The sequence below is a fragment of the Rhinoraja longicauda genome, chromosome 17 (assembly GCF_053455715.1).
Source record: "Rhinoraja longicauda isolate Sanriku21f chromosome 17, sRhiLon1.1, whole genome shotgun sequence".
Taxonomy (NCBI): Eukaryota; Metazoa; Chordata; class Chondrichthyes; order Rajiformes; family Arhynchobatidae; genus Rhinoraja; species Rhinoraja longicauda.
In genome coordinates this window covers 21,437,656-21,700,640 of record NC_135969.1, presented here as the reverse complement: position 1 = coordinate 21,700,640, position 262,985 = coordinate 21,437,656, and the positions used below count along the sequence as shown (strand labels likewise).

The 262,985-nt window shown below is 45.3% G+C and overlaps 5 protein-coding genes across 12 annotated transcripts; 4 read left to right on the top strand and 1 right to left on the bottom strand.

Annotated features, from left to right (window-relative positions):
* Positions 1–23,964: 23,964 nt before the first annotated feature.
* Positions 23,965–48,502, bottom strand: LOC144601841 (transmembrane and coiled-coil domains protein 1-like). 3 transcript variants are annotated; one of them, XM_078414320.1, is made up of 6 exons: positions 48,365–48,502; positions 47,092–47,160; positions 44,283–45,011; positions 29,722–30,647; positions 28,542–28,677; positions 23,965–25,722 (listed from the first exon to the last, which is right to left on the bottom strand). In XM_078414320.1, the coding sequence occupies exons 3-6, from the start codon at positions 44,838–44,840 to the stop codon at positions 25,408–25,410; spliced, it is 1,935 nt and encodes a 644-aa protein (XP_078270446.1). In that variant the 5' UTR covers positions 44,841–45,011; positions 47,092–47,160; positions 48,365–48,502; the 3' UTR covers positions 23,965–25,407. The 3 variants fall into 3 exon arrangements, with proteins under 3 accessions (XP_078270446.1, XP_078270447.1, XP_078270448.1); XM_078414321.1 differs by lacking the exon at positions 47,092–47,160 and having other exon boundaries at positions 48,365–48,484; XM_078414322.1 differs by lacking the exon at positions 48,365–48,502 and having other exon boundaries at positions 44,283–44,800; positions 47,092–47,155.
* abhd14a (abhydrolase domain containing 14A) lies at positions 48,392–61,861 on the top strand. The gene is made up of 5 exons (XM_078414323.1): positions 48,392–48,570; positions 50,371–50,656; positions 53,724–53,839; positions 56,327–56,556; positions 60,006–61,861. Exons 2-5 carry the CDS (start codon positions 50,394–50,396, stop codon positions 60,186–60,188), a joined length of 792 nt encoding a protein of 263 aa, XP_078270449.1. The 5' UTR covers positions 48,392–48,570; positions 50,371–50,393; the 3' UTR covers positions 60,189–61,861.
* Positions 61,862–66,270: 4,409 nt separating this feature from the next.
* Positions 66,271–72,445, top strand: rpl32 (ribosomal protein L32). Of its 2 annotated transcripts, none has more exons than XM_078413868.1 (4): positions 66,271–66,379; positions 67,399–67,499; positions 68,301–68,482; positions 72,265–72,445. In XM_078413868.1, the coding sequence occupies exons 2-4, from the start codon at positions 67,404–67,406 to the stop codon at positions 72,392–72,394; spliced, it is 408 nt and encodes a 135-aa protein (XP_078269994.1). In that variant the 5' UTR covers positions 66,271–66,379; positions 67,399–67,403; the 3' UTR covers positions 72,395–72,445. The 2 variants fall into 2 exon arrangements, with proteins under 2 accessions (XP_078269994.1, XP_078269995.1); XM_078413869.1 differs by having other exon boundaries at positions 66,357–66,482.
* A 6,282-nt stretch (positions 72,446–78,727) lies between these two features.
* nckipsd (NCK interacting protein with SH3 domain) lies at positions 78,728–179,532 on the top strand. Of its 5 annotated transcripts, none has more exons than XM_078414319.1 (13): positions 78,728–79,057; positions 154,026–154,138; positions 154,820–155,003; positions 156,069–156,159; positions 160,475–161,010; positions 162,948–163,118; positions 164,443–164,529; positions 165,969–166,107; positions 169,397–169,477; positions 171,973–172,101; positions 174,934–175,026; positions 177,425–177,597; positions 177,830–179,532. In XM_078414319.1, the coding sequence occupies exons 1-13, from the start codon at positions 78,887–78,889 to the stop codon at positions 178,028–178,030; spliced, it is 2,169 nt and encodes a 722-aa protein (XP_078270445.1). In that variant the 5' UTR covers positions 78,728–78,886; the 3' UTR covers positions 178,031–179,532. The 5 variants fall into 5 exon arrangements, with proteins under 5 accessions (XP_078270445.1, XP_078270440.1, XP_078270441.1 ...); XM_078414318.1 differs by lacking the exons at positions 154,026–154,138; positions 154,820–155,003; positions 156,069–156,159; ... (7 more) ...; positions 177,425–177,597; positions 177,830–179,532 and adding exons at positions 82,228–82,257; positions 90,113–90,182; positions 90,269–90,501; ... (7 more) ...; positions 128,025–128,173; positions 128,261–130,982 and having other exon boundaries at positions 78,949–79,057; XM_078414315.1 differs by lacking the exons at positions 154,026–154,138; positions 154,820–155,003; positions 156,069–156,159; ... (7 more) ...; positions 177,425–177,597; positions 177,830–179,532 and adding exons at positions 90,113–90,182; positions 90,269–90,501; positions 90,614–90,889; ... (6 more) ...; positions 128,025–128,173; positions 128,261–130,982 and having other exon boundaries at positions 78,922–79,057.
* Positions 179,533–200,792: 21,260 nt separating this feature from the next.
* Positions 200,793–243,864, top strand: LOC144602013 (FYVE, RhoGEF and PH domain-containing protein 5-like). The gene is made up of 19 exons (XM_078414696.1): positions 200,793–202,120; positions 205,695–205,805; positions 213,258–213,417; positions 213,958–214,042; positions 216,192–216,219; positions 218,069–218,163; positions 218,299–218,349; positions 219,165–219,223; positions 220,307–220,378; positions 221,897–221,965; positions 223,660–223,743; positions 224,933–225,012; positions 227,734–227,833; positions 230,190–230,315; positions 233,032–233,134; positions 236,961–237,091; positions 239,609–239,737; positions 240,766–240,920; positions 243,817–243,864. Exons 1-19 carry the CDS (start codon positions 200,793–200,795, stop codon positions 243,851–243,853), a joined length of 3,003 nt encoding a protein of 1,000 aa, XP_078270822.1. The 3' UTR covers positions 243,854–243,864.
* Positions 243,865–262,985: the final 19,121 nt, after the last annotated feature.

The window sequence follows — 262,985 nt, the reverse complement described above, 5'->3', positions numbered from 1 at the left end:
CAACTCTTATCTGCCTGCATATAATTAATATCCCTCTATTCCCTGCAAATCCATATGACTGTCTAAAAGTCTCTGAAATGCCATTATCACATCTACCACAATCACCATTCCTGGCAGTGAATTCTAGGCACTCACTATCCTCATCTTACACAAAGTTGCCCCACACATCTCCTTTAAACTTTGCATCTCTCACCTTAAAGCTATGTCCTCTGAGGAAAAGGCCCAACCTGAGACGTCATCTATCCATGTTCTCCAGAGATGCTGCCTGACCCACTAGAGTTATTCCAGCACTTTGTCTTTTTTTTGGTAAACCAACATCCACAGTTCCTCGTTTCTACATTTTCCGCCCTCTTGTATTTGATTTTTCCATCTTGGGGAAAAATGTTCTGACTGTCTATCTTATCTAGCCCTCATAATTTTATACAGTTCCATTACTGTACAAACCCAGGTCTCTGACGCTGTAAGGCAGCAACTCTGGAAAATACCCTGAGGGGCAGGATTGATACACACTTGGAAAGGCAGGGATTGATCAGGGATAGACAGCACCATACTGTCGGGGGGGTTTGTTCGACCAACCTAATGAACTTTTTAAAACAGTCAACAGTAATGTGATGTGAGAGCAGTGTTATTGATGCAGTTTACACAGTCTGCTGGTCAGGCCCTGACACCCACAGTGTGCTGGTCAGGCCCTAGTTTCACTGTCTGCTGGTCAGGAGCTGAGACCCGCAGTCTGCTGGTCAGGCCCTAGTTTCACTGTCTGCTGGTCAGGCCCTGACACCCACAGTGTGCTGGTCAGGCCCTAGTTTCACTGTCTGCTGTTCAGGAGCTGAGACCCACTGTCTACCAGTTATGGGCCTGAGAAACCCATTATCTGCTGGTTAGTATTTTGTCAGTGGGTTCATAGTCAGTAACAAGTCATTCCATCCGTGGGAAAATGCAGGAGAATTATATTCCAGTATGGTCTGGAACTTCTCCAAGAAGACAACTCACCAAATAAAGCAGCCAGCAAACAGATCTGCAAATCTCATGTCACCAACAGCCAGCCTATAAACACCAGAGCTTTGTAAACTCGACATATTGGAATGATTGCCTTGGCTGGAGTTGAGCCAAAAGCAGGGAGTCAGGGTCCTAGAATCGACTTAGTCGTGACGGAGGAGTAGCCTTGGGTTACAGAGAGACCCTGAGGCTGGACAGCGGCCAGTTGGCAAGGAGGCATCGAGAGGGCCGGACAAGAGAGGGCCGGATATTGCTGCAAACAACAGTACAATAACTGCCGAGGCTGCAAATCTGAAACTAAAATAGGAAACTGTGTAAACACTCGGCAGGTCAGGGAGCAGCTGTAGGAAGACTCAGAGAGACATGGACCCACACAACAGGGAAATAGGCCTTCAGCCCATCTTGTTCATGCAGATCAAGTTACTGGGCTAGTCCCATTTGCCTGCATTTAGCTCAAATTCCTCTAAACCCTTCCTATGCATATATTTGTCCAAAACTACGTTGAAAGACTGGAGCGACTGGGCTTGTATACACTGGAGTTTCGAAGGATGAGAGGGGATCTTATTGAAACATATAAGATTATTAAGGAATTGGACATGTTAGAGGCAGGAAACATGTCCCCCAATGTTGGGGGAGTCCAGAACCAGGGGGCACAGTTTAAGAATAAGGGGTAGGCCATTTAGAACGGAGATGAGGAAAAAATCTTTCACTCAGAGAGTTGTAAATCTATGGAATTCTCTGCCTCAGAAGGTAGTGGAGGCCAATTCTCTTGAAAGAGAGAGTTAGATAGAGCTCTTAATGATAGCGAAGTCAGGGGGTACGGGGAGAGGGCAGGAACGGGGTACTGATTGTGAATGATCAGCCATGATCACATTGAATGGCAGAGCTGGCTCGAAGGGCCGAATGGCCTACTCCTGCACCTATTGTCTATTACCTACTGTCTCATCATGTTTGCTCCCCCGTTTATTTGTTCCTCCGTTTGTTTGTTTGTGTCGTTTGTTTGTGTCCGCTCATCCGGAAATACAGCGAAAACAGTACACGATAGTGCGACAATTATAGGCCCACCCTACTCACCATTCCATCCCCCCCCCACCCCCGCGGTCTCAATAAATCAACTTTTATTACTTTTTAAAAACAATAAACTTTAATAAATGCCCTCCCCCCCCCCCCGGGAGGATCAGCGGGAGGATCAGCGGGAGGACCAGTGCACGTCCCGGCGTGCCCCGCGCCTGACCTTCCACCCATGGTGTAGCGCGGTGGCAGAGAGTCCAACAAGATGGCTGTCGCCACCATTCGCCACCAACCACTGCAAGAGAGGTTTTGGGTCCATGCCTCGCTCTAGCCATACAGGGCGAGGTGAGTGGCTCCCTCTCCCCTTCCCTGTCCCCCCTCGCCCGCCCACGGCCCCGGGGGACACTTCCCACCTGGCAGCGGGTCCATGGATCGTCAGTTGGGGGAGGGTTGCCGGGCCCACAGGTTTGCACCCAACGGGGGTTACCACAACCGCAGGAGTGCCCGCAGGAGAGAATTGGACCCAACGGGTCCACGTCAATCTAGTGTTTTTTTTGTTATAATTTTCTCCTATAGCTTCCTCTGGCAGATCATTTCAGATAAGGACTACTCACTGAGTGAAAAAAAAATTCCTGAGGCCTCTCTTACATCTCTATCCTGGGGAAAAATGACTGAGTGTTCACTTTATCTGTGCCCCTCATGATCTTATACAGCTCAATAACGGCACCCCTCGGCCCCTACCGCCCAAAGAAATAAGAACCAGCCTAATCAATCTCACGCTATAACTCAAGTCTGCAAGCCCAGGTAATATCCTGGTGAATGTTGAAGGCTCTTTCGTACCCTTTCCAACTTAATATCATCTTTCCTATAGCTGCACAAGCACAATACTCCATGTGTGGTCTCACCAATGACAACTGTATTAAGATGTCCCAGTATTTGTATTCAATACCGTGCCAAAAGCGGAAAGCGTGCCAAAGACCTTCTTCACCACACTGTCCATCTGACTCGGCATGTTAAGGAAACCAAACACCTGTACTCCTAGATCTCTGTTTTGCAACATCCTCCAGAGCTCTACCTTGTACTGTATAAGTCCTGCCCTGGTTCACATGTCAAAGAGCAGTATCTCATAATTGTCAGGGTTATATTCCATTTACCATTCCTTCGCCCACCTTCAACTGACCTAGATCTTGTTGTAAACTTAGATAACCTTCCTCACTCTCTACTATATGAACTATACTGCAAATTTACGAACAATGTTAAATACATTGACATTCAAATCAATAATGTATTTAATAAAAAGAGAAACCATCAACATTTTGGATCTGGACGTACAGTTCTTGGATTCAGAATATTGACTTTCTTTTCTCACGGATGCTGCGTGACCTGTTGAGTGTTTCCAGCTTCTCCTGCTTTTGTTGGTCATTTACTACAGCTGTACATACTCCTGGTGAGACCACAGCTGGAATATGGTGCACGTGCTGGGGGCCCCCACTCAGGGGGAAGAGAATGGCCTTCACAGGGGAAGTTGTACCAAAATATTACCAGCTGGCAAGGGAAGAGTGGGTGCAAGGCCTGTCATTACCGATGGGTTCCTGGTAATGCACTGAAGACAGAGGACCCAGGGATTTGAAAAAGCTGTCTGCATGGAGTTTACACTGCGTGGAGTTTGCACTGCGTGGAGTTTACACTGCGTGGAGTTTACACTGCGTGGAGTTTACACTGCGTGTTTGCACTGCGTGGAGTTTACACTGCGTGGAGTTTACACTGCGTGGAGTTTACACTGCGTGGAGTTTACACTGCGTGGAGTTTACACTACGTGTTTGCACTGCGTGGAGTTTGCACTGCGTGGAGTTTGCACTGCGTGGAGTTTGCACTGCGTGGAGTTTGCACTGCGTGGAGTTTGCACTGCGTGGAGTTTACACCGCGTGGAGTTTGCACCGCGTTTGAGTTTGCACCGCGTGGAGTTTACACCGCGTGGAGTTTACACTGCGTGGAGTTTACACTGCGTGGAGTTTGCACTGCGTGGAGTTTACACTGCGTGGAGTTTACACTGCGTGGAGTTTGCACCGCGTGGAAACTTGGGTTTCCCTATAAATTGTCCAAGTATGTGGGTGACAGGACAATCGGATGGGGGCAATGGGGAAGGGTGATGCAAGTGTAAAGGAAGGATTCGTATAGATGTTATGCTTGATACATGCTGATCAGCATGGACACCGTAGACTGAAGGGTCAGTTTCCACGCCGTATAATTCCCCTCTGAATCCCCTCCCGGGGACATACACTTGTGGAATTTACAGTTACTAATTAACCGACAATCACTGGTGGGCAGCACAGTGACGCAGCTGGTAGAGCTGCTACTTCACAGCATGGCTGTGCAGGGGGAATCCTACCTCACTAATTTGAGTTTTTGGAGGACATAACAAAGGAGGTTGATGAAGGCAGAGTAGTAGATGCTATCTTTGTAGACTTTATTAAGGTATTTGACAAGGTCCCACATGGTAGGCTGATCCAGAGCTTTAAGGCACATGGGATCCAAGGCGAGTTGGCTAATTGGTTCCAAAATTGTCTTGGTGGTAGGAGACAGTTTGGTTTGGTTTAGCGTGGAGATACAGCATGGAAACAGGCCTTTCAGCCCACTGTCCATCCCGACCATTGACCATCCATTCACTCTAGTTTTATGTTATCCCACTTTTGCATACTCTCCCCCTACAGACCTGCACATCTTTAGGATGTGGGAGGAATCCAGAGCACACGGAGGAAACCCACAGACAGCAGCCGTCAGGATCGAACCTGGGTCTCAGGCCCTTTGAGGCAGTAGCTCTATCAGATACACCACTTGTTGTGGAGGGATATTTCCTACTGGCTGCCTGGAAGACCAGTCGATCCCAACGGTTGGGAGGTAACAAAGTTTCCCTTCCAACTCCCTGGGTCCTGCTGCTTGTGGTGTCACCCACAAGTCCTGTGGGGCTGAGGGGAGACATCATGGAAGTACATCGAAGAGGCATTGAGTATACAGAGAATATCTTTCCCAGGGTGGGAATGGCAAATTCTTGAGGGCATGGCTTTAAGGTGAGTGAGGGTAAGTTTAATGAGATTTATGAGGGAAGTCTTTTTAATAGAGAAAGTTGTGGCTTGAGAGAGAGAGAGAGAGAGAGAGAGAGAGAGAGAGAGAGAGAGAGAGAGAGAGAGAGAGAGAAGAGAGAGAGAGAGAGAGAGAGAGAGAGAGAGAGAGAGAGAGAGAGAGAGAGGAGAGAGAGAGAGAGAGAGAGAGAGAGAGAGAGAGAGAGAGAGAGAGAGATACAGTGAGGAAACAGGCCTTTTCCTGGGCAGTTCAACCATGATCATATTGAATGGTGGGACAGGCTTGAGGGGCCGTGGCCTTTTCCTGCTTCTGTTTTGCTGGGACATTATATCAACGTGTGAGAGTGTGTCAGATAATGAGATTCGGTGATTCCGAGTGTCAGTGTATCAGACTAGTGGGAGATTTAATGTGTCAGAGTGAGTATGAGCATTAATGTATCAAACAGTGAGTGAGTTGGTATGACACAGTGAATTTGAGTGTTAGTGTGTCAGACAGTGAGAAATTCTGACACACTCAGTGCCAGGTGTCGTTCAATGAGAGAGTGTGTCAGAGTGCCAATGTTCAATGTGTTACAGCAATAGTGTTTGTGTATCAGAGAGAATGCGTGTACTTATGTGCTGGAGTGGTGAGAGTAGGTGTTTGAGTGTTTATGTATTTGCATTTATTATGAGAGTAAAATAATATTACTATGTTGCTGTGTGTTTCTGTGAGTGGGATTTTCCTTGCCGTGTCCATGTGCAAGGTGATTGTGCCTGAGGTGCTGAATTGAGGTTTGGGTTTGTGACGATGCATATTAGAATGAGAGTGCTGTCCAGAGCTCTCACCTCCCCACCCACCCCCTACTCCTTCTCCTGCCTCTGCCCTGCCCTAGGTTGCAGTGTCCGCGACCTGGTGTTGGGTCTGCAGAGCGCCAGAGACCTGACCTTATCCAGCACACACCGCCCCTGATGCATTCAGATTCTAGTCGCCATCTCCGACTCAGTGCTTGGGCTTCCTGTTTATCGTGTTTGCTGCCGCAAATCAGCAGGAAGCAGGCATTTGTTTCGTTTATCTTGGCTGGTGCACTGTATTTCAAGGAGACAATGGGAAGGAATAACAAATCGCAATGGGAGCAGGAAGCAGAACGGGGAACAGTCTTTGGGGGATTTGAGCCAAAGCTGTGAGCAAGGAACACGACAGCATTACATCAACATAAAAATACAGAGAACAGAAGCGATCAACCCTCAGCAGCCTCCCCATTCTCACTTCGCCACAGTGCTCTAGAGACCTGGCAAAAATCCAGAGCCAGAAATCTTATGGCTTGGCATCCGTGCACCACGTTTGAAAATTATCCAAAAAACAAATGACCAAGTAGAGAGACAAAGAGTTGCATATGCTGGTTAATACACAAAAGGACACAAAGTGCTGGAGTAACTCAGCAGGTCAGGTAGCATCTCTGGAGAACATGGATAGGTGACAATCAACCTTTCCTCTCCATGTATCTGTCCAGATGATTTTTAAATGTTGTGATAATACCTGCCTCACCAAGCTCCTTTGGCAGCTTATTCCATATGCCCACCACATTTCATGTAAAATGGTGGTGATTTGGGTTAATATACGATGAGCGTTTGAAGGCACTAGACCTGTATTTGCTGGAGTTTAAAAGTATGAATGGGGACCTCATTGAAACCTATCGAATAGAGAAAAGCCTGGATAGATTGAATGTGGAGAGGAAGTTTCAACTAGTGGGAGAGTCTAGGACCAGCCTTAGCCTCTGCATAAAAGGATGTACCATTAGCAAGAAGATGAGATGGAATTTATTTAGTGAGGGTGGTGAATCTGTGGAATTTATTGCTACAGACGGCTGTGGAGGCCAAGTCAATGGATATATTTAAGGCTCATTCACTGGATTAATTTAAAAGCGTGTCAGGGGTTACGGGGCGATGGCAGGAGAATGGGTTTGAGAAGGATAGATCAGCCATGATTGAATGGCGGAGTAGACTTGATTGGCCGAATGGCCTTATTCTGCTCCTGGAACTTATGAAGTTGCCCCTCAGGTTCCTATTAAATCATTTCCCCCTCACCTGAAATCTATGTCCCATGGTTTTTGATTCCCCTACTCTGGGTAAACGACTCAGTGCATTTACCCTAAATATTCCACTCATGATCTTATACACCTCTATACTATTATCCCTCATCCTCCTACGCTCCAAGAAATAAAGTCCTAGCCTGCTAAGCCTCTCCCAATGCTCAGACCCTCGAGTCCTGGCAACATCCTCATAAATCCTCTGTATCCTTTCCAGTTTAAGAATATCAAGTGTTCAGTGAAACAGTTGCCTAATCTACACGGTCTCGCTGATGTGCAGGAGGTTGTATCAGGAACACTGGATGCAGTAGGTGCTTTGAACCTCACGTAGACTGCTGGGGCCCCTGGAAGGAGGCGAGGGAGGACTATTGCTATTGAGGGCGTGCAGCGTAGGTTCACTAGGTTAATTCCCGGAATAGCGGGACTGTCGTATGTTGAAAGGCTGGAGCAATTAGGCTTGTATACACTGGAATTTAGAAGGATGAGGGGGGATCTTATTGAAACATATAAGATAATTAGGGGATTTGACACATTAGAGGCAGGAAACATGTTCCCAATGTTGGGGGAGTCCAGAACAAGGGGCCACAGTTTAAGAATAAGGGGTAGGCCATTTAGAACGGAGATGAGGAAGAACTTTTTCAGTCAGAGAGTGGTGAAGGTGTGGAATTCTCTGCCTCAGAAGGCAGTGGAGGCCAGTTCGTTGGATGCTTTCAAGAGAGAGCTGGATAGAGCTCTTAAGGATAGCGGAGTGAGGGGGTATGGGGAGAAGGCAGGAACGGGGTACTGATTGAGAGTGATCAGCCATGATCGCATTGAATAGCGGTGCTGGCTCGAAGGGCTGAATGGCCTACTCCTGCACCTATTGTCTATTGTCTATTGTCTATTGACAAGCTAGATGCAGGAAAATGTTCCCAATGTTGGGGGAGTCCAGAACCAGGGGACACAGTCTAAGAATAAAGGGGAGGCCATTTAAAACTGAGGTGAGAAGAAACGTTTTCACCCAGAGAGTTGTGAATTTGTGGAATTCTCTGCCACAGAAGGCAGTGGAGGCCAATTCACTGGATGAATTTAAAAGAGAGCTCTAGGGGCTAGTGGAATCAAGGGATATGGGGAGAAGGCAGGCACAGGTTACTGATTGTAGATGATTAGCCATGATCACAATGAATGGCAGTGCTGGCTCAAATGGCCTCCTCCTGCACCTATTTTCTATGTTTCTAAGTAAAATGAAGATAAAGATTCCAAAGTGCAGATTGTGGATCTCAGCATTATAGCTTAATCGTCCCAGAGAAAAAGTTCAATGTCCGCAATGATCTCATGCCTAAACGACTACAGTCCAATGGCCTTGACATCCACCATCATGAAATGTTTTGAGAGGCTAGTTATGGAACGCATTAAATCTAGTCTACCATGCAGCCTTGACCCACTGCAGTTCACCTTCCACCACAATAGGTCCACAGAAGATGCCATCGCCCTAGCCCTACACTCATTCCTAGAACACCTGGATAAGAGAGACATTTACAGTGCCCTCCATAATGTTTGGGACAAAGACCCATCATTTATTTATTTGCCTCTGTACTCCACAATTTGAGATTTGTAATAGAAAAAAAATCACATGTGGTTAAAGTGCACATTGTCAGATTTTAATAAAGGCCATTTTTGTACATTTTGGTGTCACCATTTAGACAAAGGAGATAGTGTTTGACTTCAGGAAGTGAAGTTTGCATTGACGGCACCATAGTAGAAATGGTTGAAAACTTCCAATTCCTTGGTCACTATCACCAACAACTTCTCTTGGACCACCCATATTGAAGCAATGACCAAGAAAACACACCAACGCCTCTACTTCCTCAGAAGACTTAGGAAGTTCGGCATGTGCCCAACAACTCTCACCAATTTCTACAGATGCACCATAGAACGCATTTTATCGGGATGCATCACAGCTTGGTTTTGGAACAGCTCCATCCAAGACCGCAAGAAATTGCAGAGAATTGTGGATGCAGGCCAGACCATCACACAAACCGAACTCCCTTCCATTGACTCCATTTATGCCTCACACTACCTCGGTAAGGCCAGCAGCATAATCAAGGACGAATCGCACCCTGGCCACTCCCCTCTCCCATCTGGCATAAGAAAAAGAAGTGTGAAAACGCATACCTCCAGATTAAGGAACATTTTCTTCCCAGCTGTTATCAGGCAACTGAATCAACCTACCACGACTAGAGAACGGTACTGAATTACTATCTACCTCATTGGTGATTCTCGGACTGTCTTTGATCGAACTTTACTGGCTTTAACTTGCACTAAATGTTATTCCCTTATCATGTAGCTATACACTGTAAATGACTCGATTGTAATCATGTATTTCTTTCCGCTGACTGATGAGCATGCAACAACAAAAGCTTTCTACTGTACCTCGGTAACATGACAATAAACTAAACAATAAAAAACAATGAGGTAGTTTGGAAAATCAGGACTGTACACTAGCTTATGGAAGGACCATTCAGAAGCCTGATAACAGAAGGAAAGAAGCTGTTCCTGAGTCTTGTGGTGCATATTTCCAAGCATCTGTATCTTCTGCCCGATGGGTGCAGGGAAAAGTAATGACCAGTGTGGGAAAGGTCTTTGATTATGTTGGCTGCTTTCTCGAGGCAGCTTGAAGTGTATATGGAGTCAGTGGTGGTAAGTCAGGTCTGTACAATGGACTGGGCTACATCCACAACTCTGCAATTTCTTATGGTCTTGGGCAGAGCTGTTCCCAAACCAAGTTGTGATACAACTTGATGGTATGTTTCTATGGTACATCTGTAGAAGTTTGTAAGAGTCATTGGAGACATGCCAAATATCTTCAATCTCCTTAGGATGTGGAGGCATTGGTGTGCCTTCTTGGGTGTCGCTTAAATGCCATTGGTAATGAAGGAACTTGAAGCTCTCAACAATTTCCCCTTCAGCACCATTGAATCTGATTGGGGCATGTACCTGATCACCCCAACTGAAGTTGATAACAAGCTCCTTCGTCTTGCTTATATTGATTGAAAGGTTGTTGATAAGACTAGTTCTCAAGGGAAAGTGCTAAATTGGGGAAGGACTAATTACAACAGTGTTCGGCTGGAGCTGAGGAGAGTAGATTGGGAGTAGCTGTTATTGGCAAATCCACATCTGACATGGGAGGCATTTAAAGGCAAAATGGTCTGAATTTGGGATCAACATGTTTCATGGGTAAAGGAGACAAGCCAAGGAAAGCTTCGGAACCTTGGATGACAAGAGTTGTTGCAAAAATAGTCAGAAAGCAAAAGGAAACATAGGAAGCTGAACACAAACAATGCCCGTAATGTAGACAATGAAAGCAGGAAAGACCCTAAATAGGGAAACAGCTAAACGGGGCCATGAAATGTCCTTGGTCAGTAGCATTAAGGAAGATCCTAAGGCTATATTAAAAACAAGGAGGTAATGAGAGAGATGAGTAGGGCATTCAAAGACAATGGAGGGGATTTATTCCTGGAGCCAGAGGAAGTGAGCAATGTACTAAACAAGTTCTTCTCATCGATATTCACCAAGGAGAAGGATATGGAGGATAGTGAATCAGGAAAGGGTATGCAGATATTCTAGGGCATGTTGATATCAAGGAGGAGGTAGTGTAGGGTCTCTTCAAATACATTGTGTATAAATTCTCAGGAGATTGTGGGGCCTTGTCAGAGATCTTTGTGTCCTCTGTAGCTACACGTGAGGTCCCAGAGAACTTGAGAATGGCCAATGTTGTTCCTTTGTTTAACTGGGGCAAAAGGGACACACCAGAAAATTATAGGCTGGTGAGTCTTACATCTGTAGTAGAGAAATTATTGAAGGAGATTCTTACGGGTTTGATCTACTTACAGCTGGAAGACCAGGTTGCAACCTTCAATCCGCAATGACCACCTTGTCAGTTATGCATCATTCCCCCGGGGTTTGTTTGTTTAAATGACTGCTGCAGAAAACTGCCAGAAATGACTAAAATCAACCTTCACCTTAAGTGGGGAGCAGTCTACAGTTTTGGAAACCATTCATAAGATCACCAAAGAAAGTTAGAAGAGATGGTATAACACATGGTGCCGTGACTTTCACACAGCGCTGGAGGGGGCAAGGGACTGCAATGGAGAGAGGTTCTCCATTTGCTCGAGGCACAGCTGGGTGAGCAGATGTGGAGGTGTGAGCAGCTTTTGCCACCACACAAATCTGGCTTCAGCGCATGTAGATGTCAATGAGCTGACATGCACGCTCCAGATGGGAACATGCGGCCAACTTTCCCCAATTTGCCACCAGCATCAGACATTCATCACTCACTTCATCAACAGTCTCAGAACATAACTTGCAGGAAAGTCCAGGGGTTGTATTCATGATGGATTTTAGAACAATAAGTTCAGAAACCAATTAGGGAACAGATTACTTTGGACCAAGAATTCTCTAATGAGTTAGTCCTCTGAGGAAGACCAATCACAGTATGAATTTCACAATAATCTGATGTGCCTAGACCAAGACAATGGTCTTTAAACAAACATGAGTTATGGAGGCATGACGATCAGGCAGATTGAGAAGATTATTTTTTTTAACTGGTTGAGCAATGCCAATCATTTAAAGAAGTAAATGATAATCCTCAATAAACATTTATTGTACTGAGGAATACAACTGCATTGTGTTTCTCCTAGCCCACTGTCTCTTATCCTACAACAGAACTCATTCTTTGGAAAAATTCTTCAACACTTAGGCAACACACAGGCCTGCCTCTGGCACGTGACATTGGGTGTTGTCCTGATCCTCTCTCACTTCCTTAATTTTTCCGATCTGGGAGTTATGTCTTTGCTAAATGTTAAACAAGGAAACCAAATTAAGTTTCAGGAAGGCAGGTTGATTTGAACAAAAGTTACCGGCTGACACTGAGTGAAAATAGACAGTGGAATTAACTTAGAAAACCCTCTGCAGTTGGGCAGGAAATGAGCAGTTCCTTTCAGCACACCAGATGTGTAAGAAGATCAGGATATGAGTCAGGGTCAGGCTCAGAGAAAAGCCATTGAATCAAACTCCCATTTCCCAAGCAGGGTTCTCTCACAAAGTCTGCGAATGCTCCCCTCCACTTGGAAATTTGGCCTCTTCACCAGCTTCAACATCCCAAACTACCTCCCAAATATCCCAGCTACTGCTGATGAAGCTGAACAAAGTGAGAATCCGCTGAATATGGACAGCAAGATAAACAGCAACTCTGTGAGCCACAGCAGCAGGGAATCTGAGATCATCAGATGGAGCGTGCCGTGTCAGCAGGTACTCCGGGATAAACGGAAGTCGAGATCCAGGCCTGGCTGGTAAAGGAATGGGATGCCAAAGGTCTAAACCGGAGTCAATGTACGAGTCATGGAGAGCCTAGTGGAGCACAAATACAGTGGGAATTGAATGGGATTGCTGATAGTTCAGATAGTCACATCCCAGGCCAACTGGCAGCAGTCTGGATAGAGATGTGCTGGACTGCCCCAAGGATCAGTGACCAAAATCATCTGATCACCAGGTGGCCACATTTGTGTGTGAACAGATTCCTGGAGGTTTCACCATTGTAATTTTGAGAGAAGAGCTTCCTGGAGACTTGATGTCTATCAAAGAAAGATGAGGAAGTACAGAACAAGTGAATTGGCTGCTTGACCAGAAGAGGCCTTGGTTGTTGGTTGCTCCAGCAATAAAACATATGGGCCGAGGAAGTGGGAGCAGTAGCAGGTGCTGAGTAGGAATCTGCTCTATACCCCACCAACTGTCCACCCCACCACACACACACACGATACACTCAAAACAACAACCTCCATGGGATTCAAGGAGAGCAAGGAGAGCAGTTTTTTCAACTGTATGCCTGTGTCTAGTGTTGTTCCTCAGGGATCAGTGTCCATCGCTGTTTGTCATTTATATCAACGATTTGAATGAGTATGTGAGAAGGCATGATTAGTAAGTTCGCAGATGACATAAAGTAGACAATAGACAATAGGTGCAGGAGGAGGCCATTCGGCCCTTCGAGCCAGCACCGCCATTCAATGTGATCATGGCTGATCATTCTCAATCAGTACCCCGTTCCTGTCTTCTCCCCATACCCCCTGACTCCGCTATCCCCAAGAGCTCTATCTAGCTCCCTCTTGAATGCATTCAGAGAATTGGCCTCCACTGCCCTCTGAGGCAGAGAATTCCACAGATTCACAACTCTCTGACTGAAAAAGTTTTTCCTCATCTCAGTTCTAAATGGCCTACCCCTTATTCTTAAACTGTGGCCCCTTGTAGGTATTGTAGATAGTTATCAGAGGTTACAGCAAGATCCTGATAATTTGAGCAAGTGGGCAAAGGAATGAACAATGGAGTCTAATGCAGATAAATGTAGGGTGTTGCATTTTGGCTAGTTTAGCCAGGACAGGACTTTCACAGTAAATGGCAGAGCTTTGAGAAGTGTTGTAGAGCATAGAAATTGAGGAGTGCAGGTACATTGTTCCTTGAAAGTGTATCGTAGATAAGGTGCTCAAGAAGGCTTTTGACCATTAGTCTTCATTTGTCAGGGTAATGAGTTGGGATGCTATGTTACAGCTGGCCACAGTTGAAGTATTGTGTTCAGTTTTGGTCACCCAGTTATAGGAAAGATGTCAAGATGGAAAGAATATTAGAGAAGATCTATGAGGATGTTGCCTGGACTATAACACCAGGTACATGGATAGGAACGGCCAAACACAGGCAGCACAGATTAGTGCAGATTGGGCATCTCCCGACTGGCACAGATGGGGCACCTTGGTTGACATGGGTAAGCTGGGTTGAAGGGCCTGTTTAAGTTCTCTATGACTTTATGAAGGAATGTATGGCTGGAATTGTGTGGCTTTGTTGCACACCAAGGTCTCCTCCACAAATGCAGTTTGGAGATTACTCTTCTGAACTGCTCTGCTTAGTCTGCAAGGGTGACACTCAACCTCCACTCACCTATCACTATAATTTCCTGTCGCACTCTGGCACCCCAACTTCTGACTGGTCACATTGCAACCTCCCAGACCCAGTACGGATCTCATCATCTTCAGGTCATTACAATAATTACTTTGCTGTTACACATCAGCAGATCAATTTCTTCACCTGAACCCTGTTACTCACCTGACGTCCACAATCAGTTCATACTCCAGACCACATTGAACTGAGCTTTATTTGCTGCTGAGCTCCTTCTGGTGGCCAGCGATAGACACAGCAAGTTCCTGAGGAGCTCACTGAAGGATAAATAAAGACACAAAGTATTGGAGTAACTCAGTGGGCCAGGCAGCATCTCTTGAGAACATGGATAGGAAATGTTTCGCTTCAGGACCTTTCTTCAGACTGATGGTGGCATGGGAGAAACCTGGAAGGGCAGGACAAAGCCTGGCAAGTAATAGGTGGATACAGCTGTCAGCACACAAACACATAACTGGAACCCAGGAGCAGCCCTGTTCATCTCCAGATATCACCATGTGCTCAGGGATTACTGGCAGGATTCATCTTGTTCACTGCATGCTCGCAACAGTCCAGTGCAGATGCAGACCAGTCAATGCCTGCAGAGGTGAGCCCCTCACCTCCCACCCCTTCCCCTCTGCCTGGAGCATGCTGTCAGTGAGATGGTACAGGGCTCAGGGAGGTGCCTATGTTTGCTAGGGCCACCATTAGTTCAACGGCTGAGCCTCCTTCCACCGGCCTGGGTTACACACAGGTCAATATGTTGGAAAATGCAAAAGAATCCAAAGGGCAGGTTTGCACACAGCAGAAGAATGTGGTGGCAGGTCCTGAATATGAATAAGTTACCATAAATTTCAGAACAAGATGAGGTGTTGGGACACCTACGGTGGTCCCGTCTGTCACAGAGAGATATCTGTAGTCTCATCGGGGTGGCTGCACAATGGCAAATCCCAGAGCACCGGAAAAAACAGAATGAGTGAAACTCAACAGGCAGATGCACAGAGAAACAGCAAGAGAAGGGGACTGAAAGGGGAGAGAAATAGAGACAAAGGCAAGTGTGGCAGTCAGAAGGCCAGGGGAAAAGAAGGGGGAATTGCATGGGAAGTATATGAAAAGAAAATAATTAGTGAAGACAGTCTGTTGCTGTCAAAAATAAAAAATTTCATTGAACATAGAATACAGAACATTGAACAGTACAGCACAGGAATGGGCCCTTCGGCCCACAATGCTTGTGCCGAACATGATGCTTAAAGGGCCTGTCCCACTTAGGCGATTTTAAGGCGACTGCTGGCGACAAGGCTGTCGCCGAACGTTCACCGGGGTGTCATGGGCATGATCGTGAGGAGTCTGCAAAGAATCGAGGCAGATCTTGGCGCGTCACTGAAAAATTTCCAGATAGAAATTTCTCGGCGACAGCTGGCTTGTCGCCGGGTATCGTAGCTTATTGTGGGCACTGTCGCATGCTGTCCCCAGGTTTGCTAGGTTGTCGCAGATGCATTTAGAAACACGTAATATTAAATTAAGTAAAGTCATTTGAAGATACCATAAAATACTTGTGTTTAACCAATTTATTTACCGTCAGGACATTTGACAGGTAGGTTAGAGGCGACAGTTTGACGGTCAGGTAAGCGTGGGAATTTCGCTATGTTTATGGCCATCAGCGATTAATTTTAAAGTAGGCTCCCAACCCAGATATGCAACCCAGAAACGAGATATGCATCTCCCGTACATTTTCAAAGAATGCCCACACTCCGCACAAAAATCCCATTTAACCATGTTTAAAATTAAATTTCCTAATACTGCTATTAGTAAACTGGAAGTAAATCTAGTTTATGCCTTGTAACCGTGAAGCTTGGTTTTCAAGTAACCCGGGCAAGATGTTATATTTCAAAACTCTCAAGTAATTACAGACTTGTCAGTGATTTCAGCGAAAATTAGGACGCCGGAGAAGCATTGATAAGCATGGGAATTTTGCGAAGTTTCCGAAGACGGTGTAATCTCTTAGCCAGGCGCTAGTTTCACAAAAAAAAAGACTTGTATCGACCTGACTTGGCATTGTCGTGGTCATTGTTGTAGGGCAAAAGAAAATTTTGGCGATCTGCTACGACTTTGACAATCGCCGTCAGTCGCCTAAAAAATCATCTAAGTGAGAGAGGCCCTTAACTGAACTGATCTCATCTGCCTGCTCGTGATCCATATCCCTCTATTACCAGCATTTTCAAAAGCCTCAAATGCCACTATCATTTCTGCCTCCACTGTCACCCCTGGCAACATGTCCCTGATCCCCACTACGTTCTGTTAAAACCTTGCCCTGCACATCTCCATTGTACGTCTTTGGAGTGTGGGAGGAAACCGAAGATCTCGGAGAAAACCCATGCAGGTCATGGGTCATCTGTACGGAGTTTGTACGTTCTCCCCGTGACCTGCGTGGGTTTTCTCCGAGATCCGGTTTCCTCCCACACTCCAAAGACGTACAAGTATGTAGGTTAATTGGCTGGGCAAATGTAAAAATCGTCCCTAGTGGGTGTAGGATAGTGTTAGTGTGCGGGGATCGCTGGGCGGCACGGACCCGGTGGGCTGAAGGGCCTGTTTCTGCACTGTATCTCTAAATCTAAACCTTCCCCCCTCTCACCTTATAACTATGCCCTCTAGTGTTGGACATTTCCACTTGGGGAATAAAGGTTCTGATTGTCCGCCCAATCTATGCTTCTTATAATGTTCTTATCATGTTATATTGTGAAATTATCATTACAATGTCATACTTTTATTGTAAAAACAATCCAAGTTGATCCAACCTCTCCCTGTAGCTGAAACCCTTCCATCCAGGCAGCATTCTGGTAAACCTCTGAACCCTCTCCAAAGCTTTCACACCTTTTCCTGTAATGGGATGACCAGAACTGCATGCAATATTCCACATGCGGCCTGATGAAAGTCTAATTGAGTGGCAGCATGATTTACCGACTCATAAACACTGGAATGGAATACTTTATGAAATACTTTATTGTCAAATGTGACTAGGCAGTGAAATTCTTTGCTTGCATACCCAATGTATACAAATCGCAGCCACCTACGACGCTGACAGTTACAAAGCACGCCGGCTCCTTTTGTTCTCTTCCCCCAACCCCCCCCCCCACCACCACCTCCACAGTGGTTTCCCCTTGCCGGATCTCCATTGTCCTTTTTTCTCCCAAACTCCCCAATTGTCCATTGTTCCTCCCCTTCCCCCTCACGGCAATCTCCCCATGCTGGGTCCTCCATTGCCGGGTCCTCCATTGTTCTTCCCCTCCCCCCTCACAGTGGTCCCCCCATGCCGGGTCCTCCATTGTTCTACTACGCGGCGATCCGGGAGGCATCGCCTCGATAAATGCATCCGGCCGCATTCCCAGTCCACTGTCGCTGTACTACCTCTAGCACCTAGCAGTGACAGCAAACATACCATATGCCTTCTTTACCACCCTATCTACTTTTGCTGCCACCTTCAGTGAGTTATGAACTTGGACACCAAGATCCCTCTGCACATCGATGCTGTTACCATTAATAGACAATAGACAATAGGTGCAGGAGTAGGCCATTCGGCCCTTCGAGCCAGCACCACCATTCAATATGATCATGGCTGATCATTCTCAATCAGTACCCCGTTCCTGCCTTCTCCCCATACCCCCTGACTCCACTATCCTTAAGAGTTCTATCTAGCTCCCTCTTAAAAGCATTCAGAGAATTGGCCTCCACTGCCTTCTGAGGCAGAGAATTCCACAGATTTATAACTCTCTGACTGAAGAAGGTTTTCCTCGTCTCCGTTCTAAATGGCCTACCCCTTATTCTTAAACTGTGGCCCCTGGTTCTGGACTCCCCCAACATTGGGAACATGTTTCCTGCCTCTAACGTAGCCAACCCCTTAATAATCTTATATGTTTCAATAAGATCCCCTCTCATCCTTCTAAATTCCAGTGTATACAAGCCTAGTCGCTCCAGTCTTTCAACATACGACAGTCCCGTCATTCCGGGAATTAACCTAGTAAACCTACGCTGCACGCCCTCAATAGCACAAATATCCTTCCTCAAATTTGGAGACCAAAACTGCACACAGTACTCCAGGTGCGGTCTCACTAGGGCCCTGTACAACTGCAGAAGGACCTCTTTGCTCCTATACTCAACTCCTCTTGTTATGCAGGCCAACATTCCATTGGCTTTCTTCACTGCCTGCTGTACCTGCATGCTTCCTTTCAGTGACTGATGCACCCAGATCTTGTTGTACGTCCCCTTTTCCTAACTTGACACCATTCAGATAATAATCTGCCTTCCTATTCTTACTACCAAAGTGGATAATCTCACACTTATCCACATAAACTGCATCTGCCATGCACCCGCCCACTCACACAACCTGTCCAAGTCACCCTGCAACCTCATAGCGTCTTCCTCACAGTTCACACTGCCACCCAGCTTTGTGTCATCTGCAAATTTGCTAATGTTACTTTTAATCCCTTCATCCAAGTCATTAATGTATATTGTAAATAGCTGCGGTTCCAGCACCGAGCCTTGCGGTACCCCACTAGTCACTGCCTGCCATTCTGAAAGGGACCCATTGATCCCCACTCTTTGCTTTCTGTCTGCCAACCAATTTTCTATCCATGTCAGTACCCTACCCCCAATACCATGTGCTCAAATTTTGCCCACTAATCTCCTATGTGGGACCTTGTCGAAGGCTTTCTGAAAGTCAAGGTACACCACATCCACCGGCTCTCCTCGGTCCATTTTCCTAGTTACATCCTCAAAAATTTCCAGAAGATTAGTCAAGCATTATTTCCCCTTCGTAAATCCATGCTGACTCGGAACGATCCTGTTACTGCTATCCAAATGCTCAGCAATTTCTTCTTTTATAATTTACTCCAGCATCTTCCCCACCACTGATGTCAGATTAACTGTGTACTCTCTCCTTACATTCAACCTCCCAAAGTGCAACACCTCACACTTGCCATCTGCCATTTCTCTGCCCATTTCTGCAGCTGGTCTATGTCCTGTTGTATCTTCTGACAGCTTTCCTCGCTGTCTGCAACTCCTTCAATTTTCGTGTTGTCATCAAACGTACTCACCAACCCATCTACATTTACATCCAGGTAATTTATAATGAAAGATGAAAAGAGAGAGGACATAGAGAGAGCAGGAGGGAGAACTGAATCAGAGAGGGAGACTATGAGACTATAAGAGGGGCCTCAGAGAGAGTTAAGAGAGATCAAGATTCATACAGTCAACGGGATACAGTATGAGAAATAAGTACAAAGACAGATGGGAGATGGGGATAGAAAGAGCGAAAGAGACTGGAGGGGGGGGGGGGGGGGGAGAGAGACCGAGGGAGGTGGGAGAGAGACCGGGAGGGGGGGAGACAATGAGAGAGAGGGGGAGAAAGACAGAGGGAGAGGGTAGAGAGCCAGATAGGAGGGGGGGGGTGGGAGAGACCGAGAGGAGCGGGGGCGAGAGAGACTGAGGGGGGGGGGGGGGGGTTGGGAGACTGAGGGGGGGGGGAGACCGAGAGAGGGTGTTAGAGTGACCAAGAGGGAGGGGGAGACCACGAGAGGGAAAGAGATTGGGGGCATGGGGAGTGGGGGAAGTGAGAGACCATGGGACAGAGAGACACAGACTGAGAGAAAGAGGGCAGGCCCACAAGTTAATATTCTAAATTGGGACAGGGCCACTGTGATGGGATTGGATAAGAACTTGCTCAAGTTGATTGAAGTAGGTTGTAGCACCAGCAAACCGGACTGCCAGGATATGGTTCCCCACTAGTTCAAGTGCAATCCATCCCTCTTGTACAGGACACTCTGCACAGAAGAGATCCCAAGAGTCCAAAAATCGGAATCCATGCCCCTGCACCAATTCCTCAGCCACTTATTGTTATATATCTTCATGTTCCTATCCTCCTTGCATGTGGCACCAGGAGTAATCCAGAGATCATTAACCTGGAGGTCCTGCTTTTTAACCTATGCCGAACTCCCTGTACTCACTTTGCAGGACCTGATCCCTTTTCCTATGTCATTTGTGTCAACATGCACAACAACCTGGCTGCTCAGCCTCCCCCTTGAGACGATCACAGAGCCGCTGAGACATCCTGAACCTGGCGTCAGGAAAGCAACGCATTATCCTAGAGTCTCGATTGCTGCCACATAATCTCCTGTCTGCCCCTAACTAATGAGTCTCCTACTACTATGGCACTGCCTGACATTACCCTTTCCCAACTGTCCCTCAGAGCTAGCCTCAATGCCACATCCCTACCTCCTACTGCTGCATTCTCCCCAACACTATCCAAAGGGTATACCTGTTTTGAAGGGGAATGACCTCAGGAGTCACCTGTCATCTCTGTCAATCCCTTTCCTCATCTCTCCATCTGTCTTTATCTCAATCTGCCTCTCTCTCTATGGAGCCCTTGCACTGGTCGTAAGGTCAAAGGGCATGACGCACAGTCGCTCAAGCGTTCTGGAGGACAAGCAAGCCTCCGGCATATACTCGTCACACACGCAACACATACGGCCCGCTGAGTTACTCCAGCATTTTGTCTACCCTCCGATTTAAACCAGCATCTGCACTTCTTTCCTACACATTTTGTCCGTTCCTCTGCAATATCTCCTCATGGTATGTCTACTTTGAAGAAGTTCTCCTCGTCTCTCCGACGAGACAGGAGAATGCATCGAGTTAGCAACAGGCTGTGCCCGGGAATTGATTGCAGAGAAGGATGAATGAGATGACTGCGCGTTACAAGCCGGCTTTGTATCAGTCCAGCGGTGCCACACTGACAACACTGAACGCTCGTGTAGGGAGGAACTGCAGACGCTGGCTTCAACCGAAGATGAGACACAAAAAGCTGGAGTAACTCAGCGGCTCAGGCATCTGAAACGCTAAACGCTTACTGTACAGCGAGCCTTCAGAATTCCTCCTCGCTTACACCCCCCACCCCACCCCAGCTCTATAGTGTGCGGTGGGTCACCAGGTGTCAGGTTTACACTGCGTTTCTCATCATGATGATTTATCTGGTATTTTATCGGCACCGCGGTTGTCACATTGGAAACGGCACCAGTGGAAATGGAGACAATAGACAATAGACCCTTCGAGCCAGCACCGCTATTCAATGCGATCATGGCTGATCACTCTCAATCAGTACCCCGTTCCTGCCTTCTCCCCATACCCCCTCACTCCGCTATCCTTAAGAGCTCTATCCAGCTCTCTCTTGAAAGCATCCAACGAACTGGCCTCCACTGCCTTCTGAGGCAGAGAATTCCACACCTTCACCACTCTCTGACTGAAAAAGTTCTTCCTCATCTCCGTTCTAAATGGCCTACCCCTTATTCTTAAACTGTGGCCCCTTGTTCTGGACTCCCCCAACATTGGGAACATGTTTCCTGCCTCTAATGTGTCCAATCCCCTAATTATCTTATATGTTTCAATAAGATCCCCCCTCATCCTTCTAAATTCCAGTGTATACAAGCCCAATCGCTCCAGTCTTTCAACATACGACAGTCCCGCCATTCTGGGAATTAACCTACGCTGCACGCCCTCCATAGCAAGAATATCCTTCCTCAAATTTGGAGACCAAAACTGCACACAGTACTCCAGGTGCGGTCTCACCAGGGCCCGGTACAACTGTAGAAGGACCTCTTTGCTCCTATACTCAACTCCTCTTGTTACGAAGGCCAACATTCCATTGGCTTTCTTCACTGCCTGCTGTACCTGCATGCTTCCTTTCATTGACTGATGCACTAGGACACCCAGATCTCGTTGAACACCCCCTCCTCCTAACTTGACACCATTCAGATAATAATCTGCCTTTCTATTCTTACTTCCAAAGTGAATAACCTCACACTTATCTACATTAAACTGCATCTGCCATGTATCCGCCCACTCACACAACCTGTCCAAGTCACCCTGCAGCCTTATTGCATCTTCCTCACAATTCACACTACCCCCCAGCTTAGTATCATCTGCAAATTTGCTAATGGTACTTTTAATCCCTTCGTCTAAGTCATTAATGTATATCGTAAATAGCTGGGGTCCTTGCGGTACCCCACTGGTCACTGCCTGCCATTCCGAAAGGGACCCATTTATCCCCACTCTTTGCTTTCTGTCCGTCAACCAATTTTCTATCCATGTCAGTACCCTACCCCCAATACCATGTGCCCTAATTTTGCCCACTAATCTCCTATGTGGGACCTTGTCGAAGGCTTTCTGAAAGTCGAGGTACACCACATCCACTGACTCTCCCCTGTCAATTTTCCTAGTTACATCCTCAAAAAATTCCAGTAGATTTGTCAAGCATGATTTCCCCTTCGTAAATCCATGCTGACTCGGAATGATCCCGTTACTGCTATCCAAATACTCAGCAATTTCGTCTTTTATCATTGACTCCAGCATCTTCCCCACCACTGATGTCAGACTAACTGGTCTATAATTACCCGTTTTCTCTCTCCCTCCTTTCTTAAAAAGTGGGATAACATTTGCTATCCTCCAATCCACAGGAACTGATCCTGAATCTATAGAACATTGAAAAATGATCTCCAATGCTTCCACTATTTCTAGAGCCACCTCCTTAAGTACCCTGGGATGCAGACCATCAGACCCTGGGGATTTATCAGCCTTCAGTCCCATCAGTCTACCCAAAACCATTTCCTGCCTAATGTGGACGTGAGAGAGCAGAGAGCTTAACTTCCATGTAAAAACAACCGACTATATCTGCAGTACAGGACGTGGAACATTTTGGCTCCAGTTCAAAATACCTCGGGTTTACACTCCCTCTGGGCTGCCAATGCCCTTCCAGAGCTGGATACACTACAACGACTCTGGGCTGAGACGCCAGAAGGAGCTCAGCCAAGACATGCTACGACTCTGGATGGATGCTCCATTTAATGTCCACAACCCATCAACGCCATAATTACACAGCATGTCCTGGAGCTGGTCCAGTCCAGGTCCAGTCTGACCTCTTCCCTCTCGTGTCTTGCCATCTTTGAATTTGCAGGGAATTGGAAGCTTAGAACATGTCCTCCACAATGTGTAGGGAGGAACTGCAGATGCTGATGTAAACCGAAGATAGACACAAAATGCTGGAGTAACTCAGCGGGACAGCCAGCATCTCTGGAGAGATGGAATGGGTGATGCCTCGGGTCAAGAAAGATCTGGACCCGAAACGTCACCCGGAAAAATTCCCTCTCTCCAGAGATGCCGCCTGTCCCGCCGAGTTACTCCAGCATTTTGTATCTAACATGTCCTCCACAGCGTCACCTCAAGGGGAAGCGGCTTCCAAATTGTGATGTGTCAACCATTGTATTGTAATGAGTGGAGAACCGATCTGCCCTTCGTGACCAGAGAGGCTTCACTTCATGCACTGGTATCGGCCACAGACACAAGTCAAGGCACATTTATGACACGCGGGGAAACAACAGTTAAGCAGCCTGATGTGATTAAGCACTGTAATTATGTGGTGCCATTCATAAAGATTTTTGGTTGGGACTGAGGTGTTGCAAGTTTAGTGGCGATTTTGGCTTCAGAGTCTGGCAAAATACTGCGACAATTCAACGGCTGCTGGGACTGAAGACGATCCCGCTGTACTAGCAGCCATCGTGCTTGCCTCTAGTACACCACTTGTCCTCCAGAAGGCGTCCCGTGGCAACATTACGGGTCAGGGGTAGTGACCTCGTCTGCCGTGCAAGAGCCGTATAGCAACCACCTCACTATAACCCCTAGGGTTCCAGTGCAACACGGAAATGTGTCATGAGAATCATCAGCGTGAGGATGGAAACTGAGGGAGCAGGTACACCCTTGCCCCAATCGACCACTCACAAGGATGTTGAATGAAGAAATGATGTAGCCAAGGTCTTTATTTAATGTACAGTACAGTAACTACCCGGCAAACAAGATACAACGTATCAGACTGCAGCTGCAAACCAAACTATCGTGTTAACTGCTGGAGTGTCACTGGGAACTCACCCAGCCCCTTGCACACACTGTTCCCATTGATGACCCACCACTAAACATAATGAAGCACCTCCACAGTGGCAATTCACTGGATAAGTCAAGGAATACAGCTTTCCATTTTATATTGACTAAACCAACTCATTGTAAGCAGCCTTGATCCCCTGTGCTAAAGCATGATTTGCAGCTGGACTAATGCAGGCTTCTCTGCAGCTGCCTTTTGTGCTTTAAAACTCTGACATTTTCTGGCAAGCTTGGGGCATCTGGTCCTGAGGTCGTATTCAACAGTGTTGAAACAATTGCAAACAGGTCACCATGCACCTTCCTGACGAAAAGTTCCTTGTGGGAGTGGGAAGCCCACAGACTGCTCCACTAACAGGCTCCTTGCAGAGACCTGGAACCAACAGATGTAACTGGGCAACTCCGACATCCCAGCTCCGAGGCAGTCCTGACGTGGCAAAGACTACTTCACCACACTCAGTGACCGTCGATACTGCTGTGAATACATTGGACTGCTTCATATCGCCAGAGGAAGACTGGGGTGGCCGGCACAGTAACTCAGGGCATCCTTGATGGACCGAGCCCATTTGATGGAGTAGGTTCAGGGATGGGGTCTCCATCACTGTACATTATTTCATTTTAAAGACTCTGCACGTATTATTTAAATTAAATAAAAATTAATTGCTGACTTGTCTATTGTAGAAGCAGAATGGAAGCACTGACAAGGTTGAGCATTACACTCTTCAAGTATGTTAGTTCAAGTGGGTGGGAGGGGGGGTTGGGCGGAGTGTGTGAGCTTCAAGGCCAAGAGGAGGATACCAACAGTCCCCTCAACCACCACAGCCAGGACACGGCACCAGCCCACGCAGGTGCGGGCCCGGCCCAATGTATTAAGCTCAAACATGGCCCTGGACGTTCTCTGAATACACCTCGTTCTGGTGATTTGTTGGTAGGTTGAATGTGTCTAACTTCAGTAAGATACTGTTCAATACTGCATAACTGAACCTAGTCAAATTAAATACAAAATATTGCTCCAATAGGGAGGTTGTGCACTAAATTTCAGGCAATTATGTTGTTTCTCTCCTTCACAAGAGATTGGGAGAGTGAGCAGGTTAACAACAAGGCATATTTCAATCTTCTGTTCTATTTCTGCTCTGTGAGCTGGTAGGTCTCGCATACAGTATTACACAAATCACCAACCAGTTAGATTCAAGTGAACCTTCAAATACCATTGCCAAGTGTAGTCAGCGAGAGGAGTCTCCACTGTAAACACATCCTCTCCGTGTCCGTGGGGCACAGGTGAAAAATTCAGTACTTTATGTTGGACCCGAGTTCACATCTCAGTATCAAATGGGAGACCAAACAAATTGACCAGTGAACCAAGAGACCACCATCCAGTTCCTCCACGACACCACCAGCAGGATCAGCAGAAACAAAGTGCAGAACGTCCTGCTCCGCGTCTTCATCAGCGGCACTAAGCAGTTGGTCAAGGTTGAGATGAAGACGAGGAGCACAGCGATGACTGCCAGCAGCACATTGATGAGCTTGCCCAGCAAGGTACGCGCCGTGCCATTCTCCAGCCCCTCCCGCTGCACCAGCTGCTGCTGCTGCTGCTGCAGTTCCATCTTGGAGATGCGAGTCTGACAGGCCTCCAGAGCCTCCTGTGGGGGAGAGATGCAGAAATCGTACACTGCAGCTCCATTCCACACTGCAGGGCATTGTGAGAGGAGTAGGGGAGCTAGAGCATAGGGGGCTGGGTCATTGGCGGCTGGGCGTTGTGGGTAAGGGCGGCCGTTGTGGCGAGGGGGTGGGCAATCTGGAGGATGTGGTGGGGAGGGCAGCCAGAGGGGGGAGAGAGAGCATGTGCAGCGGGTGGGGGGACGGGCGAGAGTGGCCAAGGATGGGGCATAGTGGGCTGACAGAGGAGGGTGGGAGGGCAAGGAAGGTCAGAGGGTAGGGGAGGGGAAGACGAGGGTGGCCAAGGGTTTACTTTAGAGTTACAGTGTGGAAACAGGCCCTTCGGCTCATCAAGTCCAAAGTAACAAAGACTGGAGGTGATAAGTGGAGAATACAAAAGGGTGTAAATGGTGAAGAAAGGAAGGCAGGGAGTAAAATATAGAACTGGGAAAGGAATAATGGGTGGAAGAGAATGGGTGACCAATGGGGGTCCCAGAGCAGAGAGGGATAGGTGATGAGTGGATACAAGTGGAGAATGAGAAAAGAACTGGGGAAGGAAGCGACGGAAACGGGAAGGATGGAATTAGTACAATGGTAGCAGGTGCCTTACACAAATAATAGCATCACACTTGCCCTCTTAATTGCTTCCCATCCCTGCGTGTTGGCTTTCAGTCTGCACAAGCACATCCTTGATTCTTTTGAACATCAACACTACCCAATTTCTTATCATTAAATAAACACTGACAGTCCCCCTAGTCCTAATTTTAACCCCACCAGCCGTCGCATATAACACATCATCCTCCGACATTTTCACCACCTCCAACAGGATCCCACCACTGGTCACATCTTCCCATCTCCACCCCTCTCTGCTTTCCACAGAGACCGTTCCCTTCACTACTCCATGGTTCACTTATCCCTTTCCATCCAAGCCACGCCCTCTCCAGGAACTTTCCCTTGCAACCGTAGGAGATGCAACACCTGTTCCTCCTCCCTCAACTCCATCCAGGATCCCCGACAGTCCATCCAGGTGAGGCAGAAGTTTACTTGCACCTCGTCCAACCTCATCTACTGTATCCGTTGTTCTATATCGGCAAGACCAAACACAGACTGGGCGATCGTTTCGCTCAGTCCGCCTTGCCACCGCAATCTCCCGGTTGCCAAACACCTTAACTCCCCTTTCCATTCCCATACTGACCTTTCTGTCCTGGGCCTCCTCCACTATCAAAGTGAGGCCAAACACAAATTGGAGGAACGGCACCTCATATTTTGCTTGGGGTGGTTATAACCCAGCGGTATGAACATTGATTTCTCTAATTTCAAGTAACCCCTGCATTCCCTCTTCCCCCCCCCCACCCTAGTCGTCCTACTAGTTCCACTATTTGCATCCTTGTATCCCTATCCCAGCCAACAATGGGTTTCACCCATCCTTGATCATCTGTTGCCAGTCCTGCTTGTTCTGGCCTTTTCTTACCTCCAGTTCCCTTCCCGCTACTTTCAGTCTGAAGAAAGGTCCCAACCCGAAACGTCACCCATCCTTTTACTCCAGAGATGCTGCCTGACCTGCTGAGTTACTCCAGCACTTTGTGTCTATCTTCGGTATATACCAGCTTCTACAGTTCCTTTCTACACGTCCACTGACTCTCCTTTGTCTATCCTGCTATTTATTTCCTCAGCAGAACAGTGGTGCAGTGATATAGTTGCTGCCTCACAGCGCCAGAGACCTGGGTTTGATTCTGACTACAAGTGTTGTCTGTATGGAGTTTGTACGTTTTTCCCGTGATCACATGGGTTTTCTCCGAGTGCTCTGGTTTCCTCCCACACTCCAAAGACGTGCAGGTTTGTAGGTGAATTGGCTTCAGTAAAATTGTAAATTGTTCCTATTGTGTAGGATAGTGCTAGTTTGTACAGGATTGGTTGGCATGGACTCGGTGGGCCAATACAGCTGTTTCCACGCTGTATCCCTAAAGTCTAATGATTTGTCAGGCAAGATCCCCCTTCACAAAACCATGCTGACTTCAGCCTATTTTGTTATGTGCTTCTAAGCACTCGCAAACCTCTTCCTTAATGATGGACTCTAAAATCTTACCAACAACTGAAGTCAGGCCAACTGGCCTATTTTTGCCCTCTTTTGCCTTGCTCCCTTCTTGAACCAGAGTAACATCTGCAATTTCTCAGTCCTCTGGGACCACTCCTGACTCTCAATGATTCTTGAAAGATCACCAATAATATCTTCCAAATCTCTAAAGTTACTTCTTTCAGAACCCCAAACTCTAAAACTACCTCTTTTAGAACTTCAGATAGCTACTTGGACAAGAAACATGTAGAGGGCTATGGGCCTAATGCAGACAAATAAGATCTGTGTAGATAAATATCACAGTTGCATCTGTGAAGAGGCCAGACAGGTCCTTGTTAAGATTTTCCTTTTTACAAAACAGTAAGGGGAAGAGGCAATCTGAGGAGCACGAGGGAAGGGCGAGGAGAGATGAGGCTGGATAGCAGCAGAAGTGGCGGAGGTGCGGGAAGTGTGAAGGAGGCAAAGGGGAAAGGCAGTAATGAGGAGAGAGGTGAGGGTGGGGTATGGTGAAGGGATTTAACAAGATGAGAAATGAACATGGGGGCAGGTTGAGAAGAGGGAAGGTGGTGATGGCTGATGAGGAGGGAGAGAAATGGAGCAAAGCCATAAGGCTCCAGCTTTATATCAGGATTTCAGGATTCACTGATAGAAATGTCAAGCTCTCAGGACCTGAGCCGTCTGGTTCAAGTGACAAAGAATGAAGCTCAATAAACATGTCTGTTAACTGACCTGAATGTCCTGAGCCCGCTCATAAGACTGGTAGGCAATCTTCTCCTCCATGCTCACCAGCTCTTGCTTTAGGTTGAGGATCTCATGCTGGTGAAGCTCCGTCAGGTCATTGAGCTGATCTTCAAGCCGCTCACACCTGTTACAGACAGTAGTATATGTCAGTTGACTTACTGACACAGTCAGGACAGACCTCTATTTGAGTTGAGGTTCGGTTGGACTGGCAGGAAGCAGGAGAAGTGACTCTCAGTTCCCTGTACACCCACTCTCCTGAACAGGCAAGGCACTTCCTCCCTCAACCCAGAAAAGGTCATGGCGGCACCTGTCGCTTCCTCATTGTGAGCACCAGCCCAAACGTCCAATCCTATCTTCTCCCCACTCCCTCACCAGACATGCACATCTGCATCAAGCCATACCAACTTTCAAAGAATTATCCTCCTGGATATAAATGGAGCATTAGACTCATGAAATGTTCGGAGAAGCAGAGCTGGGTCAAGGAAATGAGCGAGAACCTTGAATCCCATGGGTGGAAGAGGCAACGAACTGGAGACCCAGGGCCGGGATAGGAAGCTCTGGACTGATGAGAAAGGGCACTTGCTCTGTCTGTCCATCCACTTCACTATCAATAGTCTTTCTTTCTTCTTGTCTCTCCCTTGGTCTGTGGATCTCTAGGGATGGGAAGTAAATACCTGACTAAGGCTGTAAAGCTAAATCTTCTAGCTGCCTGCCAAGGACACATGGGTTCGGAAACAGCTTCTATTCCTCCTTTGGCTTCCATTCAATGCTGTAAACTTAAAAACTTGGGATTCTACCAATGAAATTGTTATTGCAGTCCCTCTCTCCAATTAACACCAGACTGTGTATCAACTTGTGAACAAGCCCTTGCTTACATGAACTTCTACACTGACATCCTGACTTTGATCGAGTTACAACAATGAGGTGATGCTACCCATCAGCAAAGCTTTCAAGCGCGCAGAGGTCTTCCAGTAACTATGTTGCACACAACACCAGTAGTGAAGAAGCCTCATCTCACACTCACACTGGGCACAGACTACTCACGTACACCAACACCAAATAAACACAACATAGGGAGAATAAAATGTAGTTAAGATTATGTGAAAACTGCTAGATTTCAGCACAAGGTGAGGGAGGTGGTGAAGCAGCTGGTGCTGTCAGAAACTACCTGTATCGCTCTTCCTGCAGAGTTTGTAGCATCAGTGTGTAATCCCTCTGATAGTGAGACTTCAAAGTGTCAAATGATTCTTCCAACCGGGCCTGCGTCTCCTTCACTTGCTGCAGTTCCTGGAATATTCCCTCCAAGCCCGAGCAGGCGAGCTCCAGTGTGTTGTTTTTGGAGGCGGCAGGTTCCAGGGGTCCCCCTGCCTCGCTGTTGTCGGCCGATCCGGATGTGGCGCTTGAACACTCCTCCTCACTGCCGTACCTGGGGCTGGGCTGCAGGGTGCCGCAGATGCCCAGACCCTTGAGGCACTCCTCTGCCTGGGCTTCCTCCAGCGGGTCCTTCAAGGCAGGAATGTTGTCGGCGCTGCCGAACCGGTTGCGGAAGAGGGATGCGATCTCCCGCGGCTTGGCGACGACAGCTCCCGCAGCGGAGTGGGTGGCTTGGGAGAAGCTGGAGAGGCCGCCCCGCATGCTCCCCACCACGCCCCCACTGAACCCTGTCACCCTGGCCCCCACGCCCTTCAGCCCTTGATGTACGTCCCGCAGCATGTCCTTGGGTTGCCGCGGCATGCCGCTGTGCTCAATCGCACGCAGCTTGCGGTGGCACTGTTCCAACTTGCGTTGCAGCTGCAGGATGGTCTGGGCCGACTTCTGGTTCTTCTTCTCGAACACCTGTTTGATGCGGGCACCCTGCTGCCGGTCGGCACTGCTGGCCAGCTTGAGATACTCAGCCACATTATCATCCCGCACCGTCTGCTCCACCTTCAGCTGCTCTGTAAGCTTCAGCACCTTCTGCTGGAGGTGAGCGATGGCCTCTTTCGTCCTCTGTGGCTCCAGTGGCCCGTCCAGACTGTCCACGCTAAGCCCACCGTCCGAGCTCGATGCCACCACTCCCGGTGGGGCAGCGCTGATCCCATCTGGCCGCTCGACCTGCCACACACAATCAGAGATCAGCTCACTGCTTGCATCAATTTTTAAAGGCAGGACCAAGAGCAGTAATCACGGCAATTAAAAATGATCAGTTCAAATCCCCTTCCTCCTGGCTTTTCCACAAAGCACAAGTTAATTTGGGACATTCAGCAGGTGCCAGTAACTTGCTGCTGGGATGAGAGTATTTGTTTCCCATTTCACATCTTGGTGCTGCCCAATCCTTGGACATTCCCCTTCACCCATTCTCCAACTATTGTGGACTGTCCATTCCCCGACCATTGTGGACTGCTCAGTCCATGGATATTCCCCTTCATCTATGCGCAACATTGTGGACTGCTCAGTCCATGGATATTCCCTTTCATCTATGCCCAACATTGTGGACTGCTCAATCCATAGATAGTCCAAAATGTCCCCTTCATCTATGCCCAACATTGTGGACTGCTCAATCCATGGACATTCCCATTCATCTGTGCCCAACATTGTGGACTGTTCAATCCATGGATATTCCCATTCATCTGTGCCCAACATTGTGGGCTGCCCAATCCATGAACAGTTCCTTAACCCATTCCCCAACTACTGTGAACTGTCCAAAAGCTGGACATTTCCTTCATCCATTCTCAACCATGGTGGACTGTCCAATCCCTGAACATCGCCCAATCCCTGGACATTCCCTTCACCCATTACCCTACTGTTCTTCAGCCTCACTGTAGATATTCATTAATTAAAGTACCAAACAGGCGGCACTGTGGCAGGTATCCATGATTCAGGGATTGGGCAGTCCACAGCAGACGTAGAGTAGCTGCATTACAGAGCAGGAGACCTGGATTTGATCCTTCGATATGGTGCTATCTGTATGGATTTTGTATGTTCTCCCTATGACCATGTGTGTTTTCTCTGGGTGCTCCAGTTTCCTCCCACATTCCAAAGACGTGCAGGTTTATAGGTTAAGTGGCTCCAGTAAGAAATGTAAATTGTCCCTAGTTGTATAGAATGGTGCTAGTGCATGGGGATTGTTGGTCATTGTGGACTCAGTGGGACAAAGGGTCTGTTTCCGTGATGTATCTCTAAAGTGTAGGATAGAATGAGTGTATGGGCGATCACTGGTTGGTGCAGACTTGGTGGACCAAAGGGCATGTTTCCATGCTGTATCTCAAAACTAAAAGTAGCTTGTAGGCTTAGTACTGATCAGCTACTCATAAATATGTAAAGCAGAGGGGCAGTAGGAACAGTTTTAGGGCAAGGTCATTCCTGTCACTCAGTGTATTCTGTTACAGATTTCTGATTGCTATCACTTGAAGAGGACACTAAATGTATATGAAGTTTACCCACTCCTAGTTTTTGCAACAGTATAAATGAGAATAAGTGTACAAGTAGCTATTTCTGGGTACTTGCCCTCACCAAGATGAGTGTACCTTAAATGCCCACACTCTTTGGTCAGGTTAATAAACACAAAGGGTAGTTGGTTTCCATGAAACATTTTGGATCTCTCCCCAACCTGATTAAAAAATGTTCAGGATGGTCTGTAAGTGAAGCATGGTATCTCCTTACCCCGGTACTCAAAGCCAAGTAATTTTACCACATACGTCAGGTGAGCTTTCACGCAACAAGACAAAGGATTATTTAAGACTTACTCAGCTTTTTAGTGATTTGAATGAAGGGACCTAGTGCACTGTACCCAAATTTACTGATGATACAAGGATTGGTAAGTCAGCAAGTTGTGAAGACACCAAGAGTTTGCAAAAAGGACGTAGACAGGCTAAGCATGAGGACAAGAAATTGACACAAGATGATCATCCACTTTGGAAGGCTGAACAAAAGCACAAAATATTTAAACAGAATGAGAAACAAAGAAAGTCCTAACACATGGAAACACACATAGCATACAGCTGCAGCAAGTCATTGGTCTTCATTGCAAGCGGTATGGAGTAAGATGCAAGGATGCTTTGATTGATTCAAGGCAGAGGTGACTCGATTTCACTCTCCCAGTTCCTCCGGCTCCGATTGTGAGCAATATCTGAGGAAAGATGTGCTGGCGCTGGAGAGGGTCCAGAGGAGGTGTACGGAAATGATCCCAGGAACGAGTGGGTTAACATATGATAAGCATTTAACGGCGCTGGACTTCTACTTGCTGGAGTTTAGAAGGATGAGGGGAGACCTCATTGAAACTTACCGAATAGTGAAAGGCCTGGATAGAGAAGATGTGGAGAGGATTTTTCCACTAGGGGGAAGAGTCTAGGACCAGACTCTGGTCCTTTCTTTAGGAAGATGAGGAGGCATGTCTTTAGTCTGAGGGTGGTGAATCTGTGAAATTCATTGCCGCAGAAGACTGTGGAGGCCAAGTCAATGGATATTTTTAAGGCAGAGATAGATTCTTGATTAGTACGGGTGTCAGATGTTATGGGGAGAAGGAGAATGGGATTAAGAGGGAAAGATAGATCAGCCATGATTGAATGGCGGAGTAGACGATGGGACGAATGGCCTAATTCTGCTCCAAACATTTATGAGACTTTCTGCAAGGGTAACTATGAAATGTCTTCCTTCAAAAACGATGGCTTACCCTGTACATTGATAACAAAGGCTTGACCACATCATATCCATTTTCTGTGCCTCTGCTTTCAGCCCCTTTCCTCTAGGGCCACCCCACCAAACCATTCTCCACAATTTCTACCACCAGACACATGTTCCCCTCTATTCCCCTGTCAGCATTTCACAGGAACTGTTCCACACTTGTGGTCCACTCTTTTGTCCCCACTTCGTATGCACTTTCCCTTCATACGCACTTTCCTTTGCAACTGCAGGCCATGCAATACTTGTCCTTTCACCTCTTCCCTTCCCACCATCCAGGGACCCAAATAGTTTTTTCCAAGTGAAGCAGAGAATCACTTGCACTTCTTTCAATCTAGTGTACTGTGAATGAATACTTCTCGTCGATATTTTTCATGGAGAACCACATGGGAACCTAGCACGTTTAGGGGAGAGGATCTGAAGCATCTGCATTTGGAAAGGCAAGGACTGATTAGGGACAGTCACCATGTCATTGTTTATGGACAATCGTATCTCGTTAGTTCGATTGACCAAGAGGATTAACGAGGCCAGGACAGTGAAAGTTGGCTCCATGGTCATTAGCAAGCCCTTTGTCACCTGAAATTACAGAATTCAATATTTATGCCGTTAGGTTAGTTAGAGAGTCACAGAGGTAATTTGGCTCAATTTGCCCATACTGACCAAGAAGCCCCATCCACACTAGTCCCACCTGCCTGCTTTTGGCCCATATCCCACCTTTCCTATCCATCCACCCTCGTAGTGCAGGAAACAAAGGACAGACATGTTGGTGTAGGAATGGGCAGGGGAATTAAAATAGCTTGGGGAAACTCATGGCTTTGCAACATGGGAGGAAACAGGGCACCCAGAAGAAACTCATGTGATCATTGGGAGAACATGCAAACTCCATAGGCTGCACCCAAGGTTAGAATTGAATCCAGATCTCTGGAGCTGTGAGACAGCTATTAGTTGTGCCACTGCGCTGCCTAGAGTTTTGTTGTTCAGAGGTAGCCGGGTGTCCTTGTACACAGACTATTGAAAGATGCAATTACAGCTAATGGTGTTGTTGGCCTTTACTGCAAGAGTATCAGTGCCAGAGAGCCAGTTCCGATCCTGACTTCTAGTGCCGTCTGTGTGAAGCTGTGCATTGTCCCTGTGACCATGTGGATTTCCTGTAGGCTGTAGAAACAATACCTAATCTGGGCATGATGCAGCACTGGGTTTGACTTTAAATCCTCCAACTTCAGGCAATTCGCTCTGTCTGTCTGTCTCATCACTGGTGATCAATTTGTAATCTTGGCTCCCCTCTCTCTTCTCTCTCCATTAGTATAGTAAGGCTTAATGAGCATGTTTGAGTTTGAGAAATCTGTCTATTTACCCAGAGCATAAATATTCCCTTTGTTCAACCATTTTTCCCAAACCCTCTCTTTAACAAAAAACTAACTTGTTTTCTCTCTTTCCCAGTTGTAACCAGAGCTCTCAGACCTGAAGTGTTAACTCTGTTTCTCCTTCAACAGGTACCATCCAACACACTGAGAATTTCCAGTATATACTGGCCCACACGGTTGGGAGTTTCTCAATCTTTATCAGTAATGGTAATCAGTACTCATCAGTAATCTATTTTTCCGATCAAAGTGAATAACCTGATGTGTTTTCACGTTACAATCCGAAATACATTTTTTGTCCATTCATCTAACCTATCTATAGACCAACGATGGCTTCCTGCTTAGGTTCTACCAGCATCAGTCATCATCAATTGATCCACAGTCTCTGGGGTCACTGTGGAATGATTGCAAGAGCGCCTGCAGTGTTATAGACAATAGACAATAGAAAATAGGTGCAGGAGAAGGCCATTCGGCCCTTCGAGCCAGCACCGCCATTCAATGTGATCATGGCTGATCATTCTCAATCAGTACCCCGTTCCTGCCTTCTCCCCATACCCCCTGACTCCGCTATCCTTAAGAGCTCTATCTAGCTCTCTCTTGAATGTATTCAGAGAATTGACCTCCACTGCCCTCTGAGGCAGAGAATTCCACAGATTCACAACTCTGACTAAAAAAGTTTTTCCTCATCTCTGTTCTAAATGTTCTCTATTGCAGCAGGCACACCAGCAAGTACTTCAGTGATCTACCAGCAGAGGGAGCAATGGAGCTGCATAAGTCGGAGAGAGCAAGCTCAATAAAATCATTACTGCGGAAAATAGATGGTTGCCAAGGCTCAAGAAAGAGCTCCAGTTATTAAATGTGGGCAGCATATGCATATGCCACAACCAAATCTTGCACCAAATCTTACCCTTCATCTTTTATTTGTGCAGTGGACAGCTTGATTGTTTTCATGTATAATCTTTTCTTGGACCAGAATAGTATGGAAAACAAACTCTTTTCACTGTACCTCTGTATTGAACTCCATTTATTAGGGTCTTTAACCTCAGCCCACCTGCTCAACTGATAAAAATCCTGCTGCAATTTTTGATAACCTTCTTCACTATCTACAATGCCACCCACTTTCGTGTCATCCGCAAATTTAATGATCACGCCTTGTACATTCTCATCCAAATCGTTGATGCAAGCCACAAACATCAATGGGCCCAGCATTGATCCCCGAGGCACAACACTAGTCACAGGCCTCCAGTCCGAAAAACTATCTCCCACCATCACCCTCTGCTTCCTTCTATTGAAGCTAATTCTCTGTCCAGTCGGCTAGCTATTCTTGGATCCCATGCAATCTAACCTTCCAGAGCAGTCTACCATGCAAAACCGTATAAAATGCCTTACTAAAATCCATATAGACAACATTAACAGCTTTGCCCTCATCAATCTTTTTAGTTACTTCCTCAAAAAACTCAATTAGATTTGAGAAAAATTAGTTGCATGCTACTCAGTCGGCGAAAAGACTATCCATGATTACAATCAAGCCGCCCAGTGTACAGATACGGGGTAAAACATATAACGCTTGGTGCAAGACAAAGTCCAATAAAGTCCGATTACAGATAGTTCAAAGGTCTCCTATGAGGTAGATTGGAGATCAGGACCGCTCGCTAGCTGGTGAGTAGACAAGTCAGTTGCCTGATAACAGTTGGGAAGCAGCTGTCCCTGAACCTGGAGGTGTGCGTTTTCAAACCTCTGTACTTCTTGCATGATGGGAGAGAGGAGAAGAGGGGGTGACCGAGACAAGACTAGTCCTTGATTATGCTGGTGGCTTTGCTGTGGCAGCATGACGTGTAGATGGAGTTAATGGAAGGGAAGTTGGTTTGCGCAATGGTCCGGGTTACGTCCGCAACTCTGCAATTTCTTGCGGTCTTGGGTGGAGCTGTGCTGTGATGCATCCCGATAAAATGCTTTCTGCAACACATCTGTATAAGTTGGTAAGGGTTGTTGGGTACATACCGAACTTCTTAAGCCATGCTTTCTTGGCTATTGATACGAAGCAGGCTTAGGCAACCTTCCTTACTACTCACACCATAAATTTCCAGGGATAATGAAGAAACAAAGAACTGCAAAAGCTGGTTTATACCAAAGATAGACATAAATGCTGGAGTAACTCAGCGGGTCAGGCAGCATCCTTGGAGAACATAGATTGGTGATGTTTATCTATTTCCCTCAAACAAACTTCCCTTGGGAGTACAGCTAATTCTCAGAAATAATGGGAAACCTTTAACTTAAAGCAACTATACATTAGCGGTAGAAGCTAACCAATGTCAGGTCCAGTATGGACCCTTCTTCAGACTGAAAGTGGAGGGGGGGGGGGGGGGGGGGAGAGAACTAGAGAAAAGTCCTGGACAAATCAGGGCCGGCAACAGATTACCTCAGGCACCACTTCAGGCTCTGCTTTCCCTACTTTTCTCCTTACATTGAAATAAACACATTTCAGCCCAACAGCGTCACCATATTCTTTAACCTCTCCCTGCCTGTCCTTCCTTTGAGACTTACTGATCCTAACTTCTATGTTGTCATCACTACTTCCAATTTCTGACCTACCGCTTTAGTTTCCACACCTCTGGCTCTCGGTATTCCCTTATCATGTATCTCTAAAAGGCTCAATTGTAAACATGTCATGTCTTAGAAAGAAACATAGAAAAATAGGTGCAGGAGGAGGCCATTTGGCCCTTCGAGCCAACACCGCCATTCGTTGTGATCATGGGTGATCATCTACAATCAGTAAGTAACCTGTGCCAGCCTTCTCCCCGTATCCCTTGATTCCACTAGCCCCTAGAGCTCTATCTAACTCTCTTTTAAATTCATCCAGTGAATTGGCCTCCACTGCCTTCTGTGGCAGAGAATTCCACAAATTCACAACTCTGGGTAAAAAAGTTTCTTCTCACCTCAGTTTTAAATGGCCTCCCCTTTATTCTTAGACTGTTCCAGACTCTGAACCCCTGGTTCCAGACTCCCCCAACATTGGGAACATTTTTCCTGCATCTAGCTTGTCTAGTCCTTTTATGATTTTATACGTCTCTATAAGATCCCCTCTCATCCTTCTAAACTCCAGTGAATACAAGCCCAGTCTTTCCAATCTTTCCTCATATGACAGTCCCTCCATCCCACTAATTAACCCCGTGAACCTATGCTGCACTGCCTCAACAGCAAGGACGTCCTTCCTCAAATTAGGAGACCAAAACAGCACACAATACTCCAGATGTGGTCTCACCAAGGCCCTATGCAACTGTAGAAGGACTTCTTTGCTCCGGTACTCAAATCCTCTCGTTCTGAAGGCCAACATGCCATTTGCTTTCTTCACTGCCTGCTGTACCTGCACGCTTACTTTCAGTGACTGGTGTACAAGGACACCAAGGTCTCATTGCACTTCCCCTTTACCTAATTTGACACCATTGAGATAATAATCCGCCTCCTTATTTTTGCCACCAAAGTGGATAACCCCACATTTATCTACATTAATGTACATCTGCCATGCATCTGCCCACTCACTCAACCTGTCCAAGCCACCCTGCAACCTCCTAACATCCTCTTCGCAGTTCACACTGCCACCCAGTTTTGTGTCATCTTTGGGCTGATTGGATAGCACGAAACAAATGCTTTTCACTGTACCTCGGAACATGTAACAATAAACTAAATTGTAAACACCAAATTACCTCATCGTCCAATTATGTCCCCTTGTTCGAGGTTGTCCCATTTGTGGAGGGTGGAACTTTATTCCTTGGAGCATAGGACACTGAAGAATGAGCTGATAGAGGTGTATAGAATCATGAGAATAGATAGTGAATGAAACAGCTTTTCTCAGGGTTGGGGAATCAAAAACTAGAGAGCTTAGGTTTACAGTCAGAGAACAAAATTTAATTGCAACCTGAGGGGCTACTTTTTCCACACAGAGGGTGATACATATACAGAACAAGCTGCCTGTGGAAGTGATTGAGGCAGGTAGAATAACAACATTTTATAGACATTTGAACAGGCGCATGGATAGCAAAGGTTCCATGTATAATTGTAATGAAAAGGAACTACAGAAGCTGGTTAACACCGCAGATGGACACAAAATATTGGAGAAATTTAGTGGGTCAGATAGCATCTCTGGAAAAAATGGATAGGTGATGTTTCAGGTCGCGACCCTTGCTCAGGATGATTATAGTCAGGAGAGCAAGACTTTTCCCGATAGGGCTCCTGCATATCGGTGTAGACAGGCGACTGTTTTACTCAACACTTACGCCAAGGGCTACTGGATCTCCTGGTTGCTAACCACAATAACTCCCCTTCCTATTCCCATACTGACCTTTCTGTTCTGATCTCCCTTCATTTACCAGAATGAGGCCACGCGCAAACTGCAGGAACAGCATCTCATTTGCACTTGGGTAGCTTACAACCCAATGGTATGAACATTGAATTCTCCACTTTTGCTGTTGCTGGCCATGATTTCTCCTGCCTTTTTGCTTCCAGTTTTTTGTACCCGACTCTCCCTACTACAATCAGTTTGAAAAAGGGTTCAGACCTGAAACGTTATTTTCTCCAAAGATGCTGCCTGACCCGCTCAGTTACTCCGGCATTTTGTGTCTACTAAGGGTTCAGAAGATATGCGCCGACATTATGTTACTTAACCATCACTTGCCATTAACAAATCCTTGTTGGTTTATTAATCGTCACTTGATCAGATGAGTAATATTGTGGTTATTGGGTGTTTTAGCTTCTTTCCCAAGAAGTTTTAACTGACGAGCCTGTTGTTACAGGGTTGTTGCACCTTTTTTGCAGAGAAGTGTAATATTTGTAATTTGCTTATCCTTTCACCACTCCTTGTGCATGGAAGATTACGGTGAAAATCTCCATAATTTCTCCTTAAGGAGTTCTTAAGGATCAATGTGACTGGCTTCCACATTAGCTTGTGAGATCCAAGGTCAGCAGGGTCGTGGAGAATCTGCCAGAGGTGAGGCAAGAGAGGCCTGCCGAGGCAGAGTTTGGGAACTGGTGCATTCCTTCTACCATTCTCCTGCATAAACGCCAGGAAATCCCACCAGTGGGCAGGGATGCGTTTTTTCAAGGAGGCTTTGAGAATTGTTTATTCTTTGCACCTGTGATATCTTGCTCAGTTTGACACCAGAACCGACCGTCTGCGAGGGACTGTAGTGGCTTGTGCAGAACAGGTTGAGATTAGCTGGACAGTGTCTCCCCCTTTCTCTTCTCCCTGTGCAGGTTCACCAGAATACAAGAATCCTTCCACTCCTGGATTTTGTGTTGATGTAGACTCGCGTGGCAAACGGACCACAACAGAAAAAACTTCCCCCACCAGTTGTGAAAACCGGACACTGCCTTTATTGTCACACGGTAAATAGACTGAAAGCAAAGTCAACAGCTGGCCATGTGGTCAGTGAGATAGAGGCTGTGAGACAGAATACTTCTATTGTAGTCCTTGACAAGGAAAAGGCCAGAATAAACATAAATCACCCCTATTGATAAAACACTTGGCAGACTGCTAGCAAGGTCTGAGATACAATGACAGACAATCCCGCCCCATGTACCAAAGTGTAATAGGCAAAGTGCAGATTACAGTGAAAGGGAGGGCCAAGGAATAAAGATGAGAATGACAAAGAAAACATTTATGACTTTGTTGCCACATAGTAAATAAACTGAAAGAAAAGTCAATAATTAAGGTCTGGTCAGCAATGTAACACTGATGTAATGAAAATCATGCAAATTCATGGAATGCTTTGTCCTCTGCTCTGAACATTATGTATTCCATAAAATTTAGAAACATATAACGCAGACAAACTTTAAAGTCAAGGCAATGTCAGATGCAGAGTCAATGTCGATCATCAAACACAGGGTAGAGGGTGATTGTAACTTGGTGTAAGAAGGGCAACAGTAGAGCTCAAGCCTACACAAGACAACAGTGGGAGGTTGATCAAGAAGGCACTGCGACAGTCAACTTCAGACTCAGAGATCTTACTTCTAGCAGTGGAGACTGGACAAGTGGGGCAAAGCCAACATTTTTTCTCTCACAGCACCCCCTCTCATTTATTTGTTCTATATCTTGCTATATCACCATCTATATCTCTCGTTTCCCTTTCCCGACTCAGTCCGAAGAAGGGTCTCAACCCGAAACGTCACCTATTCCTTTTTCCAGAGATGCTGCCTGACCCACTAAGTTACTCCAGCTTTTTGTGTCCATCTTCAATTTAAACCAGCATCTGCAGATAAAGTGGTAAAGAAGGCATGTGGTATGGTTGCCCTCATAGGTCGGGGCATTGAGTACAAGATTCAGGGTGTCCTGAGGCAGCTTAAAAGGGCGTTAGTCAGGTCACATTTGGATTATTGCATGCAGTCCTGCTCACCCCATTAAAGGAAGGATGTGGAGGTTTTGAAAAGAATGCAGAGGAGATTTACGAGAATGTTCCATGGATTTGGGGATATTAGCTGTAGGAAGTGGTTGGAGAGACTTTGATTGTTTTCTCTGGGTGCAGAGTGTTGCCTGGATACCTGTGGGTATTAGCCACAGGGAGAGGTTGAATAGACTTACATTATTTTCTCGGGAATGCCGGAGGTTGCGGGGAGATCTGAGAGAGGTACATAAGATTATGAGAGGCATATTTAGGGTAGACAGTCATAACCTTTTTCCAGGATGGAAAAATCAAATACCAGAGGGCATAACTTTAAAGTGAGATGGGCAAAGTACAAAGGAGATATACAGGGCCACATTTTTTTAATAAAGGGTCAACAGGAGTGCATGGAATGTGCTGCTGGGATTAGTGGTTGAGGCAGATACAATAGTAGCATTTAAAGAGGCTTTTGGATCAGCATATGGATATGCAGCAAATGGACGGATACAAGTTATGCGCACGTAGATAGGAAATGGTCTTGGCATCATGTTCAGCACAGACATTGTAGGCTGATGGGCCTGTTCATGTGCTGTAGTTTAGTTTAGAGATACAGCGTTGAAACAGGCCCTTCAGCCCATCAATGATCACCTGTACACTAGTTCTATCCTACACACATAGGGGCAATTTTACAGAAGCCAAATAACCTACAAACCTGCCGTCTTTGGAATGTGGGAGGAAACCAGAGGACCCGGAGAAAACCCATGCGGTCGCAGGGAGAATGTACATACTCCACACAACACCCATGGCAGGATCAAGCCCGGGTCTCCATTGCTGTAAGGCAGCAACTCTACCGCTGCGCTACTGTGCGGTTCCTGTTCTATGTTCTAGATAGAATGCAAAGAAAATTTAGGCCGACTTAAAAATCATGGTTCTGAAAAGTTACAAATTAAAGATGAACTCTGCACAAAACTATCGAGCTTTACCTGGTGTTGAAGTATATTAGTCATTTTTTAATGTGTTATTAAAAAAGAGTACAGCATACAAATCAGTCAATGCACAGAGCTGAACTGAACAGACCCACAACACATACGGTTGCTCTCTGCCAGTACACTCTTTAGGATTCTTATGGAGTCCAAATCCAAGTTTCAATGAAAGACACAATGTGTAGTACTAACTCAGCGAGTCAGGCAGCATCTCTGGAGAACACGGATAGATGGCATTTCGGGACGGGACCCTTCTTCTGACTGAAGGAGGATCCCGTCCCAATGTTCTCCAGAGATGCTGCCTGACGTGCTGAGGTACTCCAGCACTTTGTGTCTTTTTTGTCTACAGTTCCTTGTATTTCCAAGTTTCAATAGTTCAGACACTTCACATTACAGGTCCTCCCAAGGTTACGAACGCCCAATTTATATACAGCTCATACATATGGGCAAGCTTTTGAGAACTGGCAGGATGGATTTGCTGGCTGCTGCAGATATCTTCTGCCATGTGGAACTCTGATCTCAATGGTTGAGTTAAACGCATTAGTTTAAGCACACGATCCCTTAGAAGGCTTATGATTTTGCTTAAAGATATTGCTGGATGGCCACATTTCCAACATGCAAACCGTTCAGATTATGAATTATGAACAATTCACAGGAATGGAACCCTAGAGGACGTGAAACAATGACGACATCAATCTAAATGACCCTCTGAGTGGTTCGATAACCTTGCCAGCTCAGCGAGTCAGTAAGATCTCAGCACCACTTTCCCACACAAGATCCATACCACTCAATTCTGTTGTGATTAAAAAACTTGCGAAATTGCCAAAGGCTGCTCAACCAATCCCACTAGTTTCCGAGATGTGCTTATTGTGGCCCGACACAGAGGAGTGCACAGTGGGGCTCGAGTAAAAGCAGTGGCAGCAATGCGATGAGAAAAGGTGTTCACAATATATGAGTGCTTGTCAAATAAATTATAAAGGCAAAGGCTTACACAATGATAATAATAGATGTTATTTAAATATAGTTGCCCTTTACACAGACAAAGTCAAAGCTCTCCTTGATTTCGCATTTTAAAAACTGCAAGTACCTAAATTTTTACCAAACAACACACCACTAATCTGAACCAATGGCAAAAAAAACCCATGCAATGTTAAGAGAAAAGATGCCCTGGTCAGTTAATTGTTAATGACAACCCAACTCAACATGGGACCAGCACTGCATCAACGCCTCGACAGTGAGAATTGCAAGGACAATGCAGAGGGGCTTCAAGGGGATATAGTCAAAGAGGCTTTTAGATTGGCCCATGGATATACAGAGAATGGAGGGATACATGGAGGCAGATGAAATCAGCTTATCTTGGCATCATGTTCGGCACAGACATTGTGGGCCTATTGGCTTGTTCCTGTGCTGTACTGCTCTATGTTTTTTTATGTTCTAAGTAAGCAAGTGGGTAATAACATGGCAGAGGGAATTCAATGAGGGAAAAAGCGAGATCCTGCAATTTTGTTGAAAAATAGAAAAATACTTTTAAATAGTGAGAAGCTAAAAAATGTTGGGATTAATATACAGGAACAGCAAGAAATGAGGAAGACAAATTACACGAAGGTCTGTATTATTAATGGATTTGAATACAAGAGTTGTGATAACTACCGTCAGTTTCTTCAGGCCCTAGTGAGACTGCACATGTACTGTTATGCACAGGTCTGGTCTCTGCAGCAAATGAAAAATATACTTAAGACAGTGAATGAATGCAGGCTCAATAGATTGATTCCTCGGATGGAGGCAGGTGGGGTTTGCTTATGGGGAGAGAGTAAACAGATTGGTCCTATAACACTTGTATTTGAAAGAATGAGTAGAGATCGATTAAACAGGCAACATTCTTAAGATGTCAGGATAGATGCATGGGGATGCTGAAAATGGGGATCAGAGTTTCAAAATAAGGATTTAACCGTTTAGGACAGCTAAGAAGAGAAATGTCTTTGTCCAACAAATTGTGAATCTTTGGAATTCACTCCATCCTCCCCCCATTCCCTGGGCCCTGCTTCCCATACTTTTTAAAGCTAAATTCAGCTGCCTCACATCATTTACTCTTGTGAACCCACCTCAATTCCTAATAAGCACCATAGCTAACAGCAAGTGAAACCTCGGAAGAAGTGCATTCAGTACAAAGTCCTCGACTGTAATCAGCACCTCTGGCATGCTAAACAGACCACATGCTGATGGAGGACGAGTTACATCAGGGCCTGGCAATCTACTAGCAAAACATAACAGGTTTTCATGGTCTGCCAACGTAATTGGACTGCACTCAGCAACTGCAGAATCCAACAAACATTTAAAAAGATAAGCAATTACCCGATCAAACTCATCTCCTGCATGAGGACTGAAGGCCAAGGACTCCCCAAACAAGGAAGAGGTTGGTGCATCGGTGGTGGACGAGGAACGGGGTCTGCCGGATTGTAGCAGGAGACAACTGGTACCATCTGGAATGGACTTGCGAGATATCTGTGGACTTCCCCTGGGTGGATCCAATCTATTTCTCCTGCTCGGCAAGCTCGCACCCCGTCTCATCATGGGAGCCACGCGGAACTGCTGTAGGACCTTGTTGAGAGCAGTGGGCTGAGCAGAGGGATGAGTTGGAGCTGCCCATTCCAGCTCAGCAGTTGGGGCAGAGATGTCTGGGCTTGGGTGATCTTGGTTGGCTGAAACTTGAAGAGCATCTTGGGGTGAGACGGATGATCGGCGTCGTTGATGAAAAAGTTGCTTTAAGCCTTGTCCAAAGTTCTCCAAAGCATTGTGTGTTATTTTGGACAAGGAGTGTTCTAAGTCACTTGGTTTACTGCCTTCGTTGTCTGTGGATCTGCTGTCGCTGTCTAGGTCATTAAGTGAAGGGTCATTATTAACCTGCTCCATCTGAGGCTTTCTCGTTAGATTTCTAAATTGATATATATTATATTTACTGGTATATAAATGGTTTGGGTCTCTTTAAATAATAGTTTCATTTGGTGGTCTAGTTCCTGAACAGGTGGTACATTCTTATAAGATTTCAGCATGCAGCACGTGTCAATGTCACTTCATGCTTGTCTGACATAAAAGAAAAAAAAGCAAATATTACATTTCATGCAAATGCGAAATATAAAGCTCTGCACAAACATTTCTGATCTCCAATCTCACCAAGCCAATCAAAAATATAATGGTGAAATTCACCTGTCCTTTGCAGGTTAATAGTTTATATTACTGCACTGCTTCATATAAAGTTGCAAGCCGAATTTAGCCTTAAATTATTCCTAAAAATAATGCTGCACAGGGTCTTGATATTTGGATTCCTGGTTTCACTCAGTTGGTGCACAATCCAAAGAAATAACCACCCAAGCAGCCCCAAGCAGAATGAAAGTTCTAGAAAAGAATTATTTAGCCAGGTCATCTAAAGCACTTTGAAAGCAAATATGCTGATCTATCTGCATCCTCAGTTTTTTAAAAAAGTTATCTGTTAAGAGATTATAGAAAGTGAATTCTGAAAGATCAGAAATCTTTACTTGTACATTTGGTATCAAAACTAGATTAGAAGCATAACTGAAGCATTCAGAGCAGCCAAAGCAAGGATAGCAGCAACAAAGCTGGGGAGATTTTCCAATAATAAAATTTTCAGCAATACTAATTCACAAAAATAAATTAAATTGGCCTAAAACCAGCAGTATTTTCAATAATAATTGCAGCTCAAACAGGAATGATTAGTGCTCTCATTGGAATTTTAGTTGAACAATTGCTGATTACTTTGATATAAAATCATAAAATCTTAGCCTGCTCAACCTTTCACTATAGTTCAGGCCACACCCTCTTGGCAACATCCTCGTAAATAATCTCTGCACACTTTCCAGGTTAATGACATCTTTCCTATAATGATGACCAAAACTGAACACGATAGTTCTCCCTCTATCTTCCTGTCTCCACCTATATCCTTCCTTTGTCCCGCCCCCCTTGACATGTCTGAAGAAGGGTCTCGACCCATTCCTTCTCTCCTGAGATGCTGCCTGACCTGCTGAGTTACTCCAGCATTTTGTGAAATAAATACCTTCGATTTGTACCAGCATCTGCAGTTATTTTCTTACAATAGTTGTGCAGTCTCATTAATGTCTTGTATAACTGTAACACAATGCCACAATTCCCTAACTGATGAATGCCAATATGCCCAAAGCCTTCATTACAACCCTATCTATATATGACACCACTTTCAGGGAAGTATGCACCTGTATCGCTAGATCTCTCTTTACAACACTCCCCAGGGCCCTATCATTCTCTTTGAAGGTCCTGCCATTTGACTTCCCAAAATGCAACACCTCTCACTTATAATTTCCATTAGCCATTCCCCAGCCCACTTACCCAACTGATCAAGATCTCCCTGAATTTCTTGATATCCTTCTTCACAGTTTATGACACCACCTAGTTTAGTGTCATCTGCAAACTTATTGATTATGCCTTGTACATTCTCATCCAAATCGTTGATATAAACCATAAACAGCAATGGGTCCAGCACAGATCTCCGAGGTGCATCACTACCATCGGCCTCCAGTCTGAAAAATAACCCTCCACTTCCACCCTCGTCAGTTCTGTATCGACCTAGCTCTCCCTAGATCGAAGCTTCCAGAGCAGCCTACCATGCAGAACCTCAACATCTACAACCCTCCCCTATATTTTCATGATCTACCGTATAGTATAACCAGTGTCTGAATTAAAAAAATTAAACTGTGTAACAACAGTGAAGCTACACATCCTCTATCAATCAAAGACATCTTCATGATGTACAAACACCACCACTCGTTCAACTATCTACTGCCCATGACACAGCTTTGCCATATTGATTACTCAATAAATTACAACACCAGCCCAAAGATGGAAGATCAAACCTGCTGCCAGAAGCCCAATCTCCTCAGACTTCCTCTTTGCTCAGCCCTTCACACATATTTAAGTCAATGCCTAAGAGTTCCTAACTCAGAATTCAGGCCAGGTCACTCTTACCAATGGCCATTTCCCTCTTTCCTCATCATGACACACTGTAGTCCCATCTGCACCTACTTTCCATGCATTTTGTCCAATTACTCAAGTTGACCAAGACCCACTTGCCTACATCTGCCCATTTCCTTCCAAGCCTTTCCGATTGATGTACCTGTCCAAATGTCTTTTAAATGTCGTAATTCCCACCTCCTCTGGCAGTTCGTTCCATATACCCACCATCCTGTGGGGAAAAAAATCCCTCAGGTCTTCTTTAAAAGTTTCCCCTCACATCTTAAAGTTATGCCCTTTAGTTTTAGACTACCCTACCCTGGAAAACGTACTATGATTATTCACCTTAATTATGTCCCAACCTCATTCCCCAACACCTCCTGTCTCGCAGCTCCTAATGCTACCTCAGGCCGTTGCGTCCCTCACCCAGTCTCTCGCCCATATCGGTCACCTTCACACTGCCTGCGGTGTCTGAGCGCACACTGGCAAGCCAGCCTTCCCTCTCGGCCAGCCCGAGCCCTGCTCCCCGCGTCCTATTCATTCCCACCCTCCACTGCCAGCCCCGCATCCCCCCCCCCCGGCCCAGTCCCTCATCCCCCTCATCATCCCCGGTCCGGCCCGCGCCCCCCTCATCACCCCCGGTCCAGCCCGCGCCCCCCATCCCGCTCATCACCCCCCGGCCCAGCCCCCCATCACCCCCCGGCCCAGCCCCCCATCACCCCCCGGCCCAGTCCCCCATCACCCCCCGGCCCAGTCCCCCATCACCCCCCGGCCCAGTCCCCCATCACCCCCCGGCCCAGTCCCCCATCACCCCCCGGCCCAGTCCCCCATCACCCCCCGGCCCAGTCCCCCATCACCCCCCGGCCCTGTCCCTCATCCCCCTCATCATCCCCGGTCCGGCCCGCGCCCCCCATCCCGCTCATCACCCCCCGGCCCAGTCCCCCATCACCCCCCGGCCCAGTCCCCTATCACCCCCCGGCCCAGCCCCTCATCCCCCTCATCACCCCCCGGCCCAGCCCCTCATCCCCCTCATCATCCCCGGTCCGGCCCGCGACCCCCTCATCACCCCCCGGCCCAGCCCCCCCCATCACCCCCCGGCCCAGTCCCCTATCACCCCCCGGCCCAGCCCTGCGCCCCCCTCATCACCCCCCGGCCCAGCCCCCCCCCCCCCCCCATCACCCCCCGGCCCAGTCCCCTATCACCCCCCGGCCCAGCCCTGCGCCCCCCTCATCACCCCCGGTCCGGTCCAGCCCGCGCCCCCCATCCCGCTCATCACCCCCCGGCCCAGCCCCGCATCCCCCCCACCCCCCCATCATCCCCACCAACCCTCGCCGGCTGCCGGTAACTCCACTCCTCGGCTGAGCCGGGCTGGCAGCCGGAAGGATCCCCCCTATAGTGGCGCTCCGGCACCACAGGCGGACGGAGCCCAGACCTACCGCGATCCAAGCGCTGTCAGCTGTAGGGGACGGGGGTAGGGCTCCGCTCCGGGGCCGCCAAGGCGGGGGCCGGTCTGTGCTCCGGGGCCGCCGCCGCCTCCGGCCTGCGCGCTGCGGCCGCCAGCGAGCCACGCCACCTCACGTCAGCGCGCAGAGCACCCGCCACCAATCACAAGCCGGCGGCCGAGGGACGGAGCCAGGAGCAGGTAAGGCGGCGGGAGGTTGCTCTCCCTCCCCCACCCCCTCAGCCACCCCCTCCCCCACCCCCTCAGCCTCCCCCACCCCCTCAGCCACCCCCTCCCCCACCCCCTCAGCCTCCCCCACCCCCTCAGCCACCCCCTCCCCCACCCCCTCAGCCACCCCCTCCCCCACCCCCTCAGCCTCTCCCTCCCCCACCCCCACCCCCTCAGCCTCCCCCACCCCCTCAGCCACCCCCTCCCCCACCCCCTCAGCCACCCCCTCCCCCACCCCCTCAGCCACCCCTCCCCACCCCCTCAGCCACCCCTCCCCCACCCCCTCAGCCCCCCCTCCCCCACCCCCTCAGCCCCCCCTCCCCCACCCCCTCAGCCCCCCACACCACCCCCTCACCCTACCCCCTCCCACTAAAAGATAAGGATTTAAAAGGCCAGAGCCACAAAGAGCTTTAATATAATGGCAAAAAAAGCAACTGCAGATGCTGATTTACAAAAACAAAGCACAAAGCTCTGGAGCACTCAGCGGGTCAGGCAATATCTCTGGAGGACATGGATTGGTGATGTTTTGGGCCTTCTATTGAGATATTGAGACTTGATAGAAGTATATAAAAGTATAAGAGGCATAGATAGGGTAGACAGTCAGAATCTTTTTCCCAGGAGGGAAATGACCAATAATAGAGAGCGTAGCTATAAGGTGAGAGGGGAGAATTTAATGGTGTGCGGCGCAAATTTTTACATTCATGTGGGCATGGAACACATTGGCAGGGGTGATGGTGGAGGCAGTGGCATTTAAGTTGGGCTTCTAGATAGGCACATGGAAGTGCGGGGAATAGAGAGATATGGATTGTGTACAGACAAATGAGATCAGTTTAAATTGGCATCGTGTTTGGCACAAACATTGTGGGCTGAGGAGCCTATTCCTGTGCTGTACTGTTCTATGTTCTATGGTGCAGACCAACATTATTAGAAATGTTCTGAACAATCAAGGGTTCCAACATATTAAATGTCTATATATGTATGTTCAGATTAGGATCTACTCTGCCCTTGAGACTGTTCCAGCATTCAATATAACCATGGTTCATTCAAGAGAGTACAAGAACATGTTTTGCACAAATCATTTTAAAAATGGGTTGAGGAAGCTATTTGAAATGTACAGGATTCTGCCCTTGTACACAGAATCATGGAGCACAAATGCAAAATATTGTCATAACTGTACCTCTGCATTCCTGCCTATGTGCACTTTGCTCATCAAGCATCCATCTCCCTCTGCCTTAATTTACTTGAACACACTAATGTCAAACCTCTCCCTGTAGCTCAGGCCCTCAAGTCCTGACAATGCCTTCATAAATCTCTGCATTTTTCCAACTTAACATTATCTTTTCTCTAGCAGGGTGATCAAAACTGAACACAATACTCCGAATGTCTTGCACAACTGTAACATAACATCCCAACTTCTGTACTCAATACGGTGACTGATGAAAGCCGCCTTGCCTACCCAATCTACGTGCCACCACTTTCAAGGAACAATGTACCTGCACTCCTAGATCCCTCTGCTTCCCAAAATGCAACACCTTGCACTTATCTGCATTGAACTTTATTAACTATTCCTAGGGCCATTTACCCAACTGATTAGTAATCATCGGCGAGGTTTTCCCAGTCTCTTGGGATTGTCTGTGGGAGCAAATAATTAATTAGTGAAATGTAATCTAAAATAATTAAATGTAACAATTTAGCCGGGTTTAGTTGTTGTAACATGTGGGAACTTGGACCCCTCGCGTGAAAATTGGGATTTTGTGTCATTTATTGTTTCAGACTTCTCCCTTTTGAGGAAGAGTATGAACATCTGTTCATCCAGCCGAAGCAGTCTGCTGATCTTTGTGCTCCTCATTGGTGTGACAGTTTTAATCTACTATTTCCTCCCCGACGCCCTGCTTGCGAGCTCCAAGCCTACGGGGCCGCCTTGGTCACTGGGCATGATTCGCACACAACTGCTTTCCATCAATGTCACTGTGCAGAACACTCAAAATGCTGGAACCGTGAAAGTGTTCTGTAGGGAAGCTCTACCTCCAGAAAAGGATGGAGAAAGCTCACAGCCTAGGTAAGTAAGATTGCACAAAAACTGTGCGATTCCTTAAGAATCTAGTTATACAAAACTGTTAGTTTACCTGAAACATTTGAACATTTTGATTAAAAGAAACCCGCATAGATTTTTAGAGGGTAGGTTAAGCTTCACTAATGATTACAACTTTTGAAGAGGGGAATCGAGAGTCAAGTAGTCAAGTTTAATTGTCATATGTACCAAGAGTGGAACAATTAAATTTGTCATTGCAGCAGCATTACATGCCTGGAAACTCAACACAGATAGAAAATATATAATAAATATAAATTCAAGAAATTAATAACCACATTAGTGCAAAAGAAACCCAAGTCCTTAGTGGAACTGTAGGAGGGAATTTTGTATTTAACCTACAAACTACTTTGTCCAACAATGCTGGTGTCGTCAGTGAATTTGAAGATAGAATTGGAACTGTGTTCGCTACACAGTCATGAGTATAGAGTGAGAAGAGCATGCATCCTGGAAGTGCTCCAATGTTAACGAGGAGGAAGTGTTGATTCCAATTCATACAGATTGTAGTCTGTTGATGAGGTAGTCGAGAATCCAGTCCCCTTCACCACCAAAGGACCATCGGGCCACGGCTTGTCGAGGGGAGCCGCTTCCAAACACAGCCCCGAGCCACCGGTGTTGACGGACTCGGGGCCGCGCAGGTGGTTGCCAAACCGGACAGGCAGCTGGCCGCGGAACCTGGCTGGGCTGGGTCTGAGGCTCATCTCCCACTCGCCCCCGAAAATCGAGAACCCCGGAAGGAGGACAGTGTCGGCGATACCAGCGGACGCTGGACAAAGGGCCGGTAGGTGGAGGATGGGGGGAGGGGGGCTAACCTCCCGTGCCTTCAAGGCCAGCTGTGGGAGGCGCCCCTCGGGGCACAAAGGCTGAAGGAACGGAGAGGCGAAACGTATGAAGGAGAGAGGCAGTCGGGCCGAGGACGGGCTGCTATCATTATCCTACACACACTGGGGACAATTTACATTTTATCAAGCTGATTAGCCGACAAACCTGTACATCTTTGGAGTGTAGGGGATAACCAGAGCTCCTGGAGGGAACCCACACAGGTCATTGGGAAAATGTACAAACTCCATAAAGACAGTACCTGAAGTCAGGATTGAACCCAGATCTCTGGCGCTGCAAAGTAGCACCTTTACTTCTGCACCACCATGCTGCCCTTAAAAAATGTATAATTCTGGTGAACCCTGCCTGCCCTATGTTCAGACCTGCACTGCACGACTTTCTGAACCACATCCTCTAGCTTTAGTTGTTGTCAGTAAGGAGTAGAAATAATTGAGGCGATCAAAGTGAGATCAGGGGATGAGGTGTAAGTTGTGTGGTGTTGGTTGTATTGCAGTGGTCGAGGATGTTTGGGCCTCTGGTTGAACAGGATACGTGCTGGTACTATTTTGGTAGAACATTCTTGGCCTAATTGTTATGACTGTTATGAACAAAGCGTCAGGGTATTTTGTTTCAAGGGTATTATTAGTGGTTTATAGATTCTCAAGTCCCAGCCTAGCGTCGGCGTGGGTTCTGATGTAGGCTATCAGATAGCCAAAGTGGATTTCCTCGGTAGGTAGGAGGAACGACACTACACCATAAGATATTTCTGGTCCAAGGACCAGTAGCTCTCCAGGACTGCCATATCCAAGCACTGTGTGGAGTTAATTAGGAAGCAGACCACTCCACCCCTCACCTTGCCCGAGAACGCAGCGGTAGAGTTGCTGCTTTACAGCGAATGCAGCGCCGGAGACTCAGGTTCGATCCTGACTACGGGTGCTGCACTGTAAGGAGTTTGTACGTTCTCCCCGTGACCTGCGTGGGTTTTCTCCGAGATCTTCGGTTTCCTCCCACACTCCAAAGACGTACAGGTATGTAGGTTAATTGGCCGGGTAAATGTAAAAATTGTCCCTAGTGGGTGTAGGATAGTGTTAATGTACGGGGATCGCTGGGCGGCACGGACTTGGTGGGCCGAAAAGGCCTGTTTCCGGCTGTATATATATGATATGATATGATGATATCCGATGTAGCGAGAAGCCCTTGGGTTGTATGGTGCAATCAGGTGAAGCGGGAGTGAGCCATGTCTTTGTAAAACCGAGCACACAGTAATCTCTCCATTTCCTAAGGTAGGTGAGCCTAGCTGTAGGTTCATCCAGCTCGCTCTCAATAGTTTGGATGTTGTCAGCTGGGGGGGGGGGGGACTTGAACCCACGTTGTTTCATCTCACCTGCAGTCCAGCGCGTCTCCCACATTCTCTACTTCGGTGGCTGCTCCTGGTTGGATCCAGGAGCAGGTATGTGGAGTCAACTGTTCCATGAGATCGGTCTCGGGCGCTGTAGGGCACTAACTCCGCTGCATCATTGTGCCACCCCATGATGGTCTGCTTCTTCCCATCACTCTGTTCTCAGTGCCATCCCACAATACCCCTTTCTTACTTTGAGCAGCGAAGGGCGAGAGAATCCCTGTGAGTGGAGATGTTGCAGATGGAGATCCCAGTGGAGATGTTGCATATTTTAAAGGATTGTGCAGTATATGCTTAATGCTTGAAATAGAATTATTGTGCAGCAAGCAGATTCTGATACTATTGAATGGATGCTAAATTCAATTTTTTATTATTGTCAAATTCAATATGCTATTCAAATGAATGAATTGAGTGAAATCAAAATATATCAAAAGAAGGGTGGTCCGGTAGTGCAGCAGTAGAGTTGCTGCCTTACTGCCGCCAGAGACGGGTTCGATCCTGACCACGGGAGCTGTCTGTACAGAGTTTGTACGTTCTCCCCATGACCTGCGTGAGTTTTCCCCGGGATCTCCAGTTTCCTCCCACACTCCAAGGGGGTACAGTTTTGCAGGTAGATTGGTTTTGTATCATTGTAAATTCCCTAGTGTGTACGATAGCATTAGTAGGATCGCTGGTCCAACTTAATAGAAATCTTGACCTAGTGTGGAAAGAAAATTGTAGGTTGAAGTAAATTTCAATTATGTTGTGTTTTCCAAGTGATTTAACTGCACTCTTAAAGCACAATGTTTTCCTGACAAACTGGACCTTTTCTTTGCTCAGCCTGGAGGTATTATTGCTGCATGGGCAGGCGTTCAGCTCTCAGACCTGGGAAAGCCTTGGGACACTCAATCTTCTCGCACAGCAAGGGTACCGAGCTGTAGCAATGGACTTACCAGGTAGAGACTTCATGACTGTTTATTTTTAATGCTTAAAACTGGAACCCTCTGTATTTATATATTCACTAGACTGAGGTGGACCCATTTGGTCCAAATCACTTCTGCGGGCCTCTCCTGGGGCAACCCTCCCCCAACTGACGATCCTGCGGGCCCGGCAACCCTCCAATTGACGAAGCCCGTTGCCGGGCGGGGAGTGTCCCCTGGGGTCGTGGACGGGCGAGGGGGGGCAGGGAAGGGGAGAGGGTGCCACTCACCTCGGCCCCGTGCCGGCAGCGCTGCAGCCAAAGTGTCCTCTCCTCCCTCCCACCCACTCACTTCATCCCCCCCTCAAAATTCCCCAAAACCTCTCCTGCATTAGTCTAGCACCCTCCCATCCGCCACGCTCTCTCCCCTCCCCTCCCCCCCAGGAACTCCATGTATCCAAATCAGGGGTCCAATTAGCCTGTTCCAGATCCTGACAGGGAGTGGATCCGTCATCTCCTGTTTCTAGGGATTGTAACAAATACTAATGAACTTAATGATGTAGTACTCCAGACGGAGTTTACTGACCTTTTTCTGTTTCTGTATGAGAAATTCCGGGGGGGGTCTGACTAACATAGTCCTGCCTTCCATTATTCCTTCGAAGTCTGAGAGCATTCTTCCCATTACTGAATGATAGAGGAGGCTGATTGATTTCCTGTCTGTAAGAACATGAGGAATCGGAGTAGGAGTCATCCATTTAAGTTTTCGATGTTCATCAGTCATGGCTGATTTTGCTTCAGCCTAGAATTCCTCATCCCTCGATTCACTGAATATTCAGAAATCTATCAATGTTTTGATTGAACTTGATGACTGAGCCTATGTGGTTTTCCCGGGTAGAGAATTCCAAAGATTTGCCAGCTAATGACCATTAATTTTGAGACAGTGATCTTCAGTTCTAAACTCTGCCAGGGGGAGCATCCTGAATACACCATACCCAGCCTGATAAGGTGATGATATACTCCTTTCATTCTCGGAATACAGAGCCACTCCACTCAGTGGACTGATTGGCTTCCTGTATCTTTGCAATTAACTCAAGACAGCTGATTGGCTTCTTCCTGCTGTCGAGAACTGGGGCTGCTGATTGGCTTCTTGTGTCCTTATGTAATGGTCTGAAGCTAGTTGATTGGCCTCCTTTTCTGTGGAACAGATTCAAAAAGACAGACTGATCACATATTCTAATTGGCTGCTTTCTGTTTCTGAACAACAGCGCCTTCTCTTATCATTAAACATTCCCAAGTTGTAAAGAGCCTCCAATGGATTCTTCAGAAAGTATATAATAGACAATAGGTGCAGGAGTAGGCCATTCGGCCCTTCGAGCCAGCACCGCCATTCACAATCAGTACCCTGTTCCTTCCTTCTCCCCATACCCCCTGACTCCGCTATCATTAACTCTATCTAGCTCTCTTGAAAGCATCCAGAGAAATGGCCTCCACTGCCTTCTGAGGCAGAGAATTCCACAGATTCACAACTCTCTGACTGAAAAAGTTTTTCCTCATCTCCGTTCTAAATGGCCTACCCCTTATTCTTAAACTGTGGCCCCTGGTTCTGGAATAATTAATGACAATGAATATAGTTAATGACAAGACCCTGAACAGCTTTGATGTGCAAAGGGATCCTGGGGTTCAAGTCTATAGCTCCCTGAAAGTGGCCAAGAGGTAAAGAAGGTGCATGGTATGCTTGCCTTCTTTGTCAGGGCATTGATTATCAGAGTCAGGACATCATGCTGAGGCTTTACATGGCTTTGGTAAGGTCACATTTGGGATATTGTGTGCAGTTCTGATCACTCCATAACAGGAACCATGTGGAGGTTTTGGAGATGGTACAGAAGAGGTTTACCAGAATGCTTCCAGGATTAGAAGGTATTAGCTCTGAGGAGAGGTTGAACAAAGTGATAGAAGTTTATAATTGAGAGGTATAGATAAGGTACAGTCAGAACCTTTTACCTAGACTAGAGGTATAGCTTTAAGGAGAAGAGGCAAAGTTTAAAGGAGATAGGCAAAGCAAGATTTTTACACAAGAGTGGTGGGTGACTGGAATGGTGATGGAGGCAGATATATAATGGCATTTAGAAGACTTTTACACAAGTACTTGATATGTGGGGAATGGATGGATATGGATCACATGCAGGCAGATGAAATTAGTTTAACTTGTGCAGATGTGCAGATGTGGGCCAAAGGTCCTGTTCCTGTGCTACTTTCAAGAGAGAGCTAGATAGAGCTCTTAAGGATAGCGGAGTCAGGGGGTACGGGGAGAAGGCAGGAACTGGGTACTGATTGAGAATGATCAAACATGATCACATTGAATGGCGGTGCTGGCTCGAAGAGCCGAATGGCCTACTCCTGCACTTATTGTCTATTGTCTACTGTTCTCTGAATAGACAGCACATATCTGAATTGCTTCCTCTTGTCCTGTATTCCTTGTAAACCACATATTCAGCTGATGCCTAATTAATGTTTTGTTTAATAGGCTTTGGAAATACCCCACCGATGGAGATTGGGAAAATGAACAAGGCTGACTTCTTGCTGACCTTCCTGAATACTGTGGGACTTCAAACTCCAGTCATGATCAGTCCATCAATGAGTGGTCAATTCTCCATCCCCTTCGTGATTCTTCACAGCCAGAGACTGAAGGGCTTTGTTCCCATTGCACCTGTGGGGACAAATGCCTACAGTGTTGAGCAGTATCAAAAAATTCAGGTAACCCTTGTTTCCCATCCTGCTATCCATGATAATCTCCTCTTCGCCGCTCTTACTGCAGTTAGCGGGGAGCAAAACGAGGCTTGACAACTCAAAACCCTGGCACTGAATCCCATTTTAATTCCTCTTCCCATTCCCACATCAACCTGTGTATCCTAAGCCAATTCCACTGCCAGAGTGAGGTCTAATGCAAACTAGAGGAACAGCAACTCATAATCAGCCAGTAGCATGGACATCGTATTCTCCAGTTTCTGTCCTTTTCTCTTTCATTCTGGTCCACCCAGCTCCTCTTACGTAGCCTTTCTTGTCAACTTCACGCCCCCCATCACCCAGTTTATTTTTTATTTCTTCCCACTCCATTTGCCCATCACCCACACACATCTCCCACTGCGCCTCCTCCCCACATCCTTCCTTTCTCCCCACACAACATCCCGTATTTAGTTCCATGCTTCAACTTCCTTTCATATTAGCTTCCATCATCTGTAGCCTTTCATTACTTCCATCAATCGCCTCCAAAGTCTGCCATTATTTCCACCTACCCATCATCTGCCAATTCCCTCCTCTACACCTGGATCCACCTATCAGTTACTGTCGTGGTTACCGGTGTTCGAAAATAATATTCTCCCATATTACCACCGCTTACCGTACCTCCTCACCCCTTTATACTGGCTACCTCCCCGCTTTCAGTTCCGATGAAGGGCCCTGACCCAAAGCATTGTCCATTTCCCTCCAAAAATGCTGCCGGGGTCATTGAGTTCATCCAGCTGGTTCATTATTGCACTGAATCCCTTCTCTGCCTGGTTATAATTTGCTGGTCGTCTTTGTTTTTTTTATGGATCTAGAAGCTTGAAAGATCTGTTCTTAATTAGTAAATAGATTCCAATCAGGGTGTTTTGCTACTACTTGGGTCTGAGGTGGCTGATGAGTACAGTGTGGGAGTGCAGACTCAGCCATGGGTGGATCAGGAAACGGGGATAGTGGCCTCCTGCTGTTTACACTGGACCTTGGTGTGCTTCCGACAAATGGATTCAAAGTTCTCAGTACACCAGTCCATTTTGAACATATTTGGGTCAGGCTTTCCCTTGGTTGACGGGATTGCTTTTATATTTTCAGTGATGTTTTGACAACATTTCACATCACATCACAGAATTCACATCACCAGAGGGACCTTGAGACGTGAGGAATGAATTGTCATTGAATAGATTCTACAGTTCACCCTTGCAGTCCAAGGAATGTTCCCATCCAGTCTCCGAGCAGATGACTGGGAACCAGACTCCATCTCTTCTTCCATTAAGAAACTCTGAATGTATTTCATTCTGCCTTCCTGTAGCCCATTTTCCTTTCAACCAAGTCTGTTATCACCTTGTCTTTCATAGAACTTTCGATCCCAAATCCATCCACCAGTCTTTCACCACACTAATGCTTAATGCTCCCCTGGCCTAGTCCCAGGCCTGATCCCTCGTGGAAGACTCTGTTGAGCCTCTCCACACTTTCAAAAGGATCCATCAAGCCCCATCTTTACAAAACCTTTACATAAAAGGTGGTGGGTGTATGGAATGAGTTGCCAGAGAAGGTAGTTGAGGCAGGTATTATTGCAACATTTAAGAAACATTTAGACAGGTACATGGTCAGGACAGGTTTAGAGGAAAATGGGCCAAACGCAGGCAGGTGGGACTAATGTAGATGGGACATGTTGGTCGGTGTGGGCAAGTTGGGCCAAAGAGCCTGTTTCCACACTGTCTGACTCTAACTATGATTTTGCCCCTTCCTCCAAATCTATTTGTCTATCCATCATCCCTTTGGTTTGCTTGGGGTTTGACATTTCTTTGCAAAATGGCCTATTTTCCCACATTTTCTGCACATTTATCCCCTGGCAGGGCAACATGAATCCATGCCAAAATGTCTGTAATTCCCACACATGAAACACTCACAATCATTTCCAACTTTGAAATGACCCTCACTGCATCCTTTGTATCACATGTGTCCTTTGCTAGTGCCATTTAATGTCACATGGCTTTATGGTCTGGAAGTGGGTTTCCATGGCTTCAAATGAAGATGCATTTGTCAGTGTTTCCGTTAATGCTACCATGTCACCTTTCTCCTTGCATTTCAAGCCATCTGATTTGCATCTTTACACAACCTAATCCCTGATTTAATTTTGCAACTCATCTCCACACTTGAAGTCCTCAGAACTTGATGCAATCTTGTGCCCAACTTAACAATGCTTTTCCCTCTGTGTCATCTGGCAAAATACATGTCGCTGAAATGTAGCATTTGTTTGCACCACCCAATACTTCTTCAAAGCACCAACAATCATAGCATAATCTGCATTGCCTTAAGTCTCTGGAAGAGTCTTGAAAGTCTCCCGAACTGAAGGTCCAGCACTGTACAATACCAATGCTCTCTGTCGTGTGAGCTACACCGACATTGCCCCATCGACAAACAGTCCCAGGTTATCCGCATAGGCACCAAGTTCCTCTGACTATGCCACCCAACGCGCATTCACTACACTCGCTTTCCCACTTGGGTCAAATGGATTCAAACCTCTAATTTCAGCTGCTTCGACTGCACTAAACGCCACGTCTGCCTCAAAAGTTGAACTACACAATTCCTCGTTCATCCTCGTCACCGTTGACAGATCTTTGCCTTGATCCGATTGTAATAAATGCACATTTAACACCACTAACACCTGCTTTTATTCTGCCATTTTTGTTATCTCCCCCAACATGTCGCTTGACCTTTATTGCTACTCATGGGACCTTTCTGACTCAGTGTAATATGTGATACATTCCAATATGACATCAGTTTCCATGACGTTGACCTCTTCTGAGTTTCATCATACCCTTGCGCTGCACGTACATCAACCTCCAGATTTCCCATCATTCGCCTCCCTTGACACTAATGCAGTCCATCTGATCACACTTCTCCTCAAGTACCATCCTCTATCCTTTAAATTCTGCCATCTTCACACCTGTCCACAAAAGAAATTGGAATTGTATTCTCTGTTCTTGAAAATTGTCTGCCCATCTCCAATCTTCATTTCTTTACTAAATTCCTTGAGTGTCACTTCCAAAGTCCAGACTCTTTCCCTTATCTCTATGATGGATTTTATCAAAGCTACAAATAACATAATAGAGAATACAAAAGATACTCCATGCATCGGGCACCATCTGCTGACAGAGTAAGTGACTTAAGGTTTCAGGTCAAGAATTCTTTGTCAGAATTAACAGTTAGTGATGTAACAAATTTAAAGATCCAGAAGAATTTATTGGTGTTAGAGGAATTTTGTTTATGTGAAATGTCTTCATGTTTTCTGCACCACAGTAATGAATACATTTCTGTGAGCCCTGAGATTGCTGCAAGAATTGGGTGATTTTTGTTATATTTCATGAGGTTGTGCTGATGGGCATTCATGTTTCACAGAGGGACAACTCTGCTTCTCTTCACAGACTCCGACGCTCGTGGTATTTGGAGAAAAGGACACAAATCTGGGTGCACAGTCTTTGAATAACTTGAGACATCTTCCGCATCACAGCATCTTCAAAATACCTGCAGCCCGTCATGCTTGCTATCTGGATGAGCCACAGAAGTTTCACGATGGTCTGCTGGACTTTCTAACTAAAATTCAGTGAATGTATGCTAGCTACTATGCAGTATGTCCTTGCCAAACAGTCGAGGTCAATACTGATGCGACCCAAGAGATGCTGGAATCTTAAGTAAAAAACAGCTGCTCGATAATCTTTGAGAGTCATTCAACACCTGTGGAAGGAAATGGACAGCAATGTTTCGGGTTGGGACCAGTTTAAAGAAGTCTGTCCATTTCCCTCCATTAGTTTTCAACATTTTGTTTTTGTACTCAAAACCAGTACTGAACCAACTTCCTATGCAGCTGAACTTCTCAACTTTCTCTATTCTTATAGAGAAACTCTGCAACATGAACCCATTTAAACATAAAGCATTCAGATAACAACAAATACCACATTTTTGGTGTCAACAAGAAGTTCCACAAAGAATGATTAATCTAAATATTTGACAGAAACTGACATTAAAATGAGTTTTGCAATGTAAAGTCAAGTTGTGGGCTGAATGTTAAACGTACTGTAGTAAAACTCAATCTGGTATGCACAGGACAGCATTTTTTTTGTTGTCTATTGAATTTTAATGTTCATACTCAACACTTTTATGCACTAGTTCAATTCAGATTATTGTCACGTGTACCGGGGTACAGTGAAAAGCTTTTTGTTGCATGCTAAACAGTCAGCAAAAAAAACAATACATGATTACAATCGATGCATTTACAGTGTATAGATACATGATATGGGAATAACGAATAAGTTAATGCCAGCAGAGTCTGATCAAGGATAGTTCAAGAGTCATCAAAGAGGTAGATAGTAGTTCAGCACTGCTCACAGTAGAATAACTTTCCTGTGAACCCATTAAGTTTAAATAGGGAGGGAAGCAAGGTTCCAGTAAATTCAAAGGAAACATAACCATGTAAGTTTCACGGAACTGCTGCCAACAGACGCTGGTGAGTATGTAGGAGCGTGGTGAGTGGAAAAGATCAAGGAAACTGGAGCCACAGTGACTGGAAAGGAATTTCTAAATAGTGAACAACAGTGATCAATGTTTTACCGTAATTGGTATAGTACTGAGTTGCACAGTCCAGGAACATTCCCCATTTGATTCCTGGCATGATCTGAATGATCTGATCTCACTCAGCAAGGTCTCTGATCTGGGTTATCACAGTCCACCAAAGGCCTGCATTTGGTGAGATACACTCAGCCAAAAGGGCAGGAACAATTATACAGAGATAAAAATAGAAGAGTACAGCACGGGAACAGGCCCTTTGGGTCACAATCTCTGTGCTGAATTATGTGCCAAGATAAATGTCACATGCCTGCATACGAGTCATATCCCTTCATTCCCTGCAAATTCATGTACCTACCTAAAGGCCTCTTGTATCTGCCTCCAGCATCGTCCTTGGCAGCTCGTTCCAGGCACCCACCACCCTTAGTGGGGGAAAAAAACTTGCTCCAAACATCCCTCTAACTTTAAGATAATACCCTCTAGTCTTTGACATTTCGAGCATGAAAATGGTAGCAGCCACAACACCGACACTTGCGGAAAACCATTAGTCACCAGCAGTCAACCAGAAAAAGCCTCCTTTATTCCCAGTCTTTGCCTTCTGCCATTCAGCCAATCTTCTACCCATGCAAGTATATTCCTTCTAATACCATGGGCCTTGTTTAGCTGCCTCACGTGTCGTACTTTATTAAAGGCCTTCTGAAAATCCAAGTAAACAACATCAACTGACTCTTCTTTGTCTATCTTGCTATTTACTCCCTCAAAGAATTCCAATAGATTTTGTCAGGCAAGATCTTCCCTTCACAAAACCATGTTGACTTTGGCCTATTTTGTCATGTGCTTCTAAGTACTCTGAAACCTCATCCTTCTTTCCTCGCTCCTTTTGACATTTGAAAATTCCCAGTCCTCTGTAACCACTCCTGACTCTCGTAAATCTTGACAGATCACTACTCATGCCTCCACAATCTCTAAAGCTACCTTCTGCAGAACCCGGGAGTGTAGTCCATCTGTTCCAGGTGACTTATCCACCTTCAGACTTTTCAGCTTCCCAAGCACTTATTCCTTAGTAAACTCCGCTAACCTATGCGCCCTAACTCTTGAATTTCTGGCATGTTGCTGGTGTCTTCCACTGTAGACTGACACAAAAAAATATATTCAATTCGTCCATCATTTCTTTATTCCCCTTTGCTACATCTCTAGCATCACTTTCCAGTGATCCAATATCTACACTTGACTCGCTTTTACGCTTTGTCTATCTAAGGAAACTTTTGGTATCCTTTTTTATTATTGGCTACTTTACATTCATATTTCATCTTTTATTTATCCCCTTATTGCCTTTTTAGTTACCAGTTTCTAAGTTTTTTAAAAGCTTCCCAATCTTCTAGTTTCCTGCTAGTCTTTGCAATATTATATGTTTACTCATTTACTTTTATGCTGTCTTTGACGTCCTTTGTCAGCCACGGTGACCTCATTCTCCCCTTTGCACCTTTCTTCCCCTTTGGGATGAAAAGATCCTGCATCTTCTGAATTACTTCCAGAAACTCCTGCCGCCATCATTCTTGCCGAGGTCCCTTTCCGATCAACTTTAGCTAACTCCTCCCTCATGCCTCTGTAGTTACCTTTACTCAACAGTAATACCAACACATCTGATTTCATCTTCTCCCACTCAAACTGGTTGAATTTTATCATATTATGGTCGCTACATCCTCGGGGTTCCTTTACCTTAAACCCCCCAATCAAATCTGGTTTGTTACACCACACAAAATCCATAATTTGGATTTATAATCCAACAGCACTCTTCCAACATTCAACCGTATGCCAGCCAGGAGCCCAAGTATACTGAAGCTTTAAAAGGTCGTGAGCCATGATCAAGGAGGATGGTTAATTTGTTATTGAGAGATTGCACGCCATACCATCAGTATAGGTGCCCCTCACCGCAGTGTCCGAGTCCCAAACGTCATCACCAATGAGTGTGGTCCCACCCTTCGTTGCACTGTCCCAGTGAATGACCATATGAAGACTTTTTTCAACCAGGTTCACACCATCATCATCTACAAACTTGTTACCAAACTCAGGGAACTGGGTCTCTGCACATTCCTATATAAATGGATCCTCAACTTCCACATCAACTGACCATAATTGGTATGAATTGGAAACAACACTTCATCCTCGATAACCATCATTACAGGGGCACCTCAAGGCTGTGTGTTGAGCCCCCTTTCTTCAATCTCTACCCATGATTGTGTAGCCAGACACAGTCCCAACCCCATCCTTAAATTCACTAACAATACCACCATTGCCGAATTACGGCTAATGATCAGTCAAGAGTATAGGAGGGAGACTAATCGTCTGAATGGTGCCAGAACAACAACCTTACTCTCAACATCAGTAAGCTCAAGTAGCTGATTGACTTTAGAAGAGTGAGGCTGAGAATCCACAATTCTGTCTACATTGACAGATAGGTGGTGGGAGACTCAACAATTTTAAGTTCCAGTGTGTGTTTATTTCTGAAGATCTGTCCTGTTGCCCATTTTTGCAATCATAAAGAAAGCCCATCAACGCCTCTGCTTCCTGAGAAGATTGAGATTTGATACATTGATGAATACTCTCTTGAACCTCTACAAGTGTATGGTAGAGAGCCTATTGACTGGTTGCATGACAGCCTTGTTCCACAACTATCAGAGGCAGAGAGGAGGATAAGGATAATTGTATTGGTTCAGTCACAGTGGTGATGGCAGGTAAATTGGTAGGATGCTCCCCCTGCAGGATGTGGGGTCAGGGAAACTGCTGGTGTCCCTGATAACTACACCTGTGGCAATTGTGTCCAGGTGCAGCTCCTGTAAGACTGCATTCCTGGAGCAATTGGCCCGTAATTGCGTTCTGCCCCGTCTTCGGGGTGTGCCGGCACCGCCACGCCAGCTCTCCTCCCGCTCCGCCTCGCCAGCCTTCCCCCCGCTCCATCCTGCCAGCCTTCCCCCCGCTCCGCCCAGCCCCGCCAGCCTTCCCCCCGCTCCGCCCAGCCCCGCCAGCCTTCCCCCCGCTCCGCCTCACCAGCCTTTCCCCCGCTCTGCCCCACCCTGCAAGCCTTCCCCCACTCCGCCCAGCCAGCCTTCCCCCTGCTCCGCCCTGCCCCGCCAGCCTTCCCCCCGCCCCACCCCACCAGCCTTCCTCCCGCCCCGCCAGGCTTCCCACTGCTCCGCTTCACCAGCCTTCCCCCCCGCTCCGCCCCGCCAGCCTTCCCCCCGCTCCGCCCCGCCAGCCTTCCCCCCGCTCCGCCCCGCCAGCCTTCCCCCCGCTCCGCCCCGCCAGCCTTCCCACCGCTCCGCCCCGCCAGACTTCCTCCCGCTCTATTTTTGTTTTATTTTAAAAAGTCATGGGAAGCAGAGATTAGGCATTTGCAAACAATAGAATTCTACTGTACCCACAATATAATTGAAAAAACATTTAACTTAATACTTAGAGCCAAGAAAATTTCAATTGATGAATTTATTAGTTAAAAATCTCTCTCCCACAGCCACTAAAATGATCAATGCTGCCTGACGTGGTACAGAAGCATGAATCGAATTCAAATAGACACAGTGTTGGAGTAAATCACTGGGCAGCACCTCTGGAGAAAAAGGATGGGTGATGTTTCAGGTTGGGACCCTTCTTCAGACAAGGGGAGGAAGGTGAAGAGCTGGTATTAATCAGGACCTGATCTTTTTATTGGTTAGCTGATATGCAAACAATGCAACCCTGTATATCTCGCACACAAAATGATGTAAATCTTACCATGAATGACAGAAATAAAAAGTGTTATCCTTGTTTATGAAGTTAATTTTTAAATTATGCAAAATTGAAGGGGGTTGGTGCAATATACTGCTTACCCACAAATGTGTCGTTATAAGATATTCACATTGGAAAAATCCATAAATCACAAAAAAAACAAGAAGGTGCCTATGTTATTTGACCAACTTTTCGGTTGAATTGAAATGTGACATTTTTACAGGTTGTCGGGTAGTGAGTAAGGATCGTGTTAATGCATGTAACTCATTTTTCACAAAAGTGAGGGTTAGCACTATATTGCACTGACCCCCTCAATTATATGTTAAATTCAAAACTAAACTATGGTAGTAATGTACATTATTCATGTCACTTCTGTATCAGTGGAGGTATGTATGCATTACATTTTATTTCACTAATATAGAATGAAAAAATATCTTGACATGTAATTATAGTTATTTTATTCATAATATTAGGATTTCTGAAAATAAGTTTGATATCACTGATTGCGAATGTGTATGGGTAGGCTCTAATGAAATGTATGTGAGAGAACAGTGATCATGATAGGGAGAACCATGTACTGAGAAGTGTGTGCATGACTGTGAGAGAGAGAGAGAGAGAGAGAGAGAGAGAGAGAGAGAGAGAGAGAGAGAGAGAGAGAGAGAGAGAGAGCGAGAGCGAGAGCGAGAGAGAGAGAGAGAGAGAGAGAGAGAGAGAGATGTTACTAATCAAATAATTAGAGGAAATCACAAGAAAGAAACTAGAGATATATGTGTGTGCGCGTATATATATATACATATACCATAAAGGTCGAATTGCGTTTATGGTTTATGTACATCATGTGAAAAATAAGACGAAGAGAGAAATAGACGTGGCTTTAAATCAAAGTTGCTTCTGATCCATGAGAAGGAACTTTAAGATGTATTTATCTCTATCTTGCCTCTCATACACACACACACACACACACATTCATATATATATATATAATATATAATTTAAATTTGTGCAGAGTGTGTGTTTGAGCAATACAAGGGAAACTGCACAAAAGAGGGGGCTGGGGAGGAAGAATGGGAGGGAAATGGGCAGAAACAGTAAGAAATAATAAATCCAGAGGAAATTAAGCAGGGGAAAAACATTTTAAAATAAAAATAACAACAAAATGTGAGTTGATAGATGAGATATATTCTGCAGTTTAATGGTTTCATCACACATACTGTTCCCCCACAACACTGATTACACTACGAAAGGTATAGTGTACTGCACTTTGTACATCATGATCACTGTTCTCTCACATAGCGTACTACACTTCAGTGCAGGCGATTAACGGAGTGGTCCATCTTGTTCCTCTAGTATCTTTGGTTACGAGCGGCGCCGGGCGACGCCGGATGTAACGTAGTTCTTCCCGCCCTCTGCGCTCTTATAGTTCCCGGCGGGCTGCGCGCGCTCCTCTCTGGCCGGCGGCAGCTCTTCGCTGAAGGTGAGGCCGCGCTTGCTGCGCCATCCGCCGCCATCTGTCGCCCACAGGGTCCCCGGCGCCACTCTACCGGCAGTGCCGGGCCCGGAATGGTGCTGCCTTTGCTGTACGACCCCCAGGAAACTCTTCCGCGCCGAGCGACGGCCCGGGATGTGGGTGGGGGTATAGGCCCCGGGACCCAGCGAGGGTTGCGGTGTGAAACGCAGCCGGCAGTCGCCGCTCGGCCTCGACCTCCAGTAGGCCGGTGCGGGTCCTGAACGTCGACCCATGAACCGTCCGGGCCCGACACTCGCGGCCAGTGTTGCCGAGGCCTGAGCTCGGGCTCCGATCAGCGGCAGATTAATTCTCCGTCTGGAGTGGCCGGTCTCGGACTGCAAATTCAGGAGTCGTCCAGTGTCACTATAACTCGGTAGTAAACATGGGAACAGGCTTCAGAATCAACGAGATGTCAGAGGGGATGTACATTGTTAAATTGGCGAGAAGTAGGAGTAATGCTTGTTTGCACAAGGATTGAGTACTGGGAATTTACTGATTCTGCGTAGGGACAGGTCCTAGTGAACCTTTTTCTGATACCTTGAATGTGGGATTGCTATTTGCAAAGTGAGCAGTTAATTTACAGCGATGTTAGCCATCTTACATAAATAATCAAAACATTGTCACAGAGTATTCTCTTTGAGAATAACTGAATTCTTATGAGAATCATCCTCTGAATGAGCCTCCAAGCACTGTATGCAGTTAACTCTTATTTTTCTGAAGGATCCTGACCCACAACGTCGTCTGCCCATTCTCTTCTCAGATACTTATGACCTGCTTGTTCTTATTTAGTGTTTAGTTCAACCAGCACTGTTGTTTACTCTTATTTGCCATTCACTTGTTGGACAAGTTACAGAACTACCTTCTGGAGAGGATCCTTCTGCTAAGCAAAGTTTGCTGTACATGTGGGGGTTACTATGAATCTCATTAATTACTGTAAACGTGGAGATGTCAGGTGCTGCTGCTAAGCTTGATGTTTAATCCAACAGACACCATGGCTGCCCTAAGACCACTTACCAAGCCTGACATTGTGAAGAAGCGCCGGAAGAAGTTCATCCGCCATCAGTCTGATCGCTATGTGAAAATTGCGGTAAGTATAAGAACAATAATATGTAGGGATGGACATTTTATCCTACGAGATCATGGCTCATGGCGTACCTCCACTATTGTGTTTGCATAGTAAGATATATATTTCTTTACCCTTCAACACAGGGAAGTATGTTAATCTCAGTGAACCCAATATTTGAGCCTAAACTGTATGAGTGATTTGCCCCTGAGACCGACTGGCCTCTGATCCCACAAATGTCGGCTGGGGAAATGTCCTCCCTGTATCAACTGCATTGATTCTGCAGAGTTTACAAGTTTCAAAGAGATTCCCCTAAATTCTGCAGAATACAACCCCAGTCTCCTTAATCTCCTCACTTAGGGGGAGAGGAGGCGAGTAGGTAGCCTGGAGGGGTAAACTCACGCTGGCTGGCCACCGATGAAACCTCATGCCCGTGGAAACCTCTCCATGTCACCAAAGCCCAGGATTGGTGCGACGAGGTTGATCTCTCCACCCATTTTTTCATTTTTTACTCTGCCAGTAAAACTCTTGCCCTTTCACCCGCAAGCTCATCGTCTCTGAAAGCCGTGCTCTGAGTCTTCGTTGTCCTTGTCTGTAGCATTACATTCTTGTGTGGGTTGAAGGAACTCACTTGGTTGTGGTGTAATCATTCACAACAATGTGTCTCTGATTGGGAGTTGTCCTGGATATTGTGAACAGATGCATTTGTGTAAAATGAATTGTCAGTGACAACAGAGTCTGGAAGAATATCCTTTGGGTGACTTCTGGAGATGTTCGAGTGGCTGCACATTCTGTATTCATTCAACTTTATATGTCCCTCAACAGCGTAACTGGCGGAAACCTAGAGGTATCGACAACAGAGTACGCAGGAGGTTTAAAGGTCAAATTCTTATGCCAAACATTGGTTATGGCAGCAACAAGAAGACCAGACACATGTTGCCCTCTGGATTCAAAAAATTCTTGGTTCACAATGTTAAGGAGCTCGAGGTTCTGATGATGAGCAACAAGTAAGTGCGGCTGAGTGTTTATGATTGCTGTAGAATGCCTTTCTGATCTTAATGATTATTTTGTTTCTCTAAGGCCAGTCTTGTAAGTGGGTCTTGAAACACACATGGGAAATCTCCTTGGCATGTTAAAATTTATCTGAGCCAATTTCTTTGGGAAATTCTAGCAGGTTGTTGCAAGAGTTGGTACGCAGAGTTGCAATCCAGTGATACAGTACCGTTGCTAACTGAGGTAGTTCGGCCCAATGGTATAAACATTCATTTTGTAAAGCATTCATTCATTTATCCTTGATAGGTTTTTCAGAAGCTAGGTAAACTATGAACCTTTTCACACATTCCATTCAAATGTGACATGGGAGGCCATTGCTCACAGTATAATGACCATTTTTTAAAAATCTCTCGATAGCTAATCTCCATAGTCGCATCAGTTGGGCCACTTCCCTCTGGTGCAATTTACAATGGGCAATCAGTATCCACCTGGAGGAAACCTACAGTCAGGGGAGCATGGTATTCAGGGAACTAGAGGCGGGTGAGCCTCATGTTAGTGATAGAGAAACTATTGGAGAGATTTCTTCGAGATAGGAATTGCTCTCATTGGAAGGGAATTAGCTAATTAGGGTTAGCCAACCTGCTTTGTACACGGCAGGTCACTAATTTGATTGAGTATTTTTGGGAGGTGGTGAAGGAAATTGAAGAAAGGTAGATCTTGTGTGCATGTAATTTAGTCCGACTTTTGTTAAGGTCACTCATGGTAAGCTGATCGAGAAGGTTTAAGGCATACAGGATTCACGGTTAGTGGTAAGATGTATGACTGACTCATCATTAGATAAGGAATAGGTGCTGGAAGACGAGGATGGCTAATGTTGTGCCTCTATTTACGAAGGGCTGTAAGGAACAGCCTGGGAACAAGAAACTGAGCATAATGTATGTGGTAGGCAAGTTTCTGGGGAATATTCTGAGGGATAACGTAGATAGGCATTTGGATAGACAGGAATTATAGGGAGAGTCGGCGTGGTTTTGCACTTGGGATATCGTGTCTCCAAATCTGATTTTGTTTATTGAAGAAGTAACTAAAAAGTTTGATAAGGGCAAAGCCGTAGCCATAGTCCAAATGAACTTCAGCAAGGTTCTGCAAGGTAGGCTGCTCTGGAACGTTAGATGGCATGAGATCCAGGAAAAGTTAGCCAACTGGATAGAGAACTGGCTTCATGGAAGGAAGCAGAGGGTGATGGGCGGTTGTTTTTTGGACTGGAGGCCTGTGACTAGTAGTGTGCATCAGGGATAAGTGCTGTTTGCTGGTCTATATAGACGATTTGGATGAGAATATGCGATACATAATTAGTGCGTTTGCAGATGGCGTGGAAGTGGCTGGCCCTAAATGTTTATGTCAAATTGCAACAGGATCTTGTCCAAGAAAATTGGGGGGGGGGGGGGGTGAAGTGTAATGTTAATTTTATGAATTGGGGCAAGGCCAACTTTAAAGGTATTAGACAAGAGCTTGCTTAAGTTAATTGGAGCATGTTGTTGAAGAAAAAGGAACGTCTAGAAAGTGGGATGTTTTTAAAGTGTGCTGACAAGATTCCAGTACATGCACCTAACTGTCGGAATGAAGGGGAAGGCAGGTGTGCATAAGGAAGCTGGAGTTCCTGGAACTGTGGAGCATGCTGAAAAAGGAAATTAGGGCAAAAATGGAACAGGAGATAGCTCTGGCAGTTAATTTTTTAAAAGATAATCCCAAGAGAATTTATAAATACATTAAGGGAAAAAGACTAACCAGAGAGAGAATGGGGCCTCTCAGGAATCAAAGCGGTCATCTCTGTGTGGAGCCACAGGAGATGGGCAAGGTCTTCAATGAGTATTACTTTTCTGTTTTTATCATGGAGAAAGACATGGGAGCTTGGGACCGTCAATGAAAGTGTCTTCAGGGCAGTCAGTGTTGAGTTTGAGGAGGTGCTGAAAGTCCTCTAACGCTTATGAAGGTAGACAAATGTTCCGGGCCTCATCAGATATATCTGAGGACACTGGGAATCTAGAGAGGAAATTACAGGTGCATTGGCTGAGATCATGTCATCATTAAATACAGATGAGGTGCTGTAAGACTGGAGGGTGACAAATGCCTCTATTTAAGAAGGCATGCAGAGAAAAGCCTGGAAACTAGTGAGCCTAACATCTGTGGTTTGAAAGTTACTTGAAAGTATTCTGAGGGATAAGACATAAATGGACAATGGCTGATTAGGGATAGTCAGCATGGTTTTGTATGTGGGAGATTGGGTCTCATGAATCTGATCGAGTTTTTTGAAGATGTGACTAAAAAGGTGGTTGAGGGATTTCAGCAAGGCATTTGACAAAGTTCCGCTTCTTTGGTAGGCTGCTTTGAAAGAACAGATTGCATGGGATCCAAGGGCAGCTAGCCAACTGAATAGAAAATTGGCTTCATGGGAGGAAGCCGAGGGTGATGGTAGAAGGTTGTTTTTCAGACTGGAGCCTGTGACAAATGGTTTGCCTCAGTTCTGTGCTGGGCCCATGGCTGTTTGTCATCTGTATCGATGATTTGGATGATAACGCAGGAGGTTGAGGGGCGATCTTATAGAGATGCATAAGATTATGAGGTGAATAGATTGGGTTAATAAGGGCATGAAGAATCGGGGACATAGGTTTAGGGTGAGAGTGGAAAAGATTTAATAGGAACCTGATGGGCAACTTTTTCCTATGGAATGAGCTGTAACGAGTTGAGACAGGTACTATCACAACATTTAAAAGACATTTGGACAGGTACGTGAATAGGATTGATTTAGAAGGATATGGGCCAATGCAGACAGGTGGTACTAGTGTAGATGGAACATCTTGGTTGGCGTGGGCAAGTTGGGCTGAAGGGCCTGTTTTTACTTTATGACTATATGGCTGTGAGGATTCAGAACTGGCTTATTTATTCAGTTAAAGGGAGAGGTTGGGTAGATTTTGATTGTTTTTTCTGGATTATTAGATATTGAGGGAAGGCTTGGTCAGTATATAAAATTGAGGCATATATAGGACAAATGGGCAGAATCTTTTTCCCTAGGGTGGAAATGTCCAACCCTAGAGGGCATAGCTATAATATGAGAGGGGAAAGGTTTAATAGATGTGTGGGGCAAGTTTTTTTACGATATTGGCCTTTCGAAGGGCACATGGTATAACGGCATCATAATTGGCACAAACCTCGTGGGCTGAAGGGCCTGTTCGTGTGCTAGACTGTTCTATTTTTAATGTACAAACTAATTCCCTCAGTTTACCTTTCAACCCATCAGCCTCTGCATCCACCTGCATTCTGACATTACTGCCACTTTCAACGTGACCCTACCACCAGTCACGTCTTCCTTTCTGCAGAGATACCTCTCTGCACATTTCCTTGGTTCGCTATCACTTCCTTTCCCCTGCAGCTGCAGGAGGGAGGTGTTGCACCTCTCCCTACATCTCCCACTTTCATCCAGGATCGCAATAACCCATCCAGGCAAGACCGAAGTTAACTTGCATCTCTTTCAACCTTATCTATTGTCATTGGTGCGCCTGATGTGCCAGCCTTTACATTGGCGAAACTAAGTGGACTTTTCATCAAATGCTCCTGCTATGTCTGCCAAGGCACCTTTGTGGGGTGGCAATCAGCTTACTCTGTTCTGCGGGTGATTCCATCCCGAGTGGGCCTTCTAGCGTGATGCCTGACTCGCTCATTATTGTGATGATTTGTGTTCTGTTGTCTATTTAACAAGTGGGGTTGTGTGCAATCCTTCAACTAATTTATTCTTTTCTAGGACATATTGTGCCGAAATCGCTCACAATGTCTCCTCCAAAAACCGCAAGACAATTGTGGAGAGAGCAGCCCAGCTTGCGATCAAGGTCACCAATCCTAATGCCAGGTTACGCAGCGAAGAAAATGAATAGTCTCTTTGCTGAGCTATATCCGCTGTTTAATAAAAGTTATAAATGACAAAATCTCTTTTTTTTTTAATATAGTGGGATAAGTGCCAAGAGCATTTTGGAAATTCTCAATTTTTGGGGAATGTGCTCTATGTTAGTCTGAGATGGTGAAGCTCCAGCTGAACTGTCTCTTGTAACTAATGTCCACGATTCTAGGCAGCATCCTGGTGAATCCCTTATGCACTCCCTCTATTGCTACCACATGCTTCGTGCAGTGGTAACCAGAACCTTGCACAATGTTGGGGAGTGTTTTAGAGCAGATAGAACTAGGAATGTATGTTGGGTCTACGATAACACCCACTTTAATGTCATCTGTAAACTTTCTAATCATGCCATCTACATTTTCATCAAGATCGTTGATGTACCTTGTTCAGAAATGTTGATGGGTCTACCAAAACTTTGCTGACTACCAAAATTGGAGGAGTTGCAGACAGCGAGAAGGTTGTCAGAAGATGTCGTGGGATATAGATCAGCTGCAGAAATGGCTGATGGAGTTTAATCTGAGCAAATGTGAGACGTTGCATTTTGGGATGTTGAATGTAAGGGGCAAGTTAACTGTTAATGGCAAGACTTAATAGCATTGATGTGCAGAGAGATCTTTTTTGTTTTTTTAGTTTAGAGGTGCAGCGCGGAAACAGGCCCTTCGGCCCACCGGGTCCGCGCCAACCAGCGATCCCCGCACATTAACGCTATCCTACACCCACTAGGGACAATTTTTACATTTACCAAGCCAATTAACCTACAAACCTGTACTTTGGAGTGTGGGAGGAAGCCGAAGATCTCGGAGAAAACCCATGGGGACAACGTACAAACTCCGTACAGACAGCACCCATAGTTGGGATCGAACCCGGGTCTCCGGTGCTGCATTTGCTGTAAGGCAGCAACTACCGCTGTGCCACCGTGACCGTCACTGAAGGTGGCAGCACAAGTAGATAGGGTGGTACAAAAAGTGTATGGTATGCTTCCCTTCATTGTTACTGGCATTGACTATAAGTCAGGATGTTATGAGGGTGCAGATTCGTAAGACATGATCTCCCACAATACAAAGCTATGCTGATTATCTGTAATCAGCCCCTGCCTATCCAAGTACATTTATACCTCAATTCTCTCCTGTAATTTGCCTACCACAGATGCTAGGCTCACTGGCCCATTGTTCCTAGGCTTATCCTTGCAACCTTTAACTAGAAGGTCAATTGATACCTCACCCATGTCTAATAATGATTGGTATTTCTCAGCAATCCCAGTCAACCCTTCCCCCTTGTACAGTTCACCACTGCCCCATGAGAGTCCCCAATGGTAAATAAAATCTGAATCCCTGCACCAGCTCCTCAGCCATTTGTCCTATCTACGGGCTCCTATCCTGATTAGCACATGGCACCAGAGGTCATTAACCTGGAGGTCTGCCTTATAACCTTTTGCCTAACTCACTATATTCATTTTGTGGGACCTCATCTCTTTTCTGATCAATATCATTTATTAACATGCACGACTTCCTGCTGCTCACCCTCCCTCTTAAGAATGTCATGCAGCTGCTCGGAGACATCCTGGACCCTGGCACCAGGGAGGCGACATGACATCCTGGAGTCTTAATTGCTACCACAGAATCTCCGTTTGCCCAACTAAGGAGACTTGTACCACAGACCGACTACTGCTCACCCAAATGGGTCATCCCCATAACAGTATCCAAAAGAGTATACCTGTCTTGAAGGTGAATGGCCTGGTGGGTCATTGTCACCCCACCCACTCTTGTATCTTGGGGATGACCACCTCGCTATAATAATAATAAACATTTATTTTTTATAGCGCTTTTCCAAATGCTCAAAGACGCTTTACAAAAACAGTCAAGACATAAAAACAAACAGACAAACTATCCTGACGGAGAAGCGGCGAACAAATAGCGCCAGCGTCCTCTCACGTCAGGGTCCGGCAGTAGACAATAAAGAACACAAGACACACAATTACAATTTTTAACACAAACAGCCATCACAGCGATTGCTCCAGGCACACCCTCACTGTGATGGAAGGCAAAGAAAAGTCTTGTCTCCTCCTCATTCTTCTCCCGTGGTGCCACGAGGCGATCGAGGCTCCCGACTTTTGAAACCCCCACCGGGCGATGGAAAGTCCCCGAGCCGAGCAGGCCGATGAAGGTCCTGAGCCCCCACCGGGCGATGGAAAGTGCCGCGGCCAGGCCACGCAGGGCGATGAAGGGTCTGCGAGCGGGTCAATCAAACCTCGCGCTTCGGGGTGGTCGAAGCTGCTACGGCTGGAGCTCCCGAAAGCCGGTCGCCCTCTATAACTTCTTTCTATGAAGCTCTGATTCTCCAGGATGAAACTGAGGTTGAGCAGATGCAGTTCCATTTCCCTAATGCAGTCTGTAAGGAGCTGCACCTGGACACAATCAACACGTGTACATCAGAGGTACCAAATGACTCAGAATCTATCGATTATCAGAAAAACATAACTTATTGTATAGTTATTCAGTCTAATGTGTACTTGTAAAGCTGCAGCAAGTATTGCATTGTTCCAATTCATACCTAGTACAAATGAAAGCATGATTCCTGAAAGAAAGTACTCTGGGGTCAGTTCATTTACACAAACCCCATTTGCTCACATTAGAACTGTATCCTATGTCTTGCCTATTTATGTGTCTGAAAGCTGCTTAAAAGTAGTGATTGTATCCGATTCCACCGTCTCTGGCAATGTGATCCAGATATTAACTATTCTCAGATCCCTTTTAAAACTCCTTCCTTTCACCTTAATGCCAAGTCCTCTTGTTTTTGACACCTCAGCCTTGGCAAAATTCTATCTGGGGATTACCAGGCCCATTCAGGCGTTTTTATAAGTGCTGGAGTAATTCAGCAGGTTAGACAGCATCTCTGGTGGAAAAGGATAGGTGACGCTTCGGGTCGGAACCCTTCTTCAGGCTGAAAGTCGAGGGGGGAAACGAGGTAGGAAAATGCCAAAGCAATTAAGGGCTGGTAATAGGTGACCAAGGAAGGGTGGACCCCATAATGGCCCATTGTTGACACATTCTCCCTGTGACCATGGGTTTCCTTTGGGTGCTCTGGTTTCCTTGCACATCCCAAAGATGTGGGTTAACTGGTCTCTGTAAATTGCCGCTGGTGTGTAGGGAGCGGATGAAAATTGGATAACATAAAATGATTGTGAACGAGTGATCGATGGTCAGCATGAACCCGGTGGGCTGAAGAGTCAATGTTCTTGGCATGTAGGATTAAGGAGGACACAATGACACAGCCGGCGAAGTTGCTGTCTCATAATGCCAATGACCTGGGTTCGATCCTGGGTGCAGTTTGCATGTTTTCCTGCTTGGATTTCCTCCCAAGTGTTCTAGTTTCCTCTCAAAGATGACTGAGTCTGTAGGTTAATTTGCCTCTGTAAAATTGTGGCAATGTGTTGGGAGCGGATGAGAAAGAACAATAACAATGTAAATGGGTTTAGTTTAAAGATATAGCATGGAAATAGACTCTTCAGCTCCATGCTGACCATGGATCGTCGGTTCAAAATAGTTCTGTTATCCCATTTTCACATCCCCTCCCTACGCACTAAAAAAGGTATTTGGTATGTTTTCCTTCATACGCTGGGGCATTCTATAAGAATTGGGGTATCATTTTGCAAAACATTATATACACTAGGTTTGTTCTCACTGGAATGTGGGAAACTAAGGGGTGACTACATGGATTTATAAAATTATATGGACAGGATAGATAAATCAGAAAATATTGTTCCCAGGACAGAGTGTGCAGGTTGAGTAAGTAGTTTTAGTCTCAGAGGCACAGCAGCTCAGGAGATTTAAAGGAAAAGAAGCCATTTGACTGGCATCCAATGCTCATTTGTGGCACTGCAGCCAATAAGAAGGAAAGGAATAACGATATGTCCGATTGGGAGCAGCCATGTTGGGAGAGACCATGTGCAGAGAAGAAATGTGGTGTTTGAGAGTAAAATCTATGGCTTTTGCTTGAGGCTTCAACAAGGGGGATGAGCAGAAGATGTCGGCAGGTTAAGTTACTGTCTTTTTGTGCGTAATTCCTCCTTTATACAGGACATTTTTACTGTAATTGGGCGACCTGAACTGGATGCAATACTCCAAATGTGACCTAATCAAAGTGTTACAGAGTTTCATCATGACTTCTTGAAGTGTTAGATTAGGTTATTTGGGAAACTGCAAATAAAATCTTAAGATAGTGCTTTTATTGCTCTTTTGAAAACTTTTTGGGGTGGTTTGCAAATGTTATTGTGTCCTTACACCAAAACCGTAGATCCCTCCATGAACGGACCAACGGTAATGGCGCCTTCCTACATGCACTTGGTTAACCTACTGCAGGGACTTCAAGGAGAGATATTTTACAAGTGCTCCAGCAAATCCTCCAACTACATTGGCAGGATCAACTAATCAGTCAGAATTCTCCCAGGCCAGAATGCTCTGTACTAGGTAGTTATGTTAGTCAGATCATGTTGTCTACGTGGCCAATACCGTGAAAAATTGATTGAGCAAAATAATTCAAGGATGTGCCCAAAGTCTCCATAATAGATGTAACATCCCGGTTGATGCCTGGGAATCCTGTGCCATGATTGCTCAAAGTAGAGAAAGAGCATTCGGGATGGTACTGAGAACCTTGAGGCCACCCATCAGTAACACACAGAAACCCTGTGTAAATGGCTCGAGCAGCCAGCTCACAAACCCCCCACCCGCTGACCCTGTCAGCCTCTTTCTGAGCCATCTGAGTGGAAGTGAACCCTTCATGTACAGGAAAGAAGGAGAATTGTTAGAAACATAAAACATAGAAAAATAGGCGTAGGCCATTCGGCCCTTCGAGCTAGCACCGTCATTCAATATGATCATGGCTGATCATCTAAAATCAGCACACCGTTCCTGCTCCCCACCCCCCACCCCCCAAATATCCCTTGGTTCCTTTAGCCCTAAGAGCTAAATCTAACTTCGTTTGGAAACATGGACGACTGTCCGTTTACAGAGATTTGTATTAGTGATGGCGCAGGAGGGTGATGGATTGGAAGCCAGTAACCAGCAGGGATCAGTGATGGGACCCAAAGAGCATACAATAATGTTCTGGGGCGCTCATGGGAAGTTGGTAGATGATAAGGAAATTGTTGTTTCCTTCCACAGCAGAGATGTGCAAAACTACAGGATATAGATTTAGGGGGAAAGATGTGGAGGGATAGATCCAGGGTGAGAGGACTGAAGGGACGGGTTGGTGGTGAGAGACACGGAGGATAGGTTTGGGGCGGGAGATGTGGAGGGAAAGCTTCGCGGTGCGAGATGTGAAGGGCACATGTATAGGATGAGAGATTGGAGGGCGAGTTGAGGAAGACTTTCCTCCCGAGGTCAGATGGGCTTTGGGACGCACGGCCGGCGGGCATTCTCAAAACACCTCTGTCTCACCCAGGTACACTTTGTGGACTCACTGTCCAATAGTACCGAGAACGGGAGGCTCTCAGGATTTCCACAGAGCGTGGGAACTGACCGCAATGTGAACCCTCCCTCCTCCAACCTCATCTACTGTATCTGCTGTTCCAGGTGTGGACTCATATATCGGCGAGACTAAGTCAAGTCAAGTTTATTTGTCACATACACATACCAGCTGCACTTCACATACACATACATACAAGACCAAGCGCCGGCTCGGCGATCGTTTCGCTGAACACCTCCGCCTAGGTCTACGCGATATAAACATTTTTACCCTCCCATTCCCACACTGACCTTTCTGTCCCTGGGCCTCTTCCACCGACAGAGTGGGACCCAACTGAAATTCGAGGAACAGCACCTCATATTTCACTTGGGCAGCTTACAACTTAGCGGTATGAGAATTGATTTATCTAACTTCAAGTAACCATTGCCTTAGGCTTAGCTTTCTCTGTCCCTCCCCCCACCCTAGTTCTCCAACTAGTTTCATTATCCTCCTGATTAAGTGTACTGTTTTGTGTGCCTCGTTGTCATCTTCCGCAGAGCTAACATTCTACATTTCCTTAGCAGCATCTGCTTTGATCTGTCGTTTTCACACTTTACCCGTGCACATGTTCCTAGACTCCCTCTCCCCTGACTGAAGAAGGGTCTCGACCCGAAACGTCACCCTGCAGAGATGGTAAAGGCGCCTTCCTACATGCACTCCCTGCAGAGATGCTGCCTGTAGATCAGTCACTATATCCGCTGAGTTACTCCAGTATTTTGTACCATCTGCAGTTCCTTCCTACACACCTCCCTGTGCTGTGGGACGTTGCGGAGCCGGTGATGAAATCACGCAGCATGGACGTCAGAGCCGCAGTGTTTACAGGGAGCGGGGACTGCGCGCCAAGCCGCGAGCTCAGGGAACGCGCGAGCCCGGGGCCGAGCGGCAGCGGGAGAGGGAGCCTGAGCCTGAGCCCGCCCGAAGGAGGACGACGACAAGGACAAGGCAGAGAAGGCCCCGCATCACCGCCGCCATGTACCGGGCCCTCTACACCTTCCACTCGGCAGAGCCGCACTCGCTGCACTTCACGGCCGGCGAGAGCTTCGTGATCCTGGAGCGGAGCAACCAGCATTGGTGGCTGGCGTCCAAGAGCAGCACGGGCGAGGTGGGCTACATCCCCGCCTCCTACATCCACAAGGACGAGGTGAGCCCGGTCGGCCCGGACCCAGCGCCATTAGTATTCATCGGAGCGCGGCAGCCCCGGCTCTGCCGCCCACACATATTACTATGGTCAGGCCGCCGCAGCCTTGCAACTTCCCCACTCCACAGGCCGCATGCGGTAGATAGGGGGGGGGGGGGGAGGGTGAATCGTCCCCGGAGTCGGGAATGTACAGGAGGCAGATAACTCCCGAGGATTGGGAATGTGAAGGAAGCGGCTAGTTCCCGGGGGTCGAGAATGTGGTGGAGGCGGATAACTGCCGGGGGTCGGGGAAAATGGTGGAATAGGATAACCCCACTGGGTTGGGAATGTGGTGAGAGCGGATCGCCCCCGGGACGGGTGGAGGAGAGTAGAGTTGGGATGGATCGCCCGGGATGGGGTGGCATACGTGGGGAGCAATGTACTTGAAGGGGATGAGTTATAGTAAGGATAGATTATCAAAGGGGCAGCTGATCTGAGTTTTATGAAGCCGTGGGGTTGGTTGCCTGCCTTCTGGTTGGTGTGGTTGCCTGCCTTCTGATTGACGTGGGGATGTGATCGCTGGGTGGGACATGCTTGTGGCTGCCTTGGTTTGTAGGCGGATAATAGGCAGTGTTGTTACTGTTGGGGAGATTGTCATGTGGGTGTAAGACTGTCCTAGGGGTTGTCAGAGGGCTACCACTCATGAGCGTTTGAGTGGAGATATGCCATTTTGAGGCCCGATAGGGGAGTTGCTGTGGTGAGTTGATGAAATTAATGGTGTTGTTTGGGCTGCCCGTGCAAATAAATCTGTTAGAGAACTCTGGGATGGGGGGTGCTGGATTTTTGTGTTGCGCTCCGTTATTTGTTTTGAGAGGAATGTCTTGGGAGATGGGAGAAGTGTGGCAAATGGGACTGCCTAGGGTGTCAAAGATGGGTATGTTGTGTGTTGCATGCCATCTCGAGTATGGCAGAGTACTGGTGTGATGAGGCTAAGCATTCTAGTTCAAAATGTCTGTGGTTTTTACATTCGATCTATGGACATCTTAAACACTGCTGGGTATCTTGCCAGTAACATAGATCCCACATTCTTGTGTGAAAAACCAGGGAATTATAATGAGTCCTGGCATTTCACAGAAATGGAGGAAAGCTGGGTAAATGTCAGACATTAAGGTTTCTGTTTGTTGTTTGTTAGCAGTGTTTTGAACGCATTATAAATAAACGTTATATTCTGATTTTGTATGTGATGTTTTCTACTTTGTCCCTTTCATAAATGATCTTACAGTTTATTTACGAGTTGTATTGAGAGAATGAACAATGGCACGTGGGAGATGCATTTAATGATGTGCTTAAATCTAAATTGCAGTGCGTCACAGAATCAATATCAAGTTTAATACATTTGCACATTTGGTCCATTTGCTATTGGATTTACAGCAAAACATGTTCTTTGCATTGCTCAAAACCTTTGATCATAATGTGTTCACAATTTAAATACAGAATACTCATATCTGCAGTTGAGAGAGCATGTGTGTGCCAAATAAATATTTTGTACTGTATTTCAGTGAAATCAGAAATGAAGTTGCTGTTAATGTTATTTTACATTTGTCAAAAGTTTAACTGGAGCTCACTTATGCATACAGTGCTTGTGAATTATGGTATTTGCATTTGCACATTTTATTTACTGTCACCAGTGTGATATCCCAACAGTATATTGTTAAGAGTAAAAGTGGGCAATGGAATTGCTTTACTGTAGAATAACTTTTTTTTTTCTTTGACTTCAATGACCCCGGTTCACTTGCAACCTTGCCGTTGTGGCCATTGACACTACAGTTCGATGCGATTTACAAGTAAAGTTAAATTGAAACCATTCCAGAATTTGTCAAAAATCTAATTGACTATTGATTAATTAGGGAATTGTTCAGGTTGAAGTTGTACTGGGGGATTGATGGCCAAATTTACATTATGAAACTGCATGAGTTATTTAAAAGAATGGGCACCGTTAGTAATGACTACACTTTTCTGAAAATTCCGTTTCTGTGTTGGAATTTTTGAAAGCACTTGGTTAACACTGTGCTTGAATTAATCTTGCCCCTTAGTGTAGAGTTGTGTTTTGTCAACCCATACAAATCAATTGAAGCTGGAAATAACATGTTCAGCATGATGTTTTTTGGTATTTCTCTGCATTCTGCAAATTAATATTTGCTTAGTTAGTTGCTGCCTTTCAAAAAAAATCAGCTTATCCTGGCATTGTTTTAAAATTTTATTCTCTTAACTTATTTAAGAGTTTTAATTTTTATTCATTTGCATTGTTGGCTTGCAATTTTATTATGGGGCTTGATGCGAGTGTGTTGTCATGGTAAAGAAACATAACATTTAGTTCAGCTTGGTTTAAAAAAATGATCACAAATAGATAATTAAATTAATAAAGCAACTTGGAAGCCTCTTGAAAGCCCCCTTGAAATTTTCAGAATTTATAGTTCACATCAATTGGGATCAATTTGTTTTTCATGGTTAGGAATTCTTCCATTTCATTGAGGATATCTCACTGGTGACAGTGAGTTGCCCATAACTCACAAATGCTGTGGACCCAAGTGAGTTATGGTAGTCCTTTGCACGAATGTATGCGTTTGCTTGAAACTCAGGTCACTGGTGAGGTATGCTGCATTATTCTATGGGAGTGAACACCACTTCACATTTCTCACACTTTTTCCCCAAGTCCATAGTGCATGGGCCAAGCTGATGCTAGTGCAAAGATATTCACATGTATAAGTTACCTCTGTTTCTTTTATCAAATGTTTTGATGCCTGCGCGTAGTGCCAACATTGTTCACTCTCTTAGAATTAAAAGTCCAGATGTTGGTGATGTTAAATTTTGACCAAAATTTCATAATATGTAATGGTAAAAACTTTAAAGTGGGGGTGAAAAATGTGTCTTTTAATGCAAATTCCCCTTTTTGCTCTAAACAAAAAGAAAACAGTCAGCCAGTTCATGATACTTCGTAATTTAAGGGGGAGAATTTCTCCATCTTGTGAATCTGTTCTTTGCTGATTTCCTATTCTTACTGAAGAGCAAACCCTAAACTCCCCTGCCCCTGATCCTCCCCCTCACCCCCCCTCCCCCCTCCCATCTACCTTACCTCTTTGATGCTTCAATGAATGGAATAACTGATTAACATAGTGATCTTTATTGTTGTGTAGTAACTGGCTGGTCGTCTTAAAAGATGAAAGGTAATGTAATGCGTTACTGCCTGAGGTTATTCGGCAGTTGTGGATATTAACCCCCGCTTTAATGTTAAATGTATGCATGTTAAATGTACTTTTCCAAAGTATTGGCTATTATTGCATGTTTTGAATTGATTTAATTTATCAGTATTCTTCTTTTGTTCTGTGAACATCTGTTAAATCGTATTTTAACTTTTTTTTTCAAACTGTGCTGTTTTCCATCTACATACCTTCATCTTTTGTTTTTGTTGACTATTTTTCCATTTCCAACTTCAAGCAGATTTAAAGTTGATTTAAATTGATATTAGTAAATACTTCATTGAAGTGCTGTATAGTTTTCGCAGCCTCTACAACAGCTGGTACTAGACTGTGATTCTTGGACGTCATGTGAAATTCAGGAGATCTGGCAATCTCCAGATATTATTGGTGAGCATCAGAGACCTGAATTGTGAATGACATTGATACAAGAACTATGGAGATAACCCATTATTGTCAGTTTACTATTCATTCTTTGATTGTCATTCAGTCCAGGTTTAAGGGCAAGAGCAAAATGCTGAATTCAGTGGGCAGTACGTTAAGGGTTTATTTGTATTTGACATTGCCAAGCAGTACTATGACAATAGAAAATAGTTTTTGTTTGTGTGGAGGAAATACTTTGAGGATTGCAGTGGTTTAAATAATCCATGTTAAACAGGTGAATAGTAATGGAAACGAGGAGAATATTACCTGTTATCTTCCTTGTACGACTTTTACACCAGTTGATTTGTAAAAAAAAATTCCCAGTGGCATTTTCAGGTTAACTGCTCAGTAAACAATTACTTTCACTTTGCTTTCAAGCACAAACTTGAGTTTGCACAAGACCATGAGAAATCATCATAGTAAATTGCTATGATACTGGTGTGTTCTTGTTTTGGATGTATGTTTGGAGCCAAATTAAATTGTGCTTCCAGATGGCCCCTCACTATTGTAATTGCTTAATGTGTTTTGCGTTATTTAGATAATGTTCTGCTGCTGAAGATATAGATGCACAAAATGTGCCTCTGAGATAACGTTTACATTTTCTGCAGTCTAAACTTGTCCTTTGCAGATTGTGGACAAATTATACAATGAGCTTCTGGTCGCTGGTATTGAGTACTAAACTTGGAATGCATTGCATGAAAGTTCTGAAGTTGGGATATTTTAACGCTAACGTTCACTTCAATAGTTTGATAGCTATGCTGGCTTGGGATTTTTGATGCTGCAGGAATTTTTTTTTTGTTGCTGTTTCCAAATTGCTGGAGGGTACTTAATGAAAGTCCAATGCCTTGTTTTATGTCTTTGATGCTATACAGGTTTCTTTGCTGTTCTTGGATTTTTTAAAATCAGTTATTTGTATGAATGCCCTGTAAGTAACGAAGTAAACATATGCTAGGTTTCATTTCTTGTTTTGGTTGATTTAATTTGATTTTTCTGCCGTGGCAGCAGTAAAGTTGCTAAATTGCACTTTGTATGTCCTGCTGAAGGAAAGGAAGCTATTCTGATGAATATCAAGTGCTTCCTATTTTTGGGTTTACGTGTTTGGCATGACTGAATAGCACTTATTGATGGCAGAGACATGAGATTGCAGATGCTGAAATCTGGAGCAAAACACAAGCTGTTGGAGGAGCTCGGAGGTTCAGGCAGTATCTGTGGAGGGAAATGGGCAATTGGCATTTCGGGTGAGGTCCTTTGTCTAGCCTTAGTGGTGCTCTCTGAAGACAGTGGCAAACTACACTACCGTTTGAAGTGTATTTAGGGCAAGATATGGAATAATACATATTGCAGTTTTATTTTTTAAATATATATATATATAAAGTTACAGTGCCTTCCATAATGTTTGGGACAAAGACCCATCATTTGTTTATTTGCCTCTGTACTCCACAATTTGAGATTTGTAATAGGAAAAAACCCAACATGTGGTTAAAGTGAGCATTGTCAGATTTTAATAAAGGCCATTCTTATACATTTTGCGTTCACCATGTAAAAATTACAGCTGTGTTTATACATAGTACGTCCCCCTCCCCCATTTCAGGGCACCATAATGATTGGGACACATGGCTTCACAGGTCTTTAATTGCTCGGGTGTGTTTAATTGCCTCCTTAATGCATGTAAAAGAGAGCTCTCAGCAAGTAGTCTTTCCTCCTGTCTCTCTATCATATTTGGAAACTTTTATTGCTGTTTATCAACATGAGGTCCAAAGTTGTGCCAATGAAAGTCAAATAAGCCATTATGAGACTGAGAAACAAGAATAAAACTGTTAGAGACATCAGCCAAACCTTCGGCTTACCAAAATCAATTTTTTTGGAACATCATTAAGAAGAAAGAGAGCACTGGTGAGCTTACTAATCGCAAAGGGACTGGCAGGCCAAGGAAGACCTCCACAGCTGATGACAGAAGAATTTTCTCAAAAATAAAGAAAAATCCCCAAACACCTGTCCCACAGATCAGAAACACTCTTCAGGGGTCAGGTGTTGCTTTATCAATGACCACTGTATCTAAAAATTCCTGCAGTGGGTGGCAAAAATCGGATGGCCAGGTTACAGTTTGCCAAGAAGTACTTAAAAGAGCAACCACAGTTCTGAAAAAAGGTCTGCGGACAGATGAGACGAAGATTAACTTGTATCAGAGTGATGGCAAGAGCAAAGTATAGAGGGGAGAAGGAACTCCCCAAGATCCAAAGCATACCACCTCATCTGTGAAACACGGCGGTGGGGGTGTTATGGCTTGGGCTGCTGAAGGTACTGGCTCACTTATCTTCATTGATGATACAACTGCTCATGGTAGTAGCATAATGCTGAAGTGTATAGACACATCCTATCTGCTCAAGTTCAAACAAATGCCTCAAAACACATTGGCCGGCAGTTCGTTCTACTGCAAGACAATGATCCCAAAAATACTGCTTAAGGAATAAAGGAGTTTTTCAATGCTAAAAAAATGGTCAATTCTTGAGTGGCCAAGTCAATCACCCGATCTGAACCCAATTGAGCATGCCTTTTATATGCTGAAGAGAAAACTGAAGGGAACGAGCCCCCAAAACAAGCATAAGCTAAAGATGGCTGCAATACAGGCCTGGCAGAGCATCACCAGAGAAGACACCCAGCAACTGGTGATGTCCATGAATCGCAGACTTCAAGCAGTCAATGCATGCAAAGGAAATGCAACAAAATACTAAACATGAATACTTACATTTACATGACATTGCTGTGTCCCAAACATTACGGTGCCCTGAAATGGGGGGACTATGTATAAACACTGCTGTAATTTCTACATGGTGAAACCAAAATGTATAAAAATGGCCTTTATTAAAATCTGACAATGTGCACTTTAACCATGTGGGATTTTTTTCTATTACAAATCTCAAATTGTGGAGTACAGAGGCAAATAAATAAATGATGGGTCTTTGCCCCAAACATTATGGAGGGCACTGTATGTGGGAGAGGTTTGTGACCAACGGACTGAACTGCAGATGCTAAGAGAGTCAGCTAATCAACGCCCAATTTTTGATGTGATCAATTGAAAGACCGTAAGATGTGGGCACTTCGATTTTAACTTTCATTATTTACATTCTGATAACAGTGGAATCTCAGCTTTTATGCCACAATACAATTATAACAAAGTTAATGTTGCCTTGACTTGTAAAATGTAATGGAAGAGTAACATGAAGTTGTCCTTTTGTGGGCTGAAGACCAATCTATTCAAGTAGTGACGATTGCATGAGTTGAGGATAGTGATTTGTAATTTATATTTTCACTATTCTTACATTTAATGTACTACTGAAGAAGGAACTTGCTTTATGCATCCTTGCATTGCACGTTTCATGATAACATAAAGCACTTTTATAGAAAGTAGAATAAGAGGTAACCTTGAAAGTGTACAGTATCTAATTATTTGAATTATAGTTTTATTAAAGAACATTCATATTTTGAGATTCAACAAGCCTGCTGTTCCACTGGTATTATAATCCTTAAATGTAAGCAGCCTGACCTGCAGTGCACACGTGGCATCATAGATTGTTGATGTAACATGGTGTCCATTCTCGTAACGCAAAGTAATTCTCTCTTTGGTGACCATTCCTTAGGCTTTAATCTATAGTAATTTCCCTGCATCTTGCCAAATATAGAATTGATGCAGAACTCACAGTAAAGCCTTACTTGTCTTATTAAATCAGTTAAATGAAATTGGTGATGGGACATTTAAAAAATTTGATGCAGATGTAATAAGCTTGTCTTCACTTTTCTCATCAGTGGCAAATCTCAATATGAGGTTTAGCCCTTTTCATGAATGACTCAGTGGGTCAGGCAGCAACTCTGGAGAAATGGAATAGGCGATGTTTCGGGTCTCGACCCGACATGTTACCTGTCCCTACTCTTTCAGAGTGATTTTGAGAGTGTTTAATGCTCACTCTATGTTCATATCCTTGTTCAGAACAGTATCAATGTTTTTGGGTTAGTTATATATAGACAATAGGGGAGGAGTAGGCCAGTTGGCCCTTCGAGCCAGCACCACCATTCAATGTGATCATGGCTGATCATTCTCAATCAGTACCCCGTTCCTGCCTTCTCCCCATAAAACCCTGACTCCGCTATACCTTAAGAGCTCTATCTAGCTCTCTCATGAATGCATTCAGAGAATTGGCCTCCACTGCCTTCTGAGGCAGTGAATTCCACAGATTTACAACTCTGACTGAAAAAGTTTTTCCTCATCTACGTTCTAAATGGCCTACCCCTTATTCTTAAACTGTGGCCCCTGGTTCTGGACTCCCCCAACATTGGGAACATGTTTCCTGCCTCTAACGTATCCAACCCCTTAATAATCTTATGTTTCGATAAGATCCCCTCTCGTCCTTCTAAATTCCAGTGTATACAAGCCTAGCCGCTCCAGTCTTTCAACATACGACAGTCCCGCCATTCTGGGAATTAACCTAGTAAACCTACGCTGCACGCCCTCAATAGCAAGAATATCCTTCCTCAAATTTGGAGACCAAAACTGCACACAGTACACCAGGTGTGGCCCTGTACAACTGTAGAAGGACCTCTTTGCTCCTATACTCAACTCCTCTTGTTATGAAGGCCAACATTCCATTGGCTTTCTTCACTGCCTGCTGTACCTGCATGCTTCCTTTCAGAGACTGATGCACTAGGACACCCAGATCTCGTTGTACGTCCCCTTTTCCTAACTTGACACCATTCAGATAATAATCTGCCTTCTTATTCTTACCACCAAAGTGGATAACCTCACACTTATCTACATTAATCTGCATCTGCCATGCATCCGCCCACTCACACAACCTGTCCAAGTCACCCTGCAACCTCATAGCATCTTCCTCACAGCACACACTACAACCCAGCTTTGTATCATTTGCAAATTTGCTAATGGTACTTTTAATCCCTTCATCCAAGTCATTAATGTATATTGTAAATATATGAAATATGAACCGTTAATAGAATTGTTCTGCAGCATGGATACTATGTGTCCCTGAGAATATTAAAGATAATTCTGTGATTGTTGGGTTTTGATGCTGCCTGTTTCTGGGAAAGAAACCAAATTAGTTCTATTATAAGAAAATAACTGCAGATGCTGGTACAAATCGAAGGTATTTATTCACAAAATGCTGGAGTAACTCAGCAAGTCAGGCAGCATCTCGGGCGAGAAGGAATGGGTGACGTTTCGGGTCGAGACCCTTCTTAGTTCTACTGCTCAGTATACAAGGACAGTTGTGATTTCAAACCTTACTTTAGAAGAGGCTTAGGACAATCTTTCCAATCAGTCTGTAGAATATTTTCATTTAATTGCAGGTTACAGCTAATATGTATATCTAGTAATGTGCAACCTGTATTTTTAAGTTCTCCAGTAAATTTACCTTGCATCATACATGTGAAAGATTGCATGCAAATGGATCACCTGCTGCTGTTGATTTGGCATGCAATGTAAGGATTAATTCTATTTTCAAATCAAGATTTTGGGTGTGTGAAATAGTATCATACATCTAAGGAGATAATTAGTGGGAAAATATACACCAATTGTGAAAGTCAAAAGGAACTTCAGATGCTGGAAATTTTAAGTTAAACTAGAAAATGCTGAAAACACTCAGCAGGACAGACAAGAAAAACAGTTAACATTTAAGGTCAAAAAGCTTTTGTCTGAGATATAAAGGCTCCTTGGCCAAAACGTTAACTCTGTTTCTCTATCCAGGTGTTGCATAACCTGCTGTGTGTTCCCTTCAATTTCTGCCTTTATTTTAAATACACCAATGTAATGTGGGAACGAGCATATTCTGAAACTTTTGTAAGTTTAATTTAGCAAATATTATAGAACTGAGTCCTGTTTTTTACAAGAATGCAACTTGTAAGCCTGCAAAATTTATAAAATGTTTGCCAGTTATGCAGTTCTTGAAATTAGCTCTAATTAATATTCCAATTTGTAGCACAAATGGCTTTGGTGACCACCATTGGTGGTAAATACTTTTAATAGCTGGATAAATATACTTTAGAAAATAACTGTGAATGACCATCAGTTAATTTTTTGTTTGTAGATTTTCTTGACTCCCAGAATATGTGGAGAAAATGCATTTGCGGCGCTAGAATGGAAGGGAAAACATGTATGCCTTGAGTGCTGTTTTGAATCTTGGCCTTCTGACATTAAACTAAAACAGTGTAGACAAGGACAGTGTTGCTGCTAACAGGTCAATGAGCACATTCCTTGAAGTTTTGTTTTGTGGTCACTTGTGCTTGCAGTTTCTTGCTGTTTCTAACTGGTACTGAAACAGTTGGGAATTTTATTTTATAACGTAGCCTGCGGTCAGCTGTAATCAGGGTTTGAACTGTTGTTTAGTTTTGATCTTCTCATGGTGGTGTTGGGGACTTGAGGAAGTTTTGCTGCTGCAATGGGGAAAAGACTGCTGGAGCATATAAGAATCGACAAATGTATTCGTTGACAAGATGAGCAACTTTGGAGGAACTCAGCAAGGCTGGAAGGACCAGCTGGTTGTGATGTACAGTTGTGACGCTTAAAGGGTGCAAGTTAAGTTTTGAAAGGTAAGAGGATAATAATATATAGTGTTTTTAAATGTGTTTTTATTCCTTTCAATAAAATGTAAACAGAATTGTGCAGGGGTTGAAGAAGGCACAAAACTTTGTACTCTGTGTCAGCATTTTAGTTTTCAGCAACCAATGCAGATCTTGCCATTTGGGTTACAGCATGAGAAATTTCACAGCAATTACAGGGTTATAGAGAAAGGCAGTCATTAATTAATGGTAATGGACATGGTATTGTGTGAGGTTGTGAAGCATTATGAAGAAATTGAATATTCTGATTGTGAAGATATTTTTTGTGCTTGGAGGTGTGTGGTTAAATAATGGAAAATTAGTTGTTGATTGGGTAAAGGTAGCAAACATTTTTGTTTTTGTTTTAATTTTGTTCTAATAGACAGCATTGTGTGTGTTTTAGTTTTCAGCTTCCTAACTCTCCTATTTGAAACATTTACGGGAGCCGAGAATCCATTTGGTGGATATCAGTGTCTCAGATTGTAAAATTCAGGCAAAGTTGATGTTTTTGAATGGTTCTAATTTTGTAGCTTTCCTAGAATGAGTGTCTAAGGTGTGCTTCTAATTTAACTCATTTAGGATTGGTTTTGAGTTGTAAGAATGGGAAGCTGAAAGTGCTTTTTATTTGGGAATCCCATACATATGTTGAGGTATTAGTGGACAAGGCAGCAGATGAAATGGATCAAATTTTTTTAAATTCGCCACGAGAGAAAGGATAAAAACACATTTAAAAAGTATCATTCTTTTATTTAAGCATTTCGTATTTTATTTTTAACTTCCATGTTTCACATTTTTCCAGTTTGGATGGACATACAATGCATCGCTCTATTTTAGAATTGTTTCACCGTAACACTACAAGATCACATGAGGTAATAATTTTGATTTTTTTAAAAGCTTTTAAATTAGTTTAAAAAATGATCTTTTGAAATGCAATTTCCCCATCTTTCCTTTGCAGAATGCTGAGGGGGATTGTGCTAATGGTCATGAAATTGATGAAGATGACGACAAAGAGAAAAGTGGTGACAATTATGCCAGTTGTTTTGATGATGAACTGAAGGAAAGTTCTTTTGATTATGGAACTATGAAAAGGTGTAAAGGAAGTAACTGTGGGCTCAAATCGTGGATTCAAATGGACCCACGACTCTTTTGTTTTCTATATGATGAGCAGCAGAACAAGTGCTATTGCAAGTAAGCATAAGTATTTAAATGGCAAGTAAGCATAAATATTTAATAAGCAAGTATTATTGAACATTCATTGTTAAGATTATACACAAAATACTCTTGATGTGTTCTGTTTTAGAGTTTGTGTTGATAATAGCATTGCTGATACAGAGTGGACAAGTGGTAGGTCTCCGCCACAAGGCGGGTGGAAAAAAGATTACTTGCTTCGCCACCTGGCCAGTAGGGAACACCTCCAGGCTCTATCGGTCCCCATAAATGCAGCCAACTGGGAGAAGGCGTTGTTTACTGATGCTCTGAACAGTGAGACAAAAGACGATGTTGTTCATCTGCTCAGAAATGTTCTGTGGTTAATCAAGGAACAGTTACCCATTTCCAAAGCTAAAAGTCTACACAGGTAAAGACTGTTAATATAAACCTATTTTTTATCTCTGTATTGTTACTGGCTTTGTCTGACATAAATTTTTAATTTTAGGTTGATAGAAAGCCATGGTGTTTCTTTGGGCAGACACCACAGAAGTAAAAATTACAGCTGGCAGTTTGTTGCAGCTCTTAATGAACCTGTTGAGGCAGAAAATTTATTGGCATTAAAACAAGCAAGGGTTCATTCTCTGATTGTAGATGAAAGTTCAGACATTGCCACTGAAAAGCATCTGATGATGTACACAAAATTTCTTGCAAAGGTAAGTCTTAATTTAACAACATTTGAAGGAGTTATTATTGATGCAACCGTATCTATCCAGTTGAAAGCTCAAAAATTGTTGTACAGTTCCTTCCAACTATAAACTTGCTTTCCAAGTGAGAGATTCGCCCTGACTGCATGGTTATGTGATTCAATCATGGGTTATTTTCTCAGCTGGATTTTAATAAATTTCATTCACGATATCTGGGTAGATCTTTGGATCTTGAGTAAAGGACTGTTATCTAAATTCTAAGACACTTTTTTAGAAAAAGATTAATAGTTGCTGGATGTGTTTAATGTCTCATGAATTCAATTGATTTATATATTCAGCCAGCTGTTTGACTTGCTAAGGAGAGAGATTTAAACTTGCCTCTGTGACCCAGATTGGTGGTAATTTCTAACCTTTTCCTTCAACTCTTATTGCTAGGTTTAATGTGGGGTTTGGAACATGTACATGAAATTCAAAATGATCTCTTCTCAATAGTATTTGGTTTCCTCTCTTTCACTGATACTCAAGTGCTATAAAAAATTTCCAATATCAGGAGCAGACACAGGTCTTTCCAATGTCTACCCTATTTGTTACTAAATACCCTCCAATCCAATTGCATCTGGTCTTAACAACTCTCTCTACAAGCATGAACCCAATCCCATAACCCCACCACTTTGGCTCTCTTTCGCTCAGGCCTGATTTTTACTCAGTGTAAAAGTTTATATGTGTGAATGATTCAACATTGTAATTTGATCATACAAATTAGGTGCAGAGTAGGCCACTTGGCCGTTCAAACATGCTGCAATAAGATCATAACTGACCCAATTTGTAGCCTTAGCTATGCATTCCCACCTACTCAAAGTAATCTCAGCTCCGTATCAAGTAATCATCTACATCTGCCTTAAAAATATCCAAACACTGCTACTGTTCTTTGTGGAAGAATTGCAAAGTCCCTGTGCTGAGGACTGGGTGGGGGTGCTGCACAAATTCACCTCATTGACCTTAAAGCCACCTTCTAGAACCTCTCCACATCCAACCTGTCATGACCCTTTGGAATCCTTTAGGTTTCTGTCAAGCCCTCTTGTTATTTTAAGATCCAGTGGACACAAGTCTAGCCTATTCAGATGTTTACTGTCATATGCCATGTGCAATAAAATTCTTTGTTCACATGAAGCTTGCACTGTAAACAGTATACATATAGTGATAATGAATACGCTGATGAGCGCAAAGCTGTAGTATGATCTGAATTAGCCTAAAAAAAATGTAAAGTATAATAACTGAATAACTCGGCACTCATAAGAGTATGTGGCACCACTTCCAGGAAGGAGTGTGAAAGCGGTGAATGGTGCAGGAGTCTGATAGGAGTGAGGAAGAAGCTGTGTATTCTTTAATCTGGATGACCAGGCTCTCAAGTTCCACGGTCTTCTTCCGAAAGGCAGAAGAGTGAAAAGGGTGATAGGCTTCATTAACGATATTTCCAGGCTTCCTAATGGTGAAGATGGACTGAATGGTCTGCTCTCTCAAGAGCAGAGGAATTGCGAATTGAAAGCAGAGATGCATTCATTTTTTCAGAATACTTAGTGCTTCTGTAGAAATTATAGCGATTCCTCGTGGACATGCTGTATCTTTTCAGCCAACTAAGAAAGGAAATATGCTGATGTGCTTTCTTGATCACTGCAAAAGTGTGAAGGGGCCAGTTTGTGTTGCTGTTTATACGGATGTTTAGGAATTTGAAACTTTCCACCATTGACCGGGAGGATGGAGTCGGTGACAACGACGGACGCGATGGGTGAGGAACAAGACCGGTAGGAAAAGGAACTGGGGTCTGTCCTACTGTGCCCTCATAGTCGGCTGGGGGAGGTGCCCCTGAGGCACAAATGTGGAAGGGTGAGGAGAGGCACGTTGCGTCCAAGGAAGGTGATGGCTGGAGGCCCACAGCAGCCTGGGGGCTTGCTTGGATTGGAAACTACTCTTAAATACTAGACTTTAGACTTTGAAAATGGTGGACTAGACGTTGAAAATGGCATCAAAACATGGCGGGGATGCGGGCTCAGTAAATTATTTCTGTACACTTTGCTAATCAGGGATGTATATAGGTATGGTAATACTTTGTTGAACTGTATGCAAGAAAAGAATTTCACTGCGTTTGCACATGCAACAATAAAAGCACCATTGATTTTTACAGTAGTTCAGTTGATGAGAACAGCGTTGTTTTCACCCCCTCCCCTCTCCCAACTCTTTTGTCTAACTGATATGAGAGGTCAGGTATTTGTAATGTTAGCATTTATTTCGAGAGGATTAGACTAGAAAAGCATGGTTGTAATGCTGAGGCTTTATAAGGCATTGGTTAGACAACATCTGGAGTATTGTGAGCAATGTTCGGCTCCATATCTGAGGCTGGATGTGCTAGCATTGGGGAGGGTCAAGAGAGGTTTATGAGAATGATCCTGGGATGAGTTGATTAATGAATGTTTGATGGCACTAGGCCTGTACTCGCTGTAATTTAGGAAGATGAGGTGGTACTTCATTGAATCTTGCCGAACAGTGAAAGTTCTGGGTAGAGTGGTTGTGGAGAGGATGTTTCCACTAGTGGGACAGTCTAGGACCAGAGGGCATAGCCTCAGAATAAAACAACGTAACTTTTAGGAAAGGGATGATGGTGAATTTGTGGCACTCATTGCCATAGACAGCTCTGGAGGCCAAGTCATTTGGGTATTTTTAAGGCGGAGATTGACAGATTCTTGATTAGTAAGGCTGTCATGGGTTATGTGGAGAAGGCAGGAGAATGGGGTTGAGATCCAGGTTTGATCCTGACTATGGATGCTGTCTGTATGGAGTTTGTACGTTCTCCCTGTGTTCAAGTGGGTTTTCTCCAGGTTTTACGGTTTTGCTCCCACGTTGCAAAGTCATGCAGGCTTGTAGCTTGATCAGCTTCTGTAAATTGTCCCTAGTGTGTAGGATAGAACTAGTGTATGGTTCTTGCTGGTCGGGGTGGACTCTGGGCCGAATGGCCTGTTTCCGCGCTGTATCTCTAAACTAAATTAGACAGATAATTAGACTGACCGAAATGAGGCCAACATTTTCTCATCAGACAAACTGCCCTCCGTGTATTTTGTAAATATTCTCGAAACTGCATCCAATGAATTTATGTCATAATTGTATAGTATCAAAATCAAGGGTATTTGCATGAGGAGGGAGGTGGGAAAATATCTAGTGATATTACTTAGTGTTGGAAGGCATTTAATAATTTTTCAAAACACATTGGCAGAAAACAATTGAGAACTAGAGGTGGAGGTTACCTTGTAAGATGGCTTGCACATGAAAATCAAAAACTAAAATCTGAAATAAAACGTTGCTGGAAATACTCAATGGGTTGGGAATTGGGGGACCTTTTGTGGAGAGAAGAACAGAGTTGATGTTTTTGGGTCGAAGACTATCAGAATTCTGTTTTATCTGGATAGATTTCATGGCCAGCTTGGTATTTCACCCATAAATACCACATCAGTCCTTGTCTGTAATGTGGCCTCAGAATGGTTACTGCTAATATGCTAATCACAGAAGCTTGTGTTCCAGGGGGAATTGAAAAGAGTGATTTAGTTACTTCTTAGCTTTTTTTGTAAGAAACCATGATACTAGCTTGTAGCAGTTAGAGTCGTCATCAAACTGTCTCATCACAATCATTTTAGCTTCAGACCATTATTTTTGGGGACCTATTTAAGGACAAGTAGAGATTTGCAACACAAGTTCATGAAAGCAATTTATAAATCACAAGAAACTTTTGGGTGGTTCCATTAGTGCTCCATCCTCTCCTAGGTCTTTTGGTAGAAATAATTGTTATCAAGGAAGAAAGAACGTTGGTAGACTCAATCCGCAGCAGAAATTTGAGAAGACATTTTTCTGCTGGACTGATTTAGCTACTAGAGTTCTGAATAAGCAACAAGGACATCATGGTGTTATGATTTTGTATGTTGCTGGGAGTGTAGCATAGAGACAGAAGAAACATCCGATGGTGGCAACTTATCTGTGTAGAATCTAGGTTCTGCTCTATATCATCACATTTACAACCTTCTATTTTGAGCTCATTGACTTGACGGGAACTGTTATGGTATTTTTGCATGGGTTTGACCTTCTTTCAGGTGGTTCTTTCAAATCTTCTCAGAGACAAACACCAATGTGGTGCATATCTCTTGGGTGAGTGTTGGCTTTCATTATATCTTCCACTTCAAGGCCAACAAAACGGCTGTAATCTGAAGCCATGTGTTTGTCTTGTATACTTATTGCTTACTATTTACTCATAACTTATCTCGTTCACGTACCAGTATCTTGCTTGTATTGTATCAATAGGCTGATGCTTATTAAAATATTCTGAAAATATTTATTATGCTGACAGTAGACAGCTATTTTCATTGCTAGAGACAAATAAGGCATCCCTGCTATAGGACAATCATCTCCATACTGATCCAAATAGCACAGTGGCAGTCCTCTGCAGGTGCTTTTTACTGCAGGCCTTTTTTATTCTTGTTTGATAAGGCAATCAGTGCTCTAATAGATACTTAAGGTATTGGCTGCACATAATACTTCTGCACTTTTAATAATGCTCCTACCAACCTTGAGGTGATGTCGTTATCAGATGTTCAGTGTCTTCACCTTGTGTATTCCCAAATGTTTTATTGTTTTCATATGATTATACCCTTGTTTAAGGTGCTGTTGTGGAAATAACTATTATATAATGGGATCTTTGGTACAGGGGTGGGACTCATTTCATGGGCTTCCTGTTGTACAAGAAGTAATATTGTTTTCACCAGCTTGATCATGACTTCACTACTTCAATGCATAATCTGTGAAAATACAGTGGGAGGTTTTGGTCCTGTGAGCTTTCAGTGGCAAAGGGTTTGAAGTCTGGCTGCGAAAATGTTGACATGTGTTGTGCCTTGGAATGTTACATAGAACACTGAACAGAACAGCACTGGAACAGTAGGGCAGTAGTGTCACAGCTAGTGGAGCTGCTGCCTTACAGCACCAGAGACCGCGGTTCAACCCTGACCCCGGGTGCTGTCTGTGTGGAGTTTGCACGTTCATTCCGTGACCATATGGGTTTCCTCTGGGTCCTCCAGTTTGCTCCCACATTCTGAAGATATGCGGGGTTGTAGGTTAATTTTTGGGGTAAAATTGCCCCTTATGTGTCGGGCTTGGATAAGAAAGTGGGATAACATAGAACTACTGTGAACAGGTGATTGATGGTCATTATGGACTCAGTCGGCGAAAGACCTGTTTTCACACCATTTTTCTAAACTAAACTAAACAGGCTGTTTGGCCTACAATGTATGTGCCAAACATGATGCCAAGTTAAAGTAATCTCCTCTGCCTGCAGAAGGATCCATATCCTTCCATTCCTTGCATATCCATGTCTATCTGAAAGTCTCTCCTTCAAACTACCTCTCTGACCTTTAAATTATTCCCATTAGCCTTTGACATTTCCATCCTGGGGACAAGGTTCTGACTGTTTACCCTATCCATGCTTCTCATACTTTCATCAGGTCATACTTCGGTTCCAGAGAAAATGATCCAAATTTATCCAACTGCTCCAAATTTATCCAACAGTTTGTGTCCTCTAATCCTGGATAACCTCTTCTGCACCTTCTCCAAAGCCTCCACATTCGCCTTAATGCGGCAACCAGAACTAATGTTGTGGTGAAGATGGCAACCGAATTGTCACTGTCTGCAATGTTATAGCAATCTATATACTAAAACTCTCGTTTGTTATCTTGTTTGTGACTGAACTTCAGCCAAAACGATACACGATAACGCGACAATTTTAGGCCCACCTTACTCACCGTCGTCACTTTAATGGTAAAAATGGTAGTTTCATTGAAATTGATGTTATATTTTTAAAGTTATTCACATTTTAATGTTTAAATCTATCTCCTAGGGAGGGGAGGAGGGAGGATAAGGGGGGTTGAGGGGGATGGAGTAGGGGGAGGGGAAGTGGGGGGAGGGGAAGGGGCGAAGGGGGGAGGGGAGAGGGGAGGGGGGAAGGAGAGGGTGCTGCACCAGAATGCAGGAGAGGTTTGGGCCCAACGGGTTCACTTGGTCTAGTATACCTTAATATTGGCATTGAGCTGTGCAGTAAACAAAATATGATCCCAATGCTTAGACAGCCAATACTAACAGACATTAGTCCGATTACCTGTAATCCCATGATCCCTTTGTACATCAATTCTGATGCGGGTCATGCCATTACTGGTATATTTTGCACTTGCATGAGACCTCCTTCACACACACTCAGATTAAGCTCCATCTGCCATTTCTCCACCTATTTCTATAGCTGATCTATATCTTGTTGTATACTTTGACAGCCTTCCTCACAGGCTGTGACCCCAGCAATCTTGGTGCAGATTTACTAACCAACCAACTATGTTTATGTCCAATTCATATTTATATATCACAAACAACAGAGTTCCTAACACAGATCCCTGCAGAACTCCATTGGGCACAGACCTCCAAACTGAATAATATCCTTCCACCAACCCTCTGTATACCCTCTTTTGTCAGTAAACCAGTTCTCAATCCAAATAACCGTCACTGTTAATCCCTGTGCATCTTAATATTCTGTATCAGACTACCATTGGGGGACTTCATCAAGTACCTTACTAAAATTCATGAAGGCTACATTCATGAAGTTCCACCGCCCTACGCTCATCGACGTCTTTCATCACCTCTATTAAATATAATTTTTAAATTTCATCAAATTCAAATGTTTTAAATGTCTTTGATAATAAATGGACAACTGGCAAGATTGCTGATAGGATGGGGATAGTTGTCTTCCAAGACAGCTGCAATTTGTCTTTTAGAATCAAATTAGTATATTGTCATGTGTACAATGTGCAATAAAATCCTTTGTTCACGTGAAGCTCATAGAATAAACAAGATTTAAAATAAATATAACGATGAATGTAATGCAACAGAATGGTGCAAAGATTCTAGTGCAATCAGAAATACTACCGAAAAATCTTAAATGCCATAATGGAATAACCAAACGTGGTTGAGTTCGAGTGCGCCGATGTTGAAATGTGGTTAAGAGTATGAGTGCGGTGCATCACATCAGTGTAAAGGGACCAGGTTAGGCTGCTGTTAATAAGAATGTGTAAGAACATGAAAAAGCTCTATATAAATGATATTTGGAAGATGTCAAAATTGTTACATTTAGTTATATTTGCGGATGACACAAATTTATTTTGTTTGGGGAAAAACTTGAAGCAACTTTTGGACACAGTTAAAGGGGAATTGGAAACCGTAAAGAAGTGGTTTGATACTAATGAATTGTCATTAAATCTAAGTAAAACAAAATTTATCGTGTTTGGAAATCGTAAGATAAATTCTGAGGTAATACTTATGATTAATGATGTAGAAATTGAAAGAGTGTATGAAAATAAATTCTTGGGAGTGATAATAGATCATAAACTCTGTTGGAAACCTCACATAAACCATATCAAATCAAAACTCTAAATCCATTGCAATACTGCACAAAACGAAGGACATCTTGAATTAAAATTCACTATTTACTTTATATTGCTCACTTATTGTTCCATACATTGCATATTGTGCGGAAGTATGGGGAAACACCTACAAAACTAGCACTAGTTATACTGCAAAAAAGAGCCATAAGAATTGTCAATTACTTTTTCAGTCAGAGAGTTGTGAATCTGTGGAATTCTCTGCCTCAGAAGGCAGTGGAGGCCAATTCTCTGAATGCATTCAAGAGAGAGCTGGATAGAGCTCTTAAGGATAGCGGAGTCAGGGGGTATGGGGAGAAGGCAGGAACGGGGTACTGATTGAGAATGATCAGCCATGATCACATTGAATGGCGGTGCTGGCTCGAAGGGCCGAATGGCCTCCTCCTGCACCTATTGTCTATTGTTATAATGACCCAACCAACCCATTATTTATGAAATCATATGCCCTAAAATTTATGGACCTAGTAGACTTTAAAAGTCTACAAATAATGTTTAGAGTAAGAGAAAGAACACTTCCTGACTGTATCCAAGGTTTGTTTTCAGTGAGGGAGAGCAGGTATCCACTCGGGGGAAATTATATGTTTGAAAAAGAGAGCAAGGACAAATGTGGAAAATAGATGTGTGACTGTTAAAGGGGTCAATTTATGGAATAGTTGCAACGATGAATTAAAAGAGTGTAGTAATATGTGTAAATTCAAGAAAATGTTCAAAAACATTATATTTGAAAGATACAAAATATGTGATCAGCACTGAGAAATGACTGACATGACAGAAATGATATTTCTTGATTATATTTGTGTTTCTCTCTATGTTTTGTTTATCTGCTTCTGACTTATGTTGTTTTTTAATTATATTTAACTTTCACAATTGTACGGTCAATTGTATTGTATTGACCGGAAAAATAAATAAATGAATACCTTTTAAGGGAATAATTATGTCAACCATCTCTATACCAGCTTCATTGCTGAGGACATGGTTGTGTTCACCACAACCCCTATCACTCCTACTTCTGAGGGTCAACAATGAACTCTTTAGTCTTGCTGACGTTAAAAGCTAGGTCATTGTCCTGACGCCATGACACATGGTTTACAATTTATTTCCTGTACTTTGTCCCTTCATTGTTATTAATCTGTCCGGATAGTGGTATCATCGGCAAACTTAGATTTGAGTTGGCACTGTACTTGCCAACACAGTTGTGGGTGTACAGGAAGTGGAGTGCACAATCTTGAGGAGGAGCACCAGTGTTGAAGGTCAGGGTGGAGGAAATGATATAACCAATTCTAAACAACTGAGGTCTGTCAGTCAATAAGCTAGTGAGCTTAACACTGCCATTTGGGATTTGTGGAATATATTTTAGTTTTGTCTTGGAATTGAACTGAATTAATGTGATATTTCAGCTTTTAATGTCTCTTTTGAGTTGTTAGATTAATTGGTTAATTTCTGAATGGAATTTTACATGGGAGCAAGGACCATTGTCTTTTGCGCCTTTTTATCTTTCTTGTAAACAATGGCTTTCTACATTAACATGCCATGATATACCTAAAATTGCCAATTTGGTAAAATTAAATAGGACTGTGTCCTTGTGAAACAATGATTTAATCATATTGCTTCCCAGCAGTTTGTTGAGCTCCTTGTCATTGCCAACAGCCTGCTATAGGTGTCTAGGGATGATGTGGGTCATCTTCTTCTCCTGGGCTGCTTTGCCAGTCAGTGCGAGGACTTCAGCCATTAGATACTTGAGCCCAGCAGGTGGATAGACGGAGGCTCCGTCAAGGTGGCTTTCAGTGCATTGGCCTTCACCAGTCAGGATATAAAGTTGTGGTGTTATATTACAGTTGTACAACATGTTGTGAGGCCACATTTGGAGTATTATATTCAGTTTTGACCACCCTGCAATATGAAGGATTGTGTAAGCCAAAGTGCAGAGAAGATTTATGAGGTTGTTGCCAGGATTCGTGGGCCTGAGCTATAGGGAGAGGTTGGACAGGCTAGGATTATATTCCTTGGAAAGCAGGAGGACAAGGGGTGATCTTATGGAGGTATATAAGATCATGAGGAGAATAGATGGGGTAAATGCACTGAAATTGTTACTCCGAGTAGTGGAATCAAGAACCAGAGGATGTAGTTTAAGGTGAGAGGGGAGAAATTTAATAGGAACCTGAGGGGCAACTTTTTTTCACACTGAAGATGGTGGGTATTTGGAAGGAGCTACCAGAGGAATTAGTTGAGGCAGGTACCATAACAACATCTAAAAGACATATGTACAGGCACTTAATTTAGAGTGTGGAACATATTATTTATCAAACCTGATTTTCTAAAAGTTGCTCCTTTTCAAATTTCTTAGCATTGAGAACACAATATGTTTTTGTCACATGGGTATTGATGTCAATACCTTTGGGGTGCTATGCTGAGTTCTTTATAATATCCACAGTTAATGTTGGGCTGCAAGGTTTATCCACTAAACAATTAAGTATCAATTGAACTGCAATGAACATAATGTTGACAATATCTTTGTTCTTGCCATTAAGGTCTAACATACAAACAAACTGAACTACGCGATCCAATACTAATTAAAAAAATTAAATACTATATCATTGGTAAATGTGGTATTTGATAAATTGGTAATAATCAATACCCTCCCAGGTCAGGGAAATCAAGAACTAGAGGGCATAAGTTTAAGGTGAGCAAGGACAGATATAATAGGAACACGAGAGGCAACTTTTTTTACACAGATCGTGCTGGATATATAGAATGAGCTGCTAGATGAAGTGGTTCAGGCAGGTACAATAATGACATTTAAGGCATTAAAAGAGGTACATTGATAAGAAAAGTTCATTTGTTAAATGCGGGCAAAAGGTACGTACGGACACAGATGGATTATTTTGGTCGATATGGATGAATTGTGCCGAAGCACCTGTTTCTGTGTATAATCCTGACTCTTTTCTCTTCCTATCAATAGAAATTACAGTGGTGCCTGGTTGATTGTTAATGTCAGCCTGTTTCATAAATGACAGTTATCATCTCTGTAAATATGATCAAAGTAAAATTTAAATCGTTTTTTTGTAAAATAAAAGTGTGTGTATAATTATAGATAAATATTAGTTTTGTTTTTCATATAGACTGAGCTGCAAGTGAAATTTATAAAGCTGCTTTATCTGGATGGTAAATCGGATGCTGTATCCTTGTACAAATCTATAAAGAAGTTCTATGTTGAGCACCAAATCTGCCTCCAGTCAATGGCCATGATAACTACAAATGGTTCAGCTATTATGATGGGATCGAAAGGAGGTCTCCATGTCAAGCTCAAGGTAAATTAATAGTGATTTTGGCTCTTAAAATCATCCATTTGCCCCTGATGGAATTCCAATTATGTTAGGAGGAAGAAATTGTTATTTGGTAATTTTCGAGTTAAGGTAATTTATTATACTGACATAACAAAGTGCATGCAAACTTTGGAATGTGAACGCTGAACTTTTGTATTTTGAGATACATTTTGTATAATCCAAAATCCTGCAGACCAGAATGAATACAGACAAGGTCTTTCCACTGAAAATTGCAAGTAAATGGAGATGGCTGAAAAATAATTCGGAACATTCTGAAGTCACTCTTTCATTAAATCTAGAGTTTACATGTGTTAAGAGGGTGCTGTATTTGACATGCATGTTTGTTCTTTGGAGACGCAAGAAATGGCAGTTGCTGAAATTTTGAGCAAGACAAATGGCAAATGGTGTCTTGCCATTTCAAGAACTCAGTGTGTCAGGCAGCATGGTTCAGACTGATGTTTGTTCTTTGAATAGCTTGAAATATGCCAAATTTTGCCTGGGTATTCAAGACTAGACATAACTTGGAGTATTTTTTTAAAAGCATCTATAAATCCTGAAAATCTGCAGGCCCAGCAGGCTGGAATAATGGAGTTTTACTACATTGAGGAACAAAAGCATCTTGATGTAAAGTCTAAAGATCCCTGAAGGTGGCAGGCTGCACAAGTAGATAGGATGGTAAAGAATCCATATAGGGTGCTACCCTTCAGCAGCTAGGACATGGGACCTTTATCAAAGGTAAGTTTTGGTCACTGGTAACAGTTTAAAGTAGATTCACAAGGATGTTTCAAGGATGGAATGATTCAAATATGAGATGGTTCAGAGGAGGTGGCATTTTTTAAAAATGTGTGCATGAGTGCACTGACACATTATGTAGCTAATCCAATGAGGTGAGGAGCATTACGGAATCTTGGAGAATATAACCAGTCAAGTGGAGGGAGTATCAGTGAGAAAGTATTTTGGAGATAGCGACCATGGGATGCAGGGCAAATTGGATTCAAAATCCGCTTAGCACTAAGGGGCAGGTGATAGTAGAGGGTTGTTTTGTGATTGGATGGCTGTGATTAGTGTTATTCCATAGGGATTGGGAAGACGGAAGACTGCAGGAAACCTATCTTCACATTGTAGGTAGATAAAATTAGAGAGCATAAATTTAGGGCAAGAGATTCGGAGGGGATCTGAGTGGGGCCATTTTCACTCGGTGGTGAGTAACTGAAATGAGCTGCCAGAGACTGTGGTGAAAGCAGTGTCACTGGCAGCATTTAAGAAGTATCTGGATGAGCGTCTGAATTGCCCAGAAGTAAAAATTCCTCTGTCCCTCTCTTCCCCCCCCCCCCCCCCCCTTCCCAGTTCTCCCTCTAACTTCCTGTCTCCACCTATATCCTTCCTTTGTCCCGCTTCCCTGACTTGCAGGGGGTGGTGAATCTCAGGAATTCTCCACTCCAGAGGGTTGTGGAGACTCGCTGGGGATATTTAAACAGGACTCAAATAAATCTTTAAGAGATCAGGGAATTGAGGGCTATGAACTGGCACAGAAGAGGAATGGAGACCTGAGGCAAGGAAGCTATGATAATATTGAATGGTGGGCCAGGCCTGCGTCCAGGTCTACTCCAGCCTCCAGGTGGAAACAGCCTCTGGGTGGACAGAATATCTTCCCACCTAGAGTCTTTAACTCTAAACATCCAGTCTTTACCTTAAACCTGCGTCCCTTTTGGTTGAAGACATTTCTGCAAATGGGCTCGTTTCTCCTTATCTACTTCATCTATGCCCGACATTTTGTATATCGCTATCGTATCCTTCTCCTCAGACTTATACATCATAAATCCCCCCCCAGCTTTTCTGGAATCCTTTCCATGGCTTAAACTGCAACATTCTGGTAAATGTGCAATCGCATCCATCCGATAGCGTGTTGTGCAGATTCCTAATTAATGTTTTATGCAATTGAGCTTTTATACTCTGTTTTTATATTCTGTGCTATAGCTAATAAAGGCAAATATCCTGCATACCTTCCTAATCCTATCTTGATGTTGCTGCCTTCCGAGATCATGAACTCCACTGTGTACTATTCCTCAGTACTTGCTCGCAATTATTGTGTATATCCTACTTCTCGTAAAATGCACCCTCACATTTTTTTCAGAAATCCTAACTTTCATTGCCATCTTACTAACTCATCTAATAATAATAATAATAATAATACATTACATTTGTATAGCGCTTTTCTAGACACTCAAAGACGCTTTACAGGGTAAATAAGACATAAAAATAAATAAATAAACGAACAGAAAAGGAAGAATAAGGTGAAGCGACGGTCAGTGGTTGAAGGCAGTGTTGAACAGGTGAGACTTCAGTGATGTTTTGAATGTGGTGAGTGAGGAGGAGTCTCTGATGGTTTGAGGTAGTGAGTTCCAGAGGGTGGGAGCAGCAATGGAGAAAGCCCTGTCCCCCCAGGATCTGAGTTTGGTCCGGATGGGGGGACGGGGGGACAGGAGGTTAGCAGCAGAGCGGAGGGTGCGGGTGGGAGTGTGTCTGTGGAGGAGGTCAGTCAGGTAGGATGGGGCCAGGTTATGGAGGGCTTTGTAGGTCATGAGGAGGATCTTGTACTGGATTCACTGGGGGATGGGGAGCCAGTGGAGCGTAAAGGACGGGGGTGATATGGTCACGGGTCGGGGAGAGGGTGAGTAGACGGGCAGCGGAGTTCTGGAGTTTATTGGAGTTTATTGATGATTTTTGAGGGTGAACCATAGAGGAAGCTGTTACAGTAGTCCAGACGGGAGGTGATGAAGGCGTGGATGAAGGTTTCTGCAGCTGTGGAGGAGAGGGATGGACGGAGACGGGCGATGTTTTTGAGGTGGAAGAAGGCTGTCTTGGTGAAGTGTTTAGTGTGTTTGTCCAAGGAGAGGGTTTGATCAAAGATGATGCCAAGATTCCGGATGTGAGGGGAGGTGGATACTGAGAAACCGTCGATGTTGAGGGTGAAGTTATGGGTGGATTTGGTGGGCGTTTTTGGTCCAATTCATTCTGTAGATGAAGATTACCTCATTATCAACAACAGCTCCAATTTCCATGTCATCTGCAATGGTACTAATTATACCTCCTGCATTTCGTCTAGACCATTAATGTATAGAGCAAAAGCCTCAGTATTGATCTCAGTTGTACTCTCAGCTTCCAATCATAAAAATACCCCTCGACCATCGGACTCACCACTTGAATCTTTTGCATTTGTCTCCCATGTTGGACAACGTTAAAGGCTTTACTGCAGTCCATGTAGATCGGACAACCCTCATCACCATGACTACTTTAAAAAAATTGAAAGAAATGTTAGGCAGGCTCTTCCTTTAACAAAAGTATGCTGACTATCCTTGATCAATTCTACTCCAAGTGTAATTCTATCCTCAGAACTTTCTCCAGCAATCATAGAAACATAGAAACATAGAAAATAGGTGCAGGAGTAGGCCATTCGGCCCTTCGAGCCTGCACCGCCATCCAATATGATCATGGCTGATCATTCAGCTCAGTAGCCTGTACCTGCCTTCTCTCCATACCCCCTGATCCCTCTAGCAAAAAGGGCCACATCTAACTCCCTCTTAAATATAGCCAATGAACTGGCCTCAACTACCTTCTGTGGCAGAGAATTCCACAGACTCACCACTCTCTGTGTGAAGAAATTTTTTCTCATCTCGGTCCTAAAAGACTTCCCCCTTATCCTTAAGCTGTGACCCCTGGTTCTGGACTCCCACAACATCGGGAACAATCTTCCCGCATCTAGCCTCTCCAACCCCTTAAGAATTTTATATGTTTCTATAAGATCCCCCCTCAGTCTTCTAAATTCCAGCGAGTACAAGCCCAGTCTATCTAGTCTTTCCTCATATGTAAGTCCCGCCATCCCAGGGATCAATCTGGTGAACCTTCTCTGTACTCCCTCTAAGGCAAGAACGTCTTTCCTCAGGTTAGGAGACCAAAACTGCACACAATACTCCAGGTGCGGTCTCACCAAGGCCCTGTACAACTGCAGCAGAACCTCCCTGCTCCTAAACTCAAATCCTCTTGCTATGAATGCCAACATACCATTCGCTTTCTTCACTGCCTGCTGTACCTGCATGCTTGCTTTCAATGACTGGTGCACCATGACACCCAGGTCACGTTGCATCTCCCCTTCTCCCAATCGGTCACCATTCAGGTAATACTCTGCTTTCCTGTTCTTGCCGCCAAAGTGGATAACCTCACATTTATCCACATTATATTGCATCTGCCATGCATTTGCCCACTCGCCTAATCTATCCAAGTCACTCTGCAGCCTCCTAGCATCCTCCTCGCAGCTAACACTGCCACCCAGCTTCGTGTCATCCGCAAACTTAGAGATGTTGCATTCAATTCCCTCGTCCAAATCATTAATATACACTGTAAATAACTGGGGTCCCAGCACTGAGCCTTGCGGTACCCCACTAGTCACTGCCTGCCATTCCGAAAAGGACCTGTTTATTCCTACTCTTTGCTTCCTGTCCGCCAACCAATTTTCTATCCACCTCAACACTGAACCCTCAATACCGTGTGCTTTAAGTTTGTACACCAATCTCCTATGTGGGTCTTGTCGAAGGCCTTCTGAAAGTCCAGATATAACACATCGACTGGTTCTCCCTTATCCACTCTACTAGTTACATCCTCGAAAAATTCTATAAGATTCGTCAGACATGATTTGCCTTTGGTAAATCCATGCTGACTTTGTCCGATGATTTCACCACTTTCCAAATGTAATGCTATCACATCTTTAATAACTGACTCTAGCATTTTCCCCACTACCGATGTTAGGCTAACTGGTCTATAATTCCCCGTTTTCTCTCTCCCTCCCTCCCTTTTTAAAAAGTGGGGTTACATTAGCTACCCTCCAGTCCTCAGGAACTACTCCAGAATCTAAAGAGTTTTGAAAAATTATCACTAATGCATCCACTATTTCTGAGGCTACTTCCTTAAGCACTCTGGGATGCAGCCTATCTGGCCCTGGGGATTTATCTGCCTTTAATCCATTTAATTTACCTAACACCACTTCCCGACTAACCTGGATTTCCCTCAGTTCCTCCATCTCTTTGGACCCCCGGTCCCCCGCTATTTCCGGCAGACGGTTTATGTCTTCCTTAGTGAAGACAGAACCAAAGTATTTGTTCAATTGGTCTGCCATCTCCTTGTTCCCTATGATCAATTCACCTGTTTCCGACTGCAAGGGACCTACATTTGCCTTAACTAATCTTTTTCTCTTGACATATCTATAAAAGCTTTTGCAGTCTGTTTTTATGTTCCTTGCCAGTTTTCCCTCATAATCTATTTCCCCTTTCCTAATTAAGCCCTTTGTCCTCCTCTGCTGGACTCTGAATTTCTCCCAGTCCTCTGGTATGCTACTTTTTCTGGCTAATCTGTATGCTTCATCTTTTGTTTTAATACTATCCTTGATTTCCCTTGTTAGCCACGGATGCACTACCTTTCCTGGTTTGTTCTTTTGCCAAACTGGGATGAACACTTGTTGTAGTTCATCCATGCGACCTTTAAATGCCTTCCATTGCATGTCCACCGTCAACCCTTTCAGCATCAATCGCCAGTGTATCTTGGACAATTCACGCCTCATACCCTCAAAGTTACCTTTCTTTAAGTTCAGAACACTTGTTTCTGTATCGACTTTGTCACTCTCCATCCTAATGAAGAACTCTACCATATTATGATCACTCTTGCCCAAGGGGCCTCGCACAACAAGACTGCTAACTAACCCTTCCTCATTACTCAATACCCAGTCTAGAATGGCCTGTTCTCTCGTTGGTTCCTCGACATGTTGGTTTAGAAAACCATCTCTCAAACATTCCACGAAATCCTCTTCCTCAGCACCCCGGCCAGTTTGGTTCACCCAATGTTAGAATACCTTGATGTTAGAATACCTTGATCTCCCTGCTGAACTTCTTGAATAAAGGCTATCCTTCTGTGATCTGTTAACTCTTCTGAAAGCTGCATTATCAAATAATAACACAGTGGTAGAGTGATTGCTTTAGAGCGCTACAGTACGGAGTTTGCATATTCTCCCTGCAACTGCGTGGGCTGTCTCCAGGTGCTCCAGTTTCTTCGCACACTCCAAAGATGTGCAGGTTTGTAGGTTAATTGGCTTCTGTAAATTGTCCCTAGTGTGTAGGATAGTGCTATTGAACGGGGTGGTCGGGGCAGATGTGCCAAAAGGCCTGTTTACACGTTGTACCTCTAAAGTCTAAAAGCAAAAATCATGAAAATGCGTAAGCAGCTCATAACTGGATAGAGAAAGCATCAATATTTTGAGTATATACCCTTTCATCTGATCTGTAGAATGTTAGAAATCTGGCATGTTTTAAATTGCAGAGAAGGGAAAGGAATGGAGAGAAGGGACACAATGCCTCAATGATGGGGGTTCCTATTAAGAGATTGGTGAAAGCTTGTTAATTACAAATTTAGGGTGGGGGTAGGATATAAATAGGTAACAACAGAGGATTGAAGAAAGCAAATACAAAATGCTGGAGCAGTGTGATGCAAAACACTTCAGTTGCTGGTGACATGAAAGACAAACACAATTGTTGGAAGTACTTAAGGGGTCCCATGGGAAAATAAATAAGTTTGTGTTGCAGGTCCTTTCATGAGAATTAGCTAGGTTTGACATAAACTGGAAAGGTTAGCTGTCTGAAATTGTTGCACTCAATTATTGAGGGCTGCAAAATGTCACATTCCTTGAGCTCCTGCTTGCCTGCATTGAGTAAAATGCTTAAGAGACTAAAGCCAGGTAATAATCGAAGTGGGTGAATTGAAGTGCCAAATCTGCTGCAACTACCTCCTCTTGCAGCTCGTTCCATATACCCACCGCCCTAGCTGTGCAAACAAAAAGTTTGACCCTCAGATTCTTATTAAATCTTTCCCCTCTCACTTTATACCTTTATCCTTTGGTTCTCGATTCCCATACTTTGGTAAAGGACTGTGCATCTAATCCATTTATTCCCCTCGTGATCTTATAAGATTTCTCCTCCTCCTCCTGCACTCCAAGGAATAAAGACCTTGCCTGCCCAATCTTCCCTCGTCCTGACAACGTCCTCGTAAATTTCCTCTGCACTCTTTCTAGCATAGTGTTGGAGTCATAGTTTTGGTAAGTGCTATCCCAATTGACTGTAGTGAGTTTTGTATATGGTGCCGGTCCATAGAATGGCAGTGGAGGTTGTGAAAACTTTGGGTGTTGAATACAATATTATTCAATGGGTGATTTTTCTTGGGTAGACAATAGACAATAGACAATAGGTGCAGGAGTAGGCCATTCAGCCCTTCGAGCCAGCACCGCCATTCAATGCGATCATGGCTGATCACTATCAATCAGTACCCCGTTCCTGCCTTCTCCCCATACCCCCTCACTCCGCTATCCTTAAGAGCTCTATCCAGCTCTCTCTTGAAAGCATCCAACGAACTGGCCTCCACTGCCTTCTGAGGCAGAGAATTCCACACCTTCACCACCCTCTGACTGAAAAAGTTCTTCCTCATCTCCGTTCTAAATGGCCTACCCCTTATTCTCAAACTGTGGCCCCTTGTTCTGGACTCCCCCAACATTGGGAACATGTTATCTGCCTCTAATGTGTCCAATCCCCTAATTATCTTATATGTTTCAATAAGATCCCCCCTCATCCTTCTAAATTCCAGTGTATACAAGCCCAATCGCTCCAGCCTTTCAACATATAGTGTCGAGTGTTCCGAGTGTCAGTGAAGTTGCATTCATTCAGGAAGTGGAGAGTATTCCATTATGCTCCTAATTTGTGTCTTCAAATTTATGGAAAATCCTTGGTGTCACTTGCCACATGATATCTTGCCTCTGACCTGCTCTTCCAGCCAGCGTATTTGTGTTTCAAATGTTCTTAACACATATAGTCAACATAGAATTTAGAAGCTAGAATTCATAATCTTTGTCCACTTATGTCCCACTTCTTTATTGCTTTCCATACTGAACAATACCATTGCAACTTTAAACTATACCATGCTAACAAGATTAATCAAGATCTGCCTTTTTATAAAGACCTAACATTTTGCATTATTTTAACCAGTTTCTGAGCTTCCCTTCCACCTTCAATGAATTGTGCAGTGATTTTTCTCTGTTTGTGTAACTCTTTCAAAATCTGGTCCCTTTATTTACCTTACCTCATCTCATTCTTCCAACCAAATTGTAATAATTTGTATTACTTAGCATTAAGTTGCACCCGCCTATTTTACAACAGGCAATCGCCTTGCTACCATGCTAGTAGTGCATTGCACCCCTAGGTTCTGGATGATCTGCAGCTATGAGAATTGTGTCCATGTATTCAAGTCCTAATCATAAATATGTATTAAAAAATGTTCCTGTACCAACTCGAGAGAAACTCCACTGTACACTTTCCTCCCATCTGAAAAATAACTTTTCACATACTTTATTTCCTGTTCTTTAAGGCAATATTCTATCTTTGCTGCATTAGCCCCGTTTATTCCATGAACATCAAATTTCAAGAGAACCTCATTAGGTGGCATCAGATTAAGTACCAATTGGAATTTCATTTGCATTACACCAGCTGCGTTTCCTTCAGATGCCCTCTTTGTACCAAAAAATAACTTGTTGGTTAAATATGATTTGCCTTTACACTTTGTGTACTCAACCCACATGTCCAAGTAACTGTTAACTCTGACCATGATTATTTCTTGAACTTTCCCTCACACTGATTAAACTAATTGGTCTGTAATTATTGAGCTTGTTCCTACACTCCTTTTTGAGCAAAGGTAAAGCATATGTAATTTCCCAGTCTTTGGGCATTTCTCCTGAATCTGTAGATGTAGGACAACGGTCAAGACCCTGTGCAATTTCCTCACTCAGCAACTGACGATGCAAACCACACAGATATGGTGATTTAGCCACAATGCAGCTAGCTTTTCAAATACCCTTTTTGTTCCAATTTTAAGCACATGCAAAAGGCACGGCAAGTTTATTTATATAGCACATTTCATACAGCAATGGCAATTCAAAGTGCTTTAAACAGAGCATAAAAAATACAGAAAAAGGAGAAAAGGTAGGAAAATACAAATAATAAGAGTAATAAGATAAATAAATAATAGTTATAAGTAAGATTAATAGAGTAATGGGGATCATGACAGAAGCCTCCTCGTGGCGATCCCCCGGAAAAGACGACACGATGCACTCTGTGACGCGTTGGGCGACCAATTCTGTCAACATGTTGGACGACGACAGAAGCCAACAGCGAGCTAACGTCGTCTGACACACGAGCGAACGATGGAGTAATAAAATAAGATAAAAAGTAATAAGATATAAAAAGTAATAAGAATAGACCAAACGTAAGATATATGGAGTAGCAAGAATCAAAGTGCTAGTCATAGACACTGCAGAACATGAAGGTTTTAAGCCTAGTTTTGAATATATTTAGAATTTGGGCCTGTTTGAGTTCTTCAGGGAGTTTATTCCAGATGCACGAAGCAGAGTGACTAAAAGCCCAAATTGTCATTTGTTGAGACTCCAGAAACATCATCCAATATGGAGACTAATATAATGTATTAATTTAGAACATCATCCACTCTGTCTGCTTCCATGAGTCTTCTCGCCTTATTTTGTCTTATCTTGGTTTCTGGCTCTATCTTTCCCCTTTCTTTTTTGTCCTCCCTCTTCATGTGACGAGAGAATATCTGATTTTCTTCTATGTTTGCTGCCACTCTTTCCGCGTGCTCTGTCTTTCACTTCCTTTTTGTCTTCTCCTTTGAACTTTCTGTCATCAGTTTAGTTCTCCCTTAAGTCATAAATTTTAAATCATACAATCACTTATTTAACTACCAAAATGCCTGCCTGCTTCTCCAAATATGGAATCTGCTATAAATGTTGCACTTTTGAACCACCCTTGTTGGTGTTATGGTGTTAGTTCTGACTAGCTTCCCTCCATCTACACTGGAAGGAAACATATTCCAGAACTACAGGCACCCCGACTTGTTTAAAGGATTACGTTCCGTAAGTTGGAATCGCTTTAAAACTAAGTATAAACAAAGAACTGCAGTTGTTGGCTAATATGCAAAGTGGCTCACAAGCTGGAGTAATTCAGCAGTTCGGAGAGCATCACTGGAGAACATGGATAGGTGACGTTTCATGTTGGGGCCCTTCTTCAGTCTGATTCAGTCGGCCGAGTTACTCCAGCACTTGTGCAGGTTCATCTTAAAACCAGCTGCTGATGCCGCTGGTCAGCACCAGCGACCCCTTCTTTTCCATCTACCACACTGGTTGTTGCAACTATTTTTGCGGCTCACGTTGTATCCCCTGGCTGACAGTGTTCTCTTCAGGCCGCTGCCACCAACAGGAAACGTCGGTCGCAGTGGGGTTCCCTTCCACTCTCACCAGCTGCTGCTTCTTCATGCCGGCCATTGCTTTGTCTGGTCCTCCTTCCACCCTGCACCTTCCTCCCCCGCCCCCCCCCCCCAGCCCGTCGCCGATACCTTGGAATATATTGGTGACTGCAGGGGAGAAAGAGGAGAATGTGGCGGTGGAAGGGACAGCAACAGAGCGGCCAAAGCGTGAGCCACAACAGCTCTGTCAAAGAAACGGTGCGGCAGCTGATGAAGAAGGGCTTGCTTGTGCACCTTGTGGAAGATGTCAGTGACTTGTCCGGGAGATGCTCTCCACCGCCTTCCTCATTCTTGCTCGCCTTCCCAATGTCGCACCGATGACCGAAACTGGAAAAGCGGCAGCACTTTTATATATATGAATTGGACAAGAAGCTCTTTGCATCCTCCTGTTGCAATAAGACTGGTCAGTCAGGAAATGGACCACCTATTGCGAATTGTTTACATGAGCGTGAGTTTACCTAACTCTCCTATTATGTAAGTCAGGGAGTGCCTGTACTTCCCTGCACTTGTTTCTCTCTCTAATCCGATCCCTCTCTGCTTGCACTTTCTTGACCTGTGGTATGAACACCACCTGAAGTAGACTTTTCGCTAACCTCCTTGCTTCACAGATAGAGCTGACAATAACAGATATTGCTCGAGCTCTACCAGGTGATGACTCTTCCTGCATCTGTGGTTGTTCAGGTCATGGGACCCATCCTGGATTCTTTAGAGGCACAGGAGCTACATTCCACAAGTCTGAGGTGCTCTACCATGCCTGTATGTATCAGATTAGCACAATAATGAAATAAAGAACAGATTCCTAACACAATTTGCCAACTGTTTTACTTATCCTGATTGATTTCCCATTTTCCAAACGACCTATTTAAACCAAATGTTGCTTAAAAACTCATTAGGATACCTGTTTCTCTTGCACCTTGTTAATCTCCCTATGAAGTTGTTGAAGGTGGTTGGGCTAAAGACACCATCCTGAACAACCCCTACACTGATATCTGGAGCTAGGAATTTAGATCACCAACAACGGCAAACATTTTCCTTTGTGAAAGGTTCAACTTCAACCACTGGATGGCTTTCCCTTTGATGTCCATTGGCTTCAGTTTTGCCTCGTGATTTTGTAGCCATATTCTGTTAAATATTGCCTTGATATCATACAGTCACTGTCGCCTCGTTTTATGTTTATCTTTTTGGACCAAGGCAGCGATGAAGTCTGGAGCCAAGGGCTCCTGGCAAAACCCAAACCGGGCACAGGACAGCAAGTACCCGGGCATCTGTGCAGGGCAATTTCCAGATTATTGGTTGGGTAAATGTTTCGCATTATTAAATTGACTAGAGGCAGGTTCTGGAGTACAAGTTTTTAATCTGTTTCCTTTTGATTTTGTTATATCCATTGCTCTCAATCATTTCACAACATCATGTGGAATAAATGGAGTTGGTTGAAGACTGGTTTAATAATGGTGATCTTTGGGGAAAGGTGAAGTGAAGTATGCATATACCACTGTCTGGGGGTACTTTGGAGTGATCTTTCATGTTTGCAGGCTGAGCGGGCGATTGTTGAGAATGGGAATGTTCTTGCAGCTGCTTTGTCTCTGTGCCTTACACTTGCCTACATCTTCTCCAACTAAATACAATAGGACTGCAGAGCTTTAATCTGATCTATTGATACGCAAAAAAATAGGAGCTGGAAAAGGCCCCCAGACCCCTCAAGCTTGCCCCATCATTAAATATATAAGAAAATAACTGCAGATGCTGGTACAAATCGAAGGTATTTATTCACAAAGTGCTAGAGTAACTCAGCAGGTCGGGCAGCATCTCAGGAGAGAAGGAATGGGTGATGTTTCGGGTCTGAAGAAGGGTCTCGACCCGAAACGTCACCCATTCCTTCTCTCCTGAGATGTTGCCCGACCTGCTGAGTTACTCCAGCACTTTGTGAATAAATACCATCATTAAATATGATCTATGCTGGACTCAACTGTGCCAGTTCCCCATAAGCCTCAATTCCTCAATCTTTCAAATATTTATCTATCTCCACCATAAATATATCTAATGATTTGGCATTGAGTAGCCTCAGCAGAGAATTCCAGTGATTCATTACTCTCTGCGAGAAGACATTTCCAAGTATTTCAGTTTTAAATGACTGGTCCTTTTTTTGTTGGTCCATATGCTAATTAATTTTCCACTTGTGAAAACAAATATCCCGACATCAATCCTACCAAGCCCCCTTAGGATCTTGCATGTTTGAATAAGATAATGCCTCTAAACTACAAGGAATGCTTACTGTGGGAATACTGATGTAAGATTGCTTGGCTCCTCCTGTATATTGTATTTTGCTATTTAATATCCGTGTTGCAGTTTTAGTACCTCCATTTCTAGATACAAATGCTATTTCTCCTGGCATCCCCTTCTGCATTTCTAATTGAACCAATAGCAATGTCATCTCACAGTTTGTCTTGCCAGAAATTATGGATTGTGTAGAATCCCAGACCATGAAATTACATTGTTACTGTTGGTATCCCACGGTGTCTTGTAGATGCCCAATTTTAAACGGCCAGGTCTCTTCAAAGTCTCCTCTTTTTACAGTGGTGACTGAAGACAGCATGAATAAGCAAGTAAATGTTAAGAAATGAACAATGAATTGCCACACTCTCAGGCTGCAAGCTGCGTTGTTATTGGAGTGTAATTTGGCAATATTGCATCTGTTTTTATTTTTCAGTTTTTACTGAGGATTAGTTATGAATTAGAATTGGATGGCATGGAGTGATGGTTTAAGGCCTTTGGGACTCTAATTGTCTGTATGTGCTCGACAAATATATGTTCAACGTTATAATGATGCTTGTCCCAAGAAAAATGTGGGCGATTATTTATGCTCTTGAATATTGAATTTCTTAAAGATTTTTTAAATTGTGGGTGCAGTGTGCTATGGCTGAGATTGTTATCCAATCTTTTAAACCAGATTTGTGAAGGAAAGGGAAAAGAGAAAATGTTTCTTTTGATTTGAACACTATTATTTAGTTAGGCAATCTGTTTCACCCAATACATCTATTTTGTCTTGTATTTCTTAATACATGGCACACATTTCTCATCTCCTCCCCCTTCAGTTTTTAGAGTCTGTTTTTTATCATGAAGCCCTGAGCGTTTTGACAATATCAAAGTCAATCAAATCAAAGTCAACTTTATTGTCAATTTCCAGTTAGTTTACACAGACAGAAAATCGAAATACCGTTTCCCACAATCCCGAGGAATAAAGTGCATTAAATTAAGTTAAAATTAAAAAGGCACAGCAAACAACAATCAATATAAAATATAGTCACTTCAATGAAAAAAAGATGAAGATGAATGTATTACAATAAAAAAAAAAAATGAACAGTAGTGCAAAGCCTGTCCATAGCAGCGTTAAAAAAAATATGTCTGGTGCTGGATGTGCGTGTGTGTGGGGTGTTAAAGTCCAGGTCCAATGGGGGCAGGGGAGAGAGGAGGGAGGGAGGGGAGAGAGTTCAGCATCCTGACAGCCTGGTGGAAAAAACTGTTCTTTAGTCGGGTGGTGCTCGACCTCAGGCTGCGAAACCTTCTCCCTGAAGGCAGGAGGGTGAAGAGGCTGTTGGAGGGGTGGGAGGGGTCACCCACAATGCTCAATGCTTTGCGGGTGAGGCGGGTGGTGTAAAGGACCAGGAGTGTTGGGAGTGAGGCGCCAGTGATCCTCTCAACAGTGTTCACTATGCGCTGCAGGGTCTTACGGCTGGAGGCTGTGCAGTTTCCGAACCACACAGTGATGCAGCTGCTGAGGATGCTCTCAATGGCGCCTCGGTAAAAAGTGTACATGATGGGTGTGGGGGCTCCCGCTCTCTTCAGTTTGCGGAGGAAGTAGAGGCGCTGCTGGGCTTTCTTGGCGATGGACGTGGTGTTGTTGTTCCAGGAGAGATCCTCGGTGATGTTCACCCCCAGGAATTTGGTGCTGCTCACCTGCTCCACAGCAGCACCATTGATGGTCAGTGGGTGGAGGTGTTGGGTGTGCGTTCTCCTGAAGTCGACAACAATCTCCTTTGTTTTCTCCACATTTAGGAAGAGATTGTTGTCTGTGCACCACGCGGCCAGCTGGTTCACCTCCTTCCTGTAGTGGGTCTCGTCGTTGTTGCTGATGAGACCCACCACGGTTGTGTCGTCCGCAAACTTGACAAAGTGGTTGGAGCTGTGGGTGGGTGTGCAGTCTTGGGTCAGCAAGGTGAAGAGCAGGGGGCTTAGCACACATCCTTGTGGGGCCCCCGTACTCAGCGTGATGGTGTCCGATGTGTTGCTGCCGACCTGTACAGACTGGGGTCTGGCAGTGAGGAAGTCCAGCAGCCAGTTGCAGAGAAGGGGGCTGAGGCCCAGATTTGTTAGTTTACAAACCAGCTGCTGGGGGATGATGGTGTTGAATGCTGAGCTAAAGTCTATGAACAGCATCCTAACATATGAGTTTTTAGTGTCCAAGTGGGTGAGGGCTGGGTGTAGAGCAGAGGAGATGGCATCCTCAGTGGACCGCTTAGCTCGATATGCAAACTGAAACGGGTCCAGGGAGGGGGGGAGGTTGGATCTGATCTGCTTCATGACCAGCCTCTCGAAGCACTTCATGATGGTTGAAGTCAGCGCTACAGGGCGGTAGTCGTTGAAGCAGGATGGAGAAGACTTCTTGGGCACAGGTATGATGGTGGTTTCTTTGAAGCACGAGGGAACAACAGCCTGGCTCAGGGAGATGTTGAAGATGTCTGTGAGGACATCTGTGAGCTCAGCTGCGCAGTCTTTTAGCACACGACCAGGAATGTTGTCAGGTCCAGAAGCTTTTCGGGTGTTAATCCTTAACAGTGTGCTCCTCACACTGCCTGGAGACAGACAAATAGCCTGGTCGTTGGGGGGGGGAGTTGTTTTCTGCGCAGGTGTGTTGCTCTGTGCTTCAAAGCGTGCGAAGAAGCCGTTGAGGTCGTTCAGGAGAGAGGTGTCACTGTCACAGGTCTGTGGTAGGGGTTTGTAGTCCGTGATAGTCCTAATACCCTTCCACAGGCTCCGTGTGTCTCTGCTGTCACTGAAGTGGGCTGTGATACGCCGGGTGTAGTGTTGTTTGGCTTTCCTGATGCCACTGGAAAGGTTGGCCCTGGCTGCTCTGAGACCGACCGGCTGGATTGCCCTCTCTGAAGGCAACGTTGCGGACCCTCAGCAGCCCATGGACCTCCCCTGTCAGCCATGGCTTCTGGTTAGCCCGGATGGTGATGGCTCTGGTGTGGGTCACATCATCAATGCATTTGGTGATGTAGCCTGTAACTGTCTCTGTGTATTCCTGGATGTTGGTTGTGTTGTTGTATGTTGCTGCCTGCTTGAACATGTCCCAGTCTGTAGTCTCAAAGCAGTTTTGGAGTGCAGCTGTGCTGTCCTCTGACCACACACGTACCTCTTTTGAAACTGGTTTGGTGACTTTCACCCGGGGTCTGTATGCCGGTTTCAGCAGAACGGTGAGGTGATCAGAGAGGCCGATGTGGGGGAGGGGGGAAGCCTTGTATGCTCCTTTGATGGTCGTGTAAACAAGGTCCAAGGTGTTGTTTTCTCGTGTTGGGAAATCAACATGCTGGTATACTTTAGGCATGACAGTTTTTAGGTTAGCATGGTTGAAGTCCCCAGCTACGATGAGAAAGCCATCTGGGTGTGCTGTCTGCTGCTCAGAGATGGCCCGGTACAGTTCACAGAGTGCCTCCTCTCTGTCCTTGTTGTTGGAACTGGGAGGGATGTAAACAGCGACTAACAGGATAGCTGTTAGCTCCCTCGGGAGGTAGAAAGGCCGGCACTTCACAAACATAAACTCCGCCAGCGGTGAACAGTGTTTGTAGACCAACACAGCGTCCCGACACCAAGCATCACTGATGTAAACAATCACACCGCCGCCGCGAGTCTTCCCCCCGCTAACGGTAGCTCTGTCCGATCGGTAGCATGTTAGCCGGTCGAGCTGAACAGCGGAGTCCGGGATGTTGTCATTAAGCCATGTTTCCGTGAAAACGTAAACACAGCATTCCCTCACCTCACGCTGGGTCGACCGGAGAAGTCTTATAGTGTCCATTTTATTGTCCAGTGAGCGTACATTAGCCATTAGCATGCCCGGAATAGCCGGTCTGTGTGGGCTAGCCGCTAGCCTAGCCCGGATGCCTCCGCGCTTACCCCTCTTCTGCTTCCTCTCACACCGCCTGCGTCGTCTCCTCTCACACCGCCTGCGGCGTCTCCTTTCCAGCCGGGGGGCAGCACTCGAGGCCGAGGTCAGGCAGAGTATTCTGAGGCCGCTAAGTTCCTCTGCAAGCGTAGCGTCCAGTGTTGTTGATGTTGTTATTTTCTTGTCCAGCAAGAACTCACGACTATACTGTCTACTTAACAAACTTAACAAACTTGACGAACTTGAGGAAACATTAAAAACACTCGAAAAATCGGGAGAGCGTGGGGCCGCTGCGTCTGCACGCGCCGCCATATCCATTTGTAATCAGATTAAACGCATTGTGCTTCTACTTACTTTTCATTGGCAGTGTGCCATTTTTAAGATGGGAAATTGACAAGTGATCCAGTGATTCCATGTGACCTTGTCAGTGCGCATAGAATTAATACTCTGCACATTAGATAGTATTTCTGGGAAGAGGAAGTTTATGTTTTGAGTCAGTGACCTTAATAGTCAAAATTGGCTGTGCTTGTTACAGTCTGTAGGTGGATGTAGTAGATATGTGTCACAGTCTTCCAATAGAGGAACCTGGATGCAAGATGCTATCACGGTAGGAAAGAACAGGAGGTGACAAAGAAATGTATTTGATGATTCTGATCTTGTATATCTAAACAAGTTTGTGAATAGGGTTAAAGTATCGAATATCCAAGGTTTGGGTCAGGAGTTCAGATGCTAACCATCGATATGAACAGATGCTGAGAAAGAGAAATTCATTATAGCTGCATCGATAACAACTTCAGATGACGAGTCATAATCTTATCAGAACCTCTCTACACTTTGGACATCACCCATGTAGTTGTTGCCTTTCCTAAAGATTTTTTACAAAAAATCACACAACTATGTTATGTTTTATATTTATGTTTAATGAGTCTTGCTCACGGACTTTCATTTAGGCACTGACTTAATGCTATCTAATTAAGGTTTCTGTGGTTTGTGCAAGAAAGGTTAAGGACTCAATTTGTAGAAATGAAGCAAATTCCAGTAGACTTGATCCATTCACATTCATAAAAAATATCAAAGAACTTGTTCACTGCTCTATTTTTAATAAAACAATTGCACTATCACTGATTTGGTCTTAGTTGTACAACACAGAAACTGGCCCTTCAGCCTACCGAGTCCATATCCACTTTTCAAGAGAGTGGCAGGACAAACATCTGTGCCTTAAGTCAATGTAAGTCCTCTCTACTTTATTACTGTGTTGAACAGTGCGATAACAGGTAAAATCTTGCATATATTTGCAATGCTTTAAGAATAGGTCTGATGCAAATTTATAGTTGGGGAGAGATGCAGATGGCAGGCAGAAACGAGAGGATGCATTTTGCCTCTATGTAGCAAGGATGTTACCAAACATATTATACATCTTGTAAAGCTATTTTAACTCTTGATAAAATGGTACAAATGGTAAAGGCATTTGACCCACCTTAATCCATCTAAAATAACCTTTGTGCTTTCTTTGGCCAGTTGGTTTGATGTTTGTTTTCTCCAATTATTCAACTTGGAACTAAGTTTTTAAAAATATTGATAGCTTTATGTGAAGGAATATTAATCTTTGTTGCAACTTGAGGATCCCTTTTGCTGTCTTTAATTATTCTATCAGATTACCACTCAGTCTTCACCTTTCAAGTTGAAAAGATTATTTTGCTGGTTCTTCTAACAATTAAAGAACATTCAAAGATATCCCTGCAGTAAGTCAATGAAATTATGCAATACAATCCATAAACACATATTTGTCGTATATCCCTTTATATCTTCAGTCTGAAGAAGGGTCGCGACCCAAAACGTCACCCATTCCTTCTCTCCAGAGATGCTGCCTGTTCCACTGAGATACTCCAGCATTTTGTGTCTACCTTCGATTTAAACCAGCATCTTTCCTACACATTTTGTCCCTTCATATCTTAATAATTTATCTAAAATCTATTGATCGTAGATTTAAAAGTAGCTATTTAGTTTGTGGAGTAGAATATAGCGGGTTTTTTAAAATTGCGTCCGAAAGTCCTTAACAATTTTAACACTTTGTCCCTTTGTCCCAAACTCACACCTTTTGTCAGTTCTCTTTAATTTAAATCATCGCCTAACTTTCTAAATTCCAGTATTGGTAATCTCTCTTTGTAACATTATATGGAGTCCAAGTGTCATTTTGGTAAATTATTGCTGCACTCTTTCCAAGGTCAATCCATGCTTCCGAAGGTGTGGTGCCTAGAATTGTTCCAGGAGAAGTTAACTTGAGTTTTATGTAGTAGTAGCAGAAGGTCCACATGTGGTATTCCAGCCCTCCACATATAAAGGCCAACATTCCACTAGCCTTTATGATAAATTTTATGTATCTGTGTTCATGGATTCCCCTGTTGCTGCTTGTTTTACACCATTTTTCACTTTTTCCATTTTTTTAGGTCTGCCGTACATAACCTAATGAAAGCTCCATTTAGCTTAGTTTTGTCAGTTTGCTGTCAATACTCCTTGCAACTTAATGTTCCATCTACATTGCTTATAATGGCATCTATCCAGCAACAGATTGGAAAGTACAGTTTGCTATCAGAACTAGATCTAATATATCCATATTTATGAATATTATGATAGGCAAGGGTCTTCTTGTGACATATACATCCTTCCAGTTTGAATACCTGCCCGTAATCCTTCCTCTGCCCACTTCCATTTAATCAATTTCCAAAACAGGAAATGTTCTTCAATTCGTAAACTTCAGCATGGCTCATGATATCTTTGTCAAGTACCTCCTCCTCTTCTACCACAAAGTTCCCAGACTATCAAGGACCTATAACTTGGTAATAACTTCTAGGGCAGAGCTTCCCAGTTGAATTTGCAGCTGTAGTTCATTCAATTTATTCCTTATACTCTGTGCATTTATGTAAAAAATATTTGTTTGCTTGCTCTAATGTTTCACTCGCGCATCGTGCTTTTCTCTCCTGCTTTAACACTTCAGTTTTCCCTTTGCTTGCAGTGATGAAAGGTGCATTAATGCTATTACTGTGCTCTGTGCTATAAACTCTGCTCGCTTCCCTTTTGTTTGCTTTGTAACACATTTTCTTGCAGCTGCCATGTTTACTTGCTTAAGATTCTTGTGATCACTGGTCTCTGCCCATTCATCCTGTTCCTTTGTATCCCTATGCTGGCGGAATGGATCCCTTGTGTTTTACAGCTGTTTTCCATTTCCTGAATACCATCTTTATGCTTCTCTCAAGGCCATTGCCTATTCACGTTCAGTGGCAGTGGTGACTTTAATGGGCCAGATCATGTCTCATGTGGCCCTGACTGACCACTCAGTTTTTGCTGTCATCTGATGTCCAGAGCACTACCAGTATCACCACCAGGGCCCTTAGACAAGGCATGGCATGATGGAAGTGATGGCTAGGCTGCAGGCAGCATGAGTTAAGACCCCAGCATCACTCGCAGACCATTCTGATGGCTGCCCCATGAGGGGCATTTGGAAATAATTGGGAAAATGTTAACTTTTTAAATCTTTTAAGTATTTAAAAACATGAAAATACCGGTGAACAAAATCAGTGTTCACACAAACTGGTAAAAAGTTTTAGACCAACATTTTGCCTTTTGTAATGAAATCAGTGACCCCATTCATTATTTGAATGGTGGCATGCTAGATGCGCCAGCTAAGGTTAGTGTAAACCAGAGTGGCCAGACACAGTGCATTTTGGCTCCTCGGCTCAGAAAACATCACTTTTCTCATTGAGGCTAGCGGCAGGCACAAAGGTCTGAAATTGGCTGCTGTGTGCACTGTGGTAAGCTCATTGCTGTCGACAGAACCGTTGGCTAGCCATCAGTGTGTTCTGGCCCAACATACCCTTATGGGTACAAATCATTGATGTGAATTAGTGATAGTGGAAGTCTTAATGCTGATTCTGGAGAATAGTGTCTAATTCTGGCCATCTTTAGGAAGTATGTCAAGACCTTGGAGATGATGCAGAGGAGATTTACGGAAATGCTACCAAAGATTCAGGACTTCAGTTATGAGGAGAGACTAGTGAAGCTGGGATTGTTGCCCTTGGAACTATAAGAAGGTTACTTAAATATGTTTTTGTGTATCCTTGCATTTATCCCTATGAATTTCCATTTTCATCATAGAGCATTTTATTTTTTTGATTTTGATTTATTTAGAGTTGCATATTTAGTCTGAACTTACTATTTTAGATATTTATTTGATCTGCATGCTCAACATAGCTTTAATGATCCTCTTAAGTGTTATTGAGGACTTCCAACAATCATTGGCATTACCGCTTAGTTATTCAATGATTCCTTTCAAATTAACTATTTCATGTCAAATCCTTGTTTTCTGGTTTTAGGCTTTACTGAAATCCCTATTCATGTTGAAATAGATGATTTTATAATGGTCATTATGAAGGGACCATGACAAACACTTAGGTTTTTATTTGTGAATAAATGATGCCATGGACTGTCTCTGATTTGTAAATGCATTTTATGCATTTCATTCAGTTAACAATCTGACTTTACAGCGCTTGTGTTTTTCTAAATTAATGCTGGTTGATTGAAGCCTTGCATTCTATTTCTACCTATTTGTAGAGTAAACATTTTTCAACTTTTTTCTCTGTGATTATTCAATGCGTTTAACCTTTGGTCTTTAATGTGAGCTTTGAAGACTGTAATTATTTTTAATTTGACAATCATTTGCCGATATATTTATAGGTAGATATTCCATGGCTGCTTGGACAACACTTTGTGGTTCATTCAGAGGCTTTGGCCATTAAGGATTCATACAATGAAATTGCACTCTTTCAAGAAATAGATGGTTGTTTCAAAGCTATCTATTCATATATTTCCAGGTAAAATGCATTATACTACTTATGAAACAATATTATTTTTCCCTGAAGGACACCTTGTTTTGTAAACCTGCCAAGCAATTAATTTTTAGTGTTATTAAAATGGGATATTAATAAATTTAGTCATTTTCTGTTAGTCTTATTAAGGTTAACTTTGCCCCTCTATTAAATATAATATACTTGTTCCAAACTTGCTTATTCAATCACTAATCCATTGTGCTATACTAATGATATTTTTGCTTACATTGTCCAATATGGGGAGGATATTATTTATTTCAAAATGGTTACCCAATTTTGTTGATGGCATGAATACAATTTCAGCTAAGGTTCCAATACTATATCTGAAGTTCTATATTTATCTTTACACGAAAATGATATTTCCTTTCAGTTATAACATCTGCATATGTTTTGAATTTTCAGATTTAAAAAATATTTTATGTGCTGCAGTATACGTGCACATAGATTGAGATTAAGGCTTCTTTCACCTGGTTCTTTGGCCATCATGTTGGATTTCTTTTTGCAAATCATTTTAGATTTAGAGATACAGTGCAAAAATAGGTCCTTCAGCCCACCGGTCTGCGCCGCCCAGCGATCCTCGCACATTAACACCATCCTACACCCACTAGGGACAATTTTTACATTTGCCCAGCCAATTAACCTACAAACCTGTAAGTCTTTGGAGTATGGGAGGAAACCGAAGATCTCGGAGAAAACCCATGCAGGTCACGGGGAGAACGTACAAACTCCGTACAGTACAGCACCCATAGTCAGGATCGAACTCCGGCGCTGCATTCGCTGTAAGGCAGCAACTCTACCGCTGCGCCACCGATTTCTACTCTGTAGCATATACAGTTCATTATTTGTCATGGAGTTATGGAGCTACAGAACACAAAAAAGGAAACTTTCAATAAAATTGTAGCTGACAAAACAAAGTTGTATGTGAATAACATAAGATAGGAGAAAGAATTAATGAAAAACTAACCATTTTTCAAACTTTTCAGATCCACAGTTAAGCAAAGCGGTTTGGAAGAAATCTTCCATGTCTTGGAGACGAGTACCATCAAATTGGCAAAGGCTTGCCACGTGAAATGGATAAATCGGGGCCGGGCAATCCAAGCAATTTGCAAATCCTACCAAACACTCATAATATACTTTTCTGACATGAGTTATAATGATCATGACATCACAGCAGAAAGCATCCTTATTAAACTCCAACAGCCTCGGTATTGTCATTCTAATATCTATTTTAATTTTTGTCTAATTCTTGCAATTTTCTGGGACTCAGTTATTGTTTTGTGTTCAGGAGTGTCAATTTGATTCTCATTTTTGGAAATTCATTCTTTGATCTTCTGGGCGGGTGGGTGTTGTGTATGTAAGAAAATCATTAGTACATGTCCTTTCGTTATCTTGGGTCTATTCAACGTGTTTCACAGTACTAGTGGTACTTTGGAACTGGAGTTACCTTTCATTGAAGAAAAGGCGGTAGCCCAATTATGTATAGCAAAGTCTCAAGAATAAAAATATGATAATGAACATCGGGGTTGTACATATCAGTAGAGTAAAACAATTGTTTGTCAGAATACTGCTTTAACTTGAGCAGGCAGATTAATTTGGCATAGTTGATACTTCGGACAGTAGAGCATAATAGCATCAGCCAAGATTTTGTGCTTAAGTTATTTTTGGACTTTATACCATAACCGTGGGATCCAAAAACATTTGAGTCTACCATCATATCTTTGACACTGTCGAATGTGCTGAAAAATACTATTAAACTAGCAGATTAACCACAATTAACATTTCCCATGAGAAAAATCATTTTATCTTGTGGCTGTGATAACTAGATCCATATATTTGTACAATGCTTTCATTATCTTTTTACATTTGCAGCATTCTACTTGCCATTTTCTTCTTGAGAGATCTCCTCCACCACTTGGACAATCTATCACTATTTTTTCAGGAAAGATTTCTGAACCCAGTTAGAATACCTGAAAGGGTTCAATCCACAATTCATCTCCTTGAATGCAAGTACCTTGGAAACAATATCTTGTGGGAGAGCAGCTTTCTATTGGGGATCCAGTTACTGGAAAGTGGTGCTCTTTCTCGACTGCCAATGGCGAGAAAACCACATGGACCAATACTTCACAAGACAGCAGCTAAAGCTACTGATGAGATAGCTGACTCTGTTAAAACTTTGGTTAGTAGATTCTAATATGTTAGTGATTATTTAAGTTCTTGTTGGTAACTTCAATTTTGACATAAGTTTTTTAATGATGTTTTATGATAGGATTTTGTCATTACTGCACTAAATGATAGTGTGTAATGAAGTGTGCTCTGTGTTCCTGGGCCAGGTACACGGTCGTAATAACGAAACACAGACAGAAAATGAGGTTTTAGAGATGGTGGCTTATGTAGAAGAATTATGCGTGTGTTTTGTTTTTATTAGGTGAAGAATATTGTTGACAGTCTGAAGGAGAGGTTTCCTGACAATGCAATCATCAGAGCTTTTCGGATCCTAGATCCAGATAGGATTCCGTCTGACCCTGAGAAACTGGCTCAGTATGGAAATAGCGAAGCAGCAGCTCTGCAAAACCATTTCTCAGATTTCCTTTCCTGTGATGGAAAAGATTTAGTTGCTGAGTGGGATCAGATGAAATATCTAATTGCATCCAGAAAAGGAGAGAGTTTGGATGAAGTAAGCAATTCTTTCAATGACAATTTTAAACAAAATGTTTCCACTTGCGTTTACTGTGGTTTAATATGTAGCGATTACTTCAGAGTATGTCATTAAGATGGAGGATTTGGCCATACTGACCCTTGAGTCCTTCAGTAAGAAACTAGCTGACTTGAATGACCTTGTGCCCATTTTCCCACCTGATTCCCATAGCTCTTGATTCTCCATTTGTCTCAAAATGTGTCTATATCAGCCTTCAGTGCCAAGACCCAAGCTGCCCAGCTCTCTGAAGATGAGAATTCCAAAGCTCCACCAGCCTCTGAGAAAATAAAATTCCCTTTCATAGCCTTACATAAATGACCCATTGCCCTAGACTTTCTTATTAGTTCTCGACTACTGCAGCAGGTGAAATCCCTTCATTTAATCAGCCTTGGAAGTCTCCTTAGAACTTTTCATGTCTTAATGAAATCACCTCTTGTTCTTCTAAATCCTGGACAATATTTGCTCATGTTTCCCCCCACAATTTAATCTATTTCTAATGATCGATTCCAAGTATAGGTAAAACTGAAAAGAAAATAATAGAATACATAACTGTGAAATGTTGCTGAATAGAGTATTTTGAAATATTCCAAAATGTAGGGGTTATTCTGCATGGTAATGCAACATGAAAATGGACTGACAAGTCCACCTTCACCATCAAGTACCCATTTGCACAGATACAATTTTATTTGCCCCACGTTCCCGTCAACATCAACCAGTTACTCCGAATCACCCATATATTGCTTAAAGTGGCCAGTTAATGTATAGACACGCTCCAGGATGTGTGAGAAATCCAGAGCATCGGAGGAAAAGAATGTCGTCACAGGAAGAGCATGCAACTCCACCTGACGCTCAAGGCTATGATTGAACCAGGATAGATGGAACAATGAGGCATCAGCTCCACTAACTGTATGATTGTGCAACCCATAAGGATGATATGGACTCAAAAAGCTGGAGTAACTCTGCGGGACAGGCAGCATCTCTGGAGGGAAGGAATGGTTGATGTTTTGGGTCGAGACACTTCTTCAAACTTCAACCATTCCTTCTCTCCAGAGATGCTGCCTGTCCTGCTGAGTTACTCCAGAATTTTGTGACTATCTAGAGGAGGTAGTTGAGGGTGGTACCATGACAACATTTAGGACATTTGGACAAGTTCACAGATAGGAACGGTTTAGAGGTGTCTGGGCCAAACGTGGGCTGGTGGGACTAGTGTACATGGGGCATCTTGGTTGGCATGGGCAAGTTTGGTTGAAGGGCCTGCTTCCACTCTGCGACTCTCAGTTTAAAACTATGCCTTCGCTTTTGCACCTCCTGCAGGGCACAAGCCATGAGCATAATAAAATACATTAGATGAATGCAATTCCGACAGTTCTCAAGGAATTTAAGATTGGCCGAGACAAAGCAATGGCCCCCACCATAAACATTAATTCTGTCAGCAAACAGTATGTATTGCCCTCAAAATGCATTGCAGTTATTCACCTAAGGGAGGTTTTGACATTGAGACCTCCTACCACTAAGAAGAACCAGGCCAACAGGGTGCAGGGAATGGCATCTCTTGCAGGTTCCCTCCAAGTAGTACACTATCTTGTTTGAAAATATGTCAGTCGTTCCTCACTAGGCATAAAACCTCAAACTCTCTCCCCATCAACAGTGTGGTTGTATCTCCACCAGAAAGACTGCAGGGTTAAAGTGGGGACTAGTGCTGGCCTTGCCAGTGACGCCCCGATCATGAAAATGAATATATAAATATAAACTAATTAGCTTGTATCCCAAAGATAGTACTTTGAATTCAATTTTGTGCTGGATTTTACAAGATGTTTATGTATTTGAAGCTAAAGTGGATATTATTTTTCTGTTCCTTTTCTCTTTCTTTTCTCCTTCCTCCTCACAGATCTGCATTGACCTAGCACACTCTGATATGTGGAGAAAAGAATATCCAAACTTCTCAATCCTATCAGAGGTTTGTATGGTGATGTCAGCATCAACCACTGAACCTGATAGGGGATTTACCTCTGTGAACTTGATAAAAAATAAATACAGGTATTGCCTAAAATTGAGAAATGGCCAGCAGTTTTTGTTATATGGTTTACTAGCGGTTGAATGCTGTGACCTTAATTTCTTCTGCAGGAATTTGCTTACTTCGGACCAGCTTGATCAGTTGCTCAGACTGTGTTTGGAGAAGCCTGAAGATGCACAGGATTATTTGGATGCAGCCTATGCTGCATGGCTGCAAGCTGAACAGTGGAGGCTTCTTCTCAAAGAATGGAGAAGAGGGGAAGAGTCAAAAACGGAATCTGATTCAACTGAATCAGATCTGGATCCGTTGTCCGATTCAGAATAAGTGATTGCTGATCACTGGTGTCTCGGGACATGCATGACAAAGGGAGAAATCAATTTCTTTGTTAACTTGTGATTCTCTGTTGGTGCTATGTTGTTTGTAATTGTATTACAAAGAAATGTACATTTGCCTTACATTACATTACATTTGCCTTACATTACATTACATTGCCTAAAATAAAAGGCATCTTCCAGTATTCTGTATACTGTTCCTTTATTGCCGATTGATAATCCAACACAACATGCTTCTATATCATAGCATGTCTATCATATAATAAAAGAATTAACAATTTTTATACATGAGTTTAAATACAGCTGGGTTATCATGACTCAATAACATTTGGTACATTTTTAAGAGAAAACTTTTGACACCTGCTAGTTTCTTAGAGCTTTTAACAGTCATTGACTGTCCAAAATTGGACATAATAAGTTCAAGGTGAAATGCTGCTGCTGCTGTACATGCGATCATTGCAGTGATGCTTGGGTACAGGGTAGGAAGGAAGACTGTTTGCAGAATCGAATTCTTAAATCTCCTTGGGAGCTTGCGTTTTAATAATACTTTGAAATATTCACAGGTTTCAAAGTCTTAATCAACTCCTGGGATCCCATAATTGCTAAAAAATATATTGCAAAGTACTGGGAATGATGTCACAAAAATGAAATTTAAAAGACTTCATATTGGATTATTCCATTGAGTGATATTTTAAAATGTGGCATTAACTTTGATTTTAAGAAGTATGAAACACTTGTATTTGGTATTTATTTTGATAAGGCAGCTGTATACTACTTCAGGGAGTTCTAGAGCTCTGCTTCCTGTATGCAATACAGAAAAGTGGAGTTAGGGCTTTTATCTGAGCTGCCAGTGCCATTGGCATCGGCAACGTTTTTTTAAATGAAACACTTTTTACAAAAGATTTCACTTTTATGAATGTTCAGGTTGTCTTGTGTGCATAGATGAGTATGAAAATAACATCCTCTCTGATACTTTGTACAGTATATATCTCAAATCAAATAGGGTAAGCATCCCTCAGCAAACATTTGAGAATAGAGCTGGGGCTGTGTTTTATTATTGGCAGGTCACTGGGGTGCATTTACTACCTTCCCTTCAGTGATATAATCTGTTTATCTCGCACAGCAAGCTATTCATCGTTAACCATTTCAGTTTCCATGCTAATTAAGTTTTATTTAATTCATGCTACTTGGCTAACCTGAAACTTCAGTATTTAGAATTGTGCAAATAGTTCACAATTCTTCACTTTTGCCCCATGGATTTCCTGTGAATTTAACACCCTGGTAATCTTTATGTACGTGAAAGCAGTTTATATGTGTGGCCTGTAATTGTTGCAACCCCTGACGTATTCGGTGCTGAAAAATTCACCAGAATGTTGTGATAAGGTATGTGACCAGGTTATGTGGTGAATTGTAAGGAAATGAGTACCCTTTCATCACTTCACGTGGAGGAACTGACTCATACAGTACCGCACCATTCCTGGATCCATTAAGAGTTGATTTCTGAATGTTAAGCAAAAGGTGGTTTGGCTCTTCCAGCCTGTATTGAAGCTCCGCAGTGCATAAGGTTTACTTATTAGATGACAAAGAATATTCTTGCATGTTCGCACAAGGCAAAACATTCTGTGCAGCAGTTCACCAATTCCTTTTTAATCATTCTCCCTCGACACCAACAATTAAGTGTGAATAGGGAAGCTGGTAGATATCCACAAGCATGATTATGCCTTCCCATGCTTAAAATATATATTTTCCATTTACTTTGTTTTTAGTAATCACTTTATTTAATGTTGCACTTGTGAAATGGATGGACTGATGTTTGTTGTCGGATATTCTCATGGCATTTAATTGAGTTCCTTGTATATTCTTGAGCTGCTGCTTTGGCTTGCTTAATATAATTGGTGGTGGGTTTGGTAGTAAATGTATCCATTGTATTTCTGCTTAACTAAGCAAATTTTAGTTTATGGCATATATTCATTGTCACTTAAAAAAAAAATATACAGATAGTCTTAACACTAGTTTGCCAAAAATATTGTACAAGATTTCTATGAAGTGCATGATCCATTTGTAGCATTTTAACCACAGGCCATTAATTCACTCACTGTGCATTTTAATATTAATCTTAACAACATGCATTCCCACTTTAAATAACTTTTCTCAAGAAGGTGCTAACATGCTTTTCAATGAATAACTAACATGTTGTTGTGTTTAGGTAAAAATTGGAAATGGATTGACAGTATACATTGTGCTGAGCACTGAAAATGGATATAATTGAGGAAATATTATGCTTGGAATAAGATGATGCATTTAAAAATTTGTGCTTGGAATTGGTGTTCTGTTTATTTGGGAGATGGAAAATGATTTGATGCATTTAGAATTCAATGCTTGGATCAGAATTATACTTGGACCAGATATGTAGCTGTGCTTAACTGGAATTGAATGTATTGTGTTTTGTACTGTATACAGGCTGCTCTTGGTTGAAAGAAAATAAAAGTGTTAAGTTTGTTAAAGGAACTCCTTTTGAATGTGATGACTTCAAACTGCACACACTAGGTTGTCTATTTCTTAAATATAATTGGGAACAGGAGAAAGCAGATCTGCACTATTAGGACATGGTGGTTTAAAGAAACTCTGGTTAGGCCATTATAGTATTTGAAGGGAATGCTGAAATTGCATTTTCTTTCCTGCTTAGCATTAAAGGCTTCAAATAAACTCTTGGTGAACTTTCACCAGAAAAAACAAAATAGACAATAGGTGCAGGAGTAGGCCATTCGGCCCTTCGAGCCAGCACCACCATTCAATGTGATCATGGCTGATCATTCTCAATCAGTACCCTGTTCCTGCCTTCTCCCCATACCCCCTGACTTCGCTATCCTTATGAGCTCTATCTAGCTCTCTCTTGAATGCATTCAGAGAATTGGCCTCCACTGCCTTCTGAGGCAGTGAATTCCACAGATTTACAACTCTGACTGAAAAAGTTTTTCCTCATCTCTGTTGTAAATGGCCTACCCCTTATTCTTAAACTGTGGCCCCTGGTTCTGGACTCCCCCAACATTGGGTACATGTTTCCTGCTCTAACGTGTCCAACCCCTTAATAATCTTTTATGTTTCGATAAGATCTCCTCTCATCCTTCTAAATTCCAGTGTATACAAGCCTAGCCGCTCCAGTCTTTCAACATATGACAGTCCCGCCATTCCGGGAATTAACCTAGTAAAGCTATGCTGCATGCCCTCAATAGCAAGAATATCCTTCCTCAAATTTGGAGACCAAAACTGCACACAGTACTCCAGGTGCAGTCTCACTAGGGCCCTATACAACTGCAGAAGGACCTCTTTGCTCCATACATAATGTAGCATACATAAAGCAAGTGGAAACAAAATAAAATTTAAAAACTGTAAATGCTGATCTGCAGCGCAGTCTTTTAATGCTGACTTGTCACAGAGCTCTAACCGAAAGACATTTAAAAAAATATGTGCAGCATTAATTTAATGATTATTTTACATTATTTGTTTCTCGTACAATATTCCATTACCTATTAGAGAAGCTCAATGAATGTGTTTTTTGCTACCATTAAACATGGTTTATGACATATTGGGATCAAGTGAAAATATAACTGCGTTGAGAGCACAAACCTATATGTACAGATTCACGTAGCACTGACTTGTTTTGTTCCTTCAATAAATTTGAGACTTGCAGAGTAAAGACTGGCAAAACTAGCTAATTCGTTACTCCTGTAAATTATGTAAACTTAAACAGGCTTTTATATGGAATCTTGCATTGCCCACAGGCAGTTTGATGTCTGGAACCATTGATCTTCTTCATTATGCATTAATGAAGCAAGGGACCAAGCTTGTGAGAATGTTAAATTAAAACTGGTTTACCTGGTACGATTGGGAACTATCAACTCCAAATTTAATATGCAGACGGTGATATTTATGTATCCTGGAAATTAAGTATTTTCTGAATCTGGAGCATTTGAAATGGTACATTTCTGGCTTTGTGGAGACTGACAGACCTCTGGGGATGCATTAATTAATCTAAATACAGGCTTCTGAAGTATGTGCAGTCCTGTTTTGGGGTAGGTGGAATTTGATCTGACAAAGTTTCCAAACATATCAAAGCTCCAATGACTCTTCGGGTTTGTGGCTTAATCTAAATTTTAAGAGGCACGGAGATGTACAGGTCAGACAAAGGACCTTTGGCCCACAATCTGCATTGACGATCAAGAGCCTATTTTCAATGATCCTAGTTTATTTCTGATAAGTATGAACTGTTGCAATGTCAAACCAGTGCAAGACTTTCACAATGAATGTTAGGACCCTGGGGAATGACATTGCAGATATGTAAGGTGGTGAAGAAGGTTGTTGGCACATTGGTCTTCATCAGTCAGGGAATTGAGTATAGGACTTGTGACATTATGTAACAGTTGGACAAAAGCTGCACGGAGTATTGTGTTCAGTTTTTGCTATAGGAAAGATGTTATTAAGCTGGAGAGAGTGGAAAGAAGATTTAAGAGGATAAAGTCATGAGAGGAATAGAGAGGGTGAGTGCACTGTCTTTTCTCAGGGTAAGGGAATCGAGAACTAGAGGGCATGGGTTTAAGGGGAAAGATTTGGTGGAAGTAGTTGAGGCAACATTTAAAAGACAAGGTACATTGATGGGGATGGTTTCGAGGGATATGGGCCAAATGTAGGCTATTGGGACTTGTTTTAGATTGGGCATCTTGATCAGCATGGACAAGGTGGACCAAAGATGTTCCCATGCTGTATGACTCTCTGATTCTTTAATCATATTTGTCCCAGAAGCAGTCCCAATAATGCAAGTATCGAAGGCCCTCCCTCCAGTGCCATCTCTTTTGCCAAGTATTCTTCTGATCTATCCCTCTGTTTTTTAAAAATCTCATTCCTATGTTCTAGTACCCAAGTGAAGCACAATACCTGCCTGAACACTCTCCCTCTGTAGTCATTCAGAGACATCCTTGGCTTCAGGGGGCAACATGCTATCTGTGGGTCACTTTTGTGGCCACAGAAACATGTCTTCCCCCCCCCCCCCCCCCACTTTTGAGTCACCTGCAGCTGTTGCCTCCCTCCCCCAGCAGGCTGACTGTGGTGCCAGACTCTTGATGCCAGCAAATAGCCCCCCCCCCCCACCCCTTAATATTATCCAGCACTTAATACTTGCTTGAGAGGGGAATAGCAGCAGGAAACTCCTGCACCACCTCCCTCTACTGATTGATCTGCCTGGCAAGTCACCCATCACTTTTCTGCCAGAGGTTGTGGTGTGACCGGTTTGCTAAATGTGCTATCCACAATTATCTCAGCATCACAGATGCTCCATAGTGGGTCCATCCCTGTGGTCTGTCAGGAGCTGCAGCTGGGCTCCTTTGCCAAATTCTAATCTGCTCCCAAATCTCAAGCATCCTATTTTTTTCTTGCAATATTTATGCCGCTTTGAATTTAATACCATTCCTAATTTCCTCAAGAAATAATTCAGCTCACTTTCCTGATCTTATTTTGTACAAGATATACTTCCCTTGCATGATAATATTGCAAATGAGAAAAATGTTAACGGCATGCACATGCTTCTAGAATGCCTCGAATTGAAAAATGTTTTTATAATTTTCACATTGGATTCTGGAAATGTTCGAGAGAGGTGTAGCCTGTTCAGAAAGCATATTGATCAACCTGTAAGAGATTGTTGAATTAGCAAACTATTACTTGCAATTCTATTGGCCCTGTTGTCCTTGATATCAGATGTGTTGAAGAATTTGCAAACAGCATATGAATGATACATTTTTACGTTAACATTGTACAACACGAAATAAAAGTTAAAATGCATTATCAAAATAGGGGTGGCACGGTGGTATTGTGGTAGAGCTACTACCAGAGACCCGGGTTCGACCCCGACTATGGGTGCTGTCTGTACGGAGTTTGTACGTTCTCTCCTTGACCAGCGTGCATTTTCTCTGAGATCTTCGGTTTCCTCCCACACTCTAAAGACGTATAGGTTTGTAGGTTAATTGGCTTGGTATAAATGTAAATAGGTTTGTAGGTTAATTGGCTTGGTATAAATGTAAATTGTCCCTAGTGTGTGTAGGATAGTGTTAGTGTGTGGGGATCGCTGGTCGGTGCGGACTCGATGGGCCAAAGGTCCTGTTTCTGTGCTGTAACTCTAAACCAGGTGTTAAAAAGAGCAATTGTTCATGTTAAAATCCCTGATGCTATAAAATAAGGAATGAACAAAATTCTATTTGTAGGTCTGAAAGTTTTCAAAATAATAATTATGATTCTGATTCCATTTGCTATGTAAATCGCATTCAGAGATATATAATCAATGTTTCTGGTTCTGGATAATTTAAAGTGGGTCTATCTTGCAAAGTCACATTTATGTAAATTGAGGTGATTGTTGGATTGTTCTTTACTTTAAGAAAAAGATTACAAACTGCACAACTCATGAAAGTGTGCTGGATCAGTAACAATAACTTTAGAATTTCCACATTTCATTTCCTTTGGAGCCAGGAATGGCAAATGGCGTTTAAGGAATTTAACTTGGACAAGTGTGAAATGATACATCTTGTGAAATAAACCAGGACAGGAATAGCAGGATCCTGGGGAGTGTTGTTGAACCGAGACCAAGGGGTTTAAGTGCATAAATCCCTGAAAGTGGTACTGTAAGTTCGCAGAGTGGTGAAGAAGGCATGCTATATATTTTCCATCATCGGTTGTGGTATTGTCTATAAGAGTCATATTACAGCTGTCCAAAAATTGTGAGGCGGCACTTGGTATAATGTGTGCAGTTCTGGTTATCACACTACAGAATACATATGATTTAACCTAGAAAGCATGTAGAAAAGATTCACAAGGATATTGCCTGAATTGGAGGACTTCAGGTATAAGGATAGATTGGACAGGTTGGGACTGTCTTCCCTGGAGAACAGGAAGTTGAGAGGTGATATGATAAAAGGATATTAAGTTATGAGAGGCGTGGATGGCTAACGTGTTCCCCGTGGTAAGGGTAAAACTGGAGAAGAAACATAAAAGAGGTTCTGTGGGGATCTTCTTTATGGCCTTGCTTATCAAATGCCTTTTGCTAGGTTATATTCAAGAAGAGTGGTGCATATAATAAGTGTAAATGGTGAGCAAGCAGGGATTTATAAAGGGAAATTTGTGTCCTCTGAACCTATTGGTCTTTGTTGTAAAGTCATGATGGGTGTTAATATCGTCTTCTGGAGGGTGTTTGATAATATTTCACCTGACAGAAATGGAAGGACATAGACTTGGAGGTATGGTTGTGCTTTAGGATGGGCCTTAGTTCACTGCACTTATAACCCAAATCAGTTAAAGGAGCAAGGTGTCACATCCATGTTGGATGTCACAATAAATACTTTGAAAAGTTGTATGGGGATACACATGAGTGAACGCTAATTGTGGCCGTTTCATCCATTTTGAGGAATTGTAAGGTCATTTGCATTTAACGTAAAGAAACTTAATACTTTCTGAATCTTGGACAAAATCTTGTCAGAAATTCATGACATGATGCTTTTCAACTCCCTTTTTTAAACTGGGAAAAAATATTCAGATTATTCTACTTTGAGTTTTCAGTCCATTGAACACCAGAATTTAACTCTTTTTAGGTTAAAACGTTTGCCTCATTTTCCTAACAATACAAGCGGGAGAATGGAATTTGCTGGACGATTTCATATTTATTGACTCTGGATTGAAATCTGTTTCAAACTTCACTGCATGAAGGTCCAGCCGCAATAAACATTTCATAGTAGTGAATATCAATTAAAAAGAAGCGTGAAATGTGAAGTGGGAAAATGTTTTATGATGACTCGTTTAGACTCCTGTTAGAGTTTTGCACTTATTTGCAGTGTAGTGATTCTTGATGACAGTGTTGGTTGAGACTTGCCTGAATCACACTGAGACTTAAATTGATGCCCAGTTGCATAAATTCAGTTTTTTTAATTTACTTTGTAAAAATGAAATTATCTAATTGAGAGTTACAAAGTTTTCTGATGGATGGGATTTATTTACATTTGGAAAGCCAAAGACTGATGATTATGGATAGTCAGCATGGCTTTGTGCATGGGAAATCATGTCTCAAATTTGATTTGAGATTTTTGAACGCAGTACTGGAACAAGTCCTTTGGCCCACAATGTCTATGCGGAACATGATGCCTAGTTAATCTTTGCCTGCACATTATCCATATCGCTCCATTCCCAGACAGTGACAACAGTTAGGCAAAGTAGATGCCCCCATTTGCTGTAGCATTGAGTACAAGAATTGAGATTGGAGAGAGGAGGCACAAGGGGAACATTATGAAAGTTTACAAAATCGTGAGGGGCATCGAGAAGGTGAATGTCACAATCTTTCTCATTGGGTATACACCGAGGGCATATATTTAAGGTGAAAGTGGAAAGATATACCTGTGATCTGAGGAGCATCTATTTCACAAATAAAGTGGTTGGTATTTTGGAACTAGAGCAGGTGGTAGATGGGAGTAAAGTTATAATTTTTTTTAAATTTCAACAAGTATTTGGGTAGGAAAATTTAGAGGGCCAAACATAGCCAAATAAGACTAGCTTGCAAAGGCATCTTGGTTGTTGTGGATGAGCTGCGACAATAGACCTATTACTGTGCAACATAACTTTATAAATAAGGCGATAGGTAAACTTGCCAGGATAGACCCAATGCACTCGTGGGTAAGTATACAACAAGAGGTTAGAATGTACCAGAGTTGGCCTGTTGTGCTTAATGTAAGAACGGTCCTACAAACATTAGTACATAATAAGAATCAGGAGTAGGCCCTTGAAACTAATCTGCCATTCATTAAAACTATCTGGACTAGTATATGTGCCCTTCAATGCCCACATTTACTAATATGCTATGTTTGCAATTACATTAATTTAGTTTAGAGATACAGCATAGAAACAGGCCCTTTGGTCCACTGAGTCCATGTCGACCATCGATCTCCTGCACATTAGTTCTATGTCCTACACACTGGGGGCAATTTACAGAAGCCAATTAACCTACAAACCTGCACATCTTTGGACTGTGGGAAAAAACCAGAGCACCGAGATAAAACCCATGTGATCACAGGGAGAATGTACAAACTCCGCACAGACATCAACTGTGGTCAGGATCAAACCTGGGACTCTTGTGCTGTACGTCAGCAGCTTAATCTTAGCGTCAATGACCTGTGTGGTACAGAATTCCAACAATTTCTAATTATTGAGTAAGATTCTCACCAAATCAGTCCTAAGTGCTTAGCCTGAGATTATTACCCTGAGTATTCCAGTATTTCTGATTTATTTTAGATTTCCAGAATGTGCAGTTCTTTTGCTTCAAGATTATTTGGTGCTTTCATGAATTCATTATGGGGCTGCCAGCTCAAGCGCTTTGTGAGAGCTTGCCAACGTACCTTTCCGAAGATACTCTCCACGTCTAAAGACCTCAATTTTGAGCCCGCAGAGTACAAAGTAACTTGTGGTGATCGTAGTTGCATTGTTTCAAAGTTTTGAAGCAAGTTACTTTGATCCCAAAGTCATAATCCTTCAAAAAGTAGCATCTCCTTTTTGAAGTGCTGGAGTAACTCAGCAGGTCAGGCAGCATCTCGGGAGAGAAGGAAGGAAGGTGCTGCCTGACCTGCTGAGTTACTCCAGCACTTTGTGAATAAATACCTTCGATTTGTACCAGCATCTGCAGTTATCTTCTTATATCTCCTTTTTGAAAATGTTTTTTACCCCTTGGCATTTAGTGCTACGACCAATACCATATCTGTTTCAAATATATCACTGTTTGAGATCATAGTTGAACTTAAGATAGACACAAAAAGCTGCAGTAACTCAGCGGGTCAGACAGCAACTCTGGAGGAAAGTAATAGGTGACGTTTCGGGTCGAGACCCTTCTTCAGACTGAAGGAGGGTCTCGACCTGAAACGTCACCTATTCCTTTTCTCCAGAGTTGCTATCTGACCCATTGAGTTACTCCAGCTTTTCGTGTCTATCATCGGTTTAAACCAGCAGCTACCGTTCCTTCCTACTCATAGTTGAATTTATTTCATCTGGGCTCACATGAGGTAATCGGAGCAACCAAATGTACTCCAGGATGTGTTGCTGCAATTCATCATTTGCACCAAATTTTGATGCACGTTTCCCTCTTCGGGTGAAGGATACGTCAATGGCAAGAGGAATTTCATGGTAGGTGGACTATTTGGCTTGTGTCGAAATCTGCTACAAAAAGCGAGTGGAAGTCTTTGGTTCAAAAAAAAAGTTGGTATGCAATAGATACTAGACCAAGTGGACCCGTTGGGTCCAAACCTCTCCTGCATTGCTGCAGCATCCCCTCCTCCTCTTCATCCCTCCCCCAACCCCCCATCCCCTTCACCCCTCTCCCTCCCCTCTTCCTCCCTCACCCCCATCCCCTTCACCCCTCCCTCCCTCCCCTCTCCCTCCCCCCAACCCCCTCCTCCCGCTCCCCCCCTGGGCCCAACCATGGAGCCGTTGCCGGGCAGGGGTGCCCCCGCGGCTGTGTGCCAGCATGGGGGGAGAGGGGGAAAGCAGTGACGTCGGCCCCGTTTCTCCTGCAGTGCCGAAGCGTCTCCTGGAGCTCGGCTGCAATCTACGGGGGGGACGGCATGGACCTGTTGCCGGGCGGGGAGCGTCTCTCGGGGCCGTGGGTGGGCGAGAGTGGACGGGGAAGGCACAGACCTCGGCCGCATTTCTCCTGCTGCGAAGGGCGGGCGACGGCCATCTTGTTGGACCCTCTGCCAGAGCCTCTGTGGCGCGCTGCAGTATGGGAGGAAGGTCAGGCGCGGGACAGACCGGGACGGGCGCCGGTCCTCCCGCTGGTCCTCCGGGGGTGGGGGCGGATTTATTAAAGTTTATATGGTAAATTGTTTTTTAAAAGTAACGAAAGTGGGTTTATTCACACCATAGGGAATGGTGAATAGGGTGGGCCAAAAATTGTGGCGCTATCGTGTGCTGTTTTGGCTGTGTAGAAGCGCAAGGGCATGGTGCACAAATACACACAAACAAACCGAGAGTTTTAGTAATATATATAGAGAGAGATGGATGGATGGATGGATGTAAGCAAGTAAAGGATAGCTGCTGACAGCATCTAACTAATAGTGGATTTTACTTATTTATAACTGCTAGTCAGTAAGTAGTTGACATTATATCTGCACTATACCAAATTTGTAGAAAGACAAATGAGTCGAGTATGTGAATAAATGTCAAATGAAATTGAAGATGGCAAGGTGAGAGGTAGTTCATTCTGATGGGACTAATGAGTTCAGTTACGTAACTTTGTCAGCCACTGTGGTTCTAAGATAAAACTGGAGTAATTAATAATGTGAAATGGGCATCAATGGCAGGACAAAGGCATCATGGTATTTGTGTACATAAACAACAAAAAGCTGAAGGTCAGCATCCCATCAGAATTGTTGGTTAATGTACAAACCAGAAATCAAAAGTGCTAATAAAATATTGGCTGGTGGGGAACGGGATACAAAAGTAAGGAAGTGGATATAGTTGCCCACCCTTTTACATCTCTCGTTATCTTGTGTGCTGTGTTCAACTTTGGGTACCAGAGCTCAGAATACACCTATTGACTTTGAATAGTGCCTGGTCCAGATTCTTCAGAATCAGGGACTAATGAAGATTTTATAAATTTTGCTAGTATGGCTTTGTGTTTAAAAGATTGACCTAAATAGATGTTTAGCCTAAAATTTAAGGTTCACAAAGCTTTGTTCTACTTGCAGATAGAAAATATTCCAAGTAACTCTAACAATGGGAAGATGTGTGATACAATACAATATAATATCCTTTATTGTCATTGTACAAGTACAATGAGATTTTGATTGTCGCTTCCATATCGATGCTATCAAATATTTAAATAAATCACGGCGAACATGTAAACAACAAGATGGCGGCACAGATATGAAGAGACCATGGTTAATTTAATTGGAATCACATTGTTGATCAAACTTTGAATTTGGCTTAGCTATACAATTACCTCCTTGGATCTGATTCGTGAAATACCAGACAAATTTCCCTAGTCAAACATGGAAATTCCAGACAAGTGTCAAAATGAACTATCTATAATTAGCCTATCACAATTTAAGAAACAAAACTTAGCGTTATTGAAACTTCTTGACAAATTACTTTGCATCAGCATTTAAGGAATGGTAATAAATCTCCTATTCAGGATGAAGCACAGCCTCTCTTGTACCTAAATTTGTAGATTTTATAGGTTTAGAGTTGCAGTGTGAAAACAGGCCTGTCGGCCCAACTTGCCTACGCTGACCAATATGCCCCATCAGCCCTAATCCCACCTGCCTGTGTTTGGCTCATATCCTTCTAAACCTATCCTATCCATGTACCCACCACCTTTTGTGTTTAAAAAAAAAAAGTTGCCCCTCGTGTTCCTATTACATTTCCTCCTCCTCCCCCCCCCCCCCCCCCCCCCCGCCCTCCCCCCCATGCCAGCATACTGCTAGACTTGGGACAATATTCAGACATGGGTTGATTCGGTAACGTGTAACGTTTGTGCTGCAAAGGTTCCAGGCCAAAACCATCTCCAATAAGAAAGAATCTAACTATCTCCCTTTGATATTATCATTCCTTAAAGTCCCAGTGGCACAGTGGCCCAGCGGTAGAGATGCTGCCTTACAGCGCCAAAGACTCTGGTTCGATCCTGACTATGGGTGCTGTGTGTACAGACTTTGTGCGTTCACCCTGTGACCTGTGTGGGTTTTCTCCCACACTCCAAAGACGTGCAGCTATGTTGGTTAATTGGTTTGGTATAATTGTAAATTGTCCCGAGAGTGTGTAGGCTAGTGTTAGAGTGCGGGCATTACTGGCCGGTGTGGACTCGGTGGGCTGAAGGGCCTGTTTCCGCGCTGTATCTCTAAACTAAACCCCCACCATCTATTTTTGAATTGGTCATTTAGGACTGAGATGAGGAAAAACCTTTTCACCCAAAGAGTTGTGAATCTTTGGAATTCTCTGCCACGGAAGGCAGTGGAGGCCAATTCACTGGATGTTTGCAAGAGGGAGTTAGATTTAGCTCTTAGGGCTAAGGGAATCAAGGGATTTGGGTAAAAAGCCTGAACAGGGTACTGATTTTGGATGATCAGTCATGATCATATTGAATGGCGGTGCTGGCTCGAAGGACCGAGAAACCTACTCCTGCACCTATTTTCTATGTTTCTATATTATCGGCAAGATAAAAATCAGGAGCATGATGGAAAACTTACCTAATGAGTGTTGCTCCAACAATGATCAAAAAGCTTAGCACCATGCAAGACACTTTACTGGCACCCTAGCATCTACACTAAACATTAATTCCCTCAACCACGATGATCAATGGCCGCAGTGTGTAGCATCTATAAAATGCATCACTTACTCAACTCGCCTCCTTCGACTACATCTCCAAAATCTTCACCGTCAAGAAGGACAAGAGCTTCAGTCACATGGGACGACCACCTTCTGCAGGTTCTACTCCAGATTGCACGCCGTCCTGACCTGGAAGTGTATCACCATTCTTTCATCAAAGGTGGGTGTAAATGCCAAAACTCTCAACCCAAAGTCAGTGTTGAGGAACTTTCAGCGGAAGGACTGCAGTGATTCAAGAAAGTGATCACCACTAACAAGGGCAATCAGGGATGGGCAGTAAATGCTGGCCTTCCCACTTCCCACAAAACAAATAAAGAAGCAGAAAATAAAATGTACTTCCTTAGCATGTCATTATGGTTGAATGAAACTGGATCATGTCACTAGCAAAACGATAGGATTTAATAATCAATTTGGGCAAAACTTTGGTTGGATTGTAACTGAATATTTATTGGCCCTTTGTATAAAGATGGTAAAAGACAAAGTGTGCAGTCACCAGAATGATACCAAGGATGGGAGATTGCAGTTTTCAAAAATATCTTAAATGCTAGTTTTACTGCAGCAAAGAAAGCCACCATTGCTTGATTTTTAAAAAATATTGGGAGACGTTTCTTCTATATTGAATCAGTTGCAAAATAAGATGGCTGAGGAGAAGTTATTTTTTTCCATTGTCATGCTTTAATGGAGGTAGTAATTGCACACAATAATGAATATTCCTTAATTCACAATTTTCTGGAGGTAGAAATAAACTCTTGATAATTTGTGAGGTTTAGGCCAATGTTTTGCATGGGCCCATTGAGTCTCATTCAATTTGTGATCTTCCCAGTGTTTAGTTGGAGAAGATTTTTGACATGTTGTAATTTCGGAATAGTCGCTAAGGGTATGAGTGAAATGACTGAGAGGTAAAACTGGATATGATCTGCCCACATTTATGAAAGTTAGTCTCTTGTGCTTGAAATTTTGCAACCAAAAGGCATTTTGCTTATAGTTAAACAGCCTGGGAACTCAAGCTAATGGCAGTGCTGTAAAGGGCTATTTAAGATCTGCGAGGGGAATTAGGATAGTGATCACGCCGTGCTGCTTAGTTGACCATGATGTTATGGAGGAACTGAGTATAAACTCCACTGGTTCCGTGCCGGGACCTTAACTTGAGTTCGTGGTGGGTCCTTCCCTGGACTGCATGAGAGATTTGGATAAACATACCAGCTAACTGGTACTGTGGACCAGACTCACTCCTGATTGTGTTAAACCCACCCTGGTTCACTGGTATCCTTCAGATCTTCCATCTGGTGACTCCAGGCCAAGCTTATGCAGTTGCCTCTAGAAGATGTCCTAAGAGGCCACACAGGTGCAGGCAGCTCACGATGGTTTTGGAGGTGGGACCACGGATGACTGACAGGTACTTTATCTTCCAAGCAACACCCAGATGCGAATGTAGAACATATAAATAGGAATTAAGGTTCAGTGACTCCATCAACGTTCCACCAAGCTGGGCAGAATCTCCATCATTCTCTGACCAGAGCAAACACCATTTTATTCCCTTAACAGTCTGAAGAAGGGTCTCGTCCCAAAATGTCACCCATTCTTTCTATCCATAGATACTGCCTGTCCCCTTTGAGTTACTCCAGCATTTTGTGTCTATCTTTGGTGTAAACCAGCAACTGCAGTTCCTTCCTCACTCTGCAGCAGACAAAAGCTATGGAACGATGAAGAGGAGAGATTGAATTTGAGAATGTCCTTGCATCTGTGCTCTGGGTTGGGCAGTAGCCTGCCAGGCTATTTATGGGAAGTGAGTTTTTGCAGAGAGCATTATGAAGCTTGGAGATGCTAAAAATAAATGGTAGTTTTAGTTGGATAGTTCAAATGTGAGCCATTGAAAACAATGTTGATAGTTCTCAAGCCAAGAAAAAGACAGGTTAGGAAAGGTCTGAGGGTAATGAAGATGAGTTTTGTGGAAACACCAGCAAAGAACTTGGATCAATGCTTAAGGACAGTGACTTAGGATCCCAAGAGGCAAGATGGTCAAGAATAAGGAGGCATGGGGCAGGAATAGGCAGCAGGGATCAAGTGTGTCCATGGAGGAGTTTTGAGAAGTAGGGAGCACACTAAAAAGGGAAATCAGGAGGGCAAAACTGGGACCAGGAATAGCTCTGGCAGATAATATTAAGGATAATCCCAAGAGATTTTCTAAGTATATTAAGGGTAATGGGGTAACCAGAGAGAAAATAGGGCCCCTCAGGAATCAAAGTGGTCAACTCACTGGAGCCACAGGACATGGCCAAGGGCTTCAATAAGTATTTCTCCACTGTTTTTACCATGGAAAAAGACATGAGGACTGGGGAACTTGGGGCAGTCAATGGAAGTGTCCTGAGGACGATGTGGGCGAGGTCTTGTGACTATCATGTTCAAGGAGGTGCTGAATGTCCTAATGTGTATGAAGATAGATAAATCTCCTGGGCCTGGACAGATATATCCAAGGACACTGTGGGAAGCAAGAGAGGAAATTGCAGGTACCCTGGCTGAGATTTATGAGTCATCATTAAATACTGGTGGCGTGTCGGAAGACTGGAGAGTGGCAAATGTTGTGCCTCGATTTAAGAAGAGCTGCACGGAGAAGCCTGGAAACTATAGGCCAGTGAGTCTAACATCTATAGTCAGACGTTATTAGAGAGTATTCTGAGGGATAAGATATACATGCATTTAAATGGGCAAGATAAACACAAAATGCTGGAGTAACTCAGCAGGGCAGGTAGCATCTCTGGAGAGAAGAAATGGGTGATGTTTTGGGTCGAGACCAGACTAGTCAGGGGAAAGGGAAACAAGAAATATAGACAGTGAAGTAGAGAGATATAGAACAAATGAATGAAAGATATGCAAAAAAATAACGATGATTAAGGAAACAGGCCATCGTTAGCTGTTTGCTAGGTGAGAACGAGAACCTGGTCCGACTTGGATGGAGAGAGAGGTAGTGCAGGAGTTACAAGTTAGAGAAATCGATATTCATACCACTGGGTTGTAAGTTGCCCAAACGAAATATGAGATGCTGTTCCTCCAATTTGTGATTAGCCTCACTCTGGCAATGGAGGAGGCCTAGGACAGAAAGATCAGCGTGGGAATGGTAAGGGGATTTAAATGTTCGGCAACCGGGAGATCAGGTTGGTCCAGGCGGACTGAGTGAAGGTGTTCAGCGAAACGATCGGCCAGTCTACGTTTGGTCTCATTCATAAATGATCCACATCTTGAACAACGGATACATTGGAGGAGGTGCAAGTAGAGGAGGTTGGAGGAGGTACCAAGTGAACCCCTGCCTGACTTGAAAGAACTGTCGGGGGTCCCTGGACGGTGTGGAGGGAGGAGGTATAGGGACAGGTGTTGCATCTCCTGCAGTTGAGCTAATTAAGGATAGTCAGCATGGTTTTGTCCATGGGAGATTGTTTCTCACAAATCTGATTGAGCTTTTTGAAGATGTGACTAAAAAGGTTAATGAGGTTGTTTATGTGGATTTCAGCAAGGCATTTAACAGTTCCACGTGGTAGGCTGCACTGGAAGGTTAGATCGCATGGGAACCAAGGAGAGCCTGCCGACTGGATAGAAAATTGGCTTCTAGAAGGAAGAGGGTAAAGGTAGGTTGTTTTTCGAAGTAGATGCATGTGACTAGTCGTGTGCCGCAGGCTTTGGTGCTAGACCCATTGCTGTTTGTCATCTATATCAATGATTTGGATGAAACGGACAAGGCATGATTAGTAAGTTTGTAGGAAGGAACTGCAGATGCTAGTTTACACAAGATAGACACAAAATGCTGTCAGCGGGTCAGGCAGCATCTCTAATGAAAAGGAATAGGTGACGTTTCGGGTGGAGACCTTCAGTAAGTTTGCAGATGGCGCCAAAGTGGGTGGTATTGTAGATAGCGAGGATGGTTGGCAAAAAATTGCAGCAGGATTTTGATTGGGCAGGTGGGCTGAGGAATAATTTATGGTTTAATACAGAGAAGAGCAAGGTGTTGCATTTTGGGAAGTCTAACTACGGCAGTACCTGCACAGTGAATGGCAGTGCTCTGGGGAGTGTTGTAGAACAGAGTGATCTAGGTTTGCAGGTACACAACTGCTTAAAAGTGGCATCACAGGTAGATAGGATGATCATGTTGGCCTTGATTAGTCATAGTATTGACACTAGAAGTTGGCAAGTTATGGTACAGTTGTACCAGACAGTGGTGAGGCCACATTTAGAGTATTGTGTTCAGTTTTGGTCACCCTGTTATAGGAAAGATGTTAAGCTGGAAAGAGTGCAGAGAAAATTTACAAGGATTATGCCAGGAATCGACAGCCTGAGCTGCAGGTAGAGCAGGCTAGGACTTCATTCCTTGGAGTGTAGGAGGATGAGGGGTGATCTTAGAGAGATGTATAAGATCTGTATAAGGGCGGCACGGTGGCACAGCGATAGAGTTGCTGCCTTACAGCGAATGCAGCGCCGGAGACTCAGGTTCGATCCTGACTCCGGGCGCCGTCTGTACGGAGTTTGTACGTTCTCCCCGTGACCTGCGTGGGTTTTCTCCGAGATCTTCGGTTTCCTCCCACACTCCAAAGACATACAGGTATGTAGGTAAATTGGCTGGGCAAATGTAAAAATTGTCCCTAGTGGGTGTAGGATAGTGTTAGTGTGCGGGGATCGTTGGGCGGCGCGGACCCGGTGGGCCGAAGGGCCTGTTTCTGCGCTGTATCTCTAAATCTAAATCTAAATCGTGAGAGGAATAGATAATACAGTCTTTTATCCAGAGTAAGGGAATTAAGAACCAGAGTTCATAAGTTTAAGGTGAGGGGGGAAATAATAATAGGAACCTGAGGGGCAACTTTTTTACACAAAGGGTTGTAGGTATTTCGAATGAGCTGCTGGAAGAGGTAGTTTTCACTGATACTATCACAATGTTTAAAACAGATATGGTATGTATATGGATAGGATAGGTTTAGAAGGATATGGACCAAATGCAGGCAGGTGGGACAAGTGTCGGGCATGTTGGTTGACATGGGCAAGTTGGGCCGAAGGGCCTGTTTCCACTCTGTATGACTACGTTGAGGCAATAATATGCTGAAAGAGTCCACAATGTTGATGCTGAAGGAAATTGAAGGGGTATAAAAGAGTCATGGTTATAGAGCCATGCAGCACAGAAACAGGCCCTTCGGACCAACTCGTCAATGCCAACCAAAGTTCCTCAACTAAGCGAGTCACATTTGCCCACATTTAGCCCATATCCCTCTCAACCATTCCTATCCATGTACCTGTCCAAAAGGATAAATAAGGGTTGAGAAACTGCTGTCTTGAGCTGTACTGGGCTGAGAATACTGCCTGCCTATACTTGCATTGCTTGGAGCTACCCATGAGATTATTCTCTGTTGTTGCTTGCTGTTTGGTAAGAAACTGTTTGCTGTGTTGCAGTATTGCCCATTTTGGGAGTAAAATCATGCATCAGTAGCAAAAACAGAAAATGCTGGAAATAATTAGCAAGTCAGCTCCAGACAGATTGACATTTTGGGTTGTGAAAGGTCATCAACCTAAAATGTTAACTCTGCCTACTCATTTTTCAAGACCTGCTGAGTATTTGCAGGATTTTAAAAAAAAATTGGATTTCCAGCATCTGCAACTTATTTTTATTACTGTCTCGCTGTACATTCTATGTTGCCATTGGGTGTAGGACTTTGATGCTAGCTGAGCTAATTGTGTATGTAGGGCGATTTGTGGAGTACTGTGTATTGGTGCATGTTATGTCCTTGTCAGAACTGGAGGCGCAATGATGTCCCTGCATTAACTGGATAGGTGTTGGAACAACACTCTGCCATGTCTTGAGTGTGAGACAGTGCACAAAGTAATCACACAGATATTGAATCGATTTTGTTAGTCATCACTCTGAAACTCTGACATTTCATTAAATTCCTTTCCATTTTATGGGTTGATTTCCAAATGGAAAGGGAAAACCGAATCTTTGAAATTAAATCCAGTATCCTGAAAGTACATAATCAGAGTCCAAACCTCTGAGAAGGATGGCTCCAATTTTTACTATGACCAGTAATGAATGAACAATCAAGATTACAATGCGTAGGTTATGTGTACTAATCTTTAAAGGTCTCAGGACAGTTTGAGAAAGCGATCTCAATTTTTTTTAAAAGGCATATAGAATCTTGGCCATAAATGGAGAAAATTATTTTGCACCTTTTAAATGCAAGCTCAGCCACAAGTGGAGTAAAATATAAATCCTCTGAAAGGATAAGAGACCAATATCAGTGTTATATTCTGGACCAGTATCCCCACTGTTGGTGTCATAATTACGCTTTGTTGGATTTGCTGGACATCTAAGTCTTTCTCATGCCTTCCAGATTCCTGAGCTGAACACGCCATTCTGCCTAAGTACAGTGAGGTATCGGTACAATGAAAATCTTGCTTACAGCAGCATCACAGGCACATAGACTCAGTCAAAACATAAAAACCTAAATTATACTTGTATTATACATAATTACACAAGATGGTGAAAAGAAAAAGACCACAAAAACAAGTAATTGCTGCAAAAACACAATAAAGAAAACAACCATGAACGGCAAGAAGTGGTCCATAGTTTTCCGTTGCTGAGGGAGAATTAGGGTTCTGCAGATCAATTTAAGAACTTAATAGTTGCAGAACTGAACTCCTGTGATGGTAATAGTGAGATCAAAAAGGGGGAGGGAGTTGTTGGTCCAAGTGAATTTGGGTGCAGGATGGACATTGGTAGTGAAGTTAATGAAGTCCATAAGTTCTGCATGGGAGCAGGCGGTAGCACAGTTAGATATCAAGCGTCAAGCGAGAGCTTGCTACCGATATATAGAATTGGCTTCATTGAAGGAAGCAGTGGCTGGTGGTTTTAGTTTTGTTTAGAGATACAGCCTGGAAACAAGTCCTTTGGCCCACTGAGTCCATGCCAACCATTGATCACCCATTCACATCAGTTCTATATTATCTACTTTCGCACCCTACACGCAAGGGAGAATTTACAGAAGCCAATCAACCTACAATCCTGCACGTCTTTGAAATGTGGGAGGAAACTGGAAGTTGCATCACAGGTGGATAGGGAAGAAGGCATTCGATGTGCTTGATTTAATAAGACGAGCCATTGAGAATAAGTGTTGAAATGTCATGTTTCAGTCATGGTTAGACTGCTGTTGGTTAGACCGACAGTTCTGGTCGCCACACCACAGGGAGGATGTGGGAGCAATTGAGAGAGTTCAGCAGAGATTCACCAAGCTGTTGCCTGGAATGGAGTGTTGCAGTCATATATTATTGGAATATAGGAGACTCTGGGTGACTGTATAGAGGTTGATAAAGCTTATTTGGGGCTTAGACTGGATAGAGAGTCAGTATTTTTTCAAGGGCAGGTAAGTCTTGAACTAGAGGGCACGGATTTAAGGTGAGAAGGAAGGAATTTAGGGGGGATCTGAAAGGTAATTTATCATACATGGTGATAGTTATCTAGAATGAACTGCCAGAGGAGGCAGATACAATTCCAATGTTTAAAAAAGCATTGGTCAGGTACTTGGATAGGAAATGAGTGGAAGAATATGGGCCTCATACAGGTGAATGGAATTAGTCTAGATAGGCAATGCAGTTAGAATAATGAGGATAGCCAAGGAGCCTGTTTCTGTGACCGTGCAGTTCTAAGGATAGACTGCAGAGGCTGGGTTTGCATTGCCTGAAGTGGGGAAGGCTGACACCTAACAGAGATGTACTAATTTATGAGTGAGTGGAAAGGATCATGATGACATAGGAAGATCTGCACAGATAGATCTGCACAAACACAACCAACCAAATTCATCTGGCCCATCAACCACCCATTTAACTAATCCTTCATTAATCACAATTTTCATTTTTTCCTCATTCTCATCAACTCCCTCCACATCCTACCACTTGCATACACATCTGGGACAATGTGGCACGGTAGCGCAGCGGTAGAGTTGCTGCTTTACAACGAATGCAGCGCCGGAGACTCAGGTTCGATCCTGACTACGGGTGCTGCACTGTAAGGAGTTTGTACGTTCTCCCCGTGACCTGCGTGGGTTTTCTCCGAGATCTTCGGTTTCCTCCCACACTCCAAAGACGTACAGGTATGTAGGTTAATTGACTGGGTAAATGTAAAAAAAATAAAAATTGTCCCTAGTGGGTGTAGGATAGTGTTAATGTACGGGGATCGGTGGGCGGCACGGACTTGGAGGGCCGAAAAGGCCTGTTTCCGGCTGTATATATATGATATGATATGATATGAATTAACAACGTATAGATCACACAGGTTTGGGATGTGGGAGGAATCCACAGGAAACCGATGTAGTGGCCAGGTATTGAACTCAGGTCTCTGATGTTGTGTAGCAGTGACCTTGCTTGTTATGGCACAGTGCTGCCCCTTAATGTAAAGGTGGATGGTAACAAATCTTTATGCCATTGTGGGGATGTCAGAAACAAGGACGTCGATTAAAGTGAAAGATGGGAGATTTAGAAGGGCTTTTTGGGGAGGATGGGGGGGGGGGGATTTTGAGTGACTGCAATCTGAAATGCTGCTTGAAAAGGTGGTGGAGGCAATACATTTAGGAAGCGACTAGACAAGTACTTGAATCACCAAAACATAGATGACTGAAGACCTGATGCAAGTAAATCAGATTGTGTAGGTGGGTGCTATGGATAACTATGGATAAGTTGTGCAGCAGCTAGTGGTGTGAGATGTTATGTATGGCAACACTGTCTGGATGTGTTGCAACAACACTAGATCCAACAACGAAGGGTTGAAGAGGTAAATGAAACAAAGCAATAGGTGGTCCCTCAGGTGTTAGCTAGTATTTTACATGTTGTGAGAGCAATCAATCCCAGTGGCTGCAGAGAAAGGTTTAGGACAAACACCAAATTGGTCTGATTTTAATTAAATTATTGGATGTCCAGATTATAAAAGAACAATATAACAGCACACTAGTATTTAATGTGAGGACGTCAAGGAAAATTGTTCTGTAATTATTAGAATTGAAGTGTGTTTTTCCAATATGTCATATGGCGGTTGTCCAAAAAAAGAGCTTCACTGCAACACCCTGGAAAATGCAGAACACTTCTCATATATTGAGAGCCACCTCTCAGCAAAGGTAGAAATTAACAATGAAATTCAATGTTACCTTAAATGTGCCAATATGGCCGTTAGTAGATTGTGGAAGATGACAGATCTGACACAACACTCAGTGTTTTAATCAGTACGATTCCTGGCCTAACACATGCCTTGTGTCAGTATTCACCAAGGAAAAGGATGTGGGGAACAGTGAGATCAAGGTGCTGATATTCAAGGTGCTGATATTCTAGGGTCTGGTAATATCGAGAGGAAGATGATGTTGGGTCTATTGCAAAACAATGGCAAAGTTCCCAGGGCCTGATTGGATCTATCCCATGTTATTGAGAAAGGCAAAAGAGGAGATTGCTGGGCCTTGCTAGAGATTTTTGTATCATCTTTAGCCACAGATGATGGAAAATATTTAGTGTTCTTTTCGAAGGAGAATAGGGATAATGCAGCAAGTTAAAGGCCAGCGAGCCTTACATCAGAAGTAGGGAAAATCATTGGAGAAGATTATTCAGAATAGTGCATCTACTTACATCTGGCATAGCATGAAAATGTTAGTGGTAGTCAGCATGGTTTTGTGAAGGCAGGGCATGTCTTTCGAACATGATTGAGCTTTATGAGGAGGTGGTGAAGAAATTGGCCTGGCATAGAAGACAGTAAGTAGTGATGGTGAGGTTTTAACCTGATTGGATCAATCGTGTTCTGCAGGGATCAGTGCTGGGAGCTCAAAATTTGGGTGAGATGATTAGTAGATGACAATCAAATTGGTGTAGTTGTGGATAGTGAGGAAGGTTGTCAAAAGATTCTGCAGGATCGAGATAAATTAGGAATATACTGGGTAAATGGTAGATGGAGTTTAATCTGAACAAGTGTGCGTTGTTGCACTTTGGGAGGTCAATAGACAATAGACAAAAGGTACAGGAGTAGGCCATTCGGCCCTTTGAGCCAGCACCACCATTCAATGTGATCATGGCTGATCATTCTCAATCAGTACCCCGTTCCTGCCTTCTCCCCATACCCCCTGACTCCGCTATCCTTAAGAGCTCTATCTAGCTCTCTCTTGAATGCATTCAGAGAATTGGCCTCCACTGCCTTCTAAGGCAGAGAATTCCACAGATTTACAACTCTCTGACTGAAAAAGTTTTTCCTCATCTCCGTTCTAAATGGCCTACCCCTTATTCTTAAACTGTGGCCCCTGGTTCTGGACTCCCCCAACATTGGGAACATGTTTCCTGTCTCTAACGTGTTCAACCCCTTAAAAATCTTATATGTTTCGATAAGATCCCCTCTCATCCTTCTAAATTCCAGTGTATACAAGCCTAGTCGCTCCAGTCTTTCAACATATGACAGTCCCGCCATTCCGGGAATTAACCTAGTAAACCTACGCTGCACGCCCTCAATAGCAAGAATATCTTTCCTCAAATTTGGAGACCAAAACTGCACACAGTACTCCAGGTGTGGTCTCATTAGGGCCCTGTACAACTGCAGAAGGACCTCTTTGCTCCTATACTCAACTCCTCTTGTTATGAAGGCCAACATTCCATTGGCTTTCTTCACGGCCTGCTGTACCTGCATGCTTCCTTTCAGTGACTGATGCACTAGGACACCCAGATCTCGTTGTACGTTCCCTTTTCCTAACTTGACACCATTCAGATAATAATCTGCCTTCTATTCTTACCACCAAAGTGGATAACCTCACACTTATTCACATTAAACTGCATCTGCCATGTATCCGCCCACTCACACAACCTGTCCAAGTCACCCTGCAACCTCATAGCATCTTCCTCACAGTTCACACTGCCACCCAGCTAAGTATCATCTGCAAATTTGCTAATGGTACTTTTAATCCCTTCATCCAAGTCATTAATGTATATTGTAAATAGCTGCGGTCCCAGCACCGAGCCTTGCGGTACCCCACTAGTCACTGCCTGCCATTCTGAAAGGGACCCATTTATCCCCACTCTTTGCTTTCTGTCTGCCAACCAATTTTCTATCCATGTCAGTACCCTACCCCCAATACCATGTGCTCTAATTTTGCCCACTAATCTCCTATATGGGACCTTGTCGAAGGCTTTCTGAAAGTCAAGGTACACTACATCCACTGGCTCTCCCCTGCCAATTTTCCTAGTCACATCCTCAAAAAATTCCAGAAGATTAGTCAAGCATGATTTCCCCTTCGTAAATCCATGCTGACTCGGAACGATCCTGTTACTGCTATCCAAATGCTCTGCAATTTCGTCTTTTATAATTGACTCCAGCATCTTCCCCGCCACTGATGTCAGACTAACTGGTCTATAATTTCCCGTTTTCTCTCTCCCTCCTTTCTTAAAAAGTTTCTTCAAAACGAAGATGTTGCAGGACTTGTGGGCCTGACCTGTGGGGCGTGGTTGGGCAGGCTAGGGCTGTATTCCTTAGAGCGCAGGAGAATGAGAGGTAATCTTATAGAGGCTTACAAGATCATAGGGAGATAGATATGGTAAACACACAGTCTTTTACCCAGAGTAGGGAAAGGAAGAACCAGAGGACATACGGTTTAAGGTGAGAGCGGAAAGATTTAATAAGAATCTGAGGTTTTTTGTTGCCAGAGGTGGTAGTTGAGGCAGAAACTATAATAATATTTAAAAGACATTTGGACCGGTCGGTACATGGATTGGAAAGGTTTAGAGAGATATGGGCGAAATGTAGGCAGGTTGGACGGGGCACCAATGTTGGCATGGGCAAGCTGGCCGATGGGTTGGTGTCTATGCAGTATGACTCTCTGACTCTATGAAATGTACAAAAGACAAAACTGAGGAAGAAAGCCATCCTCGATCCTGCAAGGCTACCTATGGAGATCAGTTAAAATGTTTCTTTAAATTGCAGCCACCATAATACTGTTTGCCCATTTTGATCTTTGTAGTGATTTTTTTCTTTTTCAAAGCAGCACAGTATATTTTCTTTCAAACTACAGTGCTAAATCTCATTCATAATGAACTGATTAAACTTATACTGTTCATAAGCTACAATGAGTGACCACCTAGACTTATTATTCTTTCTGTTGTCCCCAAGTCAAATCAGCAGGATCTTGTCCTCCAGTCGATTGACCGAGCAATCGAAGCAATTCATAACGCAGCAATGAAAACTGATGGCAAATACAACCTGGAGCAACGTGAGGTTCTGCAGTAAGTGTTAACTGATGCTCTGAAGCTGCTTTGTGTGTACGTGTGTGGTGACTAGTGGTCCATGGGCTTGATCTATGTACATATGTCTGATGGGTTGTGAGAACGCTGTTGATTTGTACTCTTAACTGGTTTGTTTTCTTTGTGTGTGTGCAAGTGATTGGGCTGATGTCAAATATTGTGACTAAGGGCAATGAAACAAAATGTTAGAAATCTTCAAAAGGTCAGGCAGCATGTACAGAAAGGGAACATAGTTAATGCTTTGGGTCCAGCGTCGTATTTTAAATTGCAGAAGGTGGAAAGAATGAAGAGTGTGTTTATGATATGGTGGAGACAAAGCAAAAATGAATGATGTAGATATATGTGGTTGAGAGGGTGGTGAAGACTTGTTAGTTGCAGGTATGCTGTGCGGAGGAGACATAGGTGGGGGAAAGTGGTCAAGAAAGCAATGCTGGGACATGAACTATTAAAAACAACACTCATTGCAAATTTGAAAGAATGAAAATTGCAGGAAGAGCCAGCAAGATAGGCAATGTCTGTGAAATGAGAAAGACTGAGTTAAAGTTAACCTTGCATCAGAAGTGATCTATTCAGACACAAACCAGAAAGACTGATCATCTGAAATCTACTGTGGGATATCTTTGTCATTTCCTATATTGAATATCTGTTCTCTCGCCCCTAAAGGAAATTAATCCATCATCGAAAGTCCACAGTTGCTCGAAAAGGCCAGCAGAAGGTGAACCCAGTGCCTAGTTTCACTGAGAACCAGGTAGAAGTGGATCATCAGCCAGAGAGACAGGCCGAAGCCTTGCCAGATCTTTCCCCTTGTCCACCAGATGCAATGTCTCCCGAGGGCCCTGCCTACCAGGTAAAATACCCAGGAAGCAAATATTTTGTTTTGTTCAATCTCTCTAATTTGTGGTTGAGTCGTTAGCATTTCTTGTGTTTTTTAATTTAGTTTTATTATATGAGATATAACCAAGCCTATATAGGCCGTTCCTAGGTTACGAATGTCTAACATAACCTACAGAAGAGCGAGGTCCCATAATATGACAGGTCCAATGTACATTTATACGTTCGTTCCTACGAATAGCTACTTTGATCATTTAAGCCTCATTGATGTAACCCTAATCAGCCTCGCAATAAAAATCAGCAAGACATTTCAGCCAGCCTGCAAGTGGGCACAAAATATTGGGTAACAAGTGACTACCGCTAGGCGCTGGTACTTGGATAATTTGCTGGGGATGTTCCCCACATCCTGCAGCATTATTTTCCAACTATCACCCAGCACACCTGGCTGCCATGGGCCTCAGATCAAAACTATAGACTGTTTACTTATAGACTGACACTTGTTCTTCCCAGTGGGAGACCCTCTTGTGTCCAGAGAATTGGTACATATCACAATCTGCAGCAAAAGATCAGGACCTCAGCAGTTTTGATTTTAATCATCTGCAGTTTTTCTGCATCAACCCAAAGGTGGCTGCTGAAAGAACTAGTAAGCTCCATCTTCAAGAAATGGTGCAATCCTAATGAGTACCCAATTTGCTGTAGACCCGAAAGGTTTAATTCAAAAATCTAATTGTTTGATTCCTGGGTTTCCTAAACTGAGGTAAGATGGTGCATTTGGCTTCCATGTTCTCGGAAGGTGGGGGGGGGGGGGGGGGTTGCTGACGGAGGAAGGGAGCATTGTTCTCCATTGTTCAACAACCTCTGTCAGAATTTGAGGGCAGAAGGCAGGATGGTGGTGATATTCTTGCATTTTCAGAGGGTAGGTTAGCCATGTGCAGTGCATTGGGGAGAAAATTCAAGTGTACATTCAGCCTCAGTTCCTTACGAAGAAAATAACCTGTTCTCACCGATCATAGATCGGTAAACAAAGAATCAATGAATATTCAGAATATCTGCTACATGCAGTAACCATTTTGTTTTGCAGGCACCGACTCAGCGCAAACGTGTTGCCCCTTTGGCTCCACCACCATCTGACAAACTTAGGGATCTGTACTCTTCCTCCTTAGATATGAAAGGTATGGCTGCTATAAGTCATTAACTGTTGTGCATGGCATGTCTCAGGAATGGAATAAATGTTTTATCCAGAACAAGGGGTCACAGTTTAAGGATAAGGGGGAAGTCTTTTAGGACCGAGATGAGAAAGTTTTTTTTCACACAGAGAGTGGTGAATCTGTGGCATTCTCTGCCACAGAAGGTAGTTGAGGCCAGTTCATTGGCTATATTTAAGAGGGAGTTAGATGTGGCCCTTGTGGCTAAAGGGATCAGGGGGGTATGGAGAGAAGGCAGGTACGGGATACTGAGTTGGATGATCACCCATGATCATATTGAATGGCGGTGCAGGCTCGAAGGGCCGAATGGCCTACTCCTGCACCTATTTTCTATGTTTCTATGTTTTGCTGAGAAATGAAATGTCCTTTATTTGAGACCAAGAAATATACGGAAAATGTCTTGTTTGAAGTTGATTTTCATTTTTCAACCACATTTTCATTCCCCCACCCCTCCAACTTTTTTTTCTGTAATGGTCAACACTTTGCACCATTAATCTGCCCACCCATCCTTAATCATCCTCCTGCAACTAGTTCCTTTCCCTTCTCAGCATTGGATTGCTGGCTGACACTAACATGCCTGAGCTGCTAAAATGGATGATCAGAAATGAGACCTCATTAAATCAGATGCTGGATAAAGTTCAAATTCATGGTACTTTCTGCTTTAACCAGATGTACAAAATATGATCAATTTGAGTGAGATTCATTTTCCTGCCTGATTGCTACCCAGTGTTGGCCTTCTCCCAATAAGGGACATAGTTACTATTTTAGGTCTCCACAAAGCAACTAGAGTTTCCTGAGCTCAGATGGGTCTGCTCTACCCAAACTTTCCAGGCCTACGATCAATTCCTACGATTAGAGTACTAGTAAACATGACGGCATGTGAATAGAGAAAAGAACTGGATTGGAGGCACAAAATGAAATAAAGGCAGAGGACTCGACTGTAGTCCTAAAGAGGTACTTCATATCCGTTTCATAATCATAATCATCATCATTTATTAGCCATGTATGTTTTGCAACATACAAAGAATTTGTTTTGCAATACAGTCATACCAAAAAAGCAACAAGACACGCAACAACATTAAAATTTGACATAAACATCCTCCACATTCCCCACTGTGATGGAAGGCAATAAAGTCTTATCTTCTTTCCTCTTTTCATCAAGGAAGATGCTGCTGTAATCCCAGCAAAGGATGATTATGATTGCAGATTGGGTAAAAACTGGATAAGATCAAGAATGGTGAATGGAGTTTCATGTAGATAAGTGCGAAGTGTTGCAATTTGGGAAGTCAAACCAAGGCAGGATCTTCAGAGAAAATGGTAGAACTCTGTTGCAGACCAGAGGGATCCAGGAGTACAGGTACATGGTTCATTGAAAGTGGTGTCACAGGCGTTCAAAATAGGCTTTTGATATATTGGCCTTCATTAATCAGGGTATAGAAGTTGGGACATTATGTTACAGATATTTACGATGTTGGCGAGGCCACATTTGGAGTATTATGTTCCGTTTTGGTCACGCTGTCGGAAAGTTGTCATGAAGTCATTGTCATACATCATGGAAGCATGCCTTTCTCTCCAACTCTCCATTACTGGCCATGTTGCCAGTCTAAAATAATCCCGTCTGCCTGCTCATGGTCTGTACTTCTCCACTCCTTGCCTATTCATGTATCTGTAATTGCCGCTTAAACAAAACTGTTGTATTTTCACCACCACCACCCCTGGCAGTGCATTCCAGGCACCTACCTAGGTAAAAAGCCTCACCCCACACACCACCGTTAATTTTACCACCTCTGACCTTAAAGCAATACCCTCTACCATTTAACATTTCCACCCTGGAAAAAGGTTCTGACTGTCTACACTATCTATTCCTCTTAAAATGTTATATACTTCTATCAGGTTGCTCCTCGTCCTCCAACAACTCCAGAAGTCATGATGAAGCTCTAAAGACTTAGGTTAGACCGCAATTGGAGCATTGCATGCAGTTCTGGTCACCCCATTACAGGAAGGATGTGGAGGCTTTGGAGAGGGTGCAGAGGAGGATTACCAGAATGATATATGTAGGAAGGAACCTGCAGATGCTCGTTTAAATCAAAGATAGACACAAAATGCTGGAGTAACTCACCCATTCCTTCTCTCCAGAGATGCTGCCTGTAAGTTACTCCAACATTTTGTGCCTATTATCAGAACGATGCCTGGATTAGACAGTTTCAGTTATGAGAGGTCGGATAGACTTAGATTGTTTTGTCTGGAACATCGGAGGTTGATGGGAAACTTCTATTAAAATTATGAGAGGCATAGAAAGGAGAGACAGTCAAAATCTTTCTTCCCCAAGGTCAAAATGTCCATTATGAGAGGGCAGCGTTGTAAAGTGAGAGCAGGAAAGTTTAATGGAGATGTGCCGAGCAAGTTTTTGTACACAGAGCGTGGTATTGAACGGCACGTGTTGCCCGGTGTGATGGTGGAGGCAGATACAATAGTGGCGTTTAAGAGTCTTTTAGATGGGCATAAGGAAGTGCAAGGAATAAAGGGATCTGGATCATGTACAGGCAGGTGAGATCAGTTTAACTTGTTATTATGTTCGCCGCAAACATTGTGGGTCGAAGGGCCGTTCCTGTGCTGTACTGTTTTGTGTTGTACAAGACATTGATGAGGCCACATGTGAACTGAAAACTGAGTGTTCAGTTTTGGTCCCTCTGCTATAGGATGGATACTGTTAAGCTAGAAAGAGTGCAGGGAAAATTTACGAGGATGGTGCCAGGACTTAAGGGCCTGATCTACAGAGAGTGGTTGGGCAGGCTAGGACTTTATTCCTTGGACCACAGGTGGATGAAGGGTGATCTTATAGAATAATTTACCCAGACTATGGGAATTAAGCCTGGAGGACATAGATTTAAGGTGAAAGGGGAAAGATTTAATGGGAACCTAAGGGGGAAAATTTTCACGCAGAGGATGGTGGGTATATGGAACGAACTGCCAGAAAACAAAGAACTGCAGAGGCTGGTTTATACCAAAGATACACATAGTGCTTGAGTAACTCAGCAGATCAGGCAGCATCTCTGGAGAAAAAGGCTAGATGACATTTCGGGCCGAGACCCTTCTTCAGAAATGCTGCTTGACCCACTGAGTTACGCCAGCACTTTGTGTGTATCTTTGCCAGAGGAGGTAGTTGACAGGTACTATAATCACATTTAAAAGATATGTGGACAGGTAGATTTAGAGATATACAGCGAGGTAACAGGCCCTTTGGCCCACTGAGTCCACACCGACCATCGATCACCCATACAATAGTTCTATGTTATCCCATCCGACACACTAGGGGCAATTTACAGAAGCCAATTAACCTACAAAACTGTACATTTCTGGGACGTGGGAGAAAACCAGAGCACCTGGAGAGAACCCATGTGATCACCGGGTACAAACTCCGCATAGACTGCACCCTTAGTCAGGATTGAACCCGGGTCTCTGTTTGCTGTGAGGCAGCAGTTCCAAAGCTGTGTCACTTTGCCACCTTGTACATGGATAATACATTTTGGAGGGATATGGACCAAATGCTGGCAGGTGGTCCGAGTGTAGATGGGGCATCTTGGTCAATATGGGCAAGTTGGGCCGAAGGGCCTGTTTCCATGCAGTATGTCTCTGACTACTGCCTCAGCCTCCAGCCATGGCATTCTCCTTAATCAACAAAGCAACACCACCTTCTCTTTTACCTGCACCTCTATCTCTCCTTTAACACGTACACTGGATTACGCAGAAAGTCCTGTCCCTCTCTTAGCCATGTTTCCTTAATGGCTGCAATGTCCCAGTCAGATGTGCCTATCCATGAGTTTAACCACCTTACTCCTCAGGCTCCATGTATTGAAATAAATGCAATTCAATCCAACAGTCCTTCCTTGCTCCCTGCCGTGCTCCTGCCTATTCTGTCCACTGAACTTTCTTTCATCGTCTTCTATCCTGTCTTCCAGCCTCTCCCCTGCCTCAGACCTGCATTGGATACCCTCGCCAATTTAGTTAATACCCACCCATACAGCACCAGCAAACCTGCCTGCCAGAATATTGGTTTCCCTCCAGTTCAGTGCAAACCATCCCGTTTGTACAGGTCACCTCTGCCCTAGAAGAGATCCCAATGGTCCAAAAATCTGAATCCTTGCGCCAACTCCTCAGCCACACATTCATCTGTCCTACCTGATCCTACCCACACGAGGAGTAATCCAGAGATCCATGTGACAATGGAAGCAATTTTTGTAGCTAACCATATTTTCCCTTATTCTTCTAAAATTATTTTCAGAAACTGTAGAAGACTCTCCACAGAATGCATCAACAGTTTCGTCTGTGAGTACAGCTTCTCTTGATACCCTGTATACTGGCTCCTCCAACTCGTCTGACCTACAGCAGGCCACAGCCACTTCGAGTCCTTCAGCAACCCCTCCTCCCCTCCCAACTCGAACCACTTTTACTGCTCCCAGATATCCAACCAGCATACCACCACAAGCTGACATAAGCCCACGACATTCGACTGATACCTACAGCCCCAGCTGCCAGGTGGAAACATCCACCCTTCTCGAGTTGAATGCTGAAGGTGTACCCTGCCAAAGCCAGAACAAAGAAACTCCATCAGTATCGCCGCCTGAAGTGGAGGCAGGCCAGACCTCTGTTCCCAAGACAATTGGAGCCGAGCTGATCGAACTGGTCCGGAAAAACACTAACCTCAGCTATGAGATGTCGAGGGTGGCAATTGGTGTGATGGTCGGACACATTCAGAGCTCTGTCCCGGAGGTGATGGATGTCATGGAGCAGATCCTGCTGTCACTGGTGGAGAGCAAGGTACTGGTTATTACATGCTGCGATGGCTAAATGAATCAATATCTTTTATTTAAGGTCTGGTGCTTAACAATCTAATTATCTTCAAAACATTCCTTGTAACAATTTTGAACACATTACTGTTTTATTTCTACAGCTAAGAGACGCGGTAATAAAAAAAGTATAAGATGATTCGAAGAGAATTTCAAGAGCATTTTCACAGTATCTAGGTTGGCACATGTTCTGAACTGCAATCATGAGTGTTGTTCAGAATGCAGCCTGAATCAAAGATACCAGAGGAACAAGATAGACCACTCCATTGAAATCGCCTATAATGAAGTGTAGTGCACAAAGGAGCCATTTTAGTAGGCAAAACCCGCCGTTCGCTATGCCTCTCGCAGTGTAATCAGTGTTGTGGGGGAACAGTATGTGTGATGATACCATTAAAATGCAGAATATATCTCATCTATCAATTCACAGATTTTTGTTATTTTTCTTTTTAAATGTTTCTGCAAGTTTCTGCCTACTAAAATGGCGCCTTGACGTACTACGGTTTTTAGGATCGAGTGGTCTATCTTGTTGCTCTAGTATCTTTGGCCTAAATTCACTGGACATTAATGCCAACCACAGAACAGCATCTGTATTTACTATGGTTCACGCGTTATCTATGATAGATTATGTTTAGGTGAAGGATCCCCATCGGTCAACTCCCCAAAGAGCAGAAAGAATTTAAAAGGTAAATCTCAAAGTTAGTTAGTCTCATCTGTCAGGATTTGCAGGTAAATGTCGCAGCTTGGCTAATTAGTAAATTAGCAGCTGCCAATAAAAGGAAGGTGGCACAGCTGTAGTGAGAGTGGCCATAGTGGGAGTGGCAAGAGTAAGAGTGGTTCATTGAGGCTTGGGCTCAAGAGGCTTCAGCGAGTGGAGACTTCAGCCAGGGTGATTGCAGGATAAGGTTTGTTCTGTCCCTTTTGACACCTATTGTTTGTTTCAGCATGCAAAGTGATCTTGGTGTAGTAGAGATGGAGGCTAGTGCAGTGGGGTGCTCAGCCTGTGGGATGCAGGTACAGGGAAAGACATCCAGTGGCCCTCAAGACTACATCTGCAGGAGGTACGTCCAGGTGCAGCCTCTTTAGACCTCATTAGGGAACTGAAGTTGCGGCTGGATGACCTCAGACTCGTCCGGGAGAGTGAGGAAGTCGTAGATGCGAGTTATTGAGAGGTGGTCACACCTAAGGTGCAGGCGAAGGATAGATTGGTGATCACCGGGAGAGGGAGTAGGCAGAGAGTTCATGAATCCCCTGTGGCCATTGCCTTGCAAATTAGGTGTCTGGTTTAAAGCCTCCCAGGTAACTAGTAAAGCTCCCCGCAAGGATAGGGAAGCATAGTGGTGCAGTAGTAGTGTTGCTGCTTTACAGCGCCAGAGGCCGGGATCGATTCTGACTTTGGGTGCTATCTATATGGAGTGTGTACGTTCTCTCTGTGCCTGCGTCTGATTTCGCCAGGTGCTCCAGTTTCCTCCCACACTCTAAAAACATATAGGTTTGTAGGTTAATTGGCGTCCATAAAATTGTCCCGAGTATGATGTATAGAGTTAGTGTACAGGGTGATTGCTGGTCAGTGCAGACTTGGGGAGGCTGTAGGGCCTCTTCACACACTGTATCTCTAAAGTCTGAAGATATAGGTCCCCATTCAGTTCAGGTGTGATCTGCTTCTCGTGTACAGGACACCTCTTCCCCAGATGAGATCCCATTGGTCCAAAAATCTGAAACATTGCCCCTGTAGGAACTCCTATCTTCCTTATCCTATCTGTCAGTTTAATATAATGTTGTTCCACAATGTGCTGACGTGCCTGGTGGAGTTGTGCTTGAATGGCTCAGCAGGTAATTTTGCTGGGACCTCCAACCGGAAAGGAAGAATCTGCTTTGAAATCTTCTCAAGTTATCACTTCTTTATCGCAGGACCTCTGCTCAGCATTACCCAGGGGACTCGTCTGTCAGGATGAGCAGCGGCTTGAAGTAATCTTTGCTGATCTGGCAAGACACAAAAATGATACACAGCAGAGGAGCTGGGCTTTGCATGAGGATGAGAGCATTATCTCCTGCTACCTGGAGGAACTGCTGGGCATTCTGGTGAGTGCTGGATATAAAAGATATCATTATAGGTTACAAATCATTGCAATTGGTTCACTGGTGGTTTCAGTGGTTGTGATACAAACTCTATCTTTCTGGTACCAACCGTTTGCTGACAAGCATACTGACTTTTCAAGTCAAATTGATGAAGAGATTCTGCAGAATAGTTATAATGAATCCATTTTTTTTGGTGGATGACACCAAACCGCTGGGATGGAGTAAGCAGCAAGATCCAAGAGGATGTTTAGGAGGATGTTGCCGGAAGTAGAGGGGCTGAGATATGGGAAGAGGTTGGGTATGTTGGGGCTTTATTCTTTGGGGCACAAGAGGCTGCGAGGTGAAGTGTATAAAATCATGAGGGGAATTGATAGGATCAATGCATAGAATCTTTTACCCAGATTTGGAGGGGAAAGATTTAATAGTAATCTGAGGGCCATTTTTTCACTCAGAAGTTGGTGGGTATATGGAACAAGCTGCCAGGGGAGGTAATTGAGGCAGGTACTACAGCAGCATTTGAAAGGCACTTGGACAGGTACATGGATAGGAAAGGTTTAGAGAGATTGGGCCAAATGGGCGCAAATGAGCCAAGATTAGATGGGGCATCTTGCATGCCATGGAGATGTTGGACTGCAATTTCCTTACTGTATGACTGTTTGAGGTCAAGGTTTTCAAATTAAGATCTGGATATTCTCTGATGAAATTAGGAAGCAAAAGGCAACAGCCACACAGAGTTATGGAAACCTGTCAGTGTCTTCCTCAAAAGGTGAAATATTGTAGATAAATTGCATTGTTCAGGATTGATAAGACATTAAGTGATCGAGTAAAAAAAGGTAGGTAAATGGGTACAGAACACTTCATCCATGGTTGAATACAATTGTGAATCAAGATGGATTGAACTGCCCTGCTCTATTTTTCGGCTATTTTTACAGCTGTTTTACCCACTCATTGAGGATGAGAAAAATGGCATTGATGATTGGCCTTCTTAATTTCCTACATTGACAAACAGCAGATGCTTATGATCAGAGAATCTCCATGGATGATTGGGTGCAATATCTTAACCTCAGGAGTTGCACCGCAGAATGGGTAGGATAAAGCTCAGAAGGTTGTGGTCTGAAGAATGGAGATGGTCAATCACAGGGAACTAGGCTGGTCTGTTTGGTCTCACTGTCTATTTATTTCTTGGTTCTGCTTTACTAATCCTTGTCTCGGTCCTATTTGTTTTTGCAAATATAGCAAATATAGCAAATAATGTCTGAAGCATGTGCTGAGTATTGAAGAAATTTCCATCACAAACTACCTTCACTACTGCTCTTTATTTTCATAGACGGATGCAGATCCAGAAGTCTGTAAAAGGATGATTAAGAAGAGTAACTTTGAAGCAATTCTCTCGCTTATTGCTTATTACCAAATGGTAAGAATACGAAGCAGAGACCATTGAATGTGGAGAAGGTTAATGGAATACAAGAATGGAGCATCTTTTAAATTCTAGTCATACAGTGAGGAAACAGGCCCTTCGGCCCAACTTGCCCACACCTACCAACGCGTCCCATCTACACGTCTGCCTGTGTTTGGCCCATATCCCTCTAAACTTGTCCTATCCATGTACCTGTCTAATTGTTTCTTAAACATTGCGATCATCCCTGCCTCAACTACCTCCTCCAGCTGCTCATTCCATACACCCATCACCCTTTGTGTGAAAAAGTTACCCTTCAGATTCCTATTAAATCTTTCCCCCTTCACCTTAAATCTATGCCCTCTGGTTCTCGATTCCCCAACTCTGGGCAAGAGATTCTGCGTCTACGCGATCTATTCCTCTCATGATTTTGTACACCTCAATAACATCACCCCTCATTCTCCTGCGCTCCAGGAAATAGAGTCTCAGCCTGCTCAACCTCTCCCTATAGCTCCAACTCTTGTGTCCTGCCAACATCCTTGTAAATCTTCTCTGCACCCTTTCCAACTTGACAACACCTTGCCTATAATATGGTGCCCAGAACTGAACACAATAATCCAAATGCAACCTCACCAACATCTTATATAACTGCAACATGACCTCCCAACTACTCAATACTCTGACTGATGAAGGCCAATATGCCAAAGGTTCCAGAGTTGTACAACACAGAAATAGACCCACCAGATCCACATCAACTTTTTGACTATCTAGACTATTCCCATTTGCCTGCATGAGGACTATATCCTCTATGCCTTGCATAGTGATTCCAGCACCACGTCTTACAGCGATACCTTCCAGATATTAACTGTTCTCTGGTGAAGTAAAACCTCAGCATTGCATCCCTGTTTTTTTAATATTCTAGTCCTCTCAAAATAAATGCTAGTATTGCATTTGCTTTCCTTACAAATGATTCAACTTGCAAATTAACTTTTTGTGTATCATGCATCAGTACTTCCAAGTCCCTTTATACACTGTTCTCATTTACAACCTGTTGTTTTGGCTTGGATTGCTTCGTAAGCCATGCATTAACAAGAGTTGCCTCTTCTTTCAAAAAAAAAAAAGACATTGCATCTCCTTTTTGAGAAAAAAACTACCCAAATATGTAACTGAATTTAAGCCCAATTATTCTTCAGTTCTGTCTATTTAAAACAGGATGAAATGAAAATGCTCATAGTTTCTTTGAATCATCTGCTCGTTGAGAATTTCCAAAAAGCTGCAACTGAAGCCCTGTTGAATTCAGTAGCCCTGTAAAGATCAGGGAAAAGCATCAGTGTTGAAGTGGTGCATGATGTTGGTGAAAAGCAAGAAATATCAGATGCTGGAAATGTGAAATAAATAATGGGGATACGAGTGTTACATTTGTAGTGTGACTTATACTTTGCTCTATTTTGTCAAAGGAACACAGGGTTGCACTACGTTTGTTCTTACTGAAGTGCTTTGGAGCCATGTGTAACTTGGCTGCAGCCATCATCTCCACGCTGGCAAACTCTGTGCTGCCCATGGAACTTGCACGAGACATGCAGTCTGACACCAAAGGTAGGTTTGTGTATCTGAAAACTAATAGACTGTGGCTGAAAACTGCAGGGGGTTGAAACACATGGGGTTGATGATGGCTGCTTTGATAATAGAATAAATAAACAGAAGGCTCCTAGTATGAAAATGTTCAATTTCATAATTCTCACCTAACATCCCTCCACTGCCCCAGCCTAAATTCCCACTGGGAACGTATAATGATAGTTTACGATATGCCTAAAGACTATGTTTAGTTTTAGTTTCATTTATTTATACAGTGAAAAGCTTTTGTTGCATGCTATTCAGTCAAAGAAATGACAATACATGATTACAATCAAGCCATCCACTGTGTACAGATACAGGATAACGGATAAAGTCCAATTAAAGATAGTTAAAAGGTGTCCAAAGAGGTAGATGGGAGGTCTGGACTGCATTCTAGCTTGTGAGAGGACGGTACAGTTGCCTGATAACAACTGGGAATGCGTTTTCTTGCCTGATGGGAGAGGGCAGAAGAGGGAGTGACTGGGGTGAGACTGGTCCAAGATTATGCCCGTGGCCTTGTGCAGGAAGCATAATGTGTAGATGGAGTCGATGGAAAAGAGATTGGGTTGTGTGATGGTCTGGCCTCGTCCGCAACTGTGCAATTTCTTGCAGTCTTGGATGGAGCTGTTCCCAAACCATGCTGCGATGCATTCCAATGAAATATTTTCTGCGATACACCTGTAGGTTAGTAAGGATTGTTGGGAACATGACAAACTTCCTAAGCTTTCTAAGGAAGTAGAGGCATTGGTGTGCTTTCTTGGCCATAGCTTTGATGTGGCTGGTCTAGGACAGCTGGTGATATTTATTCCTATGAACGAAGCTTTCAACCATCTCTACTTTGGTGCCATCAATGTATACTGGGGTGTGTGTACTACTTCGCTTCCTGAAGACAATTGCAATCTCCTTTCTCTTGTGACAATGACAAAGAGGTTCTTGACTTGGCACCAGGTAACGTGGTTCTCAATCTCCTTCCTGTATTCCGTCTCATCATTATTTGATATCCAGCGCACTACAGTGGTAGTGTCTGCAAACACAACTTGTGTTGGATTGCTATTTAGCTGCACAGTCATGAGTGTATAAGGAGTATAATAGGGGGCTGAGTACACATCCTTGCTGGGCACCAGTCTTGAAAGTTATTGTAGAGGATGATTTGTCACATATACTCACTGTTTATGGGCTGTTTATAAACTTGACTTGGCTTGACTTGACTGTTGGTCAGGAAATCGAAGATCCAGTTTATTCATGTTCCTGGATTGCTATTAAGAAATGTTTACTACGTTTGCACATGTCGTTCCATATATCAACATAATTTCCAACTTCAATACTTGGCTCAAATTTTCTGAAAGCTTTCATATTAGGTATAAATTCGAACATGCATCTATTAGAAACATAGAAACATGGAAAAATAGGTGCAGGAGTAGGCCATTCGGCTCTTCGAGCCAGCACTGCCATTCAATATGATTATGGCTGATCATCTAAAATCAGTACCCTGATGCTGCTTTTTCCCCATATCCCTTGATTCATTTAGCCCTAGGAGCTAAATCTAACTCGCTCTTGTAAACATCCAGTGAATTGGCCTCCACTGCCTTCTGTGGCAGAGAATTCCACAGATTCACAACTCGCTGGGTGAAGAGGTTTTTCCTCATCTCAGTCTTAAATGGCCTACCCCTTATTCTTCAACTGTGACCCCTGGTTCTGGACTCCCCCAACATCAGGAACATTTTTCTTGCATCTAGCCTGTTCAATCCTTTAGGTTAATTGGCTGGGTAAATGTAAAAATTGTCCCTAGTGGGTGTAGGATAGTTAATGTACGGGGATCGCTGGGCGGCACGGACTTGGTGGGCCAAAAAGGCCTGTTTCCGGCTGTATATATATGATATGATATGATAATACAAGCCCAGTCGACCCATTCTTTCATCATATGTCAGTCCCACCATCCCGGGAATTAACTTGGTGAAACTACGCTGCACTCCCTCAATAGCAATAATGTCCATCCTCAAATCAGGAGACTAAAATTGCACACAATACTCTAGGTGTGGTCTCACCAGGGCCCTTTACAACTGCAGTAGGACCTTCTTGCTCCTAAACTCAAATCCTCTTGCAATGAAGGCCAACATACCATTAGCTTTCTTCACTTCCTGCTGTACCTGCATGTCTACTTTCAGTGACTGATGTACAAGGACACCCAGGTCTCGATGCACCTCCCCTTTTCCTAATCTGACCCATTCAGATAATAATCTGCTTTCCTGTTCTTGCCACCAAAGTGGATAACCTCACATTTATCCACATTATGCTGCATCTGCCATGCATCTGCCCACCCACCCAACCTATCCAAGTCAGCCTGCAGCCTCATAGCAACCTCATTGCAGCTCACACTGCCACCCAGCTTTGTGTCATCTGCAAACTTGGAGATGTCACATTTAATTCCCTTGTCTAAATCGTTAATACATTTGGAAATAAATGGGGTCCCAGCACCGAGCCTTGCGGCACACCACTAGTCACTGCCTGGCATTCTGAAAAGGGCCCGTTAATTCCTACTCCTTGCTTCCCATCTGCCAATCAGTCCTTTATCCATGCCAATACCCTACCCCCAATACCATGTGCTCTAAATTTGCACACTAATCTCTTGTGTGGTACCTTGTCAAAGGCTTTTTGAAAGTCCAGATACACCACATCACTGGCTCTCTCTTATCCATTGTACTTGTTACATCCTCAAAAAATTCCAGAAGATTGATCAAGCACGATTTCCCCTTCATAAATCCATGCTGACTTTGACCGATCCTGTCACTGCTTTCCAATTGCTGCTGTAGTAGCTCAGGGCTCTCCATTGCCTGGTATTGCTCTGTGGCCTCTTTCACCTGGTCAGAATGTAGTACTGTAGGTGAGAGTTTTGAGAGAGATCACTTTATATTGCATCCGCGACGGGGACTTTAGATATCAGACCTAATCCAACAAGATCTGCACACTGAGGGTATTAAACCTGCAAGGTAAAACACTGCTTGCTCGCTCTACACAGGTTCTCAGCACTATCTACTCCAGGTAAATACAAATGAGCAGTTAGTCTGGGTGTGACTCTGGAACATGGGTCAATCTGTTAGAGTCGTAGAGTCATACAGCGTGGAAGCCGCCCCTTCGGCCTGTTCTGGACAAGTGTAAAGCCCAGCAGGAGTCGATTAATTTGCATGGGTTGTGTTCAAAAACACTGGATTATGATCGTGATAATGAACACTGAGTGGAACTGACTACTGTGTTTGATTGTTTTATTTTGCAGAACACCAGAAGTTATGTTACTCTGCATTGCTGCTCACCATGGTGTTTTCCATGGGGGAACCATTGCCGTATCATCATTATGGTATGTAGAACCCTTTGGGGCACGTATGCTTTAAAGACTTCTTATCTGGAAGTCTGCACTTAATCCTGAAATACACGGTGTTTTGTCATGGTTTACTGCTCACAAATAACTAGCCCAGTTATCCTACTTTTCTCTAACAGGACAATGGTGTAAGCATCGGGTTTAAACAGGGTTTAAACTGAAATTTCTTCTTCATCACTCAGTTCAGGAACATTGCCTTTACCCATGCGAAACTGACAGATACCAAGCAGCTGTGTTCATGTAAACTGGCCAATTGTCGTGCCACAGACAATAATGTGGCAACAATTGAACTAGTCTTAAAAGGCACAGCTTGTGCAAGTTCCACATTACCCACTGGAAATGGTTAGCTGGTGAACTTTACCATTACTCATCGTGGGCCAGCTATGATTTCCTTATTACTAACCCTGCTGAGTTCACGTCACTCATTAATTTTGAATGGGTGTGCGTTAGCTGTGCACCAATTTAGTGATCTTGGATCCATTGCAGACCCAAAACACAATCTCTCATGAAGTAATGAACAAAGATGACCAGTGACACTGAGCTCAAAGAAGATGGACAATTGTACTGAATTTTACCATTGAATGAGGGGCAGAACAGCTTTCTTATCAGTAAGGAGCCTTTAGGAGTAATTATAAATCATAGAGCATTTCAGAATGTCTTTGAAAAGGTGGTACGCGTGAGGCTGTTAAACAAGTTAGGAGCCTGTGGTATTAGAGGCCAGGTATCTGCATGGATGGAAGAAATGCTGACTGGCAGAAGGCAAAGCGTGGGAAGAAAGGGGGCCTTTTGTGAGTGGCTGTGGTGAGTGGTGGTGTTCCGTAGGGGTCAGTGTTAGGTCCGCTACCTTTCACATTATAGTGAATAATAGGGATGATAGAATTGATAGCTTTGTGGCCAAGTTTGCAAATGATATGAACACAGGTGGAGGAGCAGGCAGTGTTGAGGAAGAGGGGAGTCCGCAGAAGGACTTGGACAGGTTGGGAGAGTGGACAAAGAAGTGCCAGACGGAACACAGCATGGTAAAATGTACAGTCATGCACTTTGGTTGAAGGAGTAAAGACGTAAACTATTTTCAAAAAGGGGGGAAGATTCCGAAATCAGTGTAAAGGGGCTTGGAAATGAAGGATTCCTAAAAAGTGAATTTGCTGGTAGAGTTGCTGCCTGATCAGCTAAGTTACTCCAACATTTAGTGTCTTATCTTCAACTAGAAAGGTTAGTGGCTACTAATGCTTGGCATTTGGCCACCTTGTTATTTTGTTATGGTCTGTCTTTATCTTTAGTAATAATCCAATTTACCTTATCTCCCTCCTTTAAAAGGTTTGTGTCTTCCAGATATATTATCTCTTCAAAGGAAAAGAATGGAATCATAAAATCAGAGAAGTATTGACACAAAGTGAACCCATTTAGCCCTCTCCCCAATCTTTTAATTTTGGCTACTTCCCCTCTACGCGTTTCAATCAAGATGAAGAGTCATGTACTGAAGTAGGGTCTCGACCCAAAACATTACCCATTCCTTCTCTCCAGAGATGCTGTCTGTCACGCTGAGTTACTCCAGCTTTCTGTGTCTATCTTCGGTTTCAACCAGCATCTGCAGTTCCTTCCTACACACGTACGAAAACATCATCTATCAATTTCCCTCCACACATGCTATCCAACCCGCTGAGTCCATCACAGCAGCTGTCCTCTTTTTGTAAATATAATTCTTATTTGTTGCAGTTAAAGGAAAAATATCCAGTTTAATTCTATGTCCTACATCTTGATTCTCGGCCTTCTAGGTTATGGCAACAAAAGTGTTCATCTGGGCATGTACTGTTGGTTTCTGCCTCTGCCATCATCTCAGGCATGCCTTCAGACTGAAACCATTCTCCCCACCTTCCTCTAATCTCCTCTGAGTTTAGGCGATTGCTCATTAATCTCTATTCTAAACTGGACCCCTTATAATTTTGTACTAGCCAAGAAAATTCTTAACCTCTTTCTTGAAAATAAAATAACTACAATCAGTCAGTCCAAACAATCTTCATTGCAGCAATGTTCCCATCTGTTAGTCATTTTTAGTTTAGAGATTTAGCGCGGACACAGCCCTTCTGCCCACCAAGTCCACACCGACCAGTAATCCCCGTACACCAACACTATCCTACACAAGCTAGGAACAATTTTACAATAATACCAAACCAATTAACCTATAAATCTGTACGTCTTTGGAGAGTGGAAGGAAACTGGAACTCAGAGAAAACCCACGCAAGTCATGGGGAGAACGTACAAACTCTGTACAGACAGCACTCGTCGTCAGGATCAAACCCGGGTCTCTGGCGCTGTAAGGCAGCAATTTTTCCACTGTGCCATCGTGCTGCCCATCCGGGCCAGAATCAAGCTCCAATCATTGGCAACCTAGTCTTCCAATAATCTTTTTTATATATTTACCTTTTTTTATAGATCAACACAGAAAAAAAATAATATCTCACCTATGTTTGCAGAACACTTAAACTCGGATTTCATCCAATTTCTCCTGGACGTGATTGAGGATGGACTACTCTCTGATTCCACTGAACAACTTCCAGACTTGTTTACGAACGTACTGCTTTCTTTCAATCTCCATATACTCGGTGCGTTATTCTCAGATTATTAGTTGTTTAATAATTCATTAATTTCTTGGGATGTAGGACATCCAACATTTATTGCCCTTCCTTGTTTTCCTGGAGAAGGGCTGGAGAGGCTGCCCCCCTCCAAATGTTATAGCCCTCCCATGAGGGAGGTCACTCAGCCATTTTGAATGTGCTTGCAGTAGTTGTGCACCATTGTAACCACTTAGGCCACTCATAAGGCACAGTGTATCAGTGCCAGTACTGGGGATAGATGATCTACCCAGTGTACCAGCGTCAGTTATCTTCCCACTTAGTTATCTTCCTAACCGTCGCCTCTCCTGGGTGCCTACACCCCAGCCTCTGTGTGGCTCCCCAAACTTGATCACACCCCACCATGATCCTTTCTTAGGTTTTGCAGATTCCAGCTTTGCTTGATATTGTATTGTCTTTTGGTTATTCCTAAATAAGTGGGAAAATAACATTGAAGGTGTACATTTCATGTTAGAATCCAGTTCAATAATTTTTGTAATTTTGATGTTGAATAGAAGGTGGATAGACAGCTGCAAGGTTGGATTCCACCAGGTGGTGCTGCTGTCTGCACCACTCACCCAGAGAGCTTTCTGGGGTAAAATCTAACCTCAGTTTTGATTTCAGATAGATACAATGCACTATAAAATATTTATTGCATTTTGCAAAGTTTAATTACGTTTATCAATTAAATTAATATGTTTCACACATCTTTCAATTGAGGACGCCAAAATACTTGTGTGGCGTTAGCACATTTCAGTCTGAATAAGGGTCTTGACCCGAAACGTCACCCATTCCTTCTCTCCAGAGATGCTACATGTCCACTGATTTACTCCAGCATTTTGTGTCTATCTTCAGTGTAAACCAGCATCTGCAGTTCCACCAGTCTGAAGAAGGGTCTCTATTCGAAACGTCACCCATTCCTTCTCTCCAGAGATGCTGCCTGTCCCACTGATTTACTCCAGCATTTTGTGTCTACCTTCCCTGTGAACTAGTGGGTTTGCTCTGGGTTTACTTTAGAGATACAGCATAGAAACAGGCCCTTTGGTCCACCAGGTCCGCACCAACCATGATCACCATGTACACTTAACACTATCCTACACACTCGGGACAATTTTACTAAATGAAAATGAAAATATTGAGGATCAACTCCAAGCCCGGAGGAAAAGTTGAAGTCAAACAGATACAGCAAGAAACACGCTGTCTGCACTGTCCACCAACCACCCGTAACACTAATCCAACCCAAAGCTACATTCTCCCTGCATTTTCAATCAACCCTGCCCCACCCCAGATTCCAGCACTCACCTATGCACTGAGCAATTTACAAAAGTCAGTTAACCGACTGACCTACACGTCTTTGGGATATGGAAGGGAACTGGAGCACCCGTAGGAAACCCACACGGTCACAAGAGGAACATATAAACTCTTAGACAGCACCAGAGGTCAGGACTCAATCAGATCAATAGAGCTTTGAGGCAACAATTCTACTAGCTGAACCACTGTATTTCCTCTCTGCCTGATCGAAAAGAGATTCTGTAGTAAACTGCAACCAAATAGTAAGGACAATAAATAATAACCCATTGTCACGTCCATTTTCACTTATCCAGATTATCCATTCGTGCCACATATTCTGTGTCCATAACTAAAAGCAATTCCACACAAAATACATCCACACAGTTTGTTTTTTGAAGCAAAATTTATGGGGCATTATAGAAATCATTGCCTTCTCAGAGTTTGTGGTATTAAGTGGTATCCTCTTTGCAACTTAAAACAAACTTATTTTCCTCTCTTTTTCAATTCTGACCTGAAGAATGAACTTTGTATCTCTCTTCGGAGGCAACTTCTCCTGCTGAGTATTTCCAACATTTTCTGATTTTATTTCAAATTGCCCACATCGTCAGTATTCTGATTTTCCTGGTTTGATTAACACCTTTGTCCTGATAATCAAATTAATGTTGCCTGTGCATCAAACATCTGGGTGCTGTCTACGAGGAGTTTGTTCTCCCCTTAACAATATGGACTCTGTTGGATGTGGATGTGGATGTGGAGAGGATGTTTCCACTCATGAGAGAGTCTAGGACGAGAGGTCATAGCCTCAGAATTAAAGGACGTTCTTTTAGGAACGAGATGAGGAGGAATTTCTTTAGTCCACAGGTGGTGAATCTGTGGAATTCTTTGCCACAGAAGACTGTGGAGCCAAAGTTAGTGGATAGCTCTTAAGGCAGAGATAGATAGATTCTTGATTAGCATGGCTGTCAGATTATGAGAAGGCAGGAGAATGGGGTTAGGAGGGAGAGATAGATCAGCCATGATGGAATGTCAGAGTAGACTTGATGAGCCGAATGGCCTAATTCTACTCCTATCACTTGTAACCTTATGATCTCCCCCCACCCTTATGGTGTTTTTCTCCTCCCACATCCTAAAGACATGTGGGCCAATAAGCTAATTGGCCAGTGTTAAACGTCCCTCATGTCCAGGTGAGTGGTAGTATCTGTGTTGTGTTGGTGAGAATCTGGGTAGGTTAGGTTTTAGGGAGTCGTCGCGAAACGGGTTGAATTGCACCAATTGCCAGCACACACTCTGAAAATAATCACCAAAATGTTGCAAAAGGATGCTCAGTGCTGGATGTGCATGTACTAAAGAGCAACAGGCGGTGTTGCCACTAAGAGGCTTCCTTGCAGATCTAATCATTCCCTGGCAGAGCTAAACATTCCCTAAAAAAGAGATTCTCCAATGTACGGACTGGAACAGGTCTGAACCAAGCAGACCTACCGCAGTTGAAAAGTGATGGAGTGTTGTGCTAACTGAATTCTATTGCACCTACAGTGCCATCCAGCAACATCATCATGAAGACACTGGTTAAGCGAGAAAATGTGAAGGTGTTCACTGAGAAAATACTGCTGCTGTTAAATCGAGCAGGTGAGCATTGTAACTGGAGGAATGGTTTTAATTATGTTTGCTCTGCATATGATCAGTGACTCCCACATCCCTCTGCACATCAATTGCATTGTTTGAGAAGCAAGCACAATACATGTCACTTTGACACATAGCAAAACTGAAAAAACAGCACCTTCCAGTCATTATGCTCTGTTTCCACTTTTAAAGCAATGGTGAAATACAAATAGCATGACAATATGCAATTAATAATCAGGTGCACATTTAGTCAAATAAATGGTATTCAGAGTCTTGCATTTCTCATGGGTTTTGGAGTGGAGTCAACATTTGATTCATGTTTTATATTTTGGGGTTTGTTTTTTGTTGGCATCTTCGCCCATCTCCAATTTGCCCTTTGAGAAGATGGTGGTGAACTGCTTTCTTGAACCACTGCATTTCTTCCGATGAAGAAGTTCCCAAGGATCTCGGGGGCAGGGAGTTCCAAAATTTAGACCAGGTGATGATGAAACAACACAATATATTTCCAACTAAGGATGGTCTATGACGTGGAAGAGAACCTGCATGTGGTGGCTGACAATGGTCATTTCTACCAATGCTAACTTGGACAGATGTATCTGCCACAGGTAGATACGTGAAGATGAGTCATATAGTTTTAGCCATCTTGTTGGTTCACCCACTTCCTACCACAGTCCCAGGCTGGCAACCATATCCTTCAGGACTCAGTCTGCTTGCCCAGTCGTGGTCTTACCATGCTGGTCATTGGACATTGAAGCCCTAACTAAGTACAGTGCCTCTTTTGAGGGGTGTTCAACATGGACTAGCACTGATTCATTGGGAGAAGGAGGACAGGAGGTGATACACTAGTTCTATGTTATCCCACTTTCACATCCTATATTGGACTTGCTGACAGGAACCAATTAACCTACAAAGCTGCACATCTTTGAATTATGGGAGGAAACCAGAGCACCCAGAGAAAACTCATGTGGTCACAGGGAGAATGTACAAACTCCACACAGACAGCACCCGTGGTCAGGATTGAACCCGGGTCTCTAGTGCTGTGTGGCATCAACTCTACCGCTGCACTACTGTGTCGCTCTTACTGGATATTACTGGAAGAGGAGAAATGAGTGAGAGTCCAGTTGGAGCACAGGGAAACAGGTTATTTGGAGATAGGTTACCTAAAATTGGAATTTACTGAACCAAGAGGACATCTTGGATGTCCTAGAATAGAAAGCATATGCGCTAGAGACAGAGAAATTGTGAGCAGGATAGCGTCTCGAGGCAGGGTGAGAGGAGGTGTAATCCATGTAACTCGGAGTGATGCATTTGTAGTATACATCAGTAAATATACTGTGCCCCGTGACAGGACTCAAAAGAGAATTTGTTGAGGGTGAGTATAGGTTCCACCAGGCAGAAGGGAGTGTTAATAAAGTGGAACTGATTGGGTTTCAGTTCAAGGATGAACCGGAGGGCTTTGAGATGTTCATGTTGGGGGATGGAGATGTAAAGGCATTGGAGGTCCTTGGTAAGGATTAGGTAATGGCCGCCTAGATATTGAAGGTAATTGAAGAGTTGTTGATGGATATGTGTCTCGGATGTTGATGGGAGCACATCTGGAGCTCTGGTGGGACCACATCTGGAGCTCTGGTCAGACCGCACTAGGAGTTCTTGTGGAACCACATCTGGAGCTTTTGTGGAACCACATCTGGAGCTCTGGTCTGACCGCACCTGAAGCTCTGATGATAACAGATTTTGGTCTCTTGACCCAGTGAAGTATTTACTTGCCATGAAGATTCACTGCTGGTTTGTCATGTGGGACTTAATCAGAGTAAGCTGGGCCTTCATTCTCCACAGTTTAGGAGAATGACAGGAGAGCTCATGAATACTTGCTAAAAGGGATTGGCAGGCCATGTGTTGGGAGAATGAAGACCAAGAGCATGGACACTGTTTCACTGTAAGGGATAGGCTCTTTAGTGCTAAAGTGGGCAGGGGAACATTTGAAATTCTCTACCAGGGGGGCTGTGAAGTTCTTTCAAAACAGATCAATAAATTGCAAGATGTGAAGGGTTTTGGGGATCAGGGAATGGTACAGGAAATGTGTTGAAGTGGGAGATCATTCACAGTGAGTGGGGGCAATTCATGAGGACTGGAAGTACATCTAGTTCATGGGAAATTGTTTTACGATCTACATACGTGAAGCTGCACCACACGTATGCTGGCTCGGAAATAGATGCAGTGATCCCATGGTGTCACTGGTTTATTAAATCTTTTAATTAGCACGTGGCACAAACTATCAAAGAAAGGGTAACTGCACGCAACAGCCACCAAGGACAACCCTCACTATGAACTTCCAAAGGTTGAACTGTTTCTAAGATGTGTTCTGTGCACCAAGGTAACGTCCCCCTCTCCCTTGTCTCTTCAGATGATCCTGTCAGTATCTTCAAGCACCAGCCACAGCCACCCCACTCTGTGCTCAAGTTCCTGCAGGATGTATTTGCTGACAAAGACAGTGCAAGAATCTTCTACCGGACCGACATGATGGTTATGATTGACATAATCGTGCGGCAAGCATCGGACCTCTCTCCAGGAGAAAAGGTCAGGACACTGAGTTGATTAAAAAGGATTTCTCACCATTATAACTAGCTGGCATACACCGTTTTCTCCGGGTGGGTTTTCTCCTACATTCCAAATGCGTGCAGATTTGTAGGTTAATTGGCTTCTGTAAATTGGAATCGTTTGCGCTCTAACATCTTCTGGTGCTTGTCTTGAACTTGTGTGTGAGTTGTGGTGGACTTCACCCACAATGTTCTCCTACATGTTCCCACAGATCAGGATGGAGTACCTGTCGTTGATGCACGCCATAATCCGCACAACTGACTACACCTGCCACCGACACCGCTTCTCTGATCTGCAGATCACTTTCCAGCGAATCTTGGCTGAGGAAGAGAATGACCAAGCATGTCAGATGGACAAAATGATCGTCAATGAGATTTACAAAGAATTTCCAGACTTTGTTGTTGAGAACTAACTCAGGAATTCTTGTGCCAACAGTATGCAATATTCAAATACTTGAGAGACTTGCTGGTGTGGTTTGTCTGCTAAATTTCTGGTCCCTATTTGATGGTGTGCTTTTAATCTGCAACTGAACCCAAAGCCTATTGCTTAGAATCAGTTTCTGATTTCTTTGCTTTCTCCAGTTGCTGCAGAAATGGTGGAGCATTGTGACTAACCGTTATTGCTAGACTATATAGATTGCCATCATGTCCAGAACCTCAGTAATTCTAAAGTAGAAAAGCCATGTATTTATGTAACTACTAACCCAAGAGAGCGCAACATTGGAGAGGAGGATTTAATGTACTTTGCCATCAAATTATTTCTGGAAACTGTTGGTCGCATGGTTTCCAAGGCTTAGCTAACTGGCAGGTATGCAGCCAGCAGATCGGATGCTTGACATACAGTGATGCCACCGTGCAATGATTGTTGGTCACTGTGGGCATTATCAATGAGGGTACAATTATGGCAGTTTGATGATGTAATCTTAACTTTGCCAAAGTAACACCCACCACTTCACAATTGTGGTTGGAACTTGAAGAGTTTAGCAAATTATTTTACTGACTGTTAACTTTTTGTGCTGACAGAGTTAACACATTTCTGTCTGACAGCTTTACAGAGCATGGCGGCATGCCCGGAAGCATCACAGTGACACACAGAGCCGACTAATACTGGTATTGTAGATACATTTCTCTGCGATATCGCTGTCAGAAAATGGCAACTAACTATAACAGAAGGTAGTATTTAGAGATTTCTTCGACTGCCCTCCCTCATCGATGTGATAGGAGAGTTTGGTTGTTAATTCCACGTTAGCCCTCGCTTCCACCACACGAGTTAAGGTCAAAGATTGGAGTGTGACAGAGAACTGAGTTGATTTATCACCTAGGGCTTTTGGCCAGTGCTGGCATTTACTGTTTAAAACCTGCTGGTCACAGATTGGCAGCTGTGTCGCAATAAAGCTCCCAGCTGTTGTTACTGAGGTAGCTTCCTGAAGCAGACACCATCTTTGGGCCTGATCACCTCCTCAGAGGCAAGAAACATGGGTGCATTAAACAGACCAGGGTACTGTGGTGTGAACTGACTGGGCTCAAAGACCACTCCAAAACATGCTCCTCTCCCCTTGTATCAACCTGTACTTTGTGCAATCAGCAGCTTTCTGTGTACAAACTGCCCCGTGATGGTCGGCTGACACCGCTGCTTGCAAAACCTAACCAAATGCTTCAGTTTAAGTACCCTCAAGAGAATGGCGGTGATGGCGTTGATATGAGATGGAGTGAGAAGCTAATCACTCGTTGCCTGCTAATCTTCTCAGGATGTGCGAAGGACATATGTAGCTTGCCCTCTGAGCAATCCAGCAGTGACGTTGTTGTTGGGAGTGTGCAGGACTTGCTGTTGCCTGCAAGAGCCTACCCTTCCCGGTTTCCAGTGCTGCTTGCTATTTGGTATTCCACTGCTCATAGTCATTATAATTAAAGCAGCTGCAACCACAGCTTGTACCTGGTATTCTCTCTCTCTCCTGGCATGCACTGCCATTTTTGGACTATTTGACAGGTTTTCTGTTACTGCATTTTATGGTGAGTTATCACCCTGACCACTACAAGGGTCTGCCCCCACCTTCCTCGGGGCGCTCCCCCTTCTTCGAGAATCTCTCCTCCGCCAGATGGTTAGCACCTCCCTCCCCAGGGTTGCCTCCACCCTCCCCAAGGACTCTCCAAGTGCTGCTATCCAGACTGGTGCTTTGCCTTGGTGCCATTTTTCTGCATCACTTCTCTTAACATCTATAAATTGATTAACTTTGGATATTGTCAGTGACTGGGGCTCCTCCGTTCCATGCCCAATGCCCCAATGCTACCCCTCCGTCCTCGCTGCCCTGTACCCTGTGCCCACCCCCCGACCCCGTCCCATCTTCTCTGTTCCAGCTCTGTGCTCACACCCTTGTGGTCACCCCCCTGTGCTCACCTCCCAGTTCCCACTTCTTCATTTCCACCACTCTCTCCACTGTATGTCCACTATTGTGATTGTGGTCATTGTCTTTGTGAAGCTGGGTGGAGTACACGCTCCAATTTACTACATTAATAGTGCTGAAGTGGAGATACCTTCAGGTTCCTAGGCATAAATAGATGGGGGCAGTGCAGTTGATGTGGTTTCCTTGGACTTAGTCATGGTTCCATGTGGAAGACATATCCAGAAACAAAGCCTGTAGAATCCAAGATGATAGTAGGACACAGAGGATGATGATGATGGTTGTAGTTTGTGACGGGAGCCTGTGACAGGCAAGGTACCACAGTGATATATACTGGGGAAGACACAACGTGCTGAAGTAACTCAGCGGTTCAGGCAGCATCTCTGGGGAACATAAACGGGTGGCATTTCGGGTTGGGACACTTAAGCATTGGGACCCTTGCTGTTTGAAATACAGGAGATACAATTAGTAAGTTTAAAAAAATTTAAAAAGCAGTTGACAAAATCTGGTGGGGTCCTTGATAGTGAATAGGCGAGTCAGGCTAAAGAATGATATTGATCAGCTGCTAAATTGGGCAGAACAATGGCAGGTGGAATGTAGTCACGCTAAGTGCAAATGATTCCTTTCAGAGAGGTCAAATAAAACTAGCACATAAATAAATGAAAGGTGGAGCCCCTGGAAGCATTGTGGAATAGAGAGTACAAGTCCAAAGGTCTGAGGTGTCAGCACAGATAGTCAGGTGAAAAATGCACACGGAAAGCTAGGTTTCATTCACTGGGGAAATTGAGTTTAAGAGCAGGGAAGTTTTAGTACATTGGTTTAGCCACATCTGGAATATCGTGTACAGTTTTGGAGAGGACATGATTGACATGGGATATAAAGAAGAACTTCTTTCACCTATAGGGTGGCTGGTATTAGGAACACACTGCCTAAAAGGAAGGCAAAGACTCACAACATTTAATTATTTAGAAGGCCATGGACCAAGTGCTGGAAAGTGGGATGAGTGTAGGCGGGTATTTGACAGTGGTACAACTCCATCACCAGGGTTCTGATTGTCCATTAAGCTAGTGATCTACTAGTCATCCCCGCCTCCAATACACTTGGAAGACCTTGACAACTTACGATGGGCACCTCAAGATACTGCACAGAATTCTCCAAAGCTACTAATTCCATTATCATGTCACTGTCAGTGTCATCTCCCAGGACAATGTGCCCAGTATGTGGCCCCAGTTACACTGTCTGGTCTCCTGGGCTACCCAATACCAGCCTCCTGAAACAGACGCATTCCTCCAACCTCGTCACTGGCAGGAGATTAACAGGCAGAAGCAGCGACTCGAGGATGTGTTAGAGGACCCCTGGAAACATAGCATGCCCTTGCCAGCCTGTCATCGCCTGGTGCGACAAGTCAAATGTTCATGGGGGCACCAAGGACTTAAGCGTCCACAACAGGTGCCCTGAGGCCCAGTGAGGGCAGCGCAGCGTCAGATCATCTACCCATCGGGCACCTTCTGACCTGTCAGAGGTGGTGTGCGGTCCCACACTGGCCTCAGCATTCACCTGGAAATCGACAGAGTGGAATGGATGCCAATCGCCCACCACCACCCAAGGGGGAGGAGCCCAGGTGAGGTCTTGGACCCAAGTGTGACTCTAAAATGGGCCATGGATTGAAACCAGGGTTCACCAATAGAACTGATAACATGTTATAAATCTATGTTTAACTTTTAAAATAGATCCAAAGTATGGACAGCAAGTAATTGATGATGATTTTTTATTAAACTGAATTGGTCCCACTGGGCTACCCAAGAGGACCATTGCAGGTCCTCATTGTGGGCAAGAATCTTGGTCAAGGGTGGAGTTTCCTCTTCCCCTCTCACTCTCTCCCTCCCTCCCTCCCCACTGCTCTCCTTTAATCACCGTTTCCTTGCCGGCCTCTCTCTCCATCTTCCGCCTCTCCCTTTCCCCACCGTCTCCCTCCCCTCTCTCCCCAAACCTAGGTCCTCTAAGATAGAGACTGTGACCATTCACCTGATCTATGTCCATCATGATATTGTAAATCTCAAAAATATAACCCCTTGGTTTCCTTCGATCCAGCCTATCCAGCCACTCATAGCTCAAGCCCACTAGTACCGGTAACATCCTTGTGAATCTTTTCTATACCCTCTCTCGCCTAATCATGTCCTTCCTATGGCAACCAGGACTGCATATGATATTCCAGGTGCAGTCTCACCAACATCTTGTACAGCTGTAACATGATGTCCCAGTTACTGTATTCAATCCACCTGCCGATGAAGTTAAACCTTCTCCACTCTGTCAACCAGTTTTGCCACTGTCATGGAACTATGCACTTATACCCCAGATCTCTCTTCGAGAGCACTCCCTAAGGCCCTGCCATTCATGGTAGTGGTGGAAGGGGAAAGTTGGTGGCTGTGAATCGTCTATGAACTCACCTTCCACGCCCTTCAGATAACGGCCTAAAGTCTTGCAGTGATTTCGGGAAGATTTCTACTGTTCCTCAATATGGATATGGCGACTTCGATGCACAGAAGCAGAGAGGTAGCTGCGGGAGGCAGCAGCAGCTCAAGTTTCCTTTCAGCCAGTGTGGTTGCAGGGCCGCAGTTCGTGGTGTGGGAATGGGAAGACGAGACTGCTGCTGGAGCCCCTACTGTAGCCAGGTGAGTGAGCAGGCCGAGTGCAGCCTAGAGCACCTGCATGGAGCAATGTGCCAGCCATGAAAGGAACTGGCAGCATCGTGCAGGGCCAGGCCAACCCTTACATCATCGATATCCCCAAACTCACTCCTTGGTCACCAGGTCATTGGGCCTGAAAGTGAAAAGTATCCTTGGCCACGATCAGACTTGTTATTTTCAGAAACTTGAGGCTTGATAAATGCAAGATGGCATCAGAGCACAGCAACTGTGCGCTGGCCCAGAAGGGCATCTACTGTTATCAAATACAATTGTTCCACGTGTTTTGTTGTGAATGGTTGCACTCATGGTATAATTGGATACAAGGAACTGCAGATGCTGGTTTACAAAAAAAAGGCACAAAGTGCTGGAGTAACTCAACAGGTCTGAAGAAGGATGGCAATCTCAAACATCACTTATCCATGTTTTCCAGAGATGCTGCTTGACCTAGTGAGTTACTCCAGCACTTTGATCCTTTTATTTTCATGGTACGATTAACTAGATAGCATGCAAAACAAAGATTGTTTTACTGTATCTTAGTACATATGACATTAATAAACTAAAAAACTTTAAAAAAAATTAACATGCATGTCCTGCCCTGGTTTAACTTTCCAAAGTGCATTTGACTAAGTCAAATTCAAAATGCCATCCATTGGCCCACATTCCCAGGAGATCTGGATCCTATGGTAACCTAAGACAACCTTCTTCACACTCTACCAAATTTGGTGTCATCCACAAACTTACTAATCGTGCCTCCTCCATTGTCGCCGATACTGTTAATCTCTATGATAAACAACAATGGATGCAGCATGATCCCTGCATCACACCACTGGTCACATGGCTCCTCGCTGAAAAATAATGTGCCACCACCAACCTGTGACTCTTCCCACCAAAGTCAATTTTGAATCCAATTGTCCAGCTCACCCTGGATCACATGTATTCTCACCTTCTGAACTAGTCTATTATGTGGGAGCTCAGTCAAATTCATGAGACATGATTTCCCACAGATAAAGTCATGCTGACTATCCATAATCATTTGGCATTTTCATTTGCAGGAAAGTCCTGTGTCTAAGAATCCCCTCTAGTATATTTCCCATCACTGAGGTCCAGCTCACCAGCCTCACCACCAGTTCTCTGGCTTGTCCTTGCAATCCTTCTTAAATAAAGGTACAATATTATCTATCCTCCAGCCTTCTGGTGGTACAAGACACAAATACCTCTGCCAGCACCCAAGCAATTTATTCTCTGGCCAGGTCCTGGGGATTTACCTACCTTTTTGCAACCCATGAATGACAAAACGTCCCCCTTTGCAATGTGGTTATGTTTCAAGACCTCTCTGTTCTCTTCACTGAATTGCATACCTTCCATTATCTTCTCCTTGGTAAATGAAGAGGTGAATCTTTCATTTAAGTCCTTGCCCGTTTCCCTAGACTCAAGAGATGACCATACTATTTTACAGAGACATATTCTCTGTAGACCACATTCTGACCAAGGTATCGAATATCCCATAAGTCAATGTATTAATATAACATCGCAGCAGAGGAAGAGCATGTCCGTGCAGAAGGGCACTCCAGCCAGTCCTACTCCCCTTCCCATTCGCCACACCTCTCCCTCCTTACAAATAGACACAAATTACTGGAGTAACTCAGCGGGTCAGGCAGCATCTCTGGAGAAAAGGAATAGGTGACGTTTCAGACTGAGGAACATGAGAAGCTGCATGTCCATATGGAAGGTGATGAAAGTGGACACAATAGGCAGAACCATGGCAGGGAGTGAGTAAGGACAGTTGGACGGAATTGCATTTATTTTAATGCAAGAGGACCGATGGGTAAGGCGGATGAACTCAGGGCGTGGATCGGGACGTGCGACTGGGACATTATAGCTGTCACTGTCAAGGATGCCGACAAGACATCACTGATGGTTCCCTCACCCGTGACCTTTTTTAACCACTGCAATCCTTTTGGTGTGGCTATACCCACAATGATGTTAGAGAGGGAGTTCCAGGATTTTGATCCAGCAACAGTGAAGGAACAATTATATATTTCTAAGTCAGAATGGTGTGTGGCTTGGAGGGCAACTTCCAAGTGGTGATATTGCCATGCTTTTGCTGCCCTTGACTCCACCGGGTGGCGCTTCGATGGCAGCCTCGCCTACAGTCTGTCTGTCCTTTTCGTCTTTTTTTGTTATTTTTAGTGAGTTTTAAAAGTACGTGTTAATGTTCGCTGTTTTATGTGGAGGGTGGACGGGGGGGGGGGGGTCGGGGGAACCTTTTTTCAATCTCTTACCTTGCCGGAGATGCAATTGTTTTCCGGAGAACCTTTTCTTTGTGAATGCTAATCACGACCCAAACACATATTTTCACAAAGCATCATGAGCAAAGAGATTGAATGTGTTTAAAACCCCTTTCCCCATTATCCCTCCTTCTGTCTCCCATCACTCACCCTTTTTCATAGTCAAATGTTCAACTTCATGTCTAACGTTCAGCTAACGGGGTAAACCGATACAGTAATACTTGTTCCTCTATCCGCTAGTTGAGCCCTTTGTTAAAACACCATATTCATTGGGCAAATCTGCCTTTACAAATATGCAAAGTTTGATCACCCCTGATCTTCCAGTCCACTCACTGTGGCCCATGCACCTTTCATTAGCTGCACTTTCTCTGTAGCTGTAACACTAAATTGAACACTAGTCTGACGACGGGTGTCGACCTGAAGTGCCACCCATTCCTTTTCTCCAGAGTTCCTGCCTGTCCCGCTGAGTTACTCCGGCATTCTGTGTCTATCTTCTGTTTAAACCAGCATCCTTTGTTCCTTCCTACACTAAATTCTCCACTGTGTCTATTTTCTCTTTTGCACTACCTAATTGTATGGTCTGATTTGCTGGAACAGCGTGCAATGTTTTTCAGTGTATCTCAGTCTGTGACAATAATAAACCAATACCAAATTTTCAAGGAATTTAACAAAATCACTGTTGATTGTACAATTTGGTAGTTTCCTCACAAACTTGGTTTCAATCTTCAGTTGTTTTCAAGCAGCATTGTCGAACACAATTTTGCAATCTAAAAGAACAGCTCTCGTTAAGAGGTAGGATTCCTGACATTGCCTGACTCTTCCCATTGAGTGACATTCTTAGTACCAGATTAATGACTGGGTGTTTAGTGGAAGAAAAATAGCCTCAGCCATGAATAAAACAACATTCTATTTGTCCTTGTCTGTGGTTTAATGCATGGACTTTGAAGGCACCTTCCTGCAGGTTCCGTTGTGGGCAGTTTTAGAGGGAGGAATTATTCTCTGCATTTATTGAAGTGCACTGCCTTCCCTTCCGCCCACACGGATGACATAATTTAAATCCTGTGCTGGCCTGAGCTGGGAGGGAGCCCCTGCCCTCCTCAAACAATCCAAAGCAGGAAATGTTAATCAGGAGGGCGGGGGACTGACTCAGACACTATTGTTTGTTGGGCTGTTTCCCACTCTCCAGCCCTGTCTATAAACCCTCTCGGTCATCTTCAGGACGTTCACAGCACCAGACCTGCTGGACGTTCACCGTCTGCTGAATCAGGAGGGGATGGAGCTGGGAGGAGAGCCGGAGAGAGTCTGTCGACAATCTAGCGGCTCTGAGAGGAGCCACTATCCTGAGCAAGGGTGGCTTTTTATGCTCAGTGGCGGACAGAGTACTATGTAACAACCAATGGATGCTGCTCAGGGTGACCTTTACCAACAGCCAAAGTACTTCCCTTCCTGAGTGTTGGTGACTGGGAACATCAGGCAGAGAAAGTGCATTGTAGAGGAAATCATGCCCTGCAACAGAAATGCCGAGGAAGAATTTTGCGAATCACAGTGCTGACAAAATCCACTTTTGCCATGGCTCCCTGGGTCAACAAGAGACTGTGGGCAGGAACAAAGTCAGGAAAGGGAGGAGATCTGGTACTGGAGAGAGGAGCGGATGGGGTCATGAGGAGAATGAGGCAGGGCGTGATCTGGGGGAGAGAGGAAGAGGATTCACCCTGCAGAGAGGGAGGGAGGCTCTCTGGAGGGCGCGAGGGGGCTTGCTGATAGGAGAGGGGGTTCACCGTAGAGAGAAGAGCCGGCTTACTGGAGAGAGGGGCGCACTGGTGGGAGAGAAGGTGCTCACTGGAAGGATGAAGGGGGGGTCACTGGAAGTAATGAGGGGTTGAGAATAAGTGGAGTTTCACAAGTAACTGCAAATGCTGGAAGTACTCAGCTGATCAGGCAGTTGTTTCGGATCGGGACCATTCTTCCGACTGATGCAATGGAGGGGGGGGGGGGGGGTAGAAAAAAGAGAAAGAGTGGAGCAAAGTCTGGCAAGTGATAGGTGGAAACAAGTGATGGGGGGAGTGATTGGCAGATGGGCGGAGTAAGTGACAAGAAGGTGAAAAGGAGACATAAAGGCCTGTCATATAATTATTCAGCATTAAAACAGGCCCTTTGATCCATGCTGAGCAAGATGCACCGTCTACACTAACCCACCTGCCTGCGTTTGGTCCATGTCCCTTTAAAATTGAAACCATTCCTATCCAGGGGAAGGTTCCTTGGGAGAGGGTGGGTTGAGTGGGAAGAGATGAGCGAAAAGGTGAGGATGGAAAGATGTGACTAGTGGTGAGATCACCTTGAAGGTGTCGGAAATGTCAGGGAATGATGTGTTGAATGCAGAGGCTGGTGGGGTGAAAGGTGAAGACTAAGGAACTAGGGAATCTTTCTTCCATCTGGGCTGGGGGTGTCAGTGCAGAACCTTGAGGCACAGAGGAGACACACGTGAGGGCTCTGTCCACAGCAGGAGGGGGAAGCCAAAGCCCCACCTTGGGAGCAAATGCTGCAGAGACCATGAGAGGAAGGGATGGCTTCCTTGCAAGAGACAGGGTGGGAGAGGTTGTGGTCAGGACAGCTGTGGGAGTCAGCCAGAGTTTTTAATTAGACCAGTCAGTATTCAGTCCCCTATTCTTTTCTGATGGAAAGATCAAAAAAGGGGCTGAATGGCCATGATAAAGAGGAGGCATTCCAAGGAATTGGAAGTTATTGATGTAGTGAACAGCACGCGAGGTGTCTGGATGCAAATTGGAAGAGACAAGATATAATTGAGCTGTTTGGCAATGGGCTTGGGGAAGGAGCAGGGAAAATCATTAGATCTGCTTTGTCAGTCTTGCTTGTGGATTTTGGGAAGAAAACTGAAATGGGCAGTGTTGGGTTGGGGAACTTTAAGGTTGGAGGTTGTGCAGGGGGAAATGAACAGAGGCAGTAAGATTGGTGATGGTTTGGGAAATAATGACCTAGTATTCATTAGTGGGGCCATGGCCCATGCCACAACAAGTTCTGGATCCGCCATGATATAGGGGTCTTCTTTCGTCGCCTCTGCCGCTGGGCATTTTTCTTTGGGAGTTCTTGCCTCCCAGTGATAGACCAACATTCCTCCTCTTGGGGTCTCCCTGCCAGCCTACTACCATCTCGGGATCTTTTCATTACCAGCTGCCAGCGCAAAATCAGCCCTTTTGATTTTCCCACTCCCAATCCCACGCCCTCCGAACGCAAAGTCATCTGCTCACTCAGCAACAATCCCAACATTGTTATTTAACCTGCTGACAAGGGAGGTGCCATTGTGGTCTGACGTCTACCATGCTGAGGCCAGGTGCCACCTCTCAGACACCTTCTCATTCCTACCCCTTGACCATGACCCCACGTACAAACACCAGGTCATTACCTCCCAGACTCGCCTCTGGCGATCTCCCCTCCATAGCCTCCAACCTTATCGTTCCCCAGCCCCACTCTACCCTCCACTATTTCTTCCCCAAAATCTACAAATAGGATTGCTGCAGAAGACCCATCGTCTCTACCTGCTTCTGCCCCACTGAACTCCACACACCTTGATTCCATCATATCTCCCCCATGTCCAGTCCCGTCCCGTAAACCATCCGTGACACTCCACATGCCCCTCAACTCTTCAATAACTTTTAATTTCTCAACCTCCATTGCTTCAGCTTTGCCACAGATGTCCAGTCCCTTCACAGGGAATGAAGCCACATGCAAACTGCAGGAAGAGCACCTCATCTTCTGCTTGGGCAGCAAACAACCCAATGGTATGAACATTGAATTCTCTGACTTTAGGTAACTTCTAACAACTAATCCTTCTCCCCCACATCCCCCCCCCCCCCCCCCCACACACCCCTGTGCCACACCTATTGCCCTCCTTCCCCTCCTACTACATTCCTTCCCCCGGCTTCACATTTCAGTGTTTCATCTCTGGCCTTTGTCCAACCATCTGCCTATCAACCCCCCCCCCCCTTACTTGTGATCACCTATTATCTGCACCATTTTATTCTGCCCCTCCACTCCCCCCTACATCAGTCTGAAGAAAGGTCCCAATCTGAAATGTCACCTATCCAAGTTTCTCCAGGGATACTGCCTGACCCACTGAGTTACTACAGCACATTGTATCTTCATCCATAACAAAATTATGACCGGCCCAGCCTACCTGGCACATCCTCATCACCACTCTAGATACCTGGGAACTGGTGTCTAGATTGGGGAATCTGTCCCACAAACAAGGCAAGCCCTATTCAAAGCATCATGCCTTACCGACAACGTCTCAGATTTCACCATCACAGCCCTGGGTATTTCTCGCCCAGTTGACATTGCCATGACAGACCCACCAGCTGGGTGCAGTGTGGAGATATCGTAGTGAAAGGTGGTGCCCTCAACATTGACACCTCAACCCATGAAGTGAGGTCACACATGGGCAGGGAAACCTCCTGATTGGTGAAGCACCGAATGGATGTGGCTGGGGGAGGCCTTTGACCCTTGAATTGCAAACTCTTTAATGAAGTATTTTCAATGAAATCGCGATGATAAACAGAAAAGGTTCCAAGCATGAGGCAGCTGGAACAGTAAACCCTGCAGGCCCCTGACCTTGCCTGACCCTCTGAGTATTCCCAACGATCCACCTTTTGTGTGTGGTGTAAGTGAGGAAGGCGTCGCCCCTTCCCCAAAGAGTACAGCCACTGCCCTCTGGGCAGGACTGGTGCCAATTGTCCATTAACAGATGCACACTGCCCACGGTTAGGTCCACAGGCCGGTATCTGATGATCAGCATCCAGCACAATGGTGGTAGAAAGCATTTTATTGGGATGCATTTCAGCTTGGTTTGGGAACAGCTCCATTCAAGACCATAAGAAATTGCAGCGTATTGTGGATACAGCCCAGCTCATCACACAAAGCAACCTCCCTTCCATTGACTACATTTATACCTGCGCTGCCTCAGCAAAGCCACCAGCATTATTAAGGACTAGTCGCACCCTGGCCACTCTTCTCCCCTCTCCCATCGGGCAAAACACACACCTCCAGATTCAGCAACATTTTTTCCCCAGCTGTTATCAGGCAACTGGACCATCCCACCACAACTAGAGAGCAATGCTGAACTACTATCTACCTCACTAGTGATCCTCAGACTATCTTTGATCAGACTTTACTGGCTTTATCTTGCAGTAAATGTTATTCCCTTATCATGCACCTGTACACTGTGAATGGCTCGACTGTAATCATGTATTGTCTTTACGCTGACTGGATAGCACAAAACAAAAGCTTCTCACACGTGACAATAAACTGAACTATGACTGTTATCCTGGGTGCAGTGTCCAGCATGCAATTGCCAAGCCAGTGTGCAATGTCCAGTGGACAGTATCCAGCGCTCATTGTACAGTATCCAGTGTGCAGTGTCCACAATATCCAGTGCCCAGTGACTCGTGCGTTTCTCAATCATTCTGCTGTGGACCCTGCAACACTAATTGTTTCACAGGACATCCCTGACAAAGCCCAGGGTAGCCATGACTGTCAGTGGGGCAGGAGTGAGGGCAGGAGTTCTTGGGCAAGGATAGTTGAGCTATGCACTTTGGGCAGGGAAAGAGTGTGGGCATGGGCAGAGAGTTGGAGCAAGAGGAAGGGCAGTGGCCTGGAGTAGGGAATGGGGTCAGGATCAATGACTGCTCTCAGGATCAGGGACAGGTAAAGGTGTCAGTGGTTGGTAGTGGGATCAATATCAAGTTCAAGGAATGTGACCGGGGCAGGGAATGTGACCAAGGAGCAGGGAATGTGACCAAGGACAGGGAATGTGACTGGGGCAGGGAATGTGTCTGGGGCAGGGAATGTGACCATGGGCAGGGAATGTGTCTGGGGCAGGGAATGTGACCAGGAGCAGGGAATGTGACCATGGGCAGGGAATGTGACCATGGGCAGGGAATGTGTCTGGGGCAGGGGATGTGTCTGGGGCAGGGAATGTGTCTGGGGCAGGGAATGTGACCATGGGCAGGGAATGTGACCATGGGCAGGGAATGTGACCATGGGCAGGGAATGTGTCTGGGGCAGGGGATGTGTCTGGGGCAGGGAATGTGTCTGGGGCAGGGAATGTGACCATGGGCAGGGAATGTGTCTGGGGCAGGGAATGTGACCATGGGCAGGGAATGTGTCTGGGGCAGGGAATGTGTCTGGGGCAGGGAATGTGTCTGGGGCAGGGAATGTGTCTGGGGCAGGGAATGTGACCATGGGCAGGGAATGTGTCTGGGGCAGGGAATGTGACCATGGGCAGGGAATGTGACCATGGGCAGGGAATGTGTCTGGGGCAGGGAATGTGTCTGGGGCAGGGAATGTGTCTGGGGCAGGGAATGTGACCATGGGCAGGGAATGGGACCGGGGACAGGGAATGTGACCGGGGGCAGGGAATGTGTCTGGGGCAGGGAATGTGTCTGGGGCAGGGAATGTGTCTGGGGCAGGGAATGTGTCTGGGGCAGGGAATGTGTCTGGGGCAGGGAATGTGTCTGGGGCAGGGAATGTGACCATGGGCAGGGAATGTGTCTGGGGCAGGGAATGTGTCTGGGGCAGGGAATGTGTCTGGGGCAGGGAATGTGTCTGGGGCAGGGAATGTGACCATGGGCAGGGAATGTGTCTGGGGCAGGGAATGTGACCATGGGCAGGGAATGTGACCATGGGCAGGGAATGTGTCTGGGGCAGGGAATGTGACCATGGGCAGGGAATGTGTCTGGGGCAGGGAATGTGTCTGGGGCAGGGAATGTGTCTGGGGCAGGGAATGTGACCAAGGACAGGGAATGTGTCTGGGGCAGGGAATGTGACCATGGGCAGGGAATGTATCTGGGGCAGAGAATGTGTCTGGGGCAGGGAATATGACCATGGGCAGGGAATGTGTCTGGGGCAGGGAATGTGTCTGGGGCAGGGAATGTGTCTGGGTCAGTGAATGTGACCATGGGCAGGGAATGTGACCAGGAGCAGGGAATGTGACCGGGAGCAGGGAATGTGACCGGGGACAGGAAATGAGGACAGGGGATGGGGTCTGAATTTAGGGTCAGGGAATGGGTCAGAGTTCAGTGTCTGGAATGGGGTCAGAGGCAGGCAATAGGGTCCAGGATTAGGGTCGGGGAATGGGACTAGGAATGGCGATGGGGTCTGAGTTCGGGGGATGGGGTCAGGGCCAGTGAATGGGTCAGGATGTGGTGATGGGATTAGGAGAAGGGAACAGGGTCAGGATCAAGAGCAGGGAAGTGGGGTAGAGTAACGGGATTGGTATGAGGGAATGGGAGCGCGATCAGGCGCCTGGACTGAGACTGGCCCAGCGGCGGAACTCGCACATCCTGTTGTGAAGGCTGTGGATCGCGGCCGCCCAGTCCTGAGCAGAGAGTGTGTCCGCATCGACCGGCAGCGAGCAGAGTCTACGGTGAGCGGTGACCCGGAGCAGCGGCTCTCAGGTGGGACTGGAGTCCGGGACAAGAGACCGCGGCGACGGCGATTCGTCCTGTCAGTGCCCGGAGCCCTGGCAGCGGGCGGAGAGGTCTCAGCATGGAGTCAGGTCAGTGTGGACAGAGACTGGACCGTGGACCCGATCAACGGGCCAGGGACCCGCAAATACCACCAGGGACCCGCAAATACCACCAGGGACCCGCAAATACCACCAGGGACCCGCAAATACCACCAGGGACCCGCAAATACCACCAGGGACCCGCAAATACCACCAGGGACCCGCAAATACCACCAGGGACCCGCAAATACCACCAGGGACCCGCAAATACCACCCGGACACTCTCACATGACAGCAATCACTTCACGCCAGTGTGTCTCTCTCTGATCCTTACCCCCCACCCCAAATCTCTCCCCACCCCCCAACCACAACCCCCTCCCCCACTCCGACACCCCCCCCCCCCTCACACACCCTCTCCCATCCCTTGCCCTGCCCTCTCCGCCATCCGCGCAATGTTGTTCCATCCCTTGCTGGGAAGTGCACGCAGGGCTCAGTCGGGTGGGAGCGGCCGGCGGTGTTACAGTCGGGCTCTGTGGATGAGAAAGAGGCAGCCCATAGCACCACCACCACCACACACACCAGTGGGGAATGTGGATGTGGGAGGGGAAGCCCCGATACATTGAACAGTACAGCACTGCCACAGGCCCTTCAGCCCACTCGGGACATGATGTCAAGTTCAACTAATCTCAGCCTGGAGATGACCCATATCCCTCCATTTCCTGCCTATCCATGTTCCCCACCCAGAAGCCTCAGAAATGCCCCTCAACCACCAGCTCTGGCAAGACGTTCCAGACACTCATCACCCTCCGTGTAAAAGACTTGCCCGTACATCTCCTTTAAACATTTCCCCTTCTGATCTCAAAGCTACCTCTCTAGTCTTTGACTTTTCGACCCCGGGGACTGTCTGTCCTTTCTGAGCCTCACATAATTGTATACACTTCTGTCAGATCTCCCATCGGTTTCCGAGGTACCTGAGGAAAATAATCCACACTTGTCCAACCTCCCATTATGGCTGATATCATGCAGCAGTCTGGTAAAACACTTACGCACCCACCCCAAACCCTCCCCATCGTTCCTGTAATGGGGTGACAAGAACTGAACACAATACTCCAAATGAAGCCTAGCCAAAGTTTGCACAACCACAGCATGACGTGGAGGATGGTGTTGCCCTCAGAGAATCAAAGAGTGTATAAAAAATATCCTCCCTTCAGGAGTAAAAGCTTCTCACTGATGCCTTTAGTGAGAACCCATCCATGGTCCAGCAGAACCCATCCATGGTTGTGATTGTCTGGTGGGCACGGGGCTGGTGGTGGGAGATGGGAGTGTCTGATGGGAGATGAGACTGTGTGCCGGGAGATGAGAGGGTCTGGTGGATGAAGAGACTGTGTGACTAGTGTTGAGAATGTCTGGCTGGTGTTGAGACTGGCAGGAGTGGAAATTGGGTGAATGTTGCACAAATTATAGATGAGTTTGGGTAAGGCAAAAGAAGTGATGGGAAAGAAATTAAGAAGCAAGTTCAAGGTGAGGGCTGGGGGCAACTTGAGAAAGGCTAGCGTTATTGGTGAGGGTAAGGAGGGAACAGAGAGGCAGAGGAAGCTGATCAAAGATGGCAGACCTTCTGAGGAGGAAGTCCAGAAACTCCTAACATGTGGAGTGGGCTAAGAGGCAGCAGTGTGATATCAGTTGAGAAGCAGGGGTCTTATTTTTACATTGCAGCTTGATCAGATATTGATGGCCTGTGTTTTAAAGTGTTACCCAGACCTTATTCTGAAGCCTGAAGCTGGTCTGAACTATGGCTAGTCACATCTGTGTGCCTTGGATAAGGTTGGCCACATGAGGGAATTCAGACTGGGGAAAATAGAAGGTTTCAGGGAACAAAGTAGACAGGTACATGGATAGGACATGTTTGGAGGGACATGGACCAAACACGGGCAGGTGGGACTAATGTAGCTGGGACATGTTGGCCGGTTTGGGCAAGTTGGGCCAGAGGGCCTGTTTCCCCACGGTATCACTCTAAATGAGATTCAAAGTCATTGTTTTGCCAATAGCATGGGGTTGTAGCGTGAGATTTGTAGCACAGGCCAACAGTGTTGTCCAATTGACCTCTTTGTCCAGGGAGCCCAACATCTACCATCATTAGGACTATAGCATTCTACTCCTTGCCTATTTAATTATCTACCCAAATGTTTCTTAAATGCACTAATTGTATCTGATTCCATTGCTTCTTCTGGCAATGTGTTCCAGATATTAACCATTCTCTTAAAAAACAAAACATATCCTTTAGATCCCCTTTAAAGTTCCATTCTCTCCTCCTGAACCTACGCCCATTTGTTTTTGATATTCCTACCATGGGAAAAAGATTCTGACTGCCTACCCTATTTACGCCTCTCATATGTTATACATCTCTATCAGTTCATTCCTCAGCCTTTGGCACTCCAGGCAATAATGCAAGGCCAGCCCATCCAATCTTACCATATAACTAAAGTTCTCCAATGCAGGCAACGTCCTGGTGAATATCCTCTGCATTTCTCCAGCGCAAACACACTCATCCTACAATGCGGTGACCAGAACAAGACATTGGTGAGAAGATGGACACAAGATGCTGGAGTAACACAGCGGGACAGGCAGCATCTCTGGAGATAAGGAATGGGTCACATTTATATTCAGCATCTCTGGAGAGGAGGAATGGGACTCATTCCTTTTCTCCAGAGATGCTGCCTGTCCCACTGAGTTACTCCAACATTTTGGGTCTAGCTTCGGTGTAAACGAGCATATGCAGTTCCTTCCTACACAAGACATTGGTGAGCCTACATTTAAAGTGTTATGTTCAGTTTTGGTCACCCTGTTTTAGGAAAGATGTTGTTAAGCTGGAAGGGTGCAGAGTAGATTTACGAGCATGATGCCAGGACTCGAGGGCCTGAGCGATAGGGACAGGTTAAGCAGGCTAGCACTTTATTCTTTGAAGCACAGGAGGATGAGGAGTGATCTATATATGTAGATATGACTTGGATGAAGGGATTAAAAGTACCATTAGCAAATTTGCCGATGATACAAAGCTAGGTGGCAGTGTGAACTGTGCGGAAGATGCTATGAGGTTGCAGGGTGACTTGGACAGGTTGTGTGAGTGGGCGGATGCATGGCAGATGCAGTTTAATGTGGATAAGTGTGAGGTTATCCACTTTGGTGGTAAGAATAGGAAGGCAGATTATTATTTGAATGGTGTCAAGTTAGGAAAAGGGGACGTACAACGTGATCTGGGTGTCTTAGTGCATCGGTCACTGAAAGGAAGCATGCAGGTACAGCAGGCAGTGAAGAAAGCCAATGGAATGTTGGCATTCATAACAAGAGGAGTTGAGTCTAGGAGCAAAGAGGTCCTTCTGCAGTTGTACAGGGCCCTAGTGAGACCGCACCTGGAGTACTGTGTGCAGTTTTGGTCTCCAAATTTGAGGAAGGATATTCTTGCTATTGAGGGCGTGCAGCGTAGGTTTACTAGGTTAATTCCCGGAATGGCGGGACTGTCATATGTTGAAAGACTGGAGCGACTAGGCTTGTATACACTGGAATTTAGAAGGATGAGAGGGGATCTTATCGAAACATATAAGATTTTTAAGGGGTTGAACACGTTAGAGACAGGAAACATGTTCCCAACTCGAAACATCACCCATTTTTTTTGCCATGTGATGCTGCCTGTCACGCTGAGTTACTCCAGCACTTTGTGTCTATCTTTGGTATATACCAGCATTTGCAGTTCCTTTCTACACAAGACAAGCATGCCATCTGCCCTCTTCATCACCCGATCTACCTATGTTGCCTCTTTCAGGGAATTATGAACTTGAACCCAAGTCTCTCTGCTCATCAACATTCCTGTGTGCCCCCTTTATTTAATGTATATTTCTTACAGCGGCAAGACCAAGCTTAGACTCGGTGACCGTTTCACTGAACACGTGCTTGGTCTGCCAAGGCCAATTGGATCTTCCGGTTGCTAACCATTTAAATTCCCCATCCTATTCGCACACTGACTTTTCTGTCCTGGGCTTCCTCCATTGCCAGAATGAGGTCATACGCAAACTGGAGGAACAACACCTCATATTCTGCATGGGTAGCTTACAACCCAACGGTATGAACATTGAATTCTCAGATTTTAGATAACTTCTAACTACCCCCCTCTTTTCTCCTTGATACCCCTCCACCCTTCCATCCCTTGGGCCCCACCTGGACTCCCACCTATTTTACCCCTCCAACCTCCCCCCCCCCCCAGTTTTCGCCCCATGGCTTCACAATCCGCAACTCTTCAAACCTGTCCCACAGTTTTTGTTCCTATCTCTGGCCTTTATTCCAAAACACTGCCTATCAAAAAACAATCTTGACCTATTACTTACCACAATTTTCCCCCTCTCCCCTCTTCTTCTCCCCCCCCCCTCTCAACTGCAATCAGTCTGAAGAAGGGTCTTGACCCGAAATGTCACCTATCCATGTTCTCCAGAGATGTTGCCTGCTGTTCCCCCAGCACTTTGTGTCCTTTCGTGTATTAACCAGCATCTGTTCTTTGTTTCTATATCTTGTTTCTTGACTTGCCAAAATGCATCACCTCGCACGTGTTGGGTTTAAATTCCATCTGCCAAAGCTCCATCAAACATTCCATCTGATCTAAATGCTGCTGTAGCCTCAGCTAACCTTCCTCACTATCCAAAACACCAGCAATTTTCATGTCACCTACTAATTATACCTGCTACATTCACAGCCAAGTCATTGGCATAGATCATGAACAACAAAGTCTCGGCACTTATATCCTGAGGTCTTGCAATCAGATAAGCATCCCTCCACCTCCATCCTCAGCTTCTGCCACTGGTGTGGCAATTTGTGACATGGATTGTGACAGAGATCTCTTGATATCCTGTTATTCACAAAATGCTGGAGTAACTCAGCAGGTCAGGCAGCATCTCGGGAGAGAAGGAATGGGTGACGTTTCGGGTCGAGACCCTTCTTCAGTTATCCTGTTCTGTCTACTTACCTAATCCCCTCTCCCAATCCTTTAGTAAGGTCCTCTGTTGTCCATCCCAACCTCATACACCTCCTGTTGTGATCTGCCACCATCCTCTTTTCCTTTTATGATCTGTTTGCTCATTAACACACTTCATTGCTTGTGTTACCACCAGGAGGAATTTGTCTCTCATGTCCCTGAGTTCCAGACCGGAATGCTGTTAACCCATACAAAATAATGGCTAATTTCTGATTTTCTTCTTCTAGAATTTAAAAAACCTCCCTTGGCACCAAAACCCAGGCTTCAGAATTTGCAACCCCTGCTGGCTGTTCCAAAGCCGTCTCCATTGGTTTTCCAATCTGCTCCTAAGGGCATGAAGCCACCGATTGCTCCCAAACCCAACCTGTGCAACGAAATGCCAGAGGCACCACTGACCGCACGGAAGGGAAATTTCAGCAAGTACTCAAACGACAGTGTTTCAGTAACCAACCAGTTCCTGGTTCTGCAAGTTGAGAACTTCACCTCTGCTGCTGTGGATCAGACAGTTGGCAAAGCAGCCGATGGAGGAGTAGACTTTTCCTCAGACAGTCATGCTCTGGAAAGAGAGACTGCACCATGCCAGGAGAATGGGACTCCAATGGTGGATGATTATATGGACCAAATTGTTCCTCGAGGTGGCGCAACAGCAGAGGACATGGTTTTACTGAGTGCAGAGACGTTGGGCTTGAGCAGTGGAACACCCAAAGTGGACTCGCTTACATTCAAACTGCAGGTGATTGTTCGAGATGCACTTTGCCAGGAGCAAGGTGATGGCCTGAGCTGGAGCGATGAGCTTCCAAATGACGGCAGTGGAGAAAACCGGGACAGTACAGAAGAGGGCTTTATCCAGGATCCCACAGAAACTGCAGACAGGTGGAACCCTGGAGGAGGCAGTGAACACATTCAATTGTTAACCTGTCCAGCGTCTGCCCCTACGGATGTGCAACTAAATGGGCAGGGGGATGGGCAAGGGGATGGGCAGGGGGATGAGCAGGGGGATGGGCAGGGGGATGAGCAACTAGATGAGCAGGGGGATGGGCAAGGAGGTGGGGAAGGGGATGGGCAGGGGGATGAGGGGGATGGGCAACTAGATGAGCAGGGGGATGGGCAAGGAGATGGGGAAGGGGATGGGCAGGGGGATGGGCAACTAGATGAGCAGGGGGATGGGCAAGGAGATGGGGAAGGGGATGGGCAGGGGGATGAGGGGGATGGGCAACTAGATGAGCAGGGGGATGGGCAAGTGGATGGGGAAGAGTATGGGCAGGGGGATGGGCAGGGTGATGAGCAACTAGATGAGCAGGGGAATGGGCAGGGGGATGAGGGGGATGGGCAGGGGGATGAGAGGGATGGGCAGGGGGAGGGAGCAGATGCGCAGGTGGGATCATTCAGCCCCGTAGATGGGCAGGTGGAGGGGACAGAGGGGCAGGTGGAAGGAGTAGATGGGCAGGTGGAAGGGGAAGGTGGGCAAAGGGAAGGGACAGAAGGGCAGGGGGAGGGAGCAGACAGCCCCATAGACGAGCAGGAGGAGGAAGAAGACAGTCCTCCAGACAGACAGGAGGAGACCACAGATGGGCAGGATGAGGGAACTAATGGACAGGGTGAAGGAACTAATGGGCAAGAGATGACAAACAGCCCTGCAGAGGTGTGGGATGAGTGTGAAGACAGGCAGGAGGAGGAGGCAGACGGGCGTGGAGATGCATCAAACTGCCCTGAAGGCGAGCATGATGATGGGGCAGGTGGGCAGGAGCAGGGCACAGATGAGCAGCGGCAAGAGGCAGACAGACAGAAGAAGGCGGACAGCCCCACAGATAAAACCAATGGGCTTGTACTTGAAACTCTGTCACCACAGGTCGCTACATCTGTGAAACCAGATGTCCATGAGGTGGGAGGATGTGGGCTGGAAAGGGAAGGGCAGGGGCTGGAGGAGGGAGGAGAGGGGCTGGAGGGGGAAGGGGGCATCTTCAAAGGGAGAGGAGGAGGGCTAGAGGGGGGAGAGGACAACCTTGAAGGGCTGAAGGGGGCAGGAGATGGGTTAGTAGGGACAGGGCAGGGGCTGGCGGAGGGAGATGGGCAGGGGCTAAAGGGGGGAGCGGAGGGTCTGGAGGGGAGAGAGGAATGCCTGGAGTGGGGAGGTGTGGGGCTTGAGCGGAGAGGAGAGGGGAAGGAGGGGGACGAACATGGGCTGGAAGGGGATGTAGATTGCCTGGAGAGGGGAAGGGACATGCTGGATAGTGTAGAGGGTCAAGTGGAGGGGATAGAGGGGGGAGGGGATGGGCTGGAAGAGGGTGGAGATATCCTTGAGGGGGCTGAAGTTGGGCTGGAGGGGAGAGCAGATGAGATGGAGGGGGGAGGAGACGGGCTGGAAGAGGGAAATGAGCTGGAGGGGGGAAGAGTTGTCCTCAAAGGGGGAGTAGATGAACTGCAGGGGGGAGAGGATGTTCCCAAGGGGGGAGTGGACAAGGTGCAGAGCGGAGATGGTGGGCTAGAGAGGGAAGGAGATGAGCCTGAGGGAGGAGAAATGTTGGAAGGGGGAGGAGATGTCCTTGAGGTGGGAGGGGATGAGCCTGAGGGGGGAGAAATGTTGGAAGGGGGAGATGTCCCTGAGGTGGGAGGGGATCTGGAGGGGGGAGAGATTGCCATCGAAGAGGAAGGAGATGAGCTGGCAGGGGGAGGAGGTGACCTTGAGGAGGGAGAGGACGAGCTGCAGGGTGAAGGGGTTATCCTCGAGAGGGGAGGGGATGAGCTGGAGGGGGGAGTGGAGGGGGGAGGGGATGTCCTTGAGGGGGGAGGGGATGGGCTGGAGGGGGGAGGGGATGGGCTGGAGGGGGGAGGGGGTGGGCTGGAGGGGGGAGGGGATGGGCTGGAGGGGGGAGGGGATGGGCTGGAGGGGGGAGGGGATGGGCTGGAGGGGGGAGGGGATGGGCTGATGGGGGGAGGGGATGTCCATGAGGGGGGAGGGGATGGGCTGGAGGGGGGAGTGGAGGGGGGAGGGGATGTCCATGAGGGGGGAGGGGATGGGCTGGAGGGGGGAGGGGATGAGCTGGAGGGGGGAGGGGATGTGCTGGAGGGGGGAGGGGATGAGCTGGAGGGGGGAGGGGATGAGATGGAGGGGGGAGGGGATGTCCATGAGGGGCGAGGGGATGTCCATGAGGGGGGAGGGGATGTCCATGAGGGGGGAGGGGATGTCCATGAGGGGGGGGGGGATGTCCATGAGGGGGGAGCTGACAGGCTGGACGGGAGTGCACAACCCGGGGAACCATCAATGGTGACAACCTACGAGGGGAGGTGCAGACTTAGTGCAGAGGGGGCTCCGTCTGCTGAGGCTAGTGAGGCTGGGGAGGTGTTGGTGGAGGTGGGTGAGAAAGGGGTGGAGGTGTGGACATCAGGGCGCGCTGGGGAAAGGCAGGGAGCCCCCAACACGGCCCTGACAGAGGAGTGTTCCGCCGCAGCCAGCTGTGTGATTGGGGTCCCCGCACAAGTTACAGGGGGGTCTCCCCTCAGGCGGGGGGCTGGGGGCTCAGCACAGGGTCCGGCCGCGAAGCCAGACCCAGAGAAAGCCGGGGCTGCGGAGTGGAGAAAGGCCAGGAGCAGGACACAGTCCCTGAGTGCCCAGGTGCCCGAGACTGTCCCTGAGGAGCCAGGAGAGGACTACAGCCCGGTACAAGTGCACGACTCGCTGGGGGACGCTGGCGTGTTTGCTGCCAACGAGAAGTACAAAGTGTTCTATCCTCGCTCCTACTCCGTGGCGGGCAGGGAGCTTCCTGTTTGTGCTCACAGGGAAACTGTAGGGTCACTTGTAGAGGAGAGCCGAGTGAACAGGAAGGAAGGCAACCTGCCTTCTCTGCCGAGCGTGGCTGCGACTAACCAGACCCATGGCCCCTCTCCTGGAGCCTCCACTCCCAGCTCAGTGCTGGACATACCCGCTCCCTTTCAACTGGCCAGTATCACCAAGAAGCCCATCACCAAAAGCTCCCCATCGCTTCTGCTTGAAACGGATTCTCCAGACAAATACTTAAAGCATTGTACAAAGAAAAAGTCGTCCTTCAAGCGCTTCCTCCCAATTAAACTGTCCCTCAAGAAGAAGGTTGACAATCGGATCACAGTTGAGGTTAATGTGTGCAGGACTGGACCCGAGGCAGTCAAAGCCCTGGACTTTGACAGGAGGAGTTTAGGGAACTCGCCGCGGTTAAAAACTCGGTCGGGAAAGATGCGTAAATCAGATTCTGCATCCACCTTTTTTTACAGCAGAGCCAAAGGAATGCCAAAGCCTTTCACCAGGAGCGTGTCCAGAGTTGACTCGTTTGAGGACAGGACCCGGCACTCATATTCATCACTTCCTTTGACCAAACCCAGGTCCATTTCCTTCCCTAACACAGACTCCGCTGATTACGAGAACATTCCTGCTGTGAGCTCAGACTATGAAAATATACAAATCCCTCCCGACAGAATGGGCCATTCAGGGGCTGTCGCCGAGTTTTTTGAAGATCCCGGTAGAAATTTCTCTTCAGCGTGCGAAAATGATGGTTATGTGGACATGAGCTGCTTTACTCCATTGGAGAGCAGGCTGAGGATAGATCAGGAATTGGCGAGGTAAGCGCTGGCCTCTGATACACAGTACACTAAGTTCATTGTCGATCTCCGTGCTATCCAGAGCAAGAACGCATCCATAGAAGTAACTGTTGTGTCCGGAGATGGGGAATTGCGTTGGTACTAGTATTGGTTTATTGTCATTGTACTGAGATAGAGTGAAAAACTATCCTGGCAAAGCTACTATTCACGAGTACATCAAATATGAATATCAACAACACCCAGATTACAGTGTAAAAGCTACAGGGAAAGTGCGGACTAGAAAAGTGCAAAGGGCACAACGAGGTAGGTTGGGCACCTCGGTACACAGGGACTGTGTCCTAATGTGCCAATTCAACTTTAGCACATCAGAGGTCTGTTAGAAGCCATTGGTGGTACACGCTTTTAAGCTTTTATCTTCCGGCCATGGAAAGAGGAGAGAAGAGGGAATGACCAGGGTGAATATGGTCCTTAATTATGTTATGCTACTTTCCCCAGCCTGAAGTATAGATGGAGTCGAGGGGGAGGGAGGCTGGTTTGAGTTGTATCCTCTGCAGTCGCCATACAAAGCTGTGATGCATCGGGATAGGTTGCTTCCTATGTTGGATTGATAGAAATTGGTATGTCATTGGAGACTTGCCAAATATGCTTGGTCTTTTGAGGAAGGTGAGGCTTTCTTGGCTGGAATGTTGACATGGTTGGACCAAGACAAATGATTGGCAAAATTTATTCCCAGGAATTTGAAGTTCTTATCCAGCTCCACTTTTGGACCACTGCTGCTGACTGGTACGTGTACACCACACAACTTCCTGAAGCTGATGACAAAGGAGAGGTTGTTGCCTTGACACCAGGTTATCAAGTTCTCTATCGCCTTCCTGTTCCCTGCCTCCTCACTGAATGAGATCTGGCCCACCACAGTAGTGTCATCTGCAAACTTATAAATGAAGTTAGAGCAGAGAATTTAGATAATTGTCGTTTTAGAGAATTTAGTCTCCCAGTCATTAGTGAATAGGTGCTGATATGGGGCACCAGCATTGAGCATTATCACAGAGGATATTTTATCGGGTGGGTTTGGGCCTGGCTGTGGGTGGAGTGGATAGATGTGGGGAGAGGTTGGCTGTGGTTGAAGTGGGTGGGTGTGTAGGTTTGATGTGGAGTGTAGATGTGGGGGTGGGGATGGATTTGGGGGTGAGTGGTGAGGGGGAGAGGATGTGGGAGGGTCGAGTGTGTTCTGGGTGTTGGTTGGGTGTGAGCAGATTGGAGGGTTGGTGTGTGGGATAAGTGGATGTGCACAGTGTGGATGTGCACAGTGGGATGGGTATGAGTGTGGCAGGAGGGCGTGCGAGGGGTAGTTAGCGTGAGGGTTGGGTGTGGAGGTTGTGCATGTGGGGATAGGTGTAGTCTATGGTATGGGGGATATGTAGTTGGGTGTGAGGGATGATGTGAAGTTAGTGTGGGAGTGTGTATAGATGTGAGGGAGTTGGTGTCGGGTGTTGAAGTGGTGAGGTTGGTATATGTGCGGGCAGTGGTGTGTGGGTGGGTATGGGTGTGTACTTGAATGTGGGTGTTGGGTATGTGATTTGGTGCGGGGTGGGTGTGGGCTGTGGTGTGGGGGTAGATCTGGTGTGGGTGGTTGGGGTGGAGGACCAGTGTGGTGGGATTGATGTGAGTGGTGGGGCATGTTAGGGTGGTTGCTGTGGGGGATTGGTGTAAGTGGTCAGTGTGGGGTTGGTGTGGTGACGGAGGCTGGATATGGAGAGTGTGTGGGTAGGTGTGGTGGTTGCCGGGGGTGAGATGTGGGCTGTTGGTGTGGGCGATCGGTGTGGGTTTACGGTGTGGGTGTACGTCTGGGCATGGGTCCATCATCGCCCTCTGCTTCCTACCATGAAGCCAATTTTTGATACATTCAACTATCTCTCCTTGGATCCCTTGTGATCTAACCTTCCAGAGCTGCCTACCATGTGGAACCTTGTCAAATGCGTTACTGAAATTCATACCAATCCAGACCAATCAACATGCTCCATCTGCACCAATCCTACCTGTGTTTTAGCCTATATCCTTCTAAACCTTTCCTGGCCATCTACCAGTCCAAATGTCTTTTAAACATGATGGTACTTGCCTCAACTAATTCCTCTGGCAGCCCATTCCATACACCCACCATCCCTTGTATAACAAAGTTGCCCCTCAGGCTCCTATTATATCTTCCCCCCTCACCTTAAACCAATGTCCTCTGGTTCTTGATTCTTCTACTCTGGGTAAAGGATTCTGTGCATTTACCCTATCTAATCCCCTCATGATATAACACAGCTCTATAAGATCACCTCTCGTCCTCCTGCGCTCCAAGTCTGGATCCAGGCCCCTCACAGACATGCTTCTCCTTCGAATCTATTCCAGCCCTTTGTCCAGAATATGTCCTGCTCTCAGCAATGTCAATAGACAATAGACAATAGGTGCAGGAGTAGGCCATTCAGCCCTTCGAGCCAGCACCGCCATTCAATGCGATCAAGGCTGATCACTCTCAATCAGTACCCCATTCCTGCCTTCTCCTGCTCGCATGGGAGAGGGAGGCGATGGATTGCATAATGGGTTGTTTCACTGTTTGTTGTTGCAGTGTGGACAGTGATGTGATGTATCAGCCAACTGAAGAGATGGTCTCCAGTGAGCAGACAGAAAACAGCTCGGAGTCGGAGGAGCAAACTACACAGGTAGACCACCTTATACCTCTCGCAACATAGGACGCCATTTGGTTTATCGGGTACACGTGTCCTCTTATTTTCTTGTACTTCAACAACTTCTCTCTTAAACGTGCCAGCAATTCTTTTGTGCCATTAATCTACAGTTGCGACAATCGATTACCAATTTAGTTTAGTTTATTGTCACGTGTACCGAGTACAGTGAAAAACTTTTTGTTGTATGCTATTCAATTAGCAGAAAGATTATACATGACTGCAATCGAGCCGTCAGTAGTGCACAACTACAGGACAAAGGGAATAACGTACAGTGCAAGGTAAAGTCCAGTAAAGTCCGATTAAAGATAGTATGAGGATCTCCAATGAGGTAGATGGCAGCTCAGCACCGCTCTCTCGTTGTTGATGGGACGGTTCAGTTGCCTGATGACAGCTGGGAAGAAACGGTCCCTGAATGTGGAGGTGTGTGTTTTCACATTTCTGATTATACTTCTAATTAACTTAGCAGCCTATCGGTGAGATGTGGGTGGAAGTCAGCAGATACACAAAAGCACGTACACACACAGAAAAAACACACACGCACACGCACACACGCACACACACACACACACACACGCACATGCACATGCACACACATGCACATGCACACGCAAACACACACACACAAAACATGCAACCTTTGCACACACTGAGCGCCTGTGGTCAGCATCGAATCACAGACTGGCAGTGACTGAGATACATCACCTGTTAATGGCTGGGACCCAGGTCTCTAGTGAGGTCACCTGGAACTATGTGAGATCCAGCTGTGAGCCAGCCTTGGACTGACGTTATTGTTTCCAACAGTAGATCACTGGTCCACTTTAGTCAGAGAAGATGCAGTTGACCTTTGCTTTCTGTTGTCGTGGCTACAGATTGGGAAATGCTTCTTCTAGGTATGTAAGAATGTTTATCACTTTCTTGCAGATTAACAAAGAAACGGAAGCATATCGCATTGCAAAAATGATGACCACTTCAGAGAGAGCGTAAGTATATCTTTCTAACTACAGAGACAGAGACAGACACAGAAAGTGAGAGAGAGAGAGATAGAGAGAGATAGATAGAGAGAGAGAGAGAGAGACAGAGAGAGAGGTTCGATGTTGTAACAGCAGAGAGAAGGCATTGGTGTATATCCTTAACTGGAGAGGAATGTAGTTACATACTCCCAACTAGAGACAGAGTGCGGGTACAAGCCATAAACTGCAAACTGTGCATGCCCATAACTAGAGTGGGTGAGTGAGAGACGGCATGTGTGAGAGAGAGAGAGAGAGAGAGAAAGTGTGTGCATGTAGGTTTTTTCCCTTAACTAGAGAGAGAGAGTAATAGGGCACATATATTGGCATCATGGTTGGTACAGAATAGCGAGTTGAAGGGCCTGTGCTGTATTGGTACTTTTTTATGTTTTATTTTCTTTTTGAAATGTCCTTGTGTTTATTAAGTAGCTCTCCTTTGTCTCCATCACACAGGTTTGTCAATTTCCTTGAGGAACTACATTCAGTGAGTAGCGGTCTTTACTTGGTAATCCTGACAGTGAGTATAGGCATAGTGTCTGAGGGCTACTGATCCACATGAGCTGTGGACTTTTAAACCAATATGACCAAGAGTTCCTCTATGACCAAGTCCATCCTGTCAGGATCAACTGCAGGGCACAGCTCATGAAATCAAACCACTTGACTATCCCTTCACCTCTCAGTGTTTCTGAGATGGTTTGACCCTGGTTTGTACGTTTGTAAACCAGCTGCGGGATTCAGCACCGCAGGGTCCCTGACCCCACTGTCTGAATGGGCCGTGGTTGGTGGGACCCATGTGTCAAGCAGTGGAGGTGAGGGTTGTGTGATCATACAGACCTGGAACAGGTTGTTGGTTGGTCATTGGTCAGGCCCAGGGGGTGTGGGAGCAGCAGCAGAATGGAGGCCAGGTGCTATGTGTGAATTTTACAATTTGGGACACTTCTGTTTGGACAGAACTTCAGAAAAGTAGTCGCGAGGATTGTTGCTGGAAACACACAGCCTGCAGTTGACCAGGAAGGAGTGACCCGCATCCTACGCCATGTCAATGAGTTGCACACACTTCACCAGGGAATACTGAGGGATTTGGAGTGGAGCACCCTGGAATGGTATTTGTGTAACATTGTCAATTCTTACTGGTTGCTGGGCGGGGTTTGAAGCAAATCAGACCACTGGACTGCATTGTGGGAGATCTTGCTACTTCGAGTCACAGAGTCATACAGTGTGGAAACAGGCCATTCGGCCCAACATGTCCCATCTACACGTCTCACCCGCCCGCGTTTGGCCCATATCCTTTTAAACCTTTCCTATGCATGTACCTGTCCAAATGTCTTTTAAATATCGTGACAGTAGCTGCCTCAATTACCTCCTCTGGTTCCATATACCTACCACCCTTTGTGTAAACAAGCTGCCTCTCAGGATCCTATTAAATCTTTCCCTCTTTCACCTTAAACCTTTGCCCTCTGGTTCTTAGTCCCTCTACTCTGGGTAAAGGATTCTGGGTAAAATTGACCCTGTCTATTCTACACATACTGAAAGCTGCCTGCCTGCCTGGAGTACGTATCTATGTAAGGATGGCACGGTGGCACAGCAGGTAGAGTTGCAGCCTCACAGCTCCAAACTCCTGCACTCTGTCCTGATCTCTAGTACTGTACGTGTGGAGTTTGCATGTTCTCTGGGGTGCTGTGGTTTCGACCCATGTCCTTAAGACCTGCAAGGTGCGTGTGTGGGTTAATTAGCTGCTATCAGGTACCCTTAGAGTGTGGGTCAGAAGCTCAATCTCGGAGAAGTTAATGGGAATGGAGGGAGAGCAGACTACGGGGAAATTGCTGGGAAAATGTAGTTGCTCTGTGAGCCAGAACAGACTCAATGGGCCGAATGTGGTCGAGAAAGATGGAATTTGAAAAATATTAAAAATCAGAGCAGAGTGCAGGGTAAGCTCTATTGCCCCCACCAGTGGTTAATGTCCGCTGTTGTTAGAGCTCCCCTCCAAACGTCTACCCTCCTGCTTAGACTGGACTGGCTTCAGTTGAGTCCTGTGCTGCAATTAATCCTCGTAGACACACTGCACCGTAAGGAGTAACAGAGAGGCAGCATTTTTTCGGATCAGCAGGAACAGGTCATGCAAATGGGACACTGCCTGCCATCAGCTTCACGTCACATCAAATTCAGTGCCATATGCACAAGTACAGTGAGGTATAAGTAAAATGAAAAACTTACTTGCAGCATCATCACTGGTACAGGGACTCAGACAACACACAGAAAATATATGTATGAATTGCACATAAATTACAATAAATTCTGCAAGACCGTGAAAAGAGAAAACACTGGACATAAAACAAAATATTAGTGCAAACACATAATATTGCAAGAGGTGGACTGAGGTATTCCATTGTTAAGGTAGAATTAGGGGTATGTCGGTTGGTTCAAGTGCCTGATAGTTATGGGATAGTAGCTGTTCCTGAACCTGGTGGTGTGGAACTTCAGGCTTCTGAACCCCTCCTGCCTGATGGTAGCAGTGAGAAGAGAGCACGGGCCATACAGTGGGGATTCTTAAAGTTAGATGCTGCCTTCTAGAGGCAGTGGCACATTGTGGTGACAGTAACTGCGTTGGAGGACCAGTTGCTGAAAGACTGCCCTTCAGCTGAGTGTTGGCATCACGGTCAGATCTCCTGAAGTGAACTGGCTCCTCCAGTGGTGGAAGCCGTGGCTGGTGGGCATGTTGAAGGGAGAGATGCAGGCGTCAGCCATGCTCCAGGCCGCATGTGGGCAGGAGAGGGATGGGGCCACAAACATCCCCCTTCTCAACAATCCCGATGGGGGTAGCCGAGGTAACCGCGAGCAGTGTTGGAAAATGATGAGGTGCCAGTGTGATCATCAGACTTCCCTGGTTTCCTCCTGTGACGGCATCGGCCTGGTTGTTGGCTGCCCTGCCTGTGATGTCCCACTGCGGAGCACAAACCAGATACGTCTTCGCCCACAGAGATGGCAGAGGCACGTGGAAAGGCTGCTCTTGGATCGAGAGTGTTGGTGGGATGGGGCCTTGGGTGGAAGGGTGCTCTGATGCACTGCTTGGTTGATTGCATTGATTGATGCACTGAAGGGTGAGCTGTGTGGCTGGGATTGATGTGGGAGGAGAGTGGAAGAGTCAAAATGCAACTGCCTGGCTGAGGTGTACGTTAGTACCTGGGGTTCATCTCCTCACAACCAAACACTATCACACCATCTCTCTCTGTCCGAAGTGACGTTCAGCACTGATTCAGGTGGTGACACCACATTGTACAGGGGTTATAGTCCTAAGCAGTAGTTCCAATCTGAAAGACAAAGCAGTCTGCTTCCCTCAATACATCTCATTCTTGCCACAGTTCTACATGTAACCTGCTGCAGAGGTTCCTGCTTGTGGAGCCACAGAACTAATAGGGAACTGTTGATCATGCTTCACCTCCATTCTAGAGACTTGTCATTCAGAGCTCTTTGGTTGAGACTCAGTGTGCAGCCTGAACTCTAGGCCATCTTGGGATCATTCACTGGAGGACATGAGAAAGACCTTGGCCAACCTGTTTCTGTTGGGCCACATTGCCCCCTGATAGTGAGGTTTAATAACAAAACTTTGGACACCTTCGACCTCTTCTCAGCACTTGGCAAAGATGAACATAAATGAAGACGTTCATCTCTATTCAGAACCAGATTCAGAATGTTCAGGATTCAGAACTGTCTTATTGATACAAGACAGAGTGTTCTGGTGGAAGGTAGATAATCTGGCTGAAGGTTTGTGACCAGTGACAGTGGAGTTCCTGTCAGCAGAAAAGCAGGATATAGATCAGCTGTAGAAATGGGCGGAGAAATGGCAGATGGAGTTTAACCCGAACAAGTGTGAGGGTTACACTTTTGGAGATGGAATGTAAGGGGAAAGTATACATTGAATGGCAAGACCCTTAACAAGATTGATATGCAGAGGGATCTTGGAGTCCAAGTTTGTAGCTCACTAGAGGTGGTAGCACAAGTAGATAGGGTTGTAATGAAGTTGTATGGGACACTTGCCTATGCTATCCTTGCCTTCATTGCTATGTTGAACAGTGTTGAATACAAGAGTCAGGAAGTCATGATGCAGCTCAATGGGCCTTTGGTTAGGCTGCATTTGGAATATTGCGTGCAGTCTGGTCACCCAATTACAGGAAAGATGTGGAGGCTTTGGAGAGAGTGCAGAGGAGGTTTACCAGAATGCTGCTTGGATTAAAGGGTTTCAGCTACAGGGAGAGGTTGGATAGACTTGGATTGTTTTCTCTGGAACGTAGGAGGTTGAGGGAAGACAATAGACGTAAATAAAATTATGAGAGGCATAGATAGGGTAGACAGTCAGAACCTTTTCCTGGAGTGGGAATGGCCAGCACTAGAGGGCATGGCTATAAGATGACATGGGGAAAGTTTCATGGAGATGTGAGAGGCAAGTTATTTTACACCGAGAGTAGTGTGGGCCTGGAATGCATTCCCAGTGGTGGTAATGGAAGCAGATACGATAGTGCAGGGGTTCCCAACCTTTTTCGTCCCGTTTACCCCTGGCAACTTGTTTTGTTCAGTAATTTGAGTTTATGCTTCTACCATAATAAAGCAATCGACAAAGGGGAAATTTTAAAATACTGTTTTTAACATTATTATTTTGTTCAAATTTACCCCTTGGGTAGGTGAAATTTACCCCCTGGGGTAAATTTACCCCAGGTTGGGAACCCTTGCGATAGTGGCACTTAAGAGGCTTTTAGATAGGCACATGGAAGTGCAAGAAATAGAGGGATATGGATCATGTAACTTGACGTCATGTTCAGCACAAACATTGTGGGTTGAAGGGCCCATTCCGATGCTGTAATATTCTATGTTCCATGCTCCTTGAGGAATTGCAACGTTCCCTCTGACTTCTAGGAATCTCTGACCATGACTGCTTAAAATAGAGCAGCATTCAGAATGGAACTGAGTCAAGATTCAACAGTGTTTAATGCACCTGTTATGAATGAGGATTAATTGAAGCTAGGGCCAAGAAAGCTCATTAATGCCTCTACTTTGTCAGATGTCGAAGGAAGTTCGGCATGTCTCCAGCTAATTGCTATCAACTTCTGCTAATGCACTGTAGAAAGAATCTTAGGGGTCAATCAATAGTCAATAGTCGTTTATTTGTTACATACACATAAATGTGTAGTAAAATGAAACATTACCCGCAGTTGAACAATAAGACCAATAAGATTAATCAATAAAAATGCAATAACACATACAATCACAACTAACACCAAACAAAAAGAAACATCCATCACAGTGAGTCTCCTCCAGTCCCTCCTCACTGTGATGGAAGGCCTGGCTGTGATGGAAACCACGGCTTGGTTTGGCAACATCTCTGGCCAAAACCACGGGAAATTGCAGAGTTGTGAATGTAGCCCAGTCCATCATGTAAACCAGCCTTCTTGTCAATTGTAAATCGATACCAACAGCTATATGAACTGGGACAATGAAACTCCTACAGCTTGACAGGCACATTAAATGCAACCACACCAATAAATAAAAACACAATAAATTATCAGTTATTCCACATAAACACAACCAAGTTAGTGCGAAAATCAAAGAGCTTCGAGTGATCATAGTAGTGCAGAGTCCGTAGTGGTTCGGTGCTGAGGTAGGGTTGTGGTTATGCAGGATAGTTCTAGAGCCTGATTATTGCTGTTGCTGAGGTTCACAAGCTCTTGTAAATTGTTCCTGATGATAGCAGCGCGTTGACAGTGAGGCAGGGTGGTATGGGTTTTTGAATCAAAGTCAAAAGTGCTTAATTGACACAAGCACTGGGAATAGAACAATTAAATTCTTACTTGCTGCACCTTAAGAGGCATGTTAACACAACACACAAATGAATGGACAATGTAGGAGGGAATTTTCTGTTATAGCTGTACCCTGAATCTGCCGTTATGTGGGGCCCAGCTCAGATAAGAACAGACACAAAATGAAACATCTTGTAGAACAGTGATGAGTTTCTTGAACAAATTGGTTTATACAAGGCTTTAACAGTATGCACTGAGAAGCACTTTGGGAGAGCCTAAGGTTCACAGTGCCCACAGTACTGTTCTATTCTCATGACAAAACGGTTACTTTTTGAAATAATTCATCATTGATCAATGTCTCTGTAACCGTTCATCTTTAACTTTCCCCAAAGTTATCTCTAACATTACGTTCCCTGCTATTTAGAAAACACTCTCTCAATCCTATATCAAATGGGCACAGTAAACGTCAATATTCTATGATCAGTTTTATTACCCGCAACTTAGTTTACAACCTCCAATGTTTATTTTAACTAAACTAGTTGTGCTGTGGAAACTAAACGTAATGATAAATCTATCTATTTCATCTCTAACATCCTTAAATTCCCTATGTTGGTCATTTTCTCGATCAGGCTTCCCCAGTATGTAAGCTCTTGGGTTAAACAGATTAGAAACTACTCACCTTCCTTATAATTGTCAAAATTTCCACCATCATACAATAATCAATAATACAATAAATTATCAGTAACCAGACTATAATAATGCAAACTGTAGTAATTAGTGCAATGTTGAGGTAGGATTGTGGTTATGGTTGTACAGTGTGCTTCAAGAGCCTGATGGTTGCTGGGGAGAAGTTGTTCTTGAACCGGAAGGTAACAGTTCTCAGGCTCTTGTACCTTCTTTCTGATGGTAGCAGTGAGATGGGAGCATGATAAGCACATGGCCATGCAGAGAATGGAGGGATATTGATTATGTGTTGGCAGAGGAGATTAACATGTCACAGATATGTCATGTTACAGGCTGTCATGCTACAGTTACACTGGACCCCGTGAGACCACAGCTTGAAACTGCACACCCATACCTCAGCAATGGACACTAGATGCTACCTCTTGCCCAAAAAACGTGGTTTCTGTTTGTGTTTTGCAAAATGAGTTTTTTTTGCACATTTTTTCTTTTCAATATCTTGTAGAATTTATCTGTAATTTATGTATAATCTATGTTTTCTGTGTTGTCTGAGTCTGGAGAGGGTAGAACTAAGACAGAAGGTTTTGTTTTACTCAGAGTGCAGTGAACCTGTGCAACTGTCTCCTGGGAAGCCAAATCACTGAATGCACTGAAGGTGGTAGATAGAGTGCCAGTTACAAAACACATCAAGGGCACAGGAATCTGGCTGAGACGGAGAATCCACCTTGGTTATATTGAATGATGGAGCAGGCTTGTTGGGGACAGGGCTAGGTTGTTTGATTCTTTCTGTGCTTCCATACCTAGAGGGGTGAATGTTACCTTGTTTGTTTGGGGTATCAAAGTTGCCATGGTGTAGTGGAGTGTTGTAATGGAGGAGCCCCGTGACTGAGCACCTTGCAGAGTTAAGTGAACAGGGAGCTGACCTGCTGACTGCCTCTGTCTTCTTTGCTACCAGGGCTCGGACTGGCCCGAGTCTGGGTCAGGCGATGTCTGTGTCTGGAGCTCGACTCCCCACCTACTTCAGGTACATCGGCCAGTTCGACAGCAGCGTTGCCATCCTGGACCAGTGCTACTGGGAGTTACCTGGATTGTCCTCAGCTCCACACCAGTCCCAGGTAACTTCATTTACATGGTCTGTCCACGTTTTACTCTTGTTACAGCTTTAAAAACCCATTCTTTCTTCCCTCTCTCTGTGGGGATTGGTGGTCTGTCTGTGGGGATTGATCATCTGTCTGCGGGGATTGCTGGTCCATGTGGGGATTGATGATGGTCAGTCAATAGAGATTGATGGTTTGTCATTGAAGAATGATGGTCTGTCCATGGGGATTGTTAGTGTGCCCAGCAATTTGTGTTTTATTTTAGTGTTGACTATAAGGTCTGATTCTGCGCTTGCCTGGTCTGTGGAACAGACACCAGTCTCTAGTGAGGGCTATTCGAGGTTGACTGGGGTTGGTGTGACTTTGCCGTCTCCATGTGTGGTGGTCAGGTCCCGCCTGGCGATCTGTCAGGTTTAACTCCATGTGTGATTGTGTGCTGGACTCTGTGTCTTCATTGCTTTGCTGCATGTGCTTCCGGGGTCATCGTTTGGAGTGAATCAGAAGCTGTGTTTGACGTGCTTGTTTTACTTTGCCTTCCCGCCCACACTGGTTATGCAGGTGCCTGCCTCGGACTGTGCCCTTGTGAAGCAACAGCTCTTCGGGACCCTGCGACAGGTGCTTCACTACCACCAGCATCTGACAGGTAGGTGAACCCCAGCCGTCCCTGCACCTTGCTCTAGGCTCAGGGGGTGACCAGTCTCTTACTTTCACCATCCTTGACTTTCTGCCCCTCTCCACATGCATGCCTTCACATACCATCTGCACCTTTGTATCCAACACTTCTGACACTTCACTCGAACAATCCTCGTTGAACCTATAGCCTCTGCAGTGTTTCATCAGACCTAGCTTGTGGATGAATGTTCAAAAGCCTGATAATGGAGGAGAAGAAACCGTTCCTGAGTCTGGTGGTGCGTGGCTTCAAGCTTCTGCATCTTCTGCCCGATAGGAGAAGAAGGAATGACCGGACTTTGATTATGTTGGGTGCTTTTCCAAGGCTGTGTGAAGTGTAGATGGAGTCAATGGTGGGGAGTCTGGACTGTGTGATGAAGTGGGCTACATCCACAACTCTCTGCAATTTCCTATGGTCTTGGGCAGAGTTGCGATACAACATGGCAGTGTGCTTTCTACAGTGCACCTGTAGACGTTTGTGTCATTGGAGACATGCCAAATTTTCACAGTGTCCTCAGGTGGTAGAGGCGATGGTGAGCCTTCTTGGCTGTGCTTCAGTGTGGCTGGTGCACGACAGATCTTTGGTAATACTTACATCAAGGAACTTGAAGCTCTCAACCATTTCCATTCCAGCACCATTGATGCTGATTGGGGCATTTACTCCACCAGGCTTCCTGAAGTCGATAACTACCTCCTTCGTCTTTGCTGAAATTGAGGGAGAAATTGTTGTCCTGACAGCTCTCTATCTCCTCCCTGTACTCTGTTTAATTTAGATTTAGCTTAGACATACAGCACAGAAACAGGCCCTTTGGCCCACTGAGTCCATGCCAACCATCAATCACCCATTTACAGTAGTTCAATATTATCCCACTTCCGCATCCACTCCCTACACATTAGGGATAATTTACAGCGGCCAGTTAACCTACAAACCCACACCTGGGATGTGGCAGGAAACTGGAGGAAAACCCACTTGGTCACAGAATGCAAACATTTCACACAGACAACACCCGAAATCAGGATTGATATCTGGCACCGTGAGGCAGCAGCTCTAACAGCTGTGCCACGGTGTCTCATCATTGTTAGTGATCTGACCCACCACAGTGGTGTTACCTGCAAACTTGTAGATGGAATTAGAGCAGAATTTGGCTGCAGTCGTGAGTGTGTAGGGAGTATGGTACGGGTCTGAGAACACATCCTTGTAGGCTCCAGTGTTGAGAGTTATTGTGGAGGATGTGTTGTCACCTATCCTCATTGATTGTGTTATAGGCTCAGTCGAGCGATATTGAGGCTCTGTTCAGAAAAAAGGAGGCGTATATCATATATGGACATCTGGGATCAAGTAATCCCTTCAGGAGTACAATGCATGTAGAGATATATAGAAACATAGAAAATAGGTGCAGGAGGAGGCCATTCGGCCCTTCGAGCCAGCACCGCCATTCATTGTGATCATGGCTGATCGTCCACAATCAATAACCCGTGCCTGCCTTCTCCCCATATCCCTTGATTCCACTAGGCCCTAGAGCTCTATCTAACTCTCTTTCTTAAATCCATCCAGTGATTTGGCTTCCACTGCCCTCTGTGGCAGAGAATTCCACAAATTCACAACTCTCTGGGTGAAAAAGTTCCTTCTCACCTCAGTTTTAAATGGCCTCCCCTTTATTCTAAGACTCTACACTAAAGAGACAAATCAGGAGGGTAAAAGGGAGAGTTTGTACAGACTTGGATTGTTTTCTCTGGAAAGATCGATGTGCGGGGAAATTAGATAGTAGATAAAATGATGAGAGGCATAGATAGGGTAGACAATCAGAATATTTTCCCTAGGTTGGATTTGTCAAATACTAGAGGGCATAGCTTTCAGGTGAAAGGGGCAAAATTTAAAGGAGACGCCCGGGGCAAGTTTTTTTACACAGAGAGTGATGACTGCCTGGAGCGTGCTGCTGGGAATGGGGGTGCAGGCAAACACGAAGGTGGCGTCTAAGAGGCTTTTGGATGGGCATATGAATATGCATGAAATGGAGGGATTGTGCACAGGCAGAAAAGAATTGATCTTGGCATTATGTTTGTCACAGACATTATGAGCTGGTGGGCCTCTTGTGCTGTACTGTTCTATGTTTTATGTTCAGAAAAGAGGATATCAGATATCTCTGGCAGGTAAAGTAAAGGAGAATCTTCAGAGAGTCTTGATCACCTCCTCCAAAGAACTCCGTCAACTTTGTGAGACAAGATCTTCCACAAACAACGCCATACTGACAATCGCTAATCAGATGCTGAGATTTTCTGGCATTTCTGTTTTCCTACAAATGGATTGTGGCCTCTCCTAGACCAACAACCATATTGTCAAGTCCCTGGTCACTCTCAACCAATTTCCTGGTGACAATTCCCATAGCCTGCATGTCTGACATCAATATTTCAGGAAGGAATTATTCTCCAAGGTCAGTCGTAGGACAGACGGAAAGCCCATGAATGATTTAGAACCTAATTGAAAATCATTCCCAATGGTTCAAGGAATTATCGGCCTAGGACCCCTCTCAATGGAGAAGGAGTGATCCAATGGCATTCTGCGCAGAGGCCAAGTACAAATGAGGGCACAGTCTCATTGTGCCCACCCACCTACCCACCCCTGGGCCATGCAGGTCTGCTTCAAACAGACAGAAACAGAGTAAAGTGCTGTCCATGACCCCGAGAAACTGCCGGAGGAGACCAGTTCAGGAACTTTTTGACAGGTCAACTGGGATAAAAGTCAAACCCGATTCAAAGCTCCGATCTACCTGATGTGAGCTCAGCGCAGAATGATGGAACCTGACAGCTGAGCAGCAGGAACACTGGTTATGGAAAGCAAATACATCTGCAGCTGCTGGAAACAGAAATAAAAAACAGAAAATGCTGGAAATCAGCCAGTCAAGCAGTATTTGGGGAAAGAGAGTTGCTTCAGGTCAAGGACACTGGTAAGAATTGGGGAGCAGTGGAGAGGTTACAGTTTTCAAAAGAGAGCTGGGGAGTGTTGTTGGAGGAGTGAGGTTATAAAGTTGTACAACACAGAAACAGGAATTTCATCTTGTATCTACAGCCCAACAAGCCTGGAATCTCTTCTGCTCTCCCTCGATTGCCACCACATTCTTTCTGTAGTGTGGTGAGCAGAACTGTACACAATGCTCTAACATTGATCTAACCAATGTTTTTCTATTTACTGTTTCTATTTACTGTTCCCCGTGGTAAATCTAATTATCCCCTCCTCTCTCCTAACATCCTTATATTCCCTTCACTGTGTTAGCATCTGTTTCCATCGTGCTTTCCCAGTTCATAAGCGCTTGGGTTAAACATATTACAAACAACTCATCTTTCTTATAATTTTCAGAATTTCCTGCATTACATTCCCCCTCTCAGCACTTGCTTTCTATTATGGCCAAAAAAATTACAATCAATAACGTTACAAATCCTAATTCAAAGGCCGATGGGGAAACCTGATACAAGTAGATAAAATTATGAGAGACATAGATAGTGATGGAACTGGAACTATGTTGTGTGGAAGGGATGGCAGGTCTTTGTTTAGTTTGGTTTCTTATTATTGTCACCTGTACCAAAATAGAGTGCAAAAGTGTGTTTTGCATAGTTATGAGTACATCAAGTAGTGCAAAATAGAATATAAACAAGAGTGCTCTATAGTGTTAGAGCTACAGAGAAAGTGCAGATTAAAAATGCAAGGGCCCCAATGGGGTAGTTTGGGAGATTGGGAATACATCCCAAGCATTTGAGAAGTTGTGGCAAGAATCTCATAACAGCAGGGAAGAAGCTGTTCTTGAGATACGTAGTTTCAAGCTTTTGCATTTTCTGCACAATGAGGGGAGAGAGGAGAGAATGACAGAGCGTGAGTGATTCTTTGATTATGTTGGCTGCTTTTGCAAGACAGCATGAAATATGGATGTTGTTGATGGGGCTAAGGCTGGTTTGTACGATGGACTGGGCGACATTCACCACTCTCTGCAGATTCTTGCGGTTTTAGGCAGAGTAGTTGCCAAACCAAGCTGCAGTCCAATGATTTCTTGCTGGGTGAGAATGCCATCTTCCTGGAGAGCAAGGTTGTGGGTATCAGAGTCAGTATGAGATGCTTATTGAGTGGGTGATAGCAGTGCACATCAAGGGGGGGAGAGAGAAGGAGTATGCACCAATGGAGAATGCACCTTGGGTGGAGAACTGAACAACTGAACCTCTTTTTCATTCTCTTTTATCCAGAATACTTAAGGTGTGTGTGTCCTGACACTGCTGAATATGAAGATACGCAAGGTAATCATAGAATCAGTCAGAAGGTATCATTACATAATGCATGTAGCTGGCATTTCATTGAGGGGTGCCCTTCCTCATGCCATTGGAATGAACGAAAATTCAACAAAATATCAGAATGGGGAGAGTCTCTGACCAATGGGAGATGGTGAATGGTGGATTCAAGGATCCAACAGTGGTGGGGGAATGGTGTGAATTGGAGGAGGGTCCAATACCAGCCCTCCAACACCAGACCCCCACCACTAGTCCTCCAACACTGTTCCTCCAACACCAGTACCCTGTCCTCCATTACCAGTCCTCCAATATCGGTCCTCCAGCACCAGTCCTTCAATATCAATACTGGTCTTCCACCACTGTTTCTCCAGAAATGGTCCTGGAACACTTTGGGGGTGGCAAAGGGGGGAGGAGAGAGGATAGAGGGGAGAGAGGGTGGAGAGGGAGGAGGGGAAGGGAAGAAGAGGCGGGGTGAAATGGAAGGAAAGGAGGGAGTCAAGCTCTGAGAGAGGGAAGTGAGAGGAGGGGAGGGAGTGGAGCGGGAGTGGATTTGGGCTTTTGGTAGGAGAGGGCAGGGGATTGGAGGGAGGGCAGGGAAAGGAAGGAGAGCTGGGGACTGGTGGTAACAGGTAACAAAACCCCAAGGTTGTAGCACTAGAAGCCTCGACTCATCGCCCCTATCCTATGCACTCAACTTGTTGCTAGCTGTGGGCTGAGCTATAATCTGAGATTATGTGGTCCCTGCTCTACCCTCGATCTTGGTGATGCAAGGATGATTGTGGGCACAGTCCGTGGTTGCTGAGCATTGTTCTCCTGCCCTGCAGATGTAATGGCAACTGTGGCAGAAATCGGTGAGCAGATCCGTCTTCAAGTGAAACATGGGGTAAGGCTGCCATTCATTTTATTATCTGAATGTCCCAGTTCAGGCCGAGGCATCAGATCACATGCCGAGGCTCCAGGGCCCTGTTGGGATAGGCCTGGGCTTCAGGTCCCATACCAGAACAGGCAGAGGCTGCAGACTTGGACAGGCTGAATCTCCAGGTCCCAGACTGGGACAGGTTGACCAGAGTTCCCAGTCTCAGACAGGGACAGGCCGAAGCTCCAGGTCCCGGATCAAGACAAAGCTGACCATGGCTCCAGGTCTCAGACTGGGGCAGAATGAGTGGGGCTCCTGGTCAAAAACAGGGGGTTGACCAAGACTGGGGCAGTTGGTGCCAGGGGCCCCCGGTCAGAGGGTGGTCACAGATATGCCCCCAGGTCAGTATCTGGGAGGTCCAGACCTGACAGCAACACAATGGGGCACATTAAAATTATTAGCCAAGTGTCCCCGTGTCATGACTTCAAATCCCACTGTGGTTAATGGAGCATTGAAAATCAGTTCATAAACAAAAGTTGTTGTTTTTTTAACTGTCCGTGCTGGTGACCAAGTACATTGATCTTTTGTGAGTCGCTTAGAACAGGGGATCTGAGGTATAGGTTACATCAGTCCCCTCATCATAATTGCCAAGGCATGCAGGTCAGGGATGGAGTGGTTTCCACTGTCTGCATGAGCACAGCTGTCCCATCCACCATCCCCTCCACTGCCAGCACATAGTGGCGGCAGTGTGCACTGTACTCAAAGCACAAGACACCTACACACCCAGCACATTCATCCACATGTTCTCACCCCCCAATCCTCCGCTGTCCCTACTATTCATCCTTTTCGTCCCTCCCTTTGCCCCACTCTTTTCCCCTCCCCATCCCCTCTTCTTCCTCCCCTTCCCCCTCTCCCTTAACCCTCATCCCCCTTACCCTAAATCCCACTCTCTGCCCCCTTCCCACATCTCCCCCTCACCTGTCCCCACCTTCTGCTTCCTGACTCCATCTCCTCACCTCTCCCCCTCTCATTCTCCCTCCCTCTCTCCACCTTCTGTGACCTCTTTATCTGCTGGCTCGCTCTCTGACAATACTCTCTGTGTCCCTACAGGAAAGCCTCCAGGAACTGGTGGATGTTGAGCATCGGCTGCTGGGCTCCCAGCAAGTGTTCCAGCCCGGCAGGGTGAGTAGGTCCCTCTGGAGGTCCCCCGCTGTCCACTTGTGTGGTTGCTGCTCAGGGTTGACTGGGCAGGTGCTGCACTCGAGGATAGAGTAATCGTGGTCAGCGGTGGACAGTGCAGCCTGAACAACCGCTCACACAGACGCACATGCTGGTGGCTGGACCAGAGGAGATGGGAAGACCATCCACTTCAGGAGTGGAGACAACATTAAATGGGAATCTTGTCTAGCAATGGGTGGGATCAACAGAAAATAGGAATACCATCTGGTGCAGAAGTGGGATCATGGCGAATGCAAATGTAGTTTGATGCAGAGTTTGGGACCTCATGGAATGGGAATACTGTCCTTTGCAAGAGTGGGGAGCAACGGCAATGGGAACAACATCCGGTGTAGAGTAGAGACCATGGGGAAAGGAAACATGATCCAGTGCAGGAGTGGGGAGCTGCAAGAATGGGAATATAATCCGGTGCAGGAATTGGGTGCTGTGGGAATGGGAATTACATCCAGAGTTTGGGAAGGAATGAAAGGGAATGGGAGAACCATTGTTAGTGAAGTCGATCCTCAGGGAACGAGAACACAGTCCCATGTGAGAATACCTTTTGGTGAAGATTGCAGTGAGTGGGGATCCCACGAGTGTGGACCACAGGACGTCGTGCATCCTGGGGAAAGGTGTGTCACAGGATACGACTGAGGAGCCAGAATTCAATGTTCTTGGATCAACATGGTTGAGACCAAAGTAGATTAGGTGACTGTTTTGCCAAACGCTTCCACTCTGTCCGCTAAGGCCTGCTGGATTTCCCGGTTGCTAACCATTTTAAGTCCTCTTCCCATTTCCATACTGACATTTCTGTCCTTGGCAACCTCCATTGCCAGACTGAAGCCACAAGCAAAGTGGATGAATAGTACCTCATGTTCCACTCGGGTAGCTTACAAAATCCAATGTATGAACATTGAATTCTACAATTTCATGTATGCCTATTATCCCTTCCTCTCTTTCTTGTGCCTTCCCCAACCATCCTGGTGTGCATATATTCTTCCTTCTGCCCCCCCCCCCCTCCCCCCTCCCCACCATCCATCAACCTCTTCCTTTCCTGTCCTTCATATATTCATCTTCCATTCCTGAGTCCTCCTTTTCCCTTTCTATTTCCCCTCCGTCCTCCCGGTTCCTTTCCACCCATATCTCTCTCCCTTTGGCTTTACATTGCCCTGCTCCTCTTCTCTCCTTTTCTGACACCCTTTTGTCTCTTTTCAACTCTAGCCTGTGTCATCTACTCCACCCATTTGCCAATCATCTCTCCCTCACCTGTATCCACCTATCGTTTGCCTGGCTTTGTCCTGAGCCCATCCTCTTTTTCCACCTTTCTCCCCCCTACTCAAATCAGTCTGAAAAAGGGTCCCGACTAGAAACCTCATCTGCCTATTCCCTCCACAGGTGCTGCCTGATCAATGAGTTCTTCTAGCATTTCGAGTTTTGCTTGATTCCAGTATCTACAGTTTCTTATGTCTCTCTTTGTCCCTTCAGGTGCTTATCAAAGAAGGACCCCTGCTGAGACTGATTGATGGAACACTGCAGCCTCGATATTGCTTCTTGGTAACTTGAACTTGGTTTATTTGAAATTCTTTTCAAGCCTAAGGTGTTTGCATGGTGTAAATGTTCTCAGAGTATGTGGTAAATCTTTGCCATGCCATGTTTGTTGAGCTAGTGGAGCCTTTCAGAGCTAGGGACCTTGTCAGAGACAGCCTAAAGATGATAAAGTGAGCAGTGGTGGCTAAAGATACTCCTCCAGATAAATGAGCTGTCATAGTCAGCATGGAAACAGGCCCTTCAGCCCAACTTGTCCAGGTTAACTAAGAATGTCCCATTTGCCCCTGTTGATCCCATCCATGTACCTGGCCAAATACCTTTCGAATCCTATAAATGTACCTACCTCTACCACTTCCTATGGTGGCTCGTTCCATACACCCACCACCCCCTGGGTGAAGAAGTTGCCCCTTTATGGCCCTTTTAAATCTTTCCACTCTCACCTAAACCAATGCCCTCCAGATCCTTATTCCCTTGCCCTGGAAAAAAGGGTTGTGGGCATTTACACTATCTATACTTCTATAAGTTTGGGTCGTGCAGGGGCCACTACCTTTCATGGTGCATGATTTGGACAAGGTGATTGAAGGCTATGTGGTCAAGTTTGCAGATGATACAAAGATAGGTGGAGGGGAAGGTGGTGTAAAGAAAGACCCCCTGACCTTTTCTTCCCTGGTCCACCTGAACTCTTCCCCTCCAGACCCCCTGACCTCTCAGTGCAGAACCTATGACCTGTTCCACCCCAGACCCCCTGACCTCTCAGTGCAGAACCTGTGACCTGTTCTACCCCTGACCCCCTGACCTCTCAGTGTAGAACCTGTGACCTGTTCCACCCCAGACCTACTGACCGGTTTCACTCCGGACTCCTGACCTCTTCCTCCACAGACCCACTGACATCTTCCCCTCCAAAGCCACGACCTCTTCCCCGCTGGAACCCTGACCTTGCTGGAACCCCGACTTCTTCCTCGCTGAAACCCCAAATCTCAGCACCTCCAATCTCTTCCTCCCCTCACCACCTGACTTCTTCCTCCCCACACCCCATGAGCTCTCTCTCTAGATTTCTGTCCTCTTCTCTCTGGATCCCCTAATCTCTCTCTCTAGATCCCTGACCTTTTCCTCTTCAGACCTGCTGACCTCTCCCTCTCCAAACACATTACCTCTTCCTTTCTGGACTCATGACCCCTTCCTCTCTGGATACCTGAACCTTCTCTGAACACCTGGCCTCTTCCTCCCTGAACCTCTCACCTTCTCCTGACATCCCTCACCTTTCCCTCTTTGGACCCGACCAATCCCGGATCCCCTGATTGTCTACGGTCCCCCAGACCGCTCTCCCCAGACCATTCAACTGCTTCCTTTCCCTGACTTCCTCTTTGGCCCTCTCCATCTCTGGACCCCTTGACCTCTTCCTGATCTCTCTCTCTTCTCCAGATCATTGTTCTCTCTCTCTCTCTCTCTGCTGCTCCCTTTCTTTTACTGAATTCAGCTTCCAATGTAAGGCCGATCAGCCCTGAGAATGAGCATGCACTTTCTCCGAGCTGGTGTTGCAGGCAAGATCAACACAAAATACTGGAGTAACTCAGCAGGTCAGGCAGAAAAGGAATAGGTGATGTTTCGGATCGAGACCGTGCAGGCAAGGATGGCTTATCCTCACCCCAGGTGAGTGCATCTGGAGATGCAGAGTCAGTTCTCTCTTATTCTCTCCACAGCTAAGCGATATCTTCTTGTATACAGTGCCCAAGCATTGCGGAAAGTGCCAGCTGCGTAAGGTCCTGCCTCTGGAAACAGTGAAGGTAAATGGAGCAAGGCCATGTGGAAGGGGTGTGGGAAAGGAGGTGGAGGAGGGAGTAGAGTGTGCACGGGATGAGGGAAATGGAGATGGGCAGGGAGTTAGTGTGCACAGGATGGAGGTGGGGATGAGTTAGTGTGTACAATATGGGTTAGTGTGCACAGGATGGAGGTGGGGATGGGTGAGTGTGTACAAGATGGGTTAGTGTGCACAGGATGGAGGTGGGGATGGGTAAGGGAGGTGGGGATGGGCTAGTGTGTACAAGAGGGAGGTGGGGATGGAGCTGGAATATTGGCAGGACTCCACTGAGAGCAAACTGAGTAAGCGATGGATTCAGAGGAGGTATCTACGCTTGGGAAATGACATGAACTCCTATCAGCATGAGTGAATTTCTCCACACTAATATCTCAGTGATGCTACCCAACACCAATCTAGTCTCAGTGAAGTTACCTCACACCACTCTACTCTCTGTGTGAAAGATGTTACCCTGCGCCACTCTGGTCTCAGTGAGATTTAAAGTGATATTACCCCACCACTTTGCTCTCAGTGACATTACCACACATTCTTCTGGTTTCAGTGGGAGTGATGTTATCCCACACCACACTTGTCTCAGTGACGTTATCCCAAAGCACTCCCCCCTCTGTATGAGTTGCATTAACACACACCACTCTGGAGTTTGTGACGTTAGCTCACACCACTCTGGTCTCAGTGTGAGTGACGTTATCCCTCTCCACTCTGGTGTCAGTGAGAGTGACGTTTTAGTGAGTGACCTTACTCTGGTTTCAATGAGTGAATTTACCCCACAACACTCCAGTTTCAGTGAGAGTAAGAGTGATATTACACACCACACCACTCTGGTCTGAGTGGGAGTGGCATAACCCACATTTGGGTCTCAGCGAGTTGCATACCCTACATCACTCTGGTCCCACCATGTGTGTCCTTACCCCACATCAGTGTGGTCTCAGTGAGAGTGACGTTATCCCACACCAGTCTGGTCTCAGTGACATTACCCTGCATCTCTCAGTGTGAGTGATGTTTCAAGTCAGGGAGTCATTCAGCAAGGAAGCTTGCCATTCGTCCCACCAGTCCCATGCCCCGGCACATGTCCCACATCCTTCTTCACCGCACATTGCATATCCGTGTGCGTCTCCATGTGGTGCTGAGCTCTGCTGACATCCTTGTTGTGTTCTCAGGTGAGCAAGTTGCTGGTGGACTCTGCGGAGGAGGCGCTAAGGATCCAGAGTGTACATGGCTCCCTGACTCTTTGTGCCAGGTACCATCTTTCAAGCACCACAGTTCTTTAATTAGGACGTGAGAACACAGACTAAGTGGAATTCTAGTCCCACACCCCAGGGATCACAGCTCTAATCTGCACCATTGTCCAGAAATCACAGTAACCAGCTCTTGTCTGCACCATTGTCTGGGGAATTACAATGATCATGTCCAGTCCGCACCATCCCCACAGAGATCACACAGGCCACGTGCAGTCCACATCCGGCCTCCAACATATTCTCATAGATCACACTGACCATTCTAATCTGCACCATTCCCCAGTAAACACACTGACCACGTCTAGTCCACAATTTCCCTGGGGTCACAATGACCACCTCTACTCGGCACCATTCTCCAGTGATTGCATTGATCATGTCCATGTCCAATATTCCCCTGGGATCACAATGGTCCTGTCTAGTCAGCACCATTCCATAGGAATCTACGCTGGCCGTGTCTAGTCTGCACAATTCCCCAGGGATCACATTGGCTGTGTCCTGGTCTGCACTATTCTCCAGGGATCACACTGACTGGTGCTGGCTGTGGTGCTGGCTGTGGTGCTGGCTCGAAGGGCCAAATGGCCTCCTGCACCTATTTTCTATGTTTCCTCTCATTTCATCTACTGTATAAATGACCAATGCTCCTCGTTTGTTGACGGAATCAAGGGATATGGAGAGAAATCAGGAACGGGGTACTGATTTTGGATGATCAGCCATGATCATATTGAATGGTGATGCTGGCTCAAAGGGCCGAATGGCCTGCTCCTGCACTTATGTTCTATGTTTCTATCCGCAGTGATCATACTGACCATGTCAAGTGCACATCATTCCTCAGGGTTCACACTGACCATGCCCGGTCTTCCCCATTTTGCCAGGGATCACACTGCCCACATCCAGGCTGTTACGTTGTCCAGGGATGACACAGACAAGTTTTGTACCACACTGGAGTGATGCCATTGAGAATGTCCAGTCCACAATCACATCCACATCCTGTCTGCACCATTACTCACATAACCCTCATGTAACCGTCAGGTAAATTGGGGAGTGTCTGTAATGGCAAGACCGTTAATCTTGAAGGAAAGAGATCTTGGAGTCCAAATTCATAGCCCACTGAAAGTGGCAGCACAAGTAGATAGAGTAGCAAGGAAGGTGGAAATGTGCAGTGAGGGCCTGGAATGCATTGCCAAGGGTGGTAGTGGAGGCAGGTACGATAGTGCTATTTAAGAGTCATATGGAAGTGTAGGAAATACAGAGATATGGGTCATGTACAAGCAGATGAGATCAGTTTAACTTTGCATCATGTTTGGAACAAGCTTTGTGAGTTGAAGGGCCTGTACCTGTGCTGTTCTGTTCTATGTTCTATATGACTCCCATGTCTTAACATTCAGAATCAGTCTACTGAGCGGAATCTGGCCAAATGCCCCTCTAAAGTCCATGTAGATGACATCTACCTCCCTGCCCTCATCACTACTTTATCAGGGCAGCCCAGTGGCATGGCAATAGACAATAGGTGCAGGAGGAGGCCATTCGGCCCTTCGAGCCAGCACCACCATTCAATGTGATCATGGCTGATCATTCTCAATCAGTACCCCGTTCCTGCCTTCTCCCCATACCCCCTGACTCCGCTATCCTTAAGAGCTCTATCCAGCTCTCTCTTGAATGTATTCAGAGAATTGGCCTCCACTGCCCTCTGAGGCAGAGAATTCCACAGATTCACAACTCTCTGACTGAAAAAGTTTTTCCTCATGGCGATAGAGTTGCTGCCTTACAGCACCAGAGACCCGGGTTCGATCCTGACCACGGGTGCTGTCTGCACGGAGTTTGTACGTTCTCCCCATGACCGCGTGGGTTTTCACCGGGTGCACTGGTTTCCTCTCACACTGCAAAGGCATACAGGTTTGTAGGTTAATTGGCATTGGTAAAATTGTAAATTGTCCCTAATTTTTAGGATTGTGCTAGTGTACGGGTTGATCACTGGTCAGTGTGGACTCGTTGGGCCAAAGGGCCTGTTTCCGCGCTGTATCTCCAAAGTCACTCTGAGATGTCCAGTACACGCTGTTCCCCAGAACCCCTTTCAGAGCAGGTTGAGAACCTGCTCCACATTCTAGTAGGTGGTGCTAGAATATGTAACGCAGAACAGTACAACACCGGAACAGGCCCTTCAGCCTACAAAGCCTGTGCCAAGCAAGATGCCAAGTTAAACTACAGTAATCTGCTCTGCCTGCATGTGACCCTTGTCATTCTATTTCTTGTATATTCATGTGCCTATCTAAAAGGATCTTAAATGCCACTATAGTATCTGCCTCCACCAAAAACTCTGGCAACGCATTCCAGGCACCCTCTACTCTTTGTGTAAAAAGATCCTTGCCCCACACATCTCTATCACACTCCCCCCCTAACAAACCTGGCTCTCCAGTTTTTGACATTTCCATCCTAGGTTAAACTTTCTGACTCTCCACCCAATCTATGCCTCTCATAATTTTAAATACTTCTATCAGTTCTTCTATCAGCCATCTACATCCCAGAGAAAATAATCCAAGTTTATCCAACCTCTCCTTATCCCTAATACCTTCTAATCCAGTTAACTGCCCAATGGGCGATACCCAGATGTGTCAGACAGATGTGTCAGCAACAAATAAACACACAGATTTACACTGTAAAGCATTGGGAGGGAAGTCTCAGTACGCAGCTGAATGAGATGTTGACACATCTCTCTTCCTTGTCAGCTCCGCTCAGGACTGTGATGACTGGGTGAGTGCTGTTGGTGACGCAGTAGAGGACCTGAGGAGCATGCAGCAGATCCACATCTCGCCAGGAGGGCTGGAGGTCAGTGTCTCTTCTCTCACCTTCCCAACCCTGCGCCTGTGGCCCACCTCACCCTGCTGAGTACTGGCCCCAGGCAGCTCTGCCCCAGCTGGAGGTCCTGTTGTTCTGATTCACCACGGGACGGGAGGCTACTCTCAGATGAGTCTCCAACAACAGCACCACTGGTTGCCATGCCACAGACGAGCAGCATCGCAGGCAGAGAGCACCACAGGTGGCAGCATCACAGGCAGAGAGCACCACAGGCAGCAGCATCACAGGCAGAGAGCATCACAGGTAGAGAGCATCACAGGTAGAGAGCATCACAGGCAGAGAGCACCACAGGCGGCAGCATCACAGGCAGAGAGCACCACAGGCGGCAGTGTCACAGGCACTCAGCACCACTGGCTAAAGTGCCAGACAGACAGCTCCACAGAGAGACAGCTCCACAGACAGCACCACAGGCAGACAGCACCACAGGCAGACAGCTCCACAGACAGACAGCTCCACAGACAGACAGCTCCACAGACAGACAGCTCCACAGACAGCACCACAGACAGCACCACAGACAGACAGCACCACAGGCAGACAGCTCCACAGACAGACAGCTCCACAGACAGACAGCTCCACAGACAGACAGCACCACAGACAGACAGCTCCACAGACAGACAGCTCCACAGACAGACAGCACCACAGGCAGACAGCTCCACAGACAGACAGCTCCACAGACAGACAGCTCCACAGACAGACAGCTCCACAGACAGACAGCACCACAGACAGACAGCTCCACAGACAGACAGCACCACAGACAGACAGCTCCACAGACAGACAGCTCCACAGACAGACAGCTCCACAGACAGACAGCTCCACAGACAGACAGCTCCACAGACAGACAGCACCACAGACAGACAGCTCCACAGACAGACAGCTCCACAGACAGACAGCTCCACAGACAGACAGCTCCACAGACAGACAGCTCCACAGGTGCACAGCACCCCAGACGTGCAGTGCTCTAGGCTGACAACACCACAGGCGGACAGCATGAAAGGCCAAAAACACAACAGGTAGATAACCATGCTGACAGCATCAGAGTCTGACAAAGCAACAGATCGACATCACCACAGCAGCACAGGCTGGCAGTGGTTCAGGCGGTCAGTGGTTCAGGCTGGCAGTGGTTCAGGCTGCCAGTAGTTCAGGCTGACAGTAGTTCAGGCTGACAGTAGTTCAGGCTGACGGTGGTTCAGGCTGACGGTGGTTCAGGTTGACGGTGGTTCAGGCTGGCGGTGGTTCAGGTTGGCGGTGGTTCAGGTTGACGGTGGTTCAGGTTGACGGTGGTTCAGGTTGGCGGTGGTTCAGGCTGGCGGTGGTTCAGGCTGGCGGTGGTTCAGGCTGGCGGTGGTTCAGGCTGGCGGTGGTTCAGGCTGGCGGTGGTTCAGGCAGGCGGTGGTTCAGGCTGGCGGTGGTTCAGGTTGGCGGTGGTTCAGGTTGACGGTGGTTCAGGTTGACGGTGGTTCAGGTTGACGGTGGTTCAGGTTGATGGTGGTTCAGGTTGGCGGTGGTTCAGGCTGGCGGTGGTTCAGGCAGGCGGTGGTTCAGGCTGGCGGTGGTTCAGGCTGGCGGTGGTTCAGGCTGACGGTGGTTCAGGCTGACGGTGGTTCAGGTTGACGGTGGTTCAGGTTGGCGGTGGTTCAGGCTGACGGTGGTTCAGGTTGACGGTGGTTCAGGTTGACGGTGGTTCAGGTTGATGGTGGTTCAGGTTGGCGGTGGTTCAGGCTGGCGGTGGTTCAGGCAGGCGGTGGTTCAGGCTGGCGGTGGTTCAGGCTGGCGGTGGTTCAGGCTGACGGTGGTTCAGGCTGACGGTGGTTCAGGTTGACGGTGGTTCAGGTTGGCGGTGGTTCAGGCTGACGGTGGTTCAGGTTGACGGTGGTTCAGGTTGGCGGTGGTTCAGGTTGACGGTGGTTCAGGCTGACGGTGGTTCAGGTTGACGGTGGTTCAGGTTGACGGTGGTTCAGGTTGACAGTGGCTCAGGTTGACAGCACCACAAGCTAACAGCATCGCAGGCAGACATTGGCACATGTTGACAGTAGTACATGCTGACAATAGCACGGGTGGACGACTGACAGCTGCTCCATGTTGGTGATGACTGGACCCTGTGATGTTGGGCTGACAGAATTGGGGGAACTGAAGGCTGTGAGGCTGGTGTGGATGGGTGAGGGTGTGCTAGAGGCCTGGGGCCATGCCCAGTATTGTCCCGCTCCCTCCGCCCAGTGACTTTGACGTGAGGGGAGGGTCACTCTGGGTGGGGCTATCATCAACATTGCTGGTTGGGCTTGTGAACTAACTGTGGTGTCTCTGTCTCTCCCCCCACAACCATGCACAGGTGAACAGCGGTCTCAGGACCATAGCACCCATGCCTGTCCCCACCTTCCGTGCGGTGGCATGCATGGTATGCATGTCTGACTTTTTCCTCCCCTGGAGGCGGCTGCATTGCGACGCGTGTGGGAAGGTAGGTCCACCTATTGCAGCCCATTGCACGATCTCCTCACTTATATGGTCCAGAGTCACAGAGTCATACAGCACAGAAACAGGTCCTCACCCACCTGTGATTCCATGTCTATGCTGGCCCCATTGCCCATGTTTGACCCGGCCCCATTGCCCATGTTTGACCCATATCCCTCCAATACATTCCTGTCCATGTACCTGCTCAAACACCCTCACCTGTATCCACCTTTATCCATGTACCTGTCCAAACACCCTCACCTGTATCCACCTTTTATTTGCTCGGCGATGTCCCGCCTCCCATTTCTTTTTCAGCTTTCTCCACCCTATCCCAGGGTGGCAGGATCCAATGCAGGAATGAAGCAAGTGAGAGGCAATGTGTAGCAGGCCATACAAGGGAAAGGGCAAAGCTTGATCTCCTCTTAGGAAATTGGGAATGGCAAATTAGTTTAGTTTAATTTTGTTTATTGTCACATGTAGGGCATCACGTTGGCGTAGCGGTAGAGTTGCTGCCTTACAGCGCCAGAGACCCAGGATTGATCCTGACTCCGGGTGCTGTCAGTACCGAGTTTATACGGTCTCCCCGTGACCTGCATGAGTTTTCTCCGAGGACTTTGGTTTCCTCCCTCACACCAAAGGTCGTACTGGTTTGTAGGCTAATAGCCTTGGCATAAATGTAAATTGTCCCTAGTGTGTGAGATGGTGTTAATGTGCGGGGATTGTCGGTCGGCGCGGACTCGGTAGGGCAACGGGCCTGTTTCCACGCTGTATCTCACTAAATGTGTACCGATATACAGTGAAAAGCTTTGTGACTGAAGTGTCCATGGGCGAGTCTTTTTTGACCGATGACCACTGTTCTATTAGCTTTAAAATAGTTATGGATAAAGACAGGCCCATGAGTTAAAATTCTGAAGATAGACACAAAATGCTGGAGTAACTCAGCGGTCAGGCAGCATCTCTGGAGGAAAGGAGTAGGTGACGCTTCAGGTCGGGTCCAAACGTTAAAATTCTGAATTGGAGAAAGGCAAACTTTGATGGTATTAAACAGAAACTTGTGAAAGTTGATTGGAATAGGTTGTTTGCAGGCAAGGGAATGCTTTGAAAAGAGTGATGACAAAATAGTTCAGGGCATGCATGTTACTGTGAGAGTGAAGGGCACAGCAGGCGGGTGGGAGTAAGGAAGTTTGACTGACAAGAGAAATTGACACGCTGGTCAGGAAAAAGGAGACATGGGACAGGCAGGTATAGGCAGCTGGGATCATATGTATCCCTGTAGGAGTTTTGGGAACTAAGGAGCATACTTAAGAGGAAAATAACAAGGACAAAAAAGGGGGCAGGAGGTAGTTTAGTTTGGTTTAGTTTAGATTAATTTAGTTTAATTTAGTCTTGGGCCCACCAAGTCCACGCCACCACACATTTACACCATCCTACACATAGAGACAATTTACCATTATACCAAACCAATTTGTCTACAAACCTTTACATCTTAGGAGTGTGGGAGGAAACTGGAGATCCTATGATCAATGCTGCCTATACCTGCCCCGTGCCTCCTTCTTATTCTTGACCAAAACTTCAATTTCTCTCATCATCCAAGCATACGTACGCCCACCTGTTTTGTCCTTCACTCCAACAGCATGTCCTGGCCTCTTGTCAGCAAACTTTTAAAAATATCCCATTTTCTGGATGTTCCCTTTAAACAACCTGCTCCAATCAACTTGAGCGAATCTCTGTCTAATACCGTCAAAGTTGGCCTTGCCCCAATTTAGAATTTTAACTCGTGGGCCCGCCATGTCTCTATCTATAATTATCTTAAACCTACCAGAACAGTGGTCGTGGGTCCCATAGGCTCATCCACAAACATCTCATCCACTTGCCCCCACCCAATTTCCTAAGACTACTTGTGGGTCACTGTTTAAAAACAAGGGTTAAAAACAATCTGCTGAAGGTGTTCAGCAGATCAAGAAGCACCTGTGGGAAGAAAGGAATGTTGACGTTTCGGGTTGAGATCCTGCTCCATATTCCAGCACCTGCAGTCTCCTGTGGCTCTGAAAATAAGAGTGTCCTTTTAGAATAGCAGGCTGACTATGTTTTTCAATCTCTCAAAAGCTGAGAGTCTTTAGAATTTTTTTTCTCAAACATAGAGTGCTCGAATATTCTCAATGAGGGATGGAAGGTTACTGTGGGTGACCCGCAATAGGGGCTGTGGATAAAAGCACGTCACCCATACGCTTATGAAATGGGGAAGTCTTGAAGGATAGAGTGGCCTCTTCCTGCTCCTGCACTGGGCAAGTGCAGATCAGATTTTGGAGGTAGGGTATATTGGCATAAAAGACAGCAGTTGTGAGAAAGAGAATGAGGAGGGACAATGGTTGAAGACACACCAGAATTAATGCGTGACCTGGCATAAGAGTGGTCCAGGGCCTGTTTCTATGACGTGCGACTCTATTGACTCCAACATTGATGTTGGAGCCAATGTGACCGCAACATAAGCATTATGCAATGACCTATTGCAATTCCCACTTGTCTGCATTCATTCCATAGTCCGCCATGTTCTGCTCATCCAAGTCTCTGCCCAGATGCCTCACTGTTTCATTCACACCTGTTGGCTTTTCAGCGTGAAGTTCCCGGAATGCAGAGATTTTGAATGTGTTAGCTGGAACTGAAGGAACAACAGGATGTTGAGAGGACAGTGGCACCCATGACCTTGTACATTTGTCTCACAGGTCGTTTGTCGAGCATGCTGTAGGAACAAGCATTCATTTGGCCACCTCAGAGGCAGGGCCAGCCGGGTCTGTGACCACTGCCACAAGGAGCTGAAGAAGACAGGTAATGACACTTGCCACAACAAGGAGTTGCTGCCCTTTCACATGGCTTGAATCTCCACTTCTCTTTAGCTTCCTAGTCTTACAGTCATACAACGTGGAACCAGGCCCTTGGGCCCAACTTGCTCACAATGACCAACATGTCCCACCTACCTTAGTCCCAACTGCCTGCGAATGGCCCTTATCCCTCTAAATCTGTCCTATCCATGTACCTGTTTAAAGTTTCTTAAACATTGTGATAGTCCCTACCTCAACGACCTCCTCGAGCAGCAGGTTCCATACACCCGCCACCCTTTGTGTGAAAAAGCTGCCCCTCAGATTCCTATTAAATCTTTCTCCCTTCACCTTAAACCCATGTCCTCGAGTAGGGATTTTCGACGCCCCTACTCTGGGCAAGAAACTTAGTGCATCTACCTGATCTATTCCTCATGATTTTATACATCTCCATAAGATCACCCCTCATCCTCCTGCACTCCAAGGAATAGAATTCCAGCCTGCTCGACCTCTTCCTGTAGCTCAGTGATGATGTGCCAGCCATGCCACAGCTACTGAACATCCGCCCCATCCTCCAGTTGAGAGCGTAAGTCCCTTTTAGCCTTTTTGATGGTCTTATCAAGGTCATATCTAGACATGACTGCATCACCAGACTTGAATGCCCGAGATGTGATCCCCAGAAGAATGTGAACCTCCTGGTTCATGCAAGCCTTCTGTTTGGGGGACACAATGATGGTTTTCATGGGAATACACTCTTCCACAAATTTCCTTATGAAATTGGTAACAACTGTGGCATATTCATTCATGTCCATTGCCGAGTCTTGAACATTGCCCAGTCCACCGACTCCAAGCAATCTTAGAGTCGTACCTCTGCCTCTCCTGACCAGCTCTGTGCAGTCCTCTCCACTTGGGGGTGCACTCTTCAGTCGCTGCCTATATGCAGGAAGACCAGCACAGCTTGGTGGTCAGATTTCCCAAACAGGGTGAGGATTGGAGCGATAGGCATCTCTGATGCTGGTATAGCAGCTGCTATATCAGGATTTGGCCTGATCCTCTGGTGCTGCAGGATATATGCTGGTGGTAGTTAGGGAGAGAATTCATCAGGCTGGCTTTGTTGAAGTCCCTGGCTATGATGGGGTATGCCAACTGCAGTTTGTTGAGCAGGGTGTGCAGTTCCTCCAGTGCTAAGTGATTGTTTGTTTGGGGTGGGATGTAGACCGCGGTCTTGATGATGGAGGTGAATTCCCACGGGGGTAGAAGGGACAGCACTTCACAGCCAGGTGTTGCAGATGCGGAGAGCAGTGGTTGGACAGGGCTGCTACATCTGAGCACCGTGAAGAGTTTACCACGAGGCAGACGTCAGCGCCTCTCCCTGTTCCCGATGCCTTTGTTCTGTCCATGCGATGGATGGTGAAATCGTTAGGCTGGAGGGCTGAGTCTGGGGAGCTTGGGGTGAAACAGAGCACAAAACATTCCCTCATCTCCTTTTGATAAAGCAGCCTTGCCCTTAAGTCCTCAATTTTATTTTCATGTGACTGAGCATTGGTCAGTAGAATGGTAGGGAGGGAGGGAGGAAGGGAGGGGGTGGCTCGTAGTCCCATTAGCAGCTTGTTAGTCACAGCACTGAGTTGTGCTGTTTCTTTTATCCAAATAAGTTCAGGACTGCTGTATTTGATTCTTTGCTGTTGTGCTGATTTCAAAATGTCGCCACAGAAAGGCGCCATACTCATGTTTAAATCCACGCTACCTTTGACCTCATCCCACTTCACCAGTGGCCATGGGTGTGGAGCAACCCCTCCAGTGGTCAGAGGATCTGGATCCCACCTAGGGGGGTGGGGAGGGGATGAGGGCCACTGGGGGTAGATTCCCCTCGGGGGATCACTGGGAGTGTATCTCCCCTCGACATCCACATGGGAGTAAATCCATTCCACTTACCACAGAACCATTCTAATTGTGGCAGTAGCAGGTCCTTTGGATTGGGATCAAGGAATAGCTTCTATTGCACCCAGAATAGTGTGTAGAATTTCTCTTTCCCACGACAATCCTGACATAGATTTCTCTTCATCCTCTGATCCAGGAACAGATTCCCATTGCATCAGGCTTGGGGACGGATTCCTCTTTCTATCAGGATCAGGAATGGAATCCCATTTCCATCGGGATCCAGGAGTTTTCATTTTGGGAGGGCAAACAAGGGGGGGCAATACCTGGGGTGCAAGTTCATTGATCCCTGAGAGTGGCAGCGCAGGTGGATAAGGTGGTGAAGAAGGCATGCTTACCTTCATTGCTGTGGGATAGTTGGGATGTTTTCTTATAGCATTGTCATGGTCTGGCACGGTCACAGCTGGGGTATCTTACAGTACAGGATAGAGATTTGCCAGGATATTGACTGCAAATGGAGCGTTGCAGTAATAAGGAGAGACTGACCAGTTTGTCTGTGCTTGTGTTTCCTGGGACAGAGGAACATAGAACTGTAGAGCACAGGAAAGCTTGCCCTTTGGCCCACAATGTCCATGCCGAACATAGTGCCCGGTTAATCTCATTTTGCCTGCACATGGTCCATACCCTGCCATTCCCTGCATATACATGTGCCTATCTAAAAGCCTTTTCAAAGCTGAAATATAAACGAGGGAGACAGACATTAAAAATATTTTTCCGATGTGTGGGGCTGCCTCTGTCAAACTGGCACAGAGTTAAAGTAGGAGTGAGAAGATTTAGAGAGGGGCTGAGTGGAATTTTTCCACACAAAGGGAGTGGGAATTTGGAACGTACTGCCTGATGAGGTAATATTGTGGACCTGGGACTTCCCCAACAGTTAAGATGTATTTAAACAAGTGCTTGAGTCGCCAATACGTAAAAAGTTTTAGACCAAGTATGGATAATGGGGAAGATGTGTAAGAAGGAACTGCAGATGTTGGTTTACACTGAAGATAGACACAAAATGCTGGAGTAACTCAGCAGGTCAGGCAGCATCTCTGGAGAAAAGGAATAGGTAACATTTTCGGTCAAGACCCTTCTTCAGACTGGTGGAACTGCAGATGCTGGTTTACACTGAAGATAGACACACAATGCTGGAGTAACTCAACGGGTCAAGCAACATCTCTGGAGAAAAGGAATAGGGGACGTTTTGGGCCGAGATTCTTCTTCAGACTCAGAATCTGAAGAAAGGCTCGACCTGAAATGTCACCAATTCCTTTTCTCCAGAGATGCTGCCTGACCCGCTGAGTTATTCCAGCACTCTAAAAGAAACGTATAAAATTATAAAAAGACTGGACAAGCTAGATGCAGGAAAAATGTTCCCAATGTTGGGGAGGCCATAACCAGGGGTCACAGTCTAAGAATAAAGGGGAGGCCATTTAAAACTGAGATGAGAAAAAACTTTTTCACCCAGAGCGTTGTGAATTTGTGGAATTCTCTACCACAGAAGGCAGTAGAGGCCAATTCACTGGATGAATTTAAAAGAGTTAGAGCTCTAGGGGCTAGCGGAATCAAGGGATATGGGGAGAAGGCAGGCACGGGTTACTGATTGTGGATGATCAGCCATGATCCCAATGAATGGCAGTGCTGGCTCGAAGGGCCAAATGGCCTCCTCCTGCACCTATTTTCTATGTTTCTGTTTCACTTTGTGTCTATTATGGATAATGGGGATTAAGGTAGGTGATGTGCCTGAGGCCCGTTTCTCTGCTGTATGACTATCAATGAATTCCTTTATGCAGGGCATGTGAAAGGATTTACCTTTCATGGGCATCAGGAATAGATATACCCCCGTCTTTATTTGGTCCCAGGAGTCCTAACCAGATAGCCAAGTAACCTTCCCATTCTGTACACTCTACCTGCAGGCTCCCGAAGAGAGGAGACCGATCAGCTGTCCCCCACCCACTCCCCCGCAAGGCGTCTCTCCTCTGTGTTCAACATTCTCCATGTTCCACACACTCGTGGACAGAGGAACAAGCAACTGGCTCGGCCGCAGGTAAGGGACACACTAACGACCATCCGAACCGGCATTTGTACAGTACACAACACACAGACATAGGTCCATTGGCATAACCTGGCCATACTGACCAACGTGCCTTCCTGAGCATATGCCTGCCTTTGGCCCATATCCTTTTAAACATCTCCTTGCCATGGACCTGACTAAATGTCCTTTAAATGTTGTAATTGTACCCATCTCTACCACTTTCTCTGGCTGCTCGTTTCATATACCCACCACCTTAGAGTCATAGAGCCACACAGCACAGAGACAGAGCCTTCGGCACAACCTGCGCATGACAATTAAGATGCACTATCTACCTTAGTCCCGTCATATGAGTTAGGCCCACATCCCTCTCAATCTTTCCAATCCATGAAGCTGTCCAAATGTCTTTTAAAACAATGTCATAGTATCTGCCTCAGCTACCTCATCTGGCAGCTCGTTCCAGACACCCACCAACCTCTGTGTGAAAAAGGTTCCTTTTAAATCTTTCCCCTCTTACGTTAAACCTCTGGCTCTTGATTCCCCTACTCTGGGTAAAAGATTCTGTGTATTCACCTTATCTATTCCCCACGTGATTTATACACCTCCAAAAGATCACCGCTCAGCATCCTGCACTCCAAGGAATAAAGTCTTCACCTTAGAACAGAGAACAGGAATAGACCCTTCTGCCCACAATGTTACTGCCAAACATAATGGCAAGTTAATCTGATCTCATCTGCCTGTCCGCGATCCATATCTCTCCATTCACTGCACCTCTATGTTCCTATCTAACAGCTACTTAAACACCATTTATCCTATCTGATTCTACCACCTTGGCAATGCCTTCCATGCCTGCACCATTCTCTGTGTAAAAGACTTGCCCCACATATCTCCATTAAACATGCCCCCTATCACCTTACAGCTATGCCCCCTAGTGTTGGACATTTCCAGCCTGGGAAAAAGGTTCTGACTGTCTACCCTATCTGTGCCTCTCATCATTTTACATACTTCTTTCGTCGCACCTCAAGCTGCAACATCACAGAGAAAATAATGCAGCTATTTTCAGTAGCTGAACCCCTCCAATCCAGGCAGTATTCTGGTAATAGACACAAAATGCTAGAGTAACTCAGTGGGACAGGCAGCATCTCTGGAGAGAAGGAATAGGTGATGTTTCGGGTTGAGACCCTTCTTCAGGAGTGAAGAACGGCCTTGACCCAAAATGTCACCCATTCCTTCTCTCCAAAGATTCCTCCTGTCCGGCTGGGTTACTCCAACATTTTGTGTCTACTTTCAGTGTAAACCAGCATCTGCAGTTCCTTCCTACACAGTATTCTGGTAAACCTCCTCTGCACCCTCTGCAAAGCATTGTTGGTGTTGTCAGCAAACTTACTCACCAACCTATCCACATTTATGTCCAGGTCATTTACATATATCACAAATCACAGGCCTCCAGCCAGAATATCTACCCTCCACCACAACATTCTGCCTTCTATGAATAAACCAGTTCCTAATCCATAAGACCAGCCATCATGAATCCCATACATCTTAATCTACCATGAGGGACCTTGTCAAAATTTACAAAAATTCATGTATACAACATCTACCGCCCTACTTTCATCAATCTCCCTCATCACCTCCTCAAAAATCTCAATTAAATGACTAAAATATGACCTGCCATGTACAAAGCTCTTTTGGTTATCCGTAATTATCCCATTCTCTTCCAAATGAGAGTGAATCATATCTTGAAGAATTCTCTCCAATAGTTTCCTTACCACTGACATAGGGTGCACTTATAGTTTCCTGGATTCTCTCTACTTCCCTTCTTAAACAAAGGATGAACTTTGACCACTCGCCAGTCCTCCGAGTCCTCATAAAAGAAGAAACTAAGGCTCGCGCAATCTCCTCTCTTGCCTCCCTCAAAAACCTAGGATGGATTCCATCAGATCCTGGGGACGTATCCACCTTAATGCTCTTCAAGAATATTTTTGTACGCTCCACACTGATCTTGCTGTCCTCCAAATCCTTCTCCTCGGTGAATACAGATGCAAAGTACTAATTTAGTACCTCACCTACATCCTCCAACTCCAAGCATAGATTCCCTCCTTTATCCTGGAACAGTCCTACCTTCTCCCTGGTCACCTTCTCTGGCAGTGACACCGACCCTAGGATCACTCTGAGAGAGACCCTTACCCTGGGAACACTTGGGAGTGATTTTGACCCTGGGATCCCTCATTCAGCGAGTGACTCTGGCCCTGGGAAGCTACATTCTGGGAGTGACTCTGACCATGAGATCACTCTTGGAGTGACTGTGACCCTGGGGTCCCTCAATCTGGGAGAGAATCTGACCCTGGGACACCCTCTCTATGAATAACTTTGACCCAGGGATCACTCACTCTGTGAGTGACTCCGACCCTGGGATTAGTCACTCTAATAGTCTCTGACCCTGGGAATCACTCATCATTCTAGGAGTGACCCGGACATGGGCATCACTCACAGAGATACGATCCTCCCTTCGCAAGGTTACTCTTTTTGCAGACAGCCATCTTCAGTGAAGGAGTTTCAATGAGCGGCAGTCTGCAGAGACGAAAGGCCAGCAGACGACATTGGAAGAAGCTTTGGTTTGTCATTCACCAGAAAGTGCTCTACACGTACAGAAACCGTGAGGTAAGATGGCCCCACACATCCCTGGCATTCCTCCATCAACTTTCTCTCCTCAGCCTCAACCTTCCCTGTCAGACCTCATTATCCACTGACTCTAGCCTGGCATAGTGCTAACCCTACCAGCCACTACCCGTTATCCCATACCTGGGTGCCTATCACCAACCCTCACATCCCATCACCCACCAACTTACACTCTACCACCCAGCTCCTGACAACCTATGAGCCAGCGCCTCATACCCCATCACCAACCCCCTGAAACCACATTGCCCACTCCCAATACCCATCCCAGATGCCCATCACCCACCCCCATACTCCATCACTCACCCCGATACCGATCACTCAACCCCACCACCAACCCCAGAAACGCCATCACCCACCGCCTTATACCTTAACCACACCCTAATAGCCCACTACCCAGCCCCTGATGCCCACAATCCCCCATCTCTAGCCTGTGATACCACCTGGCCCACCTCCTGTACCTCATCACCAGCCCGATACGCCATCATCCATCCTTAATATCCCATCACCGACCATTAAAACCACATCATCAGCCTCCAATAATGCATCACTCACAATACTACATCACCAGCCCAATTCCCATCACCCACCCATCCCCTGAGTCCCCATCAGTCCCCCGATACCCTATCACCCACTCCCTGATACCCCACCCAATCCCGGATACCCCTTCACCCAGCATCTCATACCCCATCACCCATCCCTGCCCACCCACCAGACCGTTACCTCATCATCCCCTATTACTCCACCCTCCCACTGATACCACATCACTGGCCCTTGATACCCCATTACCCACTCCCCATCACACACACAATAACCCACTACCCCGTTACCCCAGCCCCTGATAACCGACATGCTCCCCGATACCACATCACCCACCCCGATACCCCATCAGGCCTCCCTAATACCCTTTCACCCACCCCCTGATACCTAACAACCACTGTATTAGCCCATCACCTGCCTGCTTTATTATTCTGTCAGAAGGTTAATACACCCCCATCCTTGTTCTGTGATAGGATAACATTGCGGCAGAAAGCCTGCCTCTCCTGGGCTTCACCGTTAGGCAGTGTAAGGTGGACGATCCCCCTGCATTCAGTGCCCAGTTCCAGCTCTACCACAAGGACAGCCTCTACTACTCCTTCAAAGCAGAGGATGCCAGCACAGCCCAGAGGTAGGTACTGACAGCCCCAGCACAGCACAGAGGTAGGTACTGACAGCCCCAGCACAGCACAGAGGTAGGTACTGACAGCCCCAGCACAGCGCAGAGGTAGGTACTGACAGCCCCAGCACAGCCCAGAGGTAGGTACTGACAGCCCCAGCACAGCCCAGAGGTAGGTACTGACAGCCCCAGCACAGCCCAGAGGTAGGTACTGACAGCCCCAGCACAGCCCAGAGGTAGGTACTGACAGCCCCAGCACAGCCCAGAGGTAGGTACTGACAGCCCCAGCACAGCCCAGAGGTAGGTACTGACAGCCCCAGCACAGCGCAGAGGTAGGTACTGACAGCCCCAGCACAGCCCAGAGGTAGGTACTGACAGCCCCAGCACAGCCCAGATTTGGCTGACACTGGAGGCTGGGTTTGAGTTTACTCTGAATGCAGCCACTGAGAGTGAAGTTGAAATTCAGGGGGTAGAGTCACAGTCATACAATGTGGAATCAGCCCCCCTTGGCCCACCTTGCCCATGCCGAGCAACATACTCATCCACACTGGTCCCACACTGCCTGTGTTTGGCTCAAATTTCTCTAAACCTCTCCTATCCACATACTGCCCAGAGATTGTTTTGAATATTGTGATAGTCTCTGCCTCAACTACCTCCTCCAGTAGCTCATTTGATATACCAACCACTCTTTGAATAAAAAAGATGCCTCCCAGGTTCTTATTAAATCTTTCCCACCTCCGTCCTCTGTTTCTTGATTCCCCTACTCTGAGTATGTAATCACATATACTCAGCAAACTCAGCAATTCCTCACTTTACAGACTTCACCCACGCGAGGGTGGAGCACATTACTCAGTACAGACAGTATGGCCACATATTTTATCTATTGCAAATGCTGTACCCTCTCATTTCACCTGGTACAGACAGTAAACGCTCTCATTTTACTCGGACTGGATAAGATACTGTCTCATTTTACCTGGAATAGATACTCGTTTCCTAGTTTATGGAATGCAACTGTATTTATTCACAATTTGTAATCATTTAGTTTAGTTTCACAATACAACGTGGAAACAAGCCCTTCAGCTCACTGGGTCTACACCGATCATCGATCCCCCAATTATTATCTTCCTGCTCATATTTTTGCCCTGCTGAATGAAGGCAAAATATCCCGTGTGCTTTCCTCATGAACGCATCTCTCTGTGCTGCCACCTTCAGGCATCCTTGGACTTGTGCACCTTGGGCTCTTTATCACTACCCTTTATTTTGTACAACCTCCCCTTGATAATCCCACCAAAGTGCATCACTTTAGAATTAAATTCCACTTGTCATTGCTCTGCTTATCTTACCAATTGATAACAATTCCTGACAGTTGCCCTCCTCACTATCAACAACACCAGCAAATTTCATGTCACCTACAAACTTACAAGTTCTCTATGTTCACACACAGGTTATCAATGTAGATAACCAACATTTAGTCCTTGTGTTTGCTTTCACTTTCTGAGATGTCTCCCTACTTAATTTGACTTCTGACTCCAACCTTGCCTGCTTTGAGGCCTTTTCTTTTTAATTACTTTCTTGTTTTTTGTTTGCTTGGTTGTATTCAGTAGCTACTCATGCTTGAGCCTGTATTTTATGCAGCATTGATTGTGATGCCCATGATTGATAGTGACTTTTTTGAGTAGTCTCTTCTCACTGAGTGCTACCCTTTGTCATTTTTGCTGCGACTGGTCTCACTCAGAAACCTACATGCAAAGTTCCTGATCATATCGCAGTTCTACCCGTCCTTATGTAGTTCACTGCCACCTGGATCTCCGCTCAGAGTTGATCCCATGCAGGCAAACGGGATGGCAAATCAGTAGGCAAATCCTTTTAAGAAGATGCTGCCAGGACTTGAGCGCTTGAGCTATCGGGAGATGTTGAGCAGGCAAGGACTTTATTTCTTGGAGCATAGGAGGATGACAGGTGAACTTACCTGAAGAAGGGTCTTGGCCTGAAACGTCATCTATTCCTTTTCTCCAGAGATGCTGTCTGTCCAGAGTACACCGTCTAGAACCATAGGTTTAAGGCAAGGGCGGAAAGATTCAATAGGAACCTGAGGGACAATATTTTTACACAAAGGGCAGTGGCTATATGGAATGAGCCGCCAGAGGAGGTAGTTGAGACAGGTAGCATCACAACATTGAAAAACATTTGGACAGGTACATGGATAGTATAGATTTAGAGGGATATGGGCCAAACGCAGGCACGTGGGGTCTACTGTAGATAGGACATGTTGGCCAGTGTGGGCAAGTTGGGCCAAAGGGCCTTTTTCAACGCTGTCTCACTCTATGACCTTCACAATGAATGGTAGGGCCCTACGGAGTGTTATGGAGTGCTGTAGGACAGAGAGATCCAGGAGTACAAGTACATCGTTCCTTGAAAGCAGTATCGCTGATAGAAAGTGTGGTCAAGAACACTTGTCTTCATCAGTCAGGAAATTGAGTATAGAAATTTGGAAGTTACTAGGACTTCAGGGCCTGAGCTATTGGGAGAGATTGTGCAGGGAAGGACTTTATTCCGCGCAGTTCAGGTGATCTTATAGAAGTGTGTAATATCATGAGAGAAATAGGCAGTTTGAATGCACAGTTTTTTTCCACAGAGGAGGCGAGTCAAGAGGCATAGGTTTAAGATGAGAGGGGATAAAATTCAGAAATCCAAGGGGCCTGATTCTGTGCTATGACCCTACATCTATTGTTTTTAACTGTTTACTCTCAAGGTCCCAACCCAAAACGTCATCTGTCCATTTCCCTCCACAGATGATGCCTGACCTGCTGAGTTCCTCCAGCAGTATTTTTTATGTTCCGGATTCAAGTGTCTGCAGAATCTTGTATCCCTACTGTACTGATACTGTTGTTTATGTTCTGCTTCTCAGGTGGATTGAAGCTATGTTTGGAGCGTCTGTGTTATAGCAGTAATGGCACCAGCTCACAGTGAGATGCTCCCACTTTGCAAGATCCTTCAGCAACTGTGCAGTGGCACCACCGTGATCCGCCAATGTGCTGGACTTTCCGTGCAGCTCGGGAAAATTCTTAATTTAACCTTTGAGAACCTTTGGAATTGTTTACAGCTTAGCCTTCATCAGAATTTGCCAACTTCCGTACAGTTATAAGACGTTGCTGCTTTTCTGATAGAATAGTGGTGTAATGTCTATGCAGCACACTGTATACAGTCCCCTTGTAGCCCTCTTAGTGAAATGAGTTCCTCAAGGTTTGATTTTAATATCTCTCTCTGGCAATCTGAGGTCCCGAATAGCTGACCTCAGAAAAGTGACCAAAGGCTCAGATTAGATTAGAGATCCAGCATCATTCATGATCAAAGTTAATGTTGAGGGTCAAACTGGAACTGACATTTTTTAATCAGTGTCAATTGGTAGCAGAATGGATGTTCTGAAGCAATAGACTCAGCTGCATGATTGGAACTGCATGGGTCTTTAATCGAATGCCATGGCAGCACAGCCTGATTTTCCTTTTCTGCTTTCTAGTGAAATGTAGAGCTGAGAATTTCTGAGACAAATATGACCTAATGGAAATACTTGTGTGAATTGTGAGATCTGATATTTACCCCAGCTAACAACAGACCTGGTGAATTGGAAACACAAGAGACTGCAGAAGCTGGACTCTGAAGTAAAAAACAAACTGTTGGAGGAACTGGGTCAGGCACCATCAGTGGAGAGCAATGCACAGGCGTTGCTTCAGGTCAGGAACCTTCTTCAGCCAGTTTAGGTTCACAGCCAGTCCCACAGTTTGGTGGGATGGTCATGGGATTGGGATTGGAAGTCCTTTGAGTGGGTGCACATCTCTTTTTGATGTAGGGATGGGAGGTGAGAGGGCTCCACCAGGAGGAATTCCAGGCGCAAGGAAACCGAATGAATCTGCAGGAGGTACCCATGTTTGTGAGCAAGCTGTGCTTCTCTTTTTCATGATCTGTGATTGAACGCAATGCTAGAGTTCCTGGAAATAAAGTGAATGCCGCAGAAGCCAACTGATTATGCAGGGGAAAGAGTTGGAATGCAAACCATGTGCTGAGAGTGCCAAGTAAGAAGACATGTGGATAATAATCTGTTTTATTCATGTCATGGCTTTGCAATCGATCATAGGTCAGAGTTGCCATCTGGAATGACAAATGAAGGGGAAGAAAGTTTGAGTGAAAAGTATTCGAAATCGATAAACATTCTAAAACCAGTGCAAGTTATTCAATGACTAGCATTATGTGTAAATTGCTAACTGACCCCTTATTCACCACGAAATCTCTGGAGTAACTGAACTACTGAGCCAGGATCTCTCTCTGGCTTGTTAATGTCTGAGTTAACATCATTTAGCTTGGACACTTTCTTCTTCAAGCCACTCTCCTTAGCAGCTAAGGAGGGATGCCAAGTTTTATAATTATCTGTTATATCTGAAGCAGGATTTCACAGAGCAGGGAAAAGCACTGTGGGACTCTGCTCTCATCTGTAAACAGTGCTTAATGTTGTTGGCTCATCCAGGAACGCAGGGATTTTCAGTAAAGAAATAAAGTATTTTTTTTCACCAACTAATCGGGTTGTAATCCAATGTTTGATATCTTCAAAAACGTCTTACTTCTCCCTCTTCATATCTGCTCTCCAATAAAAACTTTTAGCAGTTCAGTATTTCTTGAAATACTTTGAGTTTATGTGGACTGAAAGCAAGTCATCCAGCAGAAAGAGACAAATTCTAGCTCTGTGGAGTATCATCCCTAAAGTCAGAGAATTATGCAGCATGCAAGAAAGCTGTTTGGCCCATCATGTGCACCCACCAATACAAATCCCATACACCAGCACTTAATCCAGTGCCTTGTGTGCTTAGGCGATTTGATTTAAGTACTTATCTAGATACTTAAATGCTGTATGCTTAGACAGTGACACTGCTTCCACCACTCGCTCCGGCAGTGCATTCCAAGTACTCGCCACTCTCTGGGTGAAGAAGTTTGTTTGTTTTATTAAGTTCCATAATCAGCTTCCATGCAATAAAGAGCATACATGTGTTTGGAGTTTGCACATTCTCTGTGGTTCCCCTCAGTGCTCGTATTTTGTCCAATGTAGCACAGGTGACTCCGCAAGGGTGGCATAGTAGGGCAGCAGGTAGAGAGACCAGGGTTCGATCCTGACCTTGGGTGCAGTCTGCAGCGAGATGGAATGTTCTGCCTGTGACTGCCTAGGTTTCCTCTGCTGCACTTTCTTCCCACATCTTAGACATGTTGTATTTCAGATTATCCTCCTCTGCAAATTGCCTCTAGTGTGTCGGGCATGGATGCAAACGTGTCTTAGATGCTGAGGGAGCAAGGAAAGAGGGCTGTGGAAATTATATTAACAACTGTATGAAAATGCATTCTCCTTATTGCAAGTAGTCTAGTTAGGCCTTTCCAATAAAGTCGAGCTATGTTACATTCAATTGCCAATAATTCAGTAAACATTCACAATAACCTGTTGTAAACTCATCTAGTTAATGTAATTCATGGTGCTGAATCAATTGGAAACATTTATTTTGTCGTACAACTGTACGAAAAAGCATCCTACTTACTGCAAGCAGTCTAGTTAATTGTTTCCAATACAGAGCAGCTGTGTTACATTCAATTGCCAGTATTTCAGCAGAATTTCACAATGACCTGTTGTAAACTAGTCCAATACATGTAATTCATGGTGCTGAATCGATTGGAAATGTTTATTTGGTTGTACAACCTTCCTTGGAAAGGTTTTTGCCCACCGTTTGAAAAAGCAGTCTGCTTACTGCAAATGGTCAAGTTCAGCATTTCCAATACAGTCCTGCTGTACAGGGGTAGCACAGTGGCGCAGGTGTAGAGTTGCTGCCTTACAGCACCAGAGACCCAGGTTCGATCCTGACCACACTGGCAGTCTGCGTTGAGTTTTGTATATTCTTCCCGTGACTACGTGGGTTTTCCCTGGGTGCTCTGGTTTCCTCCCACACTCCAAAGTTGTACAGATTGGTAAGTTAATTAGGTTCGGAAAAAAAATTATATCGTGCTAATGTACGGAGTGATTGCTGTCAGCATGGATTCATAGAGTCATGCAGAGTGGAAACAAGCCCTTCGGCCCAACATGCCCACATCAGACCAACATGTCCCATCTACACTAATCACACCTGCCTGTATTTGAGCACGTGTGAAGTAAGTGACCAAGGCTAAAGGTGAACATGAGACAAAAGCGTATCAGATAAGGATTGAAATGCAAAACTGGGAAGCAAGGATATAGGTGGAAGTGGGAAGAGTGACTGGCCGATGAGTGTAGGAAGAAGCAGGGTGACTGAGGTGTTGAGACAAAGGTGTTGAGACCCATAACGAGTCCTGCACTAAGCATAGCTCCAAATCCAGAATACTTAATCGGATGAAGGCCAGGTCAATGAGAAAATGTGGAACCTAATAAAGGCAAATGGATTGCATGAAGGATATGATATCGCGGGCTGGATCAAAGCGGCAGTCTCTCATGAGACTGAATCTCCATTAGTGAGAACAGAGCCCCACTGCTCCCCTCCCCCAAGGTGTCCCCCAAGGCTCTTCATCCTCTACCTGTTCCCCCTTGGTCAATTAATCCGCCGTCATGGTCTCAACTTCCACTGCTTCGCCGATGATATCCAGCTCCTCATCTCCACCAAGTCAATCTCCCCCACCACACACTCTACACTGACAAACTGCATTAATGAAATAAAATCTTGGCTTCAATCAAACTTCCTCAAACTCAATTGCAACAAATCTGAAATCATCATCATTGGTCCAAAAACGCTCATCAAATCCACCCAAAACTTCATCCTCAACATTGATGGTCTCCCAGTATCCACCTCACCTCACATCCGGAATCATCCTTGATCAAACCCTCTCCTTCGACAAACACATCAAACACATCACAAAGACAGCCTTCTTCCACCTCAAAAACATTGCCCGTCTCCGTCCATCCCTCTCCTCCACAGCTGCAGAAACCCTCATCCACGCCTTCATCACCTCCCGTCTGGACTACTGCAACAGCCTCCTCTATGGTGCACCCTCAAAAATCATCAATAAACTTCAATACATTCAAAACTCCGCTGCCCGTCTACTCACACACACCTCGATCCGTGACCATATCACCCCCGTCCTTTATAAACTCCACTGGCTCCCCATCCCCCAGAGAATCCAGTACAAAATCCTCCTCATAACCTACAAAGCCCTCCATAACCTGGCCCCATCCTACCTGACCGACCTCCTCCATAGGCACACTCCCACTTGCACCCTCCGCTCTGCCGCTGCCAATCTCCTATCCCCCCACATCCGGACTAAACTCAGATCCTGGGGGGACAGGGCTTTCTCCATCGCTGCTCCCACCCTATGGAACTCACTACCCCAAACCGTTAGAGACTCCTCCACACTCACCACATTCAAAACATCGCTGAAGTCTCACCTGTTCAGTACTGCCTTCAACCACTGAAGGTCACCTCACCTTCTGTCTCCTTTCTCTGTTCATTTATTTATTTACTTATTTATCTATTTATTCATTTCCCTATGTTCTCAAAATCTCTGTAAAGCGTCTTTGAGTATATGAAAAGCGCTATATAAATAAAATGCATTATTATTATTATTATTACAAGTGGAATGATTATCACACTACCTGCAAACTGACAAGTTGACCTCAAGACTGACATGTTCCCCATGTCTTCAAAACTGCCATAGAGAACAAGGATCCAAACAGACCAAAAACGAATAGGAACTGTAGATGTTGGGTTAAACCAAAAATAGATACAAAAAAAGTTAGAGTAACTCAGAAAAGGAATAGGTGATGTTTCAGGTAGAGGCCCTTCTTCAGATCAGGGTCTGAGACGGAAAACGAGCCACAAACTTGAAGCCTAAACTGGGACCAGAGAAAACCATTGATACCAGGTTTAGTAGATCCAGATTATGACCACCTTTAACGAACAGCCACATTAATACCCACAATTAATCAAACTACCACACCCAGCCTCTCCGAAAACCAGTCCCAATAGTTTAAAACATCAGTCTGAAGAACGGCCTTGAACTGAAACGTCACCCAGTCCTTCTCTCCAGAGATGCTGCCTGTCCCGCTGAGTTACTTCAGCATTTCGTGTCTATCTCCAATAGTTTCAAACGTGACTTTCAAAGCCAAACTCTGAACTCAGCACCAACAGTTACAGTCTGAAGAAGGGTCTCGTCCCGAAACGTCACCCATTCCTTCTCTCCAGAGATGCTGCCTGCCCCGCTGAGTTACTCCAGCATTTTTGTGTCTATCTCCGGTTTAAACCAGCATCTGCAGTTCCTTTCTACACATTTTACACGAACCTGTTGAATGAAAAACGAACAAAGGCTCCTTTCCTCACCTCAAAAATATTTATATGGGCCGGGTAAGCAAGGAAAACCGGCTCTGCCGGTTGAAATTGAACTGCCGCTCCCAATCCGCATTGGTAAGATAATGGACGAGGTGCCTCCCAAACTAGAATAGGACTGACCGAATGAGCGCGTTAATGGGCAAATTGGATATTAAAACGAACAGGTGGCTGAAGCCCGCGGAGTCAGAGTTAAAGGGCGCTCTGTTAGAAAGGAGGTGAGGAGGAACTTCTTTAGTTAATCTGTAGAACTAAGTGCCACAGAGGGCTGTGGAGGCCAAGCCAGTGGATATTTTTAAAGGCAGAGATAGACAAATTCTTCATTAGAACGGGTGTCAAGGGTTATGGGGAGAAGGCTGCGAGGAGGATGCTAGGAGGCTGCAGAGTGACTTGGATAGATTAGGTGAGTGGGCAAATGCATGGCAGATGCAATATAATGTGGATAAATGTGAGGTTATCCACTTTGGCGGCAAGAACAGGAAAGCAGAGTATTACCTGAATGGTGACCGATTGGGAGAAGGGGAGATGCAACGTGACCTGGGTGTCATGGTGCACCAGTCATTGAAAGCAAGCATGCAGGTACAGCAGGCAGTGAAGAAAGCGAATGGTATGTTGGCATTCATAGCAAGAGGATTTGAGTTTAGGAGCAGGGAGGTTCTGCTGCAGTTGTACAGGGCCTTGGTGAGACCGCACCTGGAGTATTGTGTGCAGTTTTGGTCTCCTAACCTGAGGAAAGACGTTCTTGCCTTAGAGGGAGTACAGAGAAGGTTCACCAGATTGATCCCTGGGATGGCGGGACTTACATATGAGGAAAGACTAGATAGACTGGGCTTGTACTCGCTGGAATTTAGAAGACTGAGGGGGGATCTTATAGAAACATATAAAATTCTTAAGGGGTTGGAGAGGCTAGATGCGGGAAGATTGTTCCCGATGTTGGGGGAGTCCAGAACCAGGGGTCACAGCTTAAGGATAAGGGGGAAGTCTTTTAGGACCGAGATGAGAAAACATTTCTTCACACAGAGAGTGGTGAGTCTGTGGAATTCTCTGCCACAGAAGGTAGTTGAGGCCAGTTCATTGGCTATATTTCTCCCTCTTATTAGATGTGGCCCTTTTTGCTAAAGGGATCAGGGGGTATGGAGAGAAGGCAGGTACAGGCTACTGAGCTGTGTGGGAGGGGGTGGTGGTGTGGGTGGGTTTGGGGGGGGGACGGGGGACGGGACTTTTCTCTTCCTCACGGCGCGGGGTGCGGCTCGGCTGCGGGGCCTAACATCGCCCGCTGCGGCTCGGCCGCTGGACTTTACATCCCGGTGCGGCTTGGCCGCTGGACTTAACAGTGCCCGGTGCAGCTCGGCTGCGGGGCTTAACATCGCCCGGTGCAGCTCGGCTGCGGGGCTTAACATCGCCTGGTGCAGCTCGGCTGCGGGACTTAACATCGCCCGGTGCAGCTCGGCTGCGGGACTTTTCACAGCTGGTGCGGCTCGGCTGCGGGACTTAACATCGCCCGGTGCGGCTCGACCACGGGACCTAGCTGCGCAAGGCTTGGTCGCGGGCCTTTCATCGCCCGGTTCGGCCGCGAGACGTTTCAGCGCCCGGTGCGGGGACTGTGCGGGTCGGTCGGGGACGAGCTGTCTGTCCGTGGGCGTGGGGAAGAGAGTGGAAGTTTTGTTGCCTCCATCACAGTGAGGGGGTGTTTGGAGTCACTGTGATGGACGTTTGTGTTGGGGTTATGTGTCTTGTGTTCTTTTTTTTTCTATGACTGCTATGTAGTTTCGTTCGGTACTTCGGTACCGAACGACAAATAAAGCTCTGTTATACCTGTTATACCTGTTATATTGAATGGCGTGCAGGCTCGAAGGGCCGAATGGCCTACTCCTGCACCTATTTTCTATGTTTCTATGTTTCTAAGGCAGGGAGATAGGATTAGGGTGCAGAGATCAGCTTTGATTGAATGGCGGAGTAGACTCCATGGGCCGAATAGCCTAATTCTACTCCTATAACTTGTGAACTTGGAATCAACTCTCACAAACTGTTGTCAAGCTAGCGCCACGGGGAATCTATCAAATATCTACCAAATAAAGCTAACGAGGGATCAAATAACATTTGTGGAGTATGGACACATTCAGAATTAAAATCTTTCATTGACCCGGTAACCTTAATCTTCAGCCAGGACAAAGCAGACGGCAGAGGGCGACAGTAGTGATCTCCGCTGACAGACCACAGACAAACTGTTCGGGAAAACAAGAGCTGGCGCTGTGAACATCCAGAAGGGTGGGGCGGAACAGCACAACCTTTAAACATTTGCCTCAACTTGAAGCAGCCGCAGACAAAGCGAAACTACGGGATTGGGTTGCCCGATCTTCCAGAAGTGCCCCGGGCGATCAATGTGTTAGAACAAGATAGACACAAAAAGCTAGAGTAACTCAACGGGTCAGACAGCATCTCTGGAGAAAAGGAACTGGTGACAATAGACAATAGACAATAGACAATAGGTGCAGGAGTAGGCCATTCAGCCCTTCGAGCCAGCACCGCCATTCAATGCGATCATGGCTGATCACTATCAATCAGTACCCCGTTCCTGCCTTCTCCCCATACCCCCTCACTCCGCTATCCTTAAGAGCTCTATCCAGCTCTCTCTTGAAAGCATCCAACGAACTGGCCTCCACTGCCTTCTGAGGCAGAGAATTCCACACCTTCACCACCCTCTGACTGAAAAAGTTCTTCCTCATCTCCGTTCTAAATGGCCTACCCCTTATTCTCAAACTGTGGCCCCTTGTTCTGGACTCCCCCAACATTGGGAACATGTTATCTGCCTCTAATGTGTCCAATCCCCTAATTATCTTATATGTTTCAATAAGATCCCCCCCTTTCCGATCGAGACCCTTCTACAGTCGCGACCCGAAACCTCACCTGTTCCTTTTCTCCAGAGATGCTGTTTGACCCGTTGAGTTACTCTAGCTGTTTGCGTCCATCTTCGGTTTTTGTGTCCATCTGCAGTTCCTTCCTACTGAATGTGTTAGAACACATTGCTCTGAAGAAGGTCTCGACTCGAAACGTCACCCATTCCTTTCTCTCCAGAGATGTGGGACCACCGAGTTACTTCAACATTTTGTGTCTATCTTCTAGTGTGTTAGAACAGATGTGTAGATGACATTTGGAGAGTGTGGACACATTCAGGGTTAGACTAATGCATCTACATCTTTAAAACCCAACACCCCTCCAAAGTAAAAGCAGTTATAGGGAAAATAAAGTGAACACCGTTTTTATAATTGGCACGAGAAAACAAAAGCCGCAAACGAGTCTTTTTCAAACCAACAGATACTCTTGCACACCACCAGCTACAACTCAAATCGCAGGCATAGCAAAGTCACTTGCTTTCCCCACGGTTGTACCAGAGGGGTACCAGGCCGCCTCCGCCCTTTCACAGCACAGCACTTACAGCACTTTCACAGCACTTACAGCGGCTACTGGAGACAAATACCGAGGCATCAATTCAGATTTCCTGAAGGGTGTACGAAGCACAGACAACAGAATTGGGTGTCACCCAAGCGACCATTGACAACTGTAGGTTAATTGTAGGTATGTAGGTTAATTGTAGGTATGTAGGTTAACTGTAGGTATGTAGGTTAATTGGCTGGGTAAATGTAAAAATTGTCCCTAGTGGGTGTAGGATAGTGTTAATGTACGGGGATCACTGGGCGGCACGGACTTGGAGGGCCGAAAAGGCCTGTTTCCGGCTGTATATATATGATATGATATGATATGATAACTGGATCATGGCCCTCGATATTCACAAATCTGTTACACTCCGCTTTGAACAGCTCATTAACATGGCGGGCAAATACATGGTAATGTTGGCCTTTAAGAGAATCAACAATCTGAAGGACCTCCTGGTCATTACAAAACTGCACCGAATTGTGGAAAAAGGCAACGTGGGGCTAGTATAAGAAAATAACTGCAGATGCTGGTACAAATCGATTTATTCACAAAATGCTGGAGTAACTCAGCAGGTCAGGCAGCATCTCGGGAGAGAAGGAATGGGTGACGCTTCGGGTCGAGACCCTTCCTCAGACTGATGTCGGGGGTGGGACAAAGGAAGGATATAGGTGGAGACAGGAAGATAGAGGGAGATCTGGGAAGGAGGAGGGGAAGGGAGGGACAGAGGAGCTATCTGAAGTTGGAGAAGTCGACGTTCATACCACCGGGCCGCAAACTGCCCAGGCGAAATATGAGGTGCTGCTCCTCCAATTTCCGGCGGGCCTCACTATGGCACTGGAGGAGGCCCATGACAGAGAGGTCAGACTGGGAATGGGAGGGGGAGTTAAAGTGCTGGGCCACCGGGAGATCAGGGGCTAGTAATCACTTAAAAAATAAAAATAATTAAAGCATACATAATAGGGTCAGGTTTTTCTGCACGGAGGGTTGTGGGTGCCTGGAGCATGCAATAGACAATAGGTGCAGGAGGAGGCCATTCGGCCCTTCGAGCTACCACCGCCATTCAATGTGAGCATGGCTGATCATTCTCAATCAGTACCCCGTTCCTGCCTTCTCCCCATCCCCCCTGACTCCGCTGTCCTTAAGAGCTCTATCTAGCAGATGGGGGTAGAGGAGGCAGTTGGCATTTGGATGGGCACTTGGATATGCGGGGAGTGGAAAGATCACGTGCAGGCAGCGGGAAATTAACTTGGGATCGTGTTCGGCAGTGACATTGTGGGCTGAAGGGCTTGTTCCTGTCCTCGATAAAAACAAAGGATAACTTGTGAACGACAACGGTTAGTTAGTCTCCACGATTAGATGTGAAGCGTGCCACATTCTTTACATTGGGAAAACTGGCAACAGCCCGAGGATCAGACGGAGCAGACCCTCCAGCACTGTGTCCTTTTTGTTTCCATGAACATCAGATCACCAAGGAAGACTAAGTTCAGTTGTGAGGAAAGGATATCGCAGCACTGTGCATCGCAACTCAGAATGCCCTAACCCCACTCCGAGCAACAGAACTGTAGGTGCCAGAAAAGGACGAGCCGCCGGAGATGAATGAGGGCAATTACCCCGTGCTGACTGGGAACAAAAGCACGGCACACAAAATACTGTTCATTACTTAAAGGCAATGAAGGAAAGCTAAACATATCCAATCCCAGATCCCGACAAAGCCGCGTAGTGTGGTGTTCACAGCTGCGACATCAACATTAGTTCAGCCACTTTGCAATTTTAGGAACATTTACTTCGTGAAACTGTTTCATGCTTTGATCGTCCCAAAGGAAACCCCCTTTGAAGTTCCTATTCAGAACATCTTTGGACTGCAGTCGAGTCCGGTGCAGGGGACTAAAAGGTGTAAGCGTCTCGTGTTAGCAGAGCAATTGAACAGCAGCAGATGAGCATTGTTTTGTTTACCAACATTAAAGGCAGACCGTGTTCTGAATAGGTTTGTAACAGCGATTTTGTTCAGTATACCCAGTTTTGTAAAGCTTCTGTGACGTGTGCAACCAACATTGCGAAGATGACTGATGTCGGGATAGTTAATATGTCGGGAATAATAATAATAATAATAATATTCATTTATTGTCATTGCAACGAGTACAACGAAATTAAAAAAATAGCCAATCCTGACGGTGCGTACAAACATATATGCAATAAATGCAAAAACAAATAAATACATAAATACAATTAAATACAATTATATTAAGTACAAGATTTTTTAACGGTGTTGCCTAGTGCAAAGGTAGTGTTCAGTTCTCGTATGGCCCTGGGGTAAAAACTGTTCTTAAGTCTGTTTGTTCGGGATTTGATCGACCTGAAACGTCGACCAGAGGGCAGATGAACAAACAGACGGTGGCCGGGGTGGGATGGATCTTTTATTATTTTGCCTGCTCTACTGAGGCAGCGTAGGCTGAACAGGTGCTCCAGGGAGGGCAGTGAGCAGCCGATGATCTTCTGGGCCGTCGTGATGACCCTCTGAAGGGCCTTCCTGTCCTTTTCTGAGCAGCTGGCATACCATGTGGTTATACAGTATGCCAGCACACTCTCGATGGAGCAGCGATAGAAGGACAACATGAGAAGTTGTTGATTAAACTTGGTTGGCGTCGTGATTGTCAAGCGATAACAACTTTTGTCACGTTACATAAAGTTGTTTGTCCGTACCTGTATAAAGGGGGTTTCCATTGCGTTCACTTGCACGGAATCAGACCTTGAGTGATGTTAAGGATCATAAGAGGCTGCTGTTATGTTTACTACCGCTGGAGGGCCACTGCAGCATGGAAGAGCGCTGCCTTATTTTCTCTTGGGAATTGCCTCTTTGAGTACGTCCTTCCCATTTGAACAACGTCGTTAGCGCACTAAAGGGCTGCTGCTAAAGACTCTTATTTCTTGTCTTGAATTCAACGGGCCAGGCAGCATCTGGAGAAAATGGACAAACGAGGTTTCGGGTCGGGACCCTTATTCAGACTGATGTGTAGGAGCAGAAAGCTGGAAAAGAGAGGTGGGGTGGTACAAGCTTGGAAAGTGACAGGTGGATGGATACAAGAGTCGAAGAGCAGATGGGTGACTAAGACTGGAGGTGAAAAGGAATCGAGATTATGTCAGATAAGGAGAGAAGAGGAGGAGTGAAATGTAAAGTCAGAGCGGGGATATAGAGGGGAGAGGGCGGGGAGGGGAAAGTTGGATCAAAGGGAATGTGGTACTGGATTTATTCACAAAATGCTGGAGTAACTCAGCAGGTCAGGCAGCATCTCGGGAGAGAAGGAATGGGTGATGTTTCAGGTCGAGACCCTTCTTCAGACTGATGTCAGGGGGGCGGGACAAAGGAAGGATATAGGTGGAGACAGGAAGATAGAGGGAGATCTGGGAAGGAGGAGGGGAAGGGAGGGACAGGAGGAACTATCTAAAGTTGCTACTGGAGGCGGGTGGTTAATTTATGCCTACAAAGGATAGGAGAGGAGAAGGATGGGAGATGGTGGGAGACGTGCACACTGGGGAGGGGGGAGGTTAGAGGGGTATTATTTAATATTGGACAGTCTGCTGTTCCAATCACTGGGTTGGGGGTTAATGAAAATATGTCACAGGTATAAACAGGTAGAAACAATACAATACAACACAATATATCTTTATTGTCATTGTACAGGGGTACAACGAGATTGGGAATGCGACTTCCATTCGATGCAATAAATTAATTACCTAATCAACAGCAATCTAGACAATTTAGACAGCCCAGAGAAACAAAATTAGAAACTGTTAAAACAGTATAAAGTGCAAATAGATCTGTGCCGGGTCGCTGTGTGACGTGACCATCCGAAGGAGACAGTTCATGGGGGAGGGGGGGGGGGGGGGCACTCAGCCGGACCGGTTCAGAGCAACTATAGCTCTGGGGCTGAAGCTGTTCCTGGACGTGCGGGCGTAGAAGGCCTTGTAACGTCTTCCGGATGGTAGAAGTTCGAACAGACTATTGCAAGGGTGTGAGGAGTCTTTATGAATGCTGGTGGCTTTCCTGAGGCATCGTGTATTGTAGATACCTTCCAAGGCTGGAAGCTACATCCCGATAATCTTCTGAGCTCTGGCGACTACCCGCTGAAGAGCTCTCCTCTCCACCTCCGTGCAGCTGAGATACCACACAGAGATGCCATGCATTAGGATGCTCGCTGTGGTGCAGCGGTAGAAGGTCGTCAGCAGCTGTTGGGGCAGACCAGTCTTTTTCAGTGTTCTTAGGAAAAACAGTCGTTGCTGTGCCTTCTTGACCAGTGCAGCGGTGTTAGTGGACCATGTAAGGTCCTCCGAAATGTGTGTGCCCAGAAACCTGAAGCTGGACACTCTCTCCACACTGTCCCCGTTGATAAAGATCGGGCGTATTCCCCATTATGTCACCTCCTGAAGTTGATGATCAGCTCCTTGGTCTTAGAGGTGTTGAGGGACAGGTTGTTATCTGAGCAGCAGTCGCCAAGAAGATAATTAGTAGCAATTTGAGGTAACACTTGCTTTGCCCAGCATATGATTAGAACTTTGATGTACCCCCTGCAGACAAGATGCAAACAAGTGCCATTGTGACCTCCAGAATGGAATTGACGAATGTATGGTGAAAAATCTGCACTGCGATGGAAAAATGACCTGTGGTTGGAACAGGCGAGTTACTCGGGTGTATAAGGAGAGCTCATTGACCAGTAGCATCATGGCCTGGTTCAGTAACTCTTAACACCCAGGAATAAAGGAGGCTGCAGAAAGTGGAGGGCATTGCCCGGTACATCATGAATACTGACCTCCCCACCATTGAAAGGCTCTACAGGAGGTGATGCTACAAAGGCAACTAATATCATCAAAGACCTTGGTCACACTCTCATTTCACAGGAAGAAGGTACAGGAGCCTGAAAACTGTGACCTCCAGGTTCAAGAACAGCTTCTTCCCAACAGACATGCTTTTGAATACAGCACCTGACCAACCATAACCCTACCTCAGTAACTATGATCTACTGAGGGCTTGGGTTATTGGTTGCACTAGGAAATTTGGTTTTGTACTATTATGGTCTGATTATTTATTAATTTATTATATTAATATTGTGTATGTATTATTGCATTAATGGGCCTGTAAATCTGTAGCAAGAAAGAATTTCATTCAGCCATATGAACATTAAACGTTTGAGTCGACTGGATCAAACTAGTTGGCACAAAATGTTCACCTTATCTTGGTACTTGCGACAATAATAAACCAATTACAATGCCAACATACCCTAGGACTCTAACATTTATGGTGCAAGTCCTACCATTATTTGACCTTCTAAAATCATTCACGTTGCACGTTGGGGTTAAATGTCACTGCTCCACTGAAATTCCCAACTACTGGCATTAGGAGGTCTCATTAATGCACTTTAAAAACCACCCATCCAATCCTGTAACAGTGAGGAGAGTAATATCGGGAAAGATAAGTTACTGGGGATGATGATGAGTCTGAGGTCAGGACTGAAACTAATTAACTCCAACGGTGCAGTTTATTGCCTGTGCCGTCTTTTGTGCCACAACACTGCCAATAATTTGTGTTTTTCCCATCTTTCCACCCAAAGTGCAAACCTTACATTTTCTCCACACCAGCGACTAACATCTTGCACACTCACATAACCTATTTTTTATGTTTTTGCAGGCTTTTTGTCACAACTTCCGAATCTTCCACATAGAACAAACAGTACAGCATAAGAGCAGGCTCTTCGGGCCACAATGTCTGTGCCGATCATGATGTCAAGTTAAACTGATCTCCTCTATCTGCACGTGATCCATGTCCTATTCCCTGCATATCCATGTGCCTATATTAAAGCCTCTTTAATGCCACTATCATATCTGTCTCCACTGCCCTGGTATCATCACCAACATCAACCTTTGCATGACACTGGGTCTCTTTGTTCAGCTCATCAATATACATTTGTAAATAGTTGAAGACAGTTCCTGTGCTGTACTTATTTTCAAAATATCCTGTGACTATCAACTTAATAATGGAATAGAGTATTTTCACCATGACAGATTTTAGGCTACTGTCCAATAGATTCCCGCTTTTTGTCTCCCTTCTTGAATAGTGGTGTTAATTTGTAGTATTCCATTCCTCTGGGATCTTCCCTGTTTACAGGTAGATTACAGGCATTACCTCCACTAACTCTGCATCTTATAAAACATAGAAAAATACAACAGAGGAACAGGATCCCTTGGTCCATAATTCTGTATCAAACATGATGCCAAGTTAAACTAATCTCCTCCGTCTGTATGTGATCCATATCCCTCCATTCCCTGCATATCCATGTGCCTATCTAAACCCTCTTAAATGTCACTATCATATTAGCCTCCACCACCACTCCTGACAGCACATTACGGGAACTCTGTGTAAAATATTTTCCCTGCACATCTTTAAATTTTACCCCTCTCTCTTTAAAGTTCTGCCCTCTAGTCTTTAAAATTTCCACCCAGGAAAAAAGATGCTGACTGTGTACCCTAACTACACCTCTCAGCATTTTATATTCTTCAATCAGGTCTCCCTTCAACCTCCGACATTCCAGAGAAAACAATCCAAGTCTGTCCAACTTCTCCTAATAAGCTAATACCCTCTAATCCAGGTAGCATTCTGGTAAACCTCTTCTGTAACCTCTCCAAAGGTCCTGGAATGGGACCAGCACTGCACACAATACTCCAAATGCAGCCTAACCAAAGTCTTATAAAGTTGCAACATGACTTCCTGACTCTTATATTCGATGCCTGACCGAGGTAGGCAAGCTTACTGTACACCTTTTTTTCACATTCTATCTACTTGGGTCATCGCTTTCGGGGAGCTATGGACTTGGACCTCAAGATACCTCTTTACATCAATGCTGTTAAGGTGCAACATATCACACTGCCTCGGATTAAACTCCATCTGCCATTTCTCCACATTTCTGTAGCTGATTTATATCCCGCTGGATAATTTTACAGCCTTTTTCACTGTCCAGAACTACACCAATTTTGGTGTCATCTACAAATTTACTGCCAAACATCTACATTTACTTTTCAAGACATTATATTTATCACAAATGCACACTCAGAGACATAAAATCACAAACAACAGATCCCAGCGAAGATCGCTGCAGTATACACTGGCCACAGACATCCTATTGCTTCTGGAGACTTCAGTAACTTCTCCTGCACTCCTTCCCCTTAACATCATCCATACGTTTCCAATTTGTTGACTCCCCCACACACTATTTAGTTTGAAGCCCTATCTACGGCCCTGCTTATGCGATTTGCAAGGACCCTGGTCCCAGCGGGGTTAAAGTGGAGTCCGTCCCTTCAGAACAGGTCCCTCCTTCCCAATGGTACCAATGTTCCACAAATTCAAATCCACTTCTTCCACACCAATCTTTGAGCCATCTTCAAGATCATTACCTTTTTGGTTCTGCTGCTTGATTTAGCCCCGAGCTGCACATATTCCCTCAGCACAACCTCTTTCATAGTTCTACCTATGTCATGGTACTCACATGGACCACAATCTTTCCCTTCTCATTCCAAATTCCTCTGCAGGTCAGACAAGAGATCTTAAACCCAGTCATCAGGCAGGCAATACAGTCTTCTCTCGCCTCTCATGGATGGCTCCGGGATCCATGGTGCCATGGTTAGGTTGCTTATCCTTCCTACAGCCCTCATACTCGCCTGCACAGGGAGCAAGAATCTCAGACCCGCTTGACAAGCTCAAGGGCCGAGGCCCCTCTAACACTGCACTTCACGCCACCCCTTTCTTCCCCCCTTCTTCCACCCTATTTTCTCTCCCCTCCTTCCCCCTTTCTTTCCTCACTCCTCCTCCCCCTTCCTCCATCGTTCTCCCTCCTCCCTTCTTTTCCTCCTTCCCCATCCTCCCCCTCCCCCCTCCCCTTCTCCATTTCCCCTATTCCTCCTCTATTTCCCCCCTTAACCGCCCACTTCTCCTCCTTCAACCCCACCCTGCCCCCATTCAACCCCTCCCCTCCTCAGTTTATGTTCATGTCACAGGAACAGAATTAGGCCATTTGGCCCATCACGTCCACTCCACCATTCAATCATGGCAAATCTATTTTCCCTCTCAACCCCATTGTTGTCCTGTCTTCTCCCCATAACTTTTGGCACCCTTACTAATCAAGAACCGTGCAATCTCTGCTTTAAAAAAAGACTTGGCCTCCACAGCCATGCGTGGCAATTGCTAATTTTTCCTTGATCCACATCAATAGTCAATAGTCAATAGTCAATGGTCAATTTATTCGTCACATACACATAAATGTGCAGTGAAATGAAAAATTACCCGCAGTTGAACAATAAGACCAATAAGAATAAGCAATAAAAATATGCAATAACACATACAATAACACATATGCAATAACACCCTCTCTGATCACTTAGCCATCACCATGTCCGTCAACATTCCCACCCCAGCTCCAAGGCAAAAACGCAAAATCAACTTCCGTAAGCTGAACTCTGTTTCACCTACCTCGCTCTCATCCTCCCTCTCTGAAATAATGTCCGCCTCTCCCTTCGTTGACCCCCACAGCCCCTCTGACCTCACTGACTACTACAACCACACTCTCTCCTCATGCCTCGACCAGCTTGCACCTATAAAAACCAAAACAGTTTCCTTCACCCACTCTGCTCCCTGGTTTACCCCCGAACTCCGCATGATGAAAACTCATGCCCGCCAACTTGAAAGACTCCGCAACAAAACAGGTCTCACAATTCACTCCCAAGCCTACAAAGACCACCTGCAGCACTACAAAGATGCCCTCTCCCACGCCCACTCCACCTACTACTCTCAAATAATTCACTCTGGCTCTGGAAACCCAAAAGCACTCTTTTCTACAATAAACAAACTCCTCAGCCTCCTGGACACCATCTCCCAATCATTCACAGTTGACAAATGCACCACTTTCCTTTCATTCTTCCAAAGCAAAATAAACAGCATCTACAGCACCTTAACCACCAACGCACCTGCTTCCCCTCAAACCACCTGCCCCCCCTTATCCTGTCAACCCCTGCCTCAGTTCTCCCCAGTCTCCACCACCGACCTCTCTGACCTCTTCACAGGAATAAAAACTGCCACCTGCTCTCTGGACCCCATCCCCTCCAGCTTTGTCAAGGCCTGCCTTCCTGCTCTCTCTCCACTTATCACTGCAACACTAAACTCCTCCCTGTCCACTGACATCGTCCCGCCATCCCTCAAAATCGCTGCTGTCACCCCCATTCTGAAAAAACCTGGTCTCAACCCTGACACCCCAAACAACTTCAGACCAATCTCCAACCTACCCTTTCTGTCCAAAGTTTTGGAACGTGCTGTAGCTTCCCAACTCAAATACCACCTCTCTACCAATAACCTGTATGAAACTTTCCAATCCGGATTCCGCTCCAACCACTGTACTGAAACTGCGCTCCTCAAAATCACAAACGACCTTTTCCTCTCCTCCGACGCTGGCAACCTCAACATCCTCATCCTACTTGACCTCAGCGCCGCCTTTGACACCATAAATCACTCCATTCTCCTCACCCGACTTGAAACCTCCTTTAACATCACCGGCACAGCCCTATCCTGGTTCAAATCTTACCTCTCTGACAGGCACCAGTTTATCTCCATTAACAACTGTAAATCCCCCACCGCTCCCCTCCCCCAAGGTGTCCCTCACGGCTCAGTCCTTGGCCCCCTCCTCTTCATCCTCTACCTGTTCCCCCTTGGTCAATTAATCCGCCGTCATGGTCTCAACTTCCACTGCTTCGCCGATGATATCCAGCTCCTCATCTCCACCAAGTCAATCTCCACCACCACACACTCTACACTGACAAACTGCATCACTGAAATAAAATCTTGGCTTCAATCAAATTTCCTCAAACTCAACTGCAACAAATCTGAAATCATCATCATTGGTCCAAAAACGCTCACCAAATCCACCCAAAACTTCATCCTCAATATTGATGGTCTCCCAGTATCAACCTCCCCTCACATCCGGAATCTTGGAATCATCTTTGATCAAACCCTCTCCTACGACAAACACATCAAACACATCACAAAGACAGCCTTCTTCCACCTCAAAAACATTGCCCGTCTCCGTCCATCCCTCTCCTCCACAGCTGCAGAAACCCTCATCCACGCCTTCATCACCTCCCGTCTGGACTACTGCAACAGCCTCCTCTATGGCTCACCCTCAAAAATCATCAGTAAACTTCAATACATTCAAAACTCCGCTGCCCGTCTACT

Excerpts from the sequence above, each read along its gene's own strand:
- LOC144601841 (XM_078414320.1), bottom strand. The coding sequence starts at position 44,840 with ATGGAGCAGGTTAATAATGACCCTTCACTTAATGACCTAGACAGCGAC. Across the intron at positions 28,678-29,721 it reads CTGCAGGAAGAGCGATACAG|GTGTGAGCGGCTTGAAGATC; the intron begins GTAGTTTCTGAC and ends TGTCTGTAACAG. Across the intron at positions 25,723-28,541 it reads AGCGGGCTCAGGACATTCAG|GAGGCTCTGGAGGCCTGTCA; the intron begins GTCAGTTAACAG and ends TCTCCCCCACAG.
- abhd14a (XM_078414323.1), top strand. The coding sequence starts at position 50,394 with ATGAACATCTGTTCATCCAGCCGAAGCAGTCTGCTGATCTTTGTGCTC. Across the intron at positions 50,657-53,723 it reads GGAGAAAGCTCACAGCCTAG|CCTGGAGGTATTATTGCTGC; the intron begins GTAAGTAAGATT and ends TTCTTTGCTCAG. Across the intron at positions 53,840-56,326 it reads TGTAGCAATGGACTTACCAG|GCTTTGGAAATACCCCACCG; the intron begins GTAGAGACTTCA and ends TTTGTTTAATAG.
- rpl32 (XM_078413868.1), top strand. The coding sequence starts at position 67,404 with ATGGCTGCCCTAAGACCACTTACCAAGCCTGACATTGTGAAGAAGCGC. Across the intron at positions 67,500-68,300 it reads ATCGCTATGTGAAAATTGCG|CGTAACTGGCGGAAACCTAG; the intron begins GTAAGTATAAGA and ends GTCCCTCAACAG. Across the intron at positions 68,483-72,264 it reads GTTCTGATGATGAGCAACAA|GACATATTGTGCCGAAATCG; the intron begins GTAAGTGCGGCT and ends ATTCTTTTCTAG.
- nckipsd (XM_078414314.1), top strand. The coding sequence starts at position 78,887 with ATGTACCGGGCCCTCTACACCTTCCACTCGGCAGAGCCGCACTCGCTG. Across the intron at positions 91,176-101,796 it reads ACACAAAATTTCTTGCAAAG|ACTGAGCTGCAAGTGAAATT; the intron begins GTAAGTCTTAAT and ends TTTTTCATATAG. Across the intron at positions 126,116-128,024 it reads AAGGAGAGAGTTTGGATGAA|ATCTGCATTGACCTAGCACA; the intron begins GTAAGCAATTCT and ends TCCTCCTCACAG.
- LOC144602013 (XM_078414696.1), top strand. The coding sequence starts at position 200,793 with ATGGTGACAACCTACGAGGGGAGGTGCAGACTTAGTGCAGAGGGGGCT. Across the intron at positions 214,043-216,191 it reads CTACCACCAGCATCTGACAG|AAAAGAGGATATCAGATATC; the intron begins GTAGGTGAACCC and ends TTTTATGTTCAG. Across the intron at positions 227,834-230,189 it reads TCTCGCCAGGAGGGCTGGAG|GTGAACAGCGGTCTCAGGAC; the intron begins GTCAGTGTCTCT and ends AACCATGCACAG.